Source organism: Doryrhamphus excisus, chromosome 18 (genome assembly GCF_030265055.1).
Source record: "Doryrhamphus excisus isolate RoL2022-K1 chromosome 18, RoL_Dexc_1.0, whole genome shotgun sequence".
In the NCBI taxonomy this organism is placed as follows: Eukaryota; Metazoa; Chordata; class Actinopteri; order Syngnathiformes; family Syngnathidae; genus Doryrhamphus; species Doryrhamphus excisus.
Genome location: NC_080483.1, coordinates 10,993,046 through 11,258,894, shown reverse-complemented (window position 1 = coordinate 11,258,894; position 265,849 = coordinate 10,993,046). Strand labels below are relative to the sequence as shown.

Sequence of the window (265,849 nt, the reverse complement as noted above, 5' to 3'; positions counted from 1 at the left end):
CAAGAACCCCGCCACCCCCGGTTTTGGGGGCCAGATGTAACTCCTCATCCTCACCATCAAATATTCTTCCATTTGCTGTTTCAGCTGGATTATATACAAATACTTTGTCTGTACATTTGATGCTAGTCTTGCTAACATTTGTGTCCTCCTGTCCCATTTCTTAATGTTACGCTGTTGTGTGTGATACAGTATATGACATATTTTACATTGGAAATGTGCAGAGTTAGAGTCTAGATCAGGAGTGAGCAAACTTTTTGACTTTTTTGGGCCGTGTTGAGTTAACAAAATTGTCCGGTGAGCCAGAATATATATTTCACAAACATATGCTTATAAATCTAACAGTCCGCATTAATTATTTGTCTAATTTTATCTGTAAAAATGTCATACTATCAGCTATATGTTCTCAATTCCCTTTTTTTCAGCACTTTAAACATCAGACCTCAACAAATTACAAAAATAAATTATGAAATAGAATTAAATTTATTTTTTTTTAAATTGTCATCCAATACTTCTCTACAAGAGAGGAGAAATTTGATCTCAGGGAAGAACTACATTTGAAACACTTATATGCTAAGACTACGTTAAAAAGCCATTTCAGTATGTGGAATCAAACTATGGAATGGATTGTGTAAATACAAGGATGAAGAGTCTTGAACCAGTCATGATGTGCTATAAATATCACTATATTGACACTTACTATGGTACCCATTATGTCATTGTATGGTCATATCACCTCGTACTTCGGTATGTGACAAAAAACGAAAAAATAGATAAATGAAAAATAAAATTAATAAAAAAACATTTAAAATTAATAAAGTAAAGTAAAAAAAAACCTTAAATTATATTAGGAAAGCAGGAAATGAACAAATGTAACAGTTACTGATTGTAAAAGTACCAGATGGAGGGGTAGGATTTAATAAGCTTTGCTTCTTCCTACTCCTTTTGGACATGTGGAACTGTGAACTGATTATGTGATGCATTCAATTGTAATCTGATGCATGTTCAAATGAAATTAAACCATTACCATTACTAAATAAGACATTGCCAGCTTGTATGTTAAAAGAATACTTGCGAGCCGGATTCAAACGCTTGGTGGGCGGCATGTGGCCCCCGCCCCGTAGTTTGCCCACCCCTGGTCTAGATGTAAAAAAGTGGATAAAGTACACTATAGTGGTTCTTTGAGACACCCACTCAAAACACAGTTAATTAGCATTAAAGCTACAGACACAATAGGGCTTTCTAAAAGCAGTTAATTTTGTTTGATTCATGAAGGTAGCACCTGTTCCGAAAGAGACATACATTTTGTTCTTTGAAAAACTATTAAAACTGTAGTTATGGTTCACAAGACATAAATGTCACTCACATGTTTAAAAAAAACACACACACACAATGAAGAATCTATTGAACTAAGACGCAGGTGGCAGAGATACAAGCCTTGGCTGCACGTCGCTAATGAAGATGGAACATTACAGAGTTACGAGCACAGTTGCAAGAAACTAAACGGTCCATCATCTGGTTGTAATCAGTGTCTTCCAACATTAGCTCAACTTTTCCTGGTGCGCAACTATCTGCCAGAAACGCTCCATCTGGCTCACACCTTCACTTTCATCACACACTCCTCTCCAACACATGTGCACCCACACACACACACTTTTTTTTTAGCTTGCTGTGATAAGAATGTCTGGTCATGTATGCACACACAAAAAAAGTAACACTCTGAAGGCTGCATAGTCTTAAAATATCACCCTCATAAAACTAAGTTGATATGCAATGTCATTATTTTGAACTGTAATAAGTGTATGATTATTGATGACTAAATTAAACTAAAATAAAATAAAATGACTAAGATGGTGATATCGAGGAAAGAGACATGTGTACCACTTCTAATTTGCACATTTCCGGGTCTATAGTTATTGTCACTTTTTTTTTTTTTTACTTATTCACTTATTTACCGTTAAACATTTCAGATAAAAAAAACAAATTAATCGGCGCCCTAATAATCATAACCTAGCTTTGGGAGTTAACTGAGTCTCAATACATTTTTAATTCATTCATTCATTTTCTACCGCTTTTCCTCACGAGGTTCGCGGGGGGCTGCTGGAGCCTATCCCAGCTGTCTTCGGGCGAGAGGCCGAGTACACCGTGGACTGGTTGCCGGCCAATCACAGGGCACATATAGACAAACAACCATTCACACTCACATTCAATTAACCTAGCATGTTTTTGGAATGTGGGAGGAAACCGGAGTACTCGGAGAAAACCCACGCATGCACGGGGAGAACATGCAAACTCCACACAGAGATTCCCAAGGGTGGACTCGAACTCTGGTCTCCTAGCTGTGAGGTCTGAACACTAACCACTCGTCCACCGTGCAGCCACACACAATTAAAAGGTGAAAATTGTAAATAGTTCATGGTTTTATGTTGGCTAAAAAAATGTTATTTTCATGTAAAACATTGTTTATGTTGATTATATTGTTTAGACATTTTGGCAAATATATATGGCCAAATTCATGTCAAAGTGGAAGTAAATGTAACATTAAATTACACGTATGTTTTCACAAAAAGCCTTATTCCTCCTTTTTTTGTTGTTGAGAACTGATATTTTGCTGAAACTTACCAATGTTCCACTGTGAGAGTACTGGTGAGAGTATACTTATTTTGGTATATACCATATCTATATAGCCCCACAACACAAGATTCTATGGTGCCTTGAAAAATCAGTCAAAATCATGCAAACTCCACACAGAGATGGCCGAGGATGGAATTGAACCCCGGTCTCCTAACTGTGAGGTCTGCACGCTAACCACTCGACCGCCGAGTGCTGCCCTACATTTTGAATTGAACTCCTAATTTTAGGTGCATTGAACCTTGGAGCTCAGTTGTAATGTGAGTCATTCCTGGTACTTCCAGGGGGGGGACATGTTTAAAACGGATTGCGGTCTCAGTATCTCCTCATCAGACCTCACCTGCTGGCTAACATCAAAAAAAGGTTGGGTTGCGGGTGACCGACAAAGCGCTCCTCAGCATTGTGGGCAAACATCCAAAGAACAATGTGTGAATGATGAAGAGTTTTCCTGCCGTTTTTCGATAAGAGGCAGCAGGGATGTGAATGTGTGATGATTAAAGCTCTCCGTCCCAACTGCAGCTGCTGTGTGTGAGTGTGTATGAGTGTGTGTATGAGTGTGTGTGTGTGTGTGTGTGTGGTGTTGGCAAAGATAGCTTCCAGCAGCATGAATGAAGCCAGTCTAAAGTTGTGTGTACATTCATGTGATCCACCACGCCAACGCGTTGACGTGTCGGATATGAGCCCAAGCAAACAGCCGCCACACACATAGGCCACCGTAGACGTCGGCTGTGGTCAGGTATTAGTTACAGGTGGGGAGGATTTATGTGATTATAAAATAGCACTCGGACCCCCCCCCCATGTGATGTGCCAGCTTCTCTATTTGTATGCCAGCCCTGTAACATGTGTGTGTCTGTGTGTGCATTCCACACAGAGCGGATGGATCAAAGCATCTGACACTCCAGGCCGTGTCCTCCTGAGGGAGCCGACTGTCAGATCTGGGATCAGAGATCAGCGGCGTCTCGTCCCCCCCCGCCCCCCGTCCCCACTCCTCTCCGCTCTCTGTGGGGTCTGTCACAGCCAGTTGGAGCTCAGCCAGAGGCGCTGATCAACAATCAGATTAGTCTTAGGGGCCAACTCCAAAGATATTGTCGCTTATTTTCAGTATTAAAAGGGGCAGGGTCAGTGGGTCAAGCCCCGCCCACCACTTTGCTGCTAGTTCTAACAATTATCAGACATCCAAGTATGTTAATATACATTAAAGGTAAGTTGGCTATTGGAGTTGAGCACAGATCTGGACACAGATCTGAATGAGAGGCAATAGTAGTTTTTGCTTTGGTTTAATTATTTTTGCAGTAATGACAATTGTAATGGTAATGGTTTTATTTCATTTGAACATGCATCAGATTACAATTGAATGCATCACATAATCAGTTCACAGTTCCACATGTCCAAAAGGAGTAAGAAGAAGCAAAGCTTATTAAATCCTACCCCTCCATCTGGTACTTTTACAATCAGTAACTGTTACATTTGTTCACTTCCTGCTTTCCTAATAGTTTTTAGTAAGTTTTTTTTTTTAATAAAAAAAAAATATTTTTTAAAAATTTTATTTTTGGCATGGGTCTTACTCAATCCATTCCATAGTTTGATTCCACGTACTGAAATGCTATGGCTTTTTAACGTAGTCCTAGCATATAAGTGTTTCAAATGTAGTTCTTCCCTGAGATCATATTTCTCCTCTCTTGTAGAGAAGTATTGGATGACATTTTTAGTTTATTTTTAGCCTTATGCATTATTTTAGCTGTTTGAAGATGAACTATATCAGCAAGTTTAAGTATTTGCGATTTTAGAAATAAGGAGTTAGTATGTTCTCTGTCAATTGTATGTAATAAGAGGAAATAACTGGAATAATTGCATTATTTTGTCACAAAATCATCCAAAGATAATGAATAATATTTATGTAAAAGGTACAGTATCGGCAATATGGGCTCTGCATTTACTTAGTACTTGGTCCATACTACGGTTTGTAGTATCACCTACCTCTATTCGTAAAAACTTTCTGTTTTTGTTTATACAATGGAACATCTAAGGCTGGTTGGCCTCCATCATTCCCATAGCAAACAATGGAAACAGAAATAGTCAGTTCCAGGGTCAAATTGTCACTATGACAAAACATTTATTTAGTTTTTTACTAACATGACCATATTAATATTAGTATTAACAGCCAAAGTGAAACGCTGAGGTGCGTCCAATCACACGTGTTGCTGACTTGTTAGTGTAAAAAGAGATTAACCACTCCTATTTTCTTAAGAACATAAAAACAATGTGGATTAACTTTGTTGACAACTATGGGTAAAGTGGATTCTTAGTAATAAATCAGTATTTATGTGTATATTATTATTATTTTGGATCACAGCTGAAGAAAAAGAAAAACACATGCAGAGTAAATTCTGTGACTCTTGCATGAGAGCGGTTCGAACTTTGAAGTTTTGTATGACTTTTTTTTCATATTTCTTTCATGCATTGTACATTGAATTCATGAAAAACACATACAAGGATCATATTTTTGCTCCATTTTGAGAATGAAATGACAAAATTACAACTGTGAAGTGTCTAATTTGATCATGAAAAAGTAATAGTACCGGCCCTTTAAGGCTAAACTGAGTACAACAAACTTACACATTGAGTGTGTTATAAAATTAGAGCAACTCCGGACACCCATCTTGAAGAAAATAACCCTTTTGTTGTTGTTTGCTTAATGATGCTTACACGGTTTGGCAGTGGAGATGGAGCAGATGGAACAGTTCCCTAATACCTTCCTAATAACTACAAGCTTTCAGGGAAGAAACTTCACAGAAATATGTCACTGTTGACATGAAAAGTTTGTTTGCTTTATAATTATACACAGTTTGCCTTTGACAAAATCACATAAATCACAGGCAATGTTTACATGGAGCTAATTGGAAATACAAGCATGTATGTGGACGGCGGTGTTTACAGAAAGTTCTATGTTTTGGGGATTATTGACCTACGACTGTCCAAAAGTTGATCATGTCCATTTATTTGTCTCCACACAAACTAACAACAAAACAAACAAAAAGGACGGATTGTATTTATATATCTAGACAACAATAAAATCTATTATGATTTACAGGTGTATTAATTAGGGATGTCTGATATTGGCTTTTTTGCCAATAACTAATATCTTGATATTGTAAAATTATTTACATATTATTAAATATGTTGATATTTTTAATTATTCTTGAAACATTTGATTTTTGTTTTCGTTTCTGAGATGATCAAATACATTGTGTTTGGTGTCTAACTGTTTCCCAAGTATATTAGTGCATGTGTGAATGTACAAACCCATTAGCATTAAAGGCGTGTGCACACACACAATTAATAGGTGAAAATTGTAAATAGTTCAAGGTGTTATGTCGGCTAAAAAAATGTTATTTTCATGTAAAACATTGTTTGTGTTGTTTATGTTGTAGTATTGTTGTATAGACATTTTGGCTAAATATATATGGTCAAATTTGTGTCAAAGTGTGACATTAAATTACACGTAAGCCTTAGTTCCTTATTTTTCCTTATTGTTTTGTTGAGAACTGATATTTTGCTGAAACTTACCAGTGTTCTACTGTTAATTACTAAAGAACAAAAAAGGTGAGAGTCTGAATACTTATTTTGGTATATACCGTGTCAATATAGCGCAACAACACAAGATTCTGTGTGCCTTGAAAAATCAGTCAAAATCATCAAAAATTCGATTTACTGTTTACGCTGTACATTGTTGTTCATATTTGATGTCATCTATTTATTCACCACATTATTATTATTATTATTATTATTTATTATTATTATACGGGAGCCAGGCAACAACATTTCGTTGGCAATTTTACTGCTGTGTTATTGTGCAATGACAATGAAGAAAGTCTATGGACAGCTTTTGAAAAATAACTGGGTTTGATTGAGTGAACTACAGTGTATATCAATTTAATCAATGTTGCAATTTTGTGATATTGGTGCTCCACTTGAAGTGCAGGGAAAAAAACAAAACAATATTGCTGTGGGCCGATATCACCTTTCAATGCCAATTCCACCCGCATGTCAGTGAAACTCAAGTCTTCGTAAAACCATGAATCAGTGAAACTTGAATCTCCTTGAGCACCTGTGAGTCAGTGAAACTGGCGAGCTGAGCCAGTGAATCGTTCGTTTTGTCGAGTCTGTGATGCAGCAGCTAAGGCAAAAAGGGGAAAGTAGGTCATCATTGAGAACCTGTATAGTACGTACAGTATGTATCCACCTGTACAAACTACTGTATGAGTTGCTGGCACTATCATCATGAACAAAGACCTACCTAACCTCAGCCTGTCACGCCCTTCCTGAACTGACCCCATTATTTGAGAATGACTGAGTATATGTACTAATCTGCTGTAATAAAAAAAAGTGTTGTAATGGTCCAGGTTTTTGCCTATGTGCAGGTTTGTGACTGCATGCCAGCGCTCTAAGTCAGCCCACCCGTTGTAGATGTGCTGCCAAGTCTCGCTTGGCAGACACTTTCAAGCCCTTCCTCACCCAAACGGCGGCGGTCAGCAGAGTCTACATAGCCGCCGGGCACGCATACATACATGGAGTCTCTGAATCAGCGTTACTGAGGCGTTTATGTGTGGCTCTAATGGGGTGCCATATGTCATGTGTGTGTGTGTGTCACTTTAATAAATGTGTTGGCCCATGTGAATAAAAAAAAAATGGGCTATTTGCCCTGGCAAATACTTTATTTGGGGTGCAAAATGTTTAAGATAGCCGGCAGCATCTCAGATTTCTGTCTCCGCTGCATTATTAAACTGTGGAGGTTAATGGTGGACCAATTATGTTGCCGGCGGCGTTAAAAAACATCACATCAGACAAATTGAACAGCAAGATCTTGTTCCAGAATCACTTTTCCCAACGTTCCCAGCGAGCCACAGACCTCACCGTCAACAGTTTGCGTTTGGATTTTTTGGTAGCCCATTCCAAGGTAAACTGGTCTGCGGATTCTGGAGAAACTGGGACATCTGGACCTGCTGGTTTTTTTTTTTAAACCTGCTCCAATTCCCAAAACTCTAACATCTCAACATTTGTGCTTTTATCCTATTTTTGAATATAGTCCTCCATAGTCAAACTTTCCATGTTTTATTTTTTAACAAGCAAGAAACCAAATTCGGAGAATAACTTGGAACCTGAACACCCACAAATCATGTTTTTTCCCATTCATTAAGTATAACCATGTATAATAAATTACAATGAAAAGTTTCAAATAATGAAAAAATAAGTTGCACAGGAATTTTATGATCAACCCTGCTTTCAAACACTCACATGACACACTTTCACTTTTTAAAAGTATTTGTTTTTAGCTCTGTATATTGCTGGCTAACTCGAAAACATAATCTCTAAAGGGTGAGTACTCTTGTTTTATTGTAGTTCTATTGAACAGGTGGTTAGCCTCTCATTACATGGCATTTACAAATGTTATTATAAAATGTATTACAGATTCAATACATAGATATGATTCAATAGCTTCATTATTCAGTATAAATAAACCTGTCCCTTGTCAGTGGGTCAAAAAGATGTGGGCATGGTGATCTGTTTCTATTGTTCAGTTAAAGGGGGGCCTATTAGGATTTTTCCACTTTTCTGATGAATAAATGTAGTTAGTGGGTGGAATACCTTAAAATACAGCTGGAATAGGTGCAGATTCTGGAAGATCGAGAAAGCTTTCTGTGCTGTTTATTGTGTGTAACTGCTCTATAGGAGTCCACAACTCAACACAAATACATAGGTCCCCTTTCACTAATTTGATTAGACAATAACAAACTTATGGACAATAATTTGGGAAGTCCTGCCTGTGTCCCTGCAAAGGTATTTTGCGTGTTGGCTGCCATGTTTTTCAACCAATCTTGCTTAAGTTTTACACACGAGTAAAAAGTTTTCTCCTGAAGATGTACTGTAAATTCCAGTGCATGTGTCCATGTCATAAAAAGACATTTTGAGACATCAACGAGTCTATAAGTAGCAGGCAGCTCTTTGTTCGACAGGAGCCAATCAGGAACCGTGAAAAAAGTCACAACAAGCTTGTCAACATATTGGAAATTGGAGGAGGTTAATGTAACGGTCAATTGACCTGCAACAGTCAATGTAACAGTCTGACTCAAGGTGTCGTCTTATAAACACTAAACACATCACACAGCAACTTAACACTCAAAATGTGTACCTCACAAATATACAAACATGTACCAGTGTAGCTTAATTTTTTTTTTTTTTTTTTTTTTGCCATAATGCATTTCGTCTGAGCAAACATTTCATTGGAGGACAAGCGGCATAGAAAATAAATGGTGCTGCAATGCTACCTCTGTCCACCAAAGGGAGCCAGAGAAGCCAAGAGGGGGTCTGATGTCATTGCAATGAATGAATGGTTCAAATGAATGCTGCTCAGACCAATGCGTTTTCAACTTATATTAGTACATGTTTGTATATTTCATAGGTATGCCTTTTGAGTGTTAATTTGCTGAGTGATTAGTTTGGTGTTCTTCGTCAGATACCACCATGAGTTATACTTTTATATATGACCTCCCGCAGTTGACAAGTTTGTTGTGAGTTCAGTGATTCCTGAGCTACCATTTCCTTCACTGATTCACACGGCGTGAGATTAGAATGTAGCCAAAGATTAGTCACACCACTGTATAAAAAAAATAGCAGCGGAATTCACAGTTGCGTAGTGATTTGGCTAAACACTCTAAAGTTAGAGTGTGGTGTTTTGTCGAGCATAGACAACACATTTGGGATGCGTGTTTTGACAAATTTGCACCTTTTTGTGTGCAGCCGTTCAGGACTACAGCGAGCTTACATAAATACATTTGTATGTTTTTGCTGCATATTCTGAGTAGTTAAGATGCTATATGAGTTTTGAAGTTTAATATACGTGTGTGATTGTGGGAAGAGAAGCAAAACATATAAAATCATCCATACTACCCTGCAGTATGCATGCATCTAAAGGCTCCCTTGAGCTTTTAATTTAGAAGCACACACACACACACAGTCTTCTCTCCCTCAGATATACACCCACCCACTCGCATTATACTCCCACACACACACACACAGACAGACCCACACACACACATTTGCTGCACATGCATCCAGTAGAAACCAGCCACTGTGTGCTGCTTGCTCTTGTGGAGATGCTGCAAGAAGACAGCTCTTCCATGTGACAAGCTTCCTTTTGCAAACCATGGAAGATAAAAGGTGGACATAGAAGAAGAGTTGCGTTTTTTTTTTTTCAAGGATTACATGTCATGTTGGAAAGCCACACATGATCGCTTGCTGCTGCTGAAGGGAACTTCTCCGGGTTCTTGGATCTAAAAAGGTTTTGCGTTGAAAAGCAGGCAAGATGTCAAAGTCTCACGTGCTGAGTGGGGTCTGCTTGCTGTGGCAAGGTGAGTTCACGCCGGGTGATGAATTATGATTATGGATGAATTAATAAATATGGTATTAATTGGCTCCAGAGCATGAAAATTGAAAAGGACACATGTTTAAACAAAGAGATAAATGCTCCTATATGTGAGGAGCCTAAACTTAAATAACATTATGTCACACCAGCTCCTGATCACAAGGAAGTGATTAAGCAATTTGTCACCATTTCAAACGCCTGGCAAAGTCCAGTTTCCAAATAAAAACACAACCTCAGCTCATGAATGGCCGCTCTGTGCGTTCCCGCTCAGGCGTCTTCAAAGTGCCGGCAGAGGAGTCAAACAATGAAGGTTTCCTTGGAGCAGGAGAGTGTGGCCCTGGAACTAATGTTGCCATTATGTTAATGCTTAGAATAACAGGAGGCGGCCATTACTGAGCCTCCCTTGGGGGGGATAGATGATTGTCGCGCCACTGCAGGGTGAAGAACATCAGACCTGGTTAGGGTGATGGCAGAGAGACAGATAGGCGGAGAGATCTGCCCAGGTGCAATCAACAGACAACCCCCACTTCCCCCCAAAACCACCTCCTCATCCTCTCCCCTCCTTCCTTGATGGCTGGCGGTGTTTTCTTTTTGGTGGCATGAGGCGACAAGCAAGGTCAGCTGGGTGGACCTCAACAGATGCTCAGGGAAGACCAAAAAAGATGAATTAAGTATGAAAAATGTTTGGTGCCATACCGACCCCTTAACAAAGTGTGCAGGTACGGATGTTCATCTTGTTACGTTTGTAGCTTCCTGCTTGATCCATTGTTTACACTCGGGAGCAGCTGTTAGCTTTGAGCATCGCTTTGCTATGCTAAAATTCCTGTGAAGATACGCAGTAAGAGAGGCTGCATAATGGAAGTGAACAGCGAAAAGACGGTATAAAGGTTGCTGTATGAAGACGGTATCCACCATGTTTACAGTCTGTCATCATGGGGAACGTGAGATGGAGGAGCTAACGGCGCTATCACCCAGTCCCATATAATATACATAATAATATAAGAAATAATAATTTCTTATAATTAAAAGTCAATTGATAATAATTGTTGTAATAATTAATATTAATATTTTTATTGCTTTTAATCTAAAAAGTGTGAATGACAAGTCGTTATCATTAAAAATGAAAGAAAAGTTTTTATTTGATTTTTTATGATATATTTAAAAATCACTTTTCCCACAGTTAATTACGTAGAATGATTAATATAATGATTACTGATAATGTTTAATATAAAAATAATACATTATTTGATATAATTAAAATTCAAATGATACTAAAATAAATGATAATTTTTTATAATTAAAAATGAATTAAAAAAAGAAAACTATAATCTTATATCTTAATCTTAAAATATCTTATTGTAATATAATTTGTAAAAAAAAATGTTAATTGTGTGTAAATAGACAATTTGTTATATTTAAAAATAAATATATGTTACATTTACGATAAATTGAAAAAATATATACATAATTTGTTACAATTAAAAACAAATTAATATAAAATTTATAATTAATCATCTGACAGTATTGCCTGTGAGGGGAAAAATATTTTCAAAATGAGAAAAACACAGATTTTGGCTTTGTTGTTGTTTTTTTACTGTGAATATTTCATATGTAATACATGTGAGTCAGGTGTAAATAATATTGACAATATAATATTGGAATTATTAATTTATGAAGTTTAACTGTCATACAAGTCTTTTTTTGTTAGCCAGCAGTAGTGAACGAGTTAACAGACATAATGAATAGTGATTCCCGATTCACTAAAAACAACTTTTGAACAACTCATTTATGACTTGCATATATAACAGCAACTCTGCCATCAAATGCCATTTTTATACACAGGTATGAGATATTGATTCAAAATGCATTACTAAACCCGAGCTTATGTTGGAGTAAGGTCAAATTCTGGTTCTATGGTTATCATCACAGCCGATTACACAAAAAAACAACCAAAAAAGAAATCACAAGAAAAAAGTTCACACCGCCTCTCCCCCAAAGACAGCTGGGATAGGCTCCAGCATACCTGTAACCCGAGTGAGGCTGAGCGGTATAGAAAATGAATGAATGGATGCACACTAAGATGTCACAAGATTAGCTCCAGGTTTGGAGGTTCAAGTATGTTGTACACTTCTCATGCAAATCAGGCACACAAGACAAGATCTAGCAAGCATCTGCTTGGATCAAAACTTATGTAATCACTGAGAACAATGCCATGTATGCTGCAATCTTCTTCAGCGTCTACCGGCTGGAGATGCCAATCCAGCAGCTAATTACACATCATTGTGAAGTGTCCACTGGAACATGGCTATTTTTAAATACTTCGTCCGCTTGCAAACTGTGTTTTCCGTTAGACATAACAACACTAGACAGTAGTGAAGATAGTCATTTTATAGTGTCCACTTTGGGCATAATGGGAACTTTTATTCATTTTACCTCAAGATACTACACAAGAACAACATCCATTTAGCACTACTCAACTTTGTAGTGTGGTGGCACATGGAGTGTGCTAACCGGTTGAAAGCCGTGTAGATCTCTCGTCTAAATAAACAAGGCCTCTGGATTAAAGAGCTCAAAAGCGTGATGAAAAGACAACAGTGGCCGTCCGCAGGGCCGCCCCTGCGGACACACAGGTCACACATCGATCGTTGGCAGCGCTTGAATGAAGCCCACCAAAGGGACTGGCGGTTGCAACAATAAACCGGAGCTTATGTTCCTTGAAAAGCTCTACATCAACTTGACCTGAGCCTGACTTACACAAGAGGCGGTGTACACCCTGGACTGGTCTCCAGCCAATCACAGGGCACACATATAGACAAACAACCATTCACACTCACATTCATACCTATGGACAATTTGGAGTCACCAATTAACCTAGCATGTTTTTGGAATGTGGGAGGAAACCGGAGTACCCGGAGAAAACCCACGCATGCACGGGGAGAACATGCAAACTCCACACAGAGATAGCCGAGGGTGGAATTGAACCCGCGTCTCCTAGCTGTTTGGTCTGCGCGCTAACCACTCGACCGCCGTGTCGCCCTTGATTACATTTTGGTGATTTCTTTTTTTTCTTTTTTTTTTTTTTTTACAAGAAAATGACATTATATGAAGTAAATACGGGAGATACTTGACACATTAATTCAGGATATTAAATAAAATTTAAACAAAATCTCAAAAATACATGAAATAATGAGCAGCAATAGACTCATAAAACTTGACCAAAAACAAACAGATACACATGACAAAAAGTACAACAGTACTTGTATGGCAAAATAACATACATCTATTGTATCATTTCATCTTAAATGAAATGAGAAACTGCATCTAGGGACCCTTTCATGGAGGGGGGGGGGGGTAACATGCATTAAAATGAAATATTCCAAGATCAAAACCAAAAATGCGACCTTTCAGATTACTTTGCTGTTTTTGGCCCGAGTTTGATTCAACTACTCTCTCAAAGTGAGGGGGGGTCACAAGCTAAAAAGGTTTTGAAATGCCAATCTGAAAGACAAACACACCATCTTCATCACTTGTTGCGCCGTTGACAGGCACGCAAGGGCCAAAAAAAAAAAAAAAAAAGATCTGATATCCATGCAGTGGGAAATGAGGCGTAAACATCGTAGCGTATCATCAGGGGGAACATTAGAGGCTTTTTGTCTTGCAGCAATGAAAGCTACTTCAAGATGTAAAGAGACCAGGCACAGTTCCAGTTGGCACAATTCCAGTGCATGTATGCTGCTCTGTCGTCGCCAATGAAAAGAAGAACAAAAGGGGGTATCCTCCTTATGGAAATTGAGCATAAACTGATGCCTGTGCAAGTATCAAGAGCGCCTGGATGTTAGTAGACACTGTATGTGTTTACTCTGAAATATGGATCAGAGGAGCGAACCAAATGGTAATTTGGTTATGTTACCAAATTCATTAATGTGATTGTGTGGGTAAAAGAGCCAACATACTGTAAAACAGATACCATCAGTGACAGGAAGCTGCACTGTCCCCCTGTGGAGGACCCCAGTTACTACAAAAGCAATCAAAGGGATTCAGGGGATTTGTTAACTATCAAATAGCCTGCTTGCTTCATAACAAATATTCATTTCCTTCACCTTTTACCATCTGGATACATTAGTAGTATTTTTTTATTGACTAGCCAGTGAAAAATTATGACAATTCGGAAGATGACAATTTGGTTGCTAAGTAAAACATTCAAACAAGGGATAAAAAACTAATTTCTTACAGTAGAGTACCGGGGTTTGCATATTGGCGTTACGGCATTGGCCTCACTTGTGGTCATCTTTTGTAGAGGAACACTTAAAATCTCTCAATGAGCAATTTTGTTTTACTAAGCTCTGCTTTTTACGAGTTCCCTTTTTTTTTGTAAATGCAACCATATGCCGGCTTGGATTAAGATCCAAAAGAGGGGAAAAAGGAGGGGCTGAATGACATGTGACCTCAGGAAACACTCTGTAGAAATACTTTTTTGGCACAAACAAGACACTTAAATATAGAAAAGCCCAATGACGACATGACGTCACGTTTTTTTGCCACTATAGCGTCCATGCAGTGATGACTTAGGCGACATGTTGTATGGAGCTACAGAGGCTGGATAACACAAAACAGATTTGTTGGATGCCCTATCAAGAAAACTGGAAATGAATTTATTCTGATTTTTAGTTATTTGAGTGAAGCAGCCCAGCTTTTCTTTAAGGCAGCACTAATAAGACTATTTTGCCAAGAAATCAATAGGATTTTCACACCCTTGCATCTTCATTCGCTATGGAACACATATGTTTACAAGATGGCTGCAACATCACTGCAGATGCTTCTTCATCACACACACACACACGCACGCAACAATGGACAGCCAATAGGACGCATTATTACGACATTAGAGAAAGCAAAGTAAAGCCAAGCGATTTGTGAGGTCTGATTTTTTTTTTTGAGGAGGCATTTTTGTCATGCAAATTCCAAACACTTTTCAGAAGCCAAACTCTTTACTTAAGTAAACCATAATAACTAACCAGAATTATGTTTCTCATCACCAAAATCTGACCAGAATTGGGCTCAGTGTCGATGTTGATGGGGAGGTCATACAACTTCATGTTAAAAAAAATCCAAATTATTTCTACTTGCACACTAAAATGGATGATGAAAACATGCATCTCCTATATTTATTTGACACAGAATCCTAGATCTATACACCAAGATGTATCAGTGTGGTCCCACATCGATGCCGATCTCCACAAAATATCATATCATTTGTGTTAATATAAACAAGATGACAGAAACATGTCATGCTTTTCACATAACTTTGAGAAAATTAAGTTCCTTGGCAGATTATATTATAAGATACAATGAAAACGTAACCTCAATGGCCATAGGGCAATAAAAAAAAGATGACAGAAACACGTCATAGTAACGCATCATCACGTTTTTGACACCATGGGGAAAATGTAATGGGTTCTGGGGGGGGTTCGGTACTGTAGCTTTTGCCTAATACTGCTGACCAACTAATAAAGGACAATGAAAACAATCCATCGTATGTCTGCCGTGTGATGCCATGGTTTTAAAAACTTGCCAGAATGTTTTCCTACTAAACCGTCGTGACCGGAAAACACACGAAAGCAAGCACATCAAAGCAAATGTGGAAAATAGCTCACATATTTCCATACATGTGGAGGGGAAACGCACACTGGCAGGTGGCTTAAAGGAAGATGAATGTGTCTTAGTATAACATCTGGAATTTGTGGTCCAGTCCATATTGTCCGAACATTGCATGTATATGCGTACGTATCAGGTACTTGTGGAAATGGAAAGGGACGAACAACATCTGATATAGACTTGATAACGTCACATTAGGACATCTTGGAGAAGTCTAATAGAAAAATCTTTCCTTAATCCACAAAGAATGAATGGATCTTTATCTCATTTGAGGACTTAACTGTTGACACCTCCTAAGCTCGCTGTGGGGCAAAGTGCATCTAAAGCCACAAAATAGGGAAAAAAATGGGCTGAGACTACACTATAAACCTGTCCAGCTACGATGAGCATGAAAGTGCCAGGAATCTAAGAGCTGCTATGACAACAAGACGCAGAAATGGATGAGAAATTACACTTGATTGCATGAGCGGGGATGGTTCTGTGAAGACACAAGACTGCCAAGACTCTGTGGTTTTCTCTTGTTGCAAAGCCGCAAGGACGCAATCACCAAATCCTTTAGTCTTTATCTTGGCTTGAAACCTGATCGGAGCTTTTTGGCCTCCAGCCACACCTTTTAGGCGTGCAGGAGCTGCGAGTGCAGTTATGAGCAATGGAGGAGCGAGATAAAGCAGATGTGCACGTCAAATAGATTCATGTTATCAAATGATCAGTGCTTTCATTGGGATTAAGTTTACTGTCACAGTGTTCTGGGGCAAAAAACACTCAAAAGTCTGGACTTTTTTTTTTAATGCTATGGTCAGCAGATGGTTTTGATTCTTGCAGCTGCCGCTGCTGAGTTTTCTTGCATGTGCATGGTGATGATGTTAACATGCACTCTTCAAGTGAACCCAGAAATTGGGAATGGGTGTTGCAGCTTTAAGTCTACAGGAGTCACGGGCCTTCAAGCAAAACGTCTGTACTCCACAATCATCACAATCATCACCATATTCACATCTGAAACAACCTGATTTTTATCTGAAATGTAAGGCTCTCAAGTGTTCAGCACAGTAACAATTACTTCTGATTTCTAGTTGCATTGATGACCGCGACCGGAAGTAAACTTTGGGATGTGCCCAGCTCCTCCAACAACCTCAGCGAAAGCTTGCAGTGGCAACCCCACTGTCACTATCACCACCTTCAGGATGGAGTAAGAATCACAGCAGAGACACCACCAAAGCTGGACGGCACCTGGTTGTCAACAAGGTAAAGTAACGGTTCGTAGCAAAACATACAAATGGTAAAAACTTTTCTGATGAGTACTGCTCTTGATAAGTTGCTTTTTTAATTATCTTTATTCCAGAGTCCCCATCACTAACACCACCAATAGGAAAAATGCAAAACAACACTGAAATATCGACATTTGCCTCATTTTCATTTTGGTTCTGGATACTGGTTTCTTTCACTTTTGGAGCATTCATTCATTCATTTTCTACTGCTTATTCTCACGAGGGTCGCGGGGGTGCTGGAGCCTATCCCAGCTGGGCGAGAGGCGGGGTACACGCTGGACTGGTCGCCAGCCAATCACAGGGCACATATAGACAAACAACCATTCACACTCACATTCATACCTATGGACAATTTGGAGTCACCAATTAACCTAGCATGTTTTTGGAATGTGGGAGGAAACCGGAGTACCCGGAGAAAACCCACACATGCACGGGGAGAACATGCAAATTCCACACAGAGATGGCTGAGGGTGGGATTGAACTCGGGTCTCCTAGCTGTGAGGTCTGCGCGCTAACCACTTGACTTTTGAATTGAATTTCAACTGCCAACTGTTTGAGTTCCAAAGTGTCAACTCTAACTTAGTTGTGTTGCTATAAATAAATGTACAGAGTACGGCAAACCCTTGTTGACATTAGTTTTGGATTCCTTCAAGTCAGTATTTTCAGTTTTAGTTTGAATTCCAAGTTTTTCAACTGCCAACTGTTTGAGTTCCAAAGGGTCTACTCTAAGTACACATTGTTGACATTCAAATTGGATCCTTGTTTGACTCCTCGATTATATTCTCTTTGACGTTTTTGTTAGAATTTCAAGTTTTTCACCTGCCAAACCGAGTCCACTTTACATTAATCCTATTGCAGGGAATTAAATCCCAATTACAGCAAACCTCGTCATTCCTTCTGGATTCTTGTTTGAAACACTTATATGCTAAGACTACGTTAAAAAGCCATAGCATTTCAGTATGTGGAATCAAACTATGGAATGGATTGAGTAAGACCCTCAAACAATGCACAACGATGAGCCAATTCAAGAAACAATACAAGCAGTTGATGTTTGCTAAATACAAGGATGAAGAGTCTTGAACCAGTCATGATGTGCTATATATATCACTATATTGACACTTACTATGGTACACATTATGTCATTGGATGGTCATATCACCTCGTACTTTGGTATGTGACAAAAAAATAAACTAAAATTAAAAAAAAAAAAAAAAAAACTTCAACTATATTAGGAAAGCAGGAAGTGAGCAAATGTAACAGTTACTGATTGTAAAAGTACCAGATGGAAGGGTAGGATTTAATAAGCTTTGCTTCTTCCTACTCCTTTTGGACATGTGGAACTGTGAACTGATTATGTGATGCATTCAATTGTAATCTGATGCATGTTCAAATGAAATAAAACCATTACTAATACAATTTTTGAATCACAGTTTCTTTGAAGTTTTAACTTGAATTCCAAGTTTGCGACCGCCAAAGTGTTCCAGTTCCAAGACTTAAAAATGTAACGAGAGTTTAGCAAACCCCATCGTCAATTTGTGCATTTTAGTTGTACCAATCTCATTTTTGTTTTAACTTGAATCCCAAGTACCAAAGGGTGACTTCCAAGGGTCCAATGTATGATCATCCTGTTGCCAAAATGTAATGTGTAAATACAACAAGCTAACCAATCGGGAACCTTACATTATTTCAACTGATAGCTTCAATCCCTCTGTTTTCAGATGTGAAGTCCGACCAGGTCCAGAGTTCCTCACCCGCTCTTACACCTTCCACCCTACTCGACACTTCCAAGCTCTGCAGCACTACTACTCAGACAGCGGGTGTCAGGATCCTGCCTACTCCCTGCTGATCCAGGGCAAACTCCGCCTTCGCCAGGCCTCCTGGATCACCCGAGGCGCCACCGAAGCCCATCACCACCTCACCAAGGTAGCAATAGTCATCCACAGCTTGGCAGCCAAGCAAAGTCTGGTCTCCAAACTGCCTCCATCATGTGTGGGTCCAACGCTGGGTCGAGTGGTGACGGGGGAGCCCCATGACCTTCACAATACCCGGGCGGGGAGGGCATGCCTGGCAGCAATGGGCTTTTCCATGATGGAGATGGATGTAGTTAGGGTGGAGATACAGCACCACAACCATGGGGGGGAAATCCAACAGCTGTTCTTAGGGGACATACAAACTGACTGGACCCAGAGGACTCACTACAGACCAACAGGGTACCAGCAACCACTGCAAAGCGCCATGGTGAGGTTTTTTGACATACATAAATATGTTTTTTCAGTACCGCCAACTGAGCACCTCCTTAAAATCCAGTTTCGATTTCCACACTAATTTGTTTTTTATCGCTACATTTATCCTTTCAGCATCACATCCATCCCTGTCCAGTCTGTGCTCTGGTGTACCGGGCCACAGAACAGCACCCCCCAGTGCTGCCTCACCGCCCACAGGCTCCTGTTTCTCTGGCTAGACGTTGGGTCAGCCAGCAGTGCGAGACCCGTCCCACGGTCCTCTTCCTTACACGGGAGTTCAACTTCAATCCAGATCAGCATTCGTGGGAGGGGATCTACCGTCACTACTCAGACCCTGTCTGCTCCCAGAAAACCTTCACTCTGAGAGCCTCGGGTCACTATGCTCAAGGAAACCCTTCCGCCAAGGTGCCGGGAGCCACTGAGTTTGTCTTCAAGGTGACGGAAGTGAGAGTAACGGCCGAAGATGAGCCAACGGCTAAGCTGCTCAACGGGACAAAGACGGGAAAATGTGGTCATGCCGGAGCATGGGAGGTTGGGGTGGAGCAGGACCTGAGTCCTACGCATGGGTGCACGGTGCTCGGCATCAAGCTGCCTCATAAGGAGTACGAGCTTTTCAAGGTCGAGCTGGATCACAGGAGACACCTGCTTTTGTATGTTGGGGAGAGGCCAACAGACGGTTCGAGCCCGGACCGACCATCTAGGAGAGCTACTTCCTTTCAGCCTCCCTTGATGCTTTGCAATGGAGGGGAGACGCAGCCTTACGGTCATAACAGCCCAGGGTTCAACAGCAAACAAGTCCAGACGGATACCAATGGGACCGGGAGGCTGATACAACTCCAGTTAGTGGTGCTCGGATCTGCATTGTGCAGCTGGATTTGGCTTTTTTAGACACATTGATGGAGCCTGGCAGCTCTCTGTGTTAGTGTGGTTTTGACCAGGTGTGAGGATCACCACAAGACATTCAATAAAGCTGAATAAACACTATATATTTTTATATCTGAACCCCTTTTGTCGGACCTCCTCCTGGCTTTCAGATGGTGCCTTTAAATAACCATAAGCTAGAGCTCCGGTTCTACTTCAAATTAATCTGCACATAAAGCACTGATACCGGTATTCCAGTAATCAGTCAATTTCTGCTCTCTCTTCATATTTCGTTTTCGTGTGATGCCATCGTTACAAAGCAAGATGACTGTTGAAATGTGGGTCAGCAGCAGTAGAACTAATGCACTTTGTACAGAGGATTGTTTATACTGGAAAGAAACTCAGCCAAAAGCAGACATTCTGAAGTCAGTTTTACCATCCTTATTGGTCCCACTTCACTTTGTGGTATGAGATCTTCTTCCTTAAAAAGCCTTAAAGCTAAGATTCTATCATCTTTCAGTCTAAACAAATGACTATTTATTATATCTCCATATACTGTACTTTTTTTTGTAGTGAGTAGAGAAATGATTAATTTCTTTGTGTATTAAAAGTTCCCATAACTTCTTGTGTCTTGATGACTCTTTAGATAAACCTTAACTACACTCACAGTCACAAATACATGTTTAACATTCAGGCAAAATATTGATATTCCGGTATATCGCATTATTGATACCGCCGAACATGTTTTACCTTGTGTTTTTTTGTTTTGTTCTGCATATAATGTTAACCCTGCGTATCCAATGAACATATTGACCTAATTATTTAAATAAATTTGTCCGCTCTGTTATTGGGATTTGACAAAGAATAAAGATGGCTGCTCCATCACTGGAATTTGATGAAGAATCAAGTTTCATGACACTACAATGTTTTTGACTATCTGCCTGCAAAAACATGCTATGTTAATTGGCGACTCCAAATTGGGTATGAATGTGAGTGTGAATGGTTGTTTGTCTATATGTGCCCTGTGATTGGCTGGCAACCAGTCCAGGTTGTAACCCGCCTTTCGCCCGAAGACAGCTGGGATAGGCTCCAGCACCCTCCGCGACCCTCGTGAGGATAAGCGGTAGAAAATTTAAATGAATGAATGAATGAATGTCCACGGCCCATTTTTGGGTCTTGACACAAAAGTAACTAGGAGGGAAGAGAATTAAGCTGTTTGGTCTTGAGAAGCTTTGAGTTAAGTTGGGCTATGGTTTTTATGTTATGGCTGAAGCAAGCAAAGCGTAATGATTCATGGAACAATATTTCCCACTTGGAAAACATCTGTTTCCATAAAAGAATTGGAGGCTTTTCAGTTCTGACCATAAACACCTTTCTAGAAACACGACACAATAGTTACAGTCTGGCTTAGTTGGAGAAACAACATCGTTTGGGGGTTGAGAAACATGACTTTGTAAAACAGTGACGTGTTGTGAGGTTCAAGGCTGGGGAGGTGGTTTTGTTTTTTTTAATGTTAATACAGGTTGCACATTAAAAGGGTACAAATAAAAACAAAAAAATATACCCTTTCTTCAAATACGTCTTAGTCCAATAACTTTTTTAATATAAACTGGAAAACATTTGTGGTTTTACCTTTTATTTGTATATGAAGTGCAGGTAACCTATCCTTCCCCAGGAAAAACTAGGCCAAAAAGAGTTAAAAAATAATAATAATTTGCATCCACAGTGCCACATTAGTAAATAGTTGTTGAGACAGATGCAAAGAGTGGAACCTCTTTTCATCCAGCCTGTCTAGTAGAGAGGAGGAATACAAGCATACATGCACATGTCATTCATTCATTTACTACCACTTTTTCCTCACAAGGGTTGTGGGGGGTGCTGGAGCCTATCCCAGCTGTCTTCGGGCGACAGGCGAGGTACACCCTGGACTGGTCGCCAGCCAATCACAGGGCACATATAGACAACCAACCATTCACACTCACATTCATACCTATGGACAATTTGGAGTCACCAATTAACCTAGCATGTTTTTGGAATGTGGGAGGAAACCGAAGTACCCGGAGAAAACCCACACATGCACGGGGAGAACATGTAAACTCCACAGAGAGATGGCCGAGGGTGGAATTGAACCCTGGTTTCCTAGCTGTGAGGTCTGTGTGCAAACCACTCGGCAGCCCACGCACATGTCAATATCCAGTGAATTGAGGCTACCAAAATTACCAACTTTTTATTTAACGTTCGCTTAATTGATTTATTGATTACATACATTTCCAATATAGTTAAATGAAAAATTACTTATTTCACGTTATCGTTTCTTCTTCTTTAGGAGGCCCTGGCTGCAGGCCACTGCTGTAACGCTTGTAGAGCCATTTTCTGTAATTTACAGCTATTTAAAAACAACATCAGCTGTGTGTTGGGTCATTTTCAGTGCATCGTAAATCTATACTGCAATACAAGCTTTACATTGGCTACTCTAAAGTTTGCTTTGTATCAATTTGTCCCTTGAGAAGATAATACTCTATATACTTTTTTAATGTATAATAAAACTGACTGAAATGTGAGGGCTGCACTGTAGATACTGTATAGATTTGGGAAATGGCCGTTATAAACCTCAAGGGTTTTAACTGTACAGCGTTTGAAGAGGAGCTCAATAAATAATGAAAGTAAAATAAACTTTTCAAGTACTGAACAGAAAGAGAAGAGTAAGTGATAAGTTCTCCTTTCCAGATGCGCCATACTGTTCCTATTAACTAGTGCAAGAATGGTGATGGCAGCTGCGAACCTCATGAGGTCATCCTTCAAACTTGGATGGGAAATATCAGTCTGAAAGCCCCCCCAAGACAAAAAAAAAAAAACATGGATCAAGAGGAAAGATCAGAAGAAGTGGGGGTATGATACTGTCACTCAGTTGAAATTCGGAACTCCCGACTGAAAGAGGAGTTTTTCATTGTGTGGTTTGTGTCAAGAAGCGGCAAGGAGCTCCGGGCGGCCTGTTAGCAATCAGGCCCTGCTCGATTGTTGAGTGAGTCCATTCAAGGAGATGATATCAAACATAAAACCCAAGTGATTTAGTATGTGTGTCAAAACGGCAAAGTATGACTGCATTCGGAGGCTATTGGGATAGAGCACGAAAAAAAGGAATATCTCAAATAGCAGCGATATTCGTGAGATTGATCTACAGTGGTTCGATTACTCAACTGTGCCCACCGGTACTTACTAGTGTGCAGGATTACTGCAAAACTTTGATAGCAATTCAGGCACATTCACAGGTGTTTTCAGTCTAATTTACCATAGATTTTATATTTTTATGATTTCCGATATTCTTTTTACAAACAAATGGGACTCTCTCCTAAATTACCAAACATTTCTATGTTGTTGCTGACATTCTCCTTTTCTCCCTCCCCAATAAAACACACATAATTGAGATGACATCACTTTCACTGGTGCGGTTAACATTCGACTCCAAACTCAGTCAAATTTCAGCCGTTTTTTTTTTTTTTGGTGCACAAATATGAGCTATGTCATAAAACACAATATGGGTTATAAGTTGAATGGCGTTGTGCAATACATTCATTTCTGCTGTAGTTATCTGCTTCATTTCAAGTAAAAACCCAATTTATTATTTTTTTTATAGAACCCTAAACACTAGCAGTTATTATAAAACCATAAGAAAAATGCATAGAAAAAACTTTGCTCTCATGCAAACACAGAAAATGACATCACACTGCCAGGTAGGGACTTTAATTCCTTTAATTTATTAAGATGCTACATAGTCCAACCAGGTGGGATTTAATTTTTATACACCAGAGAGACTACTTGACTAGTAATATTCATCTTTTTTTTCCTCTTCTCAGATAGACTTATTTCTTTTACATACATACAAAACAGTTGCCCAACTGCTTCAGGTTGATGGCCGCTGTAGTGTCTTGCCTTGGATCAACAAGTATGTACATTGTGTGTGTTTTCTAATTGGTGGGGCGCCATGGCAGAATAGTTTTTTTGTTGTTGTTGTTGGTGTTTGAATTCCTATTCACATTCTGGTAAATGGTGGTATTTTTTTGTTATTTCAAACGCAGCAATGCTCCAAGTGAGACACAGTGAAAAGTTTTCTGCAAGTACTCTATGATGCACGTTCAGCACCCCAAAATTTCGAGTTAATTTCAGTTGTGCTCTGCCCTCCCCTCACAGCAAGTCATCCGCAAACCAAACACGTAACACACATACAGTAGTAGGAACGCACGCTCTTCACATCTGCAACAAGGTAAACTAGCATTTTGGTTTTTGAAATTTTGACTTATTTTGAAGCAAATTTTTGGGGTGATGCAACCATTTTGAAAGTGTTCATTCATAATTTTATTTTAAAGCAAAAAATAAATCACTGGCTTCCGAGAACAGTACAATGTCGTTATGTGGTCCCTCGAGGCTATAGTTATAGGAAGATCACACTCTTCGCCTTAGTGCATCAAAACATGAAACTTCAAATGCCGTGAGGATTATAAAACATGGATAAACACTTATGGATAAACGAACAATGACGGAACACGTGGCGGCACTGGACAAAAAGGAAAAGTATGTGGAAATCAAGTGAAGGCAGCTTACAACATGCCACTGTTTGCTAACATACATTTGCTGCAGACAGAAACAGAATGTATGGCTCAGCAGAAAGATCTTGTTGTCACGGAAACAAAATGAGCATGCAGACACCTTCTGTCCTGTGTGTATTTTCTTTCCAGGCGTGCGTTTGTTCCAATGCATACATGTACTGTACTCGTGTCTCGGTCTGAGGAAAAAAAAACTCACTCAAACAGGTCACAAGGCAAAGCGTTGGCCTGGTGAACGTTAGCAGGCGCCGTCGGAAACCTGACAAAATTCTGGAGCTCGTTCCCAGGCGGCAGCGGCAATAACTGTAAATGCTTTAGCGCTTCGACAAGGAAAGAACAAGAAGTGATAGAAATGAAACACAAATGAGAGGAAATAAAAAGGATGTGTGCAAACCTACAGCCAAACAATCACACAATTAACATCCTTATAAAAGCAATTAAATTAAGATTTCAAAAAAAAAGTCCAGATGCAACACTCGGCTGTGAACGCATGCAATCAATGTCGATCTTCACCCTCCCTGGTGGGGGTGGGGATGTTGTGATGAGAATAAGGTGAAAATTAACACCAGGATAGAAACTACAAATATGGGTTTGTTGTTCCAGTCTCTGAATGAAGGAGTAGTGAGGACTGCCCCACAACAAGATGGTAGTGGTTCTATTGTACACCGGAGGTAGGGGGTTTGGGGGGGTGACCAGTGACATTCGCACAACTTGACTCAAATGTGGTCTCAAAGGTGTGAGGAATCCTGTTAATGCTAAGCTCCGCCCACACATCATGGAATTTGGTGAATAAGGACGAAAATGACCAAGTGGTGATTCGGCTATACCTGTAACAGTTTGTTTATAAGATGGTGAATCATTAATTTTTCTGTGCACCCCCCCTCAAACAATACCTTTTTTTTTTTTTAATTATAAATGAGGCTGAATCAAAACCACCCCCGCAAAACCCACCTCCCGACCCAGCAGATATGGCATCTCTCATCCTTAATCCCATATCCCGCATTTGATTGGATTTTATCCTCCCTCCCCCCCAAAAAGCATGCTCCCCCCTTCCCACCCCACCCATTAGACTGCGCCGTGCTCTACAACACCAACTTGCCCACGATGACGCCCACCAAAAAGAAGAGGATGATGAGGGCTGCCGAGCGGGCACTCAAGCCTTCCTCCTTCTTCATGCCAGCCGAGGAGTGCTGGGAGGACATCACGTTGCTCTTCCTCATCCGCAGACCGTCGTCCTCCTGAGGACAGCGGATGGGGGTGGAAGGAGGTTGGAAAGCGATGATGTATGTGGGAGAGGTGGCGGCGGCAGAGGGGGGGGGCGGGCGGATGATGGAAGCGGAAACAGCAGCAATATGGAGAAAACAGATGATCATTTAGTCAATCTGCCCATGCGATAACCCTGTATGTATGAATGTACTACTTCTAATCATCTAGTCCCCAATAAAAGGCACCAGGCTTTTATGGAGCCCTCTTAGTTCACATTTAAAACAGCAGGAGCAGCCAAAAGTTGTTCGGCTTCTGGCAAGAAGCTATACGGGTGACGTTGGCGGCGCTTTGGGGTGGATGAGGCTCCCTCTGCCGCACGTATGACTCATTTCTAACTGAAGCATGACAAAACCCCTCACACACAATTAGTCGGAACAGTTGGTGGTGGGTGAAATCATGGCTCCCAAAAACAATATTATGAGCTTTTAACCCTGACTGGAGACACACTCCCTGCCCTGATCATTATTTTCATTTAAATATACCCTGTTATACAAAAAGAGGCACTAAAAATGGTCGCTGTTGGCGAGTCTGCCCTGTGTCTATGTACACTACTTCACGAAAGACGTCCGTATTAATTTTTTAAAAATGGCTTCCTTACACATCTTAAAATAAAGCCTACTGCCCTTGTTCATAAAGGCAGTATAACAGTAGTACTGGCTGGTAATTGGATGAGGGCGAGGAAGAAAGGGGATGCTGCAAAGAGCCTGCCTGCGTTCGAGAGACATGTAACTCCCTGTGATAGCAGAAACTGGCCAATTAAAAACAGAATCTACAGTTAAAATGACATGAAGTCAATGAAATACTGTCATTGTGAGAAGAAGGAACATTGGTGCGAGCCGCTCACATTTCTCCTTACAAAAATATCCCTCCAGAAGTCGAACCAACCACCTAAAACACCGGCTAAGTCGACAAAAAATGTAAAAACTCGTCAGCAAGCAAGAGTGGAAGCCAGTTGGGTTAGCTTAGTTTAGCAGACCATGCTAGTGCGGCTATGATAGTGTGACTTGGGCAATACGAGTGCGTTTAAACTGTGTTGTGTTTTACCGCTTGTTAATAAAGCAACAATAATTGCACCAGCAACTAAGTCTTCCTTAACCACAAGCACGGGTATTACAGTTTGTTGCAATGTGTTCAGATGCTGATATCCCATTACAAAACTATATCCGTTACTGGGCAAAACTGTCCAATGAGGAATTGCATGAAAAAATATAAGAATTTTAGCATTTAATTAACTGACAAACGAAGCACACACTCTACAGTGGTAAAATAACTGTAAATTTGGGACCAAATAAAAGAGATTTCATAGGGTCCAACATACTGGAGCAATATCTGTTTCCCCTCTATGTAAGTGAACCACAAATATCCCCAAAAAATAAACATATCACACGAAAATACTTTAATTCTGCATGGACTCAGGCTTACCTTGATATTAGGCAAAAAAAAAAAAAAAGGCTTCCACATGTGTAACAGTTGGCATCCCCGCAGTCCAGTAGTGAGGTTTTACCCATCTGTTACACATGCACACTACACTTCTGCTTCTTGTAACAGGCAAAATAAAAAAAGGTTACACCATTTAAATGTTTTTAGATTATGCTATGTTTAGAGGCTCCAGACCTTTTTGTTATTTTTAGTGGAAGATGCTGCAAAAATGACTCCTTTGCTCAAAAAGGTTTCCAACCCCTACTCTAGATACGCGCTTACAAAAAAGCAATGAGTAACAAATCTAGTAAAGTGACTATGAGACTCCTCTCTAATCTAAAAGCACTCACAGGCAGGTAAGCCCATCTTGTGACATTTTTTTTAAAAAAAAGGGACAGAAAAAAGTTAATTTGTTTGTGCTTTCATGTTTTTTTACACACTTTGTGGCCAATTATGCACATTTGATAATTACATCATTAAACAATTCCTGTGCAACCCACCACTGCCACAAATAGATCACAGTCCTGGGGAACCTAATGTTAGCACTATAGCGGACATAGCTACGCTAGTACTGCTAACACTTGGCCTTGTGCTAACACTTGTGTGCTCGTCCATGTGATTATATATTGGACGAGTGCATATTTAACGGCATGAAATACAGTTCATTTACATTAAAACACTTCCAATACACTATTGTGTGTTAGCGTCACATTAGCTAGTTAAACATAACATCTATGATGTTATGAGTAGTTGATAGGGAAACGCCTCTGTATTGTTTTGTATGCATAAAACAAACATATAAATGATGAATGAAAGGGATAAATAAACATTTAAGGTTACTTTTACCTTCACTGAAGACATGACTACTAAAGACACGATGTGGCAGCGAGATCGACCGTCACCACCTTCCTGTTTTCAGTCATGCCAAGAATCATGTCTTTGTTGACGGTACAAGTAACCTCAAATGTTCATGTGTCGTTCATTCATCATTTATAAGTATTGATATGCATTTTGAACTGCTTTCTGCATATACTAGTAACTAGTATTGTAAAACTGTCAAAATGGGTTAAGATTATTTTTTTAATTTCTGGAACAAATTAATTGGAATTACAATATTTCTTATGGGAAAAATTGCTTCATTAACATCCTTCCCGGTTAGAGTCGGACCTTCAGGAACAGATTAATGACGCTAACCAAGGTTCCATTGTACTTAGAAAATAGTATAATGTGGTACCTTTGATACAAAACAAACAGAGTACCCATCAGACACGTGTGTGTCTTTCTCACTTACCCTGATCTGTTTGTTTTCTTCCCGTAGCCTCTGAGCCTCCATCTGCAGCCTCTTGCACTCTTCCATGATCTTCTTCACCTCGCCGTCGTCGAGGGTGGAGCTCATGGACTTGGAAGAAAGCACGGAGGACTCGGACTTCAGAATGCTGGACGACATCATCTTATTGGACTCCATGTCGTGCTGCCGGTGGGTTACAAAACGTTAGCATGCTGTTAAATCGACTTTTGATGGCACGGCCTCATTCACAAGCTTAAAAAAAAGGTATAAAAGGCCCTTTACCGTCTTTTCGTTCTCCGCTGGCATCTCAAAAACACACCTCAGCTTGGAGTCCATTAGCTCCTCTGGCTTTGCCTCCTTCCACTGGAGGGATAATGAAGAGGCAAAAGGATGACTAACTCTTGTGAGGTCTTTCAGCATTTCACACGCATTATGAAAGCAATTAAATTCATGAAAAACATACAGTAAGCATGCAAGACGAGTCACACTCACCACTCCCTCCATGTCGGTCATATCAGGGGGCGCTAGCATGGACTGAACCATGAACTTGTGTTTGCTCTTCTCATTGGGGTCATAGTCAAAAGGCTGCAGCATAACTGTAAGGAAGCAAAAGAGGGAAAATGTTTTGTCACATCTAAACATCTCATTAGATGACTCTTGATTAGAACATAACTCGCGTTTCCAGTAAGTCTATAATTTAATGCAAAGCTGTGTTGAAAATATGAGGGAATTAGACAGGAAACTCAAGAAAATAAGATCTAGCCATGTTAAACTGTAACCATTACACACACACACCTAACTCTTTTTAGATCATTACTGATCTTACCTTCTCAACTGGAATGAGGAAGAAATTCGTGAGTATCAAACACTCATCTATCAAACCAAATCTTGGCATGACTCGTCCCCCCGCCGCCGCCCGAAAAGACTGGTGTCTTTGATTTAGTTTCATGCTAATGTTACCATGACGGCCAAACAGTGACAGATCTACAAATACCCCTAGGGGTTAATCGTTCTAACAGCTTCCAAGCCTGTTTCTTCCCCGCTATTTTCTGAGCATTACATATCCCGCTAACAAAAAACAGGTGTTGGGTTGGAAGACCACATCCACACATCACCACATCATTTTTTTTTTTGGATATTGTTCCAATATGACTGAGAAGGTATTATAAAGTTGTAACAAAGATTTACAATGATCACTTTCTTAAGTAGGGCAGTCTGGCAGGGAAGAGAGGATGGTTCAAATGCTTGCTAATGTTTGGGAATCGTTTCTCCATTGAATAGTTTTTAATAGGGGTGTAATTTAAAGTCATATTGTGACATGGGTGCCAACTACAGGCTAAAAAATCCTGCTCTGGCTTATTAATTTCACAGCCGGTGTAGCTATTCAAACGGTTTTCATTTGTGACACATGCCAATCGTCCCATCGGAGGTGTAGAAGTGCACCATTACAGCCATCAGGGCGGCTCAATATCACAAAACAGAAACAGCCGGCGTGAACAGATTGGGAACGTCCTGTTTCAATCAGGGCCAATTTGCAAAGCAATCCAACTTTGGTCCGAGGGGACACGACTGGAGAACGGAGGCAGGAAAGTGTGTAAATTCTTTGGGCAACACAGTATCACATTAAAAGGTCCTTAAAGAAACTCCCCAAAGGGAAGCATTCCGATAGCCGGAACTTAGTGGGGGTACGTTTTGACGCAAAGCTTTTGAACACGAGAATTTTCTTGTAATTGCATAATTAATTGCATGATTTATGCAGCACATAGGTTAACTGCAGGCGGAATGATAAAGCAGGACAATCACTAGCCTGCACATTCATGATGAATGGAACCATTAGAGGGGCAAAGATGTTACAGACTACTAGAAAAACGTTGCTTGTCAGTACAGTTAAAGACTTGATATTAACTGAAAAAGTGATGAAAGTTAGAGACCCCTGCAACCTGGACACTTAATTTATTCTGTTGGGCAGGAGTGATTTCTATTTAATCAAATATTTATTCGTATTATTTGTTATCTAAAACTAATTAGTACATTTCTCCTAATTGCTCCATAGTAGGCAACCTAGCGCTGGCTGCTAATGCAGTGCATTCCTTGTTTGTTGTTGCTTGTCATGATGTACTAGCCAGGTGGCTAATGTGCTTTCTGTTGTAGCATGCAACAATAAATCTAAAAGGGTCGTATCCGATTGCAGCGTCATGACGAATCTTGGAATAATTTGGGTTTTCATGTCAAAGTGCTTGCTAAACAACAACTGTTGTCCCTCATCTTGGGAGAAAAAGCACAAGCTCAGCAACATGACAAACATTACCTTCATTTTGTTATTGTTTCTTTTCCCTTTTTTGGTGTCCTGAGCATTTGAAAATGCTCAGATTGAAAAGCATGAAACCATGAAATCACGACACCAACGCCAAGAATGTGACAAACAAAAGAAAACAATAGCACATAACATTCACTGATATTGTGTTGTGATAATTATAAATGACGCGCACAAAATGGCCACAAGTATGTCAGCATGTGACACAAACACTGCAAAATGAAGCCCTGGAATGGAAACCGACAGTATTATTTTTATTCGTAGAATAGATCCAATTTTTTAAAAATGCTTTTACTTACTGAAAGTGACAGATCGAGAAAGACTGCAAGGTCAACAAAACTTACAGGTGACACCAGCAACAGATGCAACCAAGCACAGCCATGAATGCACGTGAAGAAGGTCACATATTCACAACAATAACATGCACTAATATTGTGTTGTGAGGATTTACTGGCAGTAATAGCGAGCTGGCGCGTCCGTATAGGAAATAGCACTGCATTAGCCACCATCAGCACTAGGGCTGGCTACTACGAGAGGAAAAATGTGAATCGACTTATTGCCATCTTGGCACACTTTTCCACGGTTGAACATCTTTTTTGACTATTTCCATCTGCACGTTAGTAACGTTTGCCCCACAAAGTTTGCCGATCTGAGGAGGCAAATGCCGTCTTCAGGAAATGGGAACAAGTTTATGTCGAGTGTTCCAGCAAGCGCCTTCAATGATTGTATTTGTAAATATTTAAAATATTCGAGTACACATCTAACACAGGACATATGCTTTTCAATGTTACTTTGGACGGCGTAAATAACACAATTAACATGTGTTATGGCGTCTGTCCGTTGATTTACCGGACATCGCTGTAACGAGATACAGGTGGGAGTTGTGCCTTAAATCACAAAGTGAAACAAGACATGACATGAGACCGTACATGCCTGTGTAATAGATTCAGAAGAGCATGTAATAGGTGGCATTATGTCACCAAGGAAAATGCCGGTCAAAGGTCAGTAATGTGTAGTGAAATACAGTGAGGAAACAAAGACGTGAAGTGAAGCAGACTTGTTCTCAAGGGAAACCCTGCCAGGATATAACGTTTACAATATGTATTCATATTCAAGCTTCTCAGGCAAGCAGGATCTCTTTCTCCTGATTGTGCTCTCCTGGGCACACTGTGTCCAATTGTGAATCAAAAGTTAAAGAAAACACTCTTTCAAATATTAAACACAATCCACAGCACTTAAACTAGCCTCTCTGTAGAGGGATTAGACTACATCGCAGTTTGTTGTGCTAATGACAAGCTAATGAGGCTCATTCAACTATAAAATAATTGTTATTTTATATCACAACATTGTTATTTTGCTCCCGGGCCTCCCTTGCATGTCTTGGAATGTCAGACACAAAAATGTTCCCAGAGGAAACCCAGTGTTTGTGGACACAAGGATTTCTTGAAACATTCATGGCACATATTTTACCACTGGATGCTACATAACACCGACTGGAGCACGGCGGCATTCCTGCGGTCAAAGCTTCGTTTAACATATTCGCTCACGGGGCCAAGAGCTCAGATTCACATGCTGCTTGGCTAGGGGTAGTCCATGACATATCAAGGGTCTTTCGGAACTCTTACATGATTTTGTTTTACAAATCCACTTTGTGGCTGCATGGTGGACTAGTGGTTAGCGTGTCTAACCATGTTATCAGAAGAGGGAGGGTTCGAATCTTCATTGGAATATCTCCGTGTTCACCCAGTTTCATCCCACACGGCCAAAAACAAATGCTGACATTTTACTCGAGGACTAGCGTGGCACTGTTAGCATGATGGCAGACACTTTATCCATATTCTTCCAATCCCTCAGCAAGCTTCGCCAACCAGAGCAAGTTGGCCGCGCTGCCCTGGTTCATTCATCAGTTCACTGTAGACGGGATTTCATTAATGGTAGGACTGTCAACTGATTGCAAGTTTTAATCAAATTAGTCACAATTTTCAACCTGATTCATCACCATTTGCTACTATGTGTGAAATATGCCCATTGTGCTGCTACGTAATCTACGTTGAATTCACATTTTTTGTGTAAACATAATTCCCGGGATTTCCGAGCATACTTAAATGCATTTGTACTTCAGCGGAAACAGTTATGTTCTTGAGAACAGGTTGTCTTTCAGTTTATTTAGACCCCATACACACATAAACATGTGATTTTTGAGGTGTCATGAACGCACCTCAGTGTCGACTAGCGACAATGATGAAGTGTAGTTCCTAGGACGGGCTGACTAGAGACGTGTTTATGAGCTGGAGTTACCCATTTGGTGTTGTAATTGCACTTCCGGTCAGTATAAAGCTATGAAAGAGTGGCAGAGATGGTGTGGCTCTGTGGGGACACTACTGTGAGAGATGCGTTAATTATGTTAAAAACTGTATTTTTGATTTTTGATTTTGTATTATGTGCATTCATGTATTGTAGAGAATTATTCGTCTTTTATTTTGTCTTTCATTTCCATTCAAAAATAATGTCCCCTGTCAACTGTCCTTCTGGGACCTTTTATGAAGAATGGAATATTTTTTTTCTGCTTTTCAGCAGACGCTATGCGAGGTCACAAGTGGACTGTACATTATATCAAGGGTTCATTTGGCCCTGAAGAAATGTTGCAGGTCACGTAATAAAGGAGAATCCTATTTCAGGCTTGTGTCTGTTCCTATGGCAACAACATTTTTTTATAAAATGCACTGCCAATGAGAACGTAGGTGCATGACCTAATCTAAATTAGAGGGCAAATTGATCTATTTTTATCTGACATACAGATATTCTCAAGATAAAAATGATGAAAAATGTGACGCAGGTGATTGAACCAAAGTGACCCATCAGTGGAATGTGTTCTTTTGTCGCCCACTGCTGACCGACATCTGCAAAGACACTGAGTGAAAATGCTCAAAGCAGTCAATTAAGCCTGTAAAACCCCACCCGATGTAAATTTATACAGTCAGTATAACCAACAATTGTTAAAAGTGACTTACCTGAGACATTGATGGAGGTGCCTGCGTCAATGATTCCACTATTTGGCCGTACGCAGTACCGGCGTGGGGCAGTCGTCTTCACCTTGAAACACACATTCCTTTCTGTAGGGTTTGAAAGCTTGAGATTTGTGGTGACCACGTCGGAGAATGGACCTATGGAGAGAGAGAAAAGACGCTTAAGTCAACGTGCCAACATGTTAAGACTGTAGAAAATGTGTGCTCAACAAATAACATTTTGAATTATAACACGTAAAACATATCAAATATTTTAATGAAGATTTAAAAGAAGGGTCTTAAATTAAAATTGAGGAAGGTCCTTTTTGGAAATTGAAGGTGTGAACCTCATTTTGCCTTCAATTGCATCAAACAGACAAGATCATATGAATATGAAATAGGGATCCCATGCTGATCTTCAGGATCAGTACCGGATGCCGATCCGCTGTATTTTGAAGATCGGAAAAAATGTCACCTTCCGCCATGAGATCGGGCAGATCCGGTTGTCGTATAACGTTCGGAACTATGGGCCACACTCCAACATGGTAGATGCGATAATACACCTCACCACCATGCAGACATGACCGCAGGGTACAGTGGTGGAGTTAGTTTCATGTTGAATATTTGGCTTCGGAGTTACAACAGCAGTTCCCCGTCACTGTGGCTGGACTGCTGTGTCATGGTGCAGTGAGCTCACACGGGAAGTTCTGCTCTAACCGCCGGTTGTTTACACTAGGGACCGGCAATAAATTAGTATTGCATTGAAGATAGCTTGTTTGTATAAAACAAATAATAAAAAAGTAATGTATTATAAATCACACCAAATTCACAAATTTATTTAAAATATATTGTTGGTCATGCTGTGTACTCAAAAGGTAAATTCACCAATACTTTGCCTGCATTACTTTTAATGCTTTGAAGAACTATTTTCATAACCACATTCAATACCACAAATTCATGTTTGTAATAAAAGCTTATTAAAAAGGATCACATCAGCAAGACTATTACAAAAATTGGATTAGATCAGAAGCCAAAAAATGTGGCTCGGGACATCCCTAATATGAAACATAATCAAACCCTGCACATTACCCTATTGTTTCAGTACAATACAATAGCATTTCAATGAAAATGGGACCAGATTTCACATAAATAATAAAAGCTTTGACTATACAAACAACAGATGAACAAAGAGGCTTATTTTTTAATTAAATAAAACTGCACCAGTTCCTCTGGAAAAAATCTTTTTAAATAATTTAATGTGTCGCTTTACATGAAAAGCTGCAAGAGTACAGCTTAAAGTTTTAGATTTGGCACTGGATTATGGAATAATTAAAGGGAGCCTATTATGCTTTATCCACTTTTCTGACTTATAAATGTAATTAGAATGTTGTATTCTCGTGTTAAACAAAGTTTATGAGGTTTGTGCATTTGGAAGTGAGCCCTAAAAGAAGTTTGGGATGGCTCAAAACTTATTTTGAGTTATTGAGGTTATTGTGTGTAGCTGCTCTATAAGAGACCGCAACTCAATACAAAGGGTCAACAAATGAGCATAATACGTCCACTTTAACATATTTTGGTATGTCCATTCAATATTTTAGCTGTCAGCTTACTTTTTAGCAAGCCATGATTCATTTTGAATGACGCCACTGTACTTCACTGTCATGCCATCCATAATAACTGAAGTACGCTGTGATCGATTTGCGAGCATGCTTATGTATTACTATTTTTATATTTCCCATTCACTTAAATTGGTCACTGGTCCGTAAAGACCCATCACTGGGTCTGTATCCAGACCGAGGTCGGCTAGTTGGTGATGGCTGGTCTAGAATAACCAATGTTGATATTTGCTGTTGTACATATTCCACAATTTCAGATTTATTGTAACTTATTTTAAAATATTCTTAAATACTTTGATTAGGTTGTCTTTCTGTAACTCTGAAATTCTCAAAAAAATGTATTGACTGAGAGCAACTGCACTGCTCTGGGAGACTGGGTTACTTTCAGATTCAGTTCACACACATTCAACACCCACCTCAGCCAAAAAAAAAAATAAAGAAATTCATTTGGACGATGATATAAGCATGTTACTGGTAAAGTCATTAAGGGCTGACCGCATCACTTTAACTTATCGTCACATTGGCTGTTTCTGTCCGACAGCATCCCCGACAGAGAAGAAAGTACTTGGTGAAATTTATATCCTCATGGTTAAAACTGATAAAAGTATTAATCACTTGACAATTCTGTCAAGTAGGAAGCTGAGAAGGCAGATGCTGGCTTCCCATAGTGGCAGCTCCACACTGTTTACAACAATGGAATATATATGTAACTTCATCACAGTCAAAATGTACATCATGTGCAGCACAAATATTGATGGACTATTTTTTTCGCCCCAGGGAGCCTTGCTCCATTTACACCAGTCTGTGTGGCAGTAATAGTAACAGCAGCTATTAGGGTATTTGACTGCATTTCATCGGTCGGCTATGGGAAAAATCTAATAATCAATACAGAATCTCTCTCTGAGTATTCTGAAGTACTGTTTTTATGTTAGTTTTGTTTAGAATTGCCAAAGTGTGGATGTTGCACGACTTCATATAGCAGCTGTAATGTTGTCCTTCTTTAGACAGCAAACTAGTTGAGTCATTGAACAAAAAAATCTATACAGGCGATTTAATAATTCGTTAAAAGATCTATGAAGGAGTCAAGGTGTTTGTCAGTCTAATAAAAACACTTAGATGCTCGGAACGAAACTAGCTACTGCGTGCCGGTGAAATGTAAGTGAAATTAAACAAGTATCGTGCACCACACAGAATTGTAAATCCAAAACAAAACAGTATTGTGCAAAGGTATGAGGGAAATGGATTGCATTAACTGTAAAATACATTAGCAGTATTGGCTGTGTGTGCGTGCATTGACTACATTTGCCTTTTTGTATTCCCCATTCCAACAAAGCCTATAGAGTAAACTTAGCATGGTACTATTTTTGTTGTTGTTGTCAGAAAATAAATAACTTTGCTCTCGTCCTGCTACCTTTGTGCTCTAGCCTCTTTAGGCAGCAGACGACTTGGGCCTGAAATAAACCTGAACCCTCTGTAGTGAAACTATTAGCATAGCTATAAGGGATATCCACTACGCAACCTTTTATGAAAATGTAAATGTCATCATTTTAGTTATTATGCCTGTTCCTACATTTTATTTTTTATATGCAAACGCTTCTGCAGGTGACAACTGTACATGAGGACGAGGTGCTACTTCAGAATTAGCATCAGCTTCCCAGATAAAGTTTCATTCAGCTCAGCAAACACCCAGAGCAGCAAGACACGTCCCTTCCCTACTTGAGTGAAGGATGGTGTGGGGGTGAATTTCAGACCCCTGGCAGGCTTGCCTTAACATCTAAAAACTGTTCAATGCAAAGAATACACCACAGACTACAGATCTGCTACTTTACTCACGTTTGTGAGGGACTCAAAATATCACGTACAGCATACGTAAATACTGCATACGAGAGGCTTTCCTCTAACCTATCTTTGTGAGAAAAGGACTGCGTGTTCACATAGGGCACTCTAATGCGGAGTAAGAGCATGTGATGTGAGCTATTATCTGGTCCGGCACTGCGATTGTCTGGAATACCAAGTATGCACTGGCTGATTGGCTGGCATGTGTCTGTTTACATCATGTAGACACGGAAATACACCAGCCCTACGGAAGCTGTGTGTTAGCACTATGGGCCACCCCAACTTAAAAGATGAAAAAGCAGTTATTTAAAGCATTTCAGATGCCAACAGAATAGAAATATGTTATTTTGTGGACATGATGTTGACAATAATAGCACACTGATAGATCTAAAGAAATGAAGTAAAAGAGGGAAGTGTTCACGAAGTTGTCGTATTTTTAAACTGATCAAATTGACTTGTGCTATCAATATGAGGAATTCAAGGGTGTCGTGAACACAAGTTGTCTTTTTTTACTGCTGATTAGTTAAATTCTAAGAATTATTAAGGAAAGCAAACAAGATAATAATAAAATTGGTGGAGTGAATTGCACACAGGGTTTATACACTTTTAAAGCACTTTAAAGATCATTTTTTAAACCACGTTTGAGCTGTCTAAAAATTTAAACAGCTCAAACGCGATTTAAAAAATCATCTTGAAAGTGCTTTAACTGTGTATAAACCCTGATTGCAATTCACTTTTTTTTTTTAACAAAGTTTAAAAAACACAAACCCAGTAGGAGTCTAGGATTAAACAATCCAGGTCGCTGATCTAACTCTGAAGCCACTCTAATCAGGAAGAATATGCATTTTTGCTGGTGTTTAAAATACCACAGAAAATTTTAAATCCATGTTTCTCTTTTAAGTTTTCCTTTTTATTTTTCTGCATGGTTCCTTTATCCTGTCTTATCCTGTGTATGAATCATTTGTAATAATATGCACTATAAACAAATGTGATGATGTGAGAGGTGCGGCTCAGCACATTGCAATTATTTTAGACATACTCATTGCATTTTGTGCTTCTGTCACAACAATAGCATGCAGAAATGCAAATAAGGACATTTGTTGCAAAACATGCATCATCGCACCATATGCACCATGGGCCTAAAGGCAAGGTTGCAGCCTAAAGGCGAGGTTCCACGGTGAGTACGGCTGTGTCTGCAGAAGCAGTAGAACACAAGCAAAATGAATTCTTGCACTTTTATGTCTTTAGTCATCTGTCAAGCTTGTGTCCTGTCAGCCAATCAGAGGACGAGCTAGTGTTAGCGACCTACACCTGCTTGATGTTAAAGCTAACCCATGTTATCTGTGTTTACGCAATTTACCTCATTTTCACCTCTTTTGTGTGAATGACACTTCCTAATTGATATATATTTTCAGCCTTTTACCTTGAGGGCAGCTCCTACTGGGAGGAACTAGGGCTACAGGGCCTTGTGTTGTATTAGCCGTGAAGCTAATCCAGCTAGCTGTCCGGCTAGCAGCTGTCACCTGACCTGCAGTACTTACCAAGCGGCATTATTGTCTTTGTTTTCTACACAAAATGTCTCCAGAAGCATCTGAACAATACCTCCCTACCTTTATTACTTCCTACCCTTGCCGCCCACCTCCCGTCCAAACCGGGCCCTCCTCCCCTCCCTCTCACCTCGGAATTTCAGTTCGTGCTGAGGCTCCAAGAGCAGAACCTGTTCCGGCCTGGCCATGACCCAACAAGCAGGAGCAGGGGCGATCGTGCTGGGACCACTTGTGAACGTTTTTCAAACCCCCCCGGCCGCGTTGTGATGCTGAGGCACGTTGCAGCGTCACGCACTCGGCGACAACACTCCTGTCCCCCCGGTCAGTCAGTCAGTAGTGAAGCTAGCTAGCTAGCAAGCGACGGCTGTGGTGATGCAGCAGCAGCAGCAGCAGGAAGGGAGGGAGAGGCAGGTCGGTGACGTCACGGCCTCTGCATTGCCACCCAGTGGGGAGGGTGTCAGGGTGACATACGGTGACGGGGTGATGGGGGGTGACACACGGCTTATGATGTGGGAAAGGTCGGGAGATAAAGTTAGCTAGTGGACAATGTTTTCGGGAAGAATTCGAATTTATATTATGCATGTTTAATAGTAGTATTGTCCACAGGCATTTACGCTTTATACTACTTTTTCTCTTATAGCGGCCAAGAGTGTTTATTGACAACTGCAGAAAGTACCAGGCATTTATAATGAAAATGGGCTTTTTAAAAAAAAATGTTAGTTTTTAAATCTTGATGTTTTTAAAAGACATGTTAAGAATTATTATAATACCAAAATTTCAATCCCCTGAAAATAATGTTTAATAAAATACTTGATTCCACCTTCGGCCATCTCTGTGTGGAGTTTGCATGTTCTCCCTGTTCATGTGTGCGTTTTCTCTGGTTTCCTGGAACCTTGTGGAAAAGGTTCAAACCATTGTCACGTGCTACGTTTGCTAATATCATGAGCTTTCTTGTTTATAGTGTAAAAGTGTGATGATAACCATAGAAGCTAGAATGGTGCTTTCTGCCAAATGGGAAAGGGTCTGGTTGCTCAATACAATATGAGAAATACATGTAATTAAATATTACATCATCATACATACGGTGGACAAGCGGTTAACACACGGGCCTCACAGCTAGGTGACCTGAGTTCGATTCCACTCTCAGCCATTTTTGTGTTGAGTTTGCATGTTCTCCCCGTGCATGCATGGGTTTTCTCCGGGTACTCCGGTTTCCTCCCACATTCCAAAAACATGCTAGGTTAATTGGCGACTGCAAATTGTCCATAGGTATGAATGTGAGTGTGAATGGTTGTTTGTCTATATGTGCCCTGTGATTGGCTGGCGACCAGTCCAGGGTGTACCCCGCCTCTCGCCCGAAAGACAGTTGGGATAGACTCCAGCACCCCCTGCGACCCTGAATGAATGAGTTTGTATTAACTGTATTTTCTCTTACCCTTTTAATTGGATTTTGTAACTTCTTAGGTCGAAAATAATTACTTTGTACTTCTTTTTTTTTCATCAGATGAATTTAAATGTTAATTTATCACTCACTCCATTCACTTCAGACTTATATTACATGTAATCATAATAAAAACTACAGTACATGCAACTGTGATTAGTTACTAGTTGCACCTGTTTGACTGGTTAAAACAACATTCAAGTAACACATTCTTAGACATTGCAAATACATGTTTTTTTCTGGATTGAAGTTGCTCAACATGTCAAGTTTGCAGTATGATTAATAGTGCAGTTCTTATTCAAAACTTAATTATACAGAAATGTGCATGACTTCATGGAGGATGCACCAAAAGAAAAAAAACAGTCAATCTTTTATTAGTAAGGAAACTGACAATTCCCTTTTTATACATCTGGAAATACAACAAGTGCTTTCACAGGCATTCATTATGAAACATATTAAAAAGCTAAATAAATCCACCACAGTGCTAATATGACCGAGTATGTAGATGTTACACATCATTTAATTGTTTCAATTAATACAGAATATAGTCATGGATTTTTGTGCAGTGTTATGTCATATAACGCTGTAAAATATACATAACATTGACCAATCACATTCCCAGGGCCAGCCCAAGACTATTGGCATTTCAATTACTGCAAAACTGGCACACAACTTATAATTCCTCGGAATTACAGGGAACTGTTTTGTGTTAAAAAACCACCCTGCACAATCAAGACTTCCAACAATTTTCCACCATTATAATACACCTGCAATCAGAAGTGTTAATTAGGTATGCATGGCTTAGTAAAGAAGCTTGCAACATGGCACTTTGTCCTTCATGTCCATTAGAAACATGCAAACGGTATAACAAATAATTCAAGAGGAAATAAGAGTCAACACAAGTGTGCGTTGCTGTAATGTACTGTTAAACGACCAACAAAGGACATCAGAAAATGTCCTTGCACTATTCACCAGTCTCTCCTCTCTGTCATAGCGACAACTGTTGCATCATAAAAAGCAGGAAGGAACATGAAGTTGCATACAATCGAGCTTCTCATCAAGTTCAACAAGTATGAGCGGACTACCGATACAAGATGAGATGTCCCCTAAAGTGAGTGCCTGAAGTCACGAGGAATAAAGAAGAACAAGTGACAGAGATTAGAATCAAGTGTGAGCGATAAGTGAAAACAGACAGAAGGCAGAGGTTCGCCCAGAAGTCAAAGTATGTTGACGTAGCGCCACGTCAGCTTCTTAATTTTTTTTCCTCACTGCACCAAAATAAAGTATCAAGTGTTTAAACAATTACAAAGTGCAAGCAAAGCGGCGAAGACCACATACAGACTTAGCATGTAATGGTCAGAGACCGCCGGTTTCTCATCACAAAATGTCCATACAGGTTAAATGCAGATATAAAACACAACATAAGAACTCTGTATAATATAAAAATGTCATCGGTTGCCTTATATCTTTAATTATTTGTTTGTATTTGTAGCTTACACCACCTTTTCCTAACAATAGGAATCAATAATGATAAATTACTGATTGCACACACTGGGTTTAAACAGTTATTAAAGACAATAACTTAGACACTATAAAAAAATGTATAAAGATTCTAATTTTTGTCACCTAAATTGTTTCCATCAACTTTTAAGCTTTCACCTTTCACTTCCACCACCTTTTTTTTTTTTAAATTGCATGCTTGTGTGCGATAGCTGTACACTGAAAAAGGACAAAAGAATGAGGTTAGGCAAAGATCAGGGGAAACTTGGGAATAAGTCACCGACATCATCAGCAGCACATCCTGCGAGACTCTGACGCTTGCCGCCCCAGTTTGAAACTTTTTCCAGACATTGCCCCCGCCGCGTCTGCAACTGGGATGCGCTTACCTGCGAAAAGAAACGCACAATAAACAACAAACTGTGCAATTAAAAGTCAGGTGTTTGGATGGCATAGTTCTTTTCGAATTACCACGCAATACACGATGTCCAAACATTTGACTATTAGTGGCTTTTCAGTGTTTGTCCACATAAACCAGGGCAATATTTGTTTTAAAATGTTCTTTTTTCAAACCATTAATAGCACTAGAAACACGTATGGTTTAAGCGGAATACACCCTGAACTGGTCGCCAGCATGGGGAGAACATGCAAACTCCAATACCAAATACCCAAGTGGAGATTCGAACATGGAGTTTGCCTGTTGTCCCTGTGCGTTTTCTCCGGGTATTCCGGTTTCCTCCCACATTGGCGACTCCAAATTGTCCATAGGTATGAATGTGAGTATGAATAACATTCACAATGACAATGCCTCTCACACAAAGACAGCTGAGATAGGCTCCAGCATAGCCCCGTGACACTAGTGAGGATACGTACTTAGTCAATTCTTGTGAAAGCATTACAACTGCATAACAATGCACACACCAAATTCTCAGGGAACAACACTCACTTATCTCTATAAACACCTCGTTGATGTTAATGGCATTCTTGGCACTGGTCTCTACAAATATGGCATGGATGGAGTCGGCATAGTCCTTGGCGTCCTTCTCCAAGACTTCCCTGTAAACAGTTCACAATGGTTACATTTCAACACAAACATTGACACACACAGATGCAATTTCAAGCTTAACCAAGAGACATCATTTGTTGTCAAAGCGAACATGATTCTATATGTAATTATAAGGAACATGCTGTAGGATAACAGTACTTGAACCTTAAACAAACGCTCACCTGGCGTCCGAGAGATCACATTTGTTGCCGGCAATGGCCACTACAATATTAGGAGGACCATGCTGACGCAGCTCCTTCACCCAGTTCTTCAAAGTCTGGAAGGACTCCTGACAACACACATGTAAGCATAAGGCACTGCTATCTCATTCAAACTTAATTGATTGTTATCATTTGGCCAGTTAAAAAAAATAAACAAAACACTTGCTTCCTTCCCAGAATTGTCCTTTCTGCACTTCCAAGTGCTCTTTCGTTGCAATTGGGTGCAATTTTGCTGCCTTTGGAGAAAGCCAAACGAGCATTTTCCCCCTCTTTCTACTAAGCTAAGATAATTAGCTGCTGGCTGAAACCTTAGATTCAAAAGACAAAATCCAAGGTATTAGGCTCCTCTTTCCAAAAAAACCTTCAACTTTTCCTTCCACAGAAATATGAACTCAAGCTGCGGAGAAGGATGTGAAAGGCACTCAGTGGAGACAGACCTTTGAGCCAAGGATAAACAATCGGAACCAACTTTTATGCACGTAGTGCAAAATGTATTCTGAGAAATTAATCTCAGACTACATTTACAATACAATAATGAAATACAATAATAACCAATACCTCTTTTGTGATGTCATAAACAATGATGGCCGCTGCAGAACCTCTGTAGTACATTGGCGCCAGAGCTCGGAACTATAGAAGGGCAAGGACAGTTGAATAAAACCATAGCAAACGTAATCAAAGTACAAATAAAACCTCACTGTCATTGGGAATGCCACAAACAGCCAGACATATTGTTCCGGGCTCATACAAGGAGTTGTTTTAATTACAATGGACCTCACACATGTGGAAGTCATCAAGCAAACGACAAGCGGAATGTCATGAAACCGTCGCAAATGGAACTTGTGTGTGTCCGTTTGATCTTTAATTCTTCACAAACCAAATTCTCCATACTTGGGAGTGAGAGGGTTCTTACTTTTTGGTCATGTTTTGACAATACAAATTCAGTCAAATCCATTCCAGCGCACAGCGACTTCACTGGCTGGCAACCACAACATTTTCAATTGCTTTGTTAACGGACAAGGAACTGTTTTTGCTATGACTACAGAATGAGTTGTATCTTAATGGAGGACTGTATTTTCCATACACATAAGGGTCATTCTCTGTGCCAAACTACTTGAAAAATGTATTAAAGTGCGTGATTTGTCTACATCTTGTCTGACCTCAATCGTTAGTTTTGAATGCCAATTTTTCATTGCATTAGTTCACTACAGTACAATAAATATATAAACACATATATTTTGTTAAAGTTGAGCTCCAGTGCAAATGATGCAGAGAAGCTGCAGACACACTGAGCCTCTTGGGAATGTTGAGGGACCACATAGAAATGAGGAAGGAATGCAGGGAAAATAAAATGCTTAAGTAACATAAGAAACTGTTGCCATAAAAGGTGATGCCATGTGCTCTGTATTGTACAATAAAACATTAATATATATTAACTGGAAATGGATGTGGGAAAAAAAACCCTACTTTGACTGGTTGGGTTTCATCCTCATTTTATCTTAACCAGAGATGCATGTATGTCCTCTGAAGGCCGCCAAGGAGCCGAGGGAAGGAACGAGGAGGAGGAGGAGAATAAAAGACTCTTATCTCGTCTCTCTGGAGAGGACAACAATGGCCCTCAACCATCATAATAACCGTAGTGAAAGCAGTTCCTTACAGTGATGCCAACACTGTCTCCATAACAGTCCTAAGTTCTAAACTTTAACCACAATGTGACTTTTTGGTTCTAAAGCATAAAAACATATTTAAAGTTACTTTGGGCAAACCAATTTGACTGTGTTGACTTACAGCAACGTTGCCCCCTGTCAGAAATAAAGCAGAAGTGCACTTTCCCTTAAAACACACTTACAGACATTTAATAAAACTCAACAAAGCCTAATATGTCTATTATCTTTCTAGCCACCCTTTAAAATGATTAAGAATGAATGGCTTTTACTAACCCGCTCCTGTCCTGCCGTGTCCCATATCAGGAACTTGTGCAGCTCGTTTTGGTATTGCACCGTCTTGGTCATAAAAGAAGCTCTGGGGACACATAATAAAAATAAAAAGGGAAACAAACATACATTATAAAGTAAATTATTGTCACTTAAAAAAAGCAGTAGCCTTTTATAGAGCAGCAACCGTATTTGGTAACTTACAGTAAGTCAAAATTGACCATGGAGAACAGGTGATGATAATAATGGTAAAGGTATGATTAAACAGAATGACACCATAAGCGTTCTCACTTGCATCAAAGCGAGTTATTGGGTGAACTTACCCTATAGTTGGGTTGATGTTTGGGTCAAAGCTGTCCTCCACAAATCTCCACACAATACTTGACTTGCCAACACCAGTGTCCTGCAAACAACAACAAACTTTAGTCACCATTCACAGACACATGGTCAAAAACACACAAAGGTAAACTGTATATATATGTATAGGTATATACAGTTTACTTATACGTTACTAATAATGCTGCACATTGCCTCTTTTTTTGCTTTAAAAAAATACATATACATGCAAGCAAACAATCAGCGTTACTATTCATGTGACTTTTTAATCAAGTAAACCAGGGCTCTTCAACTAGTAGCCCATTGGAACTGGTAGTTCTGGTCGAACTGGTAGCCTATGATATAGTAGTATATTTTTAAAAACAGCAAAGTGCTCCTGTCTTAGTGAGGCTCTTTCAGTTATGTTTTTTCATTACAAACAGCAGAGCGCTCCTGTCAGAAAGAGGATCTTTGATTCGTGTTTCTAGTGTTCTTGCAGTATGGTTATGGTTAAATGTATTCCGAACTTGCATCCAGCTTACATGTTTACAGTGCTTCATGTTACAATTCACATTTGCACATGTCCAAAAAACACTAATTAATTAATTTCAAAATTCAACATGCACTAATTCACTATCTACATTATTCTGCTATACAATAAAAACAGTTATTTTTAAATAGTTTTTTCCTTTCCCACTGATCCTTGTCCACATCTACCATTTTCAGTTCCAATCATTTGTTGTCTGGATAGCTAATGGTTCCCATTTCCTGGTCTTCCTGTCCTGCCGTCTTCAGTGTTGTACTGTGAATGTCACTGAATGTAGATACATGGCTTCCTTATTCTAGTTGAGCAGGCCCTTGCTACGTAGATAAATGTTATTGAATGTAATCCTTCCTTTTTTGTGAGTTGTATCCTCCATTTTCCTTCTTCCCATGGTGAAATGATCTTTAATATTCCATTCTCGCACAATATATCTTAAAGCTAATCTGTATCTCTGGATTATTAGTTGAATTCATGAAGGATCAGTGATGATGACGATTTCGGTTATAGTCTATCAAATGTATTAACAATGCCATTACTGACATAAATGTTGCATTGTGTAAACACATACTTCCAGTTACTTATCCATATAAGTACTATTATTTTGTATGTTTATTGTTAAGTGTTGGTAACATTGTAAAGAAGGAAGGAAAATCTTTCTTTCCTACAGCTGCTCTGGTTTTGATTGACATCAAACACACATAAAGTCATTCTGTTCAGTCAGTAACATTCATCAAGTGTAAGCATAGCGTATAACTTTATTTTATACTCAGTTCAGAGCTAATGAATACATTCTACACTGTTGTCCACCTAGCCCCGCCCACCTGTCTTGCTCACCATCATGGTGGACTTTCTCCTCCATGGCCAACTACACTCTTTTCCATTGATTTGCAACTGAGTCGGTGGAAGTCCTGTTTAAGTCTAGTGTCCTCACTTGTTATCATCTCGTATTGCCTTGGTATCCTTGCGCTGTGCTCCGTTTTCCTCTCTGAGGTGTATGACTTCATTTTGGATCTCAGAATTTTTTTGTTGAGGCTGATGTTCTACATTCCCAATCTGTGGTAGCAGGCTCTTAGATCTAGTCTGTTTGTGATATCGCAAAGTTCATATAATTCAGGAACTGGATTTATATTTGATTCCATCGTCCTCATCCTACAGCCAGACAAGCGCTGGTTTTCATTTTGGACCTGGATTTCCAGGGTTGGTATCTTTTTGCATTTTGTTTTGGCATTGTTGCTAGGCAACCAACTTTGAACTTCAGCAGTTTGCTGGTTATATTGGCTTGCAAACAACTGTCAGCCCTTATAACTTTTATTTGGAATAATCTGTACCACTCGCCTGTCTGAGGGTGTCAACAAGCTGTTCTGGTCTTGTGTTGAAGTGCAGTCAGGAAAGGACCAAAATAGTTAAAAATTCGTAATACTGACAGCAAAGATCTTGCCATTCCCTTTCTAATTAACAAGAAATATGCTGTTAATAACCGCAGTGTGTTCCTGTCATATTGAGGATCTTTGACTAGTGTTTTTTCAGTACTTCCTTAAAAACAGTAGGACACTATAGTCAGAGAAAGGATCTTTCAGTAATATTTTTGCAGTAGATTGCTCCTGTCACATGGATGATCTTTGACTAATGTTTTGCAGTCTGTCCTTAAAACCTGCAGAGTACTCCCGATCTTTGACTATGGGGAACAATGCTTCTGTTTTGATTTATGGCTATATTAGCCATTGGGTGAGGTAAGAATTTGAAGGTATGGCAATGACACATACAAAATGACAATCAATAACAGTGAAGGGAGATGTCCAGTCCCCCGCAGTTTCTTGGCTTTCGATGTAACTAGCCATGATGTCAAGATTTAAAACATAGGTTAATGTCGATTTCTCTAGGTATTTGACAAACAACAACAAAAAATCTGTGGCTTCGAGAGGTGAAATAAGTATAAAGGAATATAGACTTACCCCCAGAAGACAAACTTTTAACTCTCTTAACGCCATTGCTGCTTCCTGGTTTACATTGAGGCGACCATTGGCAGTTTTCTACGTTTTCAACACTTTCTCCCTCTAGTTAAATTATCTTGAATATTTTACCACAAGACGGAGTGTTTAAGTATATAGTTTCACTTCACGGCAATACAAAATGTGACATTAAAGCGGAATTGTTAGTGAGAGCGTTAAAAAGGCTGCATCCCATGTTGTGATGATTGTAAACAGCGGAGTAAGCTAAGCAGCGAAAGTAGCAGTCTCCATCTTGAAATGCGCGGTCACATGACTCCCGCAGCTCCCCCTTTTTTTGTCTGGAGATACTGTGCTAACACAAAGGCCCAAGTTTAAATGCCGAGTTATGTTGACTTTATGTTTAAGCTGATAAGCTGAACCACTGTCGTAAAAGCCGACAATCGATTAGCTGCTACATTCGGCAATCAGGAAGTACATTCAGGAAGCGCTTTGCTGCGTTGTTTGACTGACAGCTGAGCGCTGGTGACAGCCCACACGGGACGGCAGCCCGCAGAGCCCGAGCCGATTCTCAACATGGCAGGTAAATGGCACTCTGGAACTTGCGTTTTCTTGCTTATTTTAACTTATTTAACACAGTAATATCACCCAAAAGAGAGAAGCGGTTGCATAGTGGCCTCTTCAATATCACTAGTATCCTAGACAAAGTGCTAGCTCTTAAGGCGAGTCAAGTCAAGCGAAAGGGCTGGACAAGATCGTGTTAGCAAACTTAGCAACATTAGCCAGTCCGCTAACAAAAGGTACACGGGGATGTCGAAGTGTATGACTTTAAGGCTATGTTGGTACTCACAACGACTTTGTTTACATTTATATTCTTGTAAAATAACACGAGCAAACACATTTGAGTGTTTATATTGCAATTATAGCCTGATTGTTGTCATAGCAAAGGCTAGCCAGTTGACCTAGCTAACATTAGCTTGCATGCTAAAGTCATATTCAGACATTTAAGCTGCACAAATCCCCCTATATGTCGCTACCTAGGTGACATAATGTTATCCCCCAATATACTCTGATAGCTGTAGCAAATAAAACACCCCGGGTGTCACTACCCCCGTTAAAGGAAACGCGGCATTTAATGTGTACTCTTTACGCAACCGACTTGTTTTTATATTCGAAGCACATTCCCTTCGTTGTCCAGCTGTAAACACTGGCGTTAGCCTTCCGCCACATGCTGTTGCTTCTTTCTTCACAACTCTTTTTCATTCACACTACCCAAATCACCTAACAACCAAGCTGTTAAAAGATGATTGAAATAGTTAAGTACACCACTTGGCTGTGTGAGTTTGATAGCAGCTACCCAATGAATATTTCAGCAGGCTCAACCACATGCCTGTTATTTTAAACCACTTAATTACGCCTCATTATCCAGAAGTAGTGTGAGTAACATTATTATACATTTATTTTGAATTATATATAGACTCTCTTAGCTAAATTGCACCTTTAATTGCATAGCTGTTACATTATATACACCAACATATTTAGGATATAAATGTTATTCAGCTGTATGTACTTGATCAATTTAATCAAGCAATGTTAAAGATTGGCAGTAAAATAATTATCAACATTTGTGCTTTTATTTAGGGCTGCACAAAAAATCAGAAATAATTACTCAAACATGCTATCTCATTATGATTTTTTGTGATTTTACGATCTACATAACTAAACATAACAAATAGTGTGATTTATTTCAAAAGAAGCTCCGTTGCCTGTACATGGTGATCCTTTTTTTGCAGAATGGTACAGCCCTAATATAATAAATAATAGCCCTAAATAATAGATACATATGTACACTGAAATTACATTATCTTATTAACTGACATTACAAGTCTAATTATTGCTTTCGTGAGGCAAATATTCTCCTTAAAGTAACAAGACATATATACTGTATATTTAAAACTAACCATCTATTTACCATTAATGCAAGTTAGGGTTGGGTGGGTGTTTGAGTTAGGTTCTTGCTCAGGTTTTAACCAACGCAAATACCCACTACCTAATCTCTTGATCAGATTATTTTTTTGTTAGAGGTCCCGACACCTTCTCTCTGTGAGGGTTTTGTGTGCTTGTCAACTGGAAGTCATGAATCTGTTGTTGTTGTTGTTTGTGGTGCAATAACAGCAGTGACTGATTTGAATTAAATGTTGCGTCCGAAAAAAAATTTCAATCGGTTGAGAAATGCATGAAGTGCGAATAGTGTTGCGACCACAATGTATTATGTCTCCTGATACTGAGGAAGAATGTGATTCATATGGTGGTGTGTTGATGGCGTGTTTACCACCACAGATTCTCCATAACATGTTTTTTCTTTGCAGGTCTATCGTTATATTTTGAAGATGGCCATGACGATCTGGATGATTGTGAGTACACAACTTGAAAAAGTTAAACAATTACAAGAAAAGTGGTAATATAAGAATAATATAGTTGTAAAGGGCAAATATTCTATCTGTCCATCGGTCTATATATTGGAAATGCATAACATAAATGGGTGTATTGTTGAAATCTAAACCAATAGTGATTTCTGCCTCCTGAGCATTCCTGGAAATCCAGCTTCTTGGTAGTCTTGGAGTACTTCTTGGTAAGATTGTGCAAGGTGGTGCAGTGTTTCCCACATGACTGCAATCTATTTTATTTGTGGTGGATTTCATCATGTAAAACAAACATGAGAAGCTAAACCAATATGTTTAGAAATATAAATTCTCTTTCATCTGTTTGTTTTTTGTCATTTTATAAAATCACAAACAACACTAAGCTGCCTGAGTGCTTTTATATGGAGGAGGGGGCCACAGCAGCACCTGCTGCTTGTTGACAAGAAAAATATGTACTTTAATATCAGTCTCCAAAAAGACCATAAAAATGTACTAGATTTGTTGCCAGAAGCTTTTTTTGAAAAAAAAAAGTACCTGGAGGGTATACCCAGTAAATAGTTTCGAATTCTGACAGTTGACAGACCAGGTGCATATGTGGTGAGCAACCTGTGGTTCATACGTCCACCTAATATGCGGAGTTGTAGCGACAAGTTACATTCACAGATGGTCCCATTCAAATGTGTGATTGCGGGATAGGTAGAGCCAAATCTTTTTTGTGGTGGCCCAAATTTACTTCTGACAGGCCGCTACAAATAAATTAATATATGGGAAACCCTATGATGGTTAACCTTAACAGTTAAAACTGTAGTTTTCAATGTGCAGACCAACCACCACTCCTGTCGGCAATTAATATGGTTATGAAATACAAATAAATCCAATTGGAATGTGACTGGTCTGACTTAATTCACACATTCTAAGGCTGGCTCAGTTATTTACATGATCCAGTGACTCATCTTTTATGGCCATAAAAGTCAACTTTTGTCTTCATCCTGCAGTTGGATTTGATGATTATGGTTCCGAATGTGACGGCATCCGCATTACAGCCTTCCTCGACGCCGGTCAAGACAACTTAACGCCACTCGGGAGGCTAGAGAAGTATGCCTTCAGTGAGAATGTGTTTAACAGGTAAGAACATAAAGAAAATAAATAACACAAACATACTATGCGCTAATGCTTATTTTATCATGCCAAGAGTGCTAGAATAAAGGAAACAGGAAATCCACATCAGTGGACTTCGGCAGTCAGGGTGCACATTACCGCATAGTGTCACATCTGGCAGGAAATATGAAAATAATATGTAGCCGTAGTGTGAACTTGTCAACTCACTCTCAAGAGGAAATTACACCGCAGTTGTTACTCCCTTTTTTATACTGTGTGTGAGGTGGTTAGCGGTTAGAAAGGGGCTGGCATGATGCGTGATTGATACAATCTTGAAGGAGCTACTTTTCTGCCTGAACAGGCTGCTGTAGGAAGCAAAACTGAGGTTTGAACTCGGGAGGTTTTTATTTGATAAATGTAATTGCACGGTAAATATTGCCATAGTGTGTATGAAGTCGCATGGAAAGTGAATTAAGTTGGGTTCCTTGATCTGGCCACATCGGCGCACCAGTACATTTCTCGCCATGCTTCCACATATTGTCAGTGATCAGTAACTTGGACATAATTTATTTTGTTCCAGTTTTTATGCACTTAGATGTTAAAAGAGTTTAGCTTAGAGCTTGCCTTTCACTTATTTGAGCAAGTTTAATGAATAATTGGGAAGAGAGTTGTCACAATATAGTTTCTCTTTGGAATAAACAAAGACTGGCAGTGCTCAAGTTGTGTTTCTGACTCCTGGATGACTATCTGCATTCCTATGTGAGTGTTCACCGCATCACTACACGGGCCTTATACTGCAGCACTGATTTGAAGACGTCAAATAGCAGATTTATTCCGGTCTCAGCACGAGTTTTGTGCGATAACAGTAGTGTATTTATTATTTATTTCCTCCTTTCCTGTGGGTGGGGGAAAAACACAAAGAACACACAAACATCTTGCTTTTGTCCTCACATGAACTCTTTTGTTGTTATCGACCTTTTTCAGTGCTCTGGTATGACAGGCAAGGCAAACTAACTTGACACTGCTGTTGTTTTTTTAGGCAGATTGTGGCTCGTGGGCTGCTTGATGTGCTCCGCGAGTTCAGCGATAATGAAAATGATTTCATCAGTGTCATGGAGACAGTTGCCAGAATGTCAGAAGATGGAGGTAGATGACGTTAGCCTCTCTTTTCTACTATTTTTTGGATATTCCTTTATCTGACCCTTAACCTTATGACCTCAGAGCCAACCGTGCGAGCCGAGCTGATGGAGCAGGTGCCCAACATTGCCATGTTTCTGCACGAGAGCCGGCCCAACTTCCCTGCTGCCTTCTCCAGATACTTGGTACCCATCGTGGTCCGATATCTCACAGATCCAAACAACCAGGTAGGATTGTAATTCTCAGGAAAGTTAAGAATAGATTTCAATACCTGACTGCTTATTTTCCAGGTGCGAAAGACCAGCCAAGCAGCACTGCTTGTGTTGCTGGAGCAAGGCCTCATCTCAAAGGCCGACATGGAGTCCAAAGTTTGTCCTGTTTTGCTGGACCTCACGGAACCCAGCAGTGATGACGATTACAAGATTGAAGCAGTTGCTGTAAGTCGGCCCACATTAGTGTAGTGGACCCTTGGAATTCAATAGAACACAATCCAATCACAGACTTTTTTTCTGACCAGTATTAAGCAAAAGAAAGTCTAAGTAATGAAATTCCATGTGGGAACTGCTTTTTTTAAATTGCGATTTTAGGGTTTTCCGCCAAAGCATTTTGTGTTCCAAAGTCTCTGGTGTTGTATGTTCAGAGATTGCAATACTTTGCCTCTCAATCAGTACAAACTTTAATTGAGAAAACTTGAGCAGTGTATCTCATATTGTATGTCCCTATGTTCAGATTATGTGCAAAGTAGTGACCATGCTGAGCAAGGACACAGTGGAGCATCTCTTGCTGCCACGCTTCTGCGACCTCTGCAGTGACGCCAGACTCTTTCAAGTCCGCAAGGTAACCGTGTCTGAACACCTGTTTTACACCAGCTTTACAACTCAACATTTTAGCCAAGGTCAGATTATGTTACCACCATCTAGTCTGACTTAATATGATCAATTTGCAAGTCAGACTTGATTTGATTCTGCACAGCAGCTCGCCGCAGAATATAACTGCTTTTCCGCTGTGGAATGTTCATTCCTTGGAAGGCTTGTGCCAGTTGGGGAAAGTATGCGTATGCATTGTGTTAAAAATACCACTATCAGAGCTGGAAAATAGCTGTTGAGAATAATACATGTAGATTATGTGGAAACATCTCTGATCTGCATGGGTGAACGGGGGTCAGGATGTGATCAACAACCACGAGAGTCAGACCTTGGTTATCAAATTCCTCTTTTTCTTAAAATTTAGGTTTTGATTAAACTTTCCCCCCGGTGTACTGTAGGTCTGTGCTGCCAATTTTGGAGAGTTCTGTTCAATTGTGGGTCAGGAGGCCACAGAGAAACTACTGGTGAGCACTCTGGAAACATCTGTTTACGCCTTTTTTTTTTGATACATACACCCAAAATGTTGTTTTCTGATTCTGGTCTCTTGTCTCATGCTTTAGATTCCCAAGTTCTTTGACCTGTGCTCAGACAGCCTGTGGGGCATTAGGAAAGCCTGCGCCGAGTGCTTCATGATGGTGTCCAACTCCACCTCTCCTGAGGTGCGACGTGCAAAGTTGTCCCCGCTCTTCATCAGCCTCATAAGTGACCAGTCCCGCTGGGTAAGTACCACATTTTTGGCATGATATCTCTATTAATATGATAAGGTAGAAGAACTGCTATGATTTTAAACATCATTTAGGTAAAAGATGGCATTAATCAGAAATGTTTTGAAATGTAGGTGCGGCAGGCTGCATTTCAGTCTCTGGGCCGCTTCATCTCCACCTTTGCCAACCCAACTGGTGCAGGCCTCCACTTCAGAGACGATGGCGGATTGCTTGATGTTTCCAGGTGCACGTCAGACAGGTAAGACATCTGCATAAAAGTTTGAAATCAAAGTAAATTAGTAAATTGGGTGTTGGAAACTGATCATTTTGTGCTTCAGCGTCCTTGGACGAATAAATAATTTCCTGCATTAGACAAAATGATATGAGGATGTTTTTAACATCGGCGTGTTTGTCATTACAGTGACTGTTCCTTGAACTCCCTCAACTGCTCTGGCATTGGAGGCTGTCACACGGAAAGAACCATTGCTCACACACCTCCCAACCAAGATGGCCGTGCTACGCCGTCTCCGGAACATGTGCCGGCAGCCGACGAAATGAACTACGACGACAACCACAGTTTAGCTCGCGGAGAAATGCTAGACAGCTACATGCATGCTGGCGCCAACGCCAACAACGCCAGAAACGCCAAGGAGATGCCACAAACAGACGAGAACTTTAACTCTTTCCACTTCTGGAGGTCTCCTCTCCCAGACATCAGCGGCGAGCTGGAGCTGCTTAGTTGTCAAACGGGGGAAGGGGTGGTGAAGGATGGGAGGAAAGAGGAGCGGAAGGAACCAGAGGACAACTGTTTGGATTCCAAAGCCAGTCCTGGTAAAACCACCAGCGACCAGATCAAGATGGTCTTGGACTGTTTGCAGCCACACATGGACGACCCAGATGTCCAAGGTGAGAGGATGACGTCTTAAAGTGCTTTTATGCTCGTATGTGTGTCGCCATGCCGACTGAGTCGTATCATTCTCCTCCAGCTCAAGTTCAGGTATTGTCGGCAGCTCTGAAGGCCGCTCAGCTTGACAGCCCGTCCGACAACAGTCCCACAGAAAGCCAGCTGGCACCATCTGCCGACAGCGACGCTGACAGCCCGTCTGTTGAGAGTAAATCAGTGGAGGTGCAGTCTGAGAGCGAAGAGAGTGTCACGGAAGACGAGCAAACGACAGAAAGCCTCTCAGCCAGTGAGTCCTGTCCAGTACAGGAGCAAGGAGATGAGGAGACACAGACAGAACCCCTGGAGTATCCGGAAGAGTCTCCACCTGACTCTCCTGTTCTGGTAAGATGAGCTACAGAACAGCCATGATGCCGGCTCTTGTCACGTGTTCATCCTGTTATAGCTCTTAGTTTTGTGTGAGGGGAAAAATGAAAATAATGTACTATGGAGTTCCTTATGCTGGCATTATGATATTGTTGTATGATGCTGTAGTGAATGAATTATCATCTTTTTGTAGTGTATCTAATCACGGGTGGTAATTGAGACTCCTATAAAAAAAGGTTTGACTATTGCCGCATCAAGGTGGTGTCGTACCTTACACTGGCTTGCTCTTCCCCCTCCAAACCATCCTGCTAGCTTGATGTTAACATTATACTTTGATTTAGGATCAACATTTGCTATAACTTACTGTAATTATTGGATTAGATTCAGCTCAAATAACTTTTATTGCTTAGCGATTGAACAGTAGTAGTGGTCCTGATGATGCTTGATACATTATGACTGCATTGTCAACAGAAGTCTAATGTTACTTGTTCCTCAGGTGTCTGAACTCATTGAAAGTGTGGAGGAAGAGGGAAAGAATGACTCTGTGTCTGAAGATAAGCCGAAGATCCAGGTGAGCACTTCAGACTATTACGGCAGTTCTTATCTGATCTGCTAACTAATTCCTCTCCTCGGTAGCAGAATATTATCCCTCAGCAGCTGTTGGATCAGTACCTCTCCATGACGGACCCGGCACGGGCCCAGACGGTGGACACGGAGATAGCCAAGCACTGTGCCTTCAGCCTGCCGGGAGTGGCGCTCACTCTGGGCCGACAGAACTGGCACTGCCTCAAGGACACTTATGAGACGTTGGCGACTGATGTGCAGGTAGGCGGAGCAATGAAGTGCACGTCGTTGATGTTTGATGTCGGAGGGCCTTTGGACGATGTTTTCAACTGTGATGTCATGCCTCGCTTTGTCGCTTCATACATCGGCGTCTCTTGTCTTCAGTGGAAAGTGCGTCGCACGCTCGCCTTCTCCATTCACGAGCTGGCGGTCATCCTGGGAGACCAGCTGACGGCGGCGGATCTTGTGCCTATCTTTAACGGCTTCCTTAAAGACCTGGACGAGGTCCGCATCGGTGTGCTCAAGCACCTCTACGACTTCCTCAAGGTACGACTGGAGCAGGGACTCTCCTTGATGTAGATATAGGACAGTGTTAGCAAGCATGCATGCTTTTATTGCTATCTTCAACTCTTTTTCATTTTTAGAAACAGTATTACAAAACACTTAGCAAATATTTCAATACACTCCACAAACGGCATTTTTTTTCCTCAAAAAAAGAGCATTTTTTTATTTTTAGAAACAGTATTGCAAAGCATTTTGCAAATATTTTAATCCACTCCACAAACTGCATATTTATGTTTTTCCTAAAAAAAAAAAAAAATTCCACAAAGTATGATTCAGTATTAATAAATGGAATAGTGGTGGCATAGAAAACCCGTTTACGACCTTTAAAGTATGGATTTTAATATGATTTAGAACCCTCTAGATATGAAATCACCATTAAATGATCTTTTCATACTTATTACCCAATGTAGGAGATATAAACAGAGGAAATGCAACATACAGAAATAAGATACCCACATTCGTATACTTAATTAGAGTAATTTAACACGTAAATAAATCTAAATGATTGAGTAAAGGAGTTTTAGCTTGTTGTGGGTTATGGTCATGTTATTACTATTATTAACGTGTTATTGTGTGACATCATTTAAACCTGCAATAACTTGCCTGTTCTGGCTATCACTGGCTGTCACGTGTTCTGGTGACACCTAGTGGTCTGTTTAGAATACTACATTCACAAGTTGGATGCTTCTTCTTCTGTATTTTAGTTCATTTAGACAGTTTTAATACAGGCCAAGAATACATACAAGTTGCTTAAATATGCTCTTTTTCACTAATAATTGTATTCAACCACAAACTTCATGAATACTTTTTTTTTTTTTACGTGAGAGTGAGGGAGCAATATTTCTAAGTCTAACTCTATGAGAAAGCCTTCATCACGCCATAGATGTTTAACAGGAAATGTTGTGGTTGCAGCTCCTCCATGCAGACAAGAGGAGAGAATATTTGTACCAGCTGCAGGAGTTCATGGTGACGGACAACAGTCGCAACTGGAGGTTCCGATATGAGCTGGCAGAGTACGTCTGCAGGACAAACATTTTGAATGCCTTGTCACCTGTTTTGTTGTCTGTGAGGAGGATGATGATGATGATGATGATGAGTAAACCCTTCCTTTCTTTCTTCGGCTTCCTCCAGGCAGCTGATCCTGATCATCGAGTTGTACAGCCATTATGACGTGTACGACTACCTCAGGCAGATCGCACTCACGCTCTGCTCTGACAAAGTCTCAGAGGTCAGGTGGATCTCCTACAAGCTGGTACGTACCACCGTAGGGCTTTGCTTTACTTCCTGTCTGCAATTGTTAGTGTAAACAAAACTCATTTTTAAATGATTTGAGGTGGTGGAGATCCTGCAGAAGCTGTACTCTAGTGGCGCTGATGACTTGGGTCTTAACTTCATCAATGAGCTCACCGTCAGGTTCTGCCACTGTCCAAAGTGGGTGGGCCGACAAGCATTTGCCTTCATCTGCCAGGTGAGTAGCACCTAAGCTTTTCTGTTTCTCCGCTGATTGCTTTACTCGAATGCAAGTAAGCTAGCTCTAATTCTAAAATGTTGAAGGATACATTTTCACCTCAGCACATTTTATCTGTGTGCGTCCTCAAGGCTGTCGTAGAGGAGGACTGCATGCCCATGGAGCAGTTCAGCCAGCATCTTCTCCCCAGCCTGCTCAGCCTCTCCTCGGACCCCGTGGCAAACGTGCGCGTGCTGGTAGCCAAGGCCTTGCGACAGAGCATCATGGAGAAAGGTACACAACATAAAAACTTCTACTTGGCTTTTTAGCAGGATGCTTCCCAAATCAGGACAAGTCTGGGTTTGCTTGTGTTTATTAGCCAAAACATTGTCCAAAAATGTAGGTGTTTCTTGGGGTAAAAATATTAAAATAATAAAAAAGTATGAAAATTTAAACAACCATGACACTAAGAAAAGTTTATTTAATGTTCAGTCATTTTGGGTAAAAATGTAATGTTACAAGAAAGAAATCCTGAGGAAAATCCTATTAGTAAAAAGTCATAATCTTACACAAAAAGGCAGAATCCTGTTTTTTTTCCAAGAAGGAAAACAAAATCCTATGTTTAAAAAAAAAAAAATCTGAAATATATTCTAATCCTATAATAAAATGTGTCATTTTTTTCTTATTTAATGTTCAGTCATTTTGGATAAAAATGTAATGTTACAAGAAAAAAATCCTATTAGTAAAAAGTCATAATCTTACACATAAAAAAGCAGAATCCTGCAAAGAAGGAAAACATAATCCTATGTTTAAAAAAAAAAATCTGTGAAATATATTCTCATTTTTTTCTCATTTAATTCTAATTTTTCAAGGTGTAATCCTATAAGAAAAAAGTCCAAAGAAAGGTTCAGTACTACATTAAAGAGCTGTAATACTGCAGTATAAATCCATAATCCTACTAAAGAAGTTAGCATTTTTCATGCCAAAAAAACCCCATAAATGTTAGCCGTCTAACTTTGGGTTGTGTTTTGCATCCTCAGCCTACTTCAAGGATGCAGGCTGCGCCTACTCGGACGAGCTGGAGGAGACGGTGATGGCGCTGCAGTCGGACAAAGACCGAGACGTTCGCTTCTTCGCCAGCCTGGACCCAAACAAAGACTTGATGGACACGGCGCCGCTCATCTAGCCTCGTTTTTTGTCCTCTACCTACCTAGCTAACCCGACGGACTGACAACAAGCACGTCAGTCAGCATCATGGCACCAGCACACCCAAACTGGACCCCCTCTCCTCCTCCTCCTCCTCCCTCCAGAAGCTCCACTTTGAGGGAAACTAAAGCATGATCTCGCTGCCTAGTCGGGGAAGCACACAAACTTTTTCAGGAAATGAGCAGGACTCAAAATGTTTAGCAAGCATATCTCTCCAAAGCTAACTGTGAGCTTAACAATTTTTTTTTAAAAATGGAGCAGGCAGGCGGGCGGTGTCTGCCTGACTCTTGACCTCAGGGGGACTGAACCTACACAAGCCACCACAAACAAGCTGCCGTCACGGGGCCACAAAAAAAAAAACACACAAAAAAAAACTCACACCTCCTTCCATCTTTTTGTTTCCTTTCTTCCTGACCCCTGCTAAGTGCACACACTTTACAAGCGTGACTGAATGAACTTCCTTCCCTTGAAGCGGTGTGTTAGTTTACCAAAAAAAAAAAAAAATGTGACACAACGCCTTCTCCTTCTGCAGCAGGAGGCGGATGAAATACCTCCTTGCTGGACGTAGCTGGCCAGTGCGTCTTCTCGTCAAGCGTGGACTGCAGCATCCTAACAAGGGCTCTAGTGATGCAAGGAAAGCAAGCACACTGTACGCATGACCCCCCTCCTTTTTTTTTTTTTTTGGTGTATAGTCTCTCCCATCTCTTTTCTTGATGGTAGTGTTGAGTGTACAGTAGCATACAAGACTGGAAAGTATAAAATGTCATCATGTATTCCCCAACAATGTTGCAACCTCTTTCTTTTGTGTACAGTTTTAATGAAACCTGTGGATAAAGTATGAATGAATGGAACAAAAGGCCAGTCTAGCAAAAGGGTTTGAGTACTGGGGGAGCACTCGCCAAGTCACCCTGGTTTTTGGCTCACTTGTAAATGTTAACTTTTTTTTTTTTTTTTTTTAAACGATCATTAACTTGAGAGCTGATTGTGGTGCGTTGCTGTGCATCTTTTGTTGACTCATCTCTTATCTGTGTCTGCATTTCGTGTCCATCTCTTTGCTTTTTTTTTTTTTTAAAGTAGTAGAACAGTTAATATATACATTTTATGGAGATTATTTTTCTTCTCAATTATGCACCATTGTTCAAAGATTTTATATCCTAACTTTACAAGATTTACAGACCTTTGTAATATTTCAATGGTTTCTTTTAAAAAGACATTTTATGTAATGTTATTTTTAGTACTCTGTAATTAAAATGATGAACATTGCTGTTTGTTTGTTACCTTCCTGTTGCTCATCTACTTTAATAAACAGATTTTTTTGCCTTAATCTAAAGTTTAACAAAAACCTAAACACAATAGTACATCCATAATATGACTGGAATGGCTGAAATTTACCATTATTGTTCTGTTTTAAAACCCACTGTATTGTATGAAAAACGTGAAACATTTACACGTAAATAATTTGCAATACAAGTCGAAAATAAGTTTAAAATATGGTTTTAACACAAGTTTTATTTTATATACTTACAAATTTTCTATTACAATGTATCAAATAATGTTGAAATTTCAAGTTGGTAAAGTTATTTTATCATGAATACAGTTGTATGTTTCCCTATTCGACTTCCTGTGTAACCCAAAAATACTCCCCTTAGTCACTTCCGTTTAAACAGCAACAACTTCCGATTCCAAACAGTAGCCCCGAAACTCCGTACGAGCTCCATGTTGCAGTGTCCCTCTAAGTGTCTCATAACGTGTTTGCTCATGTCCCCTCGGATCTGGAGATTCTTAAAGTGGTCGAAGTCTGACCGGCCCAGCTTTCGGAGCCTCCTGGCCGCTGACCGGTAACACTTCCAGGGCTGCGCCTCCAGTAGGAGGTGCTGGCTGAGCTCCGCCAGACGAGAGAGGAGTCGCAGCAGGCCGGCGTCGCCGTGGTTCAGATGGACCCACATGGTGACGGCTAGGCAGAAAGTCACATGGAAATGCGAGGATCCGTGCAGATTGAGGTAGTCCTGCAGTGGCGTGCAGTCTTTGGTGATGTCCAGCGGGGTGAAGGTGACGCTACCCGGGAAAGGGTTAGTGCAGTTGGCCCGCTGGATCAAGGTGTCGTCCAGGTCGAAGCCGAGAAGATGAACGTTTGATTCCGAGGTCTGCACTACATGTTTATAAAGTGCTACGCTTAGATCCTGTAATTAATAAAAGCAAAATACAGACATTTAATGAAAAAATATCCATTATTTAACACGAACATGCAGGTTACTTCTACCCCTGTGTTGCAGCCCACATCCAGCAGCAATGTCGTCTGACTGCTGTCGCTGTAGCCCAAATCCTGAAGCAGCGTGGTGGGGATCAGACTCAATCGATTCTCCGGTGGATTAAAAGTATAATAATTTATAAAATTTCCAAAAGGAGCAGCGCCTGGTTCGTTTATTTCATCGTCGACCTCGCTACTATTCTCACATGTCGCCATGTTGTTGTTGGAGTAGTACTCGTGTTATTTTGTGCAACACTATAATGCTTCCGGGCAGGTCCGAAGCCTTTATTTTTTCGTGCCCCACTCCAACACATAGGCTAACTAACGTTAACGTTTTTCGGCTAGTTATTTAGGCAATGAAACAAATATCACATGCATCCATGTAGTAGTACTCGTAGTTTTAAAACTGGTTGTGTGTGCAACACGGAAAGCTTCCACATTATTACAAGCTACCACATTTTAACACAACCTTACACCTTAGCCATCAACATAATCACAGCGTCATTTATACCTATTATAATTTATTATATGAATTCACTGAGTGAATAAAAGTGCTCCAATGTAGTTGTCAATGGAGCTTGTGACCACTAGGTGTCGCTGTTAATTGCAGCGACAGGGAAAAATACTGTATCTCCTCGGCTTCCGTACCTTACGAAAGCAAATGTTAGCATCTCCGCTAATTGTGATAGTAGCCGCTGACATTGAGCTTCCACAAAGCGAACGCTGACTTTTTATTTGGGATTAAAACAGGTAAGTGATTTTAATCGGTTGGGATCGTCTTTGTACGGTGACTTTTGACACGTCACCTCAAATGTTTGGATTGAATGTAACTCGTTTGGCTTGGAAATCAATTTGAGGTAGTCTTTTCAGGAGGCGAAAGTACTATTAAATGAACGCAACCTAGCCTAAACTGTATAAGATAAACGTGGTGCATTATGTTAAAATAAGTGTCTGATGTGTTGACCTTGGTCCGTTTATGCTTTTACCATCTGGGAAACAATAAACACGTTTATTTAAACAAGCACATTTCCTTATTCACATGATTATTCACAACGAAACTTTATTTCCTTTTCAGATTAGGTGTATAAACGAGGACTATGACATTATTCGTTGCACTTAATAGCAATAGTTAATAGTAATAGTTTGTCTGTTTGACGTAACCACATCCGGTCTCACACCCGGAAGTTAAAGAAAACGTGTACAACTGTAAAATATAAAAAAATGCGGTTTGTCACTAGGGATGTCATATTATATTGATACTATTATTGTGTAATTATTGTGTAAAACTTAGACAAGAACTGAACTATTTTACCGGGTTTCCCTTTTAAAGGTCGTCGTCATGGTAACAGCAAAGCGCCTAGCAGACATTGGCTATCGGGCCTTTTCGGGCTCCATGATGCTGCTAACCATCTACGGGGGCTACCTGTGCGCCTTGAGGGGTTACCGCTTCATGCAGAAGCAGAAGCAGCTCCAGCTGGCCGCTGAAAACCAGGATCCGGAAGTTATTAAGGACTAATGGACTGGACCCCCGTAACCCCTCCCCCCCCTTTTTTTGTGATGTTCATTTTATTCCCTGCAGGACATTTTGGAATGCAATGCAGTTGTGTGTAACATATTAAAATGTGTGTAATTGCACCACATGAACAGCATATTACACCAACAAAATGTATATTTGGAGAAGGCAGCGATGTGAGAAGACATGTTGGTACCTGAAACCTGTACAGGCAGTGACTACTTCATCTCTATGTGGTCTCAGTTAAAAACAGGAATAAAAAAAAAAGTAACACGAAAAAAGACTGACTGAGTTAAAATACATCAACTTGTTCCAAACAAGAGTGTGTGAAATGCAAAGATCGCAAAGCGTCCGAACGTACTCGTCGCCAAGTGAGACATCTTGGCCCATGGGACCGTCGGCATCATCAGTTCAAAAAAATAAAAAACTTAAGCCTTTTAGCTTAGTCGCTGTGGTTCTGGGGTCGACTCCTGGCGGCAGAGGCGCAGTGGCCATTTGTGCCGTTCTCCCCTCGCGTCGTCTTCACTTGATCCGCCGACGGTGACTCCTCCTCGGAGCTGCTCTCGATGTCGCTCCGCACGTCGTTGCACACCTTTTGGAGACAGAAGTCATACCAATTGTGAACACAAGGTGGCGCCTTTAATTGACCAAACATTGTCAAGGCCTGGAAGACTTACAGCCATTAAAGGTAAAATGTGCAGAAAGAAGTGAGAGAAGAAGAAGGCTTAAAAGGACAAAGACTGATCATTCCAGAAGGAGAAGATGAACGAAACTGCTTCTGCAGAGACAAGACGGAGAGCATGGACACAAAACTAGAAACCGCTAGAACAGAATAAAAAAACACACACACACACACACAACAGTAATGTAATGTTCTAAGTGGTCCTGAATGCAACAATATGCCAAAGCCAAACAATCCTAATTCAGATCAGAATCAAACTTAATCCAGGATGTCTACATACACTGGAACCTTGTGGAAAAGGTTCAAACCATTGTCACGTGCTATGTTTGCTAATCTCATGAGCTTTCTTGTTTATAGTGTAAAAATGTGATGATAACCATAGAAGAGTCTGGTTGCTGTACAATATTAGCAATACATGTAATTAGTAGTACAACAGCCGAGTGGTTAAGCGCACAGGCCTCACAGCTAGGAGACCTACGTTCGATTCCACACTCAGCCATCTCTGTGTGTTATTTACATATTCTCCCCGTGCATGCGTGGGTGGGTTTTCTCCGGGTACTCCGGTTTCCTCCCACATTCCAAAAACATGCTAGGTTAATTGGCGACTCCAAATTGTCCATAGGTATGAATGTGAGTGTGAATGGTTGTTTGCCTATATGTGCCCTGTGATTGGCTGATTGGTAACCAGTACAGGGTGTACCCCGCCTCTCGCCTGGGATAGGCTCCAGCACCCCCGCAATATTCGTGAGGATAAGCGGTAGAAAATGAACGAATGAATGAATGAATCATCATACATACACTCATTGTACACAATCTACAGTTTTTTTCCCTCTTTTTAAAAAAATATTTACTCAATTATCCAAACATCATACCCAATTTGCATAACTTAGATTGTTTGCAAAATGTCAACGATATAAACATTTTTTAAAAACATACTGTTATGTTTCCACTCCAAGGAAGAACACAAACTGGTGAAATAAAGGTTGCTAAGGGGGAAACTAACCTAAACTGCATGTAAATCAAAACTGGGTCTTGTGTTCTAAAAGGTGGCAGGGGAATATTAATTCTTCCTGCCACCCACTGAGTTTATCAAAATGATAGAACAAATAAAAACAGTTAAAGAAAAGAGTGGAAATTAGTGGACCAGTGGAAGGTCAAAACACGAAACCCCACACAGTACAGTTTATTCTCACTAAATACCAAGACAGCCAACTGAGGGTGTTGACTCTCACACACTCAAAAAAAAAAAGAAGAACCTGAGCCGTAAATGGTCCTTATATACCCGCCCAGACCTGCTGATTACTCAGACCTTCAGGTGGGAGTGGACACCACAGGTGCTTCCACTTGCTGGTGATTCTTGTGGGAAAAAACTAAACTCATAACAATACATATTTATAGAAATGCTGCTTTGTATTCATCTCCTTAACAGTCAAATGATCAAACACTATTGAGGTCAGTTTCACACATTTGTAAAACCTTATTTTAATAAATAGCATGTGTTAAGGGGGACTGATTATGCTTTTCCACTTTTCTGACCTCTAAATGTAGCAACAATGTTACATTCTCGTGTTCAACGATGCCAAAGTTTCAGATAATTTGGTTTGATTATTTAAAAGTGAGCCCTAAAAGAAGTTTGGGATGACTAAAAATGCTCGGTTTCAAAAGGCGTGGTAAAACCACCCCTTTGTGATGTCACAGAGGGGTGGACCTTATATGGTCGTGTCCACTCTCAGCCCTTCCCCAAGCTCTGATCCTCTGTTTACTTGCTAGCAATGCCTCGTACTGGAGTTCCTGATTCTATACCAGCAAAATAAATGCATTTTAATCTGTCAACGGCATTTTAGCTGGACTAGCCGACAAACTTTCCAACGCTACTTGGTCGTGTCACGGAACAAAAGAGCTTGTATGTACATATGTATGTTTTTAAAGCAAAAAGGAAGCTAGTTTTTTAGCAAGCTCGATCCATGCAACAAGTGTTATTTTATCACAGTGACCCACCTTGCCCCTCAGGATGGCCTTGACAGCGATGCGTGCGATGAGGTAAGACCAGATGATGTGCAGCACCTGCAGCACCAGCAATAAGAAGTTGAAGACCCACCACGATGGGAAGGGTCCCACTATGACCCAGCTTTCAAACATGGTGGAGTTCAACAACCTACAACATATACACATACATCGGTCTAAGGTTAACAGGTTCTACTGTAATTCCCACTTGGAAGTTTGCTAAGGAGATAATGGTGTCATGGTTTTAAAGGTCGTGACACAGGATCGTGAAGAAGCATGAATGAGAGGTATGGATTTCTCTTGTGAGCAGCAACACAAGATCTCCTGCGTGCTGTAGGACACTGAATATGCTTGATCACGTTACATCCTTCTCTTCCACGTCTACGCATTCACGCTATCACCGGATGTTCTCAAACGGCACAGAGTACAGCTACCAATGCATGGATGTCGACCACCACAATGTACCTCACTGGGTATTTAATGATGATAAATGAATAAGTGATGGTTATAAATTGCGGTTGTGGATTAGTTGACTCTTGAAGCAATGGTGGCCAAATGGAGAGAACTACAGAAACAGGAGTTCAGAACAATCAGTCCTGTTAAACTTTTATTTTATATATATAATTATATATACTGTATATAAAATTATATTTATAATTATATATATATATAAAATTATATTTATAATTATATTATTATATATATATTATTATATTTTATAATTTTTTCTTTTTTTTTTACAATATTCGATGAAGTAAATTGATTCGAATGTCCACAACTAGTCTGCTGTAAGACGTTATTATTATGATGACCCTTATTATGATTAGTGTCTTATTATTGCTGTCATTCTAACCTGCAATAAAAGCCTGTTGTTCTGACCATCGTGTCTGATGATTGTGTTACAGGAACATTACTAGCATCTACTAGCATTACTAACATCTACTGACCAATGTACGATACTGCATAGCATCAACTAATATACAAATATAATGTATTTTAATTCATTTAGCAATTTTTATGCTGGGGAAAATATGTAAATTGTGCTTAAATATGTATTTTTACATAGACTGTACTACAAGTACAAAACAGTATGATTTATTAACTAATATACTAGTGGCAAAATTCGAAGCACAATGTGGCGAGGGACGACTGCATTCCTTTTTTCAAAATTTCAAAAAAGACAAAAAAAATCGTAAGAAGTGAGACGGTTCACATCAGGCGTACTCACCATAGCGGATATATGACAAGCCGTGTGATGAAGAACACAATGCTAAACACGATGAAGAGGAGGTCACACAGCCGCTGATACCTAGCATAGTTGGCCAGTTTGGCTGCCTGAAAAAAACAAACAATAAAACTTTATTGTGCTTCCGATCCTTACGTATGTTACACAGTGGAACGCTATACTATGAAACACTATTAGGTACATCTGCACAATGTAATGAGATGCAACACTAAGAGCTGAGTCAACAATGTCCGTCTCATTAGACAGCGCAGGTGTACCTAATGTTGTGGCCTGTGAGTGCGGCTGCCTTCCGTTTCTCACCGACCTCGAGCAGGAAGTCGGAGGCATCGTGCACGCACATCACAAGGCTGCCCACCCGCACCATGTTGTTGGCGTAGGAGAAGCTGATCAAGCCCACTGTCGCCAGGTGATGAATAAACATGGCAAGGAAGTCCTACGGTTGAAAAAGACAAATTAGAAAGACACTTGGGACAAGTGTGGACAGCAGCAACACTTTCCTGAGGAAAATAATACACGATGTAAACATCCATTCTCTGTTATGGTGGATTCAATGATGCTGGAATGGAAGGTGTCATTTGTGTCGTCTTTTATGTTTAACGTCTAAACTTCATGCTTTGTGCTCAAGTAAAAAGTTATCGTAAGCACTGGGAACTTCATTTGAAATTGGTTTCACGCAAGAAACTAAACACATTAAAGTGAGATAACTTCCACATGTGCCAATTAACTCGAGTGAATGTGGACTTTGTGAAAATACACTTGCAACTTTAAAACTGCTTCCACACAAAAATCCATCAAACCTTATCAAAACAGCTCTCAGCACCGTTGCTACTCTGGAATTTACATCATTTGGGCCAGCAGTCACATGAGAGAGGGCGCCCTCGTGCTATGCACCCCCGCCCAGCTCCTTGACCGAAGCTAAACCCATGTGACCTTCTAATATGATGTCATCAGTGAAGATTTACACGAAATGGACTGAGTATTTGCACCTCACCTTCCTTTTAATGTCTGTGAACTGGGAGAACACAAGCGACCAGTAAAAGGCCAGCTCTGTTGTGTAGTAACAGTAAAGTCCAGGGGTCATGACCTTTGGTGACACAAACAAAAACAGTTGAAGTGATTGAGTTGAAGACAGGGGACATTTTAAAAGTGACTCTTTACTACATCTACTAACTATATCCACAATAATAAAAGACAGTATGGCCGAGTGTTACTTAGGAACCTGCTTATGTTTCTGGCTGACTAACATAGGTGGTTGCCGACATAGATGAAACCTTTTTTTAAGGTGTACAGAGCAGTTTTGAAGATGCCAATAAAAGGCTGATTTGTGCACAGTCATCCTGCCTCATCAGCATTCCTCTAACATTACAATATTTTATACTCTGCCAATATATTTTGTTATATGTCTTTTTTCCAGTGGTAAACAAGAATCCATGGAAATATTGCCATGCTTTTTACATTGAAGCTTAGTTTGCACTGAACAGGAAGTAAGTGTGTGCAAGTATTAATGCTGTGTAAACAAACACTAGATATATTGTGGTACGCTGCAATTGTGAGGAAGTTGACAAAATAGTTTGCTAGGGTTACGTCCCAGGAACACAAAAAAATTGTAACTGACATGCGCATAATTTTTTTAATACAAAAACCTACCTGTCGATGTTGACTTAAAAAAAAATAAAAAAAGAACACAGTGGACCAGGACTTGATGACTTGATGCACTTACACCGGTTGGTGACACAAATGGAAACGATTAAGGCGGTTCCACTGTATTATTCATTCATTCATTCATTTTCTACCGCTTATCCTCATAAGGGGGTGCTGGAGCCTATCCCAGCTGTCTGTCGCTGAGAGGCGACGTAAACCCTGGACTGGTCGCCAGCCAATCACAGGGCACATATAGACAAACAACCATTCACACTCACATTCATACCTATGGACAATTTGGAGTCGCCAATTAACCTAGCATGTTTTTGGAATGTGGGAGGAAACCGGAGTTCCCGGAGAAAACCCACGCATGCACGTAGAGAACATGCAAACTCCACACAGAGATGCTAAGCAAAAAAATCTGCATGTGCAGGTGTACCTAATGCTGCGTCCACCTGCAACAACATACCTGGTAAGGATAACCGTACCAGCAATGCCGCGTGTCCCACATCCAAGGGGTCTAAACAAAGAGCATCATGCATTAGTTGCTTTTGCAATGAAATAGACAAAAGCCTACAATATTGTAATAATTATACATCATTTATAATAATTATACATACATTAATCCTGGCTACTACAATGCTAATAGGCTTGAGCCCTGTGGTGTGCTCACCTGCCAGAGAAACTGGAATCCATAGGTAAATATGCACAAATAAAATGTTAACCTCCACCTGAAATGGATAATCCAGAAAAAAAAATCACATTCACACACATGGACACAAATATGCTTCAACTCACTAAATAATAATAATAATCTCATAGACATGCCCTTTGATCCACACAAAGATGGCAGCAAAGCAGCACTCATGCACGGCAGTAAGCAATGCTTCAAGCCTGCAGTGAGGTCAAAGGTGAAGGCAAACAGACATGGACCTACATGCTCTCGCAGAACTTGGTGTGTATGCTGGGTTTATCTTGGTTCCTTCGCTGTCTGAACCAGCGTTGGACCTTTCGCACCTCCCAGTCCAGCTGCTTGGACAGGCCGTCCAGATGCCGGGAGTCTGGACTCTGGCGGGAAATGACCACATTAGAACAAGAAGAAACACTCAACTTGTGCATTTGCTGTTTTTCACATCCTGGAGATTCCATGAAAAGATGGAATATTCTTAGCCATGTAAACACCTTTGTAATGGACGTAAACACTTTCTCCAGTACTGCGTTGGGCTGAGCTCTCCGTCCAACCTCTGGATGAATGTGAAGGCTCCTGGCACAGGCACTGGCAACAAATCTGTGGCAGGGGTCAGAAAAAAAAACAACTTTAAAAATCATTTGGAGTGCATGAGAAAGTGGACAGGAAACACAGGAACACATTAGCAAGAGAACCAACGCTGTAAACGCAGTAAGGAGCAAATTGCTCAGCCAGCATTAATACAATTGATAAGTTCATTTAGGGCTGGAACTAATGATTATTTTTTTAGTCAATTAATCTAAAGCCTATTTTCCCCGATTAATTGAGCAATCAATTATTTTTTTCTATATTTGCAATGTCACCTGTCTTAGGGTGACATTCTTATAGGTGGACCTGCACCAATTGCAACGTTTTGAACCGCTAACAAGTCAAGCTAATTGTTGCTAACATCTGATCTTCAAAAGGTGTTGATTATCAACGTTAATGATGCCTAAAAAAAAGGTATTCTTCTGTTTCTGGCCTACAGAGGAAGAGGAAGGAGAACATTGTTTTTTTATTGTGTGTTGCACTGGCAAACTGCTATAGAGATCATGATTACTCCCCTCAGGATAGACGATTTTCTTTTAGGCAGAATAGCATGAATACACATACTGAGGTAGAGGTTTTATAGTGTAATTGGACTATGGAACGGTGACCATAAAAATGGGTAAGCATTCCTTTGAAAGTCACTGGGGATCGTGTTGGGAATGTCATCTATTTGTTCCGAGCACTTGGCAAAGTGCTTTACGATAACGTTCTATTACCATAATACATCTCGAACTGAAAGAAAAAACAACAACCAAGATATATGATTAGCAATACAATAGAAGAAAGTACATAAGAAATTCCTGTGGTTTTTGGCTTGACATTGGTATCTGATATGGTAAATGAACGTGCTGTTTCTCCAGGAAGGAACTCAAATCAGAGGACAGCCTGCAAAAAACTAAATCCAGCATTCCATGTGCGGCATGATTAGATAAATGTAGGTCAACAATGGCAGTCACTGCTTGGCTTTAAGGACTTGGATTACTGTATTAAAAATATCTAGTACCCATTGGTGATTGCGGTATTTACCCCACCTTTGGTGTCTTTCGTACTGATTTCAAGTCAAGTTTCAATTTCCCCTTTAAGGCGGTTCTTCTCAAATATTGGACCGGGCCTGTAGAGGGGGCGCTACAGCGAGGTGGACTAATACCCATAACTGTTTCTTTATTCATAATTCATGATTGTGCCAGCAACTCATACAATGGTTTGTAAAGATAAATAAATACTACAGGTTCTCAATGGTATTTCGAAATAAAAATCAGTCCCTCAGGGGAAAATGAAAGAAACCAATCAAGAACCACTGCCTTAAGGGAAATTCCTGTTCCCAAATTCCAAAACATCAGTACTAGTTATTCACCATGCCAAAGATGTCTTTCAATCAAGACATGTACTCACTAGATTGCGGTTTTTGCCTTACTAAAGACGAGGAAAAAATAATCAGCAGGTGTAATTCTCAGAAAGCTTCCCTTTTTGGTTTGATGTAGTTGTTTGGGTATTAAGCAACAACATAGAGGGGAAGAAAAGAAGAAGAAAACCGCCTGGGAAGCACCACCCTGCCCCTGATGTGACCTAACTGCATTCATACTTCTCGTCTTCTCCCTTCTTTATTGTCTCCGGGAACCAGATTTACCTCTCGGGTATTTCGCGTCCTCCTCCGCCATTGTTTGGAATAAGAGCAGTGAAAGTATGCAGCGCTATATTGTGTAACTCTTAAGAGCTTCTTAAGAGTTGCAAGCAGAGTAAAAATATAGTGGAAGAGTCTTGCAGTTTCAGGCACAGCATCGGTAAAGTGTAAAGTGGTCATTACACGTTTTTTGCGGGACTACAAGTGTTTAAAATTAGCAACCCCGCTCCCTGTATGCACATGCTATAATGCTACACAGAAAAACGCTTTTGTTCCGTGACTTACACAAAATAAACACAGTTAAATTGTTACTTACTGCTTGCTATTCTGACTCTTCGACACGACCAAGTAATGTTGGAAAGCTGAAAAAGTTTTTTTTTAAATATACATAAATAAAAGAAAGTTGTAATTCAAGAAAAGAAAAATTTAAATGTTACAAATATATATATATAATTTTATTTTAAGTTAAACAAGAAATAATTGTATAATGTTACATGAATAAAGTCATAATATTATGGGGATAAAGTTGTAATTACGAGAAGAAAATTGACAAGAACCAAGCTGAAATAGTAGTTGAAATAATATGTTTTTTATAACAGCAGTAATGGAAAACACAGCTGTAATTTTATGAGAATGAAATCAAAATATTAAGAGAAAAAAAAATTATTCTAACAAGGAAAAAAGTTGTAATTTTACAAGAATAAACTAAAAATAAAGTCAAAATATGATGGCAATAAATTCGTTATATTACATGTATCAAGATTATTAAAGAAGAAAGTTGAAATATCAGGAATTAAAATTTGAATTAAAAAAAGACGAAAGGTCCTACTAACACTATGATTTTTCACTAATATTACAATGCTGAGATGCAGTTTTTCTTTATATATATATATATATATATATATATATATATATATATATATATATATATCTACATGCATTGGTTGACACATTATCAAAGTGATTAATCATTTTACATCATCAAGTATTTATATGCACTCTGAATTGTTTTGTACATATAAAACTATAATTGTAAAATTATAAAAACATGTTTTCTTTTAACATTTTTGGCTTTCCAGAATGAATTCATTGGATTATTTAGGTTGTAGTAGGTTCTGGTTAAAGTCAGACATTAATGATGCTAACCAAGGTTCCATTGTATTTTATTAAAAGATGTTTACTCTAGTATCCCCCAAAGGATCAAAAATTATTTTAAAATGCCCTGAAATGAGAAGGAAAGAGCTCCTTTAAACGACTGCTGTTGTTGTAACAATCAGCAATCAACAGCACCACCCTGAAGCGAGCAATAAGCCAAGCCCTCTTGTGAGTGCGAGAATGCAGACATTTTTTGGCAAACAGGACTGTGGACCGACAAGAATCCCCATTCAGTTTTGTAAACTAAATGTACACGTAGCCATCTCAAAATAAGACAGAAGGAAGCAGCAGACAATGTCAAAGCTTGTGGCCAATTCAATTAGCGAGAAGGATGTTTAATGTGAAGCATCAATATTTGGCAAGCAGCGTCCACCTCCATTTCCGAGGGAAAACTGACCACAAAAGAGCTTTTGGGGTAAATCTTGAGCATATGTCACAGCTTTGTACAGAATTCCAACCCATGACTTGGCTTACAGGGATGGCCTGGATGCTTCTACACCAGCAGAAAGGCAACAATTGTGATCAAAGCAAGAAGAAACTGGTTTTAGATGGAGGGTGCAAGGTCTTACATTATGAAGAAGAATCTTGGTTTGGAAGGCTAAACTAGTAGAACTAGAAGTAGTCTCAGCAAAGACACACAAAAAAGTGTGTTTATTTATCTAAACCGCAAAGAGGACGGAACATGAATTGGAAGTAGGCAATAACTGGAGGGAATGAATTCAACTAAAGGCAAATTTACTCACAAATTTATAATTCATGATCTGCTCAACAGTATATCATCCCCAAAGTTGCCTACTTGCATTTTTTATTGCACAAGCTTCAGTGACTGACAGTCAAGAACCAAATGCTAAAAGTGCTGTTCTCTATGGCCATTTCTAAATAACATTCAAAACTTTTTACGAGTTGTGCACAGAGCAAGCCGAGCAGGAACCCGAGCTGTGGTGTGATAAATAAATGAATGAGTCAGTGAGAGTGCAAGCGCTCTCTAATAACATCACCGGAGCTGAGGAGAGAGGAGTCACATGGACAAGGGTAAAGAAGGAGTAGTACAACACAACAGTACGGTATGTCACACATGACAATGTTTTGATTTGAATGAAAAACACATGTGGTCTCTTGCTTGACGCCGAAAACTGACTAGAGGTCACATGGTTGGAAATGTCATTAATGCAAAAGAAAGAGTTCATGAGTTTCACATGATGTAATTATTGTGCATCGTGGGAAAGAACACTGCCGTCGGAAGAACACGGTGAGAAGGGACTAGCCTTAATTAGTGTAAAAATCATGTCTGGAATCACTTCCTCCTCTTTAATCCCCTTCTCAGGAGAATTTTGAGATGTTCTGTTCTGACCCTCTGGAACTGAGCATCATGAAACAGTGGAACAGAAGAGTGGAATCTCAGAATTTGAAAGGCCTAAAGGTTGTACAAATACATCACACAAATATTCAGAGGTGGAATTGGCCCATGCACAACCTGACATAAGACTTCAGCAACCCGCTTGAGACGTCAGTGTTTTGCTGTAAATGTGGCTTTTATGTGCTGCCATCACATAGTAAGGTTACCAGTGAAACGTGATGATAACCATAGAACAGGAAATGGAACACAAAGCACTGTAGTGGTCATATAATGTTGAAAACAGTACAAACGTTGCTGTCCTGGCTGCTCATAAAATATGCATAAAGCGGCAGGTCAACATGAATCATAAATTTAATGTTTTCTGTTTTGGAATTTTGTCAACAGGTGATTTAGGTTAAAAGTGATCCTTAGAAAATAAATACATTTTGCTGTTTATGTGTCCGGCTGCACGGCTCCTCACAGCTAGGAGACCTATGTTCGATTCCACAGCCATCTCTGTGTGGAGTTTGCATGTTCTCCCCGTGCATGTGTGGGTTTTCTCCGGGTACTCCGGTTTCCTCCCACATTCCAAAAACATGCTAGGTTAATTGGCGAATCCAAATTGTCCATAGGTATGAAGGTGAGTGTGAATGGTTGTTAGTCTATATGCGCCCTGTGATTGGCTGGCGACTAGTCCAGGGTGTACCCCGCCTCTCGCCCGAAGACAGCTAGGATAGGCTCCAGCATCCCCGCAACCCTTGTGGGGATAAGCGGTATAAAATGAATGAATGAATGAATGTATGGTTTACCATACATCCAGCTAGATTTAGTGTTACTTCGCTTGTGAACACATTATAATCGGACTGTCTGTGAAGGTATAGTGGCTTGTCATTATAACACCGTACAGCAGGTGGCGGCATCATCTGCTTGTTAATACACCTTAGCCGCACCTGGGGCCTCACCTATAAAGCTTACGCACAAAACAGGGCCGAAAAGTTGCACACGGCATTTATTATACGCCAAGTATGTTACCAATAAAAGCCAACCTGTCATGAGAATGTACTAACCTATAGAGCAGCTACACACAATAACCCGCACAGACAGCTTTCAAGATCTATCAGAAGGTGTATTTCATTGGATTTCCAAAACTCACAGCCTGCCTCCAGGCATTTTGGGTGTACATTTTGGATTTCTGGCACGCACACATTTTTAGTCAGATTTCCATACACATTTTGTACAGAAGAGGGCCCTGGTCTGTCAGAGACGCAGCAGGAGAGATCAATGTTGCCAATTCAGTGACTTTATCGCTATATTTAGTGTTCACACGCCTCCAGATATTCTTTTTCAAAAAAAAGCAATTAGTGACAAATCTAGCAAGCTTTTCATGGTCTTATTGGACACTTTTGGAGACTGACTGAAAACATGTGTCTCGCTTTTCAGACGGCTTGTTTGTGACATTTTCTTTCAAACGACAAGAAGTAACACAAAAAAAGTAAATATGTATTTATTTATAAAACACATTTGCTCTGCTTTTCATGTCTTTACTCACATTTTGCCTCTCACAAAACACTGTTCCTCTCTCCAACAGCTTCCATTACAACAGTGCTTCTCAATTATTTTCGATCATGCACCCCCCCAAAAGACGGAAATCTTTGTAGCTCTGCCCGATTTGAAATATTAGAGATAGTGATCATATTTATTCATTTATCTGTCTTGTACAGACTGAACTAGAAACGGAAACCAGGAACTGAAATCAAAAGAAAACCTCTCAGATCCCCCTGACACAGTTAAGACCCCGGGGGGTGGGTGGGGTTGTATTTGAGAAACACTGCATTACAATTCCATGTACATGCCACCTATCAAATTATGCAAATTAGGCAATACTGTCATCTCGCGCCATCTCCATTACTTCTTATGGGAAAAATTGGGTTCCACTATAATAAAACTGCCACATACAGTAAATCGCATAATATAACATAATAGCTTAATAGGATGTTTAAAGAGCTTAGAAATGCTATAGAAACCAACAGCTCATAATTATACGATTTAGGCGACTTGAGTCAAAGGACTACTGCATGTTATTATAATCCAGCATAAAACTTGAAACTGACCTCGTCTCATCCGCATCAAAGGTCGCCCTGCCAACATCTCCCATAAAACAATCTGGTTGAATACCACTCCTTTCTTCCTCTCCTATCAGAAGTAGTATAGTAGCTAAGATTTTGGCCTTATCTTTACATGAGCCAACAATAAAATAATGTAAGATCATTTCTGCACAGTGCAACAGTCACATGAACAAGGTTAAGCTCATAAACTCTGCGTTGCCAAGGGTTTGAAAAGCTTTGTCATAATGTCATCATTGCATTGCAGCATTCAAGTTTTAGCAGGGGATTGAACATCGTTACGTTCCTTTGGGATGAGAAACGCAGAGTAACTCACAATTGGACATAATCGCAATAATTTGATAATATCCCTAGAATGACAATACAGGGATTATTCGATAATCATTTAAATTGGTGGGTGGGGCACACACTTACATGATATTGGCCAGCTATGTCAGTGTAATAATGATACAACTAGAAATTTCCCACGGGAATTTTGATGGACATGCAACATGTGCTGTGAACTTCGGGCCCGGTGTCTGCTGTGCCACGCCACAGAGCAATGGAATTTAGCAAAAAAGCAAACATGCTAACTGTTAGCACGCTAGCATCTGAGATGGCACTCTATAGCGAAAGCATCAGGGTGGTCCGACAATATCCCTGCATCACGCCATGACTGCATTAGCCTTTAGATGTGAGGAATACAGCTAAAATGTTAACATGCTAACAGATATCATGCTACCGCCAAAAGTGCTGACAAAGCATTCCTACACCATGCCATGTGTATGTAGGCCTTTAAACAGAAGTAAAATAGCCAAACTTTCAAAATGCTAACAGTTAGCATGGTGACACCTAGCAAGATAGAAGTGGCGAAAGTGCCAAGGCAGTTCCAAAGTGTCCACACATCATGCCATGTGTGTATTTTCATTTAGATATGCATAAACAGTTAGTATGGTAGCATCTAGCAAGAAAGCACCAAGTCCTAAAAGTGTTAAGGCAGTCCCATAGTGTCCCTACATCATGCCATGTGCGTATTTGCCTTTGGACATGAGTAAATTAGTTGAAATGCTAACATGCTAATGGTTATTAGGGTATCACCTAGCAAGAGAGCCTCAAGTACCCAAAGTGCCATGGCTGTCCTATAACGTCCCTGCATAATACCATCTGTGTATGAGTAAATTTGCTAAAATGCTAGCATGCTAGCACCTAGCAACATAGCATCAAGTAGTGAAAGTGGCCAGGCACTCCTGTGGTGCCGGCACATGATGTCATGTGTTGTATTTCAATTGCATGCAGCACTTGCAATGTACTGCAGTACTAAAGGGCAGAGAGGTAGCGAGGTGCAGGTCGATACCAAACTATCAATTTCTGACATGATGATAACACATCTTAATGATGTATAATGGATTCTATACTGATACTCCAGTCATTTGAGGTGACTGCAGTCACTGTACTTAATTAGAAATGTAGAACTTTTAAAATCTCCCAGATACATGAAATGTATGATATCAGCTAGGAAGGGAATCATTGTAATTCTGGTGTTTTAAAAAAAAAACAAAACATTAAAAAGAACATTTCTCATGTTCTGATATGTTGATGTTCAAATGGCAAAAGGGGCGTGGTCCAACAGATGGCTAACTTTAATGTGATTTTAACCTAACATGGAGTTAATGCACACACGGTTACTCATTGGTCTGTTAAAGGCTCTTATTAGGGGGGAATATTATTTTTTAAAGGTTATTTACTGTGGTGAATAAAAGTAGTAATGAGAAGTTAATGAGCGTGTGCTAACACGAACTGAAGCTAGCTTGTCCCCATCCTTCCTCCTGGGGCCACCGTTAGTCATTTCTGTTCTCTGTGGAGGAAATAGAAGCGAAGCAGAGTACGAACCTTTCAAAGAGCATCCTCACGGCGAATATCCCCAAAGCCAACGGCAAGGCGGCAAACAAGTGTCCAGCTTTGGGGTACTCCACTCCGGGAGCCTGGTCGGCTAGGTCCGCCCATGTTACGTTGTGAGGCAGCCAAAACCTTTCATTCCAAAACCAGGTTGAAAGTGCAGCCATGTTTCCTCAGCGTCTCCGTCCCCGGGCGAGAAGATTATAAACCTGTTTCCCGGAGGAAAAAGTGATGTGTGAAACTTGAGGGGCGCCTCTTCAGCCAGCCCTACTCGCTGATGATGGCATGGCTCACTCAATTTTACCGCACTGACTTCGAAACGAGAAAGTACATTTCCGGTTGAGGGTTTCCCAAATACACCACAATGAACGAGTATTTTGCACATAATTGCGCAAATAGTACTCTATTATTTTGCAATGGAACACAGCTCTGCATGCCTGTAATAGCAGAATATAACCTGGATGCAGACTCGACTCACATCATGAAGAATTCATTATTTTATTTTGAAGGTAAATGAGTTAAACTTCCGATACTTTCCCTTCGTTTACAAGAGAACTTGACAGATGTCCGCCCAGAAGATGAGAACTGGAATTAAGGAAGTGAGTCGAATGAGACGAACAGGCTTCAATTTCCCTTTTATAGTAATGTGACTCGATGTTTGATGTTTTAACAATCACAGTATAACATTATTATAAGGTTTTCATCGTTAGAGGTAATCAAAAAGGGGTGTTTAAGGTGACGAGAGTGGAGTGATGCGGTGACAGCACAGCCAAGTGGTCACTGTTGGTATTGCAGCTAAGCAGCGGCGTCTTGAGGCTTACAAGTCAAGGCTTGTTTATATTTTACACACTCTACATTCCCAAGTATGCGTTGTCTCAACTGTCACAGACGTTTTAAACACTTTAGAATCATTGCCCATGTCTGTGTGAAATGTATTATGAGCCTGGCAGACATTTGTTTCTCTATCTGTCCGTGCCGTGAAGAAAGATGATGCAGCTTAAAGTCTGTCTAATTATAGATGGCTATTTGCCCCTTTGGAGCTTGTTATAATTAGAAATCTTGGACAGTTGACTCAAAAACTATGCCAAGTTCTCAAACCCAGTCAACCATTGGCACAATGGGTGGGGTAGCTACTTAACCATCAACCAGGCCATAGTTTGCCCACCGCTGATGCAGAGGGTACTGGCAAGATGAAACCAGTCCTTTACACCCGTTTTATGTTTCATGAGGAGGTACTTAAAAATGGCACAACATACAGAGACAACCACCAATCAGTCATTTCTGGGGGCTACACTGTTGAAAAGGTCAGATGGTACAGTGTAGAAAATGGTAAAGGTGAAACGATTAGAGTGGCAGTCCTAAAGCCTTGACAGGTCGGGTTACAAGGAGGCTGCATGTAAGCGTGCTCTGAAAGCACTGGTGCAGTCAGTGTCAGCTTTAATAAAACAAAAAATAAAAAAGGACCCCAAAAGGAAAAGAGTTCTATGGTTTATTCCCAAATAAATAATGTCAACAAGCATAGAGAACAAATGAAGGCACTTGAGAAAAGTATGAATTTTGTGCAACTGGGCATAGGTTTTGTGCGTCGGCGGTGTAGTAATTCTTTGGAGGTTAACGGTTTATGCAACAACGTTTGGCCTTTCTATTCAGCAAAAGGCCACAGAGGTGTTATGTAACAGCGATAACAGTAGTTTAACACTCACGCTCTGTTTGAGAAATCACCTTACTCGCCGCATACAGTAGCAGCTCCACAGTGAGAGTCTCATCATCACCATCATCAGTAGCAGCAGTCCTTTACATGTGCTCGGGGTGGTTCTGCAGACAGTTGATGAATTCTGCCACAGGGAGGCTGTTGAAACAGATCCGGTGGACAGCAGTGAAAAGCGGGAACCTGTAGAAAGAAAACAATGACAATAATAAAATACAAGAAGCTTTACGTTATAGGTGACAATGCAAATTAGCGTAATATCTAATTAATAATTAATTTATTTTAAATAAAAAACACTTAAAATCTGTCTGAGTCAGAGCTTTTCTTTTTGTCACTCACTCACACACACACACCTATTAGATGCAGCTGTAACAGAGACCCACTTGACATAAAGTGCCTTAAAAGTTAGCTTGGTCATAATCTTTTATTATCAAAGGGTAGTTTGGATTTTTGGAGTTCGGACATGCGTGGATGAAGCCTGCTGCGACATGAGACTTTTCGAGGTGTCATTTGTGAGCACCCCTGACCTACAGGAGTTCTGCTGTAGGTCCTTAAACAGGTAAATGATGCAGTCATATATAGAATCAATGATTCACGTTTTTGCAGCACCTATCAATGTTGAATAGGGAATTGATCGCAAGTCATCTAATATCATCTCATGAACCAATATTCTACCAACTGGAGTTTTTGGCTAGTTCAAATGCCAGAAAGACACATACTTGTCCACCATGTTTTTCTGCTTCAAGATTTGGTGCACTTCAGTTGCAGTGGCTGGTCCTTGAAGCTTCTGACCGTTCAGTAGCTCGTTCTCCAACTGCTCGATGGTCTGAACAAACACAAAGACTCTCATTTTCATCAAACTAAATGAGCAAATAGATTTTTTTGCCTACTTTTCCCGTTTTGGCAAACTCTTCCCCAATCTTGCGGTTGCGTCCACCATAGCAGGTGGTGATGAGGTCAGCCACACCGCAGCTCTCCAAGAAGGTGCTGGCCGAGACGGGACAGTTGGTGCAGAACAACTTGGCGAAGGCGATCATCTCCATCAGGCCAAGACGGATCACCGCTGCCTTGGTGTTATCGCCAAAACCCAGGCCGTCGCAGAAGCCTGCTCCCACCGCCACAATGTTCTGAAGACACATTACATGACATTATGAAGTTTTTGGATGTTCCTGTTCAAGGTCGTGGGTGAGTGTTTTCGAACAAACCTTGAGCGCCCCGCAGATCTCCACCACGTCTGATTCCTCGACCACGGTCACGCGAAAGGTAGAGGTCTGCATCAATTCCTTCAGTATTGGTCCATGGGCTTTGTCTTTGCAGCCTATACCAAAAGAACTACAACTAATGTAATATTCTCATATTGTGTGTACTTTATGACAGCTAGTGCTGTTTTGCTTAATGTCCTGATACACTTGGCACGTTTTTGGGGGAAAATAATAGCTGTTGACTTATTTTTAGTGGATTGTAAATTTTTCTGCAATACAAGCGCTACACTGACTACTCTGAATTACCGTATTTTCCGGACTATAAGTCACACTTTTTTTTCATAGGTTGGCTGTTCCTGCAACTTATACTCCAGAGCGACTTATAAATGAAAAAAAATGTTGATGTTACATAAAGACCTGACACCTTTTCTGTTCATGTTTATTTTTTGTGTAGCTGAATAACCATTGTGTTAGCATATCTTACACCTATTCAGCTTGTTCTCTATTCTTTTATTGTTAGAACTTGCCTTCCAAGAAGACGTAAGGTCTGTTTTGGGCAAGTAGTATAATAAATTACCTGCAAAAATGCAACTTATACTGCAGTGCTACTTATGTATGTTTTTTCTAATTACGCATTTTTGGCCTTGTGCGACTTATACTCCGGAGCGACTTATAGTTCGGAAAATACGGTATATCCATGTTTCATTTGTACAGAAGTATTTGTCCACAGACAAGATATAGTGTAATGAAATGTTTAGTGAAATGTGAGGGGTCGCTTCACTTGGATGAAAAAGCTATGTTTATGTCACTCAGGGACTAAATTGTTCAGTCTACCGATGGTTGTTTCACAGAACTTCTCCTCGGCCACCTCGCTGGCGATGTTTGCTCCCATCAGCACCGACATGCTTATGTCCAGCTTCCCTCGGATGACCTCAGAGATCAGTTTCAGACCCTCTGGACTGGCGTCTACGCCCTGCAGCGGATAAACACATACTTCCTGTAGTATTGTCCCTTGACACGATACAATAAAAATGCCTGCTGAAATAAGAGGGCTGTAGGAAGGCATGTTTCCATTTTAAGTCACAATACCTTGATGAGTGACACACCGTGAGCGTCTTTCTTGATGTGGCCTTTGATGGTGTCGCACACTCTGATGATGAACTGATGAGGGACCACAAACATCAGGATGTCGGCTCCCTTCACAGACTCGACCAAGTCTGGGACAGCCACCTAATGACACCGCCAAGTATTTTGTTGTTCTATTCTATTCTATTGCATGGACATACAACATGTTAACAACATGTGAGGAGGAACTCACCACATTGGGGGGAAGCTTGTGACCGCGCAGATATTTGACATTCTCGTGATCTGTATTGATGATTTCCGTGAGCTTGCGACCGTCCACCATCTCCTCAAAGACCCACATGTTGACCACCGTTTCAAACTTGTCATTTTTGGCTGTGTTGGCACCCACGATCTTGGCAATGGCCGAACCCCTGCAGATACCATCATGGATCTTTTAGCTTACAAACTCACCAAGAATGTAACAAGACATTTGTGATGGCCACAGTATGACCCTGGAACAGGTCACCTTTATTTACATTATTTACATTACTTCTATGATTACTGCTTGAACTTAAACACATATGTTGAGCACCACAAGTGTCACTGAAAAGTCATTGTTAGTGGTGGGGAATGGATCCAAATATCGATACCAAAGATAATATCGTTATGGGAATTATAAAAGCGTGAAACTACTGTTTTTCCAGTTACTCTATGTGTATTTTTACAAATGTTTTTTGCATTGTTTACATTGTTATATGTATACATTGTTTGTTATTGTTGGGGGGGAAAAAACTGACAGCCAATAGTAATCTGTGCTATTATTTTGCACTACTGACTTTTTTTTGCTCAAACAATTGTATGAAACAAAAGGGAATAATTATATTATTTGGTAATATTAAATGGTTTTATTTCATTTGGACATGCATCAGATTACAGTTGAGTGCATCACATAATCAGTTCACAGTTCCACATGTCCAAAAGGAGTAGGAAGAAGCAAAGCTTATTAAATCCTACCCCTCCATCTGGTACTTTTACAATCAGTAACTGTTACATTTGTTCACTTCCTGCTTTCCTAATATGGTTTAAGTATTTTTTTATTGTTTAATTTTTTGTCACGTACCGAAGTATGAGGTAATATGACCATCCAATGACATAATGGGTACCATAGTAAGTGTCAATATAGTGATATATATAGCACATCATGACATCAAGACTATTTATCCTTGTATTTAGCAAACATCAACTGCTTGCATTGTTTGTTGAATTAATTTAAAAATAAATTTCTTGAGCTTATCAAGTGATACTAGCTTTGTATTTAATATGTATCAGCTTGGTATCAACAGGAACTGTATCTCCCAACCATAGTGGGTGTGTGTTTTGGGTTGGTTACGTGTACATAGGGGCAGCAAAAAGACATGCCCGCTATTATTCAAAGTCACGGGTTGCTACGTCGTTAAGTGCAGAGATGTAAACAGGACAAAATATGCCCTAAATCCACCAGGTGACAAATTAAACAGCCCAACGATACACTGGACTGTCTTTGTAAGTTAACACGTCCTATTCTAAACACAAGCTGTGTGTGTGTGTGTGAAACTGACGGCTGTGTTAGCAAAGGTTTTTTTCCATTTATTGGTGTAGCGCCCTCAAAGGTCAGCAGGGGTCATTCTTAAGACCGCTAAAAATAAATGAATGGCTTTAACTTTATGGGTGCTATTATTATGTAATGACAATGGCAACAAAACAAAGAACAAGCCTTAGCGTTTTGGATGAAATAAAAGGTTTCCAGCAGTTACTCACCAGTTTCCGGAGCCCACCACACAGACTTTCTTGGCAGCAGCCATCACTGACTTCTTACACTACAAGGAACACGCCCCTTTTTATAGCGGGCACGCGCCTGGTGCTCCAGCAAGCGCGAACTTGGCGCTCCGCCCCTCCCAGCTACGATGACGTAATGTGTGAGTTCTTCAATTAACGCTAGGCGATTGTTTTTACATTTGAAATTAAGCTTTAAATATTTAACACGACTTTCACTTTTTGAACAAAAAAGGAATAGGCTTTGGGCTATGTGCTTGTTGATCACCTGAAAAATGGGTTGAGGCCAGCTTGATGCAAGTGTTTCCAGGAAGCTAAAGTGGGAACTTTGCTCCAAATGGTGAAAATGGCTCCAACTGTCTGGAACTGATGTCCATTTTTGTAAAGCGCCCTTCCATCCACCCCCAAATGTTGGATGCAGTTGAGGAGGACATGCATGAAGGTCTAAAAAAGTGATGTTATTTCTCCTGGAAGAAGGCAAGTGGGATTCCCACTTCAACATCTTCACATTGCCAGCCACTGTTTGACATCCCTTTTTTCTTGTCAGGGAATAAAAAAAATCTTTCATCTTCCAGCTCAAATGGGCAATTTTGTGGCATTAGAGACACGGCTTTTAATATTTTTTGTTTCTGAAGCCCTTCCCTCACAGATGGTGTCTGACGGTTATTGGGCTGCAGACCGCACCAGTAATGGCCTTCATTTGGGTTGAGGACAGTCATCTCATGTTGTGACAGACAGCCAATCGAATCCTCAGACTCGGTGCCAATGAAATTTTGTTGGTTTAACCACTCACCTTTTTTCTTCCGTAGCCCTCAGGATCTTTTAAGACATTCAAATTGACTCAGCAGTTTCATGACGCACGCTCACGAGACCCTAAGCTCACAAGACAAGATGATTATGAAATTGAGTGTACAAGAACGAGACAAGATTTTAACTTGGGAAATTACATTGAAAAAATATGACAATATACTGTGGTCAATTAATATAATTTCTACTATTTTACATTATTCTATACACTGTATGTATGCTACTGCCCCAGCCTCCACCCACTGTCCTATGGAACAAACGCACCAAGGTATTGAATCTAAGCAAAATGGAACAAAGTGCTTATTATCATTACATATCCTTTATTATGACATAAGTACATACAGAAAAATAGGTTTGGTCCATGAAAAAGATTCAAATACTACTACAGTCACTTCCCCAGTGTTGTGGTTTCCTAATCAGATGTCACTCATCCCCAACACACACATTTAATCATTTCATCACGACTTTGCCAGTGAACCTTCAGCTCTTTTTTTTGCATCTCTGCACTTCAATGAAGGATTCATCCCTGTTGCATTTTCTAAGTGGCCGCTGCACTTGTGTTTAGGGAGAGCAAAAAGCTGATTATTATTATTATTATTATTATTATTATAAATACAGCTTGTACTATCTGAGCTTAGACAAAAGTTTAGAAAAAACATTTGATGGGCTAAGAGGTACAATTTGACTTCATCTTCTGTTCGTTATGTACAAAAAGAAAATGGACGAGGTACTAGCTACTTCCTTTATCATCTTCTGTACTAGCTAACAAGACAAGTACTGATACTATACATAGTTTATTAAAAGGGTTAATCAAATTAAAAGTGAAGAATTAGTTGAAGATAGAAAGAACTACAATGGCATCTTGTGTTTACATGTCTGAACGAGTGGCACCATGTTCGAGTATGATTTTAAACAATATCGGCACGAGTCAGGTCAATGTTTTTTTATGCGTGTAAAGAACAGGATAAATTAACTGTTGCCGTGAACAATCTGCTCATCTGTTTTTTTTCATGTGTGAACATTCCAGATTTTGGCGGGGTGTTCAATGTGAGTTGACGTGTGAGAGGAATGTAAGGTTAAGACATGCAAAAATCATTGTGCCCAAAAAGCAAATGTGTGAACAAAAAAAAAGGGAAAAGGAACTTGTCATCCTAAAAGGCTGTCCTAGAACATCTCCAATCACTTGGTGGTGGAACAACACACGGCGTCCATTAGGTGTTCCTGATGCCAAGGGCTTGCTCTAGCTCTTGTCGCCTCTGCTGCACCTGGAACACCAAACAAAATAAAAATTAATCTTTGCGTTGTTGACATGTACACAGCTACATGAAGGCAGCGCTGAAGGCTCACCTTGGAGTAGAAATAGCGGCAGACTGCCTCCTGAGCCCACGGCTGGTAGTAGAACTCTGCTCGTCTCTCTTCTTCTGGGTTGCCCACAACGTCCGTCATGGTCTGTTCACATAAGAAAAGCGCATTAGGTGCTGCAGGGGTGGATGAGTGACATTTTGTTGCAAATGTGTGCATATGGGGAACTAAAGCACTGTGACTTGTCAGATTCAGCAGAGCGCAGCCACTCGGCTCACTGCCTCACACCTGAGTGGATGCGAAGGGAAATGTCTGAGCGTGATGCGAGTACTTCAGAGTCTCAAGAGTTCATACGACACTGTAGCGCTGTAATGTCACTCAAATAGCGTCAATAATACATTGCAGATTGTCAGTAATACATTGTGAAAAAGCAGTAACATACCCACAACATTGGAAAACAGTGTATTTGTGGTGGCCCGTCACAAATAGATTTGGAACTACATTTGCCCTGTCTGATCAACACATAATAATGGCACTAGGAATGTAGTTTGTCAGTAATGGCATTGTAACTCTATTTCTTCAAACACCTTATACCCACGCACCTGGTCTGCCATAAAAAATAAGACATAATTCAAATTATTTAATTTGAGGTATTTTAAATATTTTTTCTTTTTTCTCTCACATGCTTTTATTTTTCAATCTCACTGAACCAATACCATAACATTGATGTTTTATATCCATGTTAGCTTGTGATGACTGGTGTGGTGACTGTTTAGTTGGAGTGGTTTCTTTCTTTCTTTTGTACTGGATGATGTACGATAGGATGACTAATAATGAACTGGTTGCTCTTGGCATGTGGTTGGGTGCGTCAAGCTGGGCGAGGGTGGTTGGATGTGGGGTTTTTATTCTGTGTAGACAAGGAATAATAATAATTGTTTTGTTGGGATGAGGTTGGAATTTGGGTGTTAAGGGGGTGGGACTAGATAAGTCTTGACTTCTTCCCACTCCCTTTCAACATGTGTACATTTATATATACATAGGTATTATTATTTGTATTGATTTTGGTTGGTTTGTTGTGCTTTGGATGTTTTTCATGTTCGGGAAAAAAAAAGTGACTAGTGGACAATCGGAGAATAACATGAAAGCCTGTATCGGGTTAGCACCCCCCAACCCACCTAAAAATAAAAACGATTATTGTTGATTTGATGGATATAGAACAGTTAAAGATGTAAAGGCTCACCTTGAGGTCTCTGCACTGTGACTGCAGCCAGTCGTTGATGAAGCCCTGAGGGTCCCTGGCGAAGCTGAGCATGAACTCTCTCTGGGTCTTCAGCTGGTTGATAGTCTCGATGGTTTCATGGATCTGAAAGCATACGTCAAGTGTGAGAGGTGAGGTATTTTCTGACAGACACGTGAACCTGAATACATTGGGTTATGTTGACTTCACGAATGACTGTTTTCACTCAACTGTCAGGCTGAAAAACAGTCACTGACCAGCAGGAGACACCATCTCCTAACTAAAAAGCCATCCCCAGCAGGTGGAGAGGACCTGACTGACCTCACAGATTTGCAGAGAGAATATGACACACAAGGCCAAAACACATTGGGGAGCAGAATTGTATGAAATTGGCTGCGGCACGCTGGCGACATCTGTAGCCGTAACTTGTTCGTGTTTAATGGTGCAGCGCCTTCACGCCACATTTAAACTGGTTGCAAATGTAAGTGTCATGAAGCAACACTCCTGTACATATACACACATTGGTCATTTAATTAGGTACACCAAGTGCAAGAGCTGTGATGACAAAATGTCAGAATCATTGTGAGACAGTGGTGCTGTACACTACATTAACCAAAACAACCATGGTGGATAAAGACCTGGAGCCTGCTGTTGTTACCTTGTTGTCCAGCCCTGCTATCTCCTGCTGACTGGCCGTGGACAACAGAAATGAGTTCATCTGGGTCTTCAGTGTGTCATCAACCTCCACATCGATGTCGTAGCACGCAGTCTTCTTTTGGTCATTGGGATCCACGCTGGCAGAGGGAGGGGGGATACATCACAGAGCGCACGTTTAGTTTAAGCGATCTGGAGTTATTTCATGAGCCAGTGCAGCAGAGGTGGTGCCTGATGTGTTGCTACCTGATCACATGGTTGATGATGATGGGCTCTGGAGGCATCAGCAGTGCATGCAAGCGCTGCGGGATCTCGGAGAACTTCATCCTCTGGGTTTCAAAAATCTTAATGAGGGGAAAACAAATTTTAGGGGTCATACACCTTTTTAAGAGCACTTACAAGATCAATTTTCAGGCTTTTCCAACACCTTGGCATAATCAAATGAAATACAGTATGTATGCTTGTACAATAGATCCCCACTTTTCACAGGAGTTAGTTACATTCCATGCCTGCTACTGAATGAAAATTACTTGTGAAAATCCACAAGTAATTGATGGACCCATAAAAATATCTATTTTTAAAACGCACTGCTCGCTCCTACCGCGTGGAACCCTCCTGTTGCTGGCTTAACAATGTCCTTCAATTTCGCACCAATGTTTGCAATAAAAGTGATGGTTGGAATTATTAGTTCAGATTCAGAACCCTCTTTTATTTCAATCCACCATCGGTGGAAGGTTTAATATGCCTCACACACTTATTAAACACATTATAAAATGCATAAGTACTCACCACTTATGAATGATAATGATGATCAATAGAACAGATGAGTCACAGGCTAATGCAACAACTGTTTCAACATCACTCTGAAGCAGCTAGCTGTGGTATGAGGCTCACCTGCTTTGCAGGATGCTGGGTAGTCCTAGCTTGTAAAGGCCTTTTTACAAGCTGCATCAACAAAATCCACACTGCTTGCCTGCTGTGATTCCAGTAACTATAGGACTTCTGAGAAAATATTAACTGCACCTCACTTAAAAGTTTTAAGCCTTGGTTGTTATATGCAACTTTCACTTTTGCATCAAATATGGTGCATTTTAAATAGTGGTACATTTTACCTGTATTATCATGCATTTAGAAATTATTACAGACTATTATTAACTATGTTTTTCACAAATCTGCAAATTGACAGAATTGTGAATGCTGTGCGGGGATCCACTGTATATACATACTGACCTTCACACACATAAAACCTCACAGATAATCTCATTATCAATAAATATCTTGTGAAAATGTCTCCCAGTAGTATTCAGTCACATAGTCACCTCAAATAATCATGATTCCCTGCACTGTAAAGCATTTCAAGCCTTGAAAGTTGAACATGAACATCTTCAAGAATTTCAAGCACCTATGGGAACCTGATAGCAAGAATAGGATGATGCATAGAGTAGGCGTAGTAAAAAAACTCCTGAATTTCCACTAATTTTGAGCCAAATTCTCTGGGCACATTGAGCACCATTCTACTTCGGTTCATATGTAAATTTGGTGCCTTTTCAGGGAAATGATATCGAATGCTAACATGGGAATAGATCTGGGCAGCACACAACAGTCGTGTTTAGTCTCTGAATCTGTGCCTGTTATGTCTGTCTCTTGTGTCCTCTGTGACACACAAAAACGTAAGCTGTGGCCAAACAAGGACAACAGAAGGCTGAGAACGCAGCATTGTTCAACATCAAGAGCCGATTAACTATCATAATAGACATAATAAACTGTTATTTTATTAATCTCTATGAGATCATGTCAGCTGCAGAAAGAAAGCCATTGCCCACCTGCTGGAGGTACTTATCACAGTTGATGAACTCTCGCTCATGGGGGTCCTGCAACTTGTGGGTTTTGACATACTGCCACAGGGCCTGAATGATGACTGGCCGGGTCTGAGTGTGGATGCCCAGCATGCGAGCCAAGCGAGGGTCCAGCTTGAATTGAGGGGGCTGTTTAGGTTAGCAGAGAAAACCATCTCACAGTCAGAATATATTGGATTTATCCTATTACAGCAGTTTATTATTAGTATTAGGCTTAACCCGTGTACCTGATAGTCCAGCATGAGCAGGACAGTGCAGCGAACACCCACATCACCGGGCCTCTTCACCTGGAAGCCATCAGTCTCCTGGGTGGTGGCGGTCCTATGCCACTAAAATGGGGCAAAGACATTATTTCTAAAATGAGTATACTTCTACAGGACAGTATTTTCAGTGTTCAAATAAATGAAAACATCTGCTGTTTCTTTTTCACAAGGGTACAAAACACACAAAAAACAGACATTGTATTTTGCCCTGTTCTTTCTGAAAGCAGTAATGAGGGAAAAGTGCTTCAAAGATGGTTGTAAAAAGTACCAGGAGAAAACGTGCGTCCCTATGGATTTACCTCAACAAGGTGATTATCTGGACCATAAAGATCCTTGTCCAACTCAATCACCAGAGACTTGAAGAAGGAGGAGAACTTCCTTTTCTGTTTGGTGGCTTCATATTTGGATACAGCTGTCTGTAAAACAAAAAAAAATACATATGGCAATTAATCAACCAGTACTATTTATTGAAAAAAAGTGCTATTATAGTTATTGGGCTTACATCTTCCAGCAGACGCCCCTCCACACGTAGCTCCCATGATGCAACAGTGCCCTCCCCATCCTCAGCATCGGGTTTAGCTGGATTGAAGGTGTTTGATATGAAGATGCGAAGCTTTCTCTTTTGCTAAAATTACAAGTTACAAGTTAAACACTTGGCATGTCACTCGTGACTGAAAATGGTGCATATTGGTTTGAAATCTCATGTTCCCACACAACTTATTGACACTCAAATCAAGTACTGTTTACATCTAGCGTACAACATAATACGCATGATGCTGTTCCAATGCTGTTGCATTGTCACCACCAATTCCCGCATCCATGGCATTTTTGGTCACACTTTATTCCACGTGATGTCACGTAATAGTAACCATCACGCCTAGCTTCATTAATTGCTCAATTTGAAGGGACCTTCAAGATGTTGGAACTCCACAGAAGAAGCTCCCATAGCAGAACAATGGTGTCTGTATTATCTCATAACTGCAGCTCTAGTACTACTTGCCGAAGACCACGAGAGACTGCAGAAAGAGGAAGGCATAACCCTAACTACAAAAAGGAAAGTATGGGCATTGTGGGAGAGTGATTGCTGAGTAGAAGACATCACTTTGGCCATTATGACCAATTATTAACAGAACTTCACAAGGAGGCTACAGAAATCACTTGAGATTCTCCGCCCTCGACTTGTTCAAAAAGGTGGTAGGAAAAGTTAAATTCATGACAATGAGCTACACTTTGATGTGCACTGGAATTGCTTTCAAATAGGTTGTGTTGCATTCACGACTAGTTCACGCAAGAGGCACAAAGTTTGTGCATTCCAGATTTTTTTTTACATTTAAAGATTTTCTTTGCTCACTGGCAAGCAGCTTTGCACAGTTTATACGTATTTCACACCTGTTTAGGGTGAATTAACTCATTGACACGCATAACATGGACAAAATTAATGCAAGTGTCATGGTGGCTTGAATGTAATCAGTAAGAAAGCAAACAGCTGAAACTCTTAAGTCCAACATCAGAAACTTAAAAGTTGAGACTCAAACTGAAACAAACCTTAATGGGCCTCTTGAGGGCCTCCTGGATGTCCAGCCTCTTGCGCATAATGGTCTGGTCTAGCTTTCTCTCAAAGGCCAGTAGATCCATGTAAGCCTGAGACTCTGGGACCAGTTCCCTGATCTGCTGGGACAGAATCACAGACAGGCTTTTATAAGAACACACATCCAGAGATAAATGGTGTCTCTTTTTAAAACACTAGCCCTGCTATATTCTCACCCTCTGAGGTAGTATTTTATCAGCCATCTTCTTCTTCTTCGTGCTGTACAAAACACATTAAAAGGATAAAAATTTTACTGAGAGGAAGCTGTCATGTGAGTACATTAACATCACCAAATATTAGCTAATTTCTTGAGAAAATATTCACGTATATGTTTAGTAGGAGTCTCACTTTGAAATGCAGTGTGATCAAAATGAAGTTATTTTTTTGATTGTGACAAGATATTGATCTTCTATGTGAAAATAACTCACTGCTGGTTGCGGCTCTGCTGTTGGACCTGCTGGATCTGCTGTGGGGCCGGCCTCTTGCGAGACGGGTCCATCACACCAGGCATCCCAGGACGGGACACAGGGCTGCCGCCGTACCCTGGTGGACCCATGGCTGGTCCCTGTGGGTTCATGCGGCTGGATGGAGGCATGCCTGGTCTCTGTAATGAAAAAAAAAAAACACTCTACATAAGAAGACGCATACTTGGAAAGAATCCCAAACAACCATAGTGGATGCTGAATTTTGCAACATCAGCTACTTGAGACCACCGTTGGCACAGGCACCTGAATGAACGCTGCGGTGTGATTACATCTTCGGCTGGCAGCCTTTCAGCAAATTCTTCACCATGACACTAAGGTTGGAATTTATCAGCTATTGATTCATAAATGCATTAAGAATATGCATTTTATGGAAGTTGGAGTGGTGTAGAACTGCATTGTATCATACTAAGAGGTGCCCACAAGACAAGGTCAAAATATTAGAAAATATTAGAAACACCTCTTAACTTTGAGAAATCATGACGCGTCGATACGACCTTTAAACATCACAAAGACAAGCGTAAAAAAAAAGATACGTATGAATAGCAACCATCTACAAAATAAAATACTACAAAAGCCAAAGAAAAAGCAAACTTCATATGAATTTTACAACTGTACAACTTTTGTGGCGTCGTACATAAAGATGTTCGAGCCATCTACAACAAACTGCAAACAAGGTTCTAATGGAAAAACACTCACCAAGCCGTGTGCTAAGAACTCAAACAGCCGACTCCTTGTATCTGACAGCATTAGTGCAGCAGTTTAATGGTGGCCAACAACTCTTAAAATTGATGATGCCAGATGTCTTCCAGCAGAAAATCCACCAACGAAGAAGGGAGGACGGCAGCAAGGGCGTCAGATGACGACTTGTCAACAATAACGGGCTTATGAACGGGCTCTACCCCCCTCTCGCTCCCAATCCAAGCACAGATAGGGACTGCCCACACTACACGTCTGCATGGCCTTGGTTTACCTGAGAACAAGCCGATTCAAAGCTATTCAGAGTGTAACATGTCTCTGAATATGCTGCACAAGGCTGCTTGTATGAATGAAAGCAGTCAAGGACGCTCGGAAAGGGGGGGGGGGGCAACATCTTTTCTGAAAAGTTGCTTGTTGCTAGGCAACCGGCACTCTTGACAACTGCAGGCCACTGATAAAAAAATTCTATTAGTCTTAAATACAAATGTATCCTTGCAGTGAAAAAACATTGGCAACAAGTTTTAAGAGAACCCACATCTGAAGAGTCAACTGCAAAACACATAACTGCATTGAAACTACAATTCTCCCTGTTAACCCATGCATGTTAGGTTAATTGGTGACTCCAAATTTTCACTGGGATAGGCTCCAGCATACCCACAACCAAAGTGAGGATAAGCAGCATAGAATGGATGGATGAATTTCAATCAAACATTCAGTGTACCACTTAACATGAGACCTGTATGAAAAGGTTGCCTTTGCAAGCACTCTGTAGTTGTGGTATTGCGCCTCAAAGCTGGTTGCCACACGCGATCAGGAAGACCTGGTTCGAATCTCCGCTTAGGCATCCCTGTGTGGCGTTTGCATCTTCTACCCCTGCATGCTTGTGTTTTCTCCAGATACTCCAGTTTCCTCCCACATTCAAAAAACATACATGTTAGGTTAATTGGCGACTCCATTCATAGGTGTGAATGATTGCCTATATGTGCCCTGTGATTGGCTGGCAACAAGTCCAGGGTATACTCCGCCTCCCGCCTAAAGTCAGCTGGGATGGGCTCCAGCACCCCCGCGACCCTCGTGAGGAAAAGCGGTAGAAAATGAATGAATGAAGAGTTATTTTCATAACCGTATTTAATTCCACAAATTCATGTTTGTAACAAAAGCCTTTTTTTTTTAAAGGATTGCGACTCGATCAGATCAGCTCAGCATAAAATGTCAGGACCAGGGCCATTATCGTATATTTGTTATATATGTGCATTTATTTTTTTTAAATAAATTTCTCAAAAGTAATCTTAAAATCTTGACACGTCTCCGAGACCCAATCTCGTGTTTCGTCTCACCTCTGAACTGAGTGTCTTCTAACACCCCTCCTAAAAACATCTCAATTTATGATGCAATGCCATTTTACTCAAATGCTATGTACAATTTAAAAATACATAATATATGGCTCAAATATGAACTGTAAAACAGAGCCATCCACACATAGCATTGTTTTAAAAGGGCAGCTTTATGTGATCAAATTATGTATCTGTAATATATTTCACAAGTGTATGGGCACTATGAAAATACTTTTTCCCATCAGAAATCTTCAAATTTCCATATGTCTTGAAGTTTCAGATGCACACTTATTGGAAGGACCAAGCCTAAAAAGAAAGTTCTACGATTAGAATGCAGACTAGGTTTGACTAAAATAGACTAAATAGCTGGAAAATTGCAGCAAGTATTATTCCCCCTGATGGACTACTTGCATGTTTTGGTTTACATTGTTTACCTTACGTTTCACATCCATTAGCATAAACTAGATCACACTGTTACAGATGCCATTCATTCATTCGCTCGTTAAGAAAATACAACACTTATAAGGACTACAACGGACCATTTATTAGGCAATAAGTACGCTTATGCGGTGTTAAACACCAGTTTGATTGTTCTGCTGATTGAAAAACTAAAACAATAATAAATCCAAGAAATTTAAGTAAATTATTACCACAGAGACCAGCTAACGGTGTTAGCATGCTAAGCTAAGTGACTACTGTTAGAAGGCAGGGGTATTGCTAATTCAAACTAAACTTTGTTAGTCGATTGCACTGAAGTGAGAAGGTTTGGAAAATGTGTGTAAAGACTTTAACGGGGCCGTAAAAATGTGGCGGGCGCCTTAAACGCGGCTACTGGCTAGCTGGCCGTGACAAAGCGCTGCTAAGGGGCTTTGTTCTAGTGGTGGCGTCAGCAAGCAAAGATGGGGAGCGATAGACTCACCGGGTAGCCGGGCCCTGGCATCGGGGAGCGGTACATGTGGTTCTGCGAGGCGGGTGAAGGTCCCATCCTTCCTGAGGGAGTGCCCGGGCCCATGCCTGGTCCTGCGCCCGATACAGGCGGTCCAGGACCCATTACACCACCACCGCCACCCGTGGGCGCCGACTGAAAGCCGCCTCTGGCCGCCATCTCTTCTCGGTGTGTGTGTGGCCCTTGTGGAGGCACTGGGATACCGCGAGAAAGAGCGACAATGATGTTGTTAGTTTGTCACAGCGCCCTCGCTGTATGACTGTGGTACTACATTGATTCATGAATTTAATGCTAGTTTCTGTGATTTGTACATGCGCAGTGCATGTTTGTGCTGCACACTGCACACCTGCATTTCTACTTGACTACTTCCACCTGCACGCTTCTGTTTGTTTTTTTAATATTGTTTTTTAATTTATCTGCAGCAAGTAATAGGAGGTACAGGGGTCATGACCCCGTCAAAAGATACAGATCCAGCCAATATAACCCACCGAATATAAATGATTTAAATGTAAATAATTTGATAAATAAATAGGCAAAGATTGTCAACCCCCCCCAATGCTCCTAGTGCATAACTTATGTTTCCTCCCATATTCCAAAAACATGCATGTTAGGTTAATTGGTGACTCCAAATTGTCCATAGGTATGAATGTGAGTGTGAATGGTTGTTTGTCTATATGTGCACTGTGATTGGCTGGCGACCAGTCCAGGGTGTATTCACCTCTCGCCTGAAGTCAGCTGGGATACCCCCACGACGCTGTGTCTCAATAACATGCATTGTTAGCTAGCTGATATGAACTTATTTTCTCTTGTTATAATGCACAATAAAGGGAAAGAAATATGTGTTCATGTTTCACAGAAGAATTGTGAATGATGGGCAAAATTCCCCAAAAAGTGCAGTTCCCCTTTAACTTAATAAACTAATAAAATCATTATTTGCATTTGTTTACCTCACATTAATTAAAAATGATTTATTTTATCATGAAAGATCTCGGGGAGAGTGCACTACATTAAAGTAAGTTTCTTGCAATAAAATACTCTATAAATCTCAAGGTTATGTACAGGGTAAATCTGCATTTTATTGTCTCTTGGCCGACACGCTTGGATCCTAGGCCCTGCGTGGACACCCTTCAGCACACACACACATATACACACACCGATTAACTGAATATGCAGTAATGGTTACTAACAAATGGTAAAGAAGATTGATGACATTAATGATTATCATTAGCTCTCCAGAAAATAAAACGTCTTTCCAAAAAAATTAAAAATCCCATCACATGAAACAGTATTAAACATATTACACTGAAGGTTTGCACTATGCTAACTTTGTTAACCCCACAAGCATATCAAATTGCAGGAAGAAGAAATGGAGGGAGAGCAAGCTGAGCAAAGGTCCTCCATGTGTTTTTGTATTCCAATGTAACATCATTCAGCCTTATTTGAGCCTGTGGCAGCAAACTGTTTAAGACAGTGGATGTTGTCTCTCGACAAATTGCAGCAAAGTTAAAATGAGGAGCCGAGTCAGACTGTGGGCAAGAATATAAAAACAATTCAACATAATATGGATTGCAATGCCTACACTTTATTTGACTTAATTATGGAGCTCTTCTAAACAAATGTAATATTTTTTCTGCATCTCTTCTGTAGTTACACTCAAATAATTTATTTGTCAACACGTACATCATTAGTACAATGCTCCGTCTGCAGAAAGATGATTATTTTGCAAACAAGCAGGGCTCCTGGAGGTCATTTACACAAACATCAAACACTATCTTCCTTTTAAAAAAAAAAAAGTGGCTTTTATGAGTGTGTTTGCCGGCAGTTAGTGTACCAACATTCTCATTAACGGCAGCATGAGCGTGTCATTTCCTGCACCTCTCCAGAGGGGATTTGACATCCAAAATGGCAGCTGATTAGTCCTTGTGACAGGCTGTGGAGCACATGGACGAAGCCTCACTCTGCACACAAATGAGAGGACAAGATTATCAAGTCTAATACCACCGCTTTCTCTCAAAAAGCGGTTTAAAAAGCAGAACCAAAAGTGCAGAAAAGCTGCCTTATCTTTTGACAAATGGCCTGGAATCCTCATTTTTGCATGGCAGAGACGTGACAGCAGAGATTGGTTTGACAAAGCGTGACTCAGCTGGCATGATGAGGCAGTTGAGACACTTTGGGAATGTAGCATCATCATCCTCCTTGCACGGAGGCACTGAACTGTGCTCTTTTCCACTTACTTCCAATGACAAACGCAGACTGGTGCATTTAGCTATTGTCCAAAGCGAGTGTGGATTGGATGTGATGCTGAAACGGGTGATAGCATTTACAGACAATGGCTCTGAATGACTTGATGCTAAATGCTAACAACATACGATAATGCCATACTTGCAACCATAAGGTGAATAGAACTGCAGACTTTTCTTTTACAGGACTGAAGAATAATTAAAGGGCACATGTGATTTTATGGGCTGCACGGCGGGCGAGTGTGGCGAGTAGACCCGAGTTCGATTCCACCCTCGGTCATCTCTGTGTGGAGTTTGCATATTCTTTTTGTGCATGTGTGGGTTTTCTCCGGGTACTCCGGTTTCCTCCCACATTCCAAAAACATGCCAGGTTAATTGGCGAATCCAAATTGTCCATAGGTATGAATGTGAGTGTGAATGGTTGTTTGTCTATATGTGCCCTGTGATTGGCTGGTGACCAGTCCAGGGTGTACCCCGCCTCTCGTCTGAAGACAGCTGGGATAGGCTCCAGCACCCCCCGTGACCCTCGTAAGGAAAAAGCGGTAGAAAATGAATGAATGAATGAATGTGATTTCATGGGCTGCATGGCGGCCAAGAACCGAGTTCGATTCCACCCTCGGCCATCTCTGTGTGGAATTTGCATTGTTTTCTCCGTACATGTGTGGGTTTTCTCCGGGTACTCCAGTTTCCTCCCACATTCCAAAAACATGCTAGGTTAATTGACGACCCCGCATCTCGCCCGAAGTCTGCTGGGATAGGCTCCAGCACCCCCTGCAACCCTCGTGAGGATAAGCGGTAGAAAATGAATGAATGACTGAACATTGCCATAAGAATGTGCAGCAATACCAAGATGATACTATCAAAGCAGTCAAGGTTTGAGTGGTCTGTGGAAATGGACCGGGTCTTTTAACGTGTGTACAGAGATGCTGCTCGTGTCCAATTGGTCTGCAGCTGTCTGCTGGGGTGGCGATATTACACACCAGACGGCTGAACAGGCTGATGAAGAGAGTGGACGTGTAGTGGAAGGAAGAATGAAAAACAAGCTGCAGTCCATATGAAACTACACCATCCACCCCCTCCATCATACCTTGGCAGAGCAGAGGAGCAGCTGAAGTAGGAGGATCATTTCTCTGTCTTCCTGGACAGCCATGAGGTTCTTTAGCAGAAAGTTCCTGACTTTTATAAAAAGTTCCAATAATATCTTACTGAGGAAGCTAAAGGTGATGTGTAGTGAATGTGAGAATGTCATTCAATGGCCAAGAATTTCATCCGGTGTTGGGGTGGCCATCACTCACCACGTTTTAGGATGCAGCCGAGCGTATTGTTCTTTTGCAGGAACTCGCAGTGTCAGTCACAGTGGACTTGCACTTCTGACTCATCTGATCTCTGACCCTTCAAAATGTCAGCAGGAAATGAACAGCTTCCCATGTTATTGGCTTGATTAATGTCTCATGTCCTGAAGAATTAAAGTTGCTGTATGTCACCAGTTATATATATATATATATATATATATATATATATATATATATATATATATATATATATATATATATATATATATATATATATATATATATATATATATATATATATATATATATATATATATATATATATATATATATTTAGAGCAAAAATATAACACCACCACTGGGAAGCAATTGATACCTAATGTGGTTTAAAAGAGCAGACTGAACTAAACCATGTCTATTTTTTTGAAAATAAAATAATAAAATTGGTCTTAATTGTTATTAAATGGGGCTGCACGGCGGTCGAGTAGTTAGTGTGCAGACCTCACAGCTAGGAGACCAGGGTTCAATTCCACCCTCGGCCATCTCTGTGTGGAGTTTGCATGTTCTCCCCGTGCATGCGTGGGTTTTCTCCAGGTACTCCGGTTTCCTCCCACATTCCAAAAACATGCTAGGTTAATTGGTGACTCCAAATTGTCCATAGGTATGAATGTGAGTGTGAATGGTTGTTTGTTTATATGTGCCCTGGGATAGGCTCCAGCAACCCCTGCGACTCTTGTGAGGATAAGCGGTAGAAAATGAACGTTATTAAATGATTGGTTACTCACGTATTTGTCTGCAGTCCATCCAGACACAAACAAAAGCAATCCCAAGCAGAGGTGATCAACATTTCAGTCATCATGTTGTTAAAATAGGCTATAAAGTACATTCAGTGGTAGCTGACATTAGCAGCCAAACTTAGCCAAAATGCTATCACGATTTTTGCCAAAAACTGTGGTGAGACCAGCCATGTTGTTTGGTCTAGAGACAGTGCCACTGAGGAAAAGATAGGAAGCAGAACTGGAGGTAGCAGAGATGAAGATGCTGAGGTTCACATTGGGAGTGACCAGGATGGATAGGATCAACACGAAGTACATCAGAGGGACATTACATGTTAGAGGCCTTGGAGATAAAGTCAGAGAGGCCAGACTGAGATGGTTCGGACATGTCCAGAGGAGAGATAGTGAATATATTGGTAGAAGGATGCTGCATTTAGAGCTGCCAGGTAGGAGGTGTAAAGGGAGCCCAAAGAGGAGGTTTATGGATGTAGTGAAGGATGACATGAAGCTAGTTGATGCAGAAGACAGGGTTGGATAGAGGGCCTACAATTACACTGTATACAAAGTACACCTTGTGTAAAGGTCAACAGGTAAATGTTACTCTCATTAGCTGTTTTTGTTGTCATCATTATATTTGTCCAAACAACTATACCTTTAGTTGTACCAGGCATTAAAATGAACAAAAAACTGAAGAAACAAAGCGACCTAATATGTTTTTCCATGACTGTATATCATCATTTGGAATTGACGATATTTGTAAAATTCCTTTACAATCCATCCCCAAATGTTCTCAACTGAATTTAGATCAGAACAACACATAGGATGATGATCCGAAAGAGTAATACTCTGGAAGAAGTGCTTTGTCAGGCAGACATTGTGAACTCCAGTCATTACCACACAGATGGGGGTCTTCAGTTTTGACTGATGATCCCTGCAACCTCTCTATTGCTCCATTGAAGTACCAGTACCCCAGATTATGATAGCGCCCCTCCACATCACAGGTTGTCAGGCCAGTAAGATTAGAAGCCATCAGGACTGTCAGGGTAAAATATTTTCTCATCAGAGACCTTTCAGTATCCCAAGTTTGTTGCCCTCATTTAAATTCCAAATGGGCAATTTTGTGCCATTGAAAGAGACGAGGTCTCTGTTTTTTTTTTTTCTTTTTTCTTTAACCTCTTTCTCGCAGCTGATGTCTGATGGTTACTGGACTGGACTGCATTTTAAACCAGTAAAAAACTTAATTCATGCTGAGTCTTGGCCTTTTTTTGGAGTTTGTTGTGTGTTTTTGTTTTATTTATTTCCTATCTCATTCGGCCTGTTTTGCACCATGGGCAGCAACTCTCCGAGCGCACCTGGTGCTGATTAGGTAGAAGCACTATTTACCGGTAGCTCAGCTGTTTTCTTCAGCTGGTGCTGGCTCATTGCTTTATTGAAGTTAGGTGTGCTTGACCTATGTTAGGATATTCAGAGTCTATTAGCTGTTTTATTTTTCCCCTCACGGTGCTTTTATAACTCTTTTTCATCGTTGTCGTTTGTTGTCTTTTTTTTGTTACTGGGATTGTTTGGACCTGCAAAATTAAACCTGCATGTCTCTCTTGTCCTGGGCGGTGTGTCTCGCCTTTACACAGATAGCCAATGGGATCCTCCTTTTGGTTCCACCGCTCGACTTTTTGGTTTATTAACCCTCAGGATCTTTTAAGAAGTTGTCTTACTGTGTCTTTCCCGTCACCATCAAGAATATCTGACAAACAATGACATTGAAGCCAAATTTCTGCCAAGATTCTGCCTTTTAAAGGCTGTAGTTTAAAGGCTTGATCAGTTGATAAACTATTTAAATTATTTGTACAAATTACTGTTTACGCTGTACATTGTTCATATTTGATGTCATCTATTTATTCTCCACATTATTATATATTATTTATAATATAAATAATACACGCAACGACATTTCGTTGGCAATTTCGCTGCTGTCTTATTGTGCAATGACAATAAATCTATCTATCTATCTATCTATCTATCTATCTATCTATCTATCTATCTATCTATCTATCTATCTATCTATCTATCTATCTATCTATCTATCTATCTATCTATCTATCTATCTATCTATCTATCTATCCATCCATCCATCCATCCATCCATCCATCCATCCATCCATCCATCCATCCATCCATCCATCCATCCATCCATCCATCCATCCATCCATCCATCCATCCATCCATCCATCCATCCATCCATCCATCCATCCATCCATCCATCCATCCATCCATCCATCCATCCATCCATCCATCCATCCATCCATCCATCCATCCATCCATCCATCCATCCATCCATCCATCCATCCATCCATCCATCCATCCATCCATCCATCCATCCATCCATCCATCCATCCATCCATCTATCTATCTATCTATCTATCTATCTATCTATCTATCTATCTATCTATCTATCTATCTATCTATCTATCTATCTATCTATCTATCTATCTATCTATCTATCTATCTATCTATCTATCTATCTATCTATCTACAGCCTATTTCACTTACTTTACTTTGATTGTGTTTCAATACTTTAAATGATGACATGCTATAAAAAGAATACTAAATACTGACTACTAATATAATTGTATTAATAAAACACAAATTCTATGCAGTAAACTTGTCACGCAATAATATCCACATTGTTAAGCAGTGAGCGATGCACACAAGAACATGCACAAGTCTGACTGTGCAGCTGCTGGACAAGCCTGATAAAACTTTTATACATTTCTTTTTTTGGGTTGCGCAGAACATTTTTCTCAATCCGTCCGTGAGCTGTAATTGCATTTCCAAATGTTTTGGCTGGCAGCTTTCGGATCAAAGCTTAAAGTAGATAAGAGAGATGGAGATAATGGCGATTCTTTGCCCTCAAACATTGTGGCGCCTTGATCGGAATTCAATTTTTTACCAAAAAACTTGAAAAACATACACTGCAACTAGTTGATTTGAGGTTTGAGCATTTGCAGCGGGTGGCGTTGAAAATTGGAGCCATGTCAGTTGCTCTTTTTTTTGTTGTTGTTCCTGTTTTGTGCTTTTACTTTCTTTCCCTGGTTCTGCTGTTTCATTAGTCATTAATTTGTAGTAGGCGGCAGTATGGGGTCGCCATTTTACCTTTGGCTATGGTGTCGATGCATTTGGTTGCATCTCATCAGGCTGTAGCCCCTTTTTGTTTCCACCTCCCATGGTGACTTTATTAGTTAGCCTTAGCGGAACCTCCTTTCCGTTTTTATTTTCTACTTTATGTTTTTGTATGTTGTTTTGCTCTGTGTGAGCTTTATTAAGACCGCACGTTACCTGAGTGTATGAAACCCAATCCTGCATATAATAGATCACGGCGAGCCAAAAGCAAATGAGGTCTTTGGAGACGTCAAAATTGACTGACAACAACAACAACAACAAAAAAAAAAAACAATCTCAGAACAGCAATTTCCAAAATGATATTTACACTTTATTTATGCTCGGATAACTAAATAAAACAGCCCGTTGCCTGGGATGAAAGATGGAGAGAAGATTACCAGGCAATAGTGAGCGTGTTTCATATGAAAGCAAAGAAAACAGTCATATCGGCACAATAGTAATCATATATAGAGAAGAATAAGCTGAAGAAGAGTAGCTTTTCTTTTTTTTTTTTTTTTTTTTACATTATCTCTACATAGACACCTTGTCGTGTTATTGTGCTTTCATTAGACGTCTGCAACAACAACACAGAGTTTACACACTTTGAACAGCCCCACAAACACAAAAGTAGACAACTCCTGAAAAGATTATGGCGGTAAGGACAAAGAATGGCTGGAAATGAAGAAAACACAAAAGATGCTGAAGTGTCACCAATTGAAAAGTGCAGCTAAAAAAAATGTATGAGTGTCAACTTCAGATGACATTCAAAATAAACAGTGCTCTTTTTTGTCCATGTAGAAAAAAGATCAAGAGGTGACTTTTAATGAATTTTACCTTCAACTTTGTATTTACTTGGCATTCAGAGGGTACAGGGTTCTTGTACTGACACACATCAGTGTTTAAAAAAGATGGGTTTAAATCTGTTTGACAGTATAACATTCAAAATCAATAGGGTTCTTGTGATCCTACAAGTTTAAAAGTTGTTACTGGTTGGCTGGTACAACATCTTAAAGTCCTGGATTACATTTAAAAGTAATAGGACTCTTGTTGTGATGCAGAAAAAGCATTGCTAAAAGTTTGGAAATTATTTTTGGTGGAGGCAACATTCCCCCCCCCCCTACACCCAGCCATCTTGAATTAGGTCACATTCAAAATCAACAGGATTCTTGCTCTGACACAGAAGAACAAATCCCTGAAAGTTAAAAAAAGGCTTGGTTTAACATTTGTTATGGGTCACAAGTAAGATTTTAACACTTTTTGAATTTTCCCACTTCGGATATCTTGAATCAGGCAACATTCAAAAGCAACAGAGTTCTTGCTCTGACACAGGACAAAGAACACTGAAAGTTTAAAGAAGGTCATTTGAAAACTGTTACTGGCACTGAAGTCACAAAAAATATATAAATACTGCTTTGACATTAGCAGCATTAGCATTAGCATTAGGGTTCTTGCCACGACACATAAGGCCCTGTCCACATGGAAGCATTCCTGCCATTTTATATTTTTTGGCGGGTTGAAAAAAACATTGTGTCCACAGTGAGCCAAATTAAAAAATAGTTGCAGCCAGATACAAAGGAATCATAGGGTGAAAATGATGTAACACACAAGGCACACCAACATGTGGTGCTGCTATAAGCAGAGCGACGGAACCACTGACCACCAACTATAGAAGAGGAAAGAATGCAATGCGTCTGAGTCCGTCGTCTTTTGCTTTCAAAGGCTCGTCTAGACTTATGACAAAGTGGAATTAATTCAGGACACTCGAAATGCTTTGACCTGAAAGTGTTTCCGATGACAGTATCATAGAGACCTCAAAAATGAGAAGGAAATAAATATATACTGTATTTTCCGCACCATAAGACACACCGTATAATAAGGCGCATGCTAAAACATAAAACGTCAACATAAACTCACACTAATAATGGAATAAGCGAAAGGAGAGCCCAAAACCCGCAACAAAATACTTCTTCTACTGCAAAAAAAAAGGCAACGGAAACAAAACAGTGAGTTTAGTTGAACTTTATTCTGCTATTTAACAATGCACTCTCCGTATCTTAATTAATCTTCTCCCACAAATCCATCAAAGTCCTCATCTTCTGTATCTGAATTAAACAGCACAGCAATTTGGCCATCAAAGATACCGGGTTCCCACTCATCATTGTCGGAGTCAGTCTGCCAACATGTTAACTGTATTTCATCCATCGCTGTCACGCCGCTTGCAACGTCATTTTGAACGCCGTGTTTACACCAATGCCGAGCATATGGAGTTCTTTTGTTTATCGTCCTGTAATTATGGTAAGCGGCGAATTTCACTTGGTTTTTCACAGTTGCTGAGAATTAGCCGCAATCGTTCATATTTCTTTCTCTTTTCTGTGCGTTCTCGCTACAAAGACTCAACAAGATGTTCGTTTGCTGTCAGCATTTTTTACCTGAGGACTGGAGCACACGTCTTGTGCTGGAAGACACAGCCATCCCAAGGAGACCGGACATCGTAAGTGTTGTCATTACTGTTGTTATTGTAGGAACTAGCATAAGTATGTGTATCAATGAACCTCAAAAAAAGTTTCGGGACTGTTTTAAATCATCAAAATACGGCATTATAATGCAACTATGACATGTTATCATTGGTGTATATGTTAATGTATGATCACAGCATGTATATCAAACGATGCAATGTTGAGGGCTTCATAGTCGAAATAGGTGTATCCTAATGATAGCATTGTAAGCTAGCTCATAGTAACTAATTTTCTTGTGTTACAAGGCACAGAAAAGAGAAAGAAACGTGTTCAGGTTTCATATAAGGATTGTAAATGATGGGCAACATTAAAAAAAACTACAGTTCCCCTTTAAGCGTACTTAATGTACATATTATGTCATGTTCTCTGATTGGTTTATCGTTGCCTGTGTACTTATTACGTCCCTGTGTCAGTGCTTACCTAAGTAGTACAACATTTTTACAGGTTTTGGAACTTAGTGCACACATAAAAAGTTTTTTGAGAAAATTAAAGACTTTTAAGTGTGTCTGATAGTGCGGAAAATATGGTACTGTACTCAGATTTGACCTTGGACAGCTCCCATACGTGAGTCCCTTTGCAGAATCAACACAGTCGGCCTAGCCATGATTGACACACACACTTTGCAATCTCCCTCTCTCTCTCTCACACACACACACACACACACACACACACATAGATAAAATATATGAGATGTCACTGAGGCAAACTTGGTACTTGTGTGTTGAATATATTCTTATAGATGTATACATATAAAAATAATAATGCAAATAATACTAAAGAACATGCAAATGGACAAACACGAGCATGCATTTACATGACGGGACCTGAAGTTGTCGTTGCTTGCCGCCATTCCTCGCCGTGAACACACACCCAAGATGTGGCTACATGTGTCATAAGCAAGGGAGGATGTGTGCTCTCTAGTGGTGATGTAAATGAAGGCTCTTTTTTTTCTACAACGAGATAACTGTACATTTTCCCTTTGTTCTCTTGGGAGGTCCGACTTGGCGAGGCGTCTCCTTTTAGCGGCAGTGCTCCAGAAGATTAAATAAATACGAGTCCTGCATGAAATGGATCAGAAACGCTTGTGTGCGTTTTCGGGTGTACAGTCAATTCCTGCGTACAAAAGTGCGTCTGTTAGCATCAGTTATTTCACACCCGATAGTTTTGCTGTACTGTCGACTTTGGTTGCAACACCACCACATTGCGCCAGTCCACGTCGCGGCGCTCAGCAAGTGAAGTCTTCAAAGTTTCCCTGGGCCGGGTGATGAGGTAGCATGTTGCCTGGGTACGTGGATGGTGTGCGCAGGTTGTCACATGGAGCCTGATGAAGACATACAGGAAGTAAAAAGACATGAAATAATGAGCAAGCAAAAAAGCGAGTATGTGAAATGATGACATATGGCAACAGACGGCACAAAACTAATAGTAAACATTTTTAATGATTAAAGTTAGCAAAAAAGGGATCGTCATAATATTATAATATTAATATATTATTATAATATATTATTCTAATTATTATTATTATTATTATAATAACATTTTTAATGATAAAAAGGGATAATAATCATAGTCATAATACTATAATATTAATATTATATTATTATAATATATTATTATTATAATATTACATTACTATATTATTAATATTAATATCATAATATTATATAATACATTATATTATATTAAAAGAATTAATAAAAACAAATAAAATTAATATTATATTATTATAATATTATATAATATTATATTGCTTCACTAACTGGACTGTAACAACAAAATTTATTAATTTTTTAAATATATATGTTTTGTGTAATTTCCCACCACAGCATACTTAAAATATAAAATGTCACCGGAACTCAAAACTGTATCCAGGAAGAATAATTTCAATCTGTGAAGGTCCCATATTTATACTTTTTTCTTCCACCAATTTGAAAGGTGCCACAATAGTGTAACTCCAGCTCTGATGCTGGCATTTAGACAGTTTAAAATAGCTTATAACTATGTTCCCCTATTGGGAACACAGTGTTTTGTGTGTCTGGAGCTTTAATTCTAATGAGCTCTGTTCACCCACTCCTGCCTCCGAGTGTGTGTGTCTCCAAAAGGGTTGTCAAAGTTAACGGAAACACAATTTTTTGGACTCGCAATTAACATGTGCACGCTTGGCCCCTTTGATAATTTATGTGAAATTTTGTCCAGTTTTCTTTTAAATACAATTTAGGTGCCAAAATAATTGTGTTGTGGGGTGATGTGCAGGATTTCATTACCTTTGATATTCATATGAGCTAGACTGTTTGATGCAAATTAAGGCGAATAAGGTTCGGACATAAATGGGCCTTAGTCGATTTTAATGGAACACCCCTGATGTACTGTATACTGTATACACAGGGTGGACTCATCCAGCTAGGGGTGGGTCAGAGGTGATATCATGGCCATGAGGAAGGAGTTTTTCCTTTATGACACTTTTTGACCGCCTCTTCTTTCAAAAGTGGAGAGAACCAATTCATTAATAAATTTTTAACCGCTTATCCTCACAAGGGTCACGGGGGGTGCTGGAGCCTATCCCAGCTGTCTTTGGGCAAGAGGCAGGGTACACCCTGGACTGGTCGCCAGCCAATCACAGGGCACATATAGACAAACAACCATTCACACTCGCATTCATATCTATGGACAATTTGGAGTCGCCAATTAACCTAGCATGTTTTTGGAATGTGGGAGGAAACCGGAGTACCCGGAGAAAACCCACGCATGCACGGGGAGAACATGCAAACTCCACACAGAGATGGTGGGATAGACTTGGGTCTCCTAGCTGTGAGGTCTGCGCGCTAACCACTCGACCGCCGTGCAGCTGAGAGAAGCAATGAGGAAGATAATTAATTTGTCTCATATTTGGTGCATATACACAGGCTCTATGAACACATATTGTCAGAGCATTATTAAAACGTGACTAATGCATAATATGGGACCTTTAACTGAACATACAAATGCAGGGGTTCCGGAGGGGATAAAGATGGAGAGTGAAGCTTAAATTGGAAGCAAAAAGGGGTAAATAAAGATTAAATCAAAGAATCTAATGGAATGAGAGAAGCCACTAAGCCAGGGGATGACATCTTTTTGTTGATCAGGTTTACAATTAAAACGAAATGCTTTCATTTACGCTGGAAAACAAGAGAGCTGTCACACCTCCCAAAGCTTTGATTACGTTCAATTTGTCCTCTCCGGTGCCTCCCTCGCTTCCTCCATCTCCCGTGCTCACCCACCCACTGCCACCATTTCATCATCCCTCCACTGAGAGGCCGACAAAGCCTCCCCCACTTCATACGCCACGCATTCGGACACGGCTAGAACACTTAAAAGAGTTGCGTTATTATACTGACATGGTGTTTCACATCGTCCAGGCTCAGCACAGTTCCCCGGTCATTGTTGTTGCGGCCTTTGTGTTTCTTCTTCACGCATCGGCACAGCTTGTACTTGATCACCTGAAAAGCCAGAGAAATGTTAACATGTTGTCAAACCACAACCTGATCATGTTTTTTTCCAACTCTTTAAAAAGCATCTGGCAGGCAGGACTAAGATTTTATGCTGCAATAATTGTGTTTGCCCATTGACCACACAGACACGCACATCAATTTAAAAAGCGTGACAGAGGCACCAAACAGCTCTGAGTGTTGCTGCGAGGAGAGAGAGGGCGCACAGAAATTGCATGCAACAGTTCTGTCTGACTAATGAGAGCGGACACAGACATTGTGACTCATCTAAAATATAACCGCTAAAATGTTAATATATTCAGTGCTGCTGCAGCTCAAGTGTGTGTCACACAGATGCGTGGCATGGATTACAAGTTCAATGGAAGTATCTCCTTTTTTTTTGGTCTGCTGGAACTGAAAAGATATCCAAAAAAGTAGTGGGAATTCCTTATGAAGTTCGATTCATTTTCCTCACCGTAATGTCTGCATGTGTATCTGTAGGAAAACTAAAGTGTGTTTATGGTCTGCTGATGGATTTAATGACTGCTGCCCTAACAACTTTGTTAATTATGTTTTGGCCCTGGAAGCTCATTTAGATTTATATTACACTACAACTAATCTAAACAAAGTTAACTTCTAGTATACATTTATTAGTTTTATATACCCAACAATATTTGCTTATACTTTGATATTGTTGCATATATGTGTGTGAATGAGAGTGACCCGAGTGGAAGAGTAGAAGGTGGAAAATGTGAAGTACCTGGTTTCAACAGTCCAGAACAATGGAGATTGTGGAAAAGAGGTGTAGAAGCGTGTGGAGAAAAATGTCAGACGTGATGTATGATAGAAGAGTTTCAGCTAAAATGAAAGGAAAGGTGTACAAAACTGTGGTGAGACCAGCCTGTTGTTTGGTTTACAGACAGTACCACTGAGGAAAAGACAGGAAGCAGAACTGGAGGTAGCAGGGATGAGGATGCTGAGGTTCTCATTGGGAGTGACCGGGATGGATAGGATCAGGAAGGAGTACATCAGAGGAACATTACATGTTAGAGGCCTTGGAGATAAAGTCAGAGAGGCCAGACTGAGATGGATGGGACATGTCCAGAGGAGAGATAGTGAATATATTGGTAGAAGGATGCTGCATTTAGAGCTGCCAGATTGGAGGCGTAGAGGAAGACCAAAGAGGAGGTTTATGGATGTAGTGAAGGATAACATGACGTTGGTTGGTGTGAGAGAGACAGATGCAGAAGATTGATTTGCTGTGGCGACCCATAAAGGGAAAAACCGAAAGAGAAAGAAGAAGAAGACTTTGATATTGTTGCATGTGAACCAATATACCTGCTGTCTAATGTCTTTATGTTGATTTTGCATGGATTTTATAGAATAGCTTAGTGTTTTTCATTGACATACTGTGTTAATATTTTAGTTGTTAATTATTTTTAATATTTAGCGGTGCCCCACCAGTACCAGCAGAGGGTGCTGTTTTGTCTGATATTTAAAACAGAGATTCCATTGCAAATTTTGCGTTGTTTTGACTTCTTTCTAGTGTCCTCCAAGTACTGTATAAGAATGGTGACTTTGCTACTGTTGTTATTTCTTCCCGATATGGATTTTACAGTGAATACAGAGTATAGATTCTATTGATTAGATTTTCCATCTTACTGATAAGTAAGTACTTCATATTTAAAGGTGATTCCATTGTAAAATTGCTGCTGTTTTTCCATTCTGGAATGCATTTTATAATTAATACAGCGTAGCGATTCTATAATGACTTTTTAAAAATTATTTCTAATTTGTGCTTTCAATGTGAGTGTGAATGGTTGTCTGTCTATATGTGCCCTGCAGCTGGGATAGGCTCCAGCATACCCCTGCTAGCTAGTGAGGATAAGGGATGGATCGATGTGTTTTCTTTTTAATACATAGTAGCGAATGAACTATGAAATTGGTGCTATTTTCATTATCACTTATTTAGGTATATTTTATATTTAATGCAGAGTAGAAATTGATGTTTTAATGTAATGCAGAATAGTGATTTGTGTGTCTTTCTGACTATGTACATCATATTTGTAGGTAATTAATCAGCAAAATTGATGCTTTGGTATTTTCATTCTGTGTCATATATTTTATATTTAATACAGTGTTTTAATTCTATTATGAAATTTATGTCTGTTTCCATACTTCCTATGTGTAAATATACTAAAAAAATAATGTTATTTTTCATTATTGCACTGCAGCAATCAAACTATCAAGTGATTGTTCGCCAGAAATTCTGCCTAGCAACAAGCAGCCATGCAAACAAGCTGGAAAAAAAGTCACATAGCAAAGCCAGGTGATGCATTGTGGAGGTGTTGTACCTCGTAGAGATAGTCAAAGAGTTCGAGGATGGTGAGGATGCTGGCTCCAATGAAGAGCCCCATCTGACCCCCGATGTCACCTGAGAGGAACAGGGGATGCACTGTTGCTGTACTCCAGAGAAACCATCTAAATACAAAGCCTCAGTCATCACTATCCTCTTCAACAGACGGTTGTTCTTACCCAGAAGGCCTGCCAGTTCATAGGCTTTCTTTTGTTCGATGGTCTCGTAGTTGAGAGCCTCAAAGAAGATATCCAGAACCAGAAGGTTATCGCTGTGAACAGACATCATAATCAGCATACAAATCAGGACACATTTCTCTCCAGAGACGTCCAGGAAATGAGGATAAGAGCCAAAATGACTTGTTCTGCAATTTGCTGTCACTAACAAAAGAATACAAAGAAAACAAAAAGCCAAACAATGAAAGGCTATATTTCGAGCTTGCATCAAAGCACCCCTCTCTGCAGATGATATTGACTCCGCGCATCGGACTCTATTTTGATCTGTGTGCTTAAATTGGAGCCATGAGAAGCAATGAGCTGTCGATGTCAAAAGACATTCGGGTGAAGCTGAAGGCTGACTTGAAATGGCTCGAGGCAACTCAACATCTGCTCATATCCTCATGAAGACATTCCTCGTATATTTATGTCCTTTGCACGTTAAGTAATGTAGGTCACAGGATATTTTTCCTTTTGAAGCGTTTATCATGTTGCATTTGGATTTGTGGGAAAATGCACTGCAGATTCCATCCACAATAGAAAACTTTTTTTTAAACGTTTGTTGGTTGGTACTCGCTTTGTAATGCTCATTACTGCCACCTTCAGGACCGTTGTGGAAAAATATTGTTATGCTAATAATTCAGGATAAATCTGAAACCAAGGAGACCAACATTGACACTTTTTGTGTGTTGCTCATATTAAGCTTTCAGTACGCCATGTCCAAGTCGGTCACATCTAAATAACAATATTGAATTATTCATTTATTCATTTTCTACCGCTATCCTCACGAGGGTCACGGGGGGTGCTGGAGCCTATCCCAGCAGTCTTCGGGCGAGAGGCGGGGTACACCCTTGACTGGTGGCCAGCCAATCACAGGGCACATATAGACAAACAACCATTCACACTCACATTCATACCTATGGACAATTTGGAGTAGCCAATTAACCTAGCATGTTTTTGGAATGTGGGAGGAAACCGGAGTACCCGGAGAAAACCCACGCATGCACGGGGAGAACATGCAAACTCCACATAGAAATGGTTGAGGGTGGAATTGAACCCTTGTCTCCTAGCTGTGAGATCTACGCGCTAACCACTCGACCACCATGCAGCCCCACATCAAAATAAGACATCCGACTTCTAAGTCATGTTGCCAGTTTGTATGTTAAAAGTTGAAATACTTAGAAAGCAACTGGTGGATTCAAACGCTTGGTGGGCTGCAGTTTGCCCACCCCTGGTTTAGAGTGATTGACTATCCATTACTTTCAGTAAACACTTTAAATCCCTTACCACTTTTAGTTGTTTTCTTTTTGTGTTCTCTAGGACAAGAAGTGAAGCAATGCATGGATATCGTATATTAAATGCATTAGAAACATCTTTATTCTTCAGCTGCAAAACCTCTCACTAGGTATTTTTCAAACATCTTACTGACATTTAAAACTCCTGCATGAAGCTCCTCTCTGCAGGTGGGCATTCGCTTCCTCGTTTCACTCACGTATTCCATGCTGCTAATACCGCCACATGCCTGCAAGATGTCTGCCTTTCTCCCTGTAGAATGCCGGTCCAAATCCAGCATGCAAAGATTCTGCTTTTACAGCCCACCTACCAAGACATGCAGAGGTGGATCTATCTACCAGGATGACACTCGCCTAAATAATGTATCTTGTTTCCACTCCGTCGAGGACAACAGAAGAAAAGCGTTGGTTGCTGAGGGAGCGTCTCTCCTACGCTCCTCCTTTAAAGCTTTCACTTTTAACGTTTTCCACGCAGACAGGTAATCGAAATCCTGCCAATGACTTTAGACTTACACCACCAAGTATTGAACAGTCTAGTGTATATATCAGGATTCTCAGGGGGCCACCAAGAAAATACATGCCCATAAAATTATAAGCAAAAAAATAACCACCTTTGGCACAGTTTGTTGCAAGAACACATTGAGGAACATTTCACCCCGTTGCTTTGTTTATAACAGTGGTCTCAAACTCAATTTACCTGGGGGCCACTGGAGCTAGGGTTTGGGCAAGGCTGGGCCGCATCAGGTTTTCCAAAAAAATACCGCATTTATTAAAAACAGAAAAATATACAAACTTTTTCAGCCCTGTAGACATAACAAAACACGACTATAGTCACATTTATACTCTTTTATCTACAACATATTGCGCAACTGCAGGGTCTTGAGACACATGCTAACTCGCAAACAAGAGAGCTAGCGACCTAAACGGTAGCCTTCAAGTTATTTCCTTTCAACTTAAATAGCCAAAAACTTACCACTTCCACACGGATAGGGAGGATAACTATTAACAGTTATTTAACCTTTAACATGAACATTAATCAAACGTAATAATTTTTCTGGGTACATGATACCATACAGCATGCATATCAAACTTGCGCGGGCCGCACTAACATTAAACTTTCATATCAAGGCGGGGGCCTCAAACTAGTGTCCTGCAGGCCACATTTGGCCCGCGGGCCGCGTGTTTGAGACCCCTAGTTTATAAGAAGAGCAGACACTTGGGTTGTGAGTTTGTCCAGTGACAGCCACATCACCTCCTCAAGCGATAACGTAGAATGATGAGTCATGATGGCTTGCTCCATCTGCAACGGGAAAAATATCACGGAACAGTCCGATCGCACCTCGCGTGTATGTATATTCCTCCCACTGCCTCAAGTCTCCATCTCGCCATTCCATGAATATTCGATCCATCCCCCCGAGGAGACACAACAGATTAACATCACTGGCAAACAGAGAGAATAAGGTGTGTGAATTCACGTCTAAGTGAAGGAATTAAATGGGGGAGTTTAGGGGCACTCTGGCAGCATCTGCTGTAATTATCTCGTCCTGAACTGCTCCGCTGGGAAGCACAGATGAAAGATTCAACTGTTATTGCATCCTCTCCGGATTTCCTTGAACTACTTTTAATCTTTTAAGCAGATTTGCCGGAGAAACGCTTGATACGCCGACGATTAAACCAATTAAAGTCACTTTCTTTTTCTCACCTGAGTGAGGGAATACACCAGGACCAAGTGTCATGTTAGGCTACTTTGCAGACAACAACTGAAGAACAATTGAGTTAAGAGGTGCACTCACACTCAAAAATCCCGGCTATGTTTGGGCATATATGAAACAAGGCGCCTACACTGCACAGGGTGCTGCGAGCGCACTTTGCTAATTTCGTGAGCAGCGCAGTCTGGCGCAGCGCACCCACGCCTCCATCCCTCCCATCGACGTAGCAGGTTTAACACAGCCGAATGTAATCTTAACCAATCAAATGAACGGCTCTCACTGCCACCATGCGCGTCATTCACCACATACGCCATCTCGTGGGACACGTCATCTGTTGCTGACAGTTACATTAGCACCATGCTAATCCGAACAATCTTACTTGTTGTCCACCAGTATTTCTGCTTTATCGTCAAATAGGATTCGTGGTATCTCCTCCTTGAGAAAAATGAAAAGCAAAAAAAATTGGCCTTTAAGCCAATTAACCATTACGCAGGCTGCGCTTCGCCTGTGCCCTGAATAGACCAGGTCGGAGCTGGCGAGCTTCCTCTGCACTTTTGGCGTGAAATTGTCATTGCACCAAGCTGAAAATGTGGACACGTCCCCTGGTGCGCCACCACGCCCATCTCGGCGCAGTCCAGTCAACCAAATTACCAAATTGGCTGCACACAGTGGTGCACTGGACCAAATTCCCACTGTGTGGGCGCACCCTGTGCCGCCAAATTAGAGCACTTAAAGTCTATCTTAGTAAACTAGTATAAGGGCTCTGAAAAAAAGGTGAACAAACGGCGACACATAATAAATGTCATTGTTCCTCCCGCCTTTTATCATAACTGCCACTTTGCATGTTAGAAATAAACATGAAAGCCCACAGGAAACTGCTCCTCCTGCTTATCATTAATGATAATATATATATAGCTACTATATCCAGTCCACAGTACACTTGCTTACGCACGAGCACGTGTATGCGGCATAAGTGCATTATAATTAATATGATTGCTGCACCTGCTCATGAGTCATATAACAAATGTGATTGCTCCTTATGCCAATTATTAATTAAAACTGCCACTTTGCATGGCAGAAATAAAAAAGGACGACTCAAAATATTCCACAGTCAAAGTCAAAGCCCACGGTTCATTGGCTCAGGCACAAGCACATGAGCATGCTGCGTATGTGTAATATGATTAACGAGACCACTCCTCCAGCCAGTTAATGATGATAACTGACACTTTGCATAATAGATATTAACAGAATGACTCAAAATAGTCCACAAAATCAATGCATCATTTATCAATATACTCTACAGTCACTCACACATATGCACATGAGTCATATAATAAATGCGCCTGCACTTCCCGCCAGTTATTAATCATAACTGCCACTTTGCATAATAGAAATAAACAAGGCGACTCAAAATATTCCACAAGGTTAAAGCCCACAGGACACTGGTCTGATGCACGAGCACACGTGCACACGAGTCATATAGAATACGTAAGTGTTCGCTCCTCCCACCAGTTATTAATCATAATTGCCACTATGCATAATATAAATAAACAGGATGTCTCAAAATATTCTGCAAGTCAAAAACCGTGATATAGTGGCTCACACACAATCAAATGAGCATGCTGTGTATGTGTAATATAATTAATGTGATTGCGCCTTTCGCCGGTCATTAATAATAACTGTCACCTTGAATAATAAAAAATAAACACAGCACCAAAAAGTCAAATCCCACTGTACACTTCACCACGTCCCAATACGTGCTCTTCACTGTATGTGGCATATAGTTAATGTGACTGTTGCTCTCAGCATGGTTCTGATTATGAATCAGAATACTGCACAATTAGAAATAAGCAGTAAATCCACAAAATCAGGAAATATGCAGTAATACACAGTTGAATAAAGAAGAAAAATACTGTTGCCATCTGTGAAAATGTGTGTGTGGGTATTTCACAACGCCAGCAACAATAGTGAATGAAAAACCGAATGAAACCTACGCTATGTACTGCTCTGTCTTGTTGAACTTCTTGGCGAGGTATTTTGCAGATGCTTTGCTGGGAATCTTCACAAAGGACATTTCTTTTCCGTAGCGCGTCAGGTTGCACGGCGTCTCGCACACGCAGTAGTCGTTGTCCCTCTCAACCAGAAAGTCTGCGAAAGAGACAGGGACAGCGAGAGGTGCTTCACAGGAAGAAGACAAGCGACATTTATTGGCGATACAGGAAGACAAACACGCTTGCAGAGAGAAGGGACGCCGCGAATGCTGCAAGGTGAGGCTGACAGGTGTCATGACAGTGTACTCTTGAAGGCATGTCTGAAAGCCACAGCCAGAACTGACATTTAGTGTTTGAGGATGGATGGCGTCACCCTGGAGCACTCGCTGCAATCATCTTCGATTAGGACCAGTGTGCAGTGGGTCTCATGCGGATAGCAGTGTTTACACACAGCACGCTGGGTTATCTCTTACCCAAAGCTGGATCCGCACACTCCTTGTACTGCTCAGGGGTGCAGTATGGGGCGTCTCCTGGAAGGGGGATGTAGAGAATACTCAGGATCAGAGTCAAGATCATTTACAGTGGTAGAAGTAATTCATTCACATGCTGCTTATTTTGTAACAGCCCATTACAACAGTCCAGAATGTTTTGGTAGGTATATTTTGAGAGCGGGGCGGCACGGTGGTCGAGTGGTTAGCGGAACACACTCCAAAAACACTGTTTTTCCTGGAATTTAACATATCCAAGGCCAAAAATTCCCAATAAGTGGATGTATTTTTTCCCATATTTCAGAAACAATATGGACCATTCCAGCATCACAACATTCAGGCTCATGATTTTACACCATTTTAATTTAATTCATGGGCGGCACGGTGGTCGAGTGGTTAGAGCGCAGACCTCACAGCTAGGAGACCAGGGTTCAATTCCACCCTCGGCCATCTCTTTGTGGAGTTTGCATGTTCTCTACGTGTGTGCGTGGGTTTTCTCCGGGTACTCCGATTTCCTCCCACATTCCAAAAACATGCTAGGTTAATTGGCGACTCCAAATTGTCCATAGGTATGAATGTGAGTGTGAATGGTTGTTTGTCTATATGTGCCCTGTGTTTGGCTGGCGACCAGTCCAGGGTGTACACCGCCTCTCGCCCCAAGACAGCTGGGATAGGCTCCAGCACCCCCAACCCTCGTGAGGAAAAAGCGGTAGATTTTAAGAGCGACTGGAAGTATGTTTTGGGTGATTGCAAGACCGGTCCGTGACCCATTTAAAATGTTCTCATATATGATTCCACAGTACATGCCTGCCCGTACTCTTAGGTAATCAGATTTTTTGGAAGCCAGTAAACATTGCAAAGTCAGGCAATCATAGCGCACCAGCATTGAGGGACTATGGTTCATTGAACTTGATTGCAGGAGACAGAAATCAGAACATTTCCTGCATGTCAATCCTCCTCCGTATAAAGTAGGCAGTCAATCATCTGTTATCCCCTCACAGTGAAGCAACGGTGAAACTGTTGAGTGTTCCAATCCACTCGATTGTGAAAGTACTTGATTTTCCTCCAGTCACTTCACGGTAAAAAGGTGCTGCTTCAATATCAGTGCAATCAGCAGCGGTGGGGTATATAGTGGGGTGAGTGGGCACACTCCTTACCAGGCATGTGTACCATCCTGCAGTTGCAGTTCTCCACCAGGTATCTCGTCTCGCAGTCGATGCGACAGGCTGTGATGCTGTATGTGCTGAAGAAGTCGGAGTCCATGGGGGTGGCCTTGCAGTCGCCCCACGGCGGCGGGAGATAGGTCAGCTGAGAGAGAGAAGACAATCACTTCAGCAATGAAGCACCTTGTTTCCTGTTAATGTCGTCACTTGACCTCGTTGCTATGAATACTTGTTATGTATTCATTGCGTTTGTCACAGATCACTGGTGGAAATGTGTTAGATTCTCTCCTACACATTTACTGATACTGGGTTTAGTGCACTCCTAACACATCATTGAAAGATATGCAAAACCATATGCAGTACTCTGTTTTATATGATATTTGTTTAAAGGCTACAGGTTCAATATGAACAGAAAAAACGAAGTAATGTAAATACTGTGGAATCTTGATTAATGTCATCATTAATTTGTTCAAATCAAGAAATGTGGTGTCGGTGACGACCACATCATGTCGGTGATATCCCTTCCATTTGTCATTTTTCATGTAAAACTTTAATTGTAAAACTATAAAAATGTACTTTGTGTCAACATTTTTAGTGTTAGTTAGCAAAGAACCACAGAGTCAACCTCTGATGACATCATAAACGGGTGAATGGTGCTGACTTTCAGTCCCTGTTTCCATGTTGCTGTTTTTGTTTCCAAGATGATACGCTGCAAATAAGGAACGTTTTGTGACAAAAATACATTAAGAACACCATAGACTCACGCAGTGTATAAATATGTGCTCCGTATTATACGATAAGTGGAAAATGTTTTGTATATTTTGCTAACACTAGGCAAATAAGTAAATTAAGAAGTAAATTTCAGGCTGCACGGTGGTTGAGTGGTTAGCGCGCAGACCTCACAGCTAGGAGACCAGGGTTCAATTCTTCTCCAGGTACTCCGGTTTCCTCCCACATTCCAAAAACATGCTAGGTTAATTGGCAACTCCAAATTGTCCATAGGTATGAATGTGAGTGTGAATGGTTGTTTGTCTATATGTGCTCTGTGATAGCTGGGATAGGCTCCAGCACCCCCGCGACCCTTGTGAGGATAAGCGGTAGAAAATGAATGAAAGAAGTAAATTTCCCACTTGAACCAAACGACATGCTAACCAGGGCGTACACTAACTGAGGTTCCACTGTCTTAAAAAAATGATAAGGGGATGACAGAAATTTGGAGCAATTCTGTAAGGAGAAGACAACATTCCCATGACAAAATTATATATATAAGTTGTATATGTAAGTTTTCTAGCTAGTTACATGTACATTTTTATGTTAAATGTGCAAACTCACTAATTCATTTTTTCCCAAATTTTAAGAGAGGTGTTTAGTTTGAATGAACAAAAAATACATTCATATAATTATTAAAGATTGTATGCATTTTTTTTGGGTGGGGTGAGGTGGTGGACTAATGAATAAACTGCCAAACTGAATGGTTGCAGGTCGTAAATAAAAAGTCTGGAATTTCAGCTGCAGATATACCAATTCAAAAGACCAAAACCCATCTCACTGAGATTAATGTACTCACATATCAAATGATAAAGTATATTTATGACTTGCCTAGGAGAAAAGATCACATTTTTATTAACCTCTGTTTATTTACTCTCTATAGTTGAATGTTGGCTGCGACCATCACTCTCTTTGACAGGGATGCCTTGATGGCAGTATCAGCTCAGGCAGTGACAGAACTGAATAAATGCCTGCAACTGAATGTCTTTATGACTGCAATGCTACATCAAGCCATCTAGATGCATCTATGGTATGTAATTCAAGTTTTAAAGGCTCAATATTACCACAAATACATATAATAATAGATATAGAAATAATGTGAGACAATAACAGTTGACTAAATGTTTTGTTTTTTGGAAAAAAGAGAATAAGCTTTTTTGCCTTTGCCATCAAGAGATCACAACAATGTGAATATCTAACAAAATATGACATTGAATGCATCTTCTTGCCAAGTATTGGCTTTTAAAGGCTGTGGTATTGACATCATACCAGCAAATATGACAATGTCAACATAAACAAGTACAGTAAGTAGAGTAATATTAGTAATAAATGAATATTTTTATTTGAAATATTTCATTTAAAATGCATAAATTATATATATATATATATATATTATATATATAATATATATATATATATATATATATATATATATATGAGATATGAGAGGTCTTCCACAAAGACAAATCAAGCTACTGGAGCATGTTTCCTATTTTGCATACTATTAAATATTAACACTAATTAATTACTCTTCAGTTGCCCCTGCATTTGACACATTCAATGGAATGGGAGGACATAAACAACCTCTGCATGTTTCCATCTCATCAGTTCAAACAATTCATCACTCCTTTGCTTCAAAGTAGAGGCCACTGTGTGATTTAAAGGGCCGGCGCTTTAACGATTTCTATTAAAAACGGCCCAGTGTGTCCAGTGGATCTATTCGTCATGACTTAGAAGTTTAACATACAGTAGCTGTGAATAAAATCTGATAAGGCGCAAGTCGGTGTCAGTTCTCGGCAAAGATTATGTGATTGGCGCGTAGTGGTTCGCTGTGAATAACGGCAACATGGCAACATGTGAAACGAACATTAATTTGGCGCTACAGCTACAGCCACTGGACTCCTCGCATTAGGGTAAGCCATTGTTTACTTTAGTAAGAAGTCATACATATTTAGATGATGTAGATTTTTACACTCTTTTAAAAACCTGCAACAAATAGCATGTTTTTTTTATATATTAATTGTAACTGCATCTGGTACAATGATTTGCAGTGTAGTACAGTACAGGAATTTTGGAAATCCAAGGGAAATCGTTGCCTTTCGTGTCTGCCACCGCCATGTTTATTAATTGGCGTGTGATGCCAACAGTTTTACTCATAACACACACCATCTGCAAAGCAAGAATCCATAATTATGGGGCCAAATGACTCCACAAGAATAACATGTTATTAAGTTAATTATGTAGTGAAATATAAAAACATCACACATTATCACTGACAGGAATGTTTTGTCAAGACTTTTCATGAATTTAACATTGTACAGCTACCGTTTTGTACGTTTTTTATGATGAATTATTAAACACTACAAAAAATAAGTACATTTTTAGTCAGCAGGTTCGGAGAATGTGTCATGTCAGATACAACAACGTAAGATTAAGGAGTGGGAAAGGAGGACATAAACATTAGCATTAACGCTAGCATAGCAACTGTATGTCAGCTCCACATTTTAACACTTTTGTTGTGTTGTTTTATCGCTTCACTATAGGTTTTATGCTTTCTTTGAGATTTCCGTAATGTAAAGTGCAATATAAATAAAATTTATTATTATTATTATTAACAGAAATGTCATGCTAGGTTCGCCTATTTGCTTAACCTTCCTCTTGTGTTAGCTTTCTGGTATCATCTCTTATGTTAACGGGTCGGTATTGACTGTATTAAATCAGCTATAAAATACACTAAAAACAATAAGTTACCATCAAATTTGCTTCTCATGTCTTGGTTACTTTCTTAGGCTTCCTCATCTATGAAAATGTTGGTTTTAATACTTTTGGTGTGGGCATGTAGGCCTTTTTTTTCACTATACCCCTTAATTTCAATTTCCAAAAATGGTAAAATGAACCTCAAAAGAATCATATTAATGAATTGAAGGTTCTTTTGTTACCTGGCTATTACTGAGAGCTATAGAACATATCTCTTAAACCAATTAGTTTGATTTATTTTCTCATTTTAGTATTAATCACTAAAGAACCATCTATGGTGTTGGGGTCAATTTTGACCCCTATATATTAATGTCAAGAAAAGGTAGAAAAAGTTATTGTTTTCAGCAACAGAACTTTTGTATAAACTGAAATCTTTTTCAACTAAATACTTAGAACCGAAAACTTTTTCCCTTCAGTGTTTGCCATAAACTTTATAGTCATATTATTATAACCGGGTCGAAACCGACCCTAACAATACAGTGGTCATAATTTCAACTAGACCATTTTAAAATTTTGTAAAAATATTTTTTTTTGTTTTATTTTGTTGAAATAGAGTTTCCTGATGAAGTCAAAAGGCCTTGATGCAATAAACAAATGTTATGTGATTTTTTTATGCATTAAAATGTAAAACAGGTCGCTGCCAACCCTAACACAAGGGGAGGGTTAAGACAAACAAAACGATCAAACTTCCGGAGAATGTCAGGCTTTATTTTAAGATGTGTAGTGAAGCCTGTTAAATGAAGTGGTGAGCGTATGTAAACCAGGTGTGCTCATCAAGCTAGCGGCGGACCAGAGGAGACATCATGTCCATAAGGAAGAAGATTTTTTTCCTTCTAAAAGCTGCGACTTCAAAGGCAAGCTTTTAAGAGCCTCTTCCCTCAAAAGTGGAGCAAACAAGCGAGGGGATGAAACGCTTGGTGCTCACAAACATAGTATACCGTATTACTGTTAGAACATCATTAAAAAGCCAATTTGCATGCTGGGGAACCTTACTTCATCAAGTCCGGCCCAAACTATGTGAGTTTTTTTTAACTCTTTTTTTTGGGGAGTTCAACTATATTCTTTTGACACAACATGTTTTTACCCAGACAAAGTAGTGCTTGTACGTAATATATCAACCTGTCAACAACACACAAATGACAAGACATTACCAAAGGTTTCATTTGCGCTTCTATCTGTTGTAGCCTTCTGTGTTGGTGTTCCAAAAAAACACCAACAAAAGGCAACGAAATAACAAAAGAATTGGTTATATAATTCATAGATCAGTGCAGTTACTGAAAGACAAAATAATAACATAACAAATACCGTATTTTCCGGACTATAAGTCGCACTTTTTTTCATAGGTTGGCTGTTCCTGCGACTTATACTCCAGAGCGACTTATAAATGAAAAAACTGTTTGTTACATAAACACTGGACACCTTTTCTGTTTATGTTTATTTTTTGTGTAGCTGAATAACCATTGTGTTAGCATATCTTACACCTATTCAGCCTGTTCTCTATTATTTTATTGTTGAACTTGCCTTCAAAGAGGACGTAATGTCGGTTTTGGTCGCAAAAAATGCGACTTGTACTCCAGTGCGACTTATGTATGTTTTTTTTGTAACTAATTATGCATTTTTAGCCTTGTGCGACTTATACTCCGGGGCGACTTATAGTCCAGAAAATACGGTATATTGTTTAGAAATATATAAAATATCTCCTATTACATTGATCACCTCTAGCAGTTAACATTACCGAGTGCTCCATGTTTATTGTTGTGACATTTTCATTGTGAAGCCCATTATGTTTCACTGTCACTGTCAGGCCGCATCTTGAATGTCAACAACTTCCTGTCCGGCTGTAATTTTTAATTACAATCAATGAGAGTTATTTTGAATGCAACAGTTATTAATGTAATCATTATTCCAGGCTCATAACGGATGGTTAACTCAACATGCAAAGGTTATACAAGGCAATGCGGGCTTTTTTGCTAGGTAGAATGCCATTATATTAAATGACGCCACATTGAACATTATGGAAAAACAGCATTCTTACAGAGGCATGGCGGAAAGAATGGCGAATGTATTTTATGAGACGATCATCCTTATGGTTCCCTACCAGCCCTTTGGGTTTGGAGAGAGCACAACGATCGTCGTAAATTGTGATAAGAGGAAATGTAGAAGAGGAAAATAAAGGACTGTGTTAGGAGTGCAGAATAACAACTTGCAGACGCAATGTTGATATCATGCACAAAAAAGTGGACGTGGAGGGACTGAGATTTTCTCCCAAATCTGTCCTATCCTCTTGTCCATTTATTATGCATGCTGCTGTAACATACGAGTGCCAGAATACAATTTGTCTGGCTGGAATTATTATCAGAAGACACCATCTCCACCAGCCTTCATATGCACACTGCGAGCTCTTATAATGTTAACACCCCCAAGAGTGGAACTACCTCAATAGCCAGGGGGGCTTTTCAGAAGCTTTATGTGTACTTTCCATCCTTTTTAAGATACCGTGGATTGCCCAATGCCCCCAAAGTTGTTTATGTTGGAGTTTTTTTTGTTGAGAAAATGCCACACAATCGTAAATTTTTACCCATGTATATAACTACAGTAATCCCTCTATCGGCGGCTTTCAAAAATATATACTAATAACTAATAACTAATAACTAATAAATCATTGCTGTTTTGTGGGCAAACACAGACTATTATTAGGGTAAAAAATACACATATTGATTTTTTTTTCCAGAAATTTAGCATTTTCAAGTGTAACAATTGCTAAATGAACTAAAATACAAATAAACAGCATTCAGAAGACATCGTGATACGTTGTATTCTACAGTCATTACTTATTGTCAACAGTCCCTTGAAAAACAAACGCAGTTTTACGACCGATTCCATGCCCTTCTCTGCTTTGTGACCAATGAGCTGACAGCAGACTCACACATGATCATGACACAACAGAATCATCTCATTGGTCGAGATGATGGAGTTTGGAGTTTGCAGGTTTACAGGACTGTCCAGTAAAAGAGCTTTATAGACATTATCCTGCACGTTTTCCAGCCATTTGTTTTACTTTTCCCACTGGAAAAAAAATTATGAATCACATCGAGGTTGTGCAATAATTGGACAGGGAGGGGTTAGAGTTTAGAACTTGGACTGCGTTGGAGACAAAGGTTGCCCTCCTCTGTGACCTCTGCAGTATTATATTACATTACCATTGAAAAAACATGAGGTCAGCCATGCATTGTTCTACATGACAGAGTGAAAAAAAGTTCTCTCCCATTCCGTGTGGAAGTGGTACGTTTTTGGCTTCTTAAATTTAGAGGAAATCAATTTGAAGCTAACAGGTTAGCTTGCGAGCTGGCAGCCATGTCAAGTTACTGCAGCATAAATGTTGCAATGACAGAGTGAAAAAAAGTTCTCCTCCCATTCCGTGTGGAAGTGGTACGTTTTTGGCTTCTTTGACGTTTTCCAGCCATTTGTTTTACTTTTCCCACTGGAAAAAAATTATGAATCACATCGAGGTTGTGCAATAATTGGACAGGGAGGGGTTAGAGTTTAGAACTTGGACTGCGTTGGAGACAAAGGTTGCCCTCCTCTGTGACCTCTGCAGTATTATATTACATTACCATTGAAAAAACATGAGGTCGCCATGCATTGTTCTACATGACAGAGTGAAAAAAAGTTCTCTCCCATTCCGTGTGGAAGTGGTACGTTTTTGGCTTCTTAAATTTAGAGGAAATCAATTTGAGGCTAACAGGTTAGGTTGCGAGATGGCAGCCATCTCAAGTTACTGCAGCACAAATGTTGCAATGACAGAGTGAAAAAATTTAGGGGAAATCAATTTGAGGCTAGTTTTTCTGGTCATCACGTTGAGTAGAGACTTACTCGTTGTTCTTGACAGGAGACAAACGTCTGGAATCCTGGTGCCACTCCAAATCCAAGCTGATCAATGAATGGAGGTTCGTCCTGAGTGTGGATCTGAACTTTGATGCCAGCTTCGAACGACGTCTCGTCTGGTGACAAGAAAGAATGACACCGAGACTTGACTGTCAAATCACAAAGACCGTTGGCTTTAAGATCGTTAAATTAATATTTAATGTGCTCTCGTTATGTGCAGGCCATTACAATAGTTATTGCTGATGCTGTATAAAAGCTGCTAAAGTGTGCAAATTGCATGGTAGAAAAGCTGCTGCCTTTAGGCACTGCGGTAAATTGGAGCCAACAAATTAGCGGAATGACTTAGCTAAAAAAAAAAAAACAATATCAACTTGAGAAGGCAATTTCTGTGGAAGTTGTGGGCGAATGATGAAGAACTGAAGCTGACTTAAAATGGTAATGGTAATGGTTTAATTTCATTTGAACATGCATCAGATTACAATTGAATGCATCATATAATCAGTTCACAGTTCCACGTGTCCAAAAGGAGTGGGAAGAAGCAAAGCTTATTAAATCCTACCCCTCCATCTGGTACTTTTACAATCAGTAACTGTTACGTTTGTTCACGTCCTGCTTTTGTAATATAGTTTAAAAAAAATTTTTAATTTTTAATTTTTTTAATTTTCAATTTATTTTTTATTTTATTTTTGTCACGTACCAAAGTACGAGGTAATATGACAATACAATGTCAATATAGTGATATATAAAGCACATCATGACTGGTTCAAGACTCTTCATCCTTGTATTTAGCAAACATCAACTGCTTGTATTGTTTCTTGAATTGGCTCATCGTTGTGCATTGTTTGTGGAAATGGAAAATGTGGAATTATGGGAAATGTGGGAATTTTTGGAATGTGGAAAATCATTAGCCTGAATGTTGTGATGCTGGAATGGTCCATATTGTTTCTGAAATATGGGAAAAAATACATCCACTCATTGGGAATTTTTGGCCTTGAAAATGTTAAATTCCAGGAAAAACAGTGTTTTCGGAATGATGAAAATAGATCATCACACATAAAGGTGCCCATTACGTCATTCGCACAAGCAACACATGCAAATGATGTGTTACCTCGGTCATAACATAATGTATGCACATGTGTACACAATGTTGCCATTCCCCTCCAGTGAAGTGTTCCATCATTAATAAAGCCATGATATATTTACACTGAAGCCTTTTAGCAGATGATGTACAGCCAGGTCACAGCTGCAGCTTGTGTTGTGCACACTAACTAACATGTGCGTGATAAATATTGAATATACACAATTGTGTGTCAGAAGTGCATTCGTGAATGGATGTGGCCTTGCATTGATTTTGTGTCTTGATAAATGACAAATGATAAATGAATGATAAATGCAAAGCACAAGCTTGAACGACAACTCACTGCTACTGCATTGTAAACATTTTACATGAATATGACAGACGCTTGAGACAATTTACAATTTTATTTCCTTGTTCTTTCCATTTGTGGCGTATGATTTATTTCCTAGTTCTGTTTTCATGCACTTATTTCATTACACTTTCTGTTTTGTTCCGTTGTTGCCTTTTCTTTCCTGTTTAGGCGGACCTGGTGCTAATTTGAGTTCCTTCTATTTAGTTCTGCTCTGCAAATCTATAGTGTTATATTTTTACGTGCACTTTGGTCACACTCTGAGTGTGACAACCTGTATGACGTTTTGCTTGAGGCCAGGAATGATTTTCTTTCAACCAATCTTGCTCAAATTTTATGAAAGTGCTTGTTACTTCCCGAAAATGTTTTCCACTGATTTGGCTAAGCACCTCAAAGTTACAGGGTGTCTTTTTTTGTTTGAGCTGTGTGAGAAATTTCAAGTAAAATAATAGCACTGGCAACATTATGTCACGTGTTCACGGTCACACAATTCAACATGTGTGAAAAGGAGTAGAAAGAAGCTGATTTGCTTTAATACTACTCTCTTTTCTGCATCTCAGCAATTACTAATACTATGTATGTTCACTTCCTGTGTTCAATAGGCACCAATTACTATTCTCAGGGCACTGAATCGATCCAAACTGGGCTGTTGAATATTGTCTTAGAAAACGAGAGCTGTCCTATCTAGTCAGACTAGCATTTGTCCTTCCGAGTCATTGAGCATGATAAGCCATTTACGGTATGACTGGTCTAATAATTACAAAACAAGTATGTTTGCATATCTTCCTAAGCATTTTGACCACAAATGTAATTTCCAATCATGTGAAAAAAGGTGTAACGGACTTACCAGTCTCCCCCCACACAGGCAAGTATTCATCCTGCTGGATATCCAGCATCAGCTCCAGACCGTTGCCCATCCCGCCCTTCATGGTCAACAATAGCGGCCGCCCGTCCTGGCCTGAATTGAATGTATAGCATTTTCCATAACGGGTGAATATCTGGCAAAGACACAAAGAGACAAATAAGTCAAATATTCATATATAATGCTTTACATTGGTTTATGGTTTTATGGCATCAGCTCAGCCTTCGGTCCTATTTGGAACCTTCTACCAATGTGGGCATTTTGAAGTAAATACAGTGTGTAAATAATAGTGCTTTTAGACTACATGCATGGCCAGGAGGCTGTGACCTATTGGTAAAACTATGAGTCCCAGTCAAGTAATGGCTTTGTAATTCAATAATAGACATAAAAAAAGACAACATAGCCTGCGTCCACAATAAAATGTATTTTGTTTGTGAGCTACTCTCACTAACCAGGTAACCTTCCCATTAGCTTTCACATCCGAAAATGTCAGAATGGAATAGTCTTCTTATTCCATGCATTATTTGAACTATACATATATATATTTTTTTCTTTTTTCTGCAACAGCCTTAATAATGCAGCGCTTTCAGAATTTTCTTCAGAATGGAATAGTCTTCTTATTCCATGCATGATTTGAAATATATATGTATACATATATATATATACGTATATAAGACCCAAATAGTGCTGTGTTATTAAGTCTGTTGCAGAAAAAAAACATATATTTTTCTATATATATATATTTTCCCTGATATATATACATATATATATATTTTTTATTTTTTTTGCAACAGCCTTAATAATGCAGCACTTCAGAATTTTCTTCAGAATGGAATACAAAACAAAACAAATATATATATATATATATTCTATATATAGATATTTATATATATATATATTTTGATATATTTTATATATATATATATATATATATATATTTTTTTGGCAACAGCCTTAATAATGCAGCACCAGTTGGGTCTTTTATGACAAACAACTTTAAATTAATAATAAAGCACCGATGCATGAGCCAGAAAAGACTTTAATCTTGTCAATACTGTCCATAAAATAAGAGATTACGCTGTAGGATGTGGTTTTAAAGGAGCATTTAGACAGAAAAAGTCGTAAAAGAAAAGTCTGTTACAATATGAGATGTGACCTTCACAGCAGAAAATCGTCTGAAGCGGGCTTTACTCAAGGGGGGAATGCGATGCACCATCGATTTAATGCCCTTCAAAAAAAAAAAAAAAAAAACCTCTCACCTTAATCAGATCACCTTTTACCATCACTCTTATATCAGATCAGGAAATCTGGTGGCACCACAACAGCACAAATTGGAGTAAGATGAGCCGACAAGTCTTCAGCTTACAAAACAATTATGCAATTGTTTAAAATAAAACAATTATGGAGGACAATGCGACATTCTTCACACCAAAGATGCAAGTTGTACAATATCAACATGTGTAGAGAGGAAAAACTGCACAATCCAGCAACAACTGCTAGGTGAGGGGCATATGCAGGTGGATCCTGGATCACCAGGACTACCAGACCTGCAGAACCTCGTACGTCCGCCATGCTGGGTATTGATATGGAGCTGGTCTCCATATAGAGTTAACCATCAAGTCCTTCCATCCATTTTCTGTACTGCTTATCCTAACGAGGATCGCGGGCATGCTGGAGCCTATCCCAGCTGCCTTTGGACGAGAGGCGGGGTACACCCTGGACTGGTCGCCAGCCAATCACAGGGCACATATAGACAAACAACCATTCACACTCACATTCATACCTATGGACAATTTGGAGTCGCCAATTAACCTAGCATGTTTTTGGAATATGGAAAACCGGAGTATCCAGTTTCCTCCCACTCCCAGTGTCGGCTGATATCGATAACGCCCTTTTTCACTGATATCAGCAGATACCGATCAGTGGCCGATTAATCAGAGCACCCCTATTTGAAATAATTAAACTGAGATTATTTGATATGGTCTTTTATCATGTGACATCAGACTACTGCATCTTAGTGATGCTGTTCCGACTTGGAGTCAAACATGTCTGACTACCCAGCTAAAACTAGAAGGCAGCATAATTACTTTGATTTCTTGTCAGTATTAGATTACTGAAATGGTTGACTGTTGGGTAGGCCTGAGTTGCTGTGGTAACCGGCTGCACTGAGTCAAGTCTCGTTGCAGTGGGTGGGGGCCGATGGTGACCTTGGAAGGGGGGTCTTTGTTAAGCGCTGACGCTTAGAGGTTTGTTCACAACATGTCTTCCTATTGAGAAGCTCATTCAAGGTTCCTCGGGAGGTTGGAATGTTTCCTCATTTTTTGGGAGGAAAATGCAAAAAAAAAAAAGAGCTTGCAGGTGATATTGAAAATCTAGATGGATAAAGATCATATGGTGCGGCTAAAATCACACTGGTCTATTTAGAATTAAAGTTGAGCAAATATTTATAATCCCTAAGCGGATTTGCTTGGAAATCCAATGTTGCATTCACTGTTCACCGTACATTGCTTTTGAAAATGCATCACATGGAACCCACCTAAGTGGAATAGTCTGTGTTGTCTTTGGGTCAAAGAGTGGGTTCATTTGTTTTGTGGGTTGGTTTATTTTCATCGAAGTTAAAATGCTATGGTTAAAAAAAGACATCTTCTCCAAAAAGGATTGTTTTAGTGACAGCAAGAGTGAGTATTCTTATCGCCAGGGTGGAATTGAACTCGGGTCTCCTTGCTGTGTGGCCTGCGCGCTAACCACTCAACCCAAATACACACTTATATAAAGTAATTATATATACACTACCGCTCAAAAGTTTGCGATCACTTGGAAATTATTTTGGACAGTCTGAGATATGGCTTTTTTTTGTTGTGCATCGTTTTTATGTCCTTGTTAGACCCAGTTTGTGCTGCTCTCTGAAGGGAGTAGTTAACCGCATGGTAAGAGATTTTAGTTTAGATTTTTAGATGGGTGTTCTAATAATCTATTAGCCTTATAAAATGATTAACTTGGATTAGCAGCCATACCAGGAGATTGATGCAGAGGACTGACAGTTGTTGATAGTAGGCCTCCATGCAAAAAATTTAGCTCGTTCTTTGAAAATCATCTGATTAATTTTAATTGTTTGTGAAATGGATAAAAATTGTTTGTGAAAGGCATGAAAATTTGCAAGTGATCCTAAACTTTTAAGCGGTAATGTATGTAACAGTGACCACACGCAAAGAAAGCACAATGTCAATGACCCAATTATGTTGTTGCTGTGTGTAAAAAAAAAAAAAAAAAGTCATCATTTTATCTGAATTATTCACAGCTCGACAGCATGAGAGTGTTGAGATCGCCCTCGGCTATCATTCACATGACAGTGCCACACGATATGACATGGCCGCCCCCACCACAAGTTGCCAGGGAACCACAGCATTGATATCACATAGAGAGCTGTTCAACAAACATGTTCTTATTACACTGACACAACTGTATAACAATAATAACAAATAATAAAATTGTATAATGTCGGGTTGCTCATTATGTTGAGGTTGAGACACATTATAAACGTCACTTTATAGATGTCATATGACATCAATCAGCTGACATTAAGCTGTTCCGATCATTTTAATTTCTTGGTTTTCTATAATAATAGAAAATACTAACCAAACATAATACATTAAGTGTGTATATAATAAACGCCACATAGCTATTGTGACTGACATACGACTCAGGTTATGTATAGAACTATTTAGGAATTATATGTAATTATCTAATATTGTCATAGTGAATTGAATTGCGCATTTGTGAATGAAAACTTTGTAAACATTGAAACTGTGAATGTGAAATACGTCTCAGCACAGTTGTCTCTTGTTTCGTATAAAATTTGATTAATTCCAGACCCAACCGCGATTTACTAATTTCTATAAAGTAGGCATTATCACGTTAAAAACATGCTTACAATCTCCTAGATGTTTTTTTTTTCAATATTATGAGAGCCATCTAAACATGAACACCCACGTAATCACATTTATGGTTGCATTACTCAATATAGTAAATATAATAAAAAATTAAACATGCAGCATATTAAACATAAATAAGATAAAATGTCAGCATTTTTTTTGACAGTGCGCTTCCTTAAATGGCTATACGCTAATATCACCTAATATATGGACGTTACTTTAGTCAGAGGTTTAGTGTTGTGTTTTAGCTTGTTTTGTTATTATGATTATTATGGTGGTTTGCATGTTGGACACACAGGAGATCGGGAACCTGGGTTCGAGTCTCCACTTGAGCTAGGTTTTCTCTAGGTACTCCGTTATGTTAATTGGCGACTCTAAATTGCCCATAGTTATGAATGTGAGTGTGAATGGTTGTTTGTCTATAAGTGATTGACTGACGACCAGTCCAAGGTGTACCCTGCCTCAGCTGGGATAGGCTCCAGCATACCCCTGCGATATTAATGAGGATAAGCAGTATAGAAAATGGATGGATGGATGTTATTGTTATGAGTTTTGGGTTTTTTTCCCCACAAGAATCACCTTGTTCGTTAGGAGCAAGTGGAAGCACCTTTGGTGTCCACTCCCACCTGAAGGTCTGAGTAATCAGCAGGGCTGGGTGGGTATATAAGGACCATTTGCTGCTCAGTTTCTTCTTTTTTTTTGTGAGTGTGTGAGAGTCAACACCCTCAGTTGGCTCTCTTGATATTTAGAGAGAATAAACTGTACTGTGTGGGGAAACATAACATGATTGTTATTTTTATTGTACCTGTTGTGAGATGATGCAATCTAAACTAAATGCCTCTTCTAATGATTACGTCTGGTGCTTGTCTCAACGAACAATTACTAACACCTCCTACCTTTGTCCACTTGTAATAAAACTGCTGTGGTGGCAACTTCTCATCAGAGACCAACATTGATGTTATTATGAGTCCCTTAGGTTTCTGATCAGGGTCGAGCACAAAAAGAAGCCAGCAAAACATTTAGCAACAAACTGTTGACGAGCGTTACTTCTCACATTTCCCATGAAAGCTACTGGAAGGAAAACCGTGGTCATTAAATAGTATTAATATTCCACTTTTGTTCAGCAGGTAGTTGGAAAGACAAGTTAAAGTAGCGCTGGAACACAAACATGATAACCTTTTTTTTAAAGATAAGCAGCAGTGCCCTCAAGTGATTAACAAGGGGGGACCTATTTTGCTAATTTCTAGCTCGTTAGCACTCTGCTGGGTTTTCTCTAGAGTGGCCCTGCAGGATTGCAAAGTTCAAAACACTTCCTCTCAACCCCCACCTCCTGAAAAGTTTTATTGCAAGCCCCTTATGCATGCATGCATGCCGTTGGTTCATTCTCTAATATAAGCAAGTTACATTGCCTGGAATCCCACTTCGGCCCACTTTGGGGAGGCTAATGAGGCACTTCTTTTGCATATGGCGCCTGAGGTTCCAGCATTATTCTTATGCATGTTTACTCATAGAGAAATATACAGTTTGGGTGCTTTCTAACAAAACTAGAATGAAATAATTGTCTAAAAATTGGTATATGTGTGTTTTTTTTGTGTGTCTATCTTTTCACTGGTGATGTATCCCAATGGGGTATATGAATTGTTTAACCAAACAATTCGGTTCTACCCTGTTACACCCGCAAATGTAATAACTGGCCACAAATGTAATGCAAATCTGCAGCTTTGAATGTAATGATCCCTCAAATGTAATAAATTTCCCACAATCGTAATAAAATTTACCTACTGCAAACGTAATCACTATTACATTTGCAGGAAATTATTACATATGTGAGAAAGTGAAAAATCTGTAAATGTAATAACTTCCCACAAATGTAATATGAGACAAAATAATAATTGTGGTTGTTGTTGGTTGTTCTTCTTTTAATGAGGGAGAAGGTGTAGATGTCATTTTGAGGATTTTAGATATATAAGATAATTCTTTTTTTTGTGGAAAAAATATTATTCAAAGACTATCATTTGAATACATTAAAGGAATCTTTAATTATTAAATTAGAATTTATTTTAAAATAAAAAGATAATATTGTGACAATTGCAATTGTTTCAATAAAATTATTATTACTATTATATTTTATTATTTCTTTTGATCATTTCTTCCCCATATACACACAAAATCACACATACAATAATATACTGTAACTAAAACGCACATGTACGCTCACAAACTAATAATTTCTATTATTACTCATATTACTTATTTCTAATTACTTATTAATAATTAATAATTCCTTATTAAGAAGTTCCTTATTAATAATTACTTATTTCTTTTCTTATTTCTACTTATTTCTAAACTCTTATTTGCGGGATTATTACATTCAAAGTTGCAGATTTGTATTGCGTTTGTGGGCAGTTATTATAATTATTATTATAATTGTGATAATTGCAATTGTTTTAACAAAATTATTACTATTATATTTATTTCTTTTGATTATTTCTTCCCCATATACACACAAAATCACACATACAATAATATACTGTAACTAAAACGCACATGTACTCCCACAAATTGTAATAATTTCCTGCAAATGTAATGACTATTACATTTGCAGGAAATTATTATTATAAATTCAGTATTACGTTTGCAGTGGGCAAATTTTATTACGTTTGTGGGAAATTTATTACATTTGCGGGATTATTACATTCAAAGCTGCAGATTTGTATTACGTTTGTGGGCAATTATTACGTTTGCGGGTGTAACAGTAACCCTGTATCCAAGAATTACTCAAAAATAGCCACCTTTTAAGCTGTACCACTACAGCCGGCATTTAGCCCAGATCCCAGTGAAAGACATAACACTATTATTGTGCACTTTCACACAGCAACAGATAATTAGATGCATTATGGTAACATCTGGTGTGATGTCTAAAATACAACACAAAAGAGTGTCGGGTGTTAAGCTTCCCATGTCCTATCCACTCGGTGCCTGGTGGCACATAACGCCTCCACACGCTACCTCCACGCCACACAGTCACCTGTCACCCTCGTTTTGTTGTATGTTCTCCAAGCACCAGACTCCCTCTCTTTCGCTACGGTTTGCCTACAGGTGGTCTAGGACTCCCCGCGGCGTTTCTTCCCCTCAGGGCCTCACATCATGGCGATAGCGCAGTTTCTTTGGCCTCTTTTGTCAAGATATGCCCGATAAACTTCCAACGTCTATTGAGACCTTGTGCTCTGGCTTTCCATTTTCTGTCTTTGCTCTGTCCATTGTTGTCGCCCTTTGTCACATTCCATGTCTCAAAACCATACAAAGTTAAGCTTCCCACCACAGAATACCCTTGAAGAGAGAGACGTACAAAATGGCCAACTTTCCTTACTCCATTCCAGTGCTGTTTATATAGAACAGCAACACCCAAATATTCCAATTCCATTCGGGTTATTTGCTCAAACGGAAAGAATGTAACCTTTGTATACACCTCATTCCCAAAGAAAAGTGCCAATCCGAATGAATATATAATCGGATTCACAGGGGTCCCTCAGGTTTTGAAAATGGCGGCGAGCTGTCATCACTGGACTACAGCGGAAAGTTCGTTTTTGATACAAACTTTAAAAGAACTGAACGTTCAAGTTTCAAAAGCTTTAAAAAAAAAGTAGCAACTGTCCCATATCTCGTCCGCCATCTGCGATTAATCACGTGATGTTGTTTATGTTTTACTGCGCATGCCCCATTGACTACTCTGTTTGATTGTCGCGGTGCATGTAGACAGGAGATTGGAATATTCCTTTCCATGTATACCATTGCTTTCTGGTACGTCATTCGGAAAGATTCCATTCGGAATGAGGAAATTCTCCTCATGTAAACGTGGCTATTGCGAAGGGCCGGTCCCCAGAATGATGAGCTTGTCTTGTGTATATACATCCATCACTTTACAGGACAACTTAGTTTTTACAAAAGGCTCTACTAGACATCCTTAAAATACAGCCTGGAGCTCTGCCAACTAGCCATCACTCAGCTCATGTCCCACTTTGTGATTTTACGTTGTTGTATGTGATATACGGCATCTATAATGTTGGACAAGTGCAGAGCTACAATGTATGCATAGAAAGTGGGTCAAGTGCACTTTGAGACAAACACAGCTCTTTAGCATTAAAGCTCCCGAGACACATTTGCGAAAACTGGTAGTAATTTGGGCAGTGATGTGTACTGAGGTTCATGGGTGGTGAGGCACTGAGTCCTATGAAGTTTGTTTATGGTAATACAGGTTGATCATAAAGAGAATATATGTTTTCCAAATATTTTCATATACTTCTCAGGCCTATTTATTTATTTTATAACATGAAAACATCAAGTGCATGCAGCCTTTCCTTTGACAGGAAAAGTTCTGAAACTTTGTTGCATCAGTCTAATTGTCCTGTATTTTTTTTCCGCCCAAGTGCTCTGAATGTTATTTTGTGGAGTTGTATACATAAATGCTGATAATACTCCTATTTTACAATATTAAAGAATCCTTAAAACCATTCTTGGTGTAGACAGTGATCCGGATCGCGCCCCAAAATGTAATCAGTTCTTCCATATCTCATTTCCAACAATTCCTGAAAATTTCATCCAAATCCATTCAGAACTGTTATTTTAAACACAAACAGAAAACACCGGAAAAAAAATATGTTTCTGCATTGTGTATTATTATTATTAGCACCATGCTGACAAACAGAAAGTGGCAGGAGCCCTGAGCCCAGTCAGTGTATAGTCATAATCATATAGGGTAAGTTTTGACAAAAATATCAGTTCTTAACCAAAAAAAGGGAGGGAACAAAACATTATTTTGTGAAAAGACACATTTAATTAAAAAAAAACACAACATAAAAAAATTATGGTTTTAAATCCATCCATTTTCTATGCTGCTTATCCTCACAGGGTCGCGAGTATGCTGGAGCCTGATGGTTTTCATTCATTCATTTCCTACTAATCGTCATGAGGGTCACAAGGGTGGTGGAGCCTATGCCAGCTGTCCACGGGTGAAAGGCGGGGTACACCCTGGACTGGTCTTGTTTTTTCTTGAGGGGTAAAACAGTACCCCCTTCATATCCATCCATTCATTTTCTATGTAGCTTGTCATTGCTAGGATTGCGGGTATGCTGGAGCCTATCCCAGCTGTCTTTGGGCGAGAGGCGGGGTACACCCTGGACTGGTCGCCAGCCAATCACAGGGCACATATAGACAAACAACCATTCACACTCATATTCACACCTATGGACAATTTGGAGTTGCCAATTAACCTAGCATGTTTTTGGAATGTGGGAGGAAACCGGAGTACCCGGAGAAAACCCACACATGCACGGGGAGAACATGCAAACTCCACACAGAGATGGCCGAGGGTGGAATTGAACTCAGGTCTCCAAGCTGTGGGCCTGCACGCTAACCACTCAACCACTATGCAGCCCTGATGGTTTTATTACAAAAAAAAAACAATTTATTTACAAATATAACACTTTTTGAATTGTCACATTCGGAATTGAACATGTGAATGTGTGTGAATGCATTCAAATTTCCCCTTCAGTGCATAATCTCTTTAATGCTGCAAGACTTCAGAATTTCAGGAAATTTTCTTATAAAATGCACTTCCGAATATGTATTTAATTTGTAGCGAATTAGTTAATATTTATTTCTGCTATTATTTGTTTATATGAGGCTCTGCCTCCCCTGACTGCATATCACTGAATATGGGATATAGCATGACTAAATCCAGAAGGCAGATCATCCATCATACTGAGCGAGTCACTGCAGAGGAAGTGGAGAGTAAATAGAGTTTAGTCAGATGTTAGAAAACAGGTAGAAATACTCAATGGAGTAAACATGTTCTTGGAAACAAGTCTCCACAAACAACCAGGAAGGAAGTCCTACCATGAAAATGACGCATGTGTGCTGTAAAAAAAAAAGAACACATCAAGAAGGACGGAGAAAACGGCGAGGAATATTTACAGCTTTGGGAGCGACCCCACCAACAAGGGCTGCTTGTTTTGCACTAAAGTCAATACATCCTAGAAAACTACTTGACGAAAAGGTCCTCGTTCGCCTCTCAAGCGCGACTGACTCTATTTCATGTCGACAGCTCGTCTTGAACACCCTCAGGCCACGCAGGCATCGATTATCAGTGCACGCCCGGCGGTGCCCAAAAACCAGACCTCTGTGCTGTTTATCTCCGGAACAGGCTGCTACTTTGTCGCAACACCAAGCGATGATGGCACATATTAATATTTTTGAAGGCACGGGACAAAACCATCCTCTTTTTTTGTAAATACCAAACATGTATTTTTAACTACTACTCAAAGTGTACTCAACATGCTTGTGTGTAATGAGCTCACTTAGTCCTCCATGCGATGATGAAGTACAATCAATGGGACTACAGCTGGGCAATAAAAGGCCACTGAGTTGTTGGAAAGCAACTGGACATGAATCAAAAGTCTTCATTAGGATGCCGGAATGAGTCTCTTGTGAGACTGTAAACACATCGATCCAGCGGTGATGGACGCCAAAGGACACGACATATGGTTAATGTTGCATCATGGGGTCTGTATCTATATGACTGCAATAAAGAAGTTTAGCGGTGTAAATCTTCGATTTTATATTTAATACAAGGTAGTCATTCAAAAGTAATAAGCAACTTTGTGTGTGTTTGGAATTTTTGTTCCTTTGTGACTAGCCCGATAAACTCTGCCTAGCAACAAAGTGGCCAAATCGTTAAACAGGTGAAACAATTATACTGATTTGTGTTGTGTTTTAGGCAAAACAAGATTCACACACACCAGCTTTGACAGTGGAAAACCGTGATCAGCATTTTTTCTTTTCTGATATGCTACAAACCAAACCGCTAAATGTTTGTGTTTGGTTTATATTGATTTGGTCCATTTCGGGCCTAGCCGATTACCCAATGGAAACAATCTTCACATTAATCGACTAAGAAAGTTGAATTATTTTCATCTATTACTGCAATTTATAAATTCAGTTAATTGAAAAGTGAGTTAACGGTTTCAGTTGAGCTGACAATTAAATTGATCGTTTAGCTAAACAACTAATGTTGTGTATATAAAGATTGTCATTTTGTGTTTATTCTGGTGCAAGACGCAATCTTAAGTTGCACACAGTTAACCGTCTCCCGCATTAAAAACAGATTTTCCTTCTTTCGTGGTTCGATTCTCTGCTTGGGCTGTGTGGAGTTTGCATGTTCTCCCCATGTGTGGGTTTTTTCCGGGTATTCCGGTTTCCTCCCACATTCCAAAAACATGCTAGGTTAATTGGCGATTCCAAATTGTCCATTGTCCACTATATTGACAGTTACTATGGTACCCATTATGTCATTGTACGAGGTGCATTATTAAAAAAAAAACAAAAAACAAAACCTTAAACTGTATTATGGAAAGCCCTCTGTGACATCACAAAGGTGCAGTTTTACCACGCCTTTCAAAACCAAGCATTTTGAGTCATACCAAACTTCTTTCAGGGCTCACTTCCGAATGTGCAAACCTCATTATCTGAACTTTGGCATCGTTTAACACAAGAATACTACATTATAACTATATTTATAGGTCAGAAAAGTGTAAAAAGTATAATAGGTCCCCTTTAAGACTACATAGATTCTGGCTTGTCTGACAACTAGTCATGATGTGCTATATATATCACGATATTGACAGTTACTATGGTACCTATTATGTCATTGTATGGTCATATCACCTCGTACTTCGGTAAAAAAAAAACTTAGGAAAGCAGGAAGTGAACAAATGTAACAGTTACTGATTGCAAAAGTACCAGATGGAGGGGTAGGATTTAATAAGCTTTGCTTCTTCCTACTCCTTTTGGACAGGTGGAACTGTGAACTGATTATGTGATGCATTCAATTGTAATCTGACGCATGTTGAAATGAAATAAAACCATTACTATTACCAAAGTTCAAAGTGAAAGAACAAAGACTGTGTATTTGGATGTAAAATGTCCAAAAGTAGAAAGGTAGACAATTTTAAAAACAGAGCATCACAAAGCAACTGAATTCAGTCCAACCTGTTGAAGAGGAGGAGAAAAAGAGGAGGAGGAGGCTGATTACTTTCTTGTTACACTCACGGTGCTGAAATTGCGAGGGCCGCACATCTCTCCCTGGTAGCGACAGTACAAGAGCATCTCCTCCAGCTGATGTCCCAGCCGGTCCAGCAGCTGCCTCATGGAAGGCTGCGCCTCCCGGGAAGGAGGAAGAAAGTGGTTGAAGTCCAAGATCCGGGAGAGCGGCGACCAGGGCGGCTCGCTGCCAGCGGGGGCGTCGCTCCTTATACTCGGCAATGTCAGCGCCTCTCTGGCTGCGGGGGACACCTGCCAGTTCCTCCCCAGGAGCCCCAACCACCTCCCGGCGCTGAAGATGTCCGTTTTTTTCATGCGTCTGGGCAGGAGGAGGTTTTGGTTGCAAATGGTGACGGCGGGGAAGACGAGCCGCTTTGCGTACACCATGTGCGCCTTGGTGTAGACGGGCGACGAGAGCAAGTAGCGCACCCGGTTGGACGACCAGGCGAAGAGCAGCGCCACGGCAGCGGCGAACGCCAGTAGCCACGCCACCCTGCGCGGGTACGAACCCCCGCTGAAGACGTGCCTCAGGCCGTGCAGGGTGGTCTGCTTCACGAACAGCCGGCCAGCTTCCGCTAGGGAACCAGGTCTAGATTTGGACCCGGACGATTCGCACTGGCACATTTTGCTTAGTGGGCGTGAGCCCAAGCGCTGCCGATGTGGTCACTATGGTGTGCGCAACCAGCACTCGACTGTGCGCCCTCGGATGGTTTGCGGAGAGAGCGAGAAAGAAAGAGAGAGAGAGAAAGCTGCAGCTTGCGCAGTAGGAGTACTTCTGTATTTTCAGCTTCCCACATAGAGATTGATTTCACCAGTGTCGTTTTAATGGATAAATGCATAAATATTGTGCGTAAATGTGCACTAAACACAAAGTTTGCTTGCTCAAATGCTGCATCAAAACATCACAACATAATCATGTCAATACCCACATAGAGAGCCCCCCACGACCACTAGTTGTGCAAGCCTGCTTTTCATTCACATTTTCAGTTGTGACAACACTAGAAAGAAATACATTGAGTTGTGGATACTAACATTTGGTTTTGTTGTCTTGGCAAAACAAGCATATCGTTTTGGGGGTTTTAATAGACTATTAAACTAAATGTTACATGGCCAGCACCATTTTGTAAAAATTGGAGACCACTGGTTCAACCATATCTTATTGTGTGGAACTATAAAAGCAATCTTCAAAATGTACTGCAAAAAAGGTCAGTAAGGATAATTCATAATGCCGCCTACAGAGAACATACTAACTCCTTATTTCTAAAATCACAAATACTTAAACTTGCTGATGTAGTTTATCTTCAAACAGCTAAAATAATGCATAAGGATAAAAATAACCAATTACCTAAAAATGTCATCCAATACTTCTCTACAAGAGAGGAGAAATATGATCTCAGGGAAGAACTACATTTGAAACACTTATATGCTATGAGGACTACGACTCATTGTATGGTCATATCACCTCGTACTTCGATACGTGACAAAAATAAAATTAAAAAAAAAAACTTAATCTATATAAGGAAAGCAGGAAGTGAACAAATGCAACAGCTACTGATTGTAAAAGTACCAGATGGAGGGGTAGGATTTAATAAGCTTTGCTTCTTCCTACTCTTTTTGGACATGTGGAACTGTGAACTGATTATGGGATGCATTCAATTGTAATCTGATGCATGTTCAAATGAAATAAAACCATTACCATTACTATGCTATACTGTTCATCCATTGCTATATTGCTTGTTTTCAATAGGGATAGCTGGAGCCGAGGCGCGGTAAATTTGGTCATGTGTCAATCACATGACACTTGTATTCACACTCACATTAACAACATATACATGCCATATATTACATACATCAATGTAACATTAAGTAATACTAGCACTTACAACTCCCATATCTGTAGCTGACTGATAGATAGTTGTCGGAGCTTAGTTTTAACATGTGTAGCAAAGCCTGCATTGCTATTATTATTATTTTTAAAAAGCTCTCCTCTACTGTGTACCAGGCTCATCTAGATAAGGGTGGGTCAAAGTTTTGAAAAAAACAGCAAAGTGTCCACCATGGGTTTTGGAGGGCAATATTTGCTGATATTGAACAGAATGGACAGTTAAAATTGCACACATTCACAATCACATTGCAAAGTAACAAAAAAAGGATGAGGAGGGAAGGCATGAAGGTCTCAACTCAGGGGACCTTTGTTAAAACAAGCGATGCCAGCAGCTTGTTCACTTTGGTGGCGTTTGCTTGATTTAATGCAGAAGACTTTTCTCTGACATAATTTATAGATCTGATCCAAGCCAAGGGTGGAGTTCGAAGACAGGAAGGTCAAATGTATAGAAAGCATTCAAGAGGGAAGTAAGGGTCAAAGGTGAGCAGTACAGGTTTGAGAGTTGGGTTGTCAATAACTGTTTAAGGGAAGGCAGCAATGGAAGAATTCAAGAAATGAAGGTTGGAGTATCAGTATGTAAGGTTTTAGGGTATGGCACTGAGAGTTCCAGAGTTTGAGAGCAGACAGAGGCAGTTAGAAGGCAGGTAATAAGGGTAGAAATTAAACGACATTCTGTATGTGATGCTTCGAGGTGAAGGACACTAAGCAGTCCCCTGCAGGGAAGCTGCAGGGGGCTGGGAAACCATCACAGTCAAAGGGGGTGGAGCGGGATGCAGTTAAGTGGTGGTTCATGCTCGGCCGCTTGTCATATTGCACCTGTTAAAATCCCAAACAGGTTCCGGGCACCATGTACTATGTAGCCCACAGTCTCACTTTTGAACTGTTCAACACCATCACTTGGCTTTATGTGAACTGTTGCATGACTGGGGGGGGGGGGGGCGAGAAGAAAATAGTTTCACTATGTGGAAAAAAAAAAAACAGTATGAAGCAGATGACACAGGTGTTTTGCAGAAGATGCGATAACGCAGCAGTCCACTTGTCCACTGAACTAGTATCTATACAGTATTGAAGGTTTTGTAGCACATTGCAAAAAAGGTTAGTGGCGCTCGTTATAAGATATTCTTTTTGTCTTAATGTCCGCCTCCTGGCAGCCGCCTGCATGACTACCTTTTTTTTTTGTGAACCTGCTGGCAGATGTCTTTTAGTGCTGCTGTGACACATCATAACGCTTAAATTGGCCGGCGGAGCATACCCACATCTTACTGCGGAAGCAACTCTATAAAACGGGACAGATACAAGATGGAACTCAGATTGTAATGTGCATAAGTCTTTTTCAATGTATTATTGTTTGGCCGCAGGCAGCATCATCTGGATGAGGATGTTGTTAAAAAAAAAAAAAGTGTCCTGTATTGCTCTTGGCAGCTGGTTGACTTTAGTAAAATTTTTAACCAAAAAAAAAATACACTAACCATTTTATATTAACTTATATTCATTTATTCATTCATTCATTCATTTTCTACCGCTTTTCCTCACGAGGGTTGCGGGGAGTGCTGGAGCCTATCCCAGCTGTCTTCGGGCGAGAGGCGGGGTACACCTTGGACTGGTCGCCAGCCAATCAATCCCAGGGCACATATAGACAAACAACCATTCACACTCACATTCATACCTATGGACAATTTGGAGTGGCCAATTAACCTAGCATGTTTTTGGAATGTGGGAGGAAACCGGAGTACCCGGAGAAAACCCACGCATGCACGGAGAGAACATGCAAACTCCACACAGAGATGGCCGAGAGTGGAATTGAACCTGGGTCTCCTATAGCTGTGAGGTCTGCGCGCTAACCACTCGACCGCCGTGCCACCCTATATTAATTTATGTTAACTTATTAACTTACACTAACCAATATTAACCAATTAACAGCCAATTAACCTAGCATGTAACCTAGCACGGGGAGAACATGCAAACTCCACAGATATGTCCAAGTGGAGATTCAAACCCAGGTCTTCCCGATCTCCTGACTGTGTGGCCAACATGCTAACCACTCCCCTTCATTTTGCATCTTATATTTACATTACCACCACCATTGTTGATGATGCCATTATCGAATGACCACGTTCAACCCACTCTCCTCTCTAATTGGCAACACACTGTCTTTGCTATAAAACCGCAACAACGATCTTTGCACGTGATAGATTGCCTCCTCGCTTCCATTTAACAGTTACTGTCTAAACCTGTTTGTCTCGACAAAAGACTTGTCTTAAAAGGACCACCGGTCGCCAAAGTTGTTTGTGTCACCTCTGGGGAGTTAATGCATTCTGCAGTTAATCAAAGTGTCACAGCCAGGTCCGAATTGAGGGTGGAGTTCGGCCCGTCTGAAACCTTGATGACTGCAGAGTCCAACGACTTGATGCAAAAGGCTTCTATATAATCCGCCTTGGTGGTGTGTTGCATTCAAACTCAATTGGAATTGGTGATGAATATCCTGATTATATATTAAATGCCTAATTTACACAAAAGAGAACAGAAGTGAGGAACAGAACGCTAGCAGAGGCAGGGTTCCAGCTAAGCCTGGAAAGTACAACCTGCAGATACTATGTGTACAGAATATATATATAGCAAGTGAAACTGGGGTTAGAAACTAAATAAATACAATACTGTAAATACAATTATATTATATGACAGGAACATAGAGGCACACAATATTGCGGAGCAACCACATGATTTGTTTCGTGGTTTCGTGGTTGGCTTACTGTTAGTCAAAAAAACACCACAAGACAAGCCATATGTACATAGCAGTATTCTGATCACCAGAATGGGATTTAACTTGAATTTACATTCATTCATTTTCTACCGCTTTTCCTCACGAGGGTCGCGGGGTGCTGGAGCCTATCCCAGCTGTCTTCGGGCGTAAGGCGGGGTACACCCTAGACTGGTCGCCAGCCAATCACAGGGCACATATAGACAAACAACCATTCACACTCACATTCATACCTATATTAACCTAGCATGTTTTTGGAATGTGGGAGGAAACCGGAGTACCCGGAGAAAACCCACGCATGCACGGGGAGAACATGCAAACTCCACACAGAGGGTGGGATTGAACCCTGGTCTCCTAGCTGTGAGGTCTGCGCGCTAACCCCTAGACCACCGTGCCCCCTTGAATTTACATATATGGACTAAATTATGGGGAAAAAAGACATTTGCAGTTAGTGTACACAGGGATGGTTGGTGGTAACATTCATATTTATTTTGGTTCCATGAAAGCAACACCTAGAAGAACTAGGCCCAAAGAACTAGGCCCAAAAACAGAAATAATTACATATTTAATTTTTTAGCAATATTTCTTTCTTTATTGTTTTAAAATTGTGATTCTAAACTCTACATTTTTAGAAATTAATACATGGAATGCCATTATAATCGTATTCAGAGACAATATAAATGCAATAATTGTATTTTTCATTGTATTTTTCCCCCTCCAATTGTCCGTTAATATAAAAAATATAAGCTTTTTTATTTTGTATTTGAAAAAAAAGACAAGCCATTTGTACAGAGTAGTATTCTGGTCACCAAAATGAGATGATACACTACCTTAAAATACATTATGGTAAATGGTCTTTCACTCATATAGCGCTGTTAGCGCATTTACCTACTGGGGTTCAGTATATTTTGACATGATCACGGCAGGACAGAGGATCAAACCTTCAGGTTGGGAGACAACCACTCTACCAGCTGAGCCACACCACAACCCATATGGCCACGTGACCTTAAAGTGGACCTATTATGCTCATTTTTCTTCACTATGAACCATATAAGGAAGTCCGGCCCTCTGTGACATCACAAAGGTGCAGTTTTACCACGCCTTTCAAAACCAAGCATTTTGAGTCATACCAAACTTTTTTCAGGGCTCACTTCCGAATGTGCAAACCTCATTATCTGAAACTTTTGCATCGTTTAACACAAGAATACTACATTCTAACTACATTTATAGGTCAGAAAAGTGGAAAAAGTATAATAAGTCCCGTTTAAAACTACATAGATTATGGCTTGTCTGACATGACCAGTCATGATGTGCTATACATATCACTATATCGACAGTTACTATGGTACCGATTATGTCATTGTATGGTCATATCACCTCGTACTTCGGTAAAAAAACTTAAACTATATTAGGAAAGCAGGAAGTGAACAAATGTAACAGTTACTGATTATAAAAGTACCAGATGGAGGGGTAGGATTTAATAAGCTTTGCTTCTTCCTACTCCTTTTGGACATGTGGAACTGTGAACTGATTATGTGATGCATTCAATTGTAATCTGATGCATGTTCAAATGAAATAAAACCATTACCATTAGTACCATTACCATTACCATTACCATAGAATAGATATAGATACGCACTGCCATGGGGTTGGTAGTCTTGCGATACTCGGTGTAAGTCTCTACAATCGATTCATCTCAGGATTTATGGCTGATTCTTATCAGTCTAGTGGGCTACTTTTCACACAACCGTTCACAACTTGCATGTTTGTCAGAAAAAATAATAACACAGGCAACACAGTAAAGGTGAAAGTTTTGACAAATATTCCCCTTTTTTGTACAACGATTCAGGAGTAGAAGTTATATATTTGTATATATACAAATACATTTACACCTCTGCCATGTCCTAATATACAATTCAGTACAGAAAGCATCTCTCTATCTTCAAAGTTCTTTATGGGATTGTTCTCCTCCAGGCCTAAAAAGAAAGAAAGATCACACTCCACAGGGCGATAGCAGGCCGGCTGCCATCAGAGAGCAGGTGGTGTGTTACGGAGAACATTTTAGAAGATAATTGTGTACGTGATATGCCGTAAGCGACAAGTGTCACCCGAGTGGCCGTCCGTTCTCCCTTCCCCAAACAATGTCTTCATCTTCTGGGCTGTAAGAGTGAATTACATGGAGCAAACCAAGCAACTACAAAACAAAGTGAAAAAGCAAAAATCGACAGCAGGGATTCAAGCGCACTGTATCAAAGAAAAAGGTGTCCTTGAATGACTCCTATGTTCACTGAATGAAATGTGACATTTGGGAGTGCCGTCGAGGTGTGCTGAAGAGAACAGAGAATGAAGCTTAGTAATGACAAAATAGGAGAGAAGAGCTGTGAGGCTGTGAAAGAAGTATTTTTGTAAATGAGTTTCTTTTGTTGTTACAAGCCTTACAAGCTTACAGACGGCAATACACTGTGATGGCGTTAACTACATTTGTTTCCCATCATGCAATATATGTCTGCATGATGAATAAAAAGCTGCTAATTGTATTTATTTTCTACAGTTTTGTCTTGAAAAAACATGGTTTTAGTTCATTTTTTCAGATAATTAAAATTAAGTTTGGGCTTTGAGATACTAGGAGGCAATTTAAGCAAGTTATGTGACATTTAAAATATTTTACCACAGCATGAGCATCACTACTAGGAGTTAAATTATTTTACTACAAAGATATTAACTAAATTAGCTGAACTAACAGTGACCCCTACTGGACAAATTCAATATCACATAGCCTGGAGCATTCTGTGAGAACAGAAGAGAGCCATATCTTATTTAATGGCAGTTAAATGAAGATCACGTTTCATATGGCTTGAGAAGCAGTTTACTACAGACCAGATCTACCACTTCTAGCTCTACCATGCAGCCAGTTTTGGCCTAATGCAGTGAATATCTCTGGAGGCACTCATCCAAGACCGGCTTAGTTTATGCTTTCATACTGTCTTCCCATGGATGCGTCTTGAAAGTTAAAAGGCAAAAAAGATCTGCTCAGCTTCCCCAATGACATCCAAAAAATGCATTTACTGTTTTTTTTTCTTCTTTTTCCATCTTAAAAACAACAAAAATGACTTGTTTACTATCTTTTTCAGTATTTATTGTTACTATTAAATTAAATAACTAGGCACAATAAACTAAAAATAATAAAAACAAATACATTAATAATTCATCAGCATAAACATGCTGAATATTTTTCTAAATTCTGTTGCTACACACCTTTCTGGTGATATAGACTAAATTATGAGGAAAAAAGACATTTGCAGCTAGTGTACGCAAGGATGGTTGGTGGTAGCAATCATATTTATTTTGGTTCCATGAAAGCAACACCTTTTGAAAGAACTAGGCATAAATAAACAAAAATAATTACATACTTATTATGGAATTATTAAATAAATATATTGTAAAATAAATATTAAATATATATTATTATATATAATATAATATATAATTGTATTAAAAATATTATGTAATATTTATTACTTTTAGAAATATTTATTTCTATATTGTTTTAAAATTGTAATTCTAAACTCTACATTTCTAGAAATTAATACATGGAATGTCATAATAATCATATTCAGAGACAATATAAATGCAACAATTGTATTTGTATTGTATTTCCCCCTCCAATTGTCCATTAATATAAAAATACAAATCTTTTTATAATTTTTTTTTGGTTATTTATTTTTGTATTATTATTGTATTTGGAAAAAAAATAAAATCCTGGCCTCCAGCAAATACAAATTTTTATTACTGAGTACTAATATGTACAAATGCACTAATATGTACAATATGTATATACAAATGTATCATATGTACAGTATTTTTAGTTATAGTACAGTATGTATAGTTGCACTTTGTAGTTCTAAAGGCATTTGTGCTGCGTTCAAGGATGTTCATTTGCAGCAAGACACTTTAAGAAAAGACATTCTAACGTTGTCTGACATCTATTGTCTCTTTCAAAGGCCCGCATCTGCTCCAGTGTGACTTACAGACTTGAATGGCAGCCATTAAAGATCATTAACATCAGCCTATGTACAGTATGAGGAATGTACTTGTCATATGTATTATCCACTGGTAATTACTCCACCAGGGGCTGAGGCATCCCTCATTTTAATTCAACTCGTCGTCGTTCATCCTGGTTGGCGAATGTTGTGTACAGGAGCCACAGCTTTAGAGAAGCTTCAACAGATTTCTTTAGTAAACAAACCAAAGCTCAAATGTACATTTTCAATCCCTGACAACACAAACAGAGCGTAATCCTTCAAGTAAAACCCAAAACGGGCAGCTCTGCTTGAAGGTGAAGCCATTGAACTTGAATACTCTTTGGTGGTTAGTAAGGGAATTGAAATTTAAAAACAAATAAGGCCATAAAAGACATTTTTAGGGTGTAAATTGACTGTAAAACACTGCCCCCTTGTGATTACTGCAAGCCTAGAAGCCTTAGTGTTGATTTATGGCCTTAGGGGAGAAGACACAATAGATTAGATGCATGAATTCATTCACTAAATTGCTCTGAGCAAACAGTACCAATCAAAGGTTTGGAGATATCTTCTTGTTCAATTTAATATAATATAAATTAAACAGGTCTGGTTTAGATCTGTGAGCAGCTAATGATGTCTGAGACAGAGGGAGAGGGACAGGAAGTCTGACCCAGACATGAATATTTCATGCTTCCATTGCTGCTTGAAGAGGCGTATTGATCACCTCCCGACATTTAATCATGCTCATTACCATTGCCAAAAAAAATCAATTTCTTGTGTTGAGTTTGTGCTCTTCATGACTTTAAAAAGGAATCAGTGTACGTCTAAACACCACGCAAACCATATTCTGTTACTGCAATTCTATTTTCAGATGTGTAGTGAAGCCTTGTCTGTATTTCTTTATTATATGGAGGTGTTGGAGTCTATCCCAGTTGGCTTCGAGCGAGAGGCGGGGTACACCCTGGACTGGTCGCCAGCCAATCACAGGACACATATAGACAAACAACCATTCACACTCACATTCATACCTATAGACAATTTGGAAGTTTTTGGAATATGGGAGGAAACCGGAGTACCTGGAGAAAACCCACACATGCATGGGTCGAACATGCAAACTCCATAGGGTGGAATTGAACTCAGGTCTCCTAGCTGCGAGGCCTGACCACTCATCCGCCATGCAGCCGAATGATATCCAATGTAATCAAAATTTATTCATTCATTCCTTTTCTACCGCTTATCCTCACGTGGGTTGCGGGGGTGCTGGAGCCTATCCCAGCTGTCTTCGTGCGAGTGGCGGGGTACACCCTGGACTGGTGGCCAGCCAATCACAGGGCACATATAGACAAACAACCATTCACACTCACATTCATACCTATGGACAATTTGGAGTCGCCAATTAACCTAGCATGTTTTTGGAATGTGGGAGGAAACCGGACTACCCGGAGAAATCCCATGTATGTAGGGGGAGAGCATGCAAACTCCACAGGGTGGAATTGAACTTGGGTCTCCGAGCTGCGAGGCCTGACTACTCATCCGCCATGCAGTCGAATGAAATCCAATGTAATCAAAATTTATTCATTCATTTTCTACCGCTTTTCCTCACAAGGGTTGCGGGTGTGCTGGAGCCTATCCCAGCTGTCTTTGGGCGAGAGGCGGGGTACACCCTGGACTGGTCGCCAGCCAATCACAGGGCACATATAGACAAACAACCATTCACACTCACATTCATACCTATGGACAATTTGGATGTTTTTGGATGTTTTGTTTTTTTTTGCACGGGGAGAACATCTAAACTCCACAGGGTGGAATTGAACCCGGGTCTCCAAGCTGCGAGGCCTGACCACTCAAACACCATGCAGCCGAATGAAATCCAATGTAATCAAAACACAATACTCACTTTTGATTGTTGCTGACCTCAACACGGAATCAAAAGCCCCTCTACTGCTTCAAACTAGGCGCTGTACTCCACTTTGGTTCAACCGCATTCAAACAACAGTCAATTTCAGATCATTAAGATAATTAAGAACCGGTTATTAGGCCCATCCCTTTTAAAAAGTACACTTAAGGACTTAAAACAATGAACCCAAGTGACAGATTTGTGTTGTTTCAGCTACTTTCCCCCCAATGAATAGTATTATTCATCAAGTTCAGGCTGCTTCCATCATAAAGATAAAACAAACAGACCGTGGTGAAGTGACGGATGTGAGGCTCATCCATTAAACAAGAGGCAAAGATGTTTAAAAGCGAGATGGGAAGAGTGTCACAGGAAAGAAAGCCGCTGGAATCAATTCCACAAAGTGACACTTTCATTAAGCTGATTGCATGTGGGTGTAAAAGAATGTGACAGAAACAAATTGACTTTAACACCCAGTGGCTGCTTGATGGCGCAATGTTTAATCCCATTAGCCTCTTTTTGTATTTCTTTTTAAAAGACAAATTACATTCTTCGTTGTAGTGTTTTTATTGGTGCGGTACGAGCGAGTAAGGAAGTACATCGTGAGTGTTCCGTAACGATTATGGTTTGTTAGGATTACGGAAATAAAAGTAAGCTTACAGATCTGAAAGAGACATTTGAGTAAAATGTACGTATGTGTATGATTTTGGCATTTAACCGTCTTTTTGATAAATGCTACGCTGCTATTCGGAGTCCATGATCTTTCACGAGGCGGCCAAGGTTGTAACCGGAGCTTGTGGGCGTCTAATTCTGATGACAACGGGGGAAAAAAACAGCTAGCAAATGTGACGGGATGGGGACAGGAAGCAGGAAGTTGCTCAGACGGTTGCCAGACAGTCCATTCTGCTCAAGGAGATAAGGAACGCAACCTGAGCCACTGTAGGCGAACCATCACTGTTGACATGCTTTTATTTTAAAAATAACGCTGACCATCATGGAGTCACTATTTGGCAACATTCATTCATTTTCTAACGCTTATCCTCACGAGGGTCGCAGCGGGTGCTGGAGCCTATCCAAGCTGTTTTCGAGCGAGAGGCTGGGTACACCCTGGACTGGTCACCAGCCAGTCACAGGGCACATATAGACAAACAACCATTCACACTCACATTCATACCTATGGACAATTTGGAGTCGCCAATTAACCTAGCATGTTTTTGGAATGTGGGAGGAAACCGGAGTACCCGGAGAAAACCTGCTCATGCACGGGAAGAACATGCAAACTCCACAGGGTGGAATTGAACTCGGGTCTCCAAGCTGCGAGGCCTGACCACCCATCCACCATGCAGCCGAATGTAATCCAATGTAATCAAAATTAATTAATTCGTTCATTTTCTACCGCTTATCCTCACCAGGGTCGCGGTGGTGCTGGAGCCTATCCCAGCGTATTACGACTTCACACTCACATTCATACCTATGGAGTCACCAATTAACCTAGCATGTTTTTACCAGAGAAAATCCACGCATGCACAGGAAGAACATGCAAACTCCACACAGAGATTGCAGACAGTGGAATTGAACCTGGGTCTCCTCGCTGTGAGGTCTGCGCACTAACCACACGACCGCCGTGCAGTATTTGGCAACAGATTTATGCTAATTTTGGTTCCTTATGCTTTTCTTGAGCAGCAAGCAGGATGCCACAATCTGCTGTTTATTACTGCTTATTACTTTTAATTAGATATTATTCAATGTGCACGTGTACCTAATGAAATGTCTTTGGGTGAGAGCCAAAAAGGCAGACACACACACAAACAAATCCAACCTCGAAGGGGACCATTAGAGGATTTTTAGCAGCCACAGTAGCAGGAATTCCTTGTGGTCCACACCGGAATCGCTCTGATGCCTCCAACGATCGGCTAACCCCAAATAAATACTTTCTATTGATTTGCTGTAAAGAAGAATGAAGGATACATCTTGCCTACTGCTGCTTACAGAAAGACACAGTCCATCTGAGCAGTAGTCGTGAACCACCTGGCTGTGATTCTGATAGAGAAATGTGCAATGAGAAAACTCATTATACAGTACATAAACATTTTTTTAAAACATTAATAATAGTTGGAGTGCTGAGCAAGTGAAAAGTGGAAAGTTACAATCTAACTCTCTGTCATTTATTAACAAGTATATTACAGAACACCGCCACGGCAAAACCAATCATGGTAATCGTGGTAAGGAGGGGTCATTTCGGAATTTTTGCAGTGATCGGGTTGTTGACAAATATGTACCAGCATGACTGAAAGGCGTACCATGCAATCCCTGGTCCTAATTTACTGTGTTAACTCCAGCAGAAATAGTATATAAAAAAAATCAACATAGAGCCACATGTGTATACATAATATCCGCTAATGTATGCTATAAATCAACAAATAGAAAAACAGATACAACAAACCATATCAGGTTTAAGGTTACGGGTTACAATTCAAGGTAAGTTGTAATGGTAATGGTAATGGTTTTATTTCATTTGAACATGCATCAGATTACAATTGAATGCATCACATAATCAGTTCACAGTTCCACATGTCCAAAAGGAGTAGGAAGAAGCAAAACTTATTAAATCCTACCCCTCCATCTGGTACTTTTACAATCAGTAACTGTTACATTTGTTCACTTCCTGCTTTCCTAATATAGTTTACGTTTTTTTTTTTATCACGTACCGAAGTACGAGGTGATATGACCATCCAATGACATAATGGGTACCATAGTAAGTGTCAATATAGTGATATATATAGCACATCATGACTGGTTCAAGACTCTTCATCCTTGTATTTAGTAAACATCAACTGCTTGTATTGTTTCTTGAATTGGCTCATCGTTGTGCATTGTTTGATTTCCTTACTCAATCCATTCCATAGTTTGATTCCACATACTGAAATGCTATGGCTATTCATTTCGGTGCTAAATTGTATAAATAATAGTGGTGTGCTTCGGCAATGATTATATCAAATTCAAAATCAAAATCAAAATCAAAAAATAAAAAATCACATATTGAATTGGTAACTGCTATGGCGTGGAGAAGGGGTAGGATTTAATGAGCTTTGCTTCTTGCTGCTCCTTTTCAGACATGTGTAGTAATGAGGTTTTGTGTGTGTGCATGTATGTATATATATATATATATGTGTATATATATATATATATATATATATATATATATATATATACATAGATATATATATATACATAGATATTGTAAGTGTATTGTATTGTAAGTGTATATGTGAGAAAGAATAATGTAACATATGTCTGAAATAAATTAAGAAGAAGAAGAAATTAACACACTCCAACAAGTGCATGATGGGAATATTGTTTAAAAAAATGGAGCGTCCCAAATGAGGCTTGGTCGATCTTTTTTTTTTTAAACTTTATTGCCAACTTTAACATGCCTTAACAGCAGTGCTGACTTCCAACACTGCATTCTTCAACACACACACACACACACACACACATTTGTCCATCGTTCTCCACACCAGCAACAAAACAATAGGTTGATTGTTCTAAGTACTGATTTGACTCCCACATCAGATCATTTGTAAACATACCCGATCATACTATTCCTGACAACGGACAAAAATGCGGCAAATAAAAAGGGATGGAATGTAGCCATATTGCTTTAAAATGTCAGTGCGTCATTTACACAATGATGTCATCACAGCTTGTGTTTCCTTGCTAACATTCTGTTATTGGCATTCTCAACATGGCTCTCCATGATTTGATAAAGGTCAACGAGAAAATCCATAAAAGAATGGCGTGAGCACACAATAACTTGGTATTCCACTTATGCAACCACAGAAGCAACAAATGTGATATATTTTGACCCCCCACTTGGCCTTCTGCATCCCATCTATATCAGTCGGGACCTCATCCTAATGATCTTCAAGATAATATAACAACAAATATTGTATTTTTTTGCCTGACATTCTGTGAGAGTACGACCTACCTCTCGAAAGTTCTCCGGCCCGCATTCCAATCCCCTGAAGCTACACTCCAGCAACATGTCTTCGATGCGATGTCGGGTGCGGTTGTAGAACTCATCCAAGCTAAACCGAGATCCTGGCGGGCGGTCAGGCTCCGGGGCGAGTGGGAAACCCGGCGCCATGCCTTCGTCGAAGCCCAGCAGAGGGCCCATGAAGATCAGATCGCTGTAACTCATCTGAGACTTCCGAACAAAATTGTAATTACATAAAGTGATGGCTGGGAACGTCATATTTTGGGCCACCTTCTCATCCAGCATGGTGATGTGGTCAAACTGGAGATAATATATGACACGGTCGGCAACCTGGAACAGGAAAGCGGACAGCGCTGTGGTGAAGACAACAGCCCATAAACCCTGACGGATGCCGAATTTCTTGTTCTCCACAAAGACGTGGTTGGCTCCGTGAAGAGAGCAACCACTGAAGAAGGTTGCCAGGTCGTCCACTTGGTCGGCGTCGCCCTCTTCTTCTTCATAATCGCCCACGTCATGGCTGCACCTGTCCAGGTACTCCTGAGAATCGCCGTAACTCCTTTTCACACGCTTGTAGTGATCATCAAAAGTGTCTTTGCCGGGTTCATCATCAGGAGAAAAGGAGATGGTGCACATGATCCGGACTGGCATTGTGACTCGGTCAATTATCAATCCCTCAAACTAAATAATAATGCAATACTTCAAAAGATCAAATCTGCTATGCAAATACTACAATGTGGTCCACTAACAAGTTAAACCACGTCCAGACTTCAGAACACCATCGCTCTATCTGGCTGCTACTCTACTCTGAATTGAGTCTTCACCCTTGGGTCTCCGTGGCAGGTCCATCCATCCCATAGAACAAGTTTAAGCAAGAGGAAGAAGAAGCTAAGGAGAGGGAGGAGGGAAGAAGAAGGTGCGGATACTGAATACTCCCACAGGGCCCGACCATAGGTCACCATGGAGGGGCAGGATTTCACCATTTACAGGAAAAAAAATGAAAGCATGCCTTGACTCAGTGAATATTCCAGAAAGGAAGCAGCGTACAGTAAACGATAATGGCTGTTTATTTCAAGGTGTTTACAATTAATATATATCTGATATAGGATGAGGTCAGGTGGAGCTATACAACTGCAGCTACTTACTCAGAATGGAGGAGAGGTACTTCTTTCACTAACCTTATTTTCTTAATGTTTGTCATGCCTTAAATATTTTACTTTACCAAATAGTAGTCATGAGTTCAATTCCACCCTCGGCCATCTCTGTGTAGAGTTTGCATGTTCTCCCCGTGCATGCGTGGGTTTTCTCCGGGGACTCCGGTTTCCTCCCACATTCCAAAAACATCCAAATTGTCCATAGGTATGAATGTGAGTGTGAATGGTTGTTTGTCTATATGTGCCCTGTGATTGGCTGGCCACCAGTCCAGGGTATACCCCGCCTCTCGCCTGAAGACAGCTGGGATAGGCTCCAGCACCCTCAACCGCGACCCTAGTGAGGATAAGCGGTAGAAAATGAATGAATGAATTTTGAGGGGTCAGGCCTCACAGCTAGGAGACCCAAGTTCAATTCCATCCTGTGGAGTTTTCATGTTCTCCCCATGCATGTGTGGGTTTTCTCCAGGTACTCCGGTTTCCTCCCACATTCCAAAAACTTCCAAATTGTCCGAATCGCCCGGAGACAGCTGGGATAGGCTCCAGCACCCCGACCGTGACCCTTGTGAGGATAAGCGGTAGAAAACGAATGAACTAGTAGGCATGTAATACACTAAAAAAATAACTTTTTTACATAAGAGTGCTATGTTATGACACAGTATCGAAAAAAAACTGAGATTTTGAGAAGACATTAAGAAAGACATTAAAAAAGTTTTTAAATACTTGTTATGACGGAGTATGAAAAGGGGGTACTTATGTGACCTTTGCTACACCCTCGGGGGCGGGGTAAAGAAGGTGGAAGGGAGAAGCGCTAAACATGCTAATATGCTTTGTTTTGCTGCCACATTATAAATAAAAGCTTGCCTGAAGCAAAAGGAAAGTTTCCTTCCTTCCTTAAGACCTATGCTCTCTTTTCCCCCTGACTCGTCTGACACATAATACTACGACTTTATTCTCCCAAATGTATGATTTATCAAAATCAATTTTGCCCGTATTGTGTCGTACTTCTTACATAGTTTTCCTGCATCTTCTGCAAAAATGCTGGTCAAAATATGTAATTCATGGGCCGGATTTTAGTCCAAAGTTGTATCGATAATCAATAGATAAAAGTAAACAAACACCAACCATCCATGAAGACTTTTCATTTCAGGGTTGTCCAGGCTGCATGATGACATTATAGCACTTATGGGAAAGAGAAGACGTGAACAAGAAGAACGTGACCACGCAATGAAAGGATTTACGAGATTTGTACTGGATAAACGAGAAGATGTATCAAAACAACTCAAGGAATTAAATCAAGACCTCCATTATTAACAATCTAATGTCTCATTTTACCAACATATCCCTGCCAGACCCACTTTCAATTACATCATCTGTAATAAAATACAAGCTAGGGGAAAAATAAACCCTGAAATGGATCTTATTGGTGATGGAGTCACATGCACTCTCGCGGCGGTCTTGGAGATATGAAAAGGAAACATGAGATCCATCTGCATTGATCTGCCTCCATTAGCCCGACGACGGATTACACTTTCAGAAACATGATGGTGCTACGAGATTAAACTTTATGCAGATTACACCACAGCAAAAAACACATTATCCAAGTCCAAGTGGCTGGTAGCAACCTAATCATGGAAGGAGGGGGCTGCTGTGTGAGAAAAGCAGCAGTTTGGGTCAATATGTGTTTTGGTTGCTGCGCTCAGAGGGGGAAAAAAAAAACAGTTGATAAGACAGCAAACAGAGAAAAGGAGACTTAGCTCTGATCCGTTTCAATGTTGGAGTTAAACAGAGAAACACTTCCGGAATATATCTTAGAGGTCACTTGCGGCATGCAGCTCCACCTAACAAGGTCATTGAAGCCCCTTAAACCAAAGTCCTTAGGACGATTTGGACGGGAATATTTGCAAAGGCTATAAAATAAGCATGCATGTTTGTTCAGCATTTTGTTGAATCACTAAATCAACAAGTTAAATCTACATAAATCTCCCTGAGCCTAACCCAAATTTCAAACAATGACCCTCACCTTTACCTTACTTAACCGTAACCTTGAACCTAACCAATCTAACCAAATAATCTCTAAATCTTATTGTTCAATATTGGCCAGAAATATTTCAATATTGAACAAAGCAAAATTTTATCTCAATCAGAAATCACTCCACACTCTATAAATAACTATAAAATAACTAATAACTATAAAAGCAATCTTCATTCGCTAAATGTACTGCAAAAAAAGGTCAGTAAGGATAATTCATAATGCCGCCTACAGAGAACATATACTAACTCCTTATTTCTAAAATCACAAATACTTAAACTTGCTGATATAGTTCAATCGTCAAACAGCTAAAATAATGCACAAGGCTAAAAAATAACCAATTACCTAAAAATGTCATCCAATACTTCTCTACAAGAGAGGAGAAATATGATCTCAGGGAAGAACTACATTTGAAACACTTATATGCTAGGAGTACGTTAAAAAGCCATAGCATTTCAGTATGTGGAATCAAACTATGGAATGGATTGAGTAAGGAAATCAAACAATGCACAACGATGAGCCAATTCAAGAAACAATACAAGCAGTTGATGTTTGCTAAATACAAGGATGAAGAGTCTTGAACCAGTCATGATGTGCTATATATATCACTATATTGACACTTACTATGGTACACATTATGTCATTGTACGAGGTACATTATTAAAAAAAAACAACCTTAAACTGTATTATGGAAAGCAGGAAGTGAACAAATGTAACAATTACTGATTGTAAAAGTACCAGATGGAAAGGTAGGATTTAATAAGCTTTGCTTCTTCCTACTGCTTTTGGACATGTGGAACTGTGAACTGATTATGTGATGCATTCAATTGTAATCTGATGCATGTTCAAATGAAATTAAACCATTACCATTACAACTTACCTTGAATTGTAACCCGTAACCTTAAACCTGATCCTACTGTAAATCCTTAATCTCACCCTAACCCTGCAGTAAACACTCTGACCCCTGAGCCTAACCCAAATTCTAAACATGGCCCTCACCTTTGCCTTATTCTAACCTTAACCTTGAACCTAACCATATCTCTAAATCTCTAAACCTAACCCTGCCTGAACCTTGCTCTAACCTCGGCCCATACACTTTAACATTAACCTTACATGAACCCTTAAAAGTGCCTAAATCACAATACCAAACCTTAGCAATACCACAAAACCATAAGTTAACCCTAATCCTTAACTCTATACCCTCGCCGAATACATTTAAACACCGCAAGTGCTTTGACATCATTGTCACACTGCACGTATATTTGCATCCACTAGGAGGCAGCAGAAGCATATCTCATCATGTAGCATCCCTGATGGACCAAACCTGCCATGACAATGCATCACATGTCCATAGAGATGCCAATAACAGATATTGAATAACAGATACTGTAAATCACAAATTGGTAGTTGGACACTAGTGATAAGGGAGTGGGGGTAAAAAGGGCCAGTGTTTGTGGGTGTGTTGTGACTTGACCTTTGTGGGATGAGTGTGGATGTGACAGCTCTGACGGCAACGATTATACTCGAGAAGGCATCATCATCATCATCACAATTAGCTTTTTCGTCATTCTCGCATCAATTTTGCTTTCATGGAGGGAAGAACATTTTGAGGGTACATTTTCCCCAACAGGTCAAAAGGTGGCAGTGTTGTGATTTAAGAGCCCTCCATCACAAGTCGGCCTTCTCATACCCCCCCACCCCCCACCCCCACCCGCCCCCGAGCTGGGATTTCAACAAGGCCAAGCATTTCGCCATGGTCAGAGACACAAGAGCGCAGGGGCCAGATGAGAGGAGAGCTTCAACACCGCCTTTCAAGTCCCTGTGCTTACAGCCAGGATCGACCTGCCGTTGCCATGGAGACATCCGGGGCCGTCAGCTAGAGAGGATGCACCCAGCCCATTACTGTGCATGAGAGTCACACGCACAGACGCCGGGAGAAGAGGAGATAATAAAGATAGGCAAACAGTTAGCAGACACCACAACGATATTGCTGTGTCTGGAGGCAGTCGATAGCTTGGCGTTCATGTTGTTAAGATTATTATGTGGTCCAAATGACACAAGAATATGACAACGAGTAAACAAGAACACTCATGCGATGGAAAAATGAAGCTGAGGAGGCTTGAGTAAAAAATGTAATACTATTTTTATATGAGAGAAAAATAATAAGCAGTGAAATGATTTATCTCCCTGAGTTGTTGTAGCCTTGAAGCTATTTCTTATTTAAAACAACACAGAGGTGGCAGCCTGATGTCAAGATCAGGCTGATAAGCAATAAAATGTCATCCAGGCAAGCAAGTACTTGCCTGCCAAGCCTGATGAGGAGAGTACACCGTGACTTTTAGGATGTGGTGAGTACTCCAACAGCCCGAACTCTTCTTAAACGTACACCAAGCAAATATGATACAACTAAAAATAAATCATACCGGGCAAAATGTTTTTTGTTTTTCAAGAGAGGACTAAAATATTGAATAAATCAAGTGCTAAAATAAGGTAAAATTGTCAGAAAATGTCCTACGTCTTCTCCCTATCTACAGTAGACATTTTTTCACTGTGTTTAGATGTCATTTTCTAATTCATTCATTTTCTACCGCTTTTCCTCACGAGGGTCGCGGGGGTGCTGGAGCCTATCCCAGCTGTCTTCGGGCGAGAGGCGGGGTACACCCTGGACTGGTCGCCAGCCAATCACAGGGCACATATAGACAAACAACCATTCACACTCACATTGGAGTCGCCAATTAACCTAGCATGTTTTTGGAATGTGGGAGGAAACCGGAGTACCCGGAGAAAACCCACGCACGCACGGGGAGAACATGCAGAGATGGCCGATGGTGGAATTGAACCCTGGTCTCCTAGCTGTGAGGTCTGCGCGCTAACCACTAGACCGCCGTGCCGCCCGGCATTTTCTAATATCAAGTGAAAAGAAGAAAGAAATAATATGCATGATGATAAATTAGATGCTTAAATTAGTTTTTAAACATGTTAATAAGTATAAGTATTGAAGTACAATATAGAATTTTTAATTTAAATTAAATTTTATGTATTGAGAAGTATTGTGTGTATATACGTATAAGTATTGTATTTTATGTATTGAGAGGTTCCTGCCAGCTCTGCATTTGAGTCCGTCTCCTCAAATTTTCACATGAGATAACAGAAATCCAATGAGTAATGAATTCTTTACACTCACCTAAATATGTTACAGAAAATACATTTTATAGAGAAGAATTAGAAGGATGCAGAAAATTGCAAAATACATAAAACTTCAGATGGAATGAAAAGAAATGAGCATACTTAATTTAAGGCAACAAACAGCAAAACAATATGCAATAAATATGAAATGGGATTCATTATAAAACAACAATAATACTCCTTTTGGTCTAATTGTTGCTTGGAAGTATTTACGTTTGTATTTCCTTGACTCCGCTGTCCCAACACAGCAGGGCAAGGACAGGCATGGTTGGTATTAATAACCCAACAGCACCAGCGAGCCCTTCAAAGATTGTCACATCATTGGCTGGGATTGCTGAAGAAGAATACAATTCTGGCACTCGTTTTAATTAAGAGCGTTTAAAGGAGATTTATGAGCATTATTTTTTTCCTTTAAGCAAATTAATCTCTGATTTAATTAAATTAAAATACTATACAGTGTTATTATTGCTGAAATGCAATCCCATTAGGCTTGTTGGCTGTGTTACTTCAATTGTTTTCACTCAAAATGTGCCTTCACCACACTGTAAGATATTCAGCTGTGGTTGGTCAAAAAAGGCACGTTTACATGGACCCAAATATTCCAATTCCATTCGGGTTATTTGACCAAACGGAAAGAATGTAACCTTTGTATACACCTCATTCCGAAAGAAAAGTGCCAATCCGAATGAATATATAATCGGATTCACAGGGGTGGAATATTCCTTTCCCCAATCCGATTGAGGTATCTTGTACCTGCTCAATCGGAAAGTTGTCAGACTGTGTTCTTCTTTGTGGTGTTTTTCTTCTTCTGTTGTTTATTGGCGGTTGGCAAGCAGCTTTCGTGTGCATTAGCGCCATCTGTGGAACAGAATCTAAACCCTTCTATACGCCATTCACAAGTCCAGTTTTATTAAAAAAAGAAAATAATTATTCTTAATTATAAAATATTAGCAAGATTGAACTTTATCTTTTCCTGTTCCCGGGTGCGTTCTTTCAACGAATGCTGAGATATGACGTAACGCGCAGCTCGAGACGTTCTTTGATTTAAAAAAATGGAGGCGAGCAATCGGCACTGAACTGCTGCGGAAAGTTTGTTTTTGATTCAAACTAAATTTCAAGACTGGACGAACGAAAAACTTGCAATACGGAGTTATTCCAACAAGTGAAAAAAAAACACGAGGAAGTCGGTATCACGTGATGTTGGTGTTTACGCTTTACGCATGTAGACACGCGATTGGAAAATTCCTTTCCATGTGTACCATTGCTTTCGGAAAGGTCATTCGGAAAGATTCCATTCGGAAAGAGAAAAACTCCTCATGTAAACGTGGCTGGTGTTTGCATAAGAAGTTATGTGACATTCAGAGACTGTAGTAAATGACGGTACAGTTGTAGCCCCACTTTTCATGGGGATTACATTTTGGGAGACGGCCATAAAAATGTCTATTTTTGAAACATGTCTGAATGTTGACAAATAAAAAAACTTTATTAGTGAAGCATAAAGACATCAACATGTAAATACACTTTGTAGTTTTTGAATGATTTGAACAGGCCAAAGCTCCAATTTGGTCATCATCAAAAGGAAAATGTATGATTCAAATAAAACAAAAAGGCTGCAATGCACACTCCTCCTTCTTCTCAACAGTTCTACTTATCAATGAATCTTCTCAACACTTAAAGAGAGATTTAATTATCATTTAATCCAGTGTAGGAATCAAGTGGCTGTCGCGGGGGAAGCAGCTTAAGTACTTTAAACTGCTTGTCATCAATTTGTTAAGCAAAAAGTTAATCAGTGCTGCTGGCGGTCTTTGTTTGGCTAGGTATCTCTTCACTACAATAAGTGGAAATAGTGGAGCGAAAAAAAAACACATTACAGCTCTTGTAGTGGAGTCTACAAATGCACTTAATATTGTAAGCTGCACTGTAAAACCAAATAAGTTAGCAGAACTCAAAAAAAGTGAAGCAATCAGTTGCCACATTTTTTGAGTATATTAGAGCTTTAATATTTGGAGTTGATATTAGATATAGTTTTTTAATTTTGGGGTGAAGAGAGAAATAGCTTTCTTTTTTGCATTCTCTCTGCCATGCATTCTCCATTCTTTAATTTTCGTTTTCATTTCAACTCTTTCCATAGGAAGGTGTGCATGTGTAACCTACACAGTACAAATCTATCTGATGCAATGGATTTATTCTTAATTGATTCTTGGTTTGATTTATTCATGTTTAATAGATACTTTATTTTATAAGTAACTACTAATTCTTTTAAGTAGGTTACACAAATCTGAAAAAAGTTCAAATTAATCAAAAATTACAAGTTAAATAAACTGAAAAGACAGATAATGCAACTGGCAAACAACATTTCTAAGTAGAACTTTTAAGAAAATTTTAAGTTAACTGTACTTAAATCCCCCGCGTCCCCTTCGCTCCTCAGACTCCAACCTCCTGGGACTCGAAGCTCTGAACCTGGGGGGACAGAGCCTTCTCCATTGCTGCCCCCACCCTCTGGAACTCTTTGCCCCATTCACTCCGTGCTTCGCCTGACCTTCCCAGTTTCAAAAAACAACTAAAAACCCACCTCTTTAAATCTGTTTTTAATGTCTAACTTTTTATACCTGACTGCTATGCCCCGCCCAGCTTTTACTCATGTTTTAACTGTGTATAAACAAATAAATGTTGAATTTTAACATATCTTTGACTCTGTTTACTTGTTTTTATTCAACTCCATTTTTTGTAAAGTGTCTTTGAGTATTTTGAAAAGCGCTATACAAATAAAATGTATTATTATTACTATTATTATTATAATACTTAACTATACCAATTAATTATTTTGAGCATTGGGATTTACAGTGTCTTAAGTTGTATGTAAACTATGTTTTTTAGTTAATCTTACTTAATATAGCCATAGTTCAATTTAATCAAAACATATTAGTTAAAAGTACTCAAAATGGAACAACATATTAAATAAACTTGACATAATTAAGTTATTAGGACTTTTTAAAGAAATTTGAGTATGCATAATTTTATTTATTTAAGTACTTTGAACATTCGGGGAGCGGCATGGCGGTCGAGTGGTTAGCGCGCAGACCTCACAGCTAGGAGACCAGGGTTCAATTCCACCCTCGGCCATCTCTGTGTGGAGTCCCCATGCGTGGGTTTCTTCCCCCATTCCAAAAACATGCTAGGTTAATTGGCAACTCCAAATTGTCCATAGGTATGAATGTGAGTGTGAATGGTTGTTTGTCTATATGTGCCCTGTGATTGGCTGGCAGTCCCCGCCTCTCGCCCAACTACAGCTGGGATAGGCTCCAGCACCCCCCGCAACCCTTGAAAATGAATGAATGAATGAACATTCGGGTTTAAAATGTGTTAAAGAGTAGTAGTAAAGGTGTTTTTTTTTTTTAAGCCTGTTTATTGCAGCTACGGTGGCTTTGCCTTCTATGACAGGCTTGTAAATCCCCACAGTGTCACGATGCTTATCTGGTGATGATATGCAGCCGGCGGCACACTTTTAGTCCCGACAAGACTGACAACAGAGATGATAAAGACAAAGCCGTGCTGTTAATGTCGCTGTAAATTAACACCAGATGGGATTTCATGTGCGCTTTTGCCACGTCGGCGTGTTGGGGTAAAAAGAGTGACAGCGTCAGTCAGCTTTAATGGGAACAGAGCCGGGGTCACAGCTCAATGGTGGCTGCTCTGATTGGTTCTGAGTGGCAGCAGCGGCGGCTCGTTTCTGAATGTCATTATCTCTGTAGTAGCCAGTACATGGGGGGCATGCTGCCTTCTTCTCTTTTGACCTTTTTTAAATTAGCTTTTCACCTTTCTATTTCTGGTGAAGAGGCTTTATTGCTTACGTACTGTATAGCACTAGCGCCGCCACATTTTAATAGAATTTATATCCTGTCAATGATTACTGGCAGCGACAGTACATCATCATGCAAAATCAATAAAGGCTTCACAGAATTATGGAGAATTGTAGTTAAAAAAAAAAGTAAATCAGCCCAATTTTGCTCAGACCCTATGAATACTCTTAGTAGTCCCACCCGCCATATACTGTATATAATTTATATATGTATGGCTCCAGCCTCTGTTGAGGCTGCTCAGTACAATATGGCCACAATAAGTCTTTCCCCTCATGGTCGTCTGTACACATTTTATTTATTTTACATTTCAGTCCCAGTGTTTAACTTGTGTTTACACTTGTATGGTGGTTAACAATGTCAAAATTTTACTAAGCTTTGCTTCTTCCTACTCCTTTCGGACATGTGGAACTGTGAACTGATTATGTGATGCATTCAATTGTAATCTGATGCATGTTCAAATGAAATAAAACCATTACCATTACTTAAAACAGTAACAAAGGTTTTAGTTTGACCCTGGAACGGATAAATTCTATCTCTATGATCTTGTAAATCTGTTTTTCTCATGAAAAACTCAAAACTCCAATAATCACTACAGTGGTCACTTTTAAAGTTAAAAAAAATACACTGAACAGTTTACCAAGCCTCCAAGAATAAACTAAAACCTAAAAATTTTTGTACACGGAACGGCACCGCTGCCTTCTGCAGCACGTCTACACATAATAACGGTCTGCAAAGCAGCACATTTTTGGAGCATTACTGAGTCGTAGGAAAGGGACATCCCAGAGGATTCATGATGTATGTTGCATGTAGCACGGGTGGTTAAAAACACCGCAATGGTGGTGGTGTTGGGGTGGTGTAAAAAATAGAAACAAAACATGGAAATAGCCACAGCCGCAGGAGAATTAGCTGTGGGAAATACATTGATGATTTTGTAGAAAGCAGTAGTGTTCAATACCCTGCTGCAAATGATGATATTGCACATGTTTGCGATACAGACAAGGAAGACTATGAGAAGTGGATCAGACATTTTGATGAGCTTGTTGGGTATCATAGAGACAGGGATCAGATCATTTCCGAGCCTGGTGAAGTCATAATTCAAATTAGATATGTGAATTTACTCCTGGGCGGCACGGCGGTCGAGTGGTTAGCGCGTAGACCACACAACTACGAGACTAGGGTTCAATTCCACCCTCGGCCATCAGTTTGCATGTTCTCCCCGTGCATGCGTGGGTTTTCTCCGGGTTCTCCGGTTTCCTCCCACATTCCAAAAACATGCTATTGTCCATAGGTATGAATGTGAGTGTGAATGGTTGTCTGTCTATATGTGCCCTGTGATTGGCTGGCTGAATTTACTCCTATCACAAACTTTGGGTCGCACCAATGACTGTTTTCATTAACAGTATGCATTTATCTGCAACCATTTTCATGGTATAACCTTTTGAAATAGTAATATCAAAACTGCATATTTTCATGAACGCACCCCTTCCTGTCATAATGTCCCCCTAGGGGGTGCGTCCCCCCAGTTTGAAAACCACTGTCCTAAAAAAAGTTATTCTAGTCTTTAACTGTATAGGCTAGATTTATTCACTTTTTAATACTTAAAAAATGATGATGAAGCACAAAGGAAGGAAAAAAATAAGTACTTTTCCAATGTTCCTTCAGAGCAAAAACAACAGACGGCAATTACGTGACATCTTTATTTTCTTTTGCCAGACTTGCCATATTTCATTTTTCACAATGCCGTTATAAATTCTGCTACAAACTCTGCAGCTCAGGATGAATCATTCTTATTATGGTTCTAAAAGGAAAGAAAAAGTCATTAATTTTGAACTGCTCTAAAATAGGACCGGGGTTGTGGAATTTCTTTTTTTTTTTTTTTTAGTCTTTCTCTGATGATTTGGCCCAGGAGGTTGAACGTGTTGCAGTTTTACATGACACTTATGATGTATGTACCAGCAAACCTTGCTGACTGTTTGTCATTATAGTGCACAAATCTTTGTGCCCGCCGTGATAATGATCACGGATGAATGGTGTTCATATGAAACCCCTTTGGTTGCAGAGTCTCACTCACTAGTAGTACAGTCATTGGTCAGTCTAAATATGACAATTATTACAGGCAGTATTGGTTGCTTCAGTCAACCTGTTTTCCCGTTTTTTCCTGGTCACATGTTTCCTTTGTAAGGAGACAGTCTGACTCAATAAACAGTAAATTTCTTCCAAGCAGTCACTGGTCGGTCCACATACTGTTATTACATCACAGGTAGCATGAGTGATTGGTTGGATCTGTAAACTGTCTCCAGACAGACATCCAGTTTTATTATTATATTTACTGGACACACATTACATTTTTTTGAAAGATGGTAATGCTCAATACAGTCAAAGTAGGACTCAATATGAAAGCGGACCTGTTATGCTCATTTTCAGCCCTTTGTATTGAGTTGTGGACTCCTATAGAGCAGCTACACACAATGACCCGCACAGTAAGCTTTCTTTTTTTTAATTAAGCTTTCTTGATCTTCAAGAATCTGCGCCTATTCAAGCTCAGTTTAAAGAGTTTACGGCTTGTACAGTTTGTCCCCGGGAACAACCATATAAGGAAGTCCGGCTACCTGTAACATCATAAGTGTTAAAACTGCTTAAAAATGAGCATTCAGAGGCATCCCTTACTTCTGTCACGACTCAGTTCTCAAACCTCTTTACCTGAAACGTTCATATCGTTTAACAGGAGAATACAGCATTCTAACTACATTGTCAATTTCTAACTGCAGGTCAGAAAAGTGGAAAAAGCAAAATACGCCCCCTTTAATAAATGGAATTGCACTGACATAGAAAACCTGTTTACAACCTTCTAATCAATTTTTTACGCATTATTAGATTCCTGCAGACATTAACTAACACCCCTATACTCACCTCTATACTCGTATTTCCTTTCATAGCATACAAGTAAAGCAATAATAAGACATAACTCATGCTGGAAATTCCGTGTTATAGTATCTTAAATGTAATGTGGATCGATGTCATGGCATAAAAAAAGATAGACAACCTGTCATCCATCCTCACTATGACGTTTGGAATTTGATTGATATACAGGACAGCCAGTGTAACATGAATCTGTCATACATAGACACATACATTCCGTCAATACTACCTATGTTTGCCGCCTGTGGAGGCTAGTGGACCTGTGAACTGACACAAGAGATGGCTGCCGCTTTAACATCGAGCTAACTAGTTAGCCTCCAATATATTTATTCCAAACTTAAGAATATGTTTGAAACTGAGTGGGGAAAAAAAAAAGTAAGAAGCCAAAAATGTACCACTGCCACACGGAATGGGAGGGTAACTTTATGTCATATATGACACGTCTCTTCATCCAGGGCTTACTTAATGCAGGTAATGTGTCATCATGTAACATTACTGATGCTTAATAGTGACCACGGTATTATATGACATGTCTTGCAATATTTTTGACTAATATTAGGTCATAGTCAACAACAAAACATAATTTTATTATTTATTATTTTTGAAAAAACGTGACAGAGCGATGTTTTAACCACGATGTAGTAGTGTTGTTACTCCATTCAATGCAGTCATTGGTCGGTCCACAGTACATACGTACTTCCATTGCATTACAGGTAGCATGAGTGGTCGGTAATTTATTTTCTTTTTAATTGGTTGGTTCTGCATACCGTCTTTATAAAAACAGATATTTAGTGTTATCATTTCTTTCTATGCTTTTCACACATTAGAGTTACACACACTAGATTCATGCTGACTATGCAATTTTATGTGCAGTCATGTTATTGTTGAGCTCTTACATGGTCTCTCTATACGGTCGGGTTACATGTTAGTCATAACATTACAGGAAGCTTAGTGACTGGTCAGTTCTGTTATATCATCTCCTTTTCAGTAGATGTTCTATATTTATTGTTGGTTTTCGGGTAGAGACTTGTTGCTAGGCAAAATTAGGAGAACACTACTATTAAAATTTGCGATATAAACAAAAATACACAGTACAACAGTCATTCTTGATATTGAAGTGCTACCTTTTCATTGGCTATTACTGTATACAAGTCATTTTACAGATGGTCATTGGTCAGACTACACGTGAGCGCCTGATCGCCGCTGAAGCATCTCAGGGTGCGAACAGAAAGAGGTGGACGAAAACAGTGGTGACAGATGATGGACAGCCGTGTGCTACATCATCATCAACACAGACAAGTCATGCGTGAAGAACCTCATGGAGGACAAGTGGGGGAAGGTAAGTAAACACAGCGAGAAGGTAGAAGAAGAAGAAGAATAGCAGAAGGGAGGGAGAGTGGGATGTGCTCCAATCAATTTATCATGTCAGATAATATGACAAGCTCTGCAAGGTGGAACTTAAGACTATATCATTGGAAGTACCTCAACTTTTTTTTTTTTGCAGGAGGATAGAGCCAACACCACTGATGCCTTGCAGATGCATCACATTTTTTAATCAAACGAGATGACAGCTACCAGATTTATTGGTTTTTAAGTCACAAATATGTGCAAAAAAGATGACAAAGCACACTGCTTCATAGCCTGGATGTTTTTTTTCCCAGCTATTATAAAAAAAATACAGCAAAAAAAGTTAGTAATTTCTTAATATTATTAAAAGAATTATGCAAGAAGCGTGTTAGCTTGCTGGCAATCTTCTGTATTATTACACACATAAGTATTAATCAATCAATCACTGTGTTTTTTTTGTGCCGTCAAATGATTTAAATAAAATTTACTCAAATTTTCAAATGAATTAATCATGATTAACCACCATTTTAGCTGCATTTTATGTGCATAAAGATAAGTAACAGGACACCATTATATATATTTGTATTCTGTATTAACAACTCCAAATGAACAGAACATTTCAAGCTAAAAGATACCTCACGCCATGCCCAGTTGCTGTGATTGGTCACACTCAAGTACTTCCGGACTACTGCCGATACCCAATTTCTAATTTTGTGGGTATAGGAGTTGATAATTGAATAAACCCTGTGGAGAGCTAATTGAAAAGTGGTTAGGAGCGACTGGCTGGAGACCCCTGACTTACTGTGAAAGAACTTAAAGAGTGGTAACGTAGGTCCGCATTTCCCGATTATAGTGGAGTTACCAGTCATAGTGTGTCCGACATAATGCACCTGTCGCCGCGACAGCGTGCTGCTTCTGGCTTCATCAACAGTTTGGCTATATAGATATTTCATGCTCGTGTTCACAAAAACAGTCCAATGTGAAATGCTGTTGACGGATTAATATATTTTTCTCTTGCTGGGAATCACCAAAACTTGCCTCGAAACAAGTACAAACTCCGCCCCTTTTTTAGTGTCTGTATGTCCCACCTCATAAATAAATCACATTAAAACGTGGCAATACTTCTAGTTTAGAGAAAAGCTACCTTGCAGTAATTCAAATCAGATTACGAGCCAGGCCATTGCTATGCAAACGATAATACATGTAATATGCAATTGGCAGTGTGCCAGGCAGGATTGGAACTGCACATTAAGTGCTTTATAACGCTATAATCCTTGCAATCCTACCTGGACTCAGTGACACCCCCTATATCCCTAATGCCTAAGCGGTAGAGAAACAATACTTACACTAGGGATGAGCGAGTACACCACTATCTGGATCTGTATCTGTTCACCCATAGTTTCACTGGAAATTTGGGGGTGGGGGGATTCTGAAATTGATTTTGAATGATCAGAAGTTGCTATATATATTGTTGCTTATTCAACTACGTGTGTAAGTGATCCTTGAGGCTTTATGCTTTATTTATATCAAATTTTTCATATATATGAGCTGTGTGGAGTTGGTGATTCATGCAAACATGGCAATAAACATCATAATGCATCAGCCCTGCTGACTGTATTTTTCTCAAGAGCACCGCTTTCAAGTACTTTTTATCACCAGCCACCGCCCGAAACAAGCAGATAAAAAAAATCACAGTCAGTGACTGATGCACGATCGTGCCTGCTGTCTTAAAAAAAAATGCACCGTGTAGTTATGGATCAAGTTTAAGATTGCAAGGTGCATCCTGCGACATATTAAGAGGGGAGTAAAATTTTATTTATAGTGACTGATGCACGATTGTGCCCGCTGTCTTAAAAAAATGCACCGTGTAGTTATGAAACAATTTGGGGAGTAATATTTTATGTATAGTGACTGATGCATGATCGTGCCTGCTGTCTTAAAAAATGCACCATGTAGTTATAAAACAAGTTTAAGATTGCAAGGTGCATCCTGCGACATATTGAGAGGGGAGTAATATTTTATGTATAGTGACTGATGCATGATCGTGCCTGCTGTCTTAAAAAAATGCACCATGTAGTTATGAAACAAGTTTAAGATTGCAAGGTGCATCCTGCGACATATTAAGAGGGGAGTAAAATTTTATTTATAGTGACTGATGCACGATTGTGCCCGCTGTCTTAAAAAAATGCACCATGTAGTTATGAAACAAGTTTAAGATTGCAAGGTGCATCCTGCGACATATTAAGAGGGGAGTAATATTTTATGTATAGTGACTGATGCACGATTGTGCCTGCTGTCTTAAAAAACGCACCATGTAGTTATGAAACAAGTTTAAGATTGCAAGGTGCATCCTGCGACATATTAAGAGGGGAGTAAAATTTTATTCATAGTGACTGATGCACGATTGTGCCCGCTGTCTTAAAAAAATGCACCGTGTAGTTATGAAACAAATTTAAGATTGCAAGGTGCATCCTGCGACATATTGAGAGGGGAGTAATATTTTATGTATAGTGACTGATGCACGATCGTGCCTGCTGTCTTAAAAAAATGCAGGTTATACTATGTATTGAGTGTCTGTGCATCGCTGTGCACCGCTCAATGTTACGGAACAAGTTTACCAAGTAACTTTAAATACCAAAATAGAGGAGAACTAAAAAAACAAACTAACAAAGTGGAGGCATTGTGACAAACACTGAGTCGTTTTCAACTTCCCATTTGCACGACGTGTGAAGCACCGCTGAGCCACTGGCATTGCCGCAATCATAGAGTGTGAAGAGTGAATACATAATGAGGATTTTCTTTAAACATGAATATGGATAATGAAAAAATGTACTTGTTCATAACGAGTATTCATCTCATCCCTGACTTGTACCATTCAAGGTTGGCAAAGTTGGTATGACGATTTATTAATGGGACATAATAGTATTGGAGTATTCGCTTGCTTTCAACATATGGCCATTTAACTGCTTGTGGTTCAAATTTTCCCAAACGTGTTTTTTTGTTGCATTACGCAGATGTGTAGCATGGGTATGGCGATGATTGCCGACTCAGGGTTTTTCCGGCCTCAAGAGGTTAAAGTCCTTCAAGCGTTTCTTACAGTACATGGTCAGCCTTTAATGAAGTTACGGTTGCTTCAACGATTGAAGACAAGCCTTCAACTTGTGAAGATTACAGTGCAGACAAGCCCTGACAAGAGCTTGCTACGTGAGATTTAGCGTTTTCTCGTCCCAAAACGAGGACCTGGCTGCTAATGAAACAGGCTGAAAATCGATACGCACTGCCGGTTCCCATGCTCGACTGGGAGCGCACGGCCCTAAAAGAGGGTCAGTGATTTAGGGCGTCTCTCTCGCTGGGAAGAAATGAATAAACATGAGGAGGCGTGAGGACATCACATAGACAAGGGGGGACGGCCGGAGTTAATTCGCCAAGAGAGGGAAGGTCACCTCTCATCATTCCTCACATCATTTCGCCTTTCTTGTCTTCTTCTGCCATGTCTCTTTGCACCTATCCCAGGAGAGCAGTAAAAAAACTCCACTCATTTGGATGAAGCTCTTTTCATCCTTTTTTTTTCTCTCCTTTATTTGCTACTGAGCTTCTTCTGTTTTACATTTGCAGCAGCTTCTTCAGGCACAACTTCGGACTGAAAAAAAAAAGGACACACTGGGATTTACAGGCGAGGGAATGAAGTTTGTGTATTAGAACTAGCAAAGCCACGTACACAGTCATTAAACTGTGTCCCGAGGAGGTGCCGTGACAGCTTCAAGTGGTTTTTGGTAGCGAATAAGCGAGCCCAATTTACAAGCTAGATGATATTTGCATCATAGAGACTCCTCAGTCGAAACACAGCTTATGGAAAGCGAGCATCTTCTCTTATCTGCAAGAGGCTCCTCTTCTACTTTTACATCTTTTTCTATTTTGCCTTGAGAGTAAGCTCCTTATTTTGCAGCCCCAAATGAATAATGGATCAGCCTAAATTTGGTTATATATGCTTGCTATTTTCACTATTATCATTGACTTGAGGCTTAGGTAGCTATGTATTTACACCACAAAGGTCTGGATAAATAAACTCCTCTGTTTCGTGTGTAAACCGTTTGCTTTTATTCCTCACAATGTGAGCACCTACATCATCTGTTGACACCACTTGATTTAATACATAAATGCAATGTAAAAAATGTAATTAACTGATTTAGATAAACTTTCTAGGTTGCTAACTTTTTTTTTTTCAAGTTATGTTCAAATAATAATGTTGGCTATTGCATGAACTTAATTTAGCATGTCATATACACTCACATTTTATTGTTGGTAAGCTTAAAACAAAATTCAAGTTGCCATGACTTAATAAAATTAGCTTCATATATATATATATATATATATATATATATATATATATATATATATATATATATATATATATATATATATATATATATATATATATATATATATATATATATATATAAGTTACTGCTACTTAAAAAGCTGTGTGCATTGATATTATAATTAAGTAGACAACAAATGAAACTACTTTGAATAAAATGATTAAGTCAGTTAACATTTTTTTGAGTTACAAACTTAAAAACCTGTCCCTATGACAAAAATTATTCAGTAAGCATGACTTAAAATAAGCTTTGAGTGAAGAGGAAAAGCTAATTCGTGCAATGCGATGTTGTTTGTTGGCTCAAAGCAATTTCAAATTAAGTTGTCATAACTAAGAAAGACTAATGGAAACTGTTGCGTTGATTTTTTTTGTTGAAGCAAAAAAAAATATTTTTTGAGTGTAGATGAATGCTGCTTTTTATGTTTTAGCAGTACTTAACTTCTTTTTACACTTGTGACAGTGGAGAATGATAAAAAGTAAAATACTTCAAATCACAATCGCATCATCCTGTAAATTGTATGACTGTTTGATTGCTAAATATCAACACTGCTCAGCTTTTTCTTATACATCTAATACCGTTATTATGCCAGACACAGTGATGTAACTTTCTTTTTGCATGCACATTTATATGTACATCAATGACTGTCTGTTATGTCTCTCTGATAAATGCAGACAGCAACCTGGCTGGATGATTTGAATTCAGAGGAAAAAAAAAAACCTTTCAGTGTGTGAGGACTCGTGGTTCATTATAAGACAGCTGCAGCCGGCAGCACAAATATAAAATCAGCCGAATGATAAAGTGAGCAGACGACCTGAAGATGGTACCAACCACAAAAGTTAGCAGGGTTAACACTCTTGCAGCCGAGATATTGGAGCATAAAGGGCAGTCGTGGGTGTTATTTACCACCCACATCATCACCCACACTATAATTTTCCCTTGCCAGCGACTAGACACTCATTGCTTGGATAAATGGACATTTAGTACTATGAACAGGTAGTACTATGGTAGTTACCACACCGAAAAAATAAGCAGATATTGGTGCTTTGAACCCCACGACTTGCTCATTTATAGCTAAAAGAACTACAGTTGCCGTGATGGTTAAGAGTGCAGCTTCACAATGTGGTGACATGGACGCTAATACCGCAGTTTGAAGACTTTTGCGATGATCGTATTTTAATATGACACATCTTAAGTAAGTTTGATCAAGATTAGCTTTACTACAGTTTTTTCTCGGACGGCCAAACCTCCACACATGAAAAGAACAACGCAAGCTCAGGGGTTAATTTGTCTTGAGATGACACAGAAACTGAGAGCAACAATGGAAGAGAGAGTGTGACTGACAAAGTGTGTGATGAAATAATTATGAGGCTGTTCAATTGTGAAGAAGAGGACCATTTTTAGGATGACTGTTTTAGTTCCCAGGAGGAGGATGAGGTTGGTGATGAATGACTTCTATTAGGCGAGTATTTAACTAGTCATGTTATATGCACTGTTCGGCACTGTTTAACATATTGCTGTTTGAAAAAAACAAAACGTTTATTTCATGAAAAGTTTAAAAAAAACTTGTGTGTACTAAATTTCAGATGTTACAATGTTGACACTTCAGTTTGACATCTTACACATCTTTTTTTTTCTTTAAATTTAGTGTGTGTGTCATTGGCTTTTTAGCAGTATGTTCTACAGTCCTGCAATCACTGTACTATAAATTAATAGTTACTCATTCATTCATTTTCTACCGCTTTTCCTCACGAGGGTCGCGGGGGGTGCTGGAGCCTATCCCAGCTGTCTTCGGGCGAGAGGTGCGGTACACCCTGGACTGGTCGCCAGCCAATCACAGGCCACATACGTATAGACAAACAACCATTCACACTCACATTCATTCCTATGGACAATTTGGAGTCGCCAATTAACGTAGTATGTTTTTGGAATGTGGAGAACATGCAAACTCCACACAGAGATGGCCGAGGGTGGAATTGATCCCTGGTCTTCTAGCTGTGATGTCTGTGCGGTAACCACTCGACCACCGTGCCGCTTAATTGTTACTATTAACTACAAAATAAAAACAAGCCCCTTCAAGCATTAAATTTCGCAGTTTCACAAGTTTGTTGGCTAGTCCAGCTGCATAGTGGCTCATGTTCGATCAGAGGGGTGCTGGAGAGCACCCCTGCAGGCAATGACAGTGTGACCTGGAGGGGCAATCTGACCTAACTACTGATAGTGTGTGTAGGGATGTAATTTCATGTCCAGAGGACTCTAACATGCACTTATCAGGGTATCAGGGTCTGGAATTAATTAGCCACTATAAAGGAAAGTTCCTCACCTGCACAGATGACGCCAAAATGTTGACAAAATGCTGATAAATGTTCTGTTCTGGATGCTGCAGTGGGTGCGGAGCTGATCGGTGGATGCGATCAGTGTTATAAAGTATCCACAGATACCGTACTTTTTCACTGATATCGACTGAATGGTGGCCGTTCAATCGACGCAACCCGAATATCTATTTATTTATGTGTACTGTACAGATACCAGGAAATGTAACAGAGAGCTGTAAAGAATACAAGTGCATTGAAGTGTCAAATTGCATGTTGAGTACAATAAATCTGCAGTAACCAAGTACTACCAAGTGCAACCAACCAGTGTAACCAAGTGCAAGTACTACCTGCCTCCCACGCACAAAAAATAAGCACACATTATTATGGTAAAATAAGTGTAAAAAGGACCCTGTATGCCCTATATGGAGATGCTTCTTTGAGGCTGAATCAGTGGACGCCATTACTCCCTATCCACTGGCCAATGGCTGAAGTCGGGAGAAAGTGTGCTTAGTCCAGATGCATCCTTTGACTTTTCAATATGCGGCCTTCTGTGGAAAAAGTTTGGACACTCCAACATGTACAGCCTAGCTGTTTTATTCTATTCTCTGAGCGACAGAATGTAGTGTAGACACTTGAACACTGGACTAAAATGGTTGTAAAAATAAAAGCATATTTAAGCATATTTTAATTTAAGCATATAAGGGTTGCTTCAAAAGCACAGATTTGGTGACACTGGTGTCAAATATATACATAAATGATACCCAATCTTATGTTTGATAGCAAGTAACATGGAAAAGAAAATGAGGGCAAAATGTCAGCAATCAGTTAAAGGAAATGTGATATTCAAGAACAATCTAAACCTCTAATTCCTACCCAGCAACTGATCTAAGGCGTCTTCTATGCTGAATAAAACATGGCACAATTTGATTAATCTGCCGAGCGTCTCCACTATCATATCCAGAGACTCCAGTGGAGATTAGTATTTAATGTTGGATTTATTATCAGTGCTGCCATTACTGCATGTGTTACTTGCCAGCTTGGCATCCATGGCAGGTTTGACTAATTAAAATGCAGCTGGGTTGACAGGTGGGAATGTAAAATAAACATGGAATGTTTTGATTTCCAGCTTCCATTCATTTTGTGCTGCTTATCTGAGCCGTTCTACTGCAGTATCTCACAAAGATGAGTACTGAGCTTATGTTCATTTTAAATAAAGTTTAGAGTAGTCAGTGTACAGGTTGTATAATCGTATAGATTTGTCAATTATCACGGGACTACTTATGTTGTGCTGTTTGTACTGCTTGTTGCCAGATATAGCGTGCCTGACTCCTGTACCTTCTTGTCTCGTGTTCTACCTTGTTGTGCTTTCTGGTCCACTTTCGTATCTTTGTGTGTATTTTTGTTCCGAGCTCGACTTCTTCGGCATTGGTTAGCTTCTCGTTAGCTTGCTAAGACTTCAGCTGCAATTTTTGTTGTTATTTTTTGTACTGCTTCCGTTTGTTAGTGTCTTTTTACCATAGTATTTCTGTTGTACTTTGTCCCTTTTTTATTTTTGCATTTTCTCCTTGCGAGTCATCTTTTGTTGTAATACTAAACCTTTGTTACATATTACATACGTATACATATTGGAATTCATGTTTTCCTTTAATGATCCACAGCCATCTGGTGCTCCCAGCAGCACTCGTGCAGCCCAAAACCTTGACACGACCACCACAAGTCTTACTACTCACTTGTTTTGCCAGCTATTTAGACAATAATGTTGTGTGTTGACTCATTTGCAGTAGATAGCTGAACTCAAACTACTCTAAATTATATGCAGAATACAGCATATTAATTTATATAACATAAAAATGCTTGCTGAAACGTTTCACTTTTCTAAGATCATGGTATCTAAGGAGAACTGTACTGAATCTGGAGAATAAATCATCAGGCATACTTGTGCCAAAGAAAACACCTTATTCTTTGACAAAAAAAAATATATAAAGGTCTTTGTTTTGTTCCGCTGTGTTAAAGAATCACCCTGATGAAGACACCTCAAAAGGAAAACAGAAGACGTGTTGCCGTGAGGATGCGTAAGGCAGTGATTAACATTGTAATTGATATTCCTCGCATGACGCAGAGGCTCTGCCAACAGAGAGATGTAAGGGTGGTGGCGAAGGAATGAAGAAGCAAAGCGACGGCAAGGAGGCAAAAAAAAAAAAAAAAAACAGAAATGTATTACTCAACTGCAGTAATGACCATAAACATATAAATCATAAAGCAAGTGAGGCTGCCGAGAAAATGAATCAGGTGAAGCTCTGGATAGAAGATTGTGATGGGGGGAGTCTACTTGGGGTATTGAGCAAACGGAGAAGTGAGGAAATGAAAGGAAGCGCGTTGGTTTGAAGCAGCATGGTGTGACATCATACATTTACAATTAGACATCTTCAAACGGAGACTTTCTGCAGGAGGCAATGGCTCAGGGGGTGCAGGAGGACCATTGCATTATATTATGCTGTCGATTCATCATGAATTAACTGTTAAATAAACATTTTTTATCATGAGTGATTTTTCATGGTGCCTTGACTGCTGTTGCTCCCCGCCCCCAAAAAGTTAAAAAATAAAAATTGTCAGGCACACACAGGTGAGGAGGGGGGGCGCTTCTCCGAGAGAAAGACACTTACACTACACACAGGGATCGTGACAAACAAGGACTATCCCCGGCGGTCATCGACTTTTGTTAATGGAGTTGAGGCAATAATTGGCGCATGACGATCACATGCTTTGATAGGTAGCCTATGAATCGGAGCATCCCTTGATGATCAATATGCATAATGCTACTTGTTTGGTAGAGCAATGTGATGACTTAATCATAATAATCAATAACCCCAAGAAGAATGCAATGATTTAATTGTAATAATAGTTACTGTCAATTTCGGTGTATAAGCCAGGAAACAATATTTCTTTCTTTAGCTTGAACGATCCATGCATTACCAGGGCAAATACAACAAACCAAATCAGTGGAAGTCAGTATATATACCAGTATAACAACATAACAGGAAAATGTTGTCATCTTTCAAAGAACACTTCACTAACTGTGAATTCATCACACAGGAACTTAATACTCAAGAGTTGTATATACAAACATGCCCCAATATGACTAAAATAATAATAAAAACAGCAGTTTTCCCAAAAGGTATTGCGTCTGGGTACCACATTCATAGGGGCAATGCGTTGACGTCAGCTTCCCTCTGGTTACTTTGGTAGACTCCCATAGAGCAGCTACACAGAAAGCGTTCTAGTTCTTCCAGAATATTCACATATTCAGCTTTATTTCTTTGGATTTCATGGCAACTGTTTATAGGAGTTTATTTTTAAGAAAGTCCGCCCCTCTGTGACATCACAAAGTTGCAGTTTAACCACACCTTTTTTAACTGAGCATTTTGAACCATCGCAAACTTCTTTCAGAGCTCACTTCCAAATGCACAAACCAGATGATCTGAAACATTGACACCGTTTAAAAGAAAAATACAACATTCTAACTACATTTATAGCTCAGAAAGTGGAAAAAGTATAATAGGTCCCCTATAAATTGAGGAGAGAATGCATGCAGCTGGACGGCTCACCTGCACCCAGGCCTAGCAAGCCAATCAGCTGCCCAACAGCAAATCAATCACAATTGCCTCGGCTTAACAAGGATCAATGGGGTTAACGGGTTGACTTTGTCGGCGATCAACGCGGCGCAACAAGGACACACACATTCCTGGTACTAATTGTCGTGTGTTTGTCCACTTTTGTTTTTGTTGGTGTGAAGTCATTTTCTCCTCCTCCTTCGGCCATTCCTTCTCATCTCCTCTGACATTCCCATTTCTAGTCACACCTCAGGGATGTCCATGATGGAGGACCAGCCACTCAAAGATGTTCTTGCAGAGATCCCTCACTCTTTCCTCTCCTATCCCTCACAGCTGTATTTAATAGAAAAAACCCAGTGGCTAAGTTTCCTCATTCACCGTCCAACGCCTGCACCAATACATCTCCATTTGGTCGTCTATATCCTTAACCACTGCTACACAAAAAACATAAACAACAGGAAAATAGAATAACCCAAAGTTAAAAGCTTGACATTCTCAGCATGCAGCTTCTCCAATAAGCACGGCAGCCAAACAAATCCAGACATCAGTAATACGGCATGGCGGCGAGATAGCGACGTGAGCTGGGATAACAATTGGGAGGTTGCGCAACTCATATGACAACAAGATAGTCCATATTCACTTTACAAGTTATTAAGTGTCAAAAAAGTATTTTATGCAAACGGTGCGCCAACACACATTCTGGTTGAACGGAACAAAACTAAAACATTGCAACTTTGGGTGAACGCAGAAATGTCGGTTTTACACTCAAATATGGAGTAAAATAGAAAAATTGGATGTTTTTACGTCCGGTATGAAAGTTGTGTGTCTTTAACTGTGTTTAACTGGCTGCATGGAGGTCATGACAATTTACCATTTTTGCAACCTGACAGCCAATTACTGAAGTCATTTATGTATTTTATTCAATTTGCATTTTTTGTTGGATTAGTAATTATTAATTTTTTATTTTTTTTTCTCAAAGTAATTAGGTTTTAATTTAATTAATTAATACATTTTTTAAAGCATTATCGTAATGTAATCTTTGAGAGGGCTGCACAGTGTTCGAGTGGTTAACGCGCAGGCCACACAGCTAGGAATCCCGAGTTCGATTCCACCCTCGGCCATCTATGTGTGGAGTTTGCATGTTCTCCCTGTGGGTTTTCTCCGGGTACTCCGGTTTCCTCCCACATTCCAAAAACACGCTAGGTTAATTGGCGATTCCAAATTGTCCATAGGTATGAATGTGAGTGTGAATGGTTGTTTGTCTATATGTGCCCTGTGATTGGCTGGCCACCAGTCCAGGGTGTACCCCGCCTCTCGCCTGAAGACAGCTGGGATAGGCTCCAGCATGAATGAATACATTTTTTTTAGCATTATCATAATGTAATCTATGAGAGGGCTGCACGGTGTGCGAGTGGTTAGCACGCAGGCCACACAGCTAGGAACCCCGAGTTCGATTCCACCCTCGGCCATCTATGTGTGGAGTTCTATGTTCTCCCCGTGCATGCGTGGGTTTTCCCCGGGTTCTCCGGTTTCCTCCCACATTCCAAAAACATGCTAGGTTAATTGGCGACTCCAAATTGTCCATAGGTATGAATGTGAGTGTGAATGGTTGTTTGTCTATATGTGCCCTGTGATTGGCTGGCGACCAGTCCAGGGTGTACCCCGCCTCTCGGCCGAAGACAGCTGGGATAGGCTCCAGCAATGAAGAAAATTAATGAATGAATAATCTCTGAGAATCTATGATAAAAACAATAAAATATAATTCCATTAATACTGCATACTGTAATAAAACTGTAATAACTAATACTTAATTTCCTTGTATTGTTTGTATACAGTGACAGTAACATTGTATGGTCAAAAGAGTATTTTTATGTACAGTTACCTGTACATTAGCTATATCCTATTACAGGAGTAGTGTTGGTGGCTTCTCTCTAAAGTCCTTTTTCGGCTTGCATAGCACGACATAACTTATCTAATGAACATTATTATGCATTTAAGGTTTCTTTTCTAAGCCTCAGAACACAATTCATCATGCATGCACCGCTGCTGGATGTCCTGCGGGCACAAGAATTACCTTTTTTGGAAGTTAGATGAGGGGTGTTGAAGTGTGTATGGAAACGAATTATGCATACACACTTTTTTTTTTCCTCCTTAAAGCAAGCTTTAAAAGAAGGGTTAATGGTTCATTTTCCAGCAGGATAACACATTTCACAGCCGTCAAGTCCGTTCCAATTGTCTACATTAAAGGAGAAAAGGGGCCAATTAAGCAGAGCCATCAATGATGGTGACCGTACTTTATGACTAAAATGTCAGACCTGTACTGCGATGTCCTTTATGTTCATTAAAGTTACATTTTTGCTTTATTGTGGCAATTTCAATGAGGGAATACAGACAGTGACGTATTGTTGGGAAGTAATACCTGTGTCTGACAGGAGATTGAACACTGAAGCGTATCCTCCATTAAGGAAAAAAAAAAAAAAAACAAAGGCTTTATGGGAGCGACAGGGAGAAGCAAATGCCAACAGGTCAGCGATGGAAAGCCTCAGGCGAAGCGCCACAGATGCAGAGCTCATTAAAAAAGCGTCTTCGGAAATGGCGGGACAGTATGAGCGAGAGCAGCCCGATGGCAGTCGCTTCTGTGGGGAAGAAGAATGATAGCAAGGGGGAAGGCCAGAAAAACAACAACAAAGGCAAGACAAATGGAGAAAGAGGAAAAGGGACACAAAAAGGAAGATGGGAGGTGATGAAGAAGGCTTGGAGGAGAAATGATTCTCCATAACCAAAGTTATGAATCAGTAAAACTATAAGAATATGTGACTGTGCTTATATTACTATCACTAAAAAAAGGAACAGTTCAACAATTCCTATCTACATTAAGCTAAAAAAGGATACTACTACTGGCTACACTGATGACAACTGAAATAATAATACTACAAGTACTGTTTGCCATCAGAAATACACATTTTTGTGTTTTGTTTTTAAGTCATAAGCATATGGAGCCTCCAGCTATTTTATGGCCAGTAAGGCTTCACTACACATCTCAAAATAAAGCCTGGTGTGTGTTCCCCAAAAGCCTTACTACACTGTAAACCCGAATACGTTAGCAGAACTCAAAAAAAGTGAGGCAATCAGTTTTTTTTTTTTTGAGTCCATAAACTCAAACATTTATATGTATATCAGAGCTTTAATATTTGGAGTTGATATTAGATATACTTTTTAAATTTTGAGTTCGCCATGCATTCTTCATTCTTTAATTTTCGTTCTCATTTCAACCTACACAGTACAAATCTATCTGATGCAATGGATTTATTCTTAATTGATTTTTGGTTTGATTTATTCATGTTTAATAGATACTTTTTTTAATAAGTAACTACGAATTCTTCGTATTCATATGAATAAAAAATTACAAGCCAAAAAGACAGATAATGCAACTGGCAATCAACATTTATAAGCAGAACTTTTAAGAAAATTTTAAGTTAACTATATTCATACCAATTAATTATTTTGAGCATTCGGATTTACAGTGTCTTAAGTTGTTAACTATGTTAAAAAGTACTTAGTTAAACTTAGTTAAAAGTACTCAAAATGGAACAACATGTTAAATAAACTTGAAATAACTAAGTTATTAGAACTTTTTTAAGAACTTTGAGTATGCATAACTTCATTTATTTAAGTACTTTGAACATTCGGGTTTACAGTGTACAAGCAAGGAGATGATGATATGATGTGATGATCTGTCAGAGTACATATTGGAATTCATGTTTCCAAAGACAGATAATGCAACTGGCAATCAACATTTATAAGTAGAACTTTTAAGAAAATTTTAAGTTAACTATACTTATACTAATTAATTATTTTGAGCATTCGGATTTACAGTCTCTTAAGTTGTTAACTATGTTAAAAAGTACTTAGTTAAACTTAGTTAAAAGTACTCAAAATGGAACAACATGTTAAATAAACTTGACATAATTAAGTTATTAGAACTTTTTTAAGAACTTTCAGTATGCATAATTTCATTTATTTAAGTACTTTGAACATTCGGGTTTACAGTGTCTTAAGTTGTATGTAAACTATGTTTTTAAATCTTACTTAATATAGCCATAGTTCAATTTAATCAAAACATATTAGTTAAAAGTACTCAAAATGGAACAACATGTTAAATGAACTTGACGTAATTAAGTTATTAGAACTTTTTAAAGAACTTTGAGTATGCATAACTTCATTTATTGAAGTACTTTGAACATTCGGGTTTGATGATGATGATGTGATGATCTGTCACAGTACATACTGGGATTCATGTTTCCCCTCAATTGACCACGTCTTCTGAGTGTCAGCATCACTTGTGCAGCCCCAGACCATCACCATGACACCATCTTTAGACAATAATAAGACTCGCTAAGAGCCTGAAGGTTAAGATGGTGATTGACTCCTTGCCCTTTGCTTGCAAGGCCTCCCCATCGATTGCAGCATCCTTTCAGGTACTCCAACTGAGCCTTCTTTGCTTACATGGTAAAGGGTTCCCACACGTTGGGAGTCTTCTTGTGCTTGCGGTGTGTTGAGCCTTTATATGGAAGAAGAGGAGGAAATAACCAACTGTCGCTGTCTACCCAGCAGCGCTCATTGTTTTCTCGTCTGTCACTCCCGCTTGTGTGCTGACAATGGAGACAAATATTGCCTTTATCTCACAGCAGGCGGCACGGGGAAGGGCTGAGTTGGATATTCCTCAACGCTGACAGTTCCTCAGATAATGAGCTGAGCAGCCGACATAATTAAAGTAGGAGTCCATGTCCTGTGATATTTTTCACAGAAGTAGAGACAGCAGAATCAAGTCAATGGGAAAGGATTAGCTAACACCTTTTCACAGAGAGGTTACGCAAATAGCGACGTGTCATGGTAGCGTCACGCCGTCTGTTGTGATGCTTCGGTTCCAGCTGTTGGAGCACTGAAAGCAACAGTCCTGTCTTCAAGCGTCACGTATTCTGCAATATTTCCTGTTTTTCCCAACCAAAGCACATAAAGGAGTCAATGTAGGATCAAAGAAAGTAAACATACTACTTACTACTCTACACTAGCAGTGGTGTGAAAAGGGGTTTGTCATGTTTTCTATTTGTGTATATAGCTAGCTCCTGTTAGTTACACATAGACATTCTGGTTAGTACTTTCATTATATTTGTTTGCAATTTAAGTTGTTTAATTGCTACTTTAGTTAGTTAGTTTTTCATATAAAAGTCATTGGTTTTGTTCCTAATTTCTCATCAGTTTCTCCTTTCTTTGAGGTGATTGGTCGGGGCACAAGCATGGAGGCGTGGCCATGTGATTGCAGGCCAGAGGCATGTAATCACCTTGATTGGACTCTCCCAAGTGTCACCTGGAGAAGGGGGGGGGTTAACTGGGTAGTTTCTGAATAAAGGTAGTTAAATTTAATATAGTGGTTAAAATGTATACAGAAATTGTAACTTAAGTGTGGTAATATTGAAAGGCTTTTGTAACCTAAAGGAAGGGTGTTGAAAGTGTAAATATGGTACCTTTTAGATAAATTGGCTCACCCTCTCATTGGGGAATTATGGTTGGCCTTTCACTGGTAAAAGGGGCTGGGTGAATTGTTGGGGAGGAGTCATGTTGTGTGTGCTGGGCGAGGCTACTGCTGGACTGTATGTTGAAATAAACTTGAAGAGCTCTCAAGCCTATGGTCTGGTGTGCGTTTCAGAGGCTATGGCTATCCCGGGCTAGTAAGAGGCAATTTTTAAAACTAAAATCTAAATTTTTTTTCTTAATTTCTTAATGTTAAAATCTCGTCTCGTCTCATCTCGTTCTTATGGATCTCATGCATCGTCTCATTGCATGACAACCCTAATGCGTAAACTTGTTTATTCTACATTATACATATTAAAGGACAAATAAATATATATAAAAAACATGCCTGATGTCAACGGACAAACACAAGTTAAGACAAAAAACAGTCAGCTGGTATTGACCAACAACCATCTGCAAATATTGATGCTGACGTCCCTATTGAAAAAAAGTACAAAATTGTCTATGAGAAAATGCATGGGACAATTTCACACAGTGAAAGATTACATTAATTTATTCATTTTCTACCGCTTATCCTCACGAGAGTCAAGGTGGTTGCTGGAGCCTATCCCAGCTGTCTTCAGGCCTGGACTGGTCGCCAGCCAATCACAGGGCACATATAGACAAACAACCATTCACACTCACATTCATACCTATGGACAATTTGGAGTCGCCAATTAACCTAGCATTTTTTTTGGAATGTGGGAGGAAACTGGAGAAAATCCACGCATGTACGGGGAGAACATGCAAACTCCACACAAAAATTACATATAAAAGGGAATATTGCATTGTTATGATACATTATTTGGTCTAAAAATTGTCGACAATAATATATATGGTATGTGATTATGTGAATGATGGGCAAAATTCCCAAAAAAGTTCCCCTTAAGACCACTGCTTTTCAAAGCCCAAATCTTGGCAAAATGTAGATACAGGTATTGTATACTGTCATGTATCAGGGCACGGACAGGGCTTTTTCCTCGAGCCATCATCTCCCTCAACAAGACCATGTAACCAAGGCAACTAATTGTCCTCTACAATGTAGACCCTTCGTTATTTATTATTATTTATTCTTCTAATTTCTATATTTTGTACTGTCATACTGTCTTGCACTGAAAATTGAGCTGCTGCATAAAGGGCATTCTGATTCTGATGATCTCTTGATGGCAAAGGAAAAAAGCCTTCTCACTTTAAATGCAGTTGGATTGTTGAGTTGCATTAGCAAGGCCTCTTGCAGTGCCGTGGCTGCTGAGGTTGGAAAAAGTAAAACATTTTTTTTTTTTAATCCTTAAAAGGATCTTGGGCGTTATGGAAGAAAATAGTCAAGTGGTCGACCTCAAAAAACGATGACCAGCCCAAGAGGCGGTGGATCTGATCGGCCGACGGCCCAAATAAAGGTTGTTACTGGTGAAAAGTGCAATCCAATAACCATCAGACAATCTGTGGGAGAATGGGTTTAAGAAGAAAAAAACATCTACGACAGCTTTCGTTTTTCCACAAAATTGCTTGTTTGGAATTTGTACAAGAGCAACAAACATGGCGCTTTGAAAAGTGGCAGAAAGTTTTATTCTCTGATGAGTAAAAAATGGCTTACAATGTTACTAGCTGGAGATCCCACTTGAGATGTTTTCCACACGGCACAGTGGAGGGAGCGGCATCATGATCTGGCGTGCTTTTTCCTTCAATAGAACAATGGAGCTTCAATGTGTGTAAGGGCGTCAAACAGCAGATGGCTGTGTGGAGATGTTGCAAGAAGGCCTCCCTCGTGACTGAAGGTTCTCTTCTGTGTGGTAAAGACTGGCTGGAGTTCACAATGCCCGCCTGACAAAAGGCTTCTTCCAGAGGAATAATCTCACTCTTTTGGATCATCCTGATCTAAATCTAGTTGTGGACATTTGGGGATGGATGGCAAGGGATAATTCCAGATAGTAGATGCCCTCAATAGCCACGTTTACATGAGGAGTTTTTCTCTTTTCGAATGGAAGCTTTCCGAATGACTTTTCCGAAAGCAATGGTATACATGGAAAGGAATATTCCGATCGCGTGTCTACATGCGCCGCTATAATCAACCAGAATAGTCAATGGGCATACGCAGTAAAACGTAAACACCAACATCACGTGATACCGACTTCCTCGAGTTTTTCTTTCACTTGTTGGAATAACTCCGTATTGCCAGTTTTTCGTTCGTCCAGTCTTGAAATTTAGTTTGAATCAAAAACAAACTTTCCGCAGCAGTCCAGTGCCGATTGCTCACCTCCATTTTTTTTAAATCGAAGAACGTCTCGAGCTGCGTGTTACGTCATATCTCAGCATTCGCTGAAAGAACGCACCCGGGAACAGGAAAAGATAAAATTCAATCTTGCTAATATTTTATAATTAAGTTCGGCACATGTTTTATATAGATATATGTATTTTCTTTTTTAATAAAACTGGACTTGTGAATGGCGTATAGAAGGGTTTAGATTCTGTTCCACAGATGGCGCTAATGAACACGAAAGCTGCTTGCCAACCGCCAATAAACAACAGAAGAAGAAAAACACCACGAAGAAGAACGCAGTCTGCCAACTTTCCGATTGAGCGGGTACAAGATACCTCAATCGGATTGGGGAAAGGAATATTCCACCCCTGTGAATCCGATTATATATTCATTCAGATTGGCACTTTTCTTTCGGAATGAGGTTGCATTCTTTCCGTTTAAGCAAATAACCTGAATGGAATTGGAATATTTGGGTCCATGTATACGTGGCTACTGAAGCCATCTTCACAACCCGGAGCAACATTCCTACTTGCCTTCTGGAAAAATGGCATCAAACATTTCCGAACCAAATTTTGTGATGATTAAGAAGAATAGCACAGCAATTTGTGTCATGTCTCACACCCATTTTTCAATGTATTTTTTTTATATTTTGAAGCTCTACTTTCGAATCCAATGCAAAATGTAAATTATTTCCATTTTTCAACTGGTATTAGAATTTTGATCATTATAGTGTACGATAATGATAATAATAATAATACATTTTATTTGTAATGCACTTTTCAGAGTACTCAAAGATGCTTTACAGTGAAGAAAAAAGAAATAAAAAATAGAGTTGAGTAAAAAAACGTAAACGATGCATTAAAATACAATATCTATGCATTCATTCAGAGCTAAAAACAAGGCAAAAATGATTGTGTTTACTCAAGTTCATTTTAATGAATTTAAATGAACTCTCAATAATACACAGAACAAAAATCATTCCATCACGGAATGATCTCATGCTATGAAAGATGACGCCACATGTAGAATTAAACACGTTGACGTAATCTCACACCCGTACCCTTCAAAAGCATCCGTGCAGTCATCATCCGTCTCGTCTCCGTGTTCAATCAATGTGACACACACTAATGCAACATGAGTGCCACGTAATTGTAATTGGATGGAGTGGTACTCCGTTGCAATCAGAGACCTATTAGTGCACATCGGTGTCGGATGATGTCAAGGATCTTCATGGTGCTATGAGTCAGAAGACAATGTAAATATATATACGTGTAGATTACAAATGGGATCATGGAACTAAAGCAAGAAGTACATTTCAACTGATAAGACATGGCGGGAGTAATATGAAACGTTACTGCTCAACTTGCATAATTGCTTGGCAAGTAGAAGCTAATGTCTTCCTGGTACATTAGCAATTACAGATATGGAGCTAGAAAAACTTGGCAGTCAACCAGCATTATGGGATGTACTGTGTTGATTTTTGAAGGTTCCCTGGTGTTTTATTTTTCATTTTAGGATTTTAGTGGTTAGCGCGCAGGCCACATAGCTAGGATACCCGGGTTTGATTCCACTCTCTGTGTGGAGTTTGCATGTTCTCCCCACGCATGTGTGGGTTTTCTCCGGGTACTCCGGTTTCCTCCCACATTCCTAAAACATGCTAGGACTCCAAATTGTCCATAGTTATGAATGTGAGTGTGAATGGTTGTTTGTCTATATGTGCCCTGTGATTGGCTGGCGACCAGTCCAGGGTGTACCCCGATAAGCGGCACAGAAAATTAGTGAATTTTAGCTGAAGTATTTGTTGTGTAAACATGCAAAATTCAATTGAATAAAAGTTTTAAACTAATTAAACTAATTAAACAAAGGCCATTGATGAGGATAAAATTCAAGACTGATATTAGACACACAAGTAGCGATGTGCCTTAAATATAAATTAAGCAAAAAAAGTGTCAGGTCCACAAGGTCCAAAGGTCCACAAGACAGCGTGAAAGACCGAGCAGAGAAAGTCGACATATGGAGCCATGCGGACGCCGTTTCATTCACTCACTATCTACAATGTGCATCCGTTAAATCGTCCCACCTGCAAACTGTCTTAACTAGGAACCTTTATATTACAATGCTATCATAACAGATGCTACTTTGCTACAAATTCTGTCTTTTTCACTTTCTTTATCAAAGTTCTGGCACTTGTAACTTTTTTGCAGCCATATTTAATAAAAAGCAGAAATTCTTCTAACACTGAGAAATAAGCAGTGTGTCGGAACGCTTCATTGCCGCATGGTGCAGAGCTTGAAACCAGGAAGGAAGGAGAGATATGAATTGTTCTGTGTGTTCTATGAACAAACAAACCACCCCCCACACACATAATTGGATTGCCAATTAGTGGAAGTGGAATCTGTCCATAGTGTCCTAACTGTAAAAGAACCACTATCTATTCTTCACGTGTGGATGTTTTGAAAAACCAACGTTTGATTGTATGTTTTTGTGCATATGATACTAAAAATCCAGTGTGAATATGAACTGAACCCTGCCTATGTGTGATTCAAAACCAAAGTGCATTGGTCCGGACCAGAATACCAAACAAGAACTGTATAAACAGCCTCAAGGTAAGAGGGTCCATCATTGTCCTTTTCAGTGTTTTGCCTGAAATGGTATTCCTCCTCTCCGCAGCCAACATTTATCTTGGGGAAAAAAAACAAACGTCTCACTCACAAGTGGAGATGACACTTAGTTTTATCTCATGCCACAACTGACAAACTGGTTTTACATCAGGCAACCAGGGCACTGAATGAAGATGAATGCCTCCGTGGGCCCGAACTGGACGCCATCCTACTGATGCGCCAGTGACCTTTGCGATGCCAAGACAAATGACACTGAACGGTTTCAGCACAGATGACCTTTAATACAAAACTGATGCTGCGTGTTTATTGTCAGATCGTTAAAGAAGGCATTCATCTGAAATGGATCTCCCGTAACTCAGTTTACACTGCAGTTGCCAAATTTGTCTTAATCAACTACAAAAAGTGTGCATCACATGCAGCAAAGAATGGATTTAAGACTTGATTCAAAGCTAGAAACCAGACCTTTCAGAACCTCAGCCATTGTACTTGTTTTGTTATATGACAGCAATATCAACACTGCCCATATTGATATGGGTTATTGGTCTGATATGATTGTATCGGCCTGCATTTACCTGTAAAATCTCTTATATCGAATACAAGCAGTCCATTCCAGACTAGAAACGCCCAGATGGAGCCTTTGTATGTGCTCCGGTTTCCTCCCACATTCCAAAAACATGCAAGATGTCAAGTTTTAATAACAATAATTTAATAATGTTCTGACAATATGTGTCCATAGAGCCTGTGTATGAGACAAATTAATTATCTTCCTCATTGCTTCTCTCAGCTGCAAGGTGGTCGAGTGGTTAGCGTGCAGACCACACAGCTAGGAGACCCGAGTTCAATCCCACCCTCGGCCATCTCTGTGTGGAGTTTACATGTTCTCCCTGTGCATGCGTGGGTTTTCTCCGGGTACTCCGGTTTCCTCCCACATTCCAAAAACATGCTAGGTTAATTGGCGACTCCAAATTGTCCATAGGTGTGAATGTGAGTGTGAATGGTTGTTTGTGTATATGTGCACAAGTCAAAGATCATCTATAGGACAGGAGCACTTATTTTAGGAATCTGCTGGAAAAGGCCACTGTGTTAAATGACAAACTCCAGCTCTGTATAAATGAGTTACATCCGTCTCCACTTGCAGTCCACGGTGATAACAAGTTCATTTATTACCAGCGTGACACACGGAGAACACAAAAGAAAAGACAATGTAGAGCTAATGAGTTTGTGGCAGTCTGCCCAAATACTGTACACACATTGCAAATGACATGTCACTTAATAAGCCTAATCTCCATAAACAAACTACATTATCTCTGCTGTTGGACCAAATGAGGCAGCCAAGATTGGGCAACCGTGCTGATTTTTTTAGCGTCAAACAAAAACACACAATCTCCAGGTTGTCACCCGCAGACTGAACACATGACACATACAAAACTGCCTTTAAGGCACAGTTTTATAAGAATCGTACACTGCAGGGTATTTTGCACACAACATATTTTTTAGAGCTATTTTTAAAAAGCAGTCGAGATGATGTACTCATGGAATGATTGTAGAGGTTTTGTCCTTTCATCGTTTAAGTGGAACATTACGTCGTCTTCATCACTCCTCGTTTGACTTTTATGTCTGCGCAAATAGCCGCCGTCAGACAATTTATCAAGAAAAAGCTTTGCTGTGATAGTTGGGGACTTTGGTTTGTTGCTCTCTGATCCGTCTACTCTAGTTGTCCCTTCTTGAACCTCATAGATCACTGCTACTGCTGGACACTGACAGGGACTGAGCTCCCAGTTTGCTTAGTGGAATCAGGAAAGGCAGCATTGAGACCATGCTCATTTTATTTAAGTTTATGGAATTAAAAGTGGTTTTAGTAAGCCCTACTTGAGACACACTGTTTTGCATATTTGTACCTTAGTACATATATAGTAATAATGCCTCGTTCTCTGTGGTTACTTGGTTTAAGGCCGACTGTGATGAGTGAATTTAGAACATAAAAAAAAACTTTTATAGGCTGCACGGTGGACAAGTGGTTAGCACGCAGACTTCACAGCTCGGAGACCAGGGTTCAATTCCACCCTCGGCCATCTCTGTGTGGAGTTTGCATGTTCTCCCCCGTGCATGCGTGGGTTTTCTCCGGGTACTCCGGTTTCCTCCCACATTCCAAAAACATGCTAGGTTAATTGGCGACTCCAAATTGTCCATAGGTATGAATGTGAGTGTGAATGGTTGTTTGTCTATATGTGCCCTGTGATTGGCTGGCGACCAGTCCAGGGTGTACTCCGCCTCTCGCCCGCAGACAGCTGGGATAGGCTCCGGCAGTGAGGATAAGCGGTAGAAAATGAATGAATGAATGAATAAATGACTTCACTGAAATAATGATAACTTAACAAAGAAAAAGAACTACCCCTAAATGTGTAGTGTGACCATTAAACAGTGTCAATTGCTAACACGTCGCTCATGGAGTATCATAATTATCCTGACATATTCAGAAAGCATCAAGTGTCAAGTGGTGTGTAAATGTGATCTATAGCAGTGGACCCAAAGCACACATCAATAGCACTTCACTCCATTCACTTGGGGCCGTGGGAAATATGAGTCGCTCCTCTTCTGGAAGATGCCATAATAGGCAATTAAACAACTCAACAACTAGGTATGAATGTGAGTGTAAATGGTTGTTTGTCTCTTTGTGCCCTGTGATTGGCTGGTGACCAGTCCAGGGTGTACCCCGCCTCGTGAGGATAACAAGAAAAACAAAATGATCAAATTTACAACTCCCACATCTATACCTGAAGAACAATAGTTGGCAGCACTGTCTTTTAAGATGTGTAGTGAAGCCTACTGTTTTTTTAAAAGTGGTGAGGCGGGTCCAAGTGCTTCTTCCCTCGAAAGTGGAGCAAACAATTGAGGGAAATGATAGTTTTTTCTCACATTTGGTGCTCATAAACAAGCTCTCGGGAAGTCAGTTTGGAGAATAGTGGACATATTCAGTATGGCATCCCTGCATTAAGATTATACAAATTAAAAATACTAAAAGGAAGTACTCCGGAACGTCAGCTTGTTTGCTTTCCCGGAACAATTTAGTGGAATAGCAAAGAAATATTTATGTTACGGTACAACCAGAATTTGTTTCTTATGAAGATTTGTAAGCGGTCCCCTGGGCGTAGACCACCCTGGTCGGCTGACTTTTACAGATGTGTTGTTTATATCAACATTGGCACAACAGGTGAGCGGTTATTGTTGCTCTCGCCGTCTCACTGGCCTTTCCACAAACTAATAAAGATCATTGCTCGCATCGACGACTTCCATTTCATAAGGTCAGCCTTGGCTGGAGTTTGCACCCGTGTGACGCTTACTTAATGCACTCTTAAATTCAAATCATGCGCTGGTTTATTAGTCTACTGTATGTGTGAATGCTGAAGGGGGTGGGTGCGGGGGGGCACATCAAAACTATGCCTTTGCTCTATTTATAACATGATTGATCTTCCTGCCAGACTCTTTTATGAAAAGATGCAGGAATAAAAGTCAAGGCAAACAATCTGAACGGCAAACCAGAAATAAAATCTACGGCCATGCTTCTCTCCTCTGTGGAGGACCACCTGATGCCAATCACCCCACTGACGCTATTTATTTCCTCGTATGTGACGCCAGCCAAATGTCACGCACCCAAGGTTGCTTGGCATCATTCATTCTGACAATTCTATTTAAGATGCAATGAGTAAAAGCAAGGCAGTGCTATTAAATTAATACATAGCAATGAGAAATAAAGACATAAATATAGTGTGATGGTTTACAAATCAAAGACGAGCGCTCAGAGAGCAGAGACCAGAGGCGAGGATTAAACATTAATAGTTGAAAATGGAAAATATGCAGGAAAAAAGTCAAGTTTCACTCACATTTACTTCTTGATGCCCCAAATATAACAACACAAGCAAACAATAATCTGTGCACTCATTTGTATATGCTAAAATAGACTTTCCATTAATTAGATTTGTATGACATTAAAGCCTCTCACCCTGTAAAAAATAAATATGTATTGATAGGGAATATTTTTAATAATTTTGTCAGATACATCTCGGAGCTCTGCCACACAAGCCGCTTTTGCAAAGTGTCTTTGTGGAGTCGGGTGAGGCCTGCAGTTTTTTTTTTTTAGATGTTGTGGGGTCTTTGTGACCTCTTGGATGAGCCATCGCTGTGCTCTTCGGGTAATTTTGATTGGCCGGCAACTCCTGTGAAGTTTTCACCATTTGTGGATCAACGCTCCACAAGTCCCAAAGCTTTATAAATGGCTTTACAACCTTGATAGATCTCCATCCATTCATTTTCTACCGCTTATCCTCACAAGGATCACGGGCGTGCTGGAGCCTATCCCAGCTGTTTTCGGGCGGGGTACACCCTGAACTGGTTGCCAGCCAATCACAGGGCACATATAGACAAACAACCATTCACACTCACATTCATACCTATGGACAATTTGGAGTCGCCAATCAAGACCTAATTTAAGTTCTGTTTTAACAAGGGGGTCAATCACTTTTTCACCTAGTGCCATATAGATTTGAATTTTTCTCTCCCTTATTAATATACTTTTTCATTTAAAAGCTGCTTTTGTGTCCATTTGTGTTGTCATTGACTAATATTAAATTAGTTTAATGACCTGAAGTGTGGCATGCAAAAAAAAGACATTAGGAATGGGGCTAACACCTTTTTAACCACTGTATATATATTTTAAATGTTTATTTTAAAGTTAATTTACTTATGTTTACCTTGCAAAAATAACTAAAAAAATCATGTAAATTCAAGTTCATCAAAAAAAAAAAAAAAAGCATTTTATCCGAATCTCAAGCAGCTGTCATGTGGCAGCGCCAGCACCGAGGTGCAACTTTGTGTTTGGATATCATCCTTGTATTATTTTGGAGTGCCATTTATTTGGCACAGCCTTGTCTTGTTGAGTGTTGCCATAGCACCCAGGCTGCAAGTTGCCATTGTAGACCACTGCTACGTTCAGAATGGAGCTAAATGTGGCTTCCTTGCTCCAGGGAATGGCTGACACCTGTTGCGTTCATTCTATCGCTGACCATTCTTTCCTGCAGCCTTGCTTTCAACCTGCAACTCTGGCATGCATAGCATCGAGTCCAGAAACTATAAACTGGAGTTGCTTCAAGACATGAATAATCGACAATCAATCCACACAATGGATAATGAATTATTAATGGTTGCCCGGGAGTCCTGATTGCAGTGAATGCACCGAGGGCCTGGGTGATATGCTCTACTGGTGCTCAGGTGTTGTTTACCCCAAAGTACACAAGGTTCAGTCGGCGTACTGCTAATACCTCTATCATGTTCTGGTGGTCATGACAGCCTGCCTGAGGGTTATGTATACGTTTAAAAAAAAGTCAGGGAGAACAGGAGCAGATTGATACATGTGATGATGTGACTTAAATCAATATACTGACTCAACATCTATCGGACACATCACTGAAATGAGCCCAAACAAATGTGATGCTTGGTGACGACAAGAAATAAGAAGAAACCTCATCTGAATTGTCTTTGGAGGCTTTTCATTTTTATTTAAAATGTGAAACAGCATCTTCAACTGCTGCTTCGCCTCTCAGTGGAACATTTGCTCAGCATGACGGGACACTGCAACTAAATGGCATGCCGCTTTCCTCCATAACCTTTATAGGATAGTGATGACTTGTCTCTTACTCTCAGTATGTCATCTTTAAGCTCCGAATGTAGTAAAATACAGCACAAATTGAGAATTGTTAAAGTGTTGCTTGTGTTATTTGTTTAGCAAATACAACACATGGTGGTGCTGCTTTTAAACCCCAAATATTTTAAAGTTCAACGCGTTCTATAAAACACCCACCGTAGCTGTAGAGTGGTTATCCAAATTACCACTAAATCTGTTACACATCTTTAGGGGATGGACAAGAACATGGTAATGGTAATGGTTTTATTTCATTTGAACATGCATCAGATTACAATTGAATGCATCACATAATCAGTTCACAGTTCCACATGTCCAAAAGGAGTAGGAAGAAACAAAGCTTATTAAATCCTACCACTCCATCTGGTACTTTTACAATCAGTAACTGTTACATTTGTTCACTTCCTGCTTTCTTAATATACTTTAAGTTTGTTTTTTTTAATTTAAAAAAAATTATTGGAACAATAACAAATATCCCTACAAAAAATAATATTTGTAGATATTTCTCAGGTGAAAAATGGTAATGTTTTTTTTCATTTGAACATGCATCAGATTACAATTGAATGCATCCCATAATCAGTTCCCAGTTCCACATGTCCAAAAGGAGTAGGAAGAAGCAGAGCTTATTAAATCCTACCCCTCCATCTGGTACTTTTACAATCAGTAACTGTTACATTTGTTCACTTCCTGCTTTCCTAATATACTTTAAGTTTGTTTTTTTTAATTAAAAAAAATTAATTGTACACCCCAGAATGGAACAATAACAAATATCCCTACAAAAAATAATATTTGTAGATTTTTCTCAGGTGAAAAATGGAAATGTTTTTTTTCATCTGAACATGCATCAGTTACAATAAGTAACTGTTACATTTGTTCCCTTCCTGCTTTCCGAATATAGTTTAAGGTTTAACATGGAACATAAATTTGACCAAGATTAGTTAAAAAACATGGCCGCCATCAAGCAAAACATCTTTGCGGGAACACCGGTTTCATGAACTAATTCAGTATTTGTCTAATGATTATAAAACCTTTCAAGACATGTATGCGATCATAAAGAAATCGTCTGAATCCTTAAAAGGTCTGATTAAAGAAAACACAGCAGAAAAAAAACCCTAACAAATACCACAGGTACAGACTCTGCCAAGAAAATCCTGTGAAGTAGCGCCAGAGGGGATGTTGCTCCCAAAAACCTGTCCTTGTCCCTTGAGTCCCCTTCTTCTAACATAATAAGGCGCTGAGCGAACGAGAGTGTTCTGGGAAATACGCCCACACGCTCGGAGCCACGGTGCTCGCAGGTCAATTCGCTTACAGAGACGAGCCGACGTAAGCCGCTCCAGCCGAGGTGAGCGAGAAAAAGAAACAGGGATGAACAACGTTTGAATGGCTGCCTGCAGGGGAGGCAGCAACCAAAACACAATACACGCTGAGAAACAAGTGGAACAGATGGATGAGAGAGAGGAGGTGGGGAGGGGGTTACTGAGCTTGGATCGTATTTCAAGAGGGTCTTTTTTTTTTGATACAAAATCAACAACCAGTGAACAAAAGATACTGGGGCATGTGTGAGTGACAGGAAGAAAAGCACAGTCACTTGAGGACAAGTCTTTTGGTGCCATCTCTTGTTTGCATGTATAAATCTCTAGAACACCAATATTTTTCACACTTTGTGTTGTTTGTGATGATTTTAGCTCATAAAGTATGATAAGTATGATTTTTGTTGCTGTCATTGAAGAGTCATTTTTCTTTCATTATATTAGAGTTTGTTTTGGTAGCCTATAGTAGCATACATTCATTCATTCATTTTCTACTGCTTATCCTCACAAGGGTTGTGGGGGTGCTGGAGCCTATCCCAGCTGTCTTTGGGCGAGAGGCGTGGTACACCCTGGACTGGTTGCCAGCCAATCACAGGGCACATATAGACAAACAACCATTCACACTCACATTCATACCTATGGACAATTTGGAGAAAACCCATGCGTTCCTTTTCACCCTCTACACAGCAGACTTCTCCTACAACACACCAACCTGCCACCTGCAGAAGTTCTCTGACGACTCTGCAATTGTTGGCCTCATCACAGATGGGGACGACTTGGAGTACAGAGGACTGACACAGGACTTTGTGGACTGGTGCCAGCGGAACTGCCTCCAGATCAACACGGGGAAAACCAGAGAGCTGGTGGTGGATTTCCGCAGGCGCATCCACTCTCCTCCAACACCAGTGAACATTCAGGGAATGGACATTGAGATGGTGACATCTTACAAGTACCTGGGTGTTCATCTCAACAATAGACTGGACTGGACTCATCACACAGAAGCACTTTACAGGAAGGGCATGAGCAGACTCTATCTGCTCAGGAGACTGAGGTCTTTTGGAGTGCAAGGGGCACTCCTCAAGACGTTCTATGACTCTGTTGTGGCTTCAGCCATTTTCCAGGGAGTGGTCTGCTGGGGCAGCAGCATTTCGGCTGCGGATAGGAAGAGACTGGATAAGATCATCAGGAAGGCCAGCTCTGCACTGGGTTGCCCCCTTGACCCAGTGGAGGTGGTGGGAGAGAGGAGGATGTTGGCTAAGCTGTCATCCATGTTGGAGAACAACTCCCACCCCCTGCAGGACACCTTGACAGCACTTGAAAGCTCCTTCAGCGATAGACTGCTTCACCCCAAGTGTGTGAAGGAGCGATATCGCAGGTCTTTTCTTCCTGCAGCTGTCAGGCTGTACAACCAGCACTGCTCCCAATAGACTTCTACACTGCTATGTACATCTGTGTAATACTTTGCTTTTTACATTCAGTATAGTTACTCCAGACCCCATTCACTGTGCAATATCTGATCAACCTCCATGTGCAATATTAAGGCTCTAAATGCAATATATTAAGTTCTATGTGAAGTATTTCCATAATGCCTCATATTAACTCACTAGCAAGATCTCAGTGTATAGACTGGTCATATATATCATCTCGTCTCATATTATCTACCTACTGTATTGTATATAACTCTGGGAAAAACTGTTGATTTTTGTTAATACTTGAGTCGTTATATTGTTTATTTTTCTATATTGTGTATTTTGTACTGCTTAACTGATTCTGTACTCTTGCTGCTGTGCAATACAAATTTCCCCACTGAGGGACGAATAAAGGCATATCTTAATCTTAATCTTAATGTACGGGGAGAACATGCAAACTCCACACAGAGATGGCTGAGTGTGGAATCGAACTCGGTGGTGTGTGTGTGCCCCTACAAATACAATTTGTTTTGCATGTTTTTCAACCCATCTTGCTCAAATTTTACACAAAGATGCTTTTCAGTCCCCTAAAATTGTGTACCTGATTTTGTCGTGATTCAACCTGCACTAAAATGTGTTTGAGCTGCGTGAGAAATTTCAAGTTCTTATTCATTCATTTTCTACAGCTTATCCTCACAAGGGTCGCGGGGCATTCTGGAGCCTATCCCAGCTGTCATGGGGACAAAGGTGTGGTACACACTGGACTGGTCGCCAGCCAATCACAGGGCACATACGTATAGACAAACAACCATTCACACTCACATTCATACCTATGGACAATTTGGAGTCACCAATTAACCTAGCATGTTTTTGGAATATGGGAGGAAACCGGAGTACCGGAGAAGACCCACGCATGCACGGGGAGAACATGCAAACTCCACACAGAGATGGCCGAGGGTGGAATTGAACTCAGATCTCCTAGCTGTGAGGTCTGCGCGCTAACCACTCGACCGCCGTGCAACCTCAAGTTCTTTTACTTTGAATATCATGCTAGAAAGTTTGGGGAAGTCAGAAAACCTACTTCCCCCCAAACGTCCACCTATCAGTCTTGTCAGTACGCAACCACATCAACATGTGACACTTTTTCCTCCTTCTTCAAATGTCAGTCCGAGGTGGGTTGATGGAGAGCTTTGCGTTATTTAAAATGGCACAAGACGTAGTGAGCCTTAAATCAAACGTTGCAGAAAAGCAATTCTCTCCAAGGTGACCGGCGTGGCTTTGCACCAAGTTATATTAATGATGAAGCCGGTAAAAAAAAAAAAAAAAAAAAATTCAAACCAACCACCACACAGGCAAATGAGCAACAAAACAACCACATAACAACTGGCAGGAAAAAAAGAGAAAAAAATAAAGATCCTGGAATGAGCCTGAGGTTGTTTTCTCAGTGAAGGTTCTGTCGTAAAGAATGACATTCATTAGTTAGCCAAGAAATAACCTAATCACACTGAGCAGCCTTTTTGATGAATGCGACGCCAACGCTAAACCGCCAATGCAATCATCATCTGGGGGCTCTTTTCCCAGATAGCAGGCAAACATGACCTGCAATTTTGGGCAACCATTTGTCTTTCCCCCCCCACCATAGCTTCTCCACTGCTTACTGCTGCATCCTTATTGAATAAATGTAAAGGCGACCTCAGAGCGCATGACACATTGCAGTCTACAAAGCAGGCCTTAATTGAAACCTATTTATCATTTTGGATGGCTGCGTTGCCAGAGTGGAGTGGGAAGAGGAGATATGCAGGGAATCAGTCTTTTTGGAAACCAAATACCTTTGTCAAATGATTTTTTTTTGTCTGTGCAGAGTCATGTTTACAATTCTTTTTGGGATTTGCTATTATGGGTGCTCAATTCAACATTATATTTTTTCCACTTTTGGTTTTTCCCAGTAAGGGCTCACCATAGGGAATCATTCTGGTCACATGAGAGATGCTCGATAATGGTTGTTTTACACATATGCCAATATTGTCACTGTTATTTTGAAGGCCGGATATTTAATGTGCATAAAAATCAGCTTTTTTTGAAGGAAGAAAGCTTGTTGTGGTGTCTAAAAATGTGTTTGTGAGCTAGATATCAGAGTGCCTCTTGCAGTCACAGTCGTTGTCTCTATTTCACACACAACTTGGGAGAAGTCGGTTACCAACCTGCACCGCTTGGTTACATTAACAAGCATGGAATAAAGCTAACACAGCTAGCTTTCACTGGTGATTGCTATTCGCAAGGTCACACTAGGTGCAAATTAGTTTTTTGACGATTTCTTTTAGTATTTCTCTATACGTCAAATCTTGATACTTGATGGCTGCATATCGATAATCGACCGCAAAATTGCCATATGGACATATTGTCACACTCCTAGTCAACAGGTACTGCGGGTTAGCAAATAAGAATCAAATTAAATATAGCTAGCAACTATACAATTTGGAAAAGCTGCACATATCAACGTTATGTGGCACAAACATCCAACAGGAAAGAAGTAAAGTGCAAAGCATGCAACTCTAAACCAGGGGTATTCATCATGCAGCGCATTAACACAGCATGACGAAAACATCTTTAGTTGTGCATAATTTACAATTCACAGATGATTCTTGGAAATAATTCCAGACCGTGGACATATTGAGCTAGCAAGCATGTTGCTGTGTGGAGCACATCATCACTCGCTTATATCATTATCGACAGAAACACATCTATATATAATATATGTTATTTGATAATAGCGGGGGGCTGCACGGCGGGCGTGTGGTTAGTGCGCAGACCTCACAGTTAGGAGACCTGAGTCAATTCCACCCTCGGCATGCGTGGGTTTTCTCCGGGTACTCCGGTTTCCTCCCACATTCCAAAAACATGCTAGGTTTATTGCCGACTCCAAATTGTCCATAGGTATGAATGTGAGTATGAATGGTTGTTTGTCTATATGAGCTCTGTGATTGGCTGGCGACCAGTCCAGGGTGTACCCCGCCTCTCGCCTGAAGACAGCTGGGATAGGCTCCAACACCCCTGCGACCCTCATGAGGATAAGCGGTAGAAAATGAATGAATGATAATAGTTGTTAAGATGCTTAGAAATTATAGTTGTGATTATAGTTGTTAAGAGTGCTGCAGCAATGAATCCAGCAGAGGGTGCTGTCTCACAAGTCAATTCACTCCATGTTTTCCAGCAGGAAGACGCTTTGACAAAACATTTTATAACCACAGTACTGTTTTCTGGATGCCTGCTATTGTTTCTTAATGTGTAAAATGCATTCATTTAAAATGCATTTAATATCTGCGAGAGGAATGTAATAGGGTTTCATGGATGTGTGATAATTACATTTTATTTGATTATGGGGGATTATGTATAGATTTATACATATCTAGTGTATTTGTATTCTCGGTTGACCTTTGAGTTTCATTTCAATTTAAATATTGGGTGAAATTGTAAAGTTCTGCTGGCAGTGTAAACAAGGTCATTGGTTGTAATGTCACACTACATTTGATCCGGATTATGCGTTTCAGATATGAATGAATTCATATGCATTTATTTGCATATGAATGTTTGATATCTCTTGTTGATTTAGCCTTGCTTGTGTTGTGAATGTACACTGAAAATAATTTCCATGTGTCTTACATACTTTATGCGATAATTTGCTTATGTTGAATTATGGTTTGTGTGTGGTCAAGTCCTTGTACGTCACACTGAGACAGTATAAGTATTCCGCCGGAGTATTCCTAGTGACATGGACTACAAGTATAATTAATCACATCAGCCAGGTAGCACATCCATCACCACCGCCGCCACCCGTGACATGGTCATGCTGACAATTCCACACAGACGTACAGAGAAACCTTTTTTATGAAGCATAATCCCGCACACTCTCCTCCTACTGTGTTTCCCAGGATGAACAGTAGAGCAGACGTAGAGTACATCATATCCATTCAGTTACTCCGCGGGAGTAACTGAATGAGTGACAGCCCATCTCAGCATCATCATGTGTGCAGGTAAGCGTACTGGAGTTTACATCAGACAACCATCTAAAGCACCGTCTTTACCGATGGGGATGCTTTTGACATTTATGATAAAGACATCATTTTCCAGCTTGCAAATGATTAACGAGACATTAAAACCCAGCAGTAGAAAAGATAAAATTAAGACGTCAATATGCACATATTGACACGTCTTATCTGGTCACGAAGGTAGGAACAATGCTCTATACATTAACAGCGCTATTACTAGAAGACGTGCAAACACTCTCCCAAGGAAGAAGCCTGTCAGAGTGATTGATGGTGATGTGTCCATGGTGACTCCACTTCACGCTAGTTTATCTAACCGTATAGATAGATAGAATATCTGTGTGCCAGGGCATATAATGTTTATATAATATTTCCATAGCAATGCAGGCTAAACAGTGACTCCAATGTATGCCTACATTTGTCCTTCATTAGTATAAGTGCATGAAAACTCAATTAGAGTTGCTCCGCTGTAGTGATGTGGATATGCATATGATAATCCATCTATCTATTTTCTACATAGCTCACCTCATAGGTTACAGGTAAGCTGGAGCCAATCACAGCTGACTTACACCCCATGACTAGAGGCGTGTATGATAACATATATGGTTATACACTTGGATGGACTGAGTATTGGGTTCTGATACCAGCATCAATCACGCATTTGAAATTTCCGATACTATGTATGAATATTATTGATTTGATTGTCAGCAAACAATTATATTGGAAGTGGTAATGCGTACAAATAATGGTTAGAAAGGGTCATGGATTGAACGATTCAGTAATTAACAAGGGCTGCACGGCGGTGAAGTGGTTAGAGCGCAGAGACCAGGGTTTAATTCCACCCTCGGCCATCTCTGTGTGGAGTTTGCATGTTCTCCTCGGGCATGCGTGGGTTTTCTCCCACATTCCAAAAACATGCTAGGTTAATTGGCGACTCCAAATTGTCCATAGGTATGAATGTGAGTGTGAATGGTTGTTTGTCTATATGTGCCCTGTGATTGGCTGGTGACCCTCGTGAGGATAAGCGGTAGAAAAAGAATGAAGTAATTAATAAGATATTCAAATTCAGGTATCGGGTTTAGATCGGAAGTGAAAAAATGAGAATCGGTGAATCGTTCGTAGAAACCTATCAAATGTTTTGGTCTTGACAATTGCTGGGTTTCAGTCATGTGACCCAGAAGTTTGTGTGACTTGGGGGTCAAATTATGAATATGACCGCATACACACTCAGTATGTTTGAACAATATTTGGCAGATCGAACAACGGTGCATGTCATTGAAATTGCCCATTGTGAGTGCACATGGTGTAATGCATGATGATAAAAAAAAATGAAAAATAGTTGATAACAAGATGGAACAGTAGTACAATGCTTATCTTCTGGGGTGCACCCTGGACTGGTCGTCAGCCAATCTCAGGGCACATACAGACAACCATTCACACTCACATTAACACCTACGGACATGTCTATTTGCTTTCTTACACCAAATCAGTCTGCATGAATACATTTTTGCATGTATCCTTTGCCGTTTCGCTGCACTGTCTGACAAACTGTGAGCTCCATAGCCAAGCCCTCGGGTTTCCAGGGTGATGGTGTCCGCTTGCTTTTTTTTAGCCACATTTCACGCCCTATTTCTGGGCTGCTCCAAGTACGGGACCCCGCCACACTTCCCTGCTCTTTGTGGAACATCGCTGGGCATGCTTGCAGGCGGAACACCTCGCTGTTTTCGCCGGGATGCTGCTCTTAGAGGTTAAGAGAACCAGGTTGGAGAGGGCGGCCAGGGACACCTATTTTAACTTTGTTTTTAGTGTACATTTGAAGCAGTGAGGGAAGAAGGGCCCCTACTCAGTTAAACAGTGTTTCAGAACAATAACAATGACATTACCACACCTTGATTGTATTTGGAACTGCCTTCTGCCGGGACGTAGCTATTTGGCAGGACATCTGGAATCTGATAATAAGTGATAGAAAAACATCTTGTATAATAATCTTGTTACGTTGACCTCCTTAAGTCTGTCTTCTTCAGTTCAACTGGAGGTCACAGAAAGGAAAGAGTCAATTTCCAATAGTTCTAAGTAACTTTAGCCACGTTTACATGAGGCGTTTTTCTCTTTCTGAATGACCTTTCCGAAAACAATGGTATACATGGAAAGGAATATTCCAATCGCGTGTCTACATGCGCCGCTATAATCAACCAGAATAGTCAATGGGGCATGTGCAGTAAAACGTAAACATCAACATCACGTGATACCGACTTCTTCGGGTTTTTCTTTCACTTTTTGGAATAACTCCGTATTGCCAGTTTTTCATTCGTCCAGTCTTGAAATTTAGTTGGGATCAAAAACAAACTTTCCGTAGCAGTCCAGTGCCGATTGCTTGCCTCCATTTTTACATTTCGAACTTCGTGTTACGTCATATCTGAGCATGCGCTGAAAGAACGCACCCGGGATAAATTTAAACAGGAAAAGATCAAATTCAATCTTGCTAATATTTTATAATTAAACTCGGGACATGTTTTATATAGATATATATTTTCTTTTTTAATAAAACTGGAAAAAGGAATATTCCACCCCCGTGAATCCGATTATATATTCATTCGGATTGGCACTTTTCTTTCGGAATGAGGTGTATACAAAGGTTAATTTTTTTCTGTATGAGCAAATAAACCGAATACAATTGGAATATTTGGGTCCATTTATACGGCTATTGTGACATTCTCAACTGTTATACACATGTAAAAGTACTAAAAGACTGGATTTTTAAAACGCAATAAAGCTAAAATAAAGTAAAGCTACTGACTCAGATACTAGCAAAAAAATTAATATGTGGTGTATACACAACATATTAGTGAAATACAACCAAAAAGAGGCGAGTAACTTGTTAAAAGGCCAGAACACATTAGCGGGAAGCCCAGAGACAACAACACCAGAGGGAAACGAGGAGTGAAACAGTAGCCAGTGTGCTGCAGCTGGACGTGTGCCGCATGGTCAGCCACCTTGCACTGCCAGCAAAGCATTGGACATTGCTCGTGTGGCGGCGAGTGATAAAAGCAGGAATACGGTGAATCTCCAAGACGCCATTTATGCATTGATGTCTTAAACCACAGATGTAAACCCTGTTGTTTGAAAAAGGGACACTACTGTGCACACAATGACATGAAAGCTTTTTTTTTTACCATAATTTCAGAGAAGTACTGCTAATTACAGTTATTTCTTTCTCATACAGAACCCAACTGCATTTCTGTTTTTTATGTATTTCACAGCGGCAGGCAGAAGATGTAAGGTCACACTTAAGAGGGTGAAGTCAACCACAATATGAAATGCATTAGAACATCGAGGCATGTCAAATACTGTAAAACGTATCATAGGTCATATTTTTCCAAACATTATGGAGGGCAACGGGCGGACAAGACATTATTATATAACAATAAAGCAACAGGCATTACGAAGGGTAGCACGGAAGAAATTTTGAAGAGATAATCATAAGGTGTGTGGACCAGATACTGCAGGGACAAGTGGATTTGGGGGGACGATCCACCTTCTGACTTCTTACATGACGGACAACTGTTTATGTGGTAATAATATTCATGGCTGTATCGTGTTTGGTTGTGTTTGTATCCTGGTGTTTGTTTATCTGTGTTTGTGGAAAGGCTTATCTCTGCAACATGGAATTTACATACCAAATGTCCACTCCGACAATAAATATCCTTATACTGTATACCGCAAATGCGCCAGTTAACGCCTCTATTCTGTTCATGCCTTCTGTAGCTGCGGGCTGATTGGTCAACAAAAGTAAACAACTGTCGGGATCTCTAATTAGTGCCGGGCAAAAGGAACATTACAGATGTGTCTGTAGGCAAGCTACTAATGTAGTTTTTATTACCACTATGACAAAATTGGTTCTGTTACTGCTGCATTATACGAGTTAATAAATGACCATGTGGCCAAATATAGGTATGTTCCACTTTCGCATGCACTCCAAATCAATATTAAATACAAAAATAATAATTATACAGACAAATGCTTTACAATTTTTAAATGAAAACGCCCCTTCTTAATGTCTTCTTAATGTAAACAATACCCACTCCTGGCTTCGTCGTCTTTGTGAATTTCGTGTTAGCCGTAGCGCCACAACACTGACAGCATGATCATATACCAGTAAATGTGATTTATAGTCCAGTACGACATATTGCAATATATATTACTTCAACCAAGCTGTTTTGTATCCACTATATGAGGAAATATGCAAATCAAATTTCTTTCATCAACCACAATATTATGTTATTATTATTATTGTTATTGAACAGGAGTCAATACGACCACATGAGGTGCCTGCAAGCCTGCTTTTCATTTCAGTTAATAATGTGTGAATACTAAAAAGGGAATGCATTGTGAAATAAAAAATGCAACGTTTGTCAGCTAGTCCAGATGCATACTGGCCCATGTACACAAAACAGTCCAGTGACAGAGGAAGCCCGAACAAAAAAAAGTACTCATTATGAGAGACAATAACCCATATGTCTTTCTTTTTTCTGTGGATTCTAAAGATATAAAATCAGCTAAAAAAAACAAAAAGAAGAGGCAGTCAAGATTGCATGTAATGGGACGCAACTATTATAACTCTCTATGATAAAGTCTCCAAAAAACGGCAACAATTTAAATACATTGCAACCTGTTTAACTAAGCTACAGCGACATTGCTATTATCATTGTTAACATTGTTACGCCAAAGAACTACATTACTGGCGTAGTGACACCTCGGCACAACGCACCGACTAGCTAATAGCTTCACCACAAACTTTTTCACAGTACCTGAAGTGACGCTACATATTGGAGCTGCTATTGCTGATTTATTTATGTTTTTGATTTTGAGTTAATAATTTGTAAATACTAAAGAGGAATGCATTGTGAAATTAAAAAAAATGCAACGTTTGTCGGCTAGTCCAGATGCATACTGGCCCATGTACACAAAACAGTCCAGTGACAGAGGAAGCCCAGCACTTTGTGATGTCACAGAGAGCCGGTGTTGGAAAAAAAATAAACTCTCTGGAACCCGAGCGTCCAAGGCCATCCCAAAATTCTTTCAGGGCTCATTTTCAAATGTGTAAATGTTATTATCTGAAACTTCCATTCAACACGACAACAAAATTTATCAAAATGTTGTATGCGGACGCCCCTGCTAAGTAACGTGACAGACCATAATAGCACTTTGTGTGTGCGTTGAATGGCAACAACATTTGGTGAAAGTCTGATATTTTTTGTGGGTATTTTCACGAGGAACATCACCAGGGAAGACTTTCCTCCCGTCTTATTAACAAGAAAGACACTTTCGCCCCCTCACTATTTAAACCAAAAAGCCTCATCCTGGCTTTCTAACGCTTTATAGGAAGTCAGCCTGCGACCTGTGATGGCCCTGCAGCAAGTCCATCGACACATCACTGCCGGGTTATTGTGGAACACCAATCTTGTCCCCAGACTCTTTTAGTGGCGTAGTCATATGTCAGGATGCCAGCGGCTCTGCTTGATCAAACCTCCAAGGAGGCTCTTTATTGACTTGCCGTGAACGCCTGCAAATTTAGACTCAAGGATGCTTTGGTGTAACTCTGGCTGATTAGACCACCAGTTGAGAAGACAAAGTGATGCATTTTCCTACCCTGATAGCTGCAATATACACACTTAAATAGCAGGTGGTAGAGGTAATACATTTGGACTTGTTTTATGCACCAGTTAGCACAAGTGTAGACTCAAGCCACCTGACTTGGACTTGAATCAGACACAAAATACTATTTTGAGGACTTTGGAGTTGACTTGACGATATCAGTAAAGTACTCGAAAATACGTACTTGAGATTTTCAGTGAGTGTGTTGGGTAAAATCTGTTCCTATCAAAAGTATTCAGTTGACTTGACTGTTATGTTAAACAAACAACGAGTATGTGGATTAAATTTCTGTGAGTGCCAGACTGCTGGAAAGTGGAAGTGATCAACATCTGGATCTGTCAGAGGAACATTTCATTTGTATTGCTAAATTAGAAGGTCCTGGTATTGGATTTGGTTAACAAAAAACGGTGCTTTTGACTTATAAAGACTTGACTTGCCCTGTCTTGTCATGACTTGAGGTCTGATTTGGACTTGCTCGTTTTCACTTGAGAATTGACTTCAGATTTGGATGAAAAGCTTGAAACTTACTCAATGGAAAGTAAGCGGAAAAAAAGTCATTAAAAAGGACAAGAGGTTTGAAGTTTGGACGTTTTGTTGTGTTAGTTGCAAGTCACTCATTCATTCATTTTCTACCACTTTTCCTCACGAGGGTGCTGGAGCCTATCCCTGCTGTCTTCGGGCGAGAGGCAGGGTATACCCCGGACTGGTCACCAGCCAATCACAGGGCACATATAGACAAACAACCATTCACACTCACATTCATACCTATGGACAATTTGGAGTCGCCAATTAACCTAGCATGTTTTTGGAATGTGGGAGGAAACCGGAGTACCCGGAGAAAACCCATGCAGAAAACTCCACACAGAGATGACCGACGGTGGAATTGAACCCTGGTCTCCTAGCTGTGAGGTCTGCGCGCTAACCACTCGTCCGCCGTGCTGCCCGCTAGTCACTCAATTCCAGTGAAATCCCTGAAATACTATGTGAGATTTAAGTAGTACTTCTGTAATATCGGTAAATAAACACCACCAAATAAATCCTACAATTAGGTACTTGTTTATATTTGTCCTACCAAACAAGTCAAGTCGTATATAACCCATACAATAAATTGCAATTTCTTTTATTGGTTCAATCCAAAAGGTGAAACTAATACTGTATAAATTAACAACACACAGAATGAAATATTTCAATATTTTAGTAATTTTGTAATTATAGCTTACAACTAATTAAAAACCCACTTTGGCTTGTAGCAAGACTAGCCACACAATACAATACATAGTAAGTAGTAGTAGTAGTAGCAATCCAGAAGGTGGTAAATTGGATATGTTTGTATTTTGTGAGGTAAAATATGCTTTGAATCAAAATGCAAACTGCATCAGAGTACCTTAAAAGAGTTCAGTTCATTTAACTTGTATATGATATTTCTTGTAGGTCGTGTGTATTCGTTTTTTTTTTTTAATGGTTACACTAAAATAAAACTCACATTATCTTTTATTAAAACATTTTTTTGCAGCAAAATATTGTATTATTTAGTACAGTGCCAGGCTTCCACCGAAATGGGTGGTTTGTCCATAATTTACACAGCCTTTGGCGGAAGTTGGAGTTCACAATGAGACTCAGAGTACGTGACGAGAGTTCAGATCTTATACATTACATACATAATATTACTTAATAGTAATCCGATTTACTTAATAATTGTGGTTAACTTCTTTTTGAGGTTGTGTATTTCCATTGGACAATGTGTGTGTGTGTGTGTGTGTGTGTGTGGAAAGATAACTTTGATGAGATACCTGCTTTCATGTGGACAGGGTCTTCTTAACACTATCATGCTGGGTGTTAGCATGCTAACATCAGCACGTTAGCATTGCCAGCATAACAGTGGCACAGTAGCATTTTTAGCCATTTTCATAGCTAGACACGTATAAAAAATATTATTACTACTACTATTATGCTACATGTTAGCATTGTTAGCATGCTGACATTAGCATAGTAGCATTTGTAGCCATTTTCATAAATATACAAATAAGGTAAAAAAATTTGAGGTGGTCTTCCTACTCCTTTTTGGACACGTGGAACTGGAATTGTAAGATATGATGTTTGTAATAAATGAATTAAACCCTGGACTGGTGGCCAGCCAATCACAGGGCACATATAGACAAACAACCATTCACACTCACATTCATACCTATGGACAATTTGGAGTTGCCAATTAACCTAGCATGTTTTTGGAATGTGGGAGGAAACCGGAGTACCCGGAGAAAACCCACGCATGCACAGGGAGAACATGCAAACTCCACACAGAGATGACCGAGGGTGCGATTGAACTCGGGTCTCCTAGCTGTGATGTCTGCGCACTAACCACTTGTCTGCCGTGCAGCCTTAAGTAATTTATTATTCATTCATTCAGTCATTCATTTTCTAAAGGGTCACGAGGGGTGCTGGAGCCTATCCCAGCTGTCTTCGGGCGAGAGGCGAGGTACACCTGATTGGACTGGTCGCCAGCCAATCACAGGGCACATATAGACAAACAACCATTCACACTCACATTCATACCGATGGTACCAGAGTACCCGCAGAAAACGCACACACAAGTTTTTTTCCAGAGGGTGGAATTGAACACAGGTCACCTAGCAGTGTGGCGTGCGCGCTAACCATGCATCCCTACTGCATGTTTTGTAATACAAAATTCATTCTATATATATATATATATATATATATATATATATATAGCGGGTCTTGGAACAAATAACTGTATAAGTAGTAGAAACCATAGGAAATTTTTAGCCTCACATGTCAGATGGTGTGTCAATCATTTCCACATCTGAGGGGGGAGAAGAGTTCACAGAACTGTTTGCTGAGACATTATTTTTCTTATCAATAATGGAGTAAATGTATTTCTACATGTGGCTGACAGCTGCAGTGTCACAGCTTAGCGGAGTGAAGCACTGAGGAGGTTCAAATAGTCCCGCTGCTCCTCTGCTTCTCTTGTTACGACAGTGATTCATTGCAACGGCCATACTTCCCAACTATTACCTTTTTATCATCTGTCCCCTAGCCATGCATTCTTTATCAAAACACTCCTTGTTCTATTTTTATCTTGAAACATTCCCACACATTCCCTGCAACCCCCCCAACCAACTCGGAGGTCTCCCCCGATACATGTGACAAGCAGTAATGGAATTTTTTCCTATCGTCAATCTACACAAAGGGTTTGGACACTCGGATTCCCCCAGGAAACCCGTTGATATGTAGCGGAATCCCTGCTGGGTCTTGGAAAAGGTAAAGATTGGACTTGGAGACCAAAAAAAAGATGACAAAATAGATGATGATAAGGGACGAATTACAAGAAGAGATAGTATGATATACTACACCCGTTTTTACAGCTTTACATAAACACGGTAAAACCTGCAAAGATGATTGAAAGCATGCCATTCTGCTTCCGAGTCTCATCAAACAACATCTTTCCTGCACCCTTCATTACCATATATGTAGTCATACGCAAACGGAGGTCACATGTCTGTTTTTCATATAATAATAATAATAATAATAATACATTTTATTTGTATAGCGCTTTACAAGATACTCAAAGACACTTTACAAAAGAATGAAATTGAATAGAGCAAGTAAACAGAATAAAAGACACACCAAAATACAACATTCATTGGTTAGTACACAGTTAAAAAAGCGGGGCGGGGCACAGCAGTCAGATATAAAAGGTTAGACATTAAAAACAGATTTAAAGAGGTGGGTTTTGAGTTGTTTTTTGAAGGTGGGAAGGTCAGGGCAAGCACGGAGTGAGTGGGGCAAAGAGTTCCAGAGAGTGGGGGCAGCGATGGAGAAGGCTCTGTCTCATCATAAACAGTTTTCACATCAAATATATTGGTCAATCATTGCAAGCATTGTTCTCTTTTTGTTTCTATTGTTTCGGTATCTAAAGCAATCCAATAAGGCCAGGAAAAAAATGTTTGCACTGTTCAGCCGATGACTTCCTCATATGGGCATGCCCGGTACAAGCTGAGTGGGACCAATCACAGTGGAATGGGCGTGCCCGGAGGCACGGGTAGGGTGGAATAAATTAAAACTGACCGTTTTGGAAATCTAAGGAAACACAGATGGAATAGGTGCAGATTCTGGAAGATCGAGAAAGCTGGGTTATTGTGTGTAGCTGCTCTATAGGAGTCCACAACTCAATACAAAGGGCTGAAAATGAGCATAATAGGTCTCCATTAAATGAAAATTGTAGATGGGTGGTCAAAAGACATGCTAGCATACATGTAGTACAAATACCCTTGACATTTTATAATCATTCGATAAATGCTCAATGACTTATGGCTTGATGGCGGCCATGTTTTTCAACCAATTTGATGGAGGTGAAGGCGTGTCCCAAGTTTGTTTTGCTAGAGTGTATTGGACTGTGTGAGTTTTTCATTCTGATTTAATGTAAATATATAGAATGATACCAACATTAGATCAATTCAATTCTACATCACCGACAACATTCCTAGAAATAAAAAAAAAATCTTTGCAGTGACAACCACAGTTCACACTAGTCTTATGAAGTCAAAGCAGGACGCGTTAGGGATTCCTATTTCAAGCCCGCCACCTCACAGGGCCATGTTACAGATCTTCATTCAGTCTATATGAAATGATCTAGCAAGGCACATTGAATGGGCCACTCTTTCCTGACTGATGCAAACGATCAAACAGTGACATCCTCTATTCTCTGCAGAGAGGGCTTTGCAATTCCATTCTGGATGACTGCAGATGTCCTTTTCCTTTTGATGAGTATCAAATTATTGCACTGCACTGGAGGTTAAGTGCAGTATAGGATGTCTGTCTTGCCAGACTTTCAAGGGGAGACTCAGATGAATAAGTGAGGTTCAGTTTGAGGACTCGGCTCATAAAAATGAAATAAAAACATAGGCTTGTCGAAAAAAATAAAAATATACTTATGATGACAAAAAATATAAATTTGCAGTTTTCCTGGTAACTTAAGCAAGACATTGCTAGTCGAAAAGCTAAGGCATAAAATGACAATCTAAAAAATATAATTGATGAAAGTATCACTATTTGAGAAACACTGTTCTAGAGCATAAGGCATTACTATTCAAATAATATAAAAATAATATTAATATATTAATAATATTATATAGATAATTAGATAATTATCTATCTATATAACTATATAGATAATTATATAATTATTATATTATATAATATAAATAATATACATAATAATAAATAAATAATATATAAATAATGTTATATTTATTATATAAATAATATTATATTTATTATCTAAATAATATTATATTAACATGCAAAATTAACCATAATATTTTACACCAATGAAGGATAATTATTTTAATACTAAAATAATCTCTGTGTGGAGAAATACATGCTAGGTTAATTAGCGACTCCAAATTGTCCATAGGTATGAATGTGAGTGTGAATGGTTGTTTGTCTATATGTGCCCTGTGATAGGCTGGCCACCAGTCCAGGTTGTACACCGCCGCTCGCCCGAAGACAGCTGGGATAGGCTCCAGCATACCCCTGCAACTCTAATGAGGATAATCGGCATAGAAAAAGGATGGGTGGATAAAATAAAATTACCATTCATATTAACATAACTGGAGCTTTGCTTCTGCATAAAGCATAACTATTTTTTTCCAGATGCCAATAAAGCTGCCTAGTCGCTTTCTGATAGGTGTCAGTTTATTTGAATTGATTCAAAAGAAAACCTCAAGGCTAACCTTGAATGTGGATCTCAAGTGTAATTATTCTCCATATACACATCTCCACAGGGGATCATGGCCTCTATTCCAGGACGAGTGATGATATACAGACTGATGAAAATGAGGGGGAAAAGTATTAATCTGTTTTTATCTTTCCGCCCCTTATGTTCCGAAACACACACCTGCTCATTCAACAGACACACACTTAATTCAAACTGCCCACCATGATAAACAAACCTGCAGTAAAAAGCCGCCAATTCCTGCATATTTGACTGAAATGAGTCTGTTTGCTCCGTTTACTCATTCATGGCCTCTTTGTTGTCGCATATAGCAGGGAAGTTAAAGCTCATTTCCATAGAAATATCCCAAAACGAGCTGACACACATGCACACAAACACATAGAAACACCACAGTGGAAAAAGTGGACTCTTAACACCAGCTTACTCTCTGTGGATAGTAGTAGTAAAGCTACAACTAGAATTAACTTTACAAGCACTCAAAATGAATCAAAACACAAGTGGCAACATAATTGAGACATGAAGGGGTTTATGTTAACTGGCAACATGTCACAATGTGACAGCTCTTTTAGTTTCCTTTCCTGCTTTAGTTCCTAGTTCATGCTCTTATTTTGTATTCACTTCCTGTGTTGCTCTGTTCTGTTTTCCGTTGCTTTGCATTATCTCCCGCACCTGTTTCCCATTTTCTGTAATGCTATTTAGTTCAGGTGTGCGCTCCTTTAGTTGTTGGGTCATTGTTGTTTTTATGTTGGATGTGCTAGTGAGTTGTGTGCATTAAACACATTTTTAGCTGCAATTAGGTCCTCATCTCTGCATCCTGGGGTCGCTACAGTATACGACCATGCCTGAATGTGACACAACAGTTTTTAATTAAAAAAAAAAAATCCTTACTCATTATGAGAGACAAGAACCCACATGTCTTTCTTTTTTCTGTGGATTCTAAAGATATAAAATCAGCTAAAAAAAAAAAAGAGGCAGTCAAGATTGCATGTAATGGAACACAAGCCTCCAAAAAACGCCAACAACACTCAATATACCGCGACCTGTATATTAACCAAGCTATAGTGATGTTGCTATTATCATTGTTAACATTGTTACGCCAAAGAACTACGTTACTGGCGTAGTGACACATCAGCTTCACCACACACTCAAGTGACGTAACATATTGGAGCTGCTACTGCTGCTGTATTTATGTTTTGGATTTTGGAACGCTACGTGTAGCGTTTTTGATAGTAGTTGTAGTTTTAATAGCGGTCTTTACAGGTGGAATAGATGTCCCATCCATCAATTTTCTATAACGCTTATCCTGACTAGAGTTGCTGGGGTATGCTGGCGCTTATCCCAGCTGTCTTTGGGGGAGAGGCGGGGTACACCCTGGACTGGTCAGAATAGGTGTGCCATCATGTGCATTAATTAGCTTCATCTTTTTCACTGTTTTTACTGTATTTTCAACGCACAGAAAAGAGAAAGACCCGAGCTCATGTACACGTCAAGTTTTCCTTTAATACTTTGGGATGTAATGTAATTTATGTGTACATTACATTCTTGACATAAAAGACTGCATTAATTTCAATTAAATGTGACATTTTCATGTCATGGTTTAATTTAATTTTTTTTCTGTCGTTAGGAGCAAATGTGTCACTTTTTATGCAGCTTTGCCATACATAATTTAAAGGAAATGTGACAACAGCTTAGTACTACTGCAATCACAAGACTACTGCCAATCACAAGACAATTGGAGTCAATTTGGACAATTTGGAGTCGCCAATTAACCTAGCATGTTTTTGGAATGTGGGAGGAAAAAAACGGAAAAAACCCACGCATGCACGGGAAGAACATGCAAACTCCACACAGAGATGGCGGAGGGTCGGAATGAACTCAGGTCTCCTCGCTGTGAGGTCTGCGCGCTAACCACTTTACCGCCGTGCAACCGTGTTCAAAGACACAACGGATAAAATTCCGAATCAGCTTTCAATGATCTTTTAACAAGAATCCACCCAAGATTTGCAGCACAACATACAGAAACTATGCAGACAATTTCTCCCACCAAGTGTCCATCTGGACCAGTATCCAAAGTGTATTCCTAAATGTTTATGTGGTGCTCCATGGACAAAGTTTGGGGCGCTGGTGCGCTGATGGAGTTCAGCACCAACTCCTCTTCTTTTGTGTTACTCTTTCAAAGATTTAACGAGATCATTCTGACCTGGCACCGACCTCATTATGCATTCATTTTTTACGAGTTACTTTCTTCTTATTCGGTACAAGAGAATGAACCAGACTTGTATCGTCATCGTGGCCGCTAGCGGTGTCTGCACTTTAATGAAGTCCAATCTGTGAACGCCGTGCTAGCCCTTAGGTGGTCATCATCACCGACACTGTGGAAGAAGACAATATATGGATGGCTGAGGCTGGATGGATACAGGGATGCCGACTTGTCGCTACTAAGAACAGTTTTTCGTGTCTGTAGCTTTAATGCAAATGAGCTGTGTTTGTCCCTTTTGCATAATATTTATATTGCGACATTTAAAAAGTCCACTGTATCTTTTTCGACCCTTTAGTGGTAGATGATATAAATACCAAACAGAACTGCAACTGTGAGCGAGTTCACCGCCTGTTCTGTTAAACTTTCACATCTATTATGTAAAACCGCATTAACTATTTAAAAAGGCGCACCTTAACTGTTCTAAAGTAGAACCTGTACCGGCTTAGCGGAAGGTATGTGCGACAGGAATTCAGTCCAGTACTACAACTGCTTTCAAATAGAGATGGATACATTCAGAATTCAGATCAACATGGCTGATCCTCCACAGCTATGCAAATATTAACACAGCCGGAGCAAAAAAAAATACTGGATTGTGGCCATTTTGATATGGATGCTAGATGAAATAAATGGTTTGAATAATCAATTGTGTTTCTGTGTGGTCAGAGTTCTATTGTAAAGAGCGTGTGTTGGCATTCACCTCGTGTGAGTGAATTTGGGAGAATAAAAAGGTCAGTTAAATCAAACATATGGTGTAATTATATAAACCTACAATACTGTGTAATGTTAGATTTGTTGCTTTAGCAAATTGCATTTTGGAGTCGGATGGTCCCAGTGATGCCAATGTGATCAGAAAGAGTCTCAGACTCACAGCCCGCATGCCCAGATTTCTATTTCCACTGGGAAAAACTGTCAACACTGAAAAAAAAATCTGTTGTCCATCTTCTTGGACCATTGCATAACAGCCATCTCATTGATGTGAATTTCACCATAGAATTTCTGCGAAAGCAACAAGAGCGTCTTGTTAAGTAACATCAATATATTAACCTGCTGAGGTGCTGACCTCAATATGTCGACGGAGCGAGACAGACAAGCAGAGAGCACACACCTTTCACTATCACGCTACCATGCATTAGCACTGGATTTGAAAATTCTGTCACTCTCATTACAACAGGCAGGCGCCAGGAGAAGTACATCACACAGAATTTGTGACGGGCATTTCCCAAATATGTGTCAGTCAGGTGCGGATTGCCTTTCAAGTGTCAAACGCTGCCGGAAAGGAAAAATGTACCACTTTTTTTTTATCATTTTTATGACACCATCAACATGTGGACCTTATAGCAGATGAGCAGATTTTACTGTGGTTTATTGGAAGAGAACTGGAATTAATTCACTGCTTAATCTTCACTAGGGGCACAAAAGTATGCTGGAGCCTACACCAGATAACTTTGGGCGAGAAGCACGGCACATATAAACAAACATTATGGTTTCAGACTCCATCCGAATCGGATGTTATCTCGGAGTTCCAAGATATGTAAACATTTTGTGCCACTTCACAACATTTCCCGATGACACAGGGACATAAGACTGCATTGGCAGCAATAATAACAATACGTAATAAGTATAATACGTACGCTTAATGTCCGCCAAGCCTCCAGGGCTGCAAGGTATGAATTCAGAGCTTAACAAAAGAACTCCAAAAACTGCACATTGGTCTAAACAGGGCATTCAAACTGGAGTTAGTCGAGTCAGCCCACCGTGTAGGACATTTTGAAGAGGATGGGAAAAAAAAAAACAACCCAGCGACAACGCAAGGGCGCAGGGCATCACAGTTAATGTAGCACAAATGATAGCAATGAGTGACCTGCCATTCACCTTTGTAGAAAACCAGGAATTTCTTATGCTTGTGGAGCACATAGAAACCCAATATGACATGCCCTCTCGCCACTATTTCAAAGAAAAAGCTCTGCCAGCGCTTCATAAGAAGATACTACACCGCTCGGGCATCTTTGTGAGGAGTTTGCATGTTCACCCCGTGCATGCGTGGGTTTTCTCTGATTTCCTCCCACATTCCAAAATCATGATAGGTTAATTGGCGACTCCAAATTGTCCATAGGTATGAATGTGAGTGTGAATGGTTGTTTGTCTATATGTGCCCTGTGATTGGCTGGCGACCAGTCGAGGGTGTACCCCGCCTCTCGCCCGAAGACAGCTGGGATAGGCTCCAGCACACCCGCAACCCTTGTGAGGATATGCGGTATAGAAAATTGATGGATTATTTTAATAAACAATATAAGTGATGTGTTTTACAGTAGATTGCCCTGTCTGACCACCCATCAATAACAAAAAACAAGTAATTGATTTGTACCGGTAAGCTAACAGGCTGCTAACAAGGACGTTTTGTGATAAAAAATTAATTAAGAACTCATAGAATGTATTAAAAACACATAAAAATGCGTGCCATATAGTACAATGTATGCAAAACCAGGCAAAATTCTGGCATACATTTTCAACATTAACCAAAAAACATACTTACACTAACATAAGTTACACTAATATTTTTATATAGTATGAGGTATAATTCCCTAAATATACTGTACATTCCAGACTTCAGTAAAAAAAAACAACTGTGCAATATTCATGCAAGATCAAATAATACTAAAATATATGCAACGACTAGTTCAAGTGTATCGGATTCTGTCTACACATTTAGTAGCAATTTAAACCCTTCTGCATGCTATGATGCATGATTCAAGTGATCTTTAAACTATTGTGCTGTTTCCCAAAGGCATTATTATTTTACCACAGACTTGGAGTGCATTATTGACCACTTTGCTGCCTGTATAACAAACTATGGTGAATTTCAAACAGCTACAGGCCAATAAAAATAAAGTCGTACAGGATGCACAACATGGAAACATCACATGAACAACAATCACCATTGTGGAGGGTTGAGACTTCTTGTTTTAAATTGGATGTATTATGCTCATTTTTCGACACTTTGTATTGAGTTGTGGACTCTTACAGAGCAGCTACACACAAACCGCATCTTAGATCTTCCAGAATCTGTGCCTATTCCAGCCGGATTTCCTTGGATTCTCTCCAAAATCTCTCCGCCCATGGCCTGCCTATGGGCACGCCCACTCTGCTACTTCAACTACTTCGAACAACACTTCCTACTTTAGTGGGTATAGAAGTTTCTGATAAAGTCTTTGGAGAGCTTATTGAAAAGTGTTTAGGAGCTACTGGCAGGTCATGATCTACTAGCTGCAGACGCCTGACTTACCGTGCGTGAACTCAAAGAGTAGGCACCGCTGGTTCTTTTCCAACCTCGCCTGCCCGAGGAGGAGCGGTCATAGTCGGATACACTTTGTCACAGGTGTCATGGACCTCAGAAGCCGGATGTGAGGGCGGCTTGTTTACTAACTGCAGACAATCTTGGCACAACATCGGTTGTGGAAATGTGGTCATTACACGTTTTGTGCTGGACTACGGTTCCAGACGGCTATTTAATGTTGATGTTCACAAAAACAGTCCGGTGTAAAATGGCCTTGACAGATAAAAATATTGTTCTCTTGCCCAAATAACTTCTGCCTGAGCTTGCCTTGTAAACAGAGAAGCTTTGGGAGGGAGTGGATCGCACCTACAGCACCATGTCCATGAGGAAGCCTGTTCCTCTGTGACATCACAAAAGAACAGTTTTGCCACGCCTTCTGAAACAGAGCGTTTTGAGCTATCTCAAACGTCTTTCATTATCTGAAACTTTGGCATCATTTTACATGAGAATACAACATTCTAACTACATTTATAGGTCAAAAAAGTGGAAAAAGCATAATAGGTCCCCTTTAAGACAAACCCAGCGTATGCTTTTATGACAAAATATTTTATTTTAAGGCCATATTTTTGTGCTGATGCATCCACTACAAAATAAAAACATGTACAGTAGCACAGGCACGTATAAGATGTCCACAGTGAGTCAACCTCAAATGTGAGTGTTTGGGAGATCGTGCGCATATTCTTTTGCTGACCTCTGAGGGTTTGCTGCTACAACCCTCGTGGGTGAATACCAAATGTTCTTGCTGCAGGCGTGCCCGTTTGAGAAGTCGATTCCCAGGCTCCTCTGACACTGCTGTTACACATATCATGAAGGCAGCAGGCTTTCTGTTCCCGACATGCAGCTTCGCAGCAACTATATTGACAACTCTAGTATGGCTACGTTAACACAACAGCAGCTTCCGAAAACCCTTTTTTTTTTTTACATCAAATAAATGGATTAAAAAATATGGGCTTTGCTTTTTACACATAACCCAGTTAAGGCGCAATAGTCATTTTGATATGTTTTTTTTTATAATAATTTGATAATGAGATAATGATATTGCACGAGTGATGACATTATGCTCCACACAGCAACAAGCTTGCTAGCTAATATGCTAATATGTCTGCGTTATCTGGTAGTTTCACCTTTGGATTGTAAATATGCAATATTCAATAAAAGCACTGCTTAAGGGAGTAAGGCCTCTATCTTTAATTATTTTTATTGAATATTTTTAATTCATGCTGCATTCATGCATGATGTGCTGAATGACCCCAGTTTATAAATTTTACTGACTGGATTCGTACAGAGTTTCATACTTTGTACTTAAATATGGCCTCAATGTGGTAATATGGCTTTTAATAAACTCAAGTCATTTTTTTACTTACCCACAAATTGTTTTGGTTGACGTCAGATCCAGGAGTAGGCGGGTCCTGTCATGATCTGTGTTGTTGCTTTGCTGCCGCCCTCTGTCGTATCTTTGCAGCGCACCGCTGTCCAGCACTAGGCAGGGTTCTCCTGCGTACATTTGCTGCCAATTTGCCTCATGGCGTTCTTAAGTTTGGCAGCCAGACCTGTTTGTCGCCAGATTGTCCTTCAAGGTCTCACATGCTGCACGGCCTCCACTCAGCTGTCAGCTTTTTCTGTTTGCTAGCCTTTTGCTGCAATGTTTTTTTTTGCTTTTTTAATATTTTTTTCTTTTGTTATCCGTAAGTAGTCACGCGGCTACTAAGACGTAACGAAAAAAAAATCATTTGAGGGACACACAGTGGATGAGTGGTTAGCATGCTGGCCACACAGTAATGAGATCGGGAAGACCCAGGTTCGATTCTCCGCTTGGAGTTTGCATGTTCTCTCTGTGGGTGCATGGGTTTTCTCCGGGTACTCCGGTTTCCTCCCACATTCCAAAAACATGCTAGGTTAATTAGCAACTCCAAATTGTCCATAGGTATGAATGTGAGTGTGAATGGTTGTTTGTCTATATGTGCCTTGTGATTGGCTGGTCACCAGTCCAGGGTGTACCCCGCCTCTCGTCCGAAGGTATAGAAAATAGATGGAATTTTCACTTTAAAATTTTTCCAAATACCACCTTTAAACATTGTGTGGTTGTATTTCTCTGCACAAGGTGGCTAATGAGCGTGTGAGGGCACAACAGAACCCCCCCTCATCTCCCCCCGGGGCTCAGTCGGCAGCTTTATCTTTGCCTAAGGCAGAGTCGTTGGGCCGGGAAGACGCACTGGAGAAGCCAAATGAAATAAATAACTGGATATTGGCTTTGACTTTACAGACAAGACCCGGTGTGCCGAGCATCAACGTGCCTGTCGGGAAAAGGTCAGTGGTGCAAATGTTGTGTACGTGTAGGTGTGTTGTGGTTTGGGGGATGCGTTCACAGGTTTTAAAGGTCTACACAAGTCATCCTCTAACAACTGGAACAAAAGGCTGTTGATGCATCACAGTTTACAAGAAGCGCGTGATGTGAGCGGTCTGTATGAGTGTGTGTACAGATCAATACCGACAAATGAGACGTGAGATGTAATCCCAGCAGGGTTCTGGAAGCATACCTTTTTACATCAATACACACAAATGAATGACTAAGACTGAACAACTTGCTCAAAGACTTTAGGAAGAAAAGACAAGAAATCCCAAGTAAAAATGCATCAAGTCCTTTTTCCTTCAGTTCTTAATATGACTTTTCTTTTACATCTCAACGGTTAAAAGCACAGCTGCTGGAGTGGCTGCAAGATAAGAGGATGAGCTCTTTAGGGTGGCACTCATTCTAGGCAATCCATGGCACTTGACACCAAATGTCTGCTTTGGATCCGTACTTTGATGCAGAACATTTACACTACATTGGATCCGATGTCCTTGAAACAGACATGAGTAAAATGGGTAAAATGAATGGCCGCCACTTATTAATAACCACCACATAATACATAACACAATTCATGTAATATTTTTAATGACAACTACTTTTCACAGTAAAAATTCATACCGAACGAATTATATCATTGGAAATGTCTTCTGGCATTTCGCATATTTTCCTGACGCTAGCCTCCCACTTATTGTGACAATGTATTTTTCTCATTGACTTATTTTTTCATTTTCGTTATTGTTGCGTGACAAGTGGTGTCATTGGCTTAAGTTATTTTTGTTTTACCTTCATGTCGGCTGTTATTTAAAAAAAAAAAAAAATGTCTCTGCTTATTGTATCTTTAATGGTTGCTAATCCTTGAACTAATATTTTTACCAACGAGACTTGGGGAACTCTCAACCTCCATTAAAGTATTATTTTGTTTCCTTTTCCAAAAAAAAAAAGATCCTTTATACACAACAACTTAAATAAAAGCTGTGGTTTTGTGTTGGATAAATCATTGTTTTTTACTGGCTGTTTAATTGTTATATTTTGTTCCATATACACCTTTTCCAAAACATTTATAATATAGTATTTTATTTCTACTTCATCTACTAAATTTCTACTTTCATCTTTCATTTGGAATTATTCTGTGTGCAGTCATATTGCATATAGTATATATAGCCCTAAACATAACCACCACTTACACTTTGTACTATAAAACGTTTGATTATCTAATTGGTCCTTCATTACATTTTGTATTTTTTTTTTTTTTGTGAATGTATTTCTCTTTAAACAAGCAAAAAAAAAAAATTTTTTCGGATTATTCGATTAATCAGCAAAAATTTGGGTATGATACTCAAGTACTAAAATATGCAATAGCTCATTCATTTTCTACCACTTGTCCATTAGAGGGTCGCAGGGGTGCTGGAGCCTATCCCAGCTGTCTTCAGAAAGAGAGGCGGGGTACACCCTGGACTGGTCGCCAGCCAATCACAGGGCACATTTAGACAAACAACCATTCACACTCACATTCATACCTATGGACAATTTGGAGTCGCCAATTAACCTAGCATGTTTTTGGAAAGTGGGAGGAAACCGGAGTACCCGGAGAAAACCCACGCATGCAAACTTTTCTTTTTTTGCCTCAGTGATAGTTCTCCAATAGCGTGACTTCTGGAAATCAGACTGACTGGCAAGAGCTGGTTAGGTTTGCTTTCAAAGATCAAACAACGTAGAACAATCTATAACAGTTTAAGCATATCAGGGGCCCTTTAAATGTAAGCAGAAGAAACACACTTCTGTCCTTTCTCAGAAAATATATTTCTCAGGATGACCGGAAACCGTGTCATAATGAAGTCATGATGACCGCTTCCAACACGCTTTGACGCAAGCGGAAACCTGATTTGATAAAAGTGCACAAGGCAAGAAAACAAGGAGATGGAAATGACCCTTGCAGCCATCTCTCCTGCATCTCAATGATGCTTTCCCATGAATATCAAAGCCGGGCTCCTGATGGATAACCAAACAAGGGACGGGATACAGGGAATCTCTGAAGTCATGATGAGAGGAGAGTAAAAAAAATAAAAAAAAATAACTGCAGATGCACCTTCTTTTCTTCCTTTTTCTGCAAAGAAAGATCAAGGGAGCTGGTGATGAGCAGCCCTCACTGGCTCCATGTTAATGTGAAGGGATGGTGTTACGCAGCGCTCTTTGTTAGGAGCATCATGCAAATACACGCCTTTGATGTATCACAGGTTGCATTTATGGACTGCTGTCTGCAATACATTATAAAACAAAATGTGTGGTGAACTTTACTAAAACATGATTTAAGTACCGATTGTTTCATCTTTACCTTTACTGTGAGGTTATTGTCAGCGCTGTTTGGTTGTAATGTGGTTGAATTACACAGAAAGTACACACAGTCTGTTCTGGACCATTGGTCTACATCTCATTTGTTCTGATTTAAACGCAATTTAATAACAAAACTGCAACCTTGTGGTGGTGCCGTGATCTGAGGCTACATGAGTGCTGCCGGAATGATGTAGCAACGATTAATTAAGTGAAATATGAACTGTGTGTGAACAGGCTGCAGAGCTAGGAGACCCCAGTTTGATTCCACTGCTCCGACATCTCTGTGTGCATGTTCTCCCCGTGCATGCGTGGGATTTCTCCGGGTACTCCGGTTTCCTCCCACATTCCAAAAACATGCTAGGCTAATTGGTGACTCCAAATTGTCCATAGGTATGAATGTGAGTGTGAATGGTTGTTTGTCTATATGTGCCCTGTGATTGGCCGGCGACCAGTCCAGGGTGTACCACGCCTCTCGTCGGAAGACAGCTGGGATAGGCTCCAGCATACTTGCGACCCTTGTGAGGATCAGCAGTAGAAAATTTAAAATGAATAAATTATTTTTTTATTATTTTTTTAATTTTTAAAAATTTTTTAAATTTTTTTTTACATTTTTTAAAATTTTTTACATTTTTTAATTAAAAAAATGAATAAAATGCTTGCTCAAATGTGACATCCGTATTCGATTTTGCAGAACGCTCAAGTATAGCAGAAAGAGTCAAGCTGAGGGCTAAAGTGATAGAAAATGTTTTATTATTTTGTATTAAAATGTCATAAAGTATTATGAAATGCCATCCTTTCTTCGACCTCTGACTTTTGATTTGAACATGCAGAGAGCAGCAGTACCGAAATATCCGATTGTCTTGTTAAAGTGAATGACGCACACCTCTGTTTTAGTATTTATATGTACAACTCTTGTAGAAAGTAGAAACTCTAAAAGCCACAAGAAGTCCATCTTTGCTTGATTTTTTTTTTTTTTTATAAACAGAGGTTACACAGATCCATGGTTTTAATCCCAAGTGAGCCAATTTAACGGCAGAAGGTGTTAAAGAAAGTTATGTACTTTCCTCCACAGTGTCTGAACAATCACTCCCATTTTATACCGCGGGCCAATTACATCTTCAGAGCACAGTGAGACCTGCTAGATGGGAGTAGACTAACAAAAGGGAAACCAACAGCTTTTAAAAGAGGCTGGCGACAGTTCATTTGGAAAATAAAAAGGGTCGCACCCGTGTTCACCTCTTAACTTTTTCTTAAATCTTTAGATGAAGACTACATTTACAATTCCAATTTATTCATGAAATCACTGCAGGATTGTGTCTCAATTAAGGTGGTTTTATAGTTCCTTTTTACAGATCAGAAGCAGTCAGAACTTTGAGTCTCATGAAAAAAAAGACAAAAAACTACTTTCCTCAATTTTAGCAGGACCCTGGCAGTCAGGGGCCCTTGGAATTTACCTACCCCCACCCATAGAGCACATTTGGCCAATGGCACTTATCAAACTTTACAGTTAATCCATGATGTTGATAATTTGTTCACTTCCGTTATCACCATTGTCTAATAGAGAGAAAAACATAATTATATAAATTAATAAATTACTTAAGGCTGCACGGCGGACAAGTGGTTAGCATGCAAACCTCACAGCTAGGAGACCCGAGTTCAATCCCACCGTCGGCATGCGTGGGTTTTCTCCGGGTACTCCGGTTTCCTCCCACATTCCAAAAACGTCCAAATTGTCCATAGGTATGAATGTGAGTGTGAATGGTTGTTTGTCTATATGTGCCCTGTGATTGGCTGTCAACCAGTCCAATCAGGTGTACCCCGCCTCTCGCCCAAAGACAGCTCGGATCGGCTCCAGCATCCCTGCGACCCTTGTGAGGATAAGCGGTAGAAAATGAATGAATGAATGAATACTAAATTACTTAAGGCTGCACGGCGGACAAGTGGTTAGTGTGCAGACCTCACTGCTCGGACACCCGAGTTCAATTCCACCGTCGGCATACGTGGGTTTTCTCCGGGTACTCCGATTTCCTCCCACATTCCAAAAACATGCTAGGTTAATTGGCGACTCCAAATTGTCCATAGGTATGAATGTGAGTGTGAATGGTTGTTTGTCTATAAGTGCCCTGTGATTGGCTGGCGACCAGTCCAGGGTGTACCCCGCCTCTCGCCCGAAGACAGCTGGGATAGGCTCCGGCAGTGAGGATAAGCGGTAGAAAATGAATGAATGAATGAATAAATGACTTAACTGAAATAATAATAATTAACAAAGAAAAAGACCTACCCCTAAATGTGTAGTGTGACCATTAAACAATGTCAATTGCTAACACGTCGCTCATGGAGTATCATAATTATCCTGACATGTTCAGAAAGCATCAAGTGTCAAGTGGTGTGTAAATGTGATCTATAGCAGTGGACCCAAAGCACACATCAATAGCACTTCAACTCCATTCACTTGGGGCCGTGGGAAATATGAGTCGCTCCTCTTCTGGAAGATGCCATAATAGGCAATTAAACAACTCATCCAGCAGAGTCCAAACAAGACTGCTGAAATAGAGAATGACTAATTAACACTTGATGTGGAATGGCGCCAAAGTAGTGTGTTTACTTCCTGTATGGAAGTTGAACAGACAAGAGGCACTAGACCATCCACTGCATCAGCTTCCTGTTTGTTTCTCAGTCATGCAATCATACCAGGTCCAAGTGTTTATGGATGTATTTTTGGTATACAATTAAAACCATCTCCATAAATGTTTTTGCTCCATTTTTCTGACATCCAATTTCTTATTTCTCGGTACGGAACTTTCAGAACAGGAAGTGAGGGACAGGTTATAGTAGGAGTCATGGCTAGCGACGGAGGCAAGAAGAAGCGTCGTAAGTGAAAGACTCCCAGTGAAAGACATAAAATGGATAAAGTCAAGTGGATGAGACGAAAGCAATGTGCAGTATTGTCTTGAAGAAAGCTGGTCCTGCTCAGCGTGGTCACATTTTAACCAATTATGTGCGGCTTTAACAGACAAAAAGACGAGAGAGAAAAAAAAAACACAGCCATTGTTAGGTAGACATGTGGAACCCATTGACAAGAACCTATTATGCTAATTTTTGGCACTTTGTATTGAGTTGTGGACTCTTATAAAGCAGGTACATAAAGCTTTCCAGATCTTCCAGAATCGGCACCTATTCTAGCTGTATTTCCTTGGCTTTCCAAAATGGTCTGTTTTAATTAATTCCACCCGTGGTCACAATCTCAAGCGCTTCTGAGGACTTCCAGACTACTTCCAAACCCCACTTCAAATTTTTTAAACTATTAGTTCATGAGCTACTGGTTGGAGACCCCTGACTTCTCCAAATTGTCCATAGGTATGAATGTGAGTGTGAATGGTTGTTTGTCTATATGTGCCCTGTGATTGGCTGGCGACCAGCAGCAATACCCGTGTTTAAAAAAACTCTGGTAGATCAGGTAGGCTGTTAGCAACCCCAGACATCGGTGAGCTTGGAATTTTCCTGCATGCAGATAAGTCGCTCCCTTAATGCAAACTCTATAATGTTACATAGACCACCGCTTAGTTACACAAAATAAACACAGTGACATTGATACATTACACAAGTTACATACAGCTTGTGCTTCCAACTTTTCAACAAGACCAAGTAACGATGGAAAAGGCATCAGCAACAGTTTGCAGTGTCATCCATGTTCATAAAACAGCCCCATATTTTTCTCTTGCTGTTTTTTTTTTTTACAACTGCAACCACTTCTGTGCCTGATGTTTGCTTCTTTAGGCATCGTTTTACAAGAGAATACAACATTCTCACAACATTTATAGGCCAGAAAAGTGGAAAAAGCATAATAGGTCCCTTTTACAGCTGTTCACATAAAATACACAATATGAACCAAACTGTGACCTTAAAACCGAGCTATTTTCTACCGCTTATCGTCACAAGGGTCGCGGCGGTGCTGGAGCCTATCCCAGCTGTCTTTGGGGCGAGAGGCGGGGTACACCCTGGACTGGTCGCCAGCCAATCACTTCAAGACCAGTGTAGTGTACCATGAATTATGTCTTTGATTGTGTCTTCTGAATGCCTTGTATTTCTTTTCTTCAAGCCATATTCAGTTTCTACCGCTTATCCTCACAAGGGTCACGGGGGGTGCTGAAGCCTATCCCAGCTGTCTTTGGGGCAAGAGGCGGGGTACAACCTGCACTGGTCGCCAGCCAATCACAGGGCACATGTAGACAAACAACCATTCACACTCACGAGAAAACCCACGCATGCACGGAGAGAACATGCAAACACCACACAGAGATGACCGAGGGTGGATTTGAACTCCAATCTCCTAGCTGAGAGCTGTGTGCTAGCCACTCGTCCGCCATGCAGCCGTGCTGTGATTAATAAACTGTAATTAATGGAAGTGATTATTGCATACCATTACACACCTAAACTACACCCAACTTTCCAGCAGATCTTATTACAATTCAGACTTGTCAAGGGGAAGCAATGTATCAAGTGCATCTCATTTGTTCAATATAAGCACTGGCTTACAAAAAGTATAGTCAATGACATCCTGTATTTTGCTGCATGACAACCCTGTTAGCGCCCCCAATAAAAAGATATGAGCTATAAGAAGATGAGTCTCCCAGTAGACACCCACATGTATTTAGTGTTTTATAAATCATGTTTCATTCCATTTTAAAGTGAACAAAACAGATATACACCACCCTAGCCTACTTGCATCACATCATAATAATTTTTAAAAAAGCATAAATCATAATCCCTCGGAACAAAAGCAGGATTACAATTGTGCTTTTGCAGTTTGCTGGTCTTCTGTGCCGTTCATTACAGCTAAAATATCGAGAATGCTGCAAATGAGCAAATAATGAACATAAGCCAAACAATGGAGCTATTGTGCGACTGTGCCTTTATGATTTTCCAAGGTCGGATTTGTACATCATATTTACTTTTCCCAATGTATCAAGCCAGTGCGCATAAACCCATAGACAAGTTGTCGACTATCACAACACAAATATACTGCATATACTGTCTACTGATAGTAGTCTGTAGTCTGGCTGAGCTGATGATGAGGTGCAAATCTAAAAGCCATTACACCTCCCTATGAGTTCTACTATTATCACCATCGACTAATAATTGCATCAGTGCTGCTGCGGCGCTCTGACAAGAACAGCCTGGTGCCTTTTTCTTTATGGAGCATTCAGATATGATCTTGGAGAGCGCACTGGGGCGAAAACTTTTTTATTTTTTTATTTTATGGCGTTCTATTGTGTCGCATGGTTAGACTATAAGAGCGAGTCATAAGAAGAAAAGAAAATGTTAATTAGCGGATGAAGATGAGAGCAAATCAAATCTGGTTTATGAGAATTAACTGCCCCTTGCTCTTGCATTCATCCTCCTTGAGAGGACAAAAAAAGAGTGATGAGGCTGATTTTACTTTCAAAAAGGGATGAACTGAAACATCTTGCTCTCCCTCTCCTCCTATCACTACTTTAATGCTGTTATTACTGGCCTAAGTGGGATTTCAACTCTTTATTCCATCATTCACTTCACTGATATTTAACTCTTAGATGTGCTTGTCTAAACAAGCTCTTGGAGCAGAAGTCTGATGATGGTTTCCCTCTGGGACTTTTTTTTTCTTATTCCTTAACAGAAATAATAAGGCTGAGATAGTCCAGAGATGTCTGAGGTCACCGGTGAGATTCCAAGTCTATTCACTGACTTGTATGCCTGGAAAGAAAAGCCTTATTGGTGAATAGAACATTAAATGACAGCAAGATGTGCAGTAAAAAAGACCTAATGTCCAGTTTCCGAAGGGAGGGGATCATGATCTGATGTGTGTGAGGGAGGGGTATTGCAGATTTTTTTTTCGTAGGACTCCGTAACAAAAACTGCAAAAAAATTTTTTTAAATCACTGTGCAATAAATGTGCAATAAACCTGTGCCCAGTATCCCAAGGGAGGGGATCATGATCTGATGTGTGTGAGGGAGGAGTACTGCAGGTTTTTCGTGGGACTCCGTAACAAAAACTGCAAAAAAATAAATAAATTACTGTGCAATAAATGTGCAATAAACCTGTGTCCATTATCCCAAGGGAGGGGATCATGATCTGATGTGTGTGAGGGAGGAGTACTGCAGGTTTTTCGTGGGACTCCGTAACAAAAACTGCAAAAAAATAAATAAATTACTGTGCAATAAATGTGCAATAAACCTGTGTCCAGTATCCCAAGGGAGGGGATCATGATCTGATGTGTGTGAGGGAGAGGTATTGCAGATTTTTCGCAGGACTCCGTAACAAAAACTGCAAAAAAAGAAAATCACTGTGCAATAAATGTGCAATAAACCTGTGTCCAGTATCCCAAGGGAGGGGATCGTGAGGGAGTGGTAATGCAGGTTTTTCGCAGGACTCCGTAAAAAAAACTGCAAAAAAAAATCACTGTGCAATAAATGTGCAATAAACCTGTGTCCAGTATCCCAAGGGAGGGGATCATGATCTGATGTATATGAGGGAGGGGTATTGCAGGTTTTTCGCAGGACTCCGTAACAAAAACTGCAAAAAATAAAAATCACTGTGCAATAACTGTGCAATAAACCTGTGGCTTGATCAACATCATTGTATATACTACCACTCATGCAGCACCTGACCATGCCGCTATCATCGGCATGCTTGGCTGTAGGAATTATGCTACATTTAGACAATAACGACTGTGTTGAGTCACTATAGTAAATAAACTGCTATCCAAGCTGTAGTCACTTATGTAAGATACTGTATTTCTTTGCTGTGCTGATCTGCTCATCTCATCTAATGATAGACCACAAGCTATTGCAATAGACAGGTTGCTGACTGAAGTGCCATCTTTGCCATCTTCCTCTCTGCCTCATCCCCTCCCACCCCCCCCCCCCCGGACAGTTCATTAAGGTCCCTTCTCACTGCAACTAAATGATGCCTTTCTGTTATCGAAGATTTCATGGTATGACACTAATGGGTGAGAAGATCCTCTTCAAGCGAAACATGCTAATCAGTAATCATAAAAAAAATCAGTGATTGCAGTGTGGGTCCAGACTGTGATGGCGCATAGTAATAGCTGTTTACCACCTCTCGCCTCCCTCTTGCTAAATGCATGAGGTCCTTTCTTTAAAAATAAGTCGATTTTTTTTAATGCCACTCTTGGGGTTAGAGGGGAGTGACCCGAGTTAGTCCCCACTGAGATGATCTCGGATATGCACACAGGTCATCATGCAAATAAGTAAGCAAATATTGGCACCCAGGAAAAGGTCTCCCCCAGCATTATGGTAAACATACTTAATAGCTGGTGTGTGCCTTTTGCACAGCAATACTCATAATACGATCTAAAATAGTATTGCAATAGATCATGTAGAAAAGAGCTTTGCTCTCAGAGGTCCGCTATGTTGCTGGTGAACAGCTTTCGGTATGGATTTGGTGTGGATGTTGAAGAATGGGCTTCAAGGGCGGGCACACACACACAACATAAACATCGAAGTGCACATTCAGCACATACAGTGTGACCTAAAAGATTTATTCATGTATGCATACAAATATTTTTCTGCCACACTGTAAATGCCAACATACAAATTTTATTAATTATAATTGAGAGTCATGATGTAATGTCTTTTTTTTTCTTGATGTGGAATTGTGAATAGTTGTTTGCCCGCTTATCAACTCTACTAATATATTTTGGTCTTCTGTTTGAATGAGTTTACTATCTAACCATTGGATTACACTGCATCATAACTGCACCATAGCATAATTTGAGTACTGCAAACTTAAAATGTGCATGTTTTCTAAATTTCTAAAATCACAAATACTTAAACTTGCTGATATAGTTAATCTTCAAACAGCTAAAATAATGCATAAGGCTAAAAATAACCAAATATCTAAAAATGTCATCCAATACTTCTCTACAAGAGAGGAGAAATATGATATCTGGGAAGAACTACATTTATATGCTAGGACTACGTTAAAAAGCCATAGCATTTCAGTATGTGGAATCAAACTATGGAATGGATTGAGTAAGACCCTCAAACAATGCACAACGATGAGCCAATTCAAGAAACAATACAAGCAGTTGATGTTTGCTAAATACAAGGATGAAGAGTCTTGAACCAGTCATGATGTGCTATATATATCACTATATTGACACTTACTATGGTACCCATTATGTCATTGGATGGTCATATAACCTTGTACTTCGGTACTTGACAAAAAAATTGAAAAATTAAAAAAATACTTAAACCATATTAGGAAAGCAGGAAGTGAACAAATGTAACAGTTACTGATTGTAAAAGTACCAGATGGAGGGGTAAGATTCAATAAGCTTTGCTTCTTCCTACTCCTTTTGGTCATGTGGAACTGTGAACTGACTATGTGATGCATTCAATTGTAATCTGCATGCTCAAATGAAATAAAACCATTACCATTACCATGTTACTACAATGCAATTATTTAGCCTAATTTAAGTACTGCACACTCACAATAGTTAAGTAAATCCATGTAATTCATCTAGGTTACTAGGTTAGGTACTTTTTGTGAGGCAGCAAGTTTGCTTTTTCTTTTTTTTTAAGTAAAGTCAACTTATATTTGAACAGGCAATTTGCACACAGAGTGCAAAATGTATTGTGAAAGGTCCAAAAGGTTGACATTTAACTTTGTTTACACTTCCATTAGAGTTAGGAATAGTAAAATGTTACTTAAACTAAACTCGGAGTGAGGGGTAAATATTGTATTGGAATACACAGCAATTCCATACTTGGAAAAATGTGGAAACTGACAAAAATACTAAAAAAACAGGAAGAGCTAGATTCTGCTTGTATCACTTTGCCAAAGGCTTGCTCAAGCTGGGATATGATGGGAAGGAAACTTAACGTTTACTACCATGACACCTTCAATTAATCCCTAGTATTTAATCGAGTTGTGTTGACTTGTCAAATATCAGCTTGACATGAGGGTGACATCAGTGCAAGCCAAAAAATGCATAACCTCCATTTTCCATCACATCTCCGAAACTCTTGAAAAGAAGTATTTTACCTTTATGACAAACAAACTTAAGCTTTGGAGTCAAAGGCAATACAGTACATAAACACATCTTAATTCACCGAGCAGACCTTCAGAGAGATGCTGTTGCTCGTTTAGCTCGTAAATTGCCAACCAAGAAACGAACACGCCGGAATACGACTTCAACTTTGCCTTGGGAGGGTTTTCAACAACAACAAAAAAAAAAAACTTGCAGGTCAGCATCTCAGTGCGCCGCTTCCAAATGAAAACATATAATTTGCAGCACCTCGGAGTGTTTGCTTGCAGACGACTGCACGTATTTCACGTTGAGCGGGGCTGTAAATTGAGAGCGTGAACATGCACCTTTCTGCAGATTGCACACGCTCACGGCGGGCTGGTGTAGACTATATAATCTATAAATTGTATTATATTCTAGTGAGACAAAAAAGTTGTATATGATCCTTTGAGTCATAACAGTAATACGAAACAGCCCAATCAAATGTAAATGTTTGTTAATTTGGCCAAAATTTTATTTTAATTGAGGTGATATACGTCATTAAACAAAAGCATTAAGCAAATTACTATTTTTGCATGTTTTAGTACTGGAAACAAACGAAAAAAAGAACAAAGTTTAACAATCAAAATGCTTTTCTCATGAATGTGTTACACAACATAGTATTTCTTATTCATTCATTCATTTTCTATCGCTTTTTCCTCAGGAGGGTCGCGGGGGTGCTGGAGCCTATCCCAGCTGTCTTTGGCCGAGAGGCGGGGTAGACCCTGGACTGGTTGCCAGCCAATCACAGGGCACATATAGACAAACAATCATTCACACTCACATTCATACCTATGGACAATTTGGAGTTGCTAATTAACCTAGCATGTTTTTGGAATGTGGGAGGAAACCGGAGCATGCACGGGGAGAACATGCAAACTCCACACAGAGATGGCCGAGGGTGGAATCGAACCCTGGTCTCCTAGCTGTAGGGTCTGCGCGCTAACCACTCAACCGCTAGTATTTCTTATTACAAACAATATTAAAACGTCATTATGTGCAGTTATTTATGTGCAAGTTGACTGCCGCAAATTACCGTTATGTAGGCGTGCAATATTCTTGTACATGATAGAACATGAACTTGTGTTAAATTGTTATTCTACATGTCAAATATGCAAAAAGTGAGATTGAATACACTCTTTAACGCTTTTCTATTTCTTCTCCCTTTGAACCTTCGCCCTGAGTCAGTGACTAAAAGAGTCAAAACACGACACTGCCTCCAGTCAAGCGTTCCCATGAGGTTGACATGCTAAAGGTTTGGCGTCAGGACACCGTTACCGAATGCGGTAAACAATGGATCAGCTGTTGCCTCCAGGCCTTGGTTGGAAAATAAATGATAACAAGGGCACTGAGAGGTTGTCTGAGCCTTGAGTGGCATCTCTCTTTTCCCCCCATATGGAAGGCATCCAAAGCGTTTGTTATTAATTCATTACACAACTGTTGACTGACTGAAGATGCTGGAAAATAAAACTATTTAAAATGCAGACACAAACTTTCTCCTTTGTCTTTATTGGATATTGGCAGGTCTAGACTTCTAGACCAGTGTAGTGTAAAATATATTGCGTTTTTGATTGTGTCTTCTGAATGCCTTGTATTTCATTTCTTCAAACCATTTTCATTCATTAATTCATTTTCTACCGCTTATCCTCACAGGGGGTGCTGGAGCCTATCCCAGCTGTCTTTGGGCGAGAGGCGAGGGGTACACCCTGGACTGGTTGCCAGCCAATCACAGGGCACATATAGACACACAACCATTCACACTCACATTTATACCTATGGACAATTTGGAGTCACCAATTAACCTAGCATGTTTTTGGAATGTGAGAGGAAACCGGAGAACAGGCAAACTCCACACAGAGATGGTGGAATCAAACTTGGGTCTCCTAGCTGTGAGGTCTGCGCGCTAACCACTCGACTGCTATGGAGCCGCAAGGCATTTTAATGCTTGAAAATGCTACTGCTGGGCAAAAAAATACATATATAAAAATACATATAATCTGCTTAAATATGCATTTTGTCTTTTGTCTGTCATTTAATCAGAAGATTTTTTTATTCATTTCGATTTAGCTTCTATTCATTGAGTAATCAGTTACGCCCTGGATGTACCAAATCAATATCAAGCAAACACAAACAGATTCACTGTTGTGTGAATATTTTGTTTTGTATAAAACAAAGATAATAGTGCTGCATGCATGATGGACTAAGAAAATGTAAAAATATTCAAATTTGAGAGGCTGAAATCAGTGGATATTACGATTTTTTTGTTTTAAAAAATGTTTCATCAGACATCAAATTACATTTATGTCCAGTTTTCTCACATTATTAACTGAAAACCTGAATGAAAAGCAGGTTTATCCACCTTTACTGGGTTGCTGCAGCCCCATGCGCTCCCTTCTGAAGCGCAGATGCGTGATTGTGTGATATCAGTGTGCACAACACCCGTTTCAATCGTGGAGCAAACGCTCACTCGTCACGCATCACACATCATCCAGAGTCCGATGCAGTCCCGCACACAACAAAAGTTCCTCCTGCACTAAAAGTTCTACATAGTGATAATATGCTACCAAATCCATACTGAGCCGGTACTCATACCCAAATTTTGCCATGCTTCCTAGTACAGTGGGTTGGGACTGGTGCTTTATAGCTGCAGCCTGACAGATGATCACATCTGGAGCCTCAAACTCACCACACCCTGCCAATGTCCCTGAATGCCGCACCAATCTAAAGCTTTTCAAAGCAAGACTTTTTTGAGGCATGTTTTGCTGGGTGCAAATCTTAGACAGGAAGTCCCACACATGGCAGACATGTGGGGGTGGAGCTGATCGGCAGAGGGGATCCGGCAGAGTGGGTCAGTGTTTTAAAGCTTTATCGGTTGATGTCATTGATATTGTCCGATCCCGATCGATTGGAGCTCCCCAAGTGCGCTGTTACAACTTTACTGTTGTAAAGATTGGCCCCCAGTCGTCAGGAGATTAAAGGCTATCACTGGTGACCCCACACACCCCGTACAGTTCAACCTGTTGCCCTCTGGGAGACGCTTCAAATCAATTAAATCCTGTACCAGCAATCCCTGACAAACAATAAAAGGATCGATTTATGAACAATTCAGTTAAACAGCCACAATCCAAATATCCGCTGTGGGTATAAGGAAGACAACAACCTTTGCTTTAGTGTTTCCTTCCCCACCTAAAGAGAAAACACACTGAGGTCAAAGGAAAGTACACTGTAGGTTCAAAGACGGGAATTCACCTCACTTTTTCCTATCAAGAGAAAAAGAATCAAGACAATAGCTGCTAAGATGACAAATCGGCATCCCAGGGGGATATAATGGTGCTTCAACTACATCGAAACCATCCGGACGCCATGCTGTGCACAAATGACATCACACACACACACAAACCTCCTGTCTTTTATAAAATAAAAGCTCTTTGACCCGCCAGTCATGGTTAATAATGCAGTTCCACAAACTGTACCGAGCAGTCGATCTGGCGGTCATCAATCAGCTGCAGTAATTATCAGCACCGGCTTTAAATGGCAGAATCATTCATCACATTTTTTCCACTCATTTTTCTTTAATGAATTTTAAAGTGTTAATGAACTCGAGGGAAGAATTCAATTAGGTTTCTTATTTTAAAAAGACCAAAGACGTGGAAAACAGGAAGGCACACACTATGATGACGCCGCATGGTAATTATATGACTCATTATATGAATCAAACAGTTGGGACACCACCGAGCGACAGGTGTGATGACTTAGAACCAGGAATATAAATTATTGCAAATACATAACATTTCGGGTCCTGAACAAATTAACAGATAAACGAGGGATGACTGTAGATCCTTAAAAATAGGACTGCTCTCCTGTCATATAGATGATCTTTGCAGTTGTTCCTTAAACACAGCAGAGCGCTGCTCTCATGTGGGTAATCTTTGGTTGGGTTTTTGCTGTATTTTGCTGTATTTTGCTGTAAACGACAAAGTGCTCCTGTCATACACAGAATGTTTTTGTGTTTTTGTAGCACAGTGCTAAAAACAGCAGAGCTCCCCTGCATTATCACTGAATTGCATAACATACTGTAAATATAAGCTGCACCCACTAAATTTAGAGGAATGGCATTGAAATGGCATTCAGTTCGTGAGGACCGGGATCATTGACAGGAGCCAATCATGAGCCATGAAATAAAACTTTCGCAACCCATTGGAAAATGCACAAGGTCATTCATCAATATAACAGTCTTGCAAAGAATGCAACTTATCACTCAAAAAGTACCTGGAAAATATAGCACCAAAATGGTAATGGCAATGGTAATGGTTTTATTTCATTTGAACATGCATCAAATTACAATTGAGTGCATCCCATAATATCACAGTTCCACATATCCAAAAGGAGTAGGAAGAAGCAAAGCTTATTAAATCCTATCCCTCCATCTGGTACTTTTACAATCAGTAATTTGTTCACTTCCTGCTTTCCATATATAATTCAAGTTTTTTTATAAACATTTTTATTATATATATATATATATATATATATATATTTTTTTTTATTATTATTTTTTTTTTTTATTTTTTTATTTTTTTGTCACGTACCGAAGTACGAGGTGACATGACCATACAATGACATAATGGGTACCATAGTAACTGTCAATATAGTGATATATATAGCACATCATGACTGGTTCTCTCTCTCTTCAAATCTCTCACTCTTCAATCTTCTCACTCTACATTTTCCCATAATGCATTGCCTCTGAGCAAAGCATTTCACTGGAAGACAAGCGGCAAGAAAAATTACATGGATGGATGGATGGTACTGCAATGCTACCTCTGTCTACCACAGAGAGCCAGAGGGAAGCTGACGTCATTGCAGCATCCCGGTAGTCACCAATAAATGCTTTAAAGTAGTTGTTTATTTTATTTTAAACTCATATCGGTACTTGTATTGTATATTTACTAGGTGCATTTTAAGATGCTGAGTGTGATGAGTTCAAATGTAAGATGAGTCAGGCTGTTATATTGATTAATGATATAATAATAATCGTACAATTTGCAATGGGTTGACAAGCTTGCCCTGAGTTTACTAAGAGCTCGGGATTTGCTCCTGCCAAATAAGCGCCTCATTGATTCACAAGCGGCACAGTATTTAAACGATGAATAGTAGTCCCGAAGTACCGCACCGCTGTATAAACCGCAAGATTCCAAGTTTAAGAAAAAGGTAGGGCTTATTCACTGGAATTTACCGTAGTTCCGTGCTTTAACAATATTGGGATTTTTGTAAAGTTCACCAAAGAAATCAGAAGGGTTTTGAACATTACAGCTTCCTCTCTATGATGTTTTCGTGATTTCCACACAGCTAAGGTGCAGACGGCTGGGAATAGCCTACTTCTCATTCCACAAACGCATCACAGCTCTCCATCTGTGTCTATCAATCCCCCACCTCTTTCCTGTTTCCTCTCTCTTCCCACAGGCAGCCTGTCAGCGCTAACCCGCAGCCAAGCAGCGAATCCACCTCTGGAACACATTAACGTTCTTATCTGCTCTAACCCCTGCTTGCGTTCCCCTTCCCACTCCAAAAATGCTGCGCATAAGCAACCCTCCTTTCCTTCGATCTCAAAGTGTTTATAATTGATTCTTTAAGGATACATTATCTCGCTTTGCTTTCTCTCTCCAGTACTCCCTCGACTGTGCGATCCCACCCCACGCCCCCGCACAATTCATTATTCAAAATCGTTTTAGTAAGGGTTTGTCGTTTCTTCACTACTTTTCATCTTCTTTTATCTGCTTCTATGGAACGTCTAAATTCCAGAGCCCTTGTAGGGTTGGAAGCAAAGTTGTCAGGGGAAAATATGCTGCTTAAGGGGGACATAATTTAGTAGTTCAAATCACAACACATTAGTGAATGTTGAGAAAAGTGCATGAAAAAAAAAAGACACAAAACTTGCCGCCGCTTGCTGTTTTATGTGCCTTTAGTTGTTAATATTAACTTCTTTTTACAGTTTAATGACTGTTAATTATGCTAAAATCGTACAAACATGGAAAAGTTTGAGCCTGAAATGATGGTAAAATGTATTCTAAATGTTATGTAATACTATATTTCTTAATAATTTGGTCATCTTTTCACTTTAAGTGGCTTTTAATGTGTGACACAAAAACTTAATTATCACCATCTCATAATAACGTTGGTCATCCAATTAAAAATCAATTAAATCCATAATAAGACAAGTGTAAGGCTTTGTTTTTTTTTCATCATATCACGTTAACAGTGAGTCCATTACCTTATATTTCATTATTCAAATGTTCATTTTATTTTGTGGTGTTATATATCCTTTCCTATCAATGCTGTGTTGTCAAAGATGCAAACCAGAGAGAAAATAATCGTTATAATGAATTGGTAATAAGGCGGGATTTTGTGCTGCATGTTGACAGTTCCGTTTATAAATAAAGATTAAGATTAAGATAAGATTAAGATATGCCTTTATTCGTCCTTCTGTGGGGAAATTTGTATTGCACAGCAGCAAGAGTACAGAATCAGTTAAGCAGTACAAAATACACAATATAGAAAAATAAACAATATAAACAACCCAAGTATTAACAAAATCAACAGTTTTTCCCAGAGTTATATACAATACAGTATGTAGATAATATGAAACGAGATGAGATATATGACCACTATGACACTTTATAAGTGTTTATATCCATTATATGCAAGAAATACAGGTTCAAAAGCTATTTCCACCAATGTACAGCAGCTTGTTCTCCATGAACATACGCAGCTCTCCTCTTGTTGGTTGCTTTAATTGCCAGTGGTTGTCTATTCCAGCAGCTGGTCTACGAACAAACTGTATGCATTGTTCAATTTGTATAGCATGTTCCTGTGACAAGCCTCTCTCTAGGGACTTATATTGAATCATCTTTGTCTGTGGAAATTTCGCAAACAACAAACTCCTGTCTGTGGTTTGATGTGGCAGAAGAAAAAGAAAAAAAAAGAGCAGAAGACAAAAGAGCAGAAATGCTGGCCTCGTTTGCCTCAAAGGGTTGTTTTCATTAGGCGTGTATTCATTACTCAGCAAATACCTAATTGGTCATTGTCTTTCACTTGTACAGTAATAGCAAATGGATTGATTTATCCTCCAGAGGGAAGACGATGGGAAGCATGCGGTTGAATCATCATTGAGCTCTGAGCCAATAGATGAGATGGAATATTTAAACAACAGGGTAGAACGAAAAAAGGGGTTAGAAAATTAGACGTCATTAAGATTTAAGACTCACGTGTTAGCATTGGGAGAGTTTCCTGTGATGACTATTGTCTCATTAATAACATTAATGACACCAAGTGACTGGTCTAGAATACTAGATAGTATATCTTTGAATCCGATACTGAATACAATTCATTTAGCTATCTTCATGCTTGAAAATGTTTAATTTAGGCCAAGAATGCATAACATTTAATTGAATGTGCATATTTTTTGACTAATAATCGTCCATACTCATTCATTCATTTTCTACCGCTTATCCTCACGAGGGTCGCGGGGGTGCAGGAGCCTATCCCAGCTGTCTTCGGGCCAGAGGCAGGGTACACAGGGTACACACTTGGGTGTCCTAGCTGTGAGGTCTGCGTGCTAACCACTCGACCGCCATGTAGCGCAGTAATAACATTATTTTTCATATTTTAAAAAAATTAATAAAAATAAGTAAACTAATAGAAATCAAAATACAGCCAAATTAATATTTTAAGAATTTTTAAAAATTATTATACTATATATATAATGTCAGTGTTTTTTGTACATTTATTTTTTGGCAATATTCATTCATTTTCTACCGCTTATCGTCACAAGGGTCGCGGGAATGCTGGAGCCTATCCCAGCTGTCTTCGGGCAGAGGCGGGGAACACCCTGGACTGGTCGCCAGCCAATCACAGGGCACATATAGACAAACAACCATTCACACTCACATTCATACCTATGGACAATTTGGAGTCGCCAATTAACCTAGCATGTTTTTGGAATGTGGGAGGAAACCGGAGTACCCGGAGAAAACCCACGCATGCACGGGGAGAACATGCAAACTTCACACAGAGATAGCCAAGGATGGGATTAAACTCGAGTCTCTTAGCTGTGAGGTCTGCACGCTAACCACTCGAACACCGTGCAGCCCGTCAACCAGTCAACCACAATAAAAAAAAATATATATATTATTTTGAAAAAACATTACTATAACCTAAACTGTAATAAACTTTCCCCCTAATTCAGACTGTACTTCAAATCACCCCGGTGCATACATTATAGTACTTCCAAAGACTGCCAACAGGATCCCAAATGAGGCATCTTGGATTTCTTTATTGATCACATCTCTTTAGCGACACTTCTTGGTCCCTTCAATGAAGGCGAGGGGGTGCACTGTGAGGGTCAATCGACAGCTGAAATGAAGCCAATAGTTGGGGATGAAATGAATGGGATGATGTTGGTAATTACACAAGATGGGAGTGGTGCTTGGACTAAATGGTGGGGAAATTATATGTATTTAAAGACACACATAATGAAACAAAAAGTAAATACATGTCTTTAGAAAAGCAAAAAATAGCAAAAAAAATATTTTTTTTACATAATAGCAATATTTTTTTTTTACAAAGGCCTTTCCTTGGCCTTTTTTTATATATGCCTTTTGTTGTGTTGTGTTGTTTTATTGCTTCACTGTAGGTTTTATGCTTTCTTTGTAACACTTTCTGTAATGTAAAGTGCAATCTAAATAAAATTTATTATTATTATTATTATTAAGTAACGGACATAAAATACTAAAGTCCAAGAGGAGACTGAGGGAATCAAAAAATGAACAGGGCACTGCAGCCAAGTGGAGAATATGGCATATAATATGCACCTCAGCATAAGCTAATGTCAGCATTTGTGTTTATTTTTAGCATTTTTTCCTGTTTTATTTGATATTTTGTTTCTTTCGCACGCAGGCCACACAGCTAGGAGACCCGGGGTTCGATGGATGGATTTTGTTAATACAATGTGGCATTCACGGGCCCATAAAAAAAAAATGCAGTTGACAAATTGGACATCCCTGACTTACATATTTCACAGGGAGTGGGTAGTGTTAACAAATGAGTGTGTCCGTGCTGTATTTTTCCGAGACAATCAGGCAGAGGCTGGCTGCGGCCTTCCACAAAAGGTGCATACACACTGGGAGGCGAGCCACAGCCACATGCTTCTCGTGATCATTTGTTAAGTAAATGCATAATTTTTAATGCAAAATGCAAAGGAATTCAGAGCGGAGTTATGATGCGTAAAAATAAAAAAAGGATTTTTAGCTTATGAGTGGGACAGAACTTAAGTGACAGAGAGCAGTTACGTGATAACTAGCTAGCTCTACGTCGACGCGAGTGTTGTTGATGATGACAAAAAAAAGTAGTTGGAGACTTGTAGACTTATATACAGATGCATAAAAATTTAGGATCGACCAATACATCGGCCGGCTGATATATCGGGCCGATATTTGCTTTCTTTACTTGAATCGGTATCGGCCGATACGCGCGTGGGTTCGCCGATGTATTTTTCCGCTGCATGATTTACAGACTGAAATGTTTTATTTATCGTACTAAATTGTGTCGGTGTGATGTGTTTGTGTGTGCGGAGGATCAGCCATCACATTGATGCTAGATAGAACTTATTTATTCCTTTTAAAGTTGATAATGCTGTTTAAATGTGTGTTTAAGAAAGCTGAATCCTACTGTGTTCAGTGTTTACATTTCAATAAATATTTGTTTAAACTTGAGACCTGTAATATTTGTTATCATTGTCATTTTTTCATGTAAATTGAGGGAGCAAAAGCAGTATCAGCCACAAATATCGTCCCAAGCAAAATCGGCCATCGGCTAAGGGTGATGGAAAAAAACCGGCATCGGCATCGGCTCGAAAACAAACATATCAGTCGATCCCAAATAAAAATTGTACTTTTGTTCACTTTGTTAGGACTTATTTCAGGAGCAAACAGAATAAAAGGGTTGAGCGCAACTGATTCATTTTTTCCTTTCGCGCAGTTTAATTTCTAAGTGCATATGCAAGTGGAATACTGTGAACGGGGAGCAAACTGCTGATCCAGCATTAAAACCATTGATTAATTCATTGTACGACAAGTGTAACATAGCCAAGATGTTAAAGTGCATGCAAAGGTAGATAAAACTGTTTGATCCTAATCAGCCACACACATCACATTCTATGGAATGAGCTGGCAATGTTTTTGGCCGAGCACTAGATCAAGACCAAGTTATTTGCTTTGGTTGACCCCACACCCACTGACTATAGCAAAAACAATAATTTGAACATTTACAGTTTAGTATTTTAGAGCATATAGACTGACTGTATTGCATAAATGACAAAGTAGTCGATGCACCTCTGCAGTGTCCATCCGACTGCCCTCCCTCTGCAGCGTTTGACCATTTTGCTCATTTTCATCCAAACATTTTGCTGCAGCCTGTAAATCACCCCCTACTTCTGTCTCCCACTCTCCTTTGTTCTTATAGTTTCACGTTTGGGCTCTTTTTGCATCATACTCTGCAGCTATGCTTCCAGCTGTAGGCCAGATATTAATATAAGGGAAGGCAGTGTTTGCTTTCTGCTGCTCTTATGCTGAGATAGAAGACAATACATGTCCCAATAGGCCACAGGGACACCCTTGGTGCAATGGGGGAGTCACTAAAAGTGGATGATACTTGCCTCTTGCGGGAATAACTGGAAAATGAATAGATACTTTCCTGTCCTTGGGATAAGCTCTTCTCTACAATTCCAAAATTGCACAAATATATGAAAATGCTGCTAAAGTAAAATGTTAAAATCGCTTCAGAAAACACAGCTGGCATGCAGTTTGCATGACACAGATCCAGGGAACCCAACGCATGAGGTATTAGAAGCACTTCAGTGCACTGACAGGATGTGCTGTGTCGTACTTTACTTGTTACTCCCAAACTTTTGTGCCACAAGCATCTGCTAAATGCTTCCCCTTGTCTGGTTTTATGTTCACAGTTGGATTTTTTTTTCCCCAGATGTCCCTGCTGCAGGTCCTGTTCTTTGGATTTGATTTGGGTTTCATGTAATTGCGAGGAAGTGAATGTTGGTGACTGCTTTCTGGCTATTGACCATTAAGATTGCATTTAAATATAGATTTTTGGACTATGATTAAAGATTACTACATTAATTATTGGCCAAATTACCTTAAAGTTGACATATTATGCAAATTTTTCGACCCTTTGTATTGAGTTGTGGTCTTCTATAGAGCAGCTACATGCAATAACCCGCACAGAAAATTAATTAATTCATTTTCTACTGCTTATCCTCACGAGAGTCGTGGGGGTGCTGGAGCCTATCCCAGCTGTCTTCGGGCCAGAGGCGCAATACACCCTGGACTGGTCGCCAGCCAATCACAGGGCACATATAAACAAACAACCATTCACACTCACATTCATACCTATGGACAATTTGGAGTCGCCCATTAACCTAGCATGTTTTTGGAATGTGGGAGGAAACCGGAATACCCGGAGAAAACCCACGCATGCACGGGGAGAACATGCAAAACCACAGAGATGGCCGAGGGTGGAATTGAACCTTGGTCTCCTAGCTGTGAGGTCTGCGCGCTAACCACTCGACCTTTCAAGGTGACCTATTATGCACATTTTTTTACCCTTTGTATTGAGTTGTGGTCTTCTATAGAGCAGCTACACGCAATAACCCGCACAGAAAATGTTTTAGATTTTGCAGAATCAGCACCTATTCCAGCTGTACTTCATTGGATTTGTGCTTCCTGCCAAAACGGTCCGTTTTAATATATCCCACTCACTACGCTGTGATTGGTCACATGCTTAAAGTGCTTCCTAACTACAAACAAACGCCACTTTCCTGATACAGTGAGTATAGAGTTTTAAATTAATAAATTAATAAAGGTGAGCTAATTGAAAAGTGTTTAGGCGCTACTGGCAGCTCATGATCTACTGGTTGGAGACCCCTGACTTACCGTGAATCTGAGCAGTGGAGCTCAGAAGCCAGAGGCGAGGTCGCCACGTGGACCCACAGCGTGTCCGAAATTAATGCACACATGAATACAACATGCAGAACACTGAATTATGGCTGCAAATATATACATATATTAAAAAGTATTTCGGTCACCACAGAAGTATAAGTTTATTTTTACCTGTTTTGGGTTGAATTGTCCAATAATTGCTTTGACCGGTTGTGGTTACTGTTAGAAGTGCTCATATTAATTCATTTTCATTCCTATTTCCATATAAAAGTTCCATAACAAAATATGAACGGATTGAGAAAAGAATTCAAACAATGTACCAATGCCAACAAGTTAATAAAACAACACAAGCCTATTGTGTTCAAGCCTAACAATCATTTTCTTCGCCAATTCATCAGAAGCTTGTTGTTTCAATTAAGTCTGCAACCTTTTCCATCAAAAGAGCAAGTTTGGCCCTTTGCCCATGAAAGAGAAATAGCCTGGAGCTGCAAAACATAACAGTTTATAAACATTTTTGAGGTTTGAAACTTTATTAATTATACCTGTTACAACAACAGAATGAACAAAAAATGGTATAGAAAAAGCAGTATAGAAAATGGATGGATGTGATGAATTTCATGCTGTGCATTACTACTATCACCCCCCCCACCACCACCACCACTCACCACCACCGCATCCATTCGACACACACATGCACACACACAGACAAATATTTTGTCGCCAGTCAACACAATTACTGTATTAACTGTGTTTCCAGCAGCTGTAAGCAGCTTTGGGGAGTAAACACGCTAGAAAGACTACCCGCTTCACCTCAAATTGCAGATTGCGGCGAGATGGAAGAAAATCATCCTGGTGCATGAGAGACTCGAGGGCATTTTGCTTCCTGCACAGTTTCCATTTGGATATTATGTTTCCCGTTGTGTTTTGGCAATATTTTCTGCCATTCTTGTTATTCCACATCTTTTTGACTTATAACTTGAATGTTATCTATTAAAACATTAAAAAACATAAAAAAAACATTAAAACATAAGACAGTACAGAATGTAAAGCATCTACCGCACTATATGGCATCTTGAATTTTCTCCAAAATCGACGATGCGCCATATAATCCGGTGTGCCTTATACGTACACTGGCAATGATAAACCAATCAGAGAACCTGATGTAATACGTATGGTACATATGTTTAACGCCCAGGGCTCCAAAACAACATTGCACCCATCTCTCCGCTTCTGTGAAAAACCAAATGAAGCAAATTAATCCTGAGCTTGCCATCATTACACGAGGATTAAGAAAAAATAACTCCAACTGCTGGACATTAGTTGAAACGGGGCGTTCAAAGTGACATTGCGAGCTGCTTGAGAGCGATGGATGAAAAAGACGGCGAACACATAGGCAACGCTGGGCGTGTTACGTCACCATATGTGACTGGATTGTGGATGCTGGGGCTAAGGTAATTGCTTTGACTATTTTCCGAGCTTTAGCGAAAGCCAGCATGATTGCTGAACAAGGAGACTGACTCCAACAATGATGAGAGGGAACCTGATATCCAAGCATATCAGCAAGATCCAATATCAGTATGAATCATACATATATTGGCTGCAGTCTGTAATGGACTGTTTGTATCCATAATGGATCAAGAGAGCTCATTCTGTGTACCGAGACACTTCATAGAACAAAGGCGGTCCATAGATCAATGGCGTGAGACCTTGTGTCAGTCATATAGTCACTTTCTCTGTAGGGAGAGGCGGGACCACTAGCATACACACAGTGCAGTGCAGCAAGGGAACCTCATGAGGAACAATGAGAAAGGTGAGCCAGTATTCGTTCAAAAGTGTTGGCGATGTAAAAGGCAACACTAGAAACTTGCCCACCTCAAACACATCCACCCAATCCAGTTTTCCGTACCTAGACTGGGACTGTGGGATACACTATAATTTGTGTGTATTCTAATTAACGCCATCTTTTTTTGTGGTTTAGGTCACTGAATGCCCCAGTTGTATTAGAGCATTTACGGTGTGTGTCAGCAGTGTAACGGAAAATTGTTTGTACACTGTAACGATCACAAGGGTCACACAAAAACCATCAGATGTGTGCATGGATTGTTTCTAAAAATGAACTCCACCCAATATGTAGCCCGTGAATCAGACTTCCTGTGCACGAATAGTTGGCATCATCAAGGGGAACAGAACAATCCGGACTTCCCATTTAATAGCTCATCAAGCAGTCACAATGATTGTTTACCAAATTGCTCATGATGTTCATATGTTGTAATCAGCCTCTATTAACGCTGACCTTGCAGCAGGACATCCTTGGCGAGCCCCAGCTGGGCCCCTCAGAGGCTCAACAACGACCGGAATGTCTGACTCACCACTTTGAAGTCTTCGGCACTGCACTCCATGCCACGGTAATAGCAGGACAGCAACATGTCCTTGATATCGTGGCCCGTCCGGTCGTAGAATTCACGCATGTTGAACGGGCGGGGCTTGTAGTTGTCAAAGTCGGCTCGCTCCTTCAGGACCTGCAGGACGTTTTCCTCCACCAGGTGCGGGTCCCGGATCTCATACCTTGAAGGAAGATTCTGGTATTAGTATGAACTTCAATACAGCAACAGTTATAAGTCTAAGTGAATCTTTTTAATTCTACTTTAATACATTCACACATTAGGTCTGCACAGTACAGATAAATAAATACATATCAGTTTCATATAATTAATAAAATGTACGGACAATAAATGAACACAAGAGGCTTATTTTTAAGGTAAATAAAACAACACAAGGGCTGCACAGCGGTCGAGTGGTTAGCGTGCAGACCTCATAGTTAGGAGACCAGGGTTCAATTCCACCCTCGGCCATCTCTGTGTGGAGTTTGCATGTTCTCCCCGTGCATGCGTGGGTTTTCCGAAGACAGCCGGGATAGGCTCCAGATTGGTCCACCAGAATGACTATATTTTATTATATTTCCCATTCACTTTAATTGGTCACAGGTCTTTAAAAGGCCACCACTGGGTCTCGATCATTCGACACCCCCACAGAAATTTTCAAAAACAAAAACTCTTACCATCACACATTTGTTTAATATACATCGGCCGCAAAATTTGGGACCCTAGAAATGGCCAAAAAGACAGAAACTGAAGCAAGTATGACTTTCAAAGACATTTACTTATGCTACACATACTTAGTACATGCTTACAGAGAGAGAGTGAGACGATTGGGAAGGGCCGACTTCGGACATGCCTAGACACCCAAAGCTATTTGAATCAGGTGATAAGGATGTGGAGGACTTGCTTTGGAGACAAGAGACCTCATGGGCATAATTAATTTTTTTTTAATTGGTATAAAACTTTGAGGATATCTGTATTACATGTATGCTAGCATACATATTCAAGGCAAAGCAGTTTTAATAGGCACCATGCTAAAAAGTAATTTACGCACAAACACATAAAACCTTAACCACTACCTGTGATTGAGCTTTACATTTTTATAAAGCATGCAATTTTGGTAAAAGAGGAGATTAGACTGGAAGGAAAACCCTGCCGTTAGTTGTGTTTACCAGAACCGTCCATAAAGCTGATGGTGGTCCACTTGGACAGTTCAGTATTTCAGTTCAGTTCAGTGTTTCTCTTTACGCTGGCAAGTTAATTGTTCTGCCTGATAGCTACGATTGAGTAAGGTGGCAGGAGTGCTTTTACAAAGGAAGAATAACCATCCTAATGCTGGAATAGAGAGAAGACGCTCCACTCTCCATACGTGCATATATCGCTTGAAGAGGTGGGTTTATGCAGTGAAGCACACAAACCAACGACCTTTCTCTTTTCTCGATTCAGACACATGACAGAGCATGACTGAGTGACTGGCGAACAAAAAAAACTGAAGCGAAAAGAGAAGTACAGTCGAGCTCCGTGGGCCATTATCAGCCTCTGGCACCTGCTCGCGATCATTCAAATTAACCTCAATTAACTGGCGTGGCCCACCGCTTAGAGGTCAAAGAGACAGTGACAGCCCCCTCGCCGTCATGTCTGACCAACTGAGTGAATGATGCTGTCAAAAGTTACTTAGAGTACAAAACCAGTGACACAAGTGTCCCCTCTACTTCACTCCCAATGAATCACTAAATGACTGTGGATGGGGACAGCAGAGTTATAAGTCAATGATATGGCCACGGGCTCCAACAATAATTGGTAGTAAATCTTTATGGAGTTCCTTTTAATTCCACAAGGTCATGTTTTGTCACTGATGATACCTATGTGCTGAGAAATTGTGTTTGTATATTAAAAAAAATTAATCAAAATTAACTCAGGCTGCAGCTATCCATTATTTTAGGGTCATCAAGTAATCCAAAATGTGTTTCTTTTGGCTTTTCCTGAAATACTTCACTAAAGTTGATTGACAGTTTCATATGGCCAAAAGGAGTAGAAAGAAGCAAAGCTTATTTACTCCTTCCCCCTTGTTGCAGTACATTTGTTCACTTCATGTATTCCACATCTGATACATTCAATCATTCATTTTCTACCGCTTTTCCTCACAAGGGTCCCAGGCGTGCTGGAGCCTACCCCAGCTGTCTTCAGGCAAGAGGCGGGGTTCACCCTGGACTGGTGGCCAGCCAATCACAGGGCACATATAGACAAACAACCATTCACACTCACATTCATACCGATGGAGTCGCCAATTAACCAAGCATGTTTTTGGAATGTAGGAGGAAACCGGAGTACCCGGAAAAAACGCATGCACGGGGCAAACGCCACAGAGTGGGATTGAACTCGGGTCTCCTAGCTGTGAGGTCTGACCACTCGACCGCTGTGCAGCCGGCCGGTCATAATAAATAGTAATTATATATAATATTCATTGTGATAATAAATAATAAAAAATAGGGTTGGGCGATATTTTTATATACCGGTATAAATTCTTCCAATGATAAGAAAATGACTTATACTGGTATAAATTAGAAACATAAACAAGCCGAGTTGATGACTGCATGCCGCAGTGGATATGTAAGATGAATCAAATGCTGTCATCGTAAGGAGAAGGGACGCTTGTGTGTGGAAATATTAACTCGACAGACCCTTCAATCATGGCACAATATCATTATGAACACTGAACGACCCCCTCCCAACCTAAACAGGTTGAAATGGCGATAAATGCCTGTGAAAGTTGGCTGAATACATACTATGCGTGAATGGAGGCTAACGGGGGTTAGCTTTGACTCAGAGTCAATGGGTCTATTTTGACCATGGAACACACTTCCGTGACTGTCCTTCAAAATAAGAGACATTTGCCCCATGTCTGTGTAAACAAAAGAATGTCATAAAAATCTTCTATATGCAGTTGGAATTGCATGGGTGACAACATCTTCCTTAATGAAAAGTTTGTTTAAGATTTAGTAGCAATGTGTGCAGAGGCTGATATACCAATAAATATAAATGTGCTTTACAATTTGAGACAAGTGTATTTCATTGTATAGCAGATGAAATGAAAGGATATGTGCATGGTGCTTTCTGGTCATGTGCTGCAACATCATGGCTGTAGTACAGTTGCGGAATGCCAACTCAGTTGACAATGCAAACATTAACATTAGTGCGCTTCATTTTGTTTCAGTTGCTTGAACAAGTAATCATGTGCATGTAATAATGTCAGGTTCAAACTCCTGTGACACTTGTAAAAAAAACTTAAATACAGAAATACAGAAGAGACAGACAACAATATTCAAAGTTACTCGCAGCAACGAGAGTGAAACCACATGCCGCTCCACTCTGAATATGCAGTTCACACTTTTTATTCTCTTTCGGGGGCCCCTACTACATGGTCGTGCAACTCTAAAACGGGGGAAAAGGTGCATTTGTTTGTCTATGTGTATGTGTATATGTGAGAGTCATTACTTTTATTGTTTTATGAGTTCTTATCTTGGCACATTCTTGCAGGATTAACATGAACATCTGCAGGGTTGCTGTTGATGCATTCAGACACCTCCAGGACCTGGGGGTCGCTGGGGGGTCTCTGATCAGGGTCACGGGAACATTTCTTCTTCAGCACATTCAAACACTTTCTATTGTCTAAGCAAATGGATATGAGGGTGATAACTAACATTATGTTCATTCTATCTACATTTTATTTTAACACATAATCATGTAATATATTCATCAACTAATTGATTATCATGCCCATCCATGGTGGCGATATTAAAACAGCGATATCCTGATGAATGTTTCAAAGACCTTGTGGGTGGTCCATACACTCTCAATGCTTTTAATATTCACGGCATGAACTTAAATTTTATGTAGTTATATTAAAAGACAGCATAATTCTTCCAATAAAATATCAATGGGATTAAATTCAATTTGCATGTCCGTTGCATCACTGGTAACACTAAAAAGTGTTGGCGCTGACCCCTGGAAATGGCAGGTCAATACAAAACGGGGCCAATTACTCCATCTCTGCACACAGCTCCCAGCTATTCCGCGACTTTGGGCCCCGGAGGTGGTGCAACATCATTACAGTTACTCAGGAAATACGACACAGCCTTGTTATGGGGTTATCCTTTAGTTAAATGAATTGTATCCCGAGCCTTCGCTTTATAAGCAACACAGAGCTGCCAGGAGAGCACTTAAGCCGCCACATTCTGAGCCACCAGTCGGGAGACTTTACTTAAAGTACACACACAGCACACAATATTGTGGCTGGAGTTTTTAATATTGCCCTTCCACCGCTCACTAAAGAAAATTCCGGCACAAACTCACAGTGCCCAGAGAGGTGGGGAGACCCTCAATTGGATTATGGGGCACAAGCACTTTAATTTTCGTCTCAGGATCGAGACCAATGAAAGAGGATCTGCATCGCTCGGTCACCTCATAGCAGGAAAAAAGATTTTCAGCTCCTAATACTTTGCACACGCCTGTTCTAAAATTAAATATGTATTTCCCTGTGAGGTATTTCAATCAGACTTGTAAGAATTCAGCATATAAATATTAAAACTTGATGAAGGCAATTATACAATTAAAACTAATTGATGAACAAATCACAGTGTGTGTGTAAGGTGCCTGGGTTGACTAATAACCACATTAATCAAGGATTTCATAATAGTACACAAATGACACACACAATAATATGATTAATAAACCTTGCAAATTTAAGAAATAAACCAACCCATCCCTTTAATTTAAACACAGACAATACAAACAGAGACATGATACAGTGGACAAATTTGCCTCAAAAATCAAATTAAACTTAATGTTCAAAGAATCACCAAGTGTAATGATAAATGGCTCAGTAGAAGATAAAATATCAATTACAGTGGTACCAACGTCCACCCCAGTTAGCACGTTTTTCGGTTAAATGTACGGCAAATCACAGGGCACATATAGACAAACAACCATTCACACTCACATTCATACCTATGGACAATTTGGAGTCGCCAATTAACCTAGCATGTTTTTGGAATGTGGGAAGAAGCCGGAGTATTCCAGAGCTCAGGAAAAACTACTACTTTGACTTCCACAAGCTACTGCAACATATTCCGCCAGCCAACACCACATTGGTTGATAATTATTCAGAAAATGACCTTCTTTGTCAATTATACCATCATTGACTTTGCAACTTAATCAAAATAAAATGTAGCAATTGACTTGTTATGTTCTGCACTGCAAAGCATGACAGGAAACCACAAACACACAATAAGATGGATTGATTTTTTTTTTTTTTTTTGTCTTGCAACAGACAGTGATAATCGATCCACTAGGCTTGTATTATACTTTGTGGACTTTAAAAACTGTGTTGATTTGAATTATAGGGCGGGTTTTTTTTAGTTTTTTAACGATAAACTCAAACTAAGACAAGAAGCACAACGTTAACGCTAGTCAAGATCCACTTTACCATGTGTGATGGAGCTCATCCGTCACGGGTTACCGGCAGTCCACATACACATGCATCTACACACGCATATATACACAACACTAAGTTTCTTTGCTTGCCATCCAATTCATTTCAATACACACATAATTGTCACATTTATATTTATAACCAAGGGTGCACACTTCAGTCATACACATTCATACACTAGATGTGGCCCGCAGGCCACTAGTTTGAGGCCCCCGCCTTGATATGAAAGTTTAATGTTAGTGCGGCCCGCCCAACGTTGATATGGATGCTGTATGGTATCATGTACCCAGAAAAAATTATTACGTTTGATTAATGTTCATGTTAAAGGTTAAATAACTGTTAATAGTTATCCTCCCTATCCATGTGGAAGTGGTAAGTTTTTGGCTATTTAAGTTTAAAGGAAATAACTTGAAGGCTACCGTTTAGGTCGCAAGCTCTCTAGTTTGCGAGTTAGCATGTGTCTCAAGACCCTGCAGTTGCGCAATATGTTGTAAATAAAAAGAGTATAAATGTGACTATAGTCGTGTTTTGTCATGTCTACAGGGCTCTAATAATGCTTTGTTCATTTTAATCAGAAAAAAAAAATTGTCTACCCACCAACTATATGTGGTTTCTTAAGTTTTTATTATTTGCCGTTTTATTATTATTATTATATTTATTTATTTATTTATTACAGATTGATTGATTTTCTTTATTCTTGATTTGTTTATTTATTTTTCATCTTATTTTGTGCAGAAAAATAAAAATTAAGATATTTGAGAACAGTGGAATGTTTTATCAGAGCTTTTATTGTAGAAAATCGGAACCAAAGCACTGAAAAAGTTTTTAATAAATGCATTTTTTTTTTTTTTTTGGAAAACCTGATGCGGCCCAGCCTCGCCCAGACCCTAGCTCCAGTGGCCCCCAGGTAAATTGAGTTTGAGAACCCTGCCCATGTTGGGAGAAAAGAAACCTAACTATTACTTCTGGGTTGGTTAATTACTTCCTGTTCCTGTTTATAAAGAGAGCCTGTTCAGTCAGGTAGGATTTGACCAGAAGTTATGATGCAGGCATTGTCTGTGGGTTTTTTTCCTCTGTCTTTGTAAAGACTTTTGCAGCCATGCGGGCATTTTTTATACTTTGGACTGATCCAATAAACATCATCTGAGCACTCAGAGCCCTGCCACAGCAGAGGTTCTTAAATGGTCTCGACTTGGGACTCACATTTTCCAAAGTATTGTAGTATATCACGGTCGGGTCTGGAACCAGTTAAGCACTCTAAATGAGGGACGACTGTACAATAGTTGAGACAGCACCTCAGCTGCTTGCAGTTAGGTAATACGCTGTGTTTATTCTGTATTTCATCATGTGGATACAGCTGATTAAACATGTGTACTGCTATGCCTTCATAGCTTGGACTCATGTTGTCTGATGTCAGCGGGTGTGCTGCTGAAACGTTGTGGACCTCGCCGAGACTTGATTTAAAACCCTCAGAGAAATGTGCTTGCAATGTACAGATCCAATTCAAGTCCTTATCTCGCTGGACTTTTTATTTTCTTTCTCAGCGAGTCGGGTCAGGGAAAAAACACACACATGAACAAGCACACACATAGTGTACGTCTTTAGGCTTTTTAGGCCACGCGGGAACAGTAAGAAGTGTTGGTGGGTAGCAACAGCAACAGGAATGACAGAGTTACCATAATCAGTGCGACTGTAGCGTTACAAACAGCTCTAATTACACGCGGATAAAGTCATCTTCATCTCGGAGCTTATGAGGCACACGCTAATTGCGGACCCCCTCCTTCCATGTCAAGTCACTAAATTGCAGACTTTACAAGGGGACAACCATTATGCTTTATTCTCCATTCTCTCATTAAATCACTGTACTGTATATACACTCGAACATGTGTGGGACTAAACACTAATGGGGAGGGTTTCCGGGGAATGGGATTCAGGACAGGACTTTGACTAGGCCACTCTAAAGTCTTCATTTTGTTTTTCTTCAGCCATTCAGAGGCTTGACAAACATGCAAAAAAAAAAAAAAGAAGTCAATAAACAAATATTGTTGTTAACTTGGTCCCATAATGGCACTGGTGTTGAGGTTAATGGTAGCAACCAGACTGAACAAAAATTGGTGTATCATTTTTTAGCTAAATACAGACTCATTATAATACTAATAGTCACACTCAATACTCATAATGCAGATGCATTTTGGCCAATCAAAACGTACTATGGCTGACCCCCACATTATCCCCTACGTTTCTCTCTTTAGTGATATTTTAGATGTATAGTGATACCTTCATTCATTTTCTACCGCTGGAGCCTATCCCAGCTGTCTTCCAGCGAGAGGCGGGTTACACCCTGGACCGGTCGCCAGCCAATCACAGGGCACATAGAGACAAACAACCATTCACACTCACATTCATACCTATGGATAATTTGGAGTCACCAATTAACCTAGCATGTTTTTGGAATGTGGGAGGAAACCGGAGTACCCGGAGAAAACCCACACATGCACGGGGAGAACATAGAAACTCCACATAGAGATGCCCGAGGGTGGAATCGAACTCGGGTCTCCTAGCTGTGAGGCCTGCGCACGAACCACTCTATTACCACGCAGCCCCATGCTAGGTTCATTCAAACATTCATTCATTTTATACTGCTTTTCCTCACGAGGGTCTCCGGTATGCTGGAGCCTATCCCAGCTGTCTTCAGGCGAGAGGAGGGGTACACCCTGGACTGGTCGCCAGCCAATCACAGGGCACATATAAACAAACAACCATTCACACTCACATTCATACCTATGGACAATTTGGAGTTGCCAATTAACCTAGCATGTTTTTGGAATGTGGGAGGAAACCGGAGTACCCGGGGAAAACTAGGAGAACAAAAACATGCAAACTCCACACAGATGTGGCCAAGGGTCGAATTGAACTCTGGTCTCCTAGCTGTGAGGTCTACACGCTAACCACTCCTCCACCGTGCAGCCTACAGTGATACATTATCTTTCATTATCGATTCATTATCTTTAAAATCATCATACATGGAGCCCAGGAAACATCATAAATGTTTACATATGCATGTGTCTACCGCTGCCCAATACCCATAAGTCCATAACCTTGTGTTGTGTTGTTAAATAATAAATAATAACTGCAAGCATGAACACTTTACATGAACAAGTATCATTCATGCTTTCCTGTAAGGTTATGACCTTTATATGTATATTCATTTCATACAGCGAAAGTTCACACATTGGGTACGTATTTATGTCATGTGTAGATGTAAGACAGGTGCTACAAGCTACGCTCAGACTATGCCTCGGGGCTCCGCAGCCCGTGTCGATCAATACGCTAAAAATACACTGTTATGTTTTCAAGATGCTATTTAGATGTGTTGTGCTGATGCAGGCGCGTTTATTGTACTAGCGTGCGTCTTGCAGTGCAAGAGACAGGACAGACATATGTGCACGTGATGAGAAAATCAAGATATTTAAAGTTTCTGCAGCGAATTTAAAGTTTGACTGCAGAAAGACTGAAATGATCAAAGCCTAGCAGAGCTAAAAAAAAAAAGGGGGGGGGAAGAAAAGGAGTGGGGGGGGAAGGATTTAAGAACCTCCAGTATTGGGATCATCATATCGGATGAGGAGGCAAGGAAGTGCTCCAGCAGCATTTTTTTTTTTCGTCTTTCGTCATTTAATATTAACTGTATGTGTTAACTGAAGGACTCATGTGATGTGTGGTGCATTTTCGCCCATCACACACCTGACTGATGTGAAGGCTTTCATTCATCATGTTGGAGTTCTTCTATAAGTCAAAGAGTTTTTTTTTCCCAGAAAAAACATTAGATAGACTACAGAGGCCCTTAAAAGGTTTTGCATTTGTCTTTGTGCATCTCAGTGTCCCCTGGAGTATGAGGAGTAATTGAGACAGGTGTCAGAACACTGCTTTGCACTCACACCGCAACTTGTAGGATGTTAGAGACGTCTGCTTTATTTTGCTAAACAAGCAAAACAGAATTAAAAATGTACCGTCAGGAATTGTTAACATGCAAACAAAGGGACGCAGCCAACTCAGATCATTACCGCCATCAAGGATATGATAGTATAATGTGTGTGAATCAACAAAAATGCTTAAATTGTGTTATACTGTCAATGGACTGATATTGACACGTGTACTGTATATAACGGTCATTATGTTGCCTGTTAATATTCTCATTCTCAGGGCATTCATATCAATCACAGCTGACCAGATAGATGATGTGTGTCCCACCTCGTCTTTGAGCATGAACTGATGAAACCTGTTCAGATCAGAGGCGAAACATCTTCTATGATAACCTGATAACAGTCCAGTTTCGATTGATTGAATGCCCTGAAAACATCATCCATCCACATATTTTCTATGCCGCTTATCCTCACAAGAGTTGTGGGTATGCTGGAGCCTATTCCAGCTGTCTTCAGGTAGGAGTCGGGGGGGAAACCCTAGACTGGTCGCCAGCCAATCACAGGGCACATATAGACAAATGTTTACATTAAACAAATGAAATCATTACAAAGGTCAGAGAAGAAATGGTCACACTAAAAGGATGGTTTGATGATAATAGATTGTCCTTGAACCTAAATAAAACTAAAATCATGCTATTTTGTAACAGCAGAAATGACACGCACCAGCAAATACAAATAGACGGTGTAGAAATTGAAAGGGTGAAGGAAAATACATTTCTGGGGATCACAATAGATGAACATATGAGCTGGAAACCTCATATTACAAATAGACTACATAAGGTGGCCAGAAATATTTCAATATTGAACAAAGCAAAATTAGTTCTCAATCAGAAATCACTCCACACTCTTTATTGCTCTCTGGTTCCACCATATCTTACTTATTGTGTGGAAATATGGGGTAATAACTATAAAAGCAATCTTCACTCGCTAAATGTACTGCAAAAAGGTCAGTAAGGATAATTCATAATGCCGCCTACAGAGAACATACTAACTCCTTATTTCTAAAATCACAAATACTTCAACTTGCTGATATAGTTCATCTTCAAACAGCTAAAATAATGCATAAGGCTAAAAATAACCAATTACCTAAAAATGCCATCCAATACTTCTCTACAAGAGAGGAGAAATATATCAGGGAAGAACTACATTTGAAACACTTATATGCTAGGACTTCGTTAAAAAGCCATAGCATTTCAGTATGTGGAATCAAACTATGGAATGGATTGAGTAAGACCCTCAAACAATGCACAACGATGAGCCAATTCAAGAAACAATACAATCAGTTGATGTTTGCTAAATACAAGGATGAAGAGTCTTGAACCAGTCATGATGTGCTATATATATCACTATATTGATACTTACTATGGTACTCATTATGTCATTGTATGGTCATATCACGGGACAAAAAATTAAAAAAATTAAAAATTTTAAAATTAAAAAAAAAAAGCTTAAACTATATTATGGAAAGCAGGAAGTGAACAAATGTAACAGTTTACTGATTGTAAAAGTACCAGATGGAAGGGTAGGATTTAATAAGCTTTGCTTCTTCCTACTCCTTTTGGACATGTGGAACTGTGAACTGATTATGTGATGCATTCAATTGTAATCTGATGCATGTTCAAATGAAATAAAACCATCACCATAACCGCCATAAACTTGCATGTAAATGGACAGACAGACGTTTAAATTATGTATATGACCATTTACATTGTACTTATATGTTTAATGATTACATATTCACTTTATGGATGTCTATGAACAGACATGATTACACTGTGCTTGAATCAACTGAAAGATGTCTAGATAATGTGTACGGACAGAGATGATTACATTGTGCTTGTATGTAAATGGATATTATACTGGATATTATAGTGTGTGTGTGTGTGTGTATGAATTGGCAGACAGTGTATATGAATCATAATGTTTTGATTTTGCTCCTAACATATGTAAATGTAGACAGATGTTTTACAGATGTGAATGACGGACATGTTTATGGGAAATGCAAAGCGTGTGTTCCCACCTGTATACATGTCAGTACCTGGACTCATTTCAAATTTGGCTAACACATACGGTGGCCTTAAGTAGTCAAAAAGGTTGCATGCCAATGTATTGTGGTTATGTGTTTATGGAAAACTTGATTGGTTTCACTGGTACTTAAACTGGTCATAAACGTATACAGTGCATTAATAACACATAAGTAAACACTGCATGCACGCACCTGCCGTTGAGCAAGGCCAGCAGTTCCCCGGCATGGTACAAGTCATTGCGAGTCACCCTGGTAAAGCGGAAGGCGTTGAGGTTGCAGAAAGTGACCGCCGGAAACACCATAAGCGGGGCGGCCACTTCGTCCAGCTTGGTGATGTGCGGGTACTGGAAGTAGAACTGCACCCGGTCCACGCACACCAGAGCCAGCACGCCCACGGAGCCCAGGAAGAAGAGAATCCACAAGGTCCGCTTGACGCACATGCGCTCGTAGGTGAACATGTGCGAGATGCCGTGCAGCGTGGACCTGCTGGCGAACACCTCAATGGGAGCCGGTCTCTTGTAGTCCATGTCCTCGGAGTCCGCTTTGAGATCCATGGTATCCGAGTATATACACTGCAGTAGTATGAATGTACAAAAGAGTCTTCTTTTTTAAGGATGTGAGAAGGGTGGGGGGGTTTATGAAGAGTCTGCAAGTTCACGCCCTTCCATGCATCTCATGGAGCTGAATTCCACGTACTCCCCACTTGGAACCCCCCCGTGGTACTTACACGCCTGGACAAAGTGCAAAGAGATGCACCACAGCTGCGGTTGTGCATCCGTGATAAATGAAGTAGCACTTCACTAAGTTGACCAAAAATGTCGCTGGATTTAAACACAACACAAGGAAACGGCTGTCTTCTAGTGATGGAGGGGGTTTGAACTAGGGGTTTTTCTACTGCCTCTTTTTTATGACAACGAAACGCAAGGCTGCTGGAGAAACAGCTGCATCATGACGAGCTGTCACACCGTCGCTTCTGCTCTCTTTCTGGCATCCTCTTATTTAGCTGCCTTTCTTCTCCCCCGCCACGATAATGCAGCTAATCAACCCGCGTTGAATGTAAAGATTCCCGGAGGAGGACAAGCGTGCAACCTGGGCTTGGTGTGTGTGTGCGGGGAAAAAAGAGTCCCAATCCCAGCTGGAGACAACCGGCGTCCAAGAGGAGCTCCGACGGCTGCTGTGGTGATGTGGATATCGATCAATGAAATTGGATGTGTGGAGGAAGGAGAGAGACGACAGGACGGCGGGGGTTCTTACGCCAGGTGACGACGTCAGCTGTCATTCCGGCTGCACTATGCTAAAAACCTAACACATGAAACAGCATTTTGACAGTGAACTCAACAAAACTCAAATTTACGTAAAGTACATGAACGCTGCACGACTTGCATAAGCTAACACAGCAAGTAAGCGTTCTTGTTACAGTACAAATTAACTACAGAAGTTTAACATTCTTGCACAAGTCAATGGACAATGGACTATCCGTGTTGTTAAATCAACATATGAAGTTGAAGGTGATTTTTCAAGTGATTTAAGCTAATATGTTTCACTTTTCCGGTTATAAGAGAAAGCTAACTGCATAAAAGTAGCTAATGGGGGTGAGCAAGCCAATAAAAATGATTTTATTATATCAATATCACAATGGTAGCCATATCGGATTGCTACAATTGTGATTAGATTCATGTTTTTTATTCTCTTCTTGTTTATTTTCATAAATATAAGTGCTTGTGTTGTCAGATTGTTACATTTTCGGTATTTTAATATTTATGTATTGTTTACATAAAGGGCTGCACGGTGGTCGAGTGGTTAGCGCGCAGACTTAGGGTTCAATTCCACCCTCGGCCATGCGTGTTTTTTCTCCGGGTACTCCGGTTTTCTCCAACATTCCAAAAACATGCTAGGTTAATTGGCAACTCCAAATTGTCCATAGGTATGAATGTGAGTGTGAATGGTTGTTTGTCTATATGTGCCCTGTGATTGGCTGGCGACGAGTCCAGGGTCTACCCCTGGGATAGGCTCCAGCATCCCCTGCGACCCTTGTGAGGATAAGCGGTAGAAAATGAATGAATTAATGTTTACATAAATATGGACTCGGGAAATATTATTATTCATTTTCTATACCACTTGTCCTCACTAGGGTCACGGGTACTGCTGGAGCCTATCCCAGCTGTCTTCAGGCGAGAGGCGGGGTACACTCTGGACTGGTCGCCACTTCATTATTAGTTGTTGCTTAATTTTTGTAACATTATTTTGCAATACAGGTTTTATTTCTGCTCACAAATGATATGCAATAAAGGAATATATCATTTAGAGTTGATATTGTTACATCTATTATTGTTAAATTGTTGACCAAATTACCTTAAGATTATCAACATTTCTTTGTAAAAGTTATCTGTGTGTCTGAAATAATCGACCTGTATTTATTTGGTATCGGACAATAAAGCAATTAAGCATTCACTCCCCGCATATTTGCCGATTTTTGGCAAGTTCAGCCATTAAATTCTTCAGAATGTGTTCATAATTTCCGTTTTGCCATAGCTTTAACACCGGCATCTGCAAAGGCAGCATATTGATTAACACAGCCTTCGAGATGAGCAATGCTCTGTTGCTAAGGTGATAGCAATTCTGATGCGGCTGTGACATACGTTCAGTATTAATTGATGATGATATGACAATTCATATATAGAAGCAGAAAAGATGCAGACTTATTTAGACTGAAGGAGCCCAGATGAATACAAAGTGCAAGTTTTTTTTTGTCATTTTGCCCTTTACTTTAGCTTGGCTTTAATTGCTTATGATCACATTTTTTCACAAGCGAGTCTCTACTTTACAAATGGCCCCCTTGAAAGCCCAGAGAGCTTGAAAGGAAAAGTAATTTATTGGGAGCACTTGTGCTGTAAGAAAACTTACTTAATTCATTATGGAGTAAGGGGTGATGTAAAAATAGAACCTCTTTTTCATGCAAGAAGACTCTATATTGCAGGGGTTTTGCAACTCTTTTGCATCATCACCTGTTTTAGTTTTGTTTCCATTTTGCTTTAGGGACTTATAGGCAAAACAAATGTTATAAACACCCTAAACTAATAAAAAAAAAACCTTAAAGGTGCTGTCCCTTTAAGGTTAAACAACACCACCACCAAGAAGCATCTGTGGCCAACGGGAGGAAAACCTTATTCCTGTTCATTATGCAGTAGAAGCTTTCATGGCCAAACCAAATTTTAAATGTAGCCAAATAAAATGATTGGCATTCATGGCTTTCACTCACCGTTGTCTAATAAATATGTACATATACTGTACATAGCTTGGACATACACAAAAGCAGTCTTCAAACAAGCAAATGACACTTTGGAATCATTGTGTGGTTATGATAGTCATATATATGTACATTTGATCATAGCTAGCATTAGGCTGCACGGCGGTCGAGTGGTTAGCGCGCAGACCTCACAGCTAGTTCAATTCCTCCCAAAAACATGCTAGGTTAATTGGCGACTCCAAATTGTCCAAAGGTATAAATGTGAGTGTGAATGGTTGTTTGTCTATATGTGCCCTGTGATTGGCTGGTGACCAGTCCAGGGTGTACCCCGCCTCTCACCCGAAGACAGCTGGGATAGGCTCCAGCGGTAGGCTCCAAGCAGAATGAATGAATGAAATAATATAGGTTGCTCATTAAAAGGTTCAGCAAAAAAAGAGAATTAATTTTGGTTAAAAAATGTTTTAAAATTGTTTTCAGAGACTTCTTCGTATTAATTACTTATTTTGTGGTTAACTGTAAAAACCTTTGTGTTCTATCTCTTTTATTTATGTATGAAGCACACAGGTTGGAGCTGCCGATCTTTCAGGGCACCTTTGGCGCGCTGTTTTGTCATGAAATTTTCACTGTGCCAAGCTGAAAATGTGGACACCTCCCGTGGTGTGCCGTCATACCCATCCTCGGCGCACCCCAGTCTACCAAATTGGCTGGGCTGTGGTGGTGCGCTGTATGAAATAACCACTGCGTGGGGTGCACCCCCTTTGTCACACTGTTCCACCTTCCGATGTGCTGCAAAATGAGAGCCCCATAACGACAAACATCTGAAAAAAAGAATTAAAAATTTAAAATAGGACTCAGTAATGAGTAGTTGTGCCATTTTTGTTCAGAGGCCTACAGAGATAGATACCATGTTTTTGGCCAACTCTGGCCAATCAAGTCTTTACTGTATGCAGATGTTTCTTACTATACAGCCTTTGGTCCAATGACAATCTTTTCTCCAAAGAGTCGTTAGTTTTAACATACAGTAATGATGAAGAGTCATTAAACGGTTGATGCTAACACTGGTGAGGAGATAATCTCCAGGTTTCCTTCTCTCTATCTCACCCCACATAGACGACATTTTACTGCGGCCAAGGTTGCACAGTTCAGCTGCCACCAAGTCGTGAGGAAGCTGGCAGGAAGCATGAACGCACCCTTGGGCTCCATTGACAAGCGTCTTTTGTTATCATTGGCCAGGCAGGGGATGCAGGAAGCAAGAGGCTCTCGACCCTCGATGATGTGAGTCGATTTGGCGGAGGCCACAGCAAAGTCCAGAATTCCTGGCTCTCTTGGCATGTGTCCAGGCAATGACATCATGAGATGGCAGAAGGTGACAGACAAGGTCTTGGCAGACAGATGGTCGTTAGATCTAATAACGAGAACCCCCCAATACTACCTCAGTGGGCAATGATCATTATCAGTCAAGGGCGCCTTTATTGACAGCAAAGGGATCCGTCAACAGATCCACCTCCCATACCGTCCTCTAACTTAAGTGATATTGCGCTCTGGCATGTGCAACGTTGTAAGAGTAATGCTGACACATTCACTCGCCGCGCTATTACCCCTCCGCATGCAACGCTCCTGGAGGAATTGTCCAAATAGACTGTGGAAAAAGTTACACAGACGGATAATGAGCATTTTTACTTTGACGATCACGTTTGACAGGACGTCTGATATGTGTTTTACTCCACAAGCGGGCAATACACCGATCCATTATGTATTTTATTATTGAAAACGACTTTAATATCAGTGCCTGCTTGGAGCAAATGAAGGACAAGGAATGACATTTGGGGATTTCACTGTGGTATCATCACCTTATTGATATTTCTACTCTTTTAGAGGATGTTTTTATGCAGTAATGTGAAGTGATCACACATCTTATAAGCTCATTCATTCATTTTCTACCGCTTATCCTCACAAGGGTCGTGGGGGGTGCTGGAGCCTATCCCAGCTGTCTTCCGGTGAGAGGCGGGTCGCCAGCCCTTCTTATAAGTTATACGTATAACGTATTATTTAATTATATAACTATCGAGGGGGTTTGAGTAATTATTTCACATTGTGGGGGTAATTGTTGTAAACACTAGGAAGTAGTACTGTAGTAGTACAGCACTTTCTACTAGCCTAAACACTATCAGAAGCAGAGAATGAATGAAAATGTGTTTTCATTCAATCTGTTTTTATCCTTCACTAGGGTTGCTGGAGCCTATCCCAGCGGTCTTTGGGCAAGAAGCGAGGACTGGTCGCTAGCCAATCACAGGGCACATGTAGACAAACAACCATTCACACTCACATTCCTACCTATGGACAATTTGGAGTCGCCAATTAACCTAGCATGTTAATGGTAATGGTTTTATTTCATTTGAACATGCATCAGATTACAATTGAATGCATCACATAATCAGTTCCCAGTTCCGCATGTCCAAAAGGAGTAGGAAGAAGCAAAGCTTATTAAATCCTACCCCTCCATCTGGTACTTTTACAATCAATAACTGTTACATTTGTTCACTTCCTGCTTTCCATAATACGGTTTAAGGTTTTTTTTTGTTTTTTTTAAATAATGTACCAAAGTACCAAAGTAGCATGTTTTTGGAATGTGGGAGGAAACCGGAGGAAACCTTGTTTATGATGTGCTCTTTTACACATTTGAAAATACTGTAAAAATGACACATTCATTTTCAACCGCTTATCCTCAAGAGATCCGCGGGGGTGCTGGAGCCTATCCCAGCTGTCTTCAAGTCGAGGGGTGGGGTACACCCTGGACTGGTCGCCAGCCAATCACAGGGCACATATAGACAAACAACCATTCACACTCACATTCATACCTATGGACAATTTGGAGTCGCCAATTAACCTAGCATGTTTTTGGAATGTGGGAGGAAACCGGAGTACCCGGAGAAAACCCATGCATGCACGGGGAGAACATGCAAACTCCACATAGAGATGGCCGAGGGTGGAATTGAACTGGGGTCTCCTAGCTCTGAGGCCTGAGCGCTACCCACTCGGCCAGCATTGTGTACACTCATTTTCTAACATTCTTTCCTTCTTATTTGTCCAATTCCACTGTACATTCAGTGGCCATTTTGCATTAGAGAAGTAGTTTTCTATTATTTTCTGTCAATACGGCTCTTCTATTACGGGCAACAAATTCTGCCTGGCAACAAGTGGCAGTGTGACCAAGACAAGTAGTAAATTTGAAATCCCAAGATGACTAAGATACACAGCAGGCAGTAAGAAAGAGCGCTGTACTTTTCCCCCAACACCATTTCATATAGAAGCACCACTGGGTACATGTGTACTGCTTGCCTTTATGTATTAGCGTGTTGCACTATAAAAGACTTAAATACTACTAGCATTTGTCTCAATGTTTCCCAGCTGAGGAACTCTCCTGAGGAGTTCAAAGACCATTTACGTCCTGACTGGAGGAGAAATTAATCCTAATTACTTTTTTTTCCCACAGAACGACTAATTAAATATTCACACCAAGGCCTCCCTCTCACCACCAGCCCTCCTTCTCCTCTTTGTTTTGTTCTTTTTTTTCTTTCTTCCTGCACATGCAAGGAACGCCAAAGTAAATCGCACTGTGCCCTGCATGCACGAGATATGAGCTTGAAAGAGGAAAAAAAAGTGCACCTAGTTTGCAATATGACATGAAGGGAATTAGCTTTCATTGAGGAGGTAATTGAAAATGAAATAGCTGGCAGTAACTTTTTTATGACTTTCCATAAAGTGTGCTCACAGGGATATTTAGTATAATTAGTACAGCCTGGTTTTTAATGTCAAGTCCTATGTTAAAGGTTGTTATGTTTTGCTGTTTGTTGACTGTCAAAATTTGACATTGTAACAAATAACCTTGTATTTCCGCTCACATGTGAGACCCTGTTAACATTTTTAGCAATTTAGAGATTTTTTTAATTCCTTTTCATGGTTCCGTAATGAGCTGACCGTCCGCATTGAGCCCAAGCTATATCTTTGGAAAATGTGTGGGACCGAATGGAACACAGAGAGAATGTTTAAGTAAGTCCCTGCTCCCCACTAGTGTGTGTGTGTGTGTGTGTGTGTGTGTGTGTGTGTGTTTGTGTGTGAATTGAACTGCGTCTATTTTTAGTGAAATATGACTACATATCCAAATGTTGCAGCAAAGGAGAACAGGAGAGGAACCATATCACATCATACACAGTGAATATGAGATGCACTGTATATGCTGTCCCATCACCCCGATCATTCCTTCACTGGCCATAATCATCGGCACACCTGCAGAATCGAACCATCCTTACAAGGATAATGCTGTATTTGGATTAACACTGTCAGACAGGTAATCATTTAACAACAGGTTTATTATTGTGGTGCACTGCCACATACAATGTACTCCGCCTCTTGCTCGAAGACAGCTGGGATAGGCTCCAGCATGCTCGTGAGGATAAGTGGTACAGA

General features: G+C 40.0%; 10 protein-coding genes across 15 annotated transcripts; 3 read left to right on the top strand and 7 right to left on the bottom strand.

Annotated features, from left to right (window-relative positions):
- Positions 1 to 9,717: 9,717 nt before the first annotated feature.
- apcdd1l (adenomatosis polyposis coli down-regulated 1-like) lies at positions 9,718 to 20,982 on the top strand. Of its 2 annotated transcripts, none has more exons than XM_058055719.1 (4): positions 9,718 to 10,037; positions 16,777 to 16,948; positions 18,690 to 19,209; positions 19,329 to 20,982. In XM_058055719.1, the coding sequence occupies exons 1-4, from the start codon at positions 9,992 to 9,994 to the stop codon at positions 20,100 to 20,102; spliced, it is 1,512 nt and encodes a 503-aa protein (XP_057911702.1). In that variant the 5' UTR covers positions 9,718 to 9,991; the 3' UTR covers positions 20,103 to 20,982. The 2 variants fall into 2 exon arrangements, with proteins under 2 accessions (XP_057911702.1, XP_057911703.1); XM_058055720.1 differs by lacking the exon at positions 9,718 to 10,037 and adding an exon at positions 10,659 to 10,770.
- Positions 20,983 to 25,738: 4,756 nt separating this feature from the next.
- Positions 25,739 to 39,378, bottom strand: vapb (VAMP (vesicle-associated membrane protein)-associated protein B and C). Its single transcript, XM_058055711.1, has 6 exons — positions 39,098 to 39,378; positions 33,975 to 34,127; positions 29,142 to 29,245; positions 28,932 to 29,012; positions 28,653 to 28,832; positions 25,739 to 25,914 (listed from the first exon to the last, which is right to left on the bottom strand). Exons 1-6 carry the CDS (start codon positions 39,153 to 39,155, stop codon positions 25,759 to 25,761), a joined length of 732 nt encoding a protein of 243 aa, XP_057911694.1. The 5' UTR covers positions 39,156 to 39,378; the 3' UTR covers positions 25,739 to 25,758.
- Positions 39,379 to 40,759: 1,381 nt separating this feature from the next.
- rab22a (RAB22A, member RAS oncogene family) lies at positions 40,760 to 49,022 on the bottom strand. 2 transcript variants are annotated; one of them, XM_058054884.1, is made up of 8 exons: positions 47,917 to 49,022; positions 45,429 to 45,508; positions 45,112 to 45,193; positions 43,730 to 43,801; positions 43,133 to 43,239; positions 42,852 to 42,961; positions 42,193 to 42,294; positions 40,760 to 42,127 (listed from the first exon to the last, which is right to left on the bottom strand). In XM_058054884.1, the coding sequence occupies exons 1-7, from the start codon at positions 47,950 to 47,952 to the stop codon at positions 42,197 to 42,199; spliced, it is 585 nt and encodes a 194-aa protein (XP_057910867.1). In that variant the 5' UTR covers positions 47,953 to 49,022; the 3' UTR covers positions 40,760 to 42,127; positions 42,193 to 42,196. The 2 variants fall into 2 exon arrangements, with proteins under 2 accessions (XP_057910867.1, XP_057910866.1); XM_058054883.1 differs by having other exon boundaries at positions 40,760 to 42,294; positions 47,917 to 49,016.
- Positions 47,760 to 60,146, top strand: ppp4r1l (protein phosphatase 4, regulatory subunit 1-like). 2 transcript variants are annotated; one of them, XM_058054878.1, is made up of 20 exons: positions 47,760 to 48,493; positions 50,280 to 50,324; positions 51,329 to 51,458; positions 52,471 to 52,577; positions 52,653 to 52,795; positions 52,859 to 53,005; positions 53,298 to 53,405; positions 53,833 to 53,898; positions 53,995 to 54,153; positions 54,273 to 54,397; positions 54,560 to 55,044; positions 55,125 to 55,423; positions 55,902 to 55,976; positions 56,042 to 56,230; positions 56,354 to 56,515; positions 57,446 to 57,546; positions 57,665 to 57,785; positions 57,867 to 58,001; positions 58,133 to 58,274; positions 59,021 to 60,146. In XM_058054878.1, exons 1-20 carry the CDS (start codon positions 48,487 to 48,489, stop codon positions 59,164 to 59,166), a joined length of 2,892 nt encoding a protein of 963 aa, XP_057910861.1. In that variant the 5' UTR covers positions 47,760 to 48,486; the 3' UTR covers positions 59,167 to 60,146. The 2 variants fall into 2 exon arrangements, with proteins under 2 accessions (XP_057910861.1, XP_057910862.1); XM_058054879.1 differs by having other exon boundaries at positions 47,762 to 48,493; positions 56,045 to 56,230.
- Positions 59,980 to 61,679, bottom strand: LOC131106107 (pre-miRNA 5'-monophosphate methyltransferase). Its single transcript, XM_058054882.1, has 2 exons — positions 61,447 to 61,679; positions 59,980 to 61,366 (listed from the first exon to the last, which is right to left on the bottom strand). Exons 1-2 carry the CDS (start codon positions 61,648 to 61,650, stop codon positions 60,836 to 60,838), a joined length of 735 nt encoding a protein of 244 aa, XP_057910865.1. The 5' UTR covers positions 61,651 to 61,679; the 3' UTR covers positions 59,980 to 60,835.
- Positions 61,680 to 61,759: 80 nt separating this feature from the next.
- LOC131106109 (cytochrome c oxidase assembly protein COX14 homolog) lies at positions 61,760 to 63,312 on the top strand. The gene is made up of 2 exons (XM_058054885.1): positions 61,760 to 62,184; positions 62,765 to 63,312. Exon 2 carries the CDS (start codon positions 62,774 to 62,776, stop codon positions 62,948 to 62,950), a length of 177 nt encoding a protein of 58 aa, XP_057910868.1. The 5' UTR covers positions 61,760 to 62,184; positions 62,765 to 62,773; the 3' UTR covers positions 62,951 to 63,312.
- On the bottom strand, positions 62,553 to 78,200 carry cers5 (ceramide synthase 5). 2 transcript variants are annotated; one of them, XM_058054881.1, is made up of 10 exons: positions 77,901 to 78,200; positions 69,703 to 69,808; positions 69,458 to 69,588; positions 69,194 to 69,251; positions 68,990 to 69,040; positions 67,871 to 67,963; positions 67,184 to 67,312; positions 66,943 to 66,968; positions 65,628 to 65,784; positions 62,553 to 63,539 (listed from the first exon to the last, which is right to left on the bottom strand). In XM_058054881.1, exons 1-10 carry the CDS (start codon positions 78,071 to 78,073, stop codon positions 63,390 to 63,392), a joined length of 1,074 nt encoding a protein of 357 aa, XP_057910864.1. In that variant the 5' UTR covers positions 78,074 to 78,200; the 3' UTR covers positions 62,553 to 63,389. The 2 variants fall into 2 exon arrangements, with proteins under 2 accessions (XP_057910864.1, XP_057910863.1); XM_058054880.1 differs by having other exon boundaries at positions 62,556 to 63,539; positions 66,862 to 66,968.
- Positions 78,201 to 79,378: 1,178 nt separating this feature from the next.
- On the bottom strand, positions 79,379 to 83,754 carry LOC131106159 (glycerol-3-phosphate dehydrogenase [NAD(+)], cytoplasmic-like). Its single transcript, XM_058054967.1, has 8 exons — positions 83,679 to 83,754; positions 82,135 to 82,312; positions 81,906 to 82,046; positions 81,651 to 81,789; positions 80,820 to 80,932; positions 80,505 to 80,741; positions 80,334 to 80,440; positions 79,379 to 79,797 (listed from the first exon to the last, which is right to left on the bottom strand). Exons 1-8 carry the CDS (start codon positions 83,720 to 83,722, stop codon positions 79,701 to 79,703), a joined length of 1,056 nt encoding a protein of 351 aa, XP_057910950.1. The 5' UTR covers positions 83,723 to 83,754; the 3' UTR covers positions 79,379 to 79,700.
- Positions 83,755 to 84,800: 1,046 nt separating this feature from the next.
- On the bottom strand, positions 84,801 to 95,108 carry smarcd1 (SWI/SNF related, matrix associated, actin dependent regulator of chromatin, subfamily d, member 1). The gene is made up of 13 exons (XM_058055716.1): positions 94,835 to 95,108; positions 91,829 to 92,004; positions 91,577 to 91,619; positions 91,358 to 91,480; positions 90,315 to 90,437; positions 90,112 to 90,228; positions 89,777 to 89,878; positions 89,517 to 89,678; positions 87,940 to 88,037; positions 87,698 to 87,833; positions 87,043 to 87,165; positions 85,848 to 85,949; positions 84,801 to 85,765 (listed from the first exon to the last, which is right to left on the bottom strand). The coding sequence occupies exons 1-13, from the start codon at positions 95,018 to 95,020 to the stop codon at positions 85,712 to 85,714; spliced, it is 1,545 nt and encodes a 514-aa protein (XP_057911699.1). The 5' UTR covers positions 95,021 to 95,108; the 3' UTR covers positions 84,801 to 85,711.
- A 6,975-nt stretch (positions 95,109 to 102,083) lies between these two features.
- asic1b (acid-sensing (proton-gated) ion channel 1b) lies at positions 102,084 to 258,976 on the bottom strand. 2 transcript variants are annotated; one of them, XM_058054594.1, is made up of 12 exons: positions 258,863 to 258,976; positions 258,328 to 258,738; positions 246,630 to 246,825; positions 127,203 to 127,353; positions 124,917 to 125,044; positions 117,513 to 117,663; positions 116,341 to 116,397; positions 115,871 to 116,024; positions 110,840 to 110,931; positions 110,659 to 110,738; positions 108,215 to 108,316; positions 102,084 to 106,161 (listed from the first exon to the last, which is right to left on the bottom strand). In XM_058054594.1, the coding sequence occupies exons 2-12, from the start codon at positions 258,687 to 258,689 to the stop codon at positions 106,066 to 106,068; spliced, it is 1,569 nt and encodes a 522-aa protein (XP_057910577.1). In that variant the 5' UTR covers positions 258,690 to 258,738; positions 258,863 to 258,976; the 3' UTR covers positions 102,084 to 106,065. The 2 variants fall into 2 exon arrangements, with proteins under 2 accessions (XP_057910577.1, XP_057910576.1); XM_058054593.1 differs by lacking the exons at positions 246,630 to 246,825; positions 258,328 to 258,738; positions 258,863 to 258,976 and adding an exon at positions 139,256 to 139,942.
- Positions 258,977 to 265,849: the final 6,873 nt, after the last annotated feature.

Bases quoted from the DNA above. Each gene is read 5' to 3' on its own strand.
- apcdd1l (XM_058055719.1), top strand. From the start codon at position 9,992: ATGTCAAAGTCTCACGTGCTGAGTGGGGTCTGCTTGCTGTGGCAAG. The intron at 16,949-18,689 runs GTAAAGTAACGG...CTCTGTTTTCAG, and splicing joins GGCACCTGGTTGTCAACAAG to ATGTGAAGTCCGACCAGGTC. The intron at 19,210-19,328 runs GTGAGGTTTTTT...TTATCCTTTCAG, and splicing joins AACCACTGCAAAGCGCCATG to CATCACATCCATCCCTGTCC.
- vapb (XM_058055711.1), bottom strand. From the start codon at position 39,155: ATGGCCAGGCCGGAACAGGTTCTGCTCTTGGAGCCTCAGCACGAACTG. The intron at 34,128-39,097 runs GTGAGAGGGAGG...CTCTCTCCATAG, and splicing joins GCACGAACTGAAATTCCGAG to GTCCATTCTCCGACGTGGTC. The intron at 25,915-28,652 runs GTAAGTGAGAAA...CGCTGTCCTCAG, and splicing joins AAGAAAACAAACAGATCAGG to GAGGACGACGGTCTGCGGAT.
- rab22a (XM_058054884.1), bottom strand. From the start codon at position 47,952: ATGGCGTTAAGAGAGTTAAAAGTTTGTCTTCTGGGG. The intron at 45,509-47,916 runs GTAAGTCTATAT...TGTTGTTTGCAG, and splicing joins TAAAAGTTTGTCTTCTGGGG to GACACTGGTGTTGGCAAGTC. The intron at 42,295-42,851 runs GTGAGTGTTGTT...TTCTTTTCGCAG, and splicing joins CGAGGTGTTTATAGAGATAA to GTAAGCGCATCCCAGTTGCA.
- ppp4r1l (XM_058054878.1), top strand. The intron at 58,002-58,132 runs GTGAGTAGCACC...TGCGTCCTCAAG, and splicing joins CATTTGCCTTCATCTGCCAG to GCTGTCGTAGAGGAGGACTG. The intron at 58,275-59,020 runs GTACACAACATA...TTGCATCCTCAG, and splicing joins ACAGAGCATCATGGAGAAAG to CCTACTTCAAGGATGCAGGC.
- LOC131106107 (XM_058054882.1), bottom strand. From the start codon at position 61,650: ATGGCGACATGTGAGAATAGTAGCGAGGTCGACGATGAAATAAACGAA. The intron at 61,367-61,446 runs GTAGAAGTAACC...TATTAATTACAG, and splicing joins ATGTGGGCTGCAACACAGGG to GATCTAAGCGTAGCACTTTA.
- LOC131106109 (XM_058054885.1), top strand. From the start codon at position 62,774: ATGGTAACAGCAAAGCGCCTAGCAGACATTGGCTATCGGGCCTTTTCG.
- cers5 (XM_058054880.1), bottom strand. From the start codon at position 78,073: ATGGCTGCACTTTCAACCTGGTTTTGGAATGAAAGGTTTTGGCTGCCT. The intron at 67,964-68,989 runs GTATGTTGTTGC...GTGTCACCAAAG, and splicing joins GGTACGGTTATCCTTACCAG to GTCATGACCCCTGGACTTTA. The intron at 66,969-67,183 runs GTCGGTGAGAAA...TGTTTTTTTCAG, and splicing joins CCTCCGACTTCCTGCTCGAG to GCAGCCAAACTGGCCAACTA.
- LOC131106159 (XM_058054967.1), bottom strand. From the start codon at position 83,722: ATGGCTGCTGCCAAGAAAGTCTGTGTGGTGGGCTCCGGAAACTG. The intron at 82,313-83,678 runs GTGAGTAACTGC...TGGTATCTGCAG, and splicing joins GTGGTGGGCTCCGGAAACTG to GGGTTCGGCCATTGCCAAGA. The intron at 80,742-80,819 runs GTTTGTTCGAAA...ATGTGTCTTCAG, and splicing joins AGATCTGCGGGGCGCTCAAG to AACATTGTGGCGGTGGGAGC.
- smarcd1 (XM_058055716.1), bottom strand. From the start codon at position 95,020: ATGGCGGCCAGAGGCGGCTTTCAGTCGGCGCCCACGGGTGGCGGTGGT. The intron at 91,481-91,576 runs GTGAGAATATAG...CTGTCCCAGCAG, and splicing joins ATAAAATACTACCTCAGAGG to ATCAGGGAACTGGTCCCAGA. The intron at 90,229-90,314 runs GTAAGCCCAATA...TTTGTTTTACAG, and splicing joins AGGGGCGTCTGCTGGAAGAT to ACAGCTGTATCCAAATATGA.
- asic1b (XM_058054593.1), bottom strand. From the start codon at position 139,870: ATGTGCCAGTGCGAATCGTCCGGGTCCAAATCTAGACCTGGTTCCCTA. The intron at 117,664-124,916 runs GTAAGTCTCTAC...TCTCTCTCTCAG, and splicing joins TCTCCTGTCAAGAACAACGA to CTGACCTATCTCCCGCCGCC. The intron at 110,932-115,870 runs GTAGGTTTCATT...GTCTGTTCACAG, and splicing joins AAGACAGAGCAGTACATAGC to CGATAACCTTCTGGTTCTGG.